At 40.1% G+C, this 288,358-nt stretch overlaps 1 protein-coding gene and 2 non-coding genes across 3 annotated transcripts; all 3 read left to right on the top strand.

The window, feature by feature from the left end:
* Positions 1-13,726: 13,726 nt before the first annotated feature.
* LOC145515894 (U6 spliceosomal RNA) lies at positions 13,727-13,834 on the top strand. Its single transcript, XR_014061103.1, has one exon. It is a non-coding gene; the product is annotated as a U6 spliceosomal RNA (small nuclear RNA).
* A 59,048-nt stretch (positions 13,835-72,882) lies between these two features.
* On the top strand, positions 72,883-190,496 carry LOC145513656 (uncharacterized). The gene is made up of 6 exons (XM_081510595.1): positions 72,883-72,904; positions 165,110-165,244; positions 177,420-177,503; positions 184,556-184,643; positions 188,521-188,572; positions 190,217-190,496. Exons 2-5 carry the CDS (start codon positions 165,128-165,130, stop codon positions 188,541-188,543), a joined length of 312 nt encoding a protein of 103 aa, XP_081366721.1. The 5' UTR covers positions 72,883-72,904; positions 165,110-165,127; the 3' UTR covers positions 188,544-188,572; positions 190,217-190,496.
* A 75,341-nt stretch (positions 190,497-265,837) lies between these two features.
* On the top strand, positions 265,838-265,910 carry TRNAW-CCA (transfer RNA tryptophan (anticodon CCA)). The gene has a single exon. It is a non-coding gene; the product is annotated as a tRNA-Trp (tRNA).
* The last annotated feature ends 22,448 nt before the right edge of the window (positions 265,911-288,358 follow it).

Raw genomic sequence — 288,358 nt, 5'->3', positions numbered from 1 at the left:
TCTATATCTTCAGACCTAAACCCTCATCTGCTTTCAATTTCCCTTAGGCATTTGTTAATATGAAGTAACAACTTGAATATTTTGTCAGCTGTTAAAACTCAAGGTAACCAAGGTGAAATTTATCTTCTTTGACAAATTGCTTCTCCCATCAAACATTGCACCTTTGTTATTTTAACGTCAACATTATTCCTAGTATTTATGACCTTTATGCAATCTAACACTGTCTCCTCTCTTTGACCCAATATCTATATCATAAATTATCATTTTAAATCCCTACTCAGAATACAACCACCTCATTTAAGATTAATTTGATTTAATTTTAATGTACCAAGTGTATATTGATTATCTGTTTTGTCAAAGGTAGTATGCAAGTTGCTACAGATAATACAAAAGACATGATATTTAGCCTTTTCCTCAAGATTCTTGTTTTCAAATGACTAAAGAAAAGGCAATTATCTACTAAAGTTGTATATATTATTATTCAGTTAAGTAGTGACTCAATGCAGCCAATTGCCTAAAAGTCAAGATCAGGTAATACATGTATGGGCGGGGACAGGAAGTAAGAGATTCCCAATGCTTGCTAGAGTTAAGAAATGAAACTAAAGACAATATAAAGGAAAGCAGAGCTGAGATGGTTTCCTGATGACATCATTTCAGTACCTACATCTAACCATTCTTAAGTATAGCCTAGCTAATTAAGTCCATCTTTTTTTTTTTTTTTTTTTTGCCTTTTCATACTGTTCATGGGGTTCTCAAGGCAAGAATACTGAAGTGGTTTGTCATTCCCTTCTCCCGTGGACCACGTTTTGTCAGAACTCTCCACCATGACCCGTCTGTCTTGGGTGGCCCTACACGGCACGGCTCATAGTTTCACTGAGTTAGACAAAGCTGTGGTCCATCTGATCAGATTGGTTAGTTTCCTGTGATTGTGGTTTTCAGTCTGTCTGCCCTCTGATGGAGAAGGATAAGAGACTTATGGAAGCTTCTTGATGGGAGAGACTGACTGAGGGGCAAAGTGGGTCTTGTTCTGATGGGCGGGGGCATGCTCAGTAAATCTTCAATCCAATTTTCTGTTGAAAAGCAAGAGAGTTCCAGAAAAACATCTACTTCTGCTTTATTGACTATGCGAAAGCCTTTGATTGTGTGGATCACAGCAAACTGTGGAAAATTTTTAAAGAGATGGGAATACCCTGCTTCCTGAGAAATTTGTATGCAGGTCAGGAAGTCCTAGTTAGAACTGGACATGGAACAACAGACTGGTTCCAAATTGGAAAAGGAGTACATCAAGGTTGTATATTGTCACCCTGACTACTTAACTTATATGCAGAGTACATCATGAGAAATGCTGGGCTGGATGAAGCACAAGCTGGAATCAAGATTGCTGGGAGAAGTATCAATAACCTCAGACATGCAGATGACACCACCCTTATGGAAGAAAGCAAAGAAGACCTAAAGAGCCTCTTGATGAAAGTGAAAGAGGAGAGTGAAAAAATTGGCTTAAAACTCAACATTCAGAAAACTAAGATCATGGCATCTGGTCCCATCACTTCATAGCAAGTAGATGGGGAAGCAATGGAAACACTGACAGACTTAATTTTTTTGGGTTTCAAAATCACTGCAGATGGTGACTGCAGCCTTGAAATTAAAAGATACTTGCTCCTTGGAAGAAAAGTTATGACCAACCTAGACAACATATTAAAAAGCAGAGACATTCCTTTGCCAACAAAATTCTGTCTAGTCAAGGCTATGGTTTTTCCATTGGTCATGTATGGATGTGAGAGTTGGACAGTGAAGAAGGTTGAGTGCCACAGAATTGATGCTTTTGAACTGGGTGTTGGAGAAGACTCTTGAGAGTCCCTTGGACTGCAAGGAGAGCCAACCAGTCCATCCTAAAGGAGATCAGTCCTGAATATTGAAGGACTGATACTGGAGCTGAAACTCTAATACTTTGGCCACCTGATACAAAGAATTGACTCATTTTAAAAGACCCTGATGCTGGGAAAAATTGAAGGCAGGAGGAGAAGGAGACGACAGAGGATGATGACAGAGAGACGACAGGATGAGATGGTTGGATGGCATCACTGACTCAATGGACATGAGTTTGAGTAAACTCCAGGAGTTGGTGATGGACAGGGAGGCCTGGTGTGCTGCAGTCCATGGGGTCACAAAGAGTTGGACACGACTGAGTGACTGAATTAAACTGAGCTGAAATAAGTCCATCAATTTCCTTCTTCCCCTTATATTTCTTTAGCTTCTCTTTGCTATCTTCTTGTCCCCCTTTAAAAACAAATTTAGTATTTTATTTTAGTCATCCTGCCTTCCCCTGTAGGTGTCTGGTCTGGTTGGCGTTTAATTTCCAACAATAACAGGAATCCAAATTATCCACCTCCAGTGAGGTTTCAATCTTGCATTGCCCTGAGGTTTCCCCTTCTTCTTGCCTCTAGAGTTACCTACTCCTCAAGACTCATTGCCCCTTGAAGTGTGCCTTGGAGTCTCTATTGTTTTCTTGCTGTTTTTGGATGTCTATTACATTCATTTTCTTTTTTTTTTTTTTTTTAAACAAAACAGCATACGGCTAAGCATTAACTATTTTATATCTCCCTTAATCTCTGTCTTTAACCAATACTTAATATAGGAAAGTAAATATCTTAAAGTCATCTTTCTATCCTTGCAGTGGTAAGCATAAAGCCTGATTCATAATTAGTGCTCAGTACATGCTTGTTGGACTGAATCTTGTGGCAAGAAGACTATTCCCCGAGAAATAAGAAAAAGAAAAAGTTTGTTCCTCCTACATCTGCCACCAACTACAGTGAAATCTCTGATTCAACATGTATATTAGAAGACAATTATTCTGTAACTTGATGGGTGGTCAGGAACTTTTTCTTCCAATATAAATATTCTTGCGTCATAGGCACTCCTTAAAATTCAGCTTCAATAAAAAACCAAATTATTGGCTGGAAATGTGGATTATTAAAAGCTAATGTTTTTATCTAGTTCCAAAAATCTTGTTTTAACATTTGACTCATTAATTTACTGCCTTTGTTTGAGCCTCTGATTCCAATTTGCCACTGACAATAATAAGTTTAAAACACAAACCCCCATCATAGATTATGTATGTTATACTTGCTGTATGCTATGAACTATAAAGAATTCTGATTTTTGATCTGGAGAAACACATATTTAGAGTATTCACTGTTTGAGATTCTGTTACAGATGGGTACTGCTAATTTATGACTATGAAGACAGAGATCTCATTTGTCTTGTTTGTTCTTTTTCTCTCCAGTGAGTGTTCAATATAGTTTCTTGAATATGGTAGATGCTTGATAAATATATGTTGGATAAATGAACAAAATGATGTGTTTTATAATCAGGTTAATAAAGAATCAAGGCTTTTATTTACACAAGCTGGACCTTGTATAGTACAGAACTATGTTGATATTTATGGGTTTTATTTGTTCAGACGCTGAGTCGTGTCTGACTTAGCAACCCCATGGACTGCAGCACGCCAGGCTTTCCTGTCCATTACTATTTCCTAGAATTTGCTCAAACTCATGTCCATTGAGTTGGTGATGCCATCCAACCATCTCATCCTCTGTCACCCCCTTCTCTTCTTGCCTTCAGTCTTTCCCAGCATCAGGGCCCTTTCCAATGAATCGGCCCTTCGCATTGGGTGGCCAAAGTATTGGAGCTTTAGCATCAGTCCTTCCAATGAATATTCAAGGTTGATTTCCTTTCTAATTGACTGGTTTGGTCTCCTTGCTGTCCAAGGGACTCTCTTGAGTGTTTTCCAGCACCACATCCGAAAGTGTAAATTCTTCGATGCTCAGCCTTCTTTCTCAAATCATTTGGCATCTCTATCTCAAAGCATTTGCTTGTCATGCAGTAGGGCAATGTGCTAACACACATAGAGAAGAGAGGAGGGGTCTAGGGGAGACAGGAACAATGGAGAGATATTTTAAAAATACGCCTCATTTTTTAAATATCAAAAAAGGTAATTTCAGGAGAGATCCTGTTCATTATGAAGTACATCAATAAGGAGACTGATGACTCAAGTGAGGAAAGCCTAGCTTGTGGTAGCTCTGTTGCCAACCGGCTATGTGACCTAGGGTGATATCACCTTCCTGGTCCTTTTTCCTTATTTAAAATGAAAGAGACTGGCTTAATTTTGTTAAGGTTCTTTCCAGCCCTGACTTTCTGTATTTTATACCCATTCCACAGTGTTGTGTGTTTCAGACTCAGGGACGACAGTTGGAGACAGAAGCCGTGCCTGCTGCTATTCAATCTGAGTAGGTTTCAGACAGAAATATAATTCTGGTGTGAGCAGATCTTCATATTCTTAAAAACAAACAAACAAACAAACAAACCCCCAGAAATCTGGATTTTTTGTGAAATTTCAAAATTTTCAATATTGGCCACAAAGTCAAATAGTTTTAAAACATTATTTAACCCAAACAAAATACAACAGCAGGCTGGTTTGGCCTATAGGGTGCCAGTTATGCTTTAAAGGACTTTTTATTCTATCCTTAGAATTTTCAATTACTACTGTTCTGGTCAGCTGTGCATAATATTTTTCTGCTGCTCCCACAAAGGATAGATCTAGCCCAGGCTAGTAGGATCATAATATGCGTAGGTTTAGTATTCTAGGATGTCACTATAGTTACAACATAAGGAAAGTCTATGCGAGTGAAAGCTGCTCAGTCGTGTCTGACTCTTTGCAACCTCATGGACTGTAGCCCGCCAGGCTCCTCTGTCCTTGGGATTCTCCAGGCAAGAATACTTGAGTGGATAGCCATTCCCTTCTCCAAGGGATCTACCTGACCCAGGGATCGAATTCTAGTCTCCTGCATTGCAGGCAGATTCTTTACCATCTGAGCTACAGAGGAAGCCCTTATTCCTGGCTAAATTTCACTTCATATTTCCAAGGTATGTTATGGCTAGTTATTTCATATAGGCCCCAATCAGGATTGCCATATTATTTGGGGAAAGGAAAGAGAAGTCTACAAAAGGGCCTTAAAAGTACTGCAGTCAGAAATTCAGCAGAAACCTTGGGATCTATTTCCCATTTTTTATCAAAGAGAGAAGATATAAAGTAGACTCAGTGAAGGAGGAATGCTATTTCATATCTAACCCAATTATATTCCTTCTACAAGTTTTATGGCTGGTGAGGTCATCTAAACTTAATTAAAATTTAATTGAATCAGAATGGTGTGGCAGAATGTCACATGGACATTGGAGTCATACTTGGGTGTGAATCTGATTTCAGACACTAGCTGCATGACCTTAAAGTTATTAATCTTGTCTGTGTCTCAGATACCTTTTCTGTAAAAAGGAATAATCCTACTTGCCTCTGATGCTTATTGTGGGGAATAGAACTAACACATATATTGATACAAAGTGTATGATAAATAATAGCCAAACTTAAACTAAATTTAGCCTAGTTCTTTTTGGAGTCTCTCCTACATGAAAGTTTCTGTTTGTGCCTTTTACAGGAAATAAACCCGAACAAAGCATTGTTCCTGCTCTCAAAGACTGAATGGTCTAATTGGGGAAATGAGGTATAATCATACATGGTTTTCATTCATGGTAGATGCTAATGTATATTAGCATCTAATGAAAGAATGGGAGTGCATGTAAGACCACATACCTCCTTTGTTAACACTTTTATTATACACCTTATTGAAAATTCCTTGTGTCTTGATTATTTCAGTAGGAAGTTAGATCAAGAAGAGATGCTAGGAAAGCCCCTCCAGGAGAATTAAACAGCATAAGAAAAAGCATATTTTCCAGAAATCATAGGACATACAATTGATGGAAAATACAATGAAAACAGATTTTGGAAAGATGGTTATATTAGCAGAAGCAACACCCCCATCATCAAATACCAATGGAAAAATGTGGGAAAATAAAAATTAGTAAAAGCCACCTTTTAAAAATGTTAAGAAATAAAGTTCAAAAAGAGTATATACAAAAAGTGTAGAAGAGAGACCTAAAACTTCTCCTATAGAGGGCAAGTGCTCTCTGCTTGGGGAAGTAAAGATTAGAGAAGAGTCTGGTAGACTGCACTGATGGGACTCTAACTGAGAGGAATGGCAGGCCTGGGGTAAGAAGTCATAAGAAACACATTGGAAGATCAAAAGTTTTTACCCTAGATAAATGGGGAAAGTACATTTTACTATTCCTGTTCTAGTAGAGCCCAAGCGTGATTGAATTTTCTTCTTCATCTGTGCTGTGCTGTGTGCTGGGTTCAGTCGCATATGACTCTTTGCGACCCTTTGGAATGTAGTTCTCTGTCCAAGGAACCAGGCTCCTCTGTCCATGGGATTTCCCAGGCAAGAATATGGGAGTGTGTTGCCATTTCCTCCTCCAGGGAACTTGCCAATCCAGGGATCCAGTCTCCTGTATGACCTGCATTTCAGGCAAATTCTTTACCAATTAAAGTCCGCCACTGAGCCATTGACATGTAAATACAGAATATCATCAAACACAGGGTTGCAAAGAGTCCAACATGACTGAGTGACCAAACAACAACAAATTCAAAAGGATAAGACCACTTTTTCTTGGGTGGAAGAAGAAAAATTTAGAAGTATTCTCATTCTTAACGTGATTCAAGAAGTCACAGTTTTGAAAATTGAGCAAGACAGTGTGAAAGGATATATTCTGAAGTCACACAAGATTTCATGGGAATTTTTTTTTAATGCTTAATTACAAGGAGGTGATGAAAAATTGATTTAGTACGCTGAAAACTGAAAAACAATGTTTGGAACATTGAAAATGTCTCCAAGAATCTATGGTATAAAAATTAGAATTCTTGAGAGGAAAAAGAAAAATTGGAAACAGACATAGGAAAATCTCTACACAGAGTAGATTGCAAACCAGTAATGGAAAAACAGAAAGATGACATAAAGAAGTAAAAGAAGAAATTGTTCTGAAATGAAGAAAGATCCAAGTCTTTGAGAGGACTCACCAATTATCAGATAAATTTAATGGCAATATACCAACATTTAGATATAGTTTGATGACATTTTAAGAAATCAAAGAGAAAAAATAAAAGCATAGAAGCAATTTTAAACAATTTCGGTTAAAAAGAACTAAAATGGGCCTGGCATCATACATCTTCTCCAAAATATTGAAGATAATAAGAATGAAGAATGAACAAAAAGGTTTTGGATTTTAAAAGACTGTCATCAGGGTAATATATCTTAGATTTGCAGGGGCTTGGAGATTATGTCATCACTGTACCCCCCCCCCAAAAAAAGAGATATTACTTGAACATACATCCTAGGAAAGACAACTGACAGTTAAAATAGTAAACTCAAGAATAAGAAAATTATAGTTAAAATTAAGATTTGGTTTTGAGCAAGTAAACTCTTTGAGTATCAATACTTATTTCTTGGGTGACATACATTTTGGATATAAAAAATTGCCTTTAAAATAAAAGATTCATAATAAGGTATGAAAAATAATAATTTGATCTTAAAATTCAAATTACACAAACAAAACCTGGGAAACTGATGAGGAAATAAAAGAATGATAAAAGAAAATGTCTTATGTACTAGGAAAACAGACTCTTTTCATTCCTGATGCTAATAACTAGGAAGTACTAGGTTATAATGCATTTTTAAAAAACAAATTAATCTTTTCATCATTGCTAGGAAAAAACATGATGTAAACCTTCCAAATCACTCGAGCAAAAAAGATAACCTTAGATAAGTGTCATGACACAATAATTAAATAATATAAGCGGTGACTATATATACTAAATGTCGACCATTGTTAGTTCTATGAAGTATGGAATAGGTTTACTTGTTCACTTATTAATGCTTATCTAAGTTTTACATACTCTTTACAATAAATACCAATTAACTACATAGTAAGAATTTCTATTTTTGAGCCAGTGTACCAAATATCATTTTAAAAATTAATAATTATTTTCAAGTATAGAAAAATGCTACCAGTATTCTATCAAACGAAAAAGAAAAAATGTTTTCACTTTTGTAAGTAAGGACATATGTAGACAGACCGAAGTACATTTGAATGGTGAAATTGGGATTCAAATTTATATCATTTTTCATATTTTTTGCATTGATTTTCTGTAATTACCTGAACAACAGCAACAACAAATGCTGTCAAGAGTTTAACTGGAGCTAAGGTGGCTTGGAGGACTGAATATAAGGTTAAGGGGTTTGAAAAAGTTCTTGGCCAATGGGGAGACATTGAAGCTTTTTAAGAAGAGAACTGATGTGAACCAATTTGTATTTTGAGAATATTAAGACAAAAGTATTGTTATTGTTTAGATTGGATTCTAGTGGAAAGTTGACCAGAGTTTATTGTAATGGTCTAGACAGGAAGTAATAAGGTCCAGAACTGTATCTCTGCAGCAGGGATAGGAAAGAAAATAGACATTTGATCTAATAGAGAAGAAAGGTCAAGGGGACTTAGTGACAGCATGTAATGTTAAAGAGCTCAGGAAAGAGAGAAACCAAAGAGATAGAGAGTCCAAGTTATTGGAAGAACAATGGTGCTCCTAGCAGGAATAGGACAGCGAAGGGAAGAAGGAAGAGGAAAAATGTTTAGGAAAAAGGACACTGAAGTTGATTTCAAATATGTTAAATTTCTGGTGTTTGAGAAACATCACGTCTTTGGGGTTTTATGGAGGAATGGCTGCACTTCCCCTAAAATACTCTCTTGGAGTTGTGATGGTCTTATTGGATGGAACCCCTGGTGGCTCAGACAGTAAAGAGTCTGCCTGCAGTGCAGGAGAACTGGGTTCAATCCCTGTGTCGGAAAAATCCTCTGGATAAGGAAATGGCAACCCATTGCAGTATTCTTGCCTGGAGAATCCCATGGCCATGGGATTGCAAAGAGTCGGACACTACTGAGCGACTTCACTTTCACTTTTTCCCTTCCTTGACAGCATATGAGCAGAAATCCAGACACTCCCTGCCCACTATGGCTAATGACCCATGCAAGTGCCTTCTTCCTTCCCTGCCTTGAGTTTAGTGTCATAATCCTAAACTCAATGTCAAAGACTCCACCGAGGTCAAAGTGTGCCTGCTACTGCTGCAGCTAAGTAGCTTCAGTCATGTCCAACTCTGTGCGACCCCATAGACAGCAGCCCACCAGGCTCCCCTGTCCTGGGGATTCTCCAGGCAAGAACACCTGAGTGGGTTGCCATGTCCTTCTCCAAGGCATGAAAGTGAAAAGCAAAAGTGAAGTCACTCAGTCGTGTCCAACTTTTTTTGACCCCATGGACTGTAGCCCACCAGGCTCCTCCGTCCATGGGATTTTCCAGGCAAGAGTACTGGAGTGATTGCCATTGCCTTCTCCGCAAAGTGTGTCTAGGTGATTCCTAATATTCTTGGCCAGCCAACACTGCTCTTGGACCATGGCAATCAATGTCTTTGACCTTGGCTGAGCACTTTATATAGTCAACTTCTCCAATAGGGTGTGATCCCCACACTAGACCTCTCCTCACTTCTAGATTGTTCTGGGAACCTGAGATGCTGAAGGCAGTTCTTCTCAGAGCTTGATCAGTCCTCTTCCCCAATCTGTCCTCCCAAGAGTGAATTGCATGGTTGTTCTTTTTCTCTTGACCCCAGGGTAGCTGAAGACTCACTCTTGTGGAGGAGGAACATGAATTGAAGTGGGAGTCCACTGCATGTGGCTAAGGCTCTTTGTGGTGAAAGATGGAAGCAGACGTGGAAAAGAAGGTGAGTGGACCATGGTATGGGGCCTTCATTTGTACTTTTGCTGTGAATCACACAGTTTCACTGGCAGGGGGCAAGCACAGGACAGCCGAAAGACATTTAAAATCTAGGAATATATTAATATTTTGGTTACTGATGCTAATATGCTGAGTGTACTGGCTGGTAAGGGGAAAATTAGGCACAGTTTTTTTAAATAAGACTTTTTTTTCCCTAAACCACAATTAGTGGCCCCCTTGAAGAATTTTCTTTCCTTTTGTGACTCACAGAAGGCTGAAATCACTATTTCCCATTGAGGGGAAACACAAAAAAGGGAGGAGATGTATCATGCTTTGGTCTACCCTGGTTTTATGCTTTATTGGCCTGGTTCCTAAATAAAGAAAATCATTTCCCACATATTCCTCCTTATTCCATGCCTCCTTGCACACCCTTAGCACCATTCACAAGCCCCAAACTGCTCCTGAAGGGTAGATTTAGCCACTTAAATGATTTGCATCTCTGCCTCCATCTCCCTTTTAGAAAGTGAACCTCTACACTGAGCCCTACTGCCTTCTTTTATCATGTAGCCCTGAATTTAATGGCCATACCTGATTGCATCAAAGGAAAGACACCTGAGACAATGCTCCTACATGTGAGAAAGTAATGAAGGTAGATGGCCTAAGATGTTACATTGGACCATATGGAACCAAAGGAGGTCAATCAAGATAGAGAGGAAAGAGAGAGAGGCCAAAAGGCAGATGCCAGTGCTGCCTAAGAGAAATGAGTTGCCCCACCCCTGGACTTCCCAGTTCTAGATATACTTGTGTAGCCCTAATCTTCTTTCTCTTCTTTCAGCTGCCTGTAAAACCTCTTGTGTATAAGCTTGTATATAAGTTAAAGAAAAGTGAAAAGAAAGTGAAGTCGCTCAGTCATGTCTGACTCTTTGCATGACCCCATGGACTGTAGCTTACCAGGCTCCTCTGTCCATGGAAATTTTCCAGACAAGAGTGCTGGAGTGGGTTGCCATTTCCTTCTCCAGCGGATCTTCCTGACCCAGGGAACAAACCCGGGTCTCCTACATTGCAGGTAGATGCTTTACCATCTGAGCCACCAGGGAAGCTCCTGTATATAAGTTAGCTATGTGTCTATTCCTTGTAACAGATAATTATATCAACTACACTTGGCAGAATTTAGTTCCTTATTCTTAAGATTCAACGGTCAGGGACTTCCCTGGTGGTCTAGTGGTTAAGAATCTGTCCACCAATTCAGGGGACATGATTTGATCCCTGGGTCTGGGAAGATCCCTCATGCCACAGAACAACTAAACCCATATGCCACAACTACTGAGCCCATTCACCTAGAGCCTGTGCTCTGCAACAAGAGAAGCCACAGCAATGAGAAGCCCTTGAACTGCAACTAGAGAGTAGCCCCCACTCACCACAACTAGAGAAAGCCTGTGTGTAGCGATGTAGACCCAGCACAGTAAAAAATAAATAATAAATTTTTAAAAGAAAGATTTAAAAAATGACTCAATGGTTAATGCTACTGAGCTTGGTCATGTTGACCATTTATCTCTCATATAAGGTTGCTGGGGCATGAGAGGTCAAACAGCTTGTCAGTTTCACTCAGAAAATGCAGAAGATTTAAATGCAGTATCTTGGTTTGGTTTTCTTTCTTTAGCTATCCTCATACTAAGTTCTGTCCTACAACTTGGTGTGAAAACTGTGAAAGTGAAAGTCACTCAGTCGTGTCCGACTCTTTGTGACCCCATGGACTATTCAGTCCATGGAATTCTCCAGGCCAGAATACTGGAGTGGGTAGCCTTTCCCTTCTCCAGGGGATCTTCCCAGCCCAGGGATCGAACCCAGGTCTCCCGCATTGCACGCAGATTCTTTACCAGCTGAGCCACCAGGGAAGCCCAAGAATACTGATGAGGGTAGCCTATCCCTTCTCCAGAGGATCTTCCTGACCCAGGAATCAAACCAGGGTCTCCTGCATTGTGGGCAGATTCTTCACCAACTGAGCTATCAGGGTACTACTTCATAAATATTGTCAATCAAAATATGGTCAACTTATCAAAAATACCTATACCTTGGTATAATGTACAAATCCAGTTTTTCCTGGTTAACTAATGTTTTCTCTCCTTTCCTTTATAATCAGTCCTTCTTCAACTTAGTTTATTCTAGATGCTATACTGAATTATGAGGCCAGTGAGCAAAGTTTCTGTATACATTTCTTTTACCCTTCTGATCGAATGTTCCTGACTTTGCTAGAAACTGCTCCCTGGGAAGGCAAGATAATAAATTTAGCTTCAGATTCAACCTAATCACTTGGCAAAGCTATTATACCATTAGACATTGAACAGTATTCCAGAACTCACTCACTGACCTCTGGTCTCAAAACTCAGTTGATCCTCACTGTGGACAGTCACAGGTAATGAGAAGCATGAAACCACCTCCTGTATCCATTGCCTCCTCTTCCACAGCTCTGATTTCTAGGGACGCCTGGACTGTACTGCCTGGATTGCCCAAAAGAGATTCTCTACATATCAGCCATGGATTATATGCAATGTGCTGTGGAACTGCACTTAGTGAAGAATATGGTCAACAGGCTCTCTCCAACCTGCTACCTAGATAATTTTGGCTCACATTCCAAAACGTTGCATCATATTTGAACCCTCATAGCAAGTAAGTAGGTAAAAGGAAAAAGGAAGTGATAGCTTCAAATGTTATAAGGTATTTTATTTTACAAAATACTTTTGCCACATAAGGTTACTTGTTCTCAGAAAGCTCTAGGAAGTAGATACTATTTTATATATATATACATATATATGCATATTACTAATGAGCATGCAACTCTCGGAAAAGTTCATTTCTTTGATAAATGGAAGACATAGAACTTGAGCTCTAAATTTGCATTTTTTGGGCTACATCCTGCTAGCTTTCATTTCTTCACTCAACAAATATTTCTTGAGGACCTACATGGGTTGGGCACTGTGCTGAAGACTGAGCACAGAGTGGTGAACTTCTCTGTTTGTCTTGAGAGGTTAGAAAACACTTTGCAACAGGAGTGGTGTCCAAACTGAGAAGGGAAGCGGCGGGAGATGTTATTCAGGCAAAGTGGGAGGGCTGGGAGCATTCCAGGGACCAGATTTTTATCTCTAAACTATCCCTATGGACCTTCGAAGTAGAAATTAGGCAGGGAAGCTGAGAACTAAATTTCCACAATTGTGTAATCTCATATTTAAACATGAGGAGAGATGCATCCGTTAGATTTCCTCTTTCCTTTCAAAGTCTTGTCACTACCTTCTCAAAACCAAAAGAAAGTATAACGTGTCTTGTCACTACCTTCTCAAGACCAAAACAAGTTTGACACTCATCAAAATGGCCTTTGACTTGTTTTCGCTAACTCAATGATAATTGTTTGGCAATCTGGTTTGTTTTCATTATCTTAATGATAATTAAAGATAGAATTTTGACTATAACTCTTTCACAAAAATTATGAGGCTGCCTCCTTGTTTGAGGCCACCCTTAATAAAAGCTGGCCTGCTTTCTCAAAAGCCAAGTGATGTAGTTGGGATTCCCTGGTGGCTCAGACAGTAAAGCGTCTGCCTGCAATGAGGGAGACCTGGGTTCGATCCCTGGGTTGGGAAGATCCCTTGGAGAAGGAAATGGCAACACACTCTGGTATTCTTTCCTGGAAAATCCCATGGGTGGAGGAGCCTGGTGGGCTACAGTCTATGGGGTCGCGAAGAGTCGGACACGATTGAGTGACTTCACTTGGACTTTCCAGGTGGCGGTAGTGGTAAAGAATCCTCCTGCCAATGGGGGAGATGGAATAGATGTGGGTTCAATCCCTGGGTCAGGAAGACACCATGGAGGAGGGCACAGCAACCCACTCCAGTACTTTTGCCTGAGGAATCCCATGGACAGAGGAGCCTGGATGGCTACAGACCGTGGGGTCGCAAAGAGTCAGACATGACTGAAGTGACTTAGTGCATGCACATAGGTAGCTCACACAGAAGCCATTAAAAAAAGAGGGCAGTGCTCGCTTCGGCAGCACATATACTAAAATTGGAACGATACAGAGAAAGATTAGCATGGCCCCTGTGCAAGGATGACAAGCAAATTCGTGAAGCGTTCCATATTTTTGTAACGATAACCCTATATGCGAGACAGAATAAGAGACACAGATGCATAGAACAGTCTTATGAACTCTGAGGGAGAAGGTGAGGGTGGGACGTTCTGGGAGAATAGCATTGAAACATGTATATTATCATATGTGAAACAGAACACCATTCCAGGTTTGATGCATGAGACAAATGCTCAGGGCTGGGGCAATGGGATGACCCAGAGGGATGGGATGGGGAGGGAGGTGGGAGGGGGGTTCGGGATGGGGAACCCGTGTAGGCCCATGGCTGATTCATGTCAATGTATGGCAAAAACCACTACAGTATTGTAAAGTAATTAGCCCCCAACTAAAATAAATAAATTTATTAAAAAAAAAAAAAGAGGGCAGCTGGCTGCAAGAGCAAGATCTGTAGCTGGGTATTCCATGGCAATGTACGCAGATGGAAAACACTTCCAACCAGTTAAGCAAAGTCCCGACTCCTTTTACTACACACAGGACATCTCTCTACGTGACAAGGATTAATAAAGCCAGCGGTAGGGCCAAGCTAACAGCCTGGTTTGGGTGTGTTAGAAAGCTGACTTTATCAGCCCTCAGATTGGCAGTTGTCAGAAAAGGGGAAAAGATAGAATCCTTGCTAACTCATGAAGTCTTTGGCGCATAGCTCCATCGTCCTCCTAATGAATCCCATATTCCACTGGCTTCGAGGAGAGTCAACACCCAAGCAACATAATAAACACTGCATTTGGAAGCAGGAGAGTATTTGCAGGGGTGAGGGAACCAAATAGTTTACAACAGAACACTGAGAAGAGCTCTAGAAAGATGCAGAGAACAGTGCAAAAGCAGGACCCAAAACTCCCATGGGTTGGATTACATATGACATATACAGGGACAACAACCCAGGACTCTTCTGTAGGCAGTCAGGGACACGGTTAAAACTCCATGTCCAGTCATCACTGAAACAGTTATTTCTAAGTGAATTCATTGTAAGTAGCTAGGATGGCAGTTCATGAGGAGCTATTTGAAGAGCAAGGGGTGTGGGCAGACCCCTGCTGCTAGCTGAGTGGCTCAGAAGCCTTGATTTCAGAATGAATGGATAAATTTATAAATGAATAAGGTATACCTCTTACAGAATTGTTATTATTAAAATCAATAAGACTCAGTCCTTCCTTTGAAGGAGTTTGCAGCTTAGAAGGGAAGACATTTAAATTAAGGTACATTGTAATGATTTATAGTGCTCTGAGAGATTTTCATGGAGATGCTGAGACAGTACAGAGGGGAATATCACTGCCTGGGAGAGTTACGGAAAGCTTCCTGGTGGAGGTGACATTTGATCTGGATCTTAATGGATTAGTAAAGGTTTTTCAGGATGAAGAAGATGTGAGCACATTCCAGGACGAAGGGATTACCTGTTCCCTCACATCCTTGTCCCCATTACCTCCTGTTAAAATCACACACTATTTGAGAAAGTTCACCTTTGTGAATTTATCATATTAGAAATAAAAGCCCTGAGGATGGAGAACAGTGTGGTCCAAAAGAAATAAAATGTGAGCCACAAATGAAAGCCACAAATGTAATCTCAAAATTTATAATAACCACATTACAAAAAAAAGAGTAAAGGGAAATAGTTTAATTTTAATAATATATTTTATTTAAGCTAATATACCCAAATATTTTCATTTCAACATGTAATTAATACAAAAACATTTGAGTGATATTTTTCTGCACTTTTGAAATCTGTTTTGTGTTTTATACTTTATGGCATATTTCAGCTTAGGCTAACTACATTTTGAATGCCCCACAGACACTTGTGGCTTGTGGCTACCGTACTGGACAGCTTAGAAGATCAGCTTGTGAATTTTGCAGAATGGGATGCCCCCAGAGAGGTCAAACTTAGAATGAGTCACAGAAATGGCCAGGGAAGTATAGAGGTTGAGGGTGCTCAGCCAGGGCTGGGAAGACCAGCTTTGCTTGCTTTCTGATTTCATCCAAAACTGGTCAGCAGGGTCAGTGCTGGTGTCTGCTGCTCCACCCGCATAAAGTATGTCCAAGTCAAGTTTTCCTGGGAAAACTCGCATTTTGCCTTTCCTTTTTAATTTTATTTTAAAAGCCTGCAGGCTATTCTTCTCAGTACCTAATAATGTCTTTTGCAGCTCTCTTAAGAAACAGGGCCCTGAAATGTCTCCCACGTGTTAGCCCCAGTGGACTCTGTCTCCGTTCCATGGAAACCTTGCCCAGAAATGACCTCACAATCATCTCATCACGGCCAGAGGCAAAACTGTACTGTCTGGGGCACTAGGAGCAGGGGTCAGAGGCAAGCTCAATGTCCTTGAAATAGTGTACTACCATTGCTACCCACAGAGACCAGTCGTAAACAGTGCTCACAACTGAATCAGGCCTGAGAACAGGTCCGTGAAGCTCTTGGATTCCATTGTCCAGAATGGCTAAAGGAGCCAGTCACTGTAGACTTTCCCCTTCCATTCTGGCTTCCTGCTCCCAAACTGACTCCAGGCTAACAGCCAAGCTTCTGACCCTCCTATTTTCCCAATACTTAAAATGAAACGATAGGTAGGATGCTACCGCCTTTGACTTGGTCATTGTCTTTAAGGATTGTTTCCAAATATACTTTTACTTCTTACCCTGGATATAGCTGTAGCTGCAGGATCTTTAATAGAGACAAATAGGGACCATGAGAAATTAATCAGTAGAGGAGATGCCATTTGATATGAGTCCTGTGCGAGTCCTCACTGCTTGTGAGAGTTGGCTCTGTTGTGCGTGGATGTCAAAGGGCTATTTGGAAGAAATAAGCCATTTCTATTAATCTTTTTTGGTACTAGGTAACTCAAGATCTCTGTGAAACCTGCAGGAAGTGGTTAAAAGGCATGTACTCTATGAAGGGGCTTGCCAAGTGCCTCAGCAAATAAAGAATCCACCTGCCGATTCAGGAGACACAGGTTTGCTCCTTGAGTCGGGAAGATCCCCTGGAGAAGAAAATGTCGGCCCACTCCAGTATTCTTGCCTGGGAAATCCCATGGACAGAGGAGCCTGATGGGCTATGGTCCATGGGGTCTTAAGAGAGTCAGTCACAATTTAGCGACTAACCAACAGCTCTAGGAAGAGGCCATACATCTTTGGATGGAAAGCCAAGGCAACTTAGAGTGGAAATAATAAGTAGTTTTTGTTTGGATTGTATCAGCAACAGCAGCAGCAGCATCACTTATTACTATTGTTTTGTTGTTTTTTTCCAGTTTTGATCCTTTCTTGAGTTATATATTTTAATAATGTAATTGTGTTTACATTCTCTCTACTAAAAGGCTTTTAGACAGCCTAGTCTACCAGAAGACAATGTGCGTGCCTGTGTGTGCTTATGTGCAAATTCAGCCTTTGAGTACAGGTAAAGATAAGACAAGTCATTATTTAAATCACCATAGGCCGGGTCATTACCCACAATACCATCTGCTGGCTTTTTCTCAAACCTTCTATTAAAAAACCATTAAATAACGTCTTGTAGGAAGCTTATACATCAGCCAATAGGACAGATAAATAGGACAAAAAGTAACTGTTTTCATTGTTTCTGCTACCATCCAGTGTTACTCAGTCTAGTTATTAATTAAAGATACCCTAAATCTGATCTTATCAATGGAAGAGGGTTGAGGCGGAGGTAGGGCTTCAGTACTAGAATAAGAGACTCAAGTCCACATGGTTCTAATAGACAGTGCAATTGACAGCATAATTTTAAATATGTACCTCCCTCTGGTGGAAAATAATGTGTGTGTTAATATTTTGAGAAACTAAACAGAAATGGAGAGGATTTTGCATTTATACTTGCTGATGATATATTATACTCAGAGAATCTCACTTGAAATCCACCTAAACACATTGTTACTCTAGAGTAAGGGGCCTGCATAGTTTTGGTATGTATCCATGTACATTATATATATGGAGCTTAATCTTCTGCTGTCTAAACCTTCCTCATCATTTGGTACCAGTTCTGTGTTAATCCTTACTGCCTGTGTGAGTTGCCTGTGTTGGGGATAGCTTTGGGGATAGCTGGTGCTGGTCTAGCCAAGGGCCAACCTAAGGGCTTTGTTCTTTATTGCTGGAGCCAGCCAAGGGTTCTCATTTAAGGCAAAAGATGCTAAGACCAGAAGAGTTGCCTCAGTCAAAAAGAGAAAGAATATTGGCAAGTATCAAATTTAGGATGAGAATGAAAATGAACGCTAAACCTGGAGAAGTCAAAGTTGGAGGCCAAAGTTGAGAGTGTAGGGTCAAGAATTTGGAAGTAGGAAGATGAATCACTCAATCCTTGTTTACCATGACTCCATAGTTCTTCATATAACAAACACCATGCTTCCTTCCCTTCTGTTAAAACTAGATGTTAGACTTTGGTCATGTTACTGAACCTCATGTTTCATAGATAAAAATACAGTCTCACAAGATGGTTATACTTGTAAATAAGTTCTGAAAACATCATGTGTGCACAAGTCATTATCATCAGATAATCAGCTATTTCCCAGGAATACTCAGAACTGTACTTAAAGAAAAATAGATGTGTCTTTATATGGTTCACATGGTGAGTAGATAAAAATCTATACTAGTGGGCTGTTTCTTTTCATGTTACTGAATTTTGATAGAATATTTTCCATGGCATCAAATTGTTAATTGATTGAATTGACTGGTTGTTAATTAAATCAAAGCAGCTGAACCAACTTTGCATAGACACATCAGAAACATTCCTTTCTCATGATCCTGGTTCTTCCAGAGGTTTAGGGCCTGCAGTAAGGAAAATCTTTTAACAATCAAGTTTGCTTTGGCTCTTTGTGAGTGAGCAATGGATGTGTCATGAAGTTCACCAAGGAGGCAGTAATGATTCTACACATTTGGCAACCTCTGAGATTTACTATCTTCTGTGGCTCCACTAAAGAGCACATATAAAACTTCACAGAACATTGTTCAGTGTTTAAAATGCAGTTGATATATTTCCTCTACTGTTGGTTGAAGTCTAAATTTTCCTTCCCATTAAAAATTAGTATAATTACTTGGATATTTCACAGATATTGAGAATTGGGTAAATGATCATGTCTCTGTTTTTGCTTTAATTTACAGGAAGTTCTGATAAAATTTTGGCTGAAATGTATACACACACACACACACACACACACACACACATATATATGTATTCCAAAATATGATATATATTTATATTAAAGGATATATATTTGCTTATATATGCATGTATCTTTTATATATATATATATATAATTATCATGCTTATATGTTTGTGTTCAATTCCCCCCCTTTCTTTAAATGCTTGATTTTATTTGTAGTTTTTCCTAATTTTAGTTTTAAAAATATTATGACATTAACTTCCTGAAAACTGACTCAAGTCCTATGTGGTACACAGACATTTAAACAAATAAACAACTAATACATGTTTACAGTAGTGTTAAACTATATATATAAGACCCTAGTACTTCTACATGAAAAATAAGTTAGTCAGTCATTGTAGTACCTCATTTTGTCTGCTGGCTTTCAGAAACATCAAAATAAAAATAGTTTTTCTCCCTTTTCTGTCTGCTAACAGCATCCTACTTGTCCTTCATGACCCAGCTCAGGTTCTGCTTTCTCCATGAAGTCTTCTTGGCTGTTCTAACCAAATGACTCTCTTCTTGGACTTTCCGTAGCACTTTGAGCTCACAGGGCACAGTTTAACATTCAATGCGCTTCCTTGTATTTTTTCCTTCATTGTTTCTGCTCCATCCACACGGGGTCTGCTTATTATCCCTTGACCCTGCCTGATGCTTTCCCAGCCATGACTTTGTTCTAGAATGACCTCTCCTGACCTCTTCACGTCAAATTCTACATATTTACCAGCCTCCAGGTCAAATAACCTTGCCCCACAAGCCTGCACAGTCTTAGTCTGTATCTGGTTGTAACTGACAAAAGAGCAAATCAAATGAGTTTAAGCAAAGCTAGAAAGCTGTTTGATGGGAGTTTGCTACCTAGAGTAGAAACAGTCTGGTGGTTCACGAAACCACAGCTCCTCTCATACAGGCACTCAGCTGCACTTGTTTCCCATCCTCTCTACAGATGGGCATGACCGTGTGACTGGGTTCTACCAGTGGAATAGAGGTTTGGTTCATGATTCCATCTCCTGTGATGCGCCATTTTCTTTTCCCCTTTAGCCCCTGAGAGAAGGCTCCAAGGACCAAACAGAAGTGTCGCAGGAGACAGAAGACACCTGAGTCTCCTTGAATCACCACTTAAACAAAAGCCACCTAATGAAGCTGCACCACTTTTATCTCACTAACTACATCAGTGAGATAAAAAATATATTTTGTGTAAAACCACTAAAATTTTGGAAGGGTATTAACCACTGAATACATTCAGGTAAGGAGAGTGAGATAAATCTTGTACCATAATTTGTACCTGTAGGAGAGAGATTTTTTGCAATTTAGAGTCAAGTAGGAAAGAGCATGGAAAAGAGGCACTGGCCAAAGTGCCTCTTATCCAAAGAGATGTTGGATAAAGGAGTCATATTCAGGCTTGGCTTACTATCTGTTGGGCTCCGGATTAAGGAAAGTTGTCAACCTCTTTGAAGGGAAAGGGAGATAACTCTCTATTAATATTTTGATAGGGCTTAGGACCTTGAAACTCTGCCTTGAGTCCACTGAAAAATGCAGACTGTTTGTTACAGTGACTTTTAGATATCCAGACCAGAGGGTGTGGATTTTACTCTTATAAAGTATTCATTTTTTTACTTCTTTATGCCTTGGCTGCCATTGAGAATATTAAGTGTCTTGTGAACTTTCTAACTCTCCTTTTGACTCTCCAGACTTATTTCAATAAGTGCCTCATATGTTTTCTCATTGATGGCTTATTGACTTGTCACTTCCTCCTCGCTTCATGCTCACGTTTCATTTGGAGGTACAAATTCAGATTAGAAACTCCTTTAAATTACTGAAAGAAGGCACACTATTGTTTTAGAGGAAGCCTAAATTAGAAGTGCCTTTCTTTTCTGGGTTAGGTCATGCTTGCATCTTTGGATTATATTGAGATGGGAATTTAAAAATGTTAGTAATCATATGCTGATCAACAAGGTTTAAATATTCCTTGCTCCCTATCAAATACTTTAATATATCAAGGAATACTGGATATTCAAGGAAACAATATCAAGGATAAAATAACAAGGAATAGTGTCTGCCAGATCTAATCCCTTGAATCTTTTTATCACTTCCACTGTATAATCCTAAGGGATTTGATTTAGCTCACACCTGAATGGCCTAGTGATTTTCCCTGCTTTCTTCAATTTAAACCTGAATTTTGCAATATAAATCTGATAATCTGAGCCACAGTCAACTCCCAGTCTTACTTTTGCTGACTGTATAGAACTTCTCCATCTTTAGCTGCAAAGAACATGGTCAACCTGGTTTTGATATTGACCATCTGGTGATGCCCTTGTGTAAGTTCGTTTCTTGGGTTGTGGAAAAGTGTGTTTGTGGAACCAGTGTGTTCTCTATACAAAACTCTGTTGGCCTTTGTTACGTACTCCAAGGCCAAACTTGCCTGTTTTTCCAGGTATCTCTTGACTTCCTACTTTTGCATTTAATTCCCTGTGATGAAAAGGGCATCTTTTTTTTTTTTTTTTTTTGGTGTTAGTTCTAGAAGGTATTCCTAGACCTACAACACCTCCAAGAACTAGCACCGAAAAGTGATATTGAATTGGTCAACTTCAGCTTCTTCAGCCACAGTAGTTGGGGTATAGACTTGGAGTACTGTGATGTTGAATGGTTTGCCTCACAAATAAACCAAGGTCATTCTGTTATTTTTGAGGTTGCACCCAAGTACTGCATTTCAGACTCTTTTGTTGACTATGAGGACTATTCCATTTCTTCTAAGGGATTCCTGCCCACAGTAGTAGATATAATGGTCATCTGAATTAAATTCACCCATTCCCGTCCATTTTAGTTCACTTATTCCTAAGATGTTGATGTTCACTCTTGCCATCTCCTGCTTGACCGTGTCCAATTTACCTTGATTCAAGGACCTAACATTCCAGATTCTTTTGCAATATTGTTCTTTACAGCATCAGACTTTACTTTCACTACCAGACACATCCACAACTGAGCATCATTTCTGCTTTGGCCCAGATGCTTCATTCTCTCTGGGGCAATTAGTAATTGCTGTCTACTCTTCCCCAGTAGCATATTGGGCACCTTCTGACCCAGGAGGCTCATCTTCTGGTGTTATATCTTTCTGCCTTTTCATGATGTTTCTGAGGTTCTTGAGTTAAGAATACTGGAGTGGTTGCCATTTCCTCCTCCAGTGGACCCGATTTTGTCAGAACTCTTCACTGTGATTTGTCCATCTTGGGTGGCCCTGCATGGCATGGCTTATAGCTTCACTGAGTTGCACAAGCCCCTTCACCACAAGAAGGCTGTGATCTATGAAGAGGTGTTCAAGAGATATGAATTAGCAATTCTGCAGCTTCTTTATTTGTATTCTATGAGTGAATAAATAAGTGAATACAGTGATATGATAATGAAATCCAAGCTTCTTGTCAGATAAAGAACTTGTAAATAAGTAAAAAGTGAAGGATAAAGAGAACCCTGCGCTATTGCATTATATTCAGAGTTATCTGATTACAAACTCAATCATATTTGTGTATAAACTCATGATTTTGAATGGAAATGGAAATAGAAATAGGTATATCTATATGTATGGTTTGGAATACTTCTACAATTTCTAGCTCTGCCATTGAGAGAGCTTAGAAGTAATGACACCCTTGTAGCAAAAAGAACACCTACCCCACCTCCAGATCTTGGTTTCCAACACAACTCACCAACTGGAGGATCCCTATTCCTTAGGGAAATATCTGATTCAGGGCTGGGATCAAGAAAGTACATGATGAGCCTGAAACATTTTATGATGCCAGAAAGTAGGATGTGCTCAAAAGCAGATGGGATCATCTCAAGGAGTCAACTTGAAAGAATTACGAACACATTTGAGACAATTTGTGAAATAAAAAATAATGATGCCAATGGCTTAAAATATGTAGAATAAAATAAATATCTATGGGTCCATATGAACATAAGCAATTAAATAAGTGGTGGAGAAGGGATAGTTCTTTAAATTGAATTCTAGTTAATAAATGAGGAAGTCATAGAGAAAATAAATGTCTGAGAAACTGTCAAGCAGGGTGAACCTAAGGAGACATGGCAACTAAATGTCTGGCATTCTGGATGGGATTCTGGAATAAGAAAGATGGTACATAGAACTGAGAATATATGGACTTTAGTTGATAATAATGGATCAATATTGGTACAAAAAGTATATTTTTGTAAACTGTTAGTAACAGGGAAACTAGGTATGGGGTATATGTGTATTCTAAAGCTATTCAGAAAGAATTTATTTAAAAGATTTTAAAAATCACCATTTGGTTAATACCATAATTACTGCAGTCAAGTATTATCAATAGATGTTAAAGTTAGTAAGCAAAATACAGAGAGAAATAGGATGCTTGTAGTTTCAAAGTGTCTCTGTATGAGTGAAAGTGAAAGTTGCTCAGTCGTGTCCAACTCTTTGTGACCCCATCTGCTATACACTCCCTGGAATTCTCCAGGCCAGAATACTGGAGTGGGTAGCTGTTCCCTTCTCCAGGGGATCTTCCCAACCCCGGGATCAAACCCAGGTCTCCCACATTGCAGGCAGATTCTTTACCCTCTGAATCACCAAGGAAGCCAAAATTCTTATTAATTACGAAAAGAAAATAAGTAGCTTTATAGTAGAGAAACTTAGCAGATACCATTTACAAATGATCAAAAGCAACACCAGTAATGAAACTTATTGACAACCTATGACTCCTCTTACGACGCAGTGTCCCCATAGGCAGTGCTTCTTGAGTTTTAGTACTTATACAAATCACCTAGGGATTGTTAAACATGAAGATTTTGACTGAGGAGGGATGGGTCCTGAAATCATGAATTTCTAGTAAGATCCTTGTGATCTGACAATGCTATCAAGTGGACCACACTTTGCAAATCAAGGCTTGTAGGAAAGCCCTGTGAGCTTTTCAGCAATGGGGGAGCTGTGTGGCAAGAGAGTGTTCTTATTCCTTTTATAACCCTCCTCCAGATTTTCCTTTACCTTATTTGAGATTTCTTTCTCCAGAAAGAAAATGCTTTTTTAGCATCATATATATCCAAAGCTCAAATAAGTATAATGACTAAGCAGAAAACTTAGTGAGAGATTTGCATGTGATAAGAGTTTTTTCCGTTCTTGGAGCAGATATGTACTCCATCTGTTTTGGAAGAAGTAAGACATCCAAGTATACTTCACTTATAAACAATTGTCAATAGGCTCCACCTGTTAATATTATCTGGTGTCCATGAGTAGAAAACTTCATTGTACAGAAAAGGCACATTGAGACACCGTATAGGGAATGATCCTGAATGTTCACAGGACAATGAGAGACCAAGTAGTAGTGCCTTAATAGCAAGGCTGAAGAGAGGCGTTCCAACAGCATGGGGCAGTACCCAATGGAAGACAGGTATGACTGTGCATCATTTATTGGTATTGATTCAAATGGAATTTTGCATCTTCGTAGAATTCTGCATGTGGTTGCTATTCAGACTTCTCAGTACCAGTGAGGTTGCTGCTGGCCTGGCCAGCATCCCTAACCTTTCCATTTTAGAGACAGCAGCTGCTTAATGACACAGAATGAAAGGGCCCTCTTGAGCAGGATGATTTGAAAGAGCGCTTGAACCATTTTGTTGTTGGCCTTAGTTGCTGGACTGGAAAGATCCTCAATTGTAAGAAAACACGAATAGCTTTGCTCCCTGGTGTGACTGCATTTTATGTTTCAGGGTCATATACGGATTCATGAGCGCTAAGCTAATCTCATCTAAGAAAATGAAATCGGGGTGGGAGAGTGTCTGGGTGTCAAGATCTTGGTCAGCCCCTGAAGAGGCTCCCTTTCAGGGGCTAGAACCAAGTAGAAAGTGGCTAGAAATAATTTTTTTGTTGTTCTTCCAGGGCATTTTTTTTCTGGCTCCATATAACAGTCTCTACTTCCAATCCTTTTACTCTCAGCAAGCTTTCCTACCATGTTCTTTTATGTTTAAGGCAATGACGCTTTGGAAAATCTGCTTGGCTTTCAGTTCAGCTCTGTCCCCTCCCCACTCACCTCTAATGTTGCCCATCCAATTAACTTACCTGACTTTGTGTCTCGCATTCCACAGAGAAACAGTATTTCACCTCTCACACCATATATCAGAATTTCTTAAGGCAGGCAATGCCTTCAAATTTCTAAGGGATGGTCATATCTAACCAAGGATTCTACTGTAAGTCAAACTTCTAATCATCCCCCCCACCCCCCGCCAAAGTAAGTATTATAAGGAGTTTCTTGGAAAACTGTTGAAGATACGATGCACCGAGGTAAAGAACAAATCCAAAACACAAATAGTCAGGATCCTGAAAACATGAAAACCAACATAGGAGAGGGCTAAAAGGAATAGTCAGCATAATGATCAAGGGAAATTCTCCAGGATGGCAACTGTGACACTGTCAAGAATGACAGTCCTGATTGGAACAAGAGGGTTGAGAACCCAAGGAGAAATTCAGTTGAACTCTATTAGGATTTTGGAGAGGGGCAAAGTATATGCGAGGAAAGGCAAGATATGTAAAGAGATCAATGCTTACCTTCCACTTAAGAACATAGGAAACTTAGGAAAGAGCCCTGTATACATGCTTTGTAAATATGAAGAAGAAAAGAATAGTTAAGGAGTTGCAAAGGTTTGTCTCTGAAGTTGATAGCTGGAAATGAGCACAAAGAGATGGCTGTTTTTCTTAAAAGTCTTGGAAAACATGTTTTTCATATATATATATACACACACACACACATACACATATGAAAATATCAAATGTTGATCTTTTTTCAGGTAAGTGGATGGAGTCATATATATATATATATACACATATATATACATACACACACACACACACACACACACGATAACGTCAGATGTTGATTGTTTTTCAAGTAAGTGGATGGAATGATTTACTTCAGGCGATTAGTAATCCTGACAATGGTCTTAAGAGTAAGGTGGCTGAAGTAATTCAATTCAAAAACCACTTATTTAAGCATGTGCTGTGTGCCAAATGCTATGGTGACAAGGACAAATAGCATAACATTTCTACCCTTAAGGACATCACAATCTAGACCAAATAGGACATGCACACAAATACTATGATGTGGAATATGATAAGAAATATTGCAAATAATGCTCCGGGGACTGTGGAGGAAGGAGCAATGACGTCAGAGGGGCTGGAGTCCTGAAGGAGGCAGAGTTCAGTGTGAATGGCATTGCCCAATACGCTGGGTGAACTAGTTCGTTTTCTAGTTCTTGTTCCTCTTCTTCTGTTTGAACAGAAATCAGATGATAAGGAACCTCTTTCTTAATTCTAAACGTTTGTTGGGTTAGGAGAAATCTGGGCCTCTGGAGAGAGGAAAGGGGAAGAACCCGGCAGATGAAGAGGGGGCTGGAAGAGCGCTGCGGGAGTAGGACACAAAGGCTGTGTGGGGAGAAGGGCGAGTGTTACGCGTGAGTAAACCTGCGTAAGAGATGTGACCCGTGGTCAGTGCAAAGCAGTGAATGCTCAGAGGAAACTGATCTGTTCAACCGAAAGAAATGAATGAGATCCTGAAAGTAAACTGGCCCATAGAGGAGCCTGTGTGAGAGCTGTGGCTGTCTTTGTATTCCCAGTGCCTAGCTAGTGTCTGGCATGAAGTAAGCAGGTCAGGTTAATAGGATGGAGTCAGCCACTGGTCTTTGGAAGTAAATGGAAAGGAGCCATTCCCTGAAGGATCATCACTCATGATCCTAGTAACCGTAATGCAGATGATTCACATTTTTTTGAGTATTTAACATGTGCCCCATTGAAGTAAACACTTCACTGAAGAAGCACTGGCTTCCCTAGGTGGTATGTATTATTAGTAGGCTCATTTTATACATAAGTAAAGAGCTGAGACTTAGAGAAGTTAAGTTACCTTTGGATTTTGGAGCAGATACCATTCTTCTCTTTATTTTAAATCATGTAAGTGTTTGGATCACCCAGTTATAAAATTACATGATGTTTTTAAAGGGATTATTATATTGCGATGCTGCTTTATTGGATGCTACAAGAAGCTCAACTTGTTGCATTTCATTTAGAGTTGGCCACAAAATTATGTAAAAATGATTCCAACTTTGATTTAAAGTAGTACATATAACTGGAAGAAAACAAATTTCATCAAATCTAAGATGGCATCAGCAATATGCTTCAGCATTCTTTCGCATACCACGTGTGCAGGCTAAGTCACTTCAGTTGTGCCTATCTCTTTGCGACTCCATGGACTGTAGCCCACCAGGCTTCTCTGTCCATGGGATTTCCCAGACAAGAATACTAAAGTGGGTTGCCATGCCCTCCTCCAGGGGATCTTCCTGACCCGGGGATGGAAACCACATCTCTTATGTCTCCTGCATTGGCAGGTGTGTTCTTTACCACTAGCACCACCTGGGAAGCCTATATACCAGTAACATATAAAATAGACTCCTAATTAAATTATAAGATGCCACCAGTTGTAAAGCAAAAGCCATTTCAGAAAATTTGCAACGTGAGAAAATATTCACCTTAAAATGAATTAAAGTATAATGGTTATAAGGTAGTGAAATTATAGGTGGTTTAAATCCTCTTATTTAGAATATAGGCATGTTGCTAAAATTTCAACATTACTTTTATCCCCAGAAGAAATTTGTTTTTTGAAAATATTGGGAATATTTAGAACATCCTCACAACCTGAAATATAGGTATATAATATAGATAATAGACATCAATGTACCTTATACCATTCATTTTTAAAAATTAAATTCAGTAAAAGCTTTGTGATTGACATGTGTGAGAATAAATTCCCTGAAACAGACTGTTATCAAACAGTTTAAAAGAGTAAGAGGATTTCCTAGAAAATATGCTGGAGTAGACCTATTTATTCTACTTCCTACTGCTGCCCCATGCCAGAAACCTAATGAACACAAAAGCTTAAATTTGGAAATACAAACTCATATTTGCATTAAAACTTAAAAATGGCTAAAATTCCCAATTATGCTCAATGAATTGTAATCGTCCATCAAATATAGTAGGAAAGAAAGAAAGAAAGTGAAGTGGCTCAGTCGTGGCTAACTCTGCGACCCCATGGACTGTAGCCTACCAGGCTCCCCCATCCATGGGATTCTCCAGGCAAGAGTACTGGAGTGAGTTGCCACTGCCTTCTCCAGGGGATTTCCCCGACCCAGGGATTGAACCCGGATCTCCCGCGTTGCAGGCGGACGCTTTACCCTCTGAGCCACCACATAGTAGGACTTAGCAAGTAGAAGGAAGAAATTGAAAGCCAGTTTTCATCTCTCTGAACCCTAAGCAGAGTACAGGGTCTTCTTAAAGTAGGTCCTGATAGATCCATGTAATGATTTTTTTTTTATTTGGAATAATAAGAAGTAAGTATCTGAAGGATCATAAGAAAAATGATCAAGAGAAACACCAAATCCTCAGGTAACACATCTTTGAGATGAGGTGCTTCCTTGCGAGTCACATAGACTTACTTGAGTGATCAGCTGCAGAAAGATCTACCTAGGACAGAAGACAGAGCAATCCTGGTGGAAAAAGTGCAGAAATGACAAAGCAGTTAACACAGGTCAACCTGCCCATTCCCCATACTCTTCTGAGCAATAATCAAGAGAGATCCAAAACAGGACCTTGGCACAAATGCTACAGAAACAAAAAGATGAAAAAATACATGACTTATACTAAACAGCAAATGAAAGTACACTTTAGGAAAACATAAACTTTCTAGGAAATAGAAGAAAATTCTACCAAATACATTTTATACCCTTAAAGAATTAGACAAAAAAATACTTTGGAAAAAAATGAGATAAAAGTAATTAAAAGAGGTAACAAAATGATATTAGGAGATGGAAGGGACACTGACAAAGCTCAAGAAGAAGGCTAAGAAAAAAGTACACTATTGCATAAATAGTAATGACATTAAAACCAGCAGCAAAAAAATAATTTGTATAGTACTAATAGCATTTTAAAACTGAGAAATATCATGTTGGTGACATGATATTTAGACCTGAGGATGTCACAGAGGAAAATATAATTAGAGAGCTGATGATATGGAAGCTATAGGAGACCAAAGTATCACATAGCTAGTATATCTGAGGTATAAAACATATAGAAATGGAATATATATTCAAAGATAAAACAGAAAAAATTCCACAGATAAAGGAAGACAAGAATTTCCAGGGTGTAGGAGTGGAAGATCAACATGGAAAGAGAAAGAGGAGTTTAATTTCAAGTGTGATCTAGTCTCAGAGTTTTCTCATTGTCATCACAGAATTCTGAAACAAGATATTATACATACACACACACACACACACACACACACACACACATACATACACACACACACATATATACACACATACACACACACATATATATACACATATACACACACACATATACACACACATACACACACATATACATATATATACACACACACACATACACACACACACATATATATACACATACACACATATACATATATACACACACACACATATACATATATACACACACACGCATATATACACACATACACACACACATATACACACACATACATACACACACACACACACACACACACATAATGGAATAATTGTATACCTAGCCAAGACGTTGGTTTTATGTAAATGCCATAGAACAAGAAACATGCAAGGACTCATGAGCCTTTCCCGGATTACAAAAGAAAACAAAAATCAAAAATCAAAAGAGAGAGAGAAAGTTCCCTTATGGTAAAATTCAACCTACTAAGAGATGAATTCTAAAATTCATCCTAAGAGATGAATCGACTAAAGAATGAGAGAAGCTATATATTGTAAGAATAGTCAAGAAATGGAGATTCAATATGGGCCTTAACTTGAGCAACAGTGGGATTATGATAACTAACTGAATGCAAATGTTAAAAACCTTGACAATGTAAAATTAAAATATGGCATATAACTTTCTGACATGATAGGAAAGAAGAGGTTGAAGAAAATTTTAGTGGAGAAATGTCATATTTCATAACTGGAAATATTATATAGCATTAATACTGCCTAATGTTGAAAAATAAAGAAGTATAAATATCATATTAAATTATAATCATTAATGAAAATTATAAATATCGTTAGATTCTAAATATAATCGCTAGGAATATTATGAGTCAGTGAGTCAAATTCGTTCAGTCGTGTCCGACTCTTTGCAACACCATGGATTGTAGCCCATGAGGCTCCTTTGTCCTTGGAACTTTCCAGGCAAGCATACTGGAGTGGTTTGCCATTCCCTTCTCTAGAGGATCTTCCTGACCCACGGATCGAACCCAGGACTTCTGCATTACAGGCAGATTCTTTATCATCTGAGCCACCAAGGAAGCCCTTAGGAATATTATAAATATCATTAAATTATAAATATAATCACTAAGAAAATTATTGTAACATAAAGTAGATAAAACTCTAAATAACAATAGGAAGAAACCAAAGAAATTTTAAAAACTATGTATGACATATTAGTTTTAAGACCCAACTTACCTGTTAATGATAGCTATAATAAAATTATTTTTTAAAATAAAGAATTTTTAGACTGGATTTAAGACAAACTACAATGAAAACAATCAAATTATATAGTAAAAATATAAAAATTTTGGATAGATATACAGATATATATATAGATATAATATACATATATGGATAGACATATGTACACATGTATACATATTTGTACATATATCTACATATATCTATCTGTAAAAATCTTGGCAACAATCTACATGTTAGGTTGAGTGTATTTCAGCCCAGGCATACCACAGAAAGAAGACTGAGATATCTATCATCTATCTATCTATGTATATCTATTTATCCATCCACCTATACATATATATATATATGTATATATATATATATACTTAACATATATATACATATACCAATACATAGCTATGGTTAAAATAAAATATTCTGTTACCTGATGAGAATAAATTGCAGATAATTTATAAGGATATAGAGTTGTTTGATTTAAAAACTCCTAAATGAATAGAGAATTCTAGAAGGATGCCCAAGAAGCAGTTTATATTATATACATCTTGGATAATCCAATTCATTTTCTATCTTTCTGACTAATTGAATTTTAACATTAGCATATATTACTTTAGAAATTAACTTTAAAAAGTAAAAATTACCTTTCCTTTAAAAAATATTTTTCAGCCAATATTGTTGAGTTTTGTCTTCCATTTGACTATAAAACATAATGCTAACATTTCATAGTTATTTATAAAACAATGACTAAAAATAATATAATACAGCATAAGTTCATATTCTATTTAGGCTATCTAAATTCATGTACTTTTAGAGTGAACATAACATTTTCATATTTTTTATATATTTGCCTACCAGTAGGTACAGTCACAATTTATAGGCAAATCATGTAAAGATGTAGGGTATGTTTTGCAATTTTTGTTTTGTTTTTTAAATGAATGCAGTTATCCAAAAATAACAAAAAATTCACATTTTACACAGAAAAGAATTTTCAATGCATGTAGGAAATTTAAAAGCCCAAAGAGGGAGAAAAGTGTCAATGAGAAATATTAAGGGGACCACAAGTGATTTTTTTCCTTTAAACTATTTATATTAAAAATTCTACATATAACATGCATCACCTTTGAAACTGGAAGAAGAAAATATAAGGAGGCAAAAGCCACCTTTTGGTAAAAGAATTTAAAAATACATACTTCTCAACTTCAGAGCTGTCTTAGACCTTTTTTATGCTTTCCTCCCTTCCTTCGAGGCTTTCAGCTGCAACTTTTGGTGAGTCCCCAGAAAGAACCCGTTTTCTGTGTGGGAGTTTATATTTCAATGGTGGAGAGAGACACAAATAACAAAGCTTTGATTTATTGTGTGCTATAATAGAATATTAAGGAACATAGAAAAAACTTGATTAATTGAATAAATATGTCTGGGAAACTTAGAGATGATATACTGGAAGGCACTTTAGCTGAATCTTGAAGAAAGCGTACAAAGAGAGTCACAGCTTAAAATATGACTTGGCATGAGTTAGGGTTACACAGTAAGCCGTGTAGTTTGGCCAAAGGACAGGCTCTGCTACCTGCTGGGTGTGAAGGTGATAGGTCTGCCAGTGCAGACTGGGGTCTGTCTGGGAGATGACTTTAACATCATGCCCAAAAGGTTGAATTGTAATTGACTAAGCGATTTGGTGTGCGGTTAATTAATGATGAGGAAAGGACAATGGATTTGTCATAATCGTAATAACAGGGAGTAGAAAGTCCTGAGACTTTTATGTATCTCAGAAGAAATTTGAGTTTTTGAAAGTTTGAAGAATGCTCTAATAGACACTGAGGAGCTCCCACTGGTTTAAAATCAGAAAAACACATAAAAATGAGTGGGCTGCCATTTGCAGCAACATAGATATACCTGGAGAGTGTCATACTGAGTAAAGTAAATCAGACAGAGAAAGACAAGTATTATATGATATTGCTTATAAGTGGAATCTAAAAAAAAAAAATGGTACAAATAGACCTATTTACGAAACAGAAATAGAGTAACAGATGTACGGTTACCAAGGAGTAAAGGGGCAGGGGCAGGATAAATTGGGAAATTAGGATCGACAGATACACCCTACTATAGATAACTAATAAGAACCTACTGTATAGCACTAGAAACTCTACTCAATACTCTGTAATGACCTATATGAGAAAAGAATTGAAAAATGAGTGGATTTATGTATAGATACAACTGATTCACTTTGCCTTACAGCAGAAACTAACACTGCATGGTAAATCAACTTTACTCCAACAAAAATTAATTTAAAAATAGATACAATAAAATGAGTGGGCTCTGAAGCTAGTAAAGGTGGAACTTCTGCAATCTGTACTCTCAGGCGCTAAAGAGGCCCCTCCTGGAAAGCTGTGTAGGCTTCAGAGCTCTCAAAGCTTGACTCTCTCCCTACTGACTGCATCCATGCCCACTAGGATACCCTGCATATTATGGACTCAAAGGATGGTGATCTTCTATTGAGGAAATTATTTCTCTAAGTCATCTGTTTCTACTTTTCTCCTAAACACTTTGTCTGTGCCTTCTCGGTGAACAGGAAAGAAAATCAGGAAAAGTGAATAGGAAAAGCAGTAATATCCTGGGTCAGTCATGGACACAGATGCTGACTACTGGGTGGATAGTCTCTTCCTTACCTTTTGCAAAAGCCAGAAGACAGAAGGAATGGCCCCGCAACCCCTGTGCCACTGTCTTCTGCTTTGAGACCCTGTTCGAGCTGGAATTTTGTCAGTTCCTTGAATATTCTGAACTGTTTACCTTCTCAGGTCCTATGTGCCCACTGTTTCTTCAGTTTATACTTAAAATTTCAGTTTATGTTTAAAATCTTTCTCTTCACTCTGTATGGAGCCTTTCTTTATCCTCAGCATCAACTTAAACATCTCCAGACTTCCTCAGAAAGATATATCTTGATCTGACCTCTGCTGCCATAACTGATACCTTCCAGATCTCAATGGCTTAAAATTGACAAAGGTCAATTTCTTATTTGCACTTCATGCTCAAAATGGCTCAACTGGAGAGTTCTGCACATTGTAGTCATTTGTGGGCCTAGACTAATGGATGCTTTTTACTCACAGGATGTGGCATTTCAGCACTTCTGCAATATCCTTGGTAGAACTGAACAGAGAAAGTGCAGAATTGAGTTGGCACATTAGCTTTTAAATACATCCACGTAGAAGTGACAAGTGCCCCCTGCCCTTTGACCAATGCAAAAGTACAAGGCCAGACATAATATTAAGGGATTAAAAAGTGCAATCAGCTCTCAGGTTTGGAAGGAGAGCAGAACAAGAAATGATGGCAGGCAGGTAGAAGGAATGTTTCCCACGTTGCTCTCACCATGTGAGAATGCCAGTTACGTAAGGGCATCAGAGAGCCTCTCAGTCTTGTTTCTAAGTTGTGTCCTCAGTTCTTAGCAAAGTACGGAGCACAGAGAAGAGGATTCAATGCCTACTAATTGAATGAATGGATAAATAAATGAAGGAAGGAATAAATGGGATATCTGCTAATGCATGGGTCAGATTTGCCAAATGTCACAATGAAACTAAAAATGGCATAAAAGATGCTGTGCTTGGAATTAACTAATCATATAAGTCCATTAATAGCATTAAGATAATATTATTTAATATAAGTAAGACCATATATTAGTATCATAGCAATTCCAATTATATGACTTAATATTGACATATATTGTATTAGAAATATACAATTACATATAATATATATTATTAGGATATATTATTGTAGGTTTATAATATTACTCTATTATTATCATTTAAGACTTGCACTATTTAAATTATTTTATATTATATTAATATAAATTCATTATTTTTTTAAATTTAATACAAAGACTCTATGCTAATCTTAAATCCCTTAATTTCATCTATGGATTCCTGAATTGAAATTTGAATCTCCCCAAAATAGACCTTAGACTTCATGAATTTTTTTCCCTGATGAGTTTAGGTGAGTGCATATCTTCCTGTCTTTAGTCTTAATTCCATTCTAAGAGCATCTGGCTTAAATGAAAATTCAGAAACCAGTGGAAAGCAAATTTATAGGGAAAACAGAAGATACATTTTTAAAAGAGAGGTAGAGGCAAGATAATAATAATACAGAGACAACCAATATCACAGAAAACCAGACATATAATGCCATATAAAACAGCATGTTTACAAAAGATGAGGGAAATAGGGAAGAAAAAACAACGAGATTTAAGCTTCAAATAATTCTAAATATAATAACAGCTAACACACACAGGTAATGTAAAAAAGCACCAATTAGTGACAAAAAAGAGTCAGAGACTATCTGTGTAAGTCCCCGTATGCATTGTTAGTTATGTAGAAGGATGTGCATAATACAACTTCATCTGACAGTCAGGGCTTTTCCTGAGACCATAAGGGCATGCTGCTGCTGCTGCTGCTGCTAAGTCGCTTTGTCATGTCCGACTCTTAGCAACCCCATGGACTGCAGCCTACCAGGCTCCTCAGTCCATGGGATTTTCCAGGCAAGAGGACTGGAGTGGGGTGCCATTGCCTTCTCCACCATAAGGGCATAGAAACCATATTAGTGTTAATTCAATTTATTCAATAACCTAATTAATATCAATTACATGTAGGCCAGTTAGCTTCATGAATGAGTATAAGCTCCTAACAAAGGCAGGATCACGAGGTCAGTATGAGTCAGTTAAGCTTTATCTACTGGAGGCCGTGTGTTATACTCTTAGTCCCAGTTACCCCTGTCATCAGTGTGTTTGGTCATGAAAGAAAGGGGGTGAGGGTGGCAGGGCATGTAGAGTGGGCAGCGCACAATTTACTTAACTAGGAGAATATGCATAGTTTATATAATCCATGACTACACTACAAAAATAATTCAAAGCACCTATGTTATGAAGATAAGTCAGTAGCATCATATTTATTATTATTATTATTATATATTTGCTAAATATGAGTAGGTTACTTAACTCTGTACCATTGATAAAAACCAACATTTACCAATATGGAAATCAACTGAATGCTCTTCCATTCTTGGGTAGTTTTCTTACTTTTAGCAAGAGCAGTTTTGGTGTTGTCCAATAAACACAACAGGGCTTGGAGGTGACCTCGAAATATGATTAATGTATTTGGAAACAGGTGGACTGGAGATAATTATGCGAAGAGGATGCTCTTTCCAAAGTTTTGATGGGGGACAGATTTAAATGTAAAGTATTAGAAACCAAACAGATAGTGGATCAAGAATATACATTATAAATATTTTAAAAGTTGTAGGAAAACATTAGACCATAGAAAATTTGAGTTTTAATGAGGACATACTGAGTCAATTCTGAATTCAGAAGAGACTCATTAATGTATGCTCAAATGTGTTCAGAGAAAGTTACAGACCAATAACATACGTGTTGTCTGCATGAATGCACATATAAATATACTGCTACCTGAATGTGCGTCTCTGTGTATGTATGTACACTTAGATCAAACTGAGTGTAAATGGACAAGAGCCAAGTAAATATCCATATTTAAAGAACAGTGTATATATTATATTTCCATTTATCCTTTTATTAAAAGAATAGTTGCTGAGGCTAATAATTTTCTTTAAAGGCTACTCTAAAGACCTCTGGGATTCGGCCCAGCTCAGTTCTTTCTATAAAATTATAAGCATTGAAAATTTACCACATACAAGGGCCTTGACATTTATTTTAAATTATTTAACTCCCCATGATAACTCTATGAACTCTGAACTATCATTGTCCCTATATTAAAAATGAGGAAATTGAAGCTGGAAAAGAATAAGTAATGTGCCTAAAACATCATGATTAATGAAAGGACTAAATTTTGATTCCCAAACCCATCTTTTAATTCTATACTGCCTCTTATTGTATTTTATATCAGAATTGGTAGCATGTTAAAAAGAAAAATTGGTAGCATTTATCAAAATTGGAAGCATGGGTTTAGGTTGTAAGATTTTCAAAAACACTTGTGAAATTTAAAAGAAATAGAACAATTGTTCAATAAATAGAACAATTTTATAGGTGATAAAGCAGATAAATAAGCAGTTAAACTTGACAAGAAAAGGCTACATAGAATTAAAAGTGTGGTTTTACAACTTAAGTCAATATCACTAAAGCTAATAGCTGCCTTTCTGTCTTAGCAAAAATATGAACTCAGTATGATGAATTATGCATTACCTGAGCAAAATCTGATTGTGAAATCCTCTGAAGAATTTACTTGAATCCTGTTTTTCCAGTTAGAGCTTTTACTTGCTTCAGGGAGAGTTTGGTAGTGAGAGGAGGTTCACAGAAAAGGAGAAAATAAGAAAGAGATTTCTCTAACCCACTTCACTAGGGAATAGTTGGAAATTTATGGACATACTGCCATAAAAAAAAAAAGCAACAAGAATAACAATAGCTGACATTTCCTGAGTGTTTTGTGCTTCAGGCTCTCTCTGAAGGGCTTTCCTATAGGTTAACTTGCTTAATCCTCACAAAACAAAGGCAAGAATAAACCTGATAAGAAACCCTGACATTGTGGCACTACTTTTTTTTTTTTTCCAAATGGATTCTATATTTACTATCCTCAGTTACTGGGCTTCCCAAACTTGGAATGCCAACAATTCGTGGCACTACATTTTAAGGTAGAGATGCACTCTACTTAATGAAAGTGAAAATTTAAATCATATATATGAATTGTCAATCATGTGCTATGTAGGAAGAATCATTATGGATTGCTTTATTATACCGACTCAGTTTTGGTTGAGCTGGGTCTTTGTTGCTGTGTGAGGGCTTTCTCTGGCTGTGGCTCACCGGCTGCTCTTCGATGCAGCGCACAGCCTTTCCATTGCAGTGGCTTCTTTTGTGGAGCACAAGCTCTAGAGTGTGTGGGATTCAGTAGTTGCAGCGCTTGGCTCAGTAGTTGCAGTTCATGGGTCCGAGGGCACATGGGCTCCAATATTTGTGGTTCAGGGCTTAGTTGTTCCCTGGCATGGTAAATCTTCCTGGACCATGGATGGAACCTCTGTCCCCTTCATTGGCAGGTGGATTCTTATCCGCTGTACCACCAGGGAAGTCCTAGAGCTACTTTAAATATCAAAGTTTTCTAACACATTTCAACTACTGGATTTATAAAATATTGATTTAGATAGACACTTCCAAAAAATATCATTTTTAAATCAAAAAAATATATACACCATGTCCTTCTCATATTTATTTGTCAACCCCAGCCCATCTAAAGATGCCTGGCTTAGAACTTTTAGAGAGATAAGGTTAACCAGTAAGATGATTCTCCTCTTTTGCTTTTGTTTTTAAAAGTGTTATTGAAGTCATTCACTAGGTCTGTACTAAAAGAGTGGCTTTGACTTCTTCTGCAAGACTCATTTTCACTTCCTTTGGTCCTACTTTAGTTTCCTACAGTCATGGACCATGTCAGACCCTGTAGAGTATGCTTCTGATGCCTGGTCAAAGTTGAAATCATGGAAAGCTTAAGCTGGAAGGAAAATCCTCATACATCATGTAGTAGTTTAACTTTCCTCTGTTTTTATATAGATGAGGAAGAAAAAAATAAAGAAACCAAGGAGAAAGTGGTAAAGGGACATGACTTTTATTGAGCAACACTTCTAATTCATTTTTCCAGCACTGATTGAATTGTCTACATGTTTACTTTTGGCTATTTTCTCAGCTCATGCAGGTAAGTAGGTAATGTATTAATAGAAAATAATATCTTGGTAGACTGGATTCTTGGCTACATGTCAGTGATTTGTAATTTGATTTCTCTCCAGCCTACCTCTTATTAATAATGTAGTTATTCTTTTCAAAAGAACAATTCGATCCAGTTCATAATCTGAATATCAGAGTCTATTAGCTGGTATCTAGCTTCACATGTGTTCTTGGCTTTTGTCCTTTTGCTCAATAACTCACTGAGAACAATGTCATGAATATATTGCAGATCACACCCTATAAGATTTAAAGGCTTAATTAGAGTCATGCTGCTTATTACATCTCTCTAATAATCCTCAAGATGGCATTGGGTCATCTCACCAAGGAACCAGAGAGGGAACTGTGCCTGACTGACCATTTATTGTTAGGGGAGACTAAAGGGCAATTGCTTCCAATAAATACTTAGTTTTTACCCATCCTAGGCTGAATATAATGCTAGATCATGTGGGAAATTTCAAGAAGTAAAGGATGTGGTCTTTAAGAAGTTTCTGTGTTACTAAGGAGTTTCTGCAGTGCTATGAGTCAGGGTCAGGTGTTGGCATCAGAAGAGGAATCTAGCAGGAAGATGAGTTAGGAAGGAAGTAAAAAGTGCTGATCTGAGTGAGTGGAAGTGAGGTAGTTCCAAGAGTATAATAACAGCTTGCTTATTGAGTTCTTACTTTGTGCCAAACATTGTTCTAAACACTTTACTTGTATCAACATAACAATATATATAATGTAAACATTTGTGTTAATCTAATTTATAATAATCCAGTGAAGTGAACCTTGCTATTGCTCTCATTTTGTGAGATGAGGAAGGCTAGACAGAGATGTTAGTTTACTTGCTTAAGACCAGGCGACCGTAAAGTGAAGGATACAGATTTCAAAACCAGGCAATCTGGCTTCACAAGTCACATGCTAAATCATTGACTCACAATGACTTTGATAGTTGATTATTCCGTGAAAAGCATAGTTAATTAATTGGCCAATAGACACAAATGTCTTAAAGAACTTCAAGAGTCCATCTTGTTCCCCAAATGCCAGATAGATTGTAATCACAGTGACATTTATTTTGCTTTTTAAGAATTCTTTTCACCTCAGTGCAGGAAAACATGGGAAACTCTGTATTTTAAAGAAGGAAATCATTATCCTATTTATATTTTAGAAATATTCTTAATATTTTAAGAAAATTTTTGCTAACATGTATTTAATAAACTATAACTAAGATATACAAAATTACATATTTTAAAACATTTAACAAAGTCATTATACAAAGAGAATCAAAATGACCACTTACTCCTATAGTCTAGACAAGAAGATTACCTACCCAGAACATCACACTTAGATGTTATGGAAAAAGTGAAATTCTAGGGATATTTGAAGAGCAGTGAGTATATAGAGCAGACTTGGAGGAAACCAGTGCATGAGATGAAGGGCAGAACATGAAGTAGGAAGTCAAATGGGCAATGTCAGCTCCTCTTTAAGACAACAATGAGATTGCCATTCAACGCAATCATTCATTCTCTTTCCTAATAGCTTTACCTTTGTGATGATTAAGAGAGGCTCAAGCTGATCTTTTAGGTAGATAACCAATCTTCCAGCATCTCATCTTAGATCCTTTCCAAGAAACTTGAAAGAAACCGCTGTAATGAAATCTATTCATCTCTTCCAAAGATGATAGTTACCTTAGTTAGACATTAGGCCCAATGGTATCAATGCCTGCTGAGCATTGAGATAATTTTCCAAGGTAAACAATGGCTATTGAATTCATTCAGAAGGCATCAACTCTTTTAACAAGGTTGCCTGGTTTTTAATCCCCAAACCATGAGTCAGTGAAAAGTTTCAAGGGTATCATAAAGAGTCTCAGTGGAGTTCCAAATTTTTTTCCTTCCAATCTATCAGAATTCTCCATCTGTAAATGTATATCCTTCCATATTTTGGGTAGTGGTCTCAACACAATATGCAGGACACATTATTCTTCTGATTATGTCAAAATATCCAAGTCATGTAATTCAGGTATACTTTAATGATAGTGCAACACTCAAGCCAAAATCCAAAGTAGGAATTGCTTACTAGTTGCTAATAAGTATTTCCCAATGCCTTTGGTGTCTTACTATTAAAATGATTGCCTTAATCTCATATGGGCCTGGCAATACAACATGTCCTCTTCTCATCAGGAGCTGCAGGTGGGGTAATAAGTGGCTGGATTTGACCTGTAATTTTTGTGGTCATGCTGCCAAAACACTGACACCATTATCAGATTTAGTCACACGAATCTTACCAAACAGGTAAGTGAGTTCATACTGTTCTAGAACAAACAACTTTACACACTGACATGTTCCTAATGCCATGAGAAAATTCTTGGAAGCTTGGTCTACCTAAGGCTGTAAGGTTGACCATCTGGGTTGAACTGGACAGTTACTGATACAACTGCTCACCCCCTTAAAATTATAGGTAAATAAATACATTAACCCATAGTTTTAGTTAATTCATTATGGCTCTGAAGTGAGTTGAGAAATAGTTCAGCACAGTGAGGCCCAGTGGTATAGGAAAACCCACATTGGATACAATGCAACCAGGAAAGAAAATCCTGATTCTGAGAAGCCATGGAAAATGTGAAAGTCACTTCATTGTTCTGAGTCCCAGTTTCCTTATCTTTTAAATACTAAAATTACTGAATGATTTGATTAGAAAACTTCATTAGAAAAACTTACTGGGATGGTTAAAAGTTACTTATTTTAAGCTGTTTAAAATTTTTTTTTTCAATTGCTAAATTAATTAAGAGGACTCTGTAGTTTTCCCCTCAGATTGCAATTGTTCTACCTATGCCCCATATAAACCAGAAATAGTTATATAGCAAGTAATTTGAAAGAAAGAACCATACTTTGGTTATCATTATAGGAATACCACTGTATCACAAAGTAAATAGTTCTATCTTTTATCTACATTTGAAGATCAGAGGGCAAATGGCTTTGGGAGTTTTAGAATTATCTATTAGTTTAATTCCAAATCAAGTCTCTTTGGATCCTATTAAATGAGATGCCTTCTTACTTTTTACAGTTTTCCCACTGAAATAACCTCTTTCTTTCCACTGTTTATGGAGAATTCTTTTGTCCCCCAAGACTTGTCCCCCAGGACCAAGTATCTCACCCACTAGGAGAGTTGTCAGAATTCACCTTAAAGTTCAAAAGCTCTTCCCTGTCTAGAGTAAATGTGAGAACTATGTATCTGTTCTCTATTGCATTTTATCACCGAGGTTAATCCCATTAAGTGTTAAGTGTTGTTAGAAAGCAACTTAGTTCTTTCTGTGTATGACTCCCCAATGGGACTCTGCTGAAGGGCTCTTATTTCTTTTTGCAAAAGCTCATAGGACTGTTGTGGCAGTTTAACTGGGTTATGTGTGTAAATTTACAGGTATCATGTTTGACCCAGAGTGTGTGTTAAATAAACATTAGTTCTCTCTATATATCTTTTTAATATTTTATACCAAGAAATACATATAAAAGCCAACTTTCATTTAAAAATATGCTTTGGGTTGAAAGTTTATCATTCCTGAGTTTTTAGCTTTTTGGCTTCTATGTATTGAGGAAGCAACTCCAGTTTCCAGAAGGGGTAAAACTATAACTGAATTTCCATAGCTAGTTAGTCTCTTTGTTAATATCAGGACCACTGAATACAAAATTTACCCAGATTCCTCCTTGAAGTTTTTCTGAAGTACATTCTTCTTCCTTCATCAATCTGACAGTTGAAATTCAAAAGGCTATTTGTTACTTGCTAGTCTATCACCAGTCCATGATATTAGCCAGCTGTGAGACAGCTGCCACCTTCCACTTCAGAAATGACTGCAAATCAGCTATTAGTGAAGGGCCTCTCAATATGAGGGCTTTTCAGCTACATGTTGAATTTCTCAAGAACAGAATCCTGATTTGTTGAGCTTGTGTTATTATCCAGGCTTGGCCTACATGCACAAACCAGCTTGGGAATGAAACAGAGATTGAATTCAGTTTATTCCTTTTAAGTGACTGACTAAAACCTTTTTATTAGTTTTCCTTTTCCAATATGACTAGTTTTATTTCCCCTTCAAATTATTGTGTCTAAATAGACAGGGCCTTGGAATGAGATCACCAAGTCAACATTCCATTATGAATCTTTCTTGACTGCAAGGAATAGAAAAGGCAGAGAGGAGGGGAGGGAGGCAAGAGATGGAGAATTAAGTGTGAAAACATCCCAGACAAGAGCAAACACTGGTGACCAATGTCAGGCACATTTCCACCTGTGGCTGCCTGGAACCAAGCATGCTCATTATTTGATTTGGGGATATTTAGCAAGGTTCATTTGACTGTTCCAGAATGACTTGTCTCCTGTCCATTCCCATGGTCAGTCTGTCCTTGGACTTTGTAAAAGGCCTTCAAGAGACATGTACTAAAAAGCATTTTTTTTTTCAGGTTTCCTTAGAGGAATATCCATATTAGACTCTTCTTTCAGGGGTATTAATTTACTGAGGATGGATGGAACTTTTCCTTCTTCCTCTTTTCTTTGTTTGTTTTTCTTTTGAGCCAGTCCTCATCTTAAACTCAATGTTATTATGCAAAAAGAAGGAAAAATTTACTTGAAGAAGAACCAAAGAGTGTTCGGTTCAAGCCTGTAGTTAAAAGAAACTGCTTATTACTTTTTTTATGTCCCAATTTTCTCTTTGTTTTTACAAGTATGCAACTATTTAGAGACCTAGACTGATTACAGAGTGATTCCATATTCCAGTTATCTGACAGATGACATGTAATAATCAGTTAATTAAATAGGTCTTTGCTTCACTTATTAGGACTAGTACAATTTTTCAGAATATGGAAGAACCCATGAAGAAGGTGCACTAGCCAGTAGGCACAATTAAGGAAAACATTATAGCCAGTGGACACTTTCACAGCATCACAGCTTTTTGAACTAATAGTACAACCCAGAGCTCAGATTCAAAATACCAGCTGTTGAAAGAGAATTCGAGACCAAATGTTTTATACATCTGTGTCATGGAAAACAGCGATCTGCCGCACTTCTTTTCTTTCTTTCTTTCTTTTTTTTTTACAAGCAGACTCTCTCCAAGTTAAGTAGGGCAATGCCCAAGGAGCGTTCCATGGATTCTATAATCATGTCCTCTTTGTATCAAAGATTCCATTAGTTGGTTGAAACAAAAAATAGTGTGATGTTTCTACCTAATTGATTTTTTTCCAACAACCAGTTGACTGGTGAAGAAGCTTAACTCCCTCAAAGGTCTGGTTTCCAAGAATTCTAAAAATTACCACATCCAAAATCTTATCAAAGTTTGAATTAGCCCTATGTGGGATTAAGGAGATGTGACAGAAACATTTTGCTATTCCCAGGAAGGTCCAGTGCTACATTAGTCAGAGAGATTTGCAAAGTATCCGGAATATTTGGCAATTTCCAAAGCGCTGCTTACAAGGAGCTCCTCATTGACCAAGCATATTGGATCAGGCTTGACAAAAGACCAGTTGACTATAATGACAATGATTTGTTTTCTCGACCTAAACGCTGCATTGATATAATGAGGATGAGAGAGGTGTGGGGAGGACTTGCACAAGCTACTCTTCCTTGTAAATTTTTCTCATTCATGGATTAGAACAATAGAGAAATCTTCCTCCTTCCAAAGACTGATTGGTCTTCTTGATGTAAACTTTATACTGAAATTACTCTTAATGAAGACTAGTTAACTCTACCAGTTAGAGAAGAAAATGTGACAAGAGGCTTGGGAAACCACACTTTTATCTGTGATGCTTTATTTCTTACGCTTAGAGGTAAATTAATGGATTACATTGTATTATTTTTTATACTTTTTGTATATCTGAAACACCTCAGTATTAAAAAAGAATCTCCCAGGTGAGCCATTAAGAATCTGGGACTTTGGAATGACACAGACCTAAGTTTAAGCCTCGTTTCTCCCAAACATTAACTGTGAGTTTTTTTAAAGTTACTCAACCACAAATCAATTTCTTCAACCTTAAAATGAGAATACAGGGGTATCTGCTTCATAGAGTTATTTTCTGGATTAAACTAATTAAGATATTTACAGTGTTTAGCACACTGCTTGACATGCTATAATCAAGACAGTAAGTTTATGCTTATACATAAAGTGCAGGTTATATTCTACACTTGAGTATAGCATAATTACTCCTTTTAAAACTTAGTAGCCATATTATACTGGCTAAGTCATTTAAACCTCTGAGAGCCTGATTCTTCATCTTACAAAAGTGAAAAGAATTACATTACCTATTCTGTCTTTGTTACAGGATCCCTAGGAATATTCAGTGTAATAGTGTGTAAAAACACTTTGAAATATTTAAAGTCACTATAAAACTTAAAGCATTTCTTTAAAAAAATTAAAATATTTTTATTTGTTACCATTTACTCATTCAACATTTTTTTAATTGTTAGAAAGAATCTACTGCTAAGTGGACCCTTTGATAAATTCTGTGACTACAGAAATAATTTTAATAAAATATATGATTTCTACCCTCATGCCCTCGTAAAGTGCACAGTCTGGTGAAGGGGAAGAACAGTAACTGAATATCTTAGTCAGCCTAAGGCAACCATAGACTGAGTGGTAAAGCAACAGATATTTATTTATTACCAGTCTAGAGGCTGGAAAGTCCAATATCAAGTCAGCAAGTTCAGTATCTGGTGAGGACCCTCTTCCTGGCTTGCAAGTAGTTACCTTCTGTGTGTCTTCATATGGTGGATAAAGAGAGAGAGACCACTCTGGTCTCTTTCTCTTTTTATAAAGGTCCTTGTACTATCATACAGACCCCACTTGACCTCATCTAAACCTAATTATCCCCCAAGAGCCCCACCTCTAAGCACTATTACACTGAGGGTTGGGATATGAGGGAGACGCAAAACTAAATACATAATATCAAGGAAAGTGGAGAGAGAAAAATATTTTTCAGGGCTTTGTGGTGGGAAGGAGGACTTCAGGAAGCCTCCATGCTGCTGTACAAAGGTAAGAAGTGGCTTTCATGGTGAATGCTGGAGAAGTAGGAGTGGGCAAACAATAAAGTCTTTGTAGAATGTGCTAATGATGTTGGTCAAAGAAGTCACTGAAGGACACTTAACATAATGTTATGGGACCAAATTTGTTTATTAGATCATTTCTAATTCAGATTAAAAAGGGGAAAGAAGTGAAGTAGGTAAAACAGTTAAGAAGGGTTTTTTTTAGTCCAGGAAGAGAGTCTAGGAGTTTGGAGTAGAGTGGAGGTGGGATGATGTTGGAGAAAAATATATTGGGTTGGTTACAAAGAAATATGCAGAGTACATCATGAGAAACACTGGGCTGGAAGAAACACAAGCTGGAATCAAGATTGCTGGGAGAAATATCAATAACCTCAGGTGTGCAGATGACACTACCCTTATGGCAGAAAGTGAAGAAGAACTAAAGAGCCTCTTGATGAAAGTGAAAGAGGAGAGTGAAAAAGTTGATTTAAAACTCAAGATTTAGAAAACTAAGATCATGGCATCTGGTCCCATCACTTCATGGTAGATAGATGGGGAAACAGTGGAAACAGTAACTGACTTTATTTTGGGGGGCTCCAAAATCACTGCAGATGGTGACTGCACCCATGAAATTAAAAGATGGTTACTCCTTGGAAGAAAAGTTATGATCAACCTAGACAGCATATTAAAAAACAGAGATATTCCTTTGCCAACAAAGGTCTATCTAGTCAAAGCTATGATTTTTCCATTAGTCATGTATGGTTGTGAGAGTTGGACTATAAAGAAAGCTGAGTGACAAAGAATTGATGCTTTTGAACTGTGGTGTTGGAGAAGACTCTTGAGAGTCCTTTGGGCTGCAAGGAAATCCAACAGGTCCATCCTAAAGGAGATCAGTCCTGAGTGTTCACTGAAAGGACTTATGCTGAAGCTGAAACTCCAATACTTTGGCCACCTGATGTGAAGAGCTGACTTATTTGAAAAGACCCTGATGCTGGGAAAGATTCTCCTCCTAGGAAGGCAGGAGGAAAGGGGAATGACAGAGGATGAGATGGTTGGCATCACCGACTCAATGGACATGAGTTTGAGTAGTCTCTGGGAGTTGGTGATGGACAGGGAAGCCTGGCGTGCTGTAGTACATGGGGTCACAAAGAGTCGGACACGACTGAGTGTCTGAACTGAACTGAACTGAACTGAACAAAGAAAAACCTGAACAAAGTTTTGGCCAACATATTTAGGACTGGAAAGTGGCTGATGGATTGGCTTTCAGTTGGGTGGAGCTGAAACTGGAAGAAAAGTTTCCCGCTTTATTGACTGATATTGGAGATCACAGCCTATAGACAAAAGGTTGGATGTAAAACTTTTGAATGATCTCTTAAAGTGCAACACATTAATTAATTCACCCAAAATACATTTATTGAACTACTAATGGCAAAGTACTGGTCATATGATGGTAAACCATAGAGGCAGATGTAATTCTGCTCTCGTAGTGTTTACAGACTAAAAAAGGAGAACATGACTAAAATAAATAGATAAAATAATCACAAGTTATGATAACCCTGAATCATTTTCCTGTGACTGCCATAGCAAATGACTGCAAACCCGGGAACTTAACAGAAATGTATTCACTAATGCTCCTGAGGACCAATAAGTATCACTGGGTTGAAATCCAGGTGTCAGCAGGGCTGCAGTCCCTTTAGAGGTTCTGGGGGGAGCCACTCTTTGCTGCTTTGAGCTTCTAATGACTGCTGGCATTCCTGGGCTTGTGGTCTCATCACACCAGTTTCTGCCTCCATGATCATGTTGCCACCTTCTCTTTTGTGGTAACATCTTCTTCAGCCTTCCTCTTATAAAGGACACTTGTGATGGCATTTAGGTTTCCTCTGGAGAAGTCAGGATAATCTCCCCATCTCAAGATCTTTAACTTGATCACTGTTGCAAAGTTTTTTCTGCCACATAAAATGACACATGTTCCAAGAATTAAAGCATGGGTATCATTTAAGGAAATATTTTTAAGCCTGCTGTATGCCTTATGAAGAAAATAAGCATGGGATTATGATGTGGGATAAGGATGAGGATTTACCTGATGGCTGGAGGGTAATGATGAGGAAGGCTGGTACCTTGAACGAATGATGAGGAATGAGGTACATTGAAGGGAGAGACTGAGATCAGATCAGGGTGCTGCAGGTGTCCAGATTTTATTCTAAATGTATCGGGCACTCATCCAAGGAATTGAATTAGAAGGCAATGTAATTTTATTTACATGTTTATAAAGATCATTGTCTCTGAGGTAAAGAAAATTGGCAGGAGATGAATGGCAGTGGAAGCAGGGCAGTATGCCCAGAGGCTACTATGGTCGTGAGGACAGGAGAGAATTATGGTTGGAATACAGAGGTGACAATGGAGATGTAGCATCTAGGACAGAGCTGAGATTCATGTTAGGGTTTGATGGATTGGGCTTCCTGGTGGCTCAGATGGTAAAGAGCCTGCCTGCAACGTAGGAGACCCAGGTTCGATCCCTGTGTTGGGAAGATTCCATGGAGAAGGAAATGGAAACCCACTCCAGTACTCTTGCTCTAAGAATGCAGTGGACAGAGGGGCCTGGTGGTCTATGGTCCCTGGGGTGGCATAGTGTCAGACACGCCTAGGCCACTAACACTAAAACACTAGATGGATTGGGTGTGAAGGGTGAGAGGGACAAGGAAGACTAAGGGAGGGGATTACATTTACATTTATAACTTTAATGTTAAATAACTGATGATCTTACTTATTGACATGGAGAAGGGAAATGCAGGAGGAAACAGGAGTCTGCCTTGGGAATGTGGATCCTTGAGTGACCATGAGGTTATGGAGCTGTCAAGCAGACAGATGGGTGAATAGATCTGGAGCTCAGGGAAGAGGTATGGGTCAAAAATATAAATGAAGGAATATTTAGCAGAGAGGCAGAAATTCAGTTACTTGCCATCTCCTGTTTGACCACTGCTAATTTGCCTTGATTCATGGACCTAACATTCCAGGTTCCTATGCAATATTGCTCTTTACAGCATCAGACTTTGCTTATATCACCAGTCACATCCACAACTGGGTCTTGTTTTCGCTTTGGCTCTGTCTCTTCGTTCTTTCTGGAGTTATTTCTCCACTGATCTCCGGTAGCATATTGGGTACCTACCAACCTGGGGAATTCATCTTTCAGTGTCCTATCTTTTTGCCTTTTCATACTGTTCACGGGGTTCTCAAGGCAAGAATACTGAAGGAGTATTATGAAGAAGGAGTTGTATGAAGAAAGTTAAAGAGAGAGGGGAAAACAACAACAAAAGTTAGAAGGAGTGGCCAGTAACAGAGGGAAGAAATACCCAAAAGAGAATATTATTCTGGAAGTCAAGAAAGGAGAGTGTTCTATGCAAGAGGGAAGATGGAGAAACGTGCTTTTCGTGTCTGACAACATGGAGGTCACTTTGACATGAGCAGTTTCAGTGGGATTTGCTGATGGTATTGAAGCCAGGGTGGGCTGGTAAGCCATTAATAACAGGAAAAGCAAAAAGGTGAATGTAAGTGAGGATACAGAGACAGCACACAGACAGCTTTCTGGACATTTTCCTGTGGAGGGGAACAGAAAATGAGATATAACCAAAGATTTTTAATTCTAAAGGAAGATACTTATTAGGGTTCATTTGTATATTTTCCGAATAAGGATAATATAATGGAGAGGAATAATTTTGGTGACACAGTGAAAAAATACCTAAGTTATTTCCACGGCGATCTTGTACTTGAGTAAAGGACCATGGTGACCTTACTTGAGTAAATGAGTATCAAAACTTTCAGCAGCTGCGTCAGCTTTCCAACTCGCTGACGTTCACCCGTGTTCTGACACCTGCGTTCTGTCTCCTGGGAAGGAGACAGAGCCTTTTTAGCATTAACCAGGAAATCCATGTCTATTTGAGAGGCTCTACTGTACCTAGTAGCTTTCTAAGCAGAGTCACTCTCGTTTATTACTTTGTTCTTTCCACTTGACAAACCCCAGAGTTTCTTTTATGATTTAAGAGGACTTTTCTTAAAATCAGTTTTGGTTTCATTCCCATGAATTATACATCTTGTTAGCCATGTCTGAGCCAGATCCCTTTCCTAGGTTGTAGCAGAGGTGGGATGGGAGAGGATCACTCGTCATCAGATATTCTTAAGTGCTTTAGGAACCGGAGTAATCTAAGACATCCCCTCCCTTGTCCTCTCCCCCGCCTCCACGTGCAACTCCCAGCAATACAACACTCCATGCTTCAGCCTATCTAGAATTGTATTATTTTCCCCAAATAGGTGCATGGGAAAGGGGTTGACTGGAGGAGAGACTTCAAAGCCTTGAAAACATCAGCCTCCAGCCCCCAGCCTTACCTCTCCACTCTTCTGCCTCATGAGGAAGTTGTCAGGGTGTGAATACCAGTCCAACCACCTACTGCTCTGACACCCCAACTCCCAGCTTCACTGAAAACGTGCCTGAAATGTAGAAGGTAGATGTTATTACTACAAGATGTTAAGGAAGACCTGGACATTGCAGCTTCACATTCCATGAAGAGATGGGGTCTATGGTTTCAATCATCTGTAGTTCTCTTAAGAAGGAAGAATTTGTTGAAAAGAGAAGGCTAGCAGAGGATGGAGTTCTCTTTCCTCTGCCCAGTCCTTACTAGGATTTGAATTAACAGCCCTGATTTGTAAGCACCAACCCTAGTGTTTACCTTGAGACTCCCCAGTCTGGGAATCTGGTGATTACTTCCCCATGAGAAGAAGGACATATATTATAAGGAATCAGGAAAGTGAAGGTCAAAGTGAAGTGAAGCGAAAGTCATTCAGCCATGTCCAACTTTTTGCGACCCCATGGACTGTAGCCTGCCACACTCCTCTGTTCATGGAATTCTCCAGGCAAAAATACTGGAGTGAGTTGCCATTTCCTTCTCCAGGGGATCTTCCGGACCCAGGGATTGAACCTGGATCTCCTGCACTGCAGGCGGATTCTTTACCATCTGAGCCACCAGGAAAGCCCAAGGTAGGAAGGCCAAGGTACTATTTTACTAAAATGACTGGAATAAATCCAGAACTCCATGTCACATTTCCTGCCCCCGCCCCCCAAAATCTCACCTGAGGGGGAGAAAAGAAAACACATGACTTGGTTCAGAGAGTGAAAACATGTATTAGGTGAAAAGTCCATTGTTGCAGCCACAGGGCAAAAAGCAGGCCTGATAATGATGTTCATGAAATTGTCGGCATTGTAGCGCCCCAGAGGAACCTGATTAAGGTTTGCAGTTAAGAGCCAGTGGTCCCACAGGGACATATTCTGACCTGTGCGCACACTGAGGCAGTTTGGAAACATTTCTAATCTTAGGTGAGCTTAGCAACTCAGGCATCCCTAGTGATAAAAAACAATAACCCCAAGGAGAATACTAGTGCTAAACTTAACTACCCTCTCCACAACTTTGCCACAAGAGAATCATCATTTATATTTTGGATATTTGTATTTCAAATAATTTTAGCCTAGGATAACTAATCTATGATCATGGGAGATTTTTTTTTTTAAATAACTTGCTCTGGCAACAGTAAATACTTTATCTCCACAGTATGCATTTAGACTTGCTTAAAATATTCTGTATTCTTCCAAGATAGGCTCTTGCTTCATTGTTAACTTCTGGGGTGGCAAGAGAGAGTGATGTTTAGAACCATAATAATAATGGCAGACAGGGGTGTGGAGATGAGAGTGACTTTCCTCTGTTGAAGAATGTTCTGAAATGTAGGGCTGGCATTTTGATTCTCAAGTAAGGGCTATGTACTCTGATTACAGGCAGAGGTAAAACTTTCCAACTTCTCATTGTTGAAGCTGAAAGCCCATAATAGTTCTACAATACTCTAAAGGAGAATTTGGATCAACCAAGATGATACCAGTTCTAAAATGTAGGTCTGAAGCCATTTCCCATATCATCAGGATCCATAAGCCAGGTTGCATATTCCTCAAAATCTCTGAGAGGTCTTTCCTTATGTGGCTTTTCACTGACCAGTTAGCATCTACTTGGGAAGAAGAGGCTTCCCTGGTGGCTCAGAGGGTAAAGCATCTGCCCACAATGTGGGAGACCTGGGTTCGATCCCTGGGTGGGGAAGATCCTCTGGAGAAGGAAATGGCAACCCACTCTAGTACTCTTGCCTGGAAAATGCCATGGACAGAGGAGCCTGGTGGGCTACAGTCAATGGGATCGCAAAGAATCGGACACAACTGAGCAACTTCACTGGGAAGAAGAGAACATAAGCAGAGCACAGGAAGTGACAAGGCAGAGAGAGGACATCACAACCAGGAACGTTACCTCTAATCTCTCTGCTTCAAAGGTTTGCTTTTATTTGTCATTGGCTTCTCTTTCACTCCCAGAGAGAGTCCGTCAGAGCCTCATTTGAGACTGCTTTCAACCGTGGTTTCATGTAGAGGGTGACCTGTCGAAATCCAGTGGAGTGCATGCAAGTGAAATGGAGCAGACGCTGGAAACTGTCAGGAGAGCAGAGGCTGCACTTTATTTCACAACCAGATGATGACAAGGAAAAACCAGAAGTCCAGGAATCCAAGCTGCCACGGGGACTTGGCAGCTAGAGCCCAGGCCATGAGGCAGGACAGCAGAGTTCAGGCAGACAGTGTCCCACTGGAGCTCCAGGCCAGCTGAATCATCCTGAACCGTGAGACGGGAAAGACGAAACCAGGTCAGGGGCTCCATTTACCAGGGGCTAGGGAGAGATCACAGTATTCCGTGAGGTTTCTTCGCCAGTGTTACTCAAGGCCAGGCAGCATCTAGAGGGCCCTAAGGGTTTCAGTAATTCTTGGAAGGGATAGTCACAGCCTGTCAGATTGAAAGCATTACTGGGCATTCAGAAGCCAATTTCCTGGGCCAGTTGCAACTCTTCACCTTTATGTCCTTGAATCATGACCAATGGCTTGCCCTTCCTCTTTGGTGTTTGTAGCATTTAGATATTTACTCTTTATTCTCAGGCACTCTCATGGCCTGGATAAAGCCATTAATGAGTGAACAAATGTTTGCTGAAATGTATGTCTCTGTGTTAGATACTGAACAGGGAACATACAAGTTCGGGGCCAGAGGCTCTCCCCGCAGGGCCTTTCCAATGGGCTCTGGTCAGTGTAGATTACTGTTGTCACTGTTACAAGATAAGGTAGTTGAGGGTAAATGGTGAATAAGAGGATGCAGAGGTAATAGTTATAGAAGCTCAGATTGCTGAACTGATTAGACAGAGTAAAGCAATGTTGACTCACTAAGGCGCAGTAGGACTATTATTAAAGCCATCTTATTTGCTAGGCTTTATGTTCTTTGCTTCCTAGAGTAGTACCTTGCTCATCTGAATATATCACATTGTATCTAGTACATTGCTTACCCTGTAGGGGCCAGTCTACAAAGGTCTTTGAGCCTCTGGGCATATGGTTTCCCTTTCTGAAAGCCTCTCCCAGCACCACTAGTCCCTTATTCCTGACACTTTTGCTAGAATAACTCATGTCATTCAGTTTCAGGTTGGACATCACCTCCTCTGGAGGGTTTACCTAATTCTCCCTCCAGATGTTTTGGCTAGGTGTTCCTCTCCTGGTTTCCCACAGCATCCTCGCATCTTCCTTGTCAAGACACTTACATCACTCACTGAATTATGTCTTCCCTTGCTGCCCTGTAAACTTGTGGGCAGGAACAGGGTCTTGAGTTCACATGCCCAGAGCAATGCCTGGCTCAGAGTGGAAACTTAATAAATGCTCACTCTTTTAATGAATGAGCACATGAAAGAGTGAATGAATAAAGGGAGGCGTCATGAAGACATGGAGGCAGTTGCTTTGGCTGTGTTTTGAGCTCCTTTCCTGGTCTTCAAATTGGCCCCCTTCTGGCAATGGGGTTCCTCTCATCTCCATCCACCTGGGAGGTCTCATTGGAGTGATTTGCAAGGAAGGAGTGCAATCATCAGGGTGTTTATTGGACCATCCTCTCCCACTAGGCTGGCTGTTACTTCACAGAAGTGGGAGACTGGGCAGGTTACAACTCACCACAGTCTTCCCACTGTGACCCTCTTTCATTTCAAGCCAATTGACAAATGTGTATTGACTTTTCTCAGTGCACGTTCTCTGTTGCCCTTGGCTTAACAAAAACCTGTACAACCATCTTCTGGTTAAATTTCTACTCTTTCCTCAACTTTACATGTGAAGAAACTTAGTTACATAATGTGCAGGAGGTCAAGCCAGGCTAGGGACACACATCCCTTTCAAACCAGAAGCGTCTGGGTTTACAAGCTGTGACAGGTTGTTCCCCCGCTGCCTTGGAGGTCCTGGTTCACTATCTCCTGTCAGTAAGGAATGAATGGGGGAAAGCATTTCCTAAGTTTGAGTTCCTATGGCTTTCTTAGAAAATAAATACCAGCTTTTTATAGATCCTGATTTATTAGCCAAGCCAGCTTGCTGAGTGACTTTGAAAACGTTTGGAACCCGTTTCTCTATTAACCGTGGTCACAAAGAAGAGAAAGTGGGACTATTCACAATGTCAACCTTGGTTTTCTTTCACCTTCTCTCCACCACCACTCCCAGATCCCCCTCCTGAAAGGCATGGCCATCTCTCAGGGCCCTTGGGATATTAGAAAGCCCATGTTTTCCTGGAATATCTTGGATTCAATGTTCCCTTCTGCTAGGCTTTTTGCTTCATCTGAACAGGCACCTTACCTCCCAGAACTCCTCTTCCATTGTCTCTCCAGCATTTCTGAAATTTGTCCATCCAAGAACAAAGTCTTTCTTTAGTAATTAGGATTAAGTTTTGAGCCATGAATACCCAGGGATTGAAGTTAGTTGATTCAACTTGATATACATCAGATTTGTCTCCAAGGCTTGAGTTTCATAGTGAATAGGGAATACAGAAGTAGATACTGATTTCACGGAGAATTCCATGACAGGGAAGAAAAAAATTAAACTGGAGATACCCAGAGAAGTTGTCATCTTCAAGGTTTGCCTTAGACAGTTTTCTCATAACAGTGTTCATCTCTTTATCTCTTTTGTTTTCCAAACATTGCTGTGAAGATGGAAGTCATAGCAATCATAATATTCTTTTGGGGGGAATACTTAGGGCTTCCCTGGTGGCTCAGAAGATATAGAATCCACCTTCAGTGCAGGAGACCTGGGTTTGATTCCTGGGTTGGGAAGATACTCTGGAGAAGGGAATGGCTACGCACCCCAGTATTCTTGCCTGGAGAATTCCATGGACAGAGGAGCCTGGCGGGATACAGTCCATGGGGTCTCAAAGAGTCAGACATGACTGAGTGACTTTCACTTTTTCTTAGACACAGTGGGAACAGTAGTACAAGCGGCCAGTTAGGAGTGTACACCCAATGGTAGTCAGTCTTCCCATTTAGGGCTTATACAAACGTAAGAGAAACCATCCAACCAGTCCATCCTAAAGGAGATCGTCCTGAGTGTTCATTGGAAGGACTGATGTTGAAGCTGAAACTCCAATACTTTGGCCACCTGATGTGAAGAGCTAACTCATTGAAAAGACCCTGATGCTGGGAAAGATTGAGGGCAGGAGGAGAAGGGGACGACAGAGGATGAGATGGTTGGATGGCATCACTGACTCAGTGGACATGAGTTTGGGTGGACTCCGGGAGTTGGTGATGGACAGGGAGGCCTGGCGTGCTGTAGTCCATGGGGTCTCAAAGAGTCGGACACGACTGAGCGACTTAAATGAACTGAACTGAACTGAAGAGAAAACAAAAGGCAGAAACCATTCATGGTCTTATTTCTGACACATATAATGTATTCTTAAGTTGCAGGCAATATTCTTTAGCTGGCTCAATAGGGTTTCTCCAGGGCAATAGTCTCATATTTATCTTTGTTTCCCAGAACTTAGCATTGGTCCTGGTGTTTATTATGTGCATAGTAAATATTTCCTTATTTGATATTCATATGTATTCCCTTTGAGATCCTTTGTATTTCATTTAACTAGGGCCTCTCAAGTTTTTATATTGTTTTTGTAAAATGTAAGGATGTTTCTTGATATCTCTGTGAAATACTTTGCCTTTTATTTGCAACAGGTCTCTTACTTGTGAGAAGCTCTCTTTTCCTTAGGAGAATAAGCTGAATAATATATGTGAAAGGACAAAAATTTCTCCAGAGATAAATACAATATTTAAACTATTATCACCTTTTTCATTCAGGCACGTCCCCTTGTTGCTCTCAGAAGCGTCCCTGTTTGGACAAGTGTTGAGAGTTTCTCTAAGCTCTTCCATGGTATTGCTGCCTCAGTTGCCATTTTATTTGGCCAAGCAGCCTGCAGGGGCCTTGAGTTGACAGTAGCCCCTCATGCAAACAGGTGCCCTAAATAGCAGCCATGGGGTCACAAGCAAATGTAAGTTCCTGATATGACTTCCCCAGTAGCCCTTGTGAGAAACAATCTCTGCTCCCTCCCAGTACCTATAGGCCTATGTTCCACTTAAATAAGGCCTCCGTGGGGCTGGTCAAAACCTGCTCTTTTGGTTTGAATTGACCAGTAAGGTCCTAGCCTGGGAACCCAAAGCACTCCACCAATGGACATGTATTCCAGGTCCTGCCTCCCTCTCTGTCTCTACACTCTGCCTTGACGCCCCTCTCCCCGGCGTGGATCTTCAAGGCATGCCGTGTGCTTCCTCCAGGACCTGTGAGTGATAAACTTGTTTATTTAAATTGTTCTCGTGGTCAGTAGTTGAACCATGGCTCATCATCTGGCATCCCGTGTTCCACTGAACAAATGTTAATTTAGCAAAGTCATAACAGCAATAAATTACACAGTCACTATAAAGCCCTTGGGGTCAGAAGACTTAGGTGATAGTCCTCGACTGCCCATTTGTGACCTTACACTAGCTATTTACCAACCTCTGACCTCAGAATGAGTCCCAGTATCTTAGCTAAAGCAACTTCACCTTCCTTTACCCAAGTGCTTGTTCTCGTTCAGCCCATTTCATCTTCCTTCCCTTAGTCACTTGCTATCCTATCTCCATTTTGTTCTCTTCATAGCACTAATCAGTTCATGAATTCTAATTATTTTTTTGTGTATATACTGTCTTTCCCCTCACTCCTTGCCCCTCCTGCACACATAAATGCAAGTCCTGAAGCAAGGGCTTTGTCTTCTTCACTCCTGTAATCCTAGAATACTTAGAAGATCACCTAGAGGAGTACCTAGTATACTTGACATGCTATGCAAATATGGTGGTTAACTAACCAAAGTCAAAGGCTTTTAATGCTAAAGAGGATAGATGTTATAGGAGAAAGTTTGATATTCATTTTTTTTAAAAAAATTTGTTACACTATAGTTGACTTACATGTCGTGTTAGTTTCAGGTGTGATATTCTCTTTCATTAGATCAGTCTTATATTCCTTCGCTGTGGTCCAACTGAGTTTGTACAAATTAAATGGTTGTCATTCAGCCTGGCTGAAATGTATTAATGAAAGAGAGTTTGCCAGAAGAAAGGAATAAAAAAAGCAAAACTAGAATAAGAAGGACTCTATTTTCTCTAGGAAATGTCAGTCTTCTCATCTCACATGTGGAGATGCCACACTTTCCTCATGATATTTCCCATAATGGGAAGTTCTCATATCAAGCAGATTACTTTTTTTGAGGGATGTCCTTGAAACATACAGTAGTATCATCACATGGAGTTCAGCTTACCCTCCCATTTGAGCGATTAATTATCATTTTGGTTTCTTCTCAAAGAGATCTGCCATTGTCACGATTAACTGGTAAAGGAGGTCGATTTTGAGTTTCCTTTTGCTGGTGAGAGAAGTTAAGGGCAAAGGACAAGTGATAAGCTTTTAAATCAAATCCATTCAGAAGCATTTCCTCTTAGAAAAGCAGATTGTGTAGCTCTGGCCAATGAGATGGTTAAGTTTATGCATCAATTTGTTTGGACTAAGGAATGCCCAGATAGGTAGTTTAACGTTATTTCTGAGTGTGTCTGTGAGTGTTTTGGGGTGTGTCTGAGTGTGTCCATATCTGTGTGTGTTCCTGGAGAAGACTGACATTTGATTCATACACTAAGGAAGCCGATCATTCTCATGAAGGCCGGTGGGCCTTATCTGAGCCATTTAGGAAGTTAAGTAGAACAAAAAGTTGGAGGAAAGGCAGACTTGTTCTCTTATTGAGTTGGGACACCCATCTTCTCCTGCCTTAACCATCAGCATCACTGGCTTTCCTGGACTCCCAGCTTGCAGATGGCAGAGCGTGGGGTTTCTCAGACTCTGTAATTGTACAAGCCAAACTCTTACAATAAATCTCTTTTATATATCCGTATATATTCTATTGATTGTGTTTCTCTGGAGAATGCTGACTAATAGAACCAACATTAGACTAATGAGGAAAAGATAGAAAATATTTACTTTGATAAGTTGTAGTATAGCTGACTCCCTGTGATAAAAGTTTTTATTATAATTTTTTAAATCACAGGTTAGTTTGTACTCTTCCTCATGAAGGAGCTTATACTTATTTGATTAATTTGCTCTAAAATATTATAGAAAATGTTGGCTGTATGTGACTCAGATGTTATATGAAGGAACTGGGTGAAAGCTAAAGAAATTGTCTGGGCTTTAAAATACCACATATTTATCATTGCTATTGCTGCTATTCTCTGCAAGTCCTAAGTTCAGGCCTCATCAGATTTTAGCTAGAAAAGGAAGTTGCATTTTCATTTACACCAAAATTGGAGGGCACCAAGCTCAAGTAGGAAATTAGTACTCCTCATGATATCCCGTGGGCTTCCCAGGTGGCACTAGTGGTGAAGAACCCACTTACCAATGCAGAAGATATAAGAGATGTGGGTTCGATCACTAGGTTGAGGAGATCCCCATGCCATGGAGGAGGGCATGGCAATCCACTCCAGTATTCCTTCCTGGAGAATGTCATGGACAGAGGAGCCTGGCAGGCTACAGTCCATAGGACTGCAAAGAGTTGGATATGACTGAGTGACTTAGCATGCACGCACACGTGATATCCTGTAGTTATTTCTCAGAGTGCCCGAGGTAAAGCTTCCCTTGTACAAGGCAGTCTTTGAGCTACAGCAATATTTTGGTGGCTACTATGCCTTTTATTTCCTGATTGAGTAATTACCATTTAACTATAGACTCTGAGAAGCAACTTGAGAGGTTCATTATCTTTGTGAGAAATTCAGCGTCCAAATCTGTAGTAGACTTGGCATATGAGTGTTCCTTCCTCACAGCTAAATATCATTACTCAGTATTCATGCTATTGTGTTAACCCCTTCCATATTGACTCTGGACCTGACCATGTGACTCTAGCCAAAAAAAGATTCAGGTCATGGATTAGTAAGTGCTTGTAATAATGCTGGATATTCAATATCTTATTCTATTGGATATTCTGTTTTAGAATCCAGTTGTCAGGAAAGGAATTGTATTACCTTGAATCTACCATGCCGTGAGAGAGCCCAAGTTAGTCATGTACAGAAGCAAGAAAGTACGTTGAGAAATCTGAGAAAGAACTAGAACCAGGGTTCCAAACACATGACCTCTGTTCAACCACCCCTCACCACCTGAGTCTTCCCACTGACAGCTCCCAGCCTTGAGAGGCAGTGATAAACTACCCCCACTGTACCTGCCAGAACTCATAGAATCATGAGCAAATAAAATAACTGCATTTTTAACCTAATAAATTTTGAGAGATGATTTGCTAGGCAACAGTAGATAACAGAAATAAAACTGTTGTCTTCAGAATTCCCTAATGCTGCTGGGCCTATATAGAAATGGGTAAAATTGCTTATTGCTAAAGGGCGCCCAAGCTGAATTTCTTCCCTGCTCTGACTCTCACTGACCTTAGTTAGGCCACATGCTCATCAGTGAACCATTCACTGTGGCCGAAGTATTTTCCCAGGCCAGGGCTACACGTTCACCCCTGGAATGTCACCTGAATCACTGAGATGGGGGTATTGTTACAGTAAAGGGAAATAAACTTTAAGCAGACAGAAAAGACAGATATCTATTCCAAACAAACAAAAACTGATGCCAAGTTCTGTTCCATTGTCCAAAATTTCAATAATAGCATATCCTAAAGGAAAGTCATCATTTCCATTGTAACTTCATGACTCTTTGGCCAAAGAGGAGTAACCAGAGATAAGACATATAGGAATCTGATGCTATTCAACGGTGTTAGCTACCAAGAATTCTATATTCACTGCTCCTTTTGTATTTCCAGGTGGTTTCTGTAGCCAAAATGGGCTCCTTACATCTTCTGTCTCGCCAGAGTCCTTACTCCTAGACTCTTGGAAATTGATTCGGCCAAGATAATTTTTGTATCCCCCACAGATACCTTTAATGACAGAGTTGCACTTTCTGGGAATGAGATTTGAATGAAATTTTGCTCTGTACAAAATGTGAGAGTTCTCCAATGAGAAAGACAAAGTCCTGGGGTTTGCATTATTAATTGTTCTCTGGGTTTCACTTCCAGAGTATAAGATGACTTTCATCAAGGTGCTAATCCTTTTCATTAAGACCTAAATTGACATTTAGGGCTTGAAATAAGCAGCTGGCACTCTTCTCTTCTAAAATGTAGTACACCTGGCTGTCACACACAGATAATGCCACAGCCTGATTGGGCTAAGAAGCCAGGTTTCCTCAGGAAAAAAGTCCAAGCTTTTCTAACCTTTCTTTCCCAAGGTCAGGATTCTTGTCCACAACCTGAAATTACTAACAGAAAACTGAATATTGATAATGTAATTCTGTGTTTGGTGGGTTGGAAGAATAAGGATGTATGGTAGACATCTTTTAGCTTTGCTAGTCCAGAATCAACATTCTTTACTTCTGATAATGACACTCAGAATTTACTTTTGAAAATTACCAGTCCCTCACTCTGTGTATGTTATATAAGATGGATTTATGTCCCACTTTAGGGATGAGCACCTCACTTCAACCTAATGAATCTATTTTATTGCCCTATTTGTTGGTTCAGAGTTGGAAAGATCCAATTTTTACCAATGAGAAGACTTTTGTCACAATTGTTTCAAGAAAAAATGTACTCTTCCTACTGATCTTTGGATGGGGAAGACATGCCTTGAGTTAATGTAGGGGAACACCACTTTGGAGAAGACCTGACTGAAGGTGATGCCAACATAAAACAGAACAGAATTAAGACACAGAAAAAGAATGGAGACATAGTCCTGATGATACTGAGTCTCCAGATCCAGCTATGCTTGAAGCCAAATTTTGCTTACAAAGGCCAATAATCTCTTATTTTGACTTCCAATTTGAAGCTAAAAGATGCAACTCAGTGAATTTCAAGTGGTGTTTCTTAACTTCCTTCTTCCCTGGACTGGCCATTGTAACCCACAGACTGGGGAATTAGAGATAGGGATGGCTAAATAGGGAGGCCACAGGAGATTTTGATTTATATTTTGGTATCTAACATGCCAATAAACACCATAGTTTATCACAAGAAACTCTAAATTGGCCTCTGCACCTCTGGTACATGCTTCTCTAGTCAGTTCTTCATACTATAGTCACAGTGAACCTTTCTACATGCAAATCTAATTATATCACTAGTTTGTAGGACAAGTCCAAATAGCTTAGCATGTTCACAAGGCCCTTTTGTTTTAACTCTTGTTTATCCCATCAGCTGCTGCAATTCCAGGTTCTTCCTCATCTGTCACCTGCCCCAACCTGCTTCTCTTCACCAGACATTTTGGTGATGTCTTTGGTTCTAAGTCTTATTCTAATTGCCACTACTTCCATTAACCCCTTCAAAATTATGTTCTAAGTCTTATTCTAAGTCTTAATGCCACTACTTCCCCTAACCCCTTTAAAATTATGTTACAAACCCCCTAGTATATGCTCTTGTATCACAACACTTAGACAATGGAAGATACAATTATATAATACAACATGTTGTCCCACTAACCACACTATACTTCCTGTTTGGCCAGGGACCATAAATGCCTCAATCATCATTGCATTTACAGAACCTAGGTGTCACTTACATACATTACTGAATAAATGACTAGACGAATATACCAATGTATATTCATTCTCACCTCCAGAAGCTGTCTTTTTTAACATTCTAGACTGACTTAAACTGTTAGCTGTTCATGCTAATGCTTCTTTTAAAGGCCAGAAAAAGGAGAGGTGAGTACAGGATCCCATATTTTGTTTTTATGAATTTCTGTAAGTAGAAGACTTCTTTTTTTCATTCCCAGGAGCTCGGGAATGGTTTGGAATGGTTATCCAGGCTCCCTCCTGTATCTTTCTGAAGAGTCTCCAAGAATGAGGAGTCATGAAGATGAACGGTGAGAAGTCTACTTCTGGTGGGTCACCTTTCTCTATGGGGGGCACTGCTCATGACCAAAAGGGCCAGTCTGTCTTGATCTCTTGGACTGGAATGTGCTCACACCCAGAGGTGTGCAGTCCTCTGGTTCTCTTTCTCTTCTGATGCCCAGGCATTAAACCCACTGGGGTGGACATGGGAACTGTCAGCTTCTGGCCTCTTGCATGTGACTAGGAAGATAAGTGAAGTGAGGCTGCCTTGAGTACAGGGGTAGTGAATTGAATAGTGCCTGTCCCTTCCCCTGAAATGCATGTCCAAGTTCTAACCTCCAGAACACGTAAATGTGACCTTATTTTGGAAAAAGGCTCTTCACAGATATTAAGTATCTTGTGATGGAATTATCCTAGATTTATAGTGAGCCTCAAATCCAATGACAGAGTCCTTACAAGACACAAGCAGAGGGAGATTTGAGATGAAACACAGGAACACGGGAGAGAAGGCATGTAAAGATGTAGACAGAGACTGGTTATGCTTCCACAAGCCATGAAGCCACCAGAATAGCAATTTGAGATGAATCCTAAGCACAGCAGGCTGCCCTAGTGTGTTTTACTAGGTATTATCAATTAATGGTATTAATTGATACAATTACCATATGTAGAGGGGAAGGAAATGGCAACCCACTCCAGTATTCTTGCCCAAAAAACCCCATGGACAGAGGAGCCTGGCAGGCTACAGTCCATGGGGTTGCAAAGAGTCAGACACGACTGAGCAACTTCACTTTACTTTATTTTATACTTTGCCATAGGTAGAAAGCTTCCCTCACTACACATTGTAGTAGTTATTATATATGATTTATGTATTTATATTTCAAATATAAAAATTTATCTTTGTATTACATATATATATATTTCAAATTATTATTGAGACTGTTTGAGTTGCTATGTTTCAACAAATCATATGAGTGCCTAACATTGCAGCAGGCGCTAGTCCAAGAGGTGGGGCTACCATGGTGATCAAGGTAATCAAGGTCCCTGCCTCATACAGTTTCTATTCTAGTGGGAGAGACAAGAAATAAGCTAAAACAAAACCGAAACAAGGTGGCAAATACCTAGGGTTGGGATATGCCCACTAAAATAATCAGAAAAGATCTCTCTCATGAGGTCGCACTTGGGTTGAGAATCAAATAGTAGGAATGAGCCAGCCAGGTTGAGGATGTTGGGAGAGGGGATGAAAACATCTAAAGCAGAAGGAAGGATTTTCCTGGTGGCCCGGTGGGTAAAACTCTTGGCTTCCTCTGCAGGGCCACAGGTTCAATCCCTGGTCAGAGAAGTTCTATATGTAGTGAGTTGTGGACAAAATAAATAAAGGAGGAAGATTCAGGGTAATGGTCTTGAGGCAGTAATGAATGTGGCCTGTAAAGTGTTTGGATTATTCTAGGCACAAAACTATCCACTGGGGATTTTAAGCCAGTGAATGACATAATCTGATTTATGCATTTTAAAAGATCATGTAGATAAATGCCTGAAGTCATCCTGAGTTCAAGGATTTGGTTCATTCTTTTCATATAAAAAGTTTTTCCTGTGTAATTTTTGCCATTAACATTGTGGAATAAATGACCCCTCCTTTGCAGCATTATTTTGAACAGTTGACTGTATTGGTATAAATTCCTCTGCAAGTAAAATAAAATCTTAAGACCCACTGTCACTTCCCTTTATAGACAAGCAATCAGTGTGGTGAATTGTCCTTGAAGACAATCAAGCTAAAATGTTCCCTTCTGTTCCCTCCAAGATTCCGTGAACCCAGGCAGGCTGGATGCACACTGATGAGGTGGAGATGGAGTCCTGTGGAAAGAGAAGCCAGCTGGGATTTGAGTGGTGGGGGAAGTGCCAGCTTGCTCTTGGCCTCTCCAGTAGAAAAAGCCAAATCACTAAGGGGCCAGGCGATCGTGCTCCATGCATGGTTTGCTACTAATTGTACAGCAGAGGAGGCCTGGAGCACCTGGTGCCTGTTTGCAGTGCAAGCTAGACAATGCAAGAGAATAAACATTTCTCATAACCTTGGTGATCACCCGTTTGGGATGAGCATGGGGTCTTTAACCTCTGGGGACTCCCCAGCCAGATGTTCTCATTTTGAACTCTCTTTTTATGATTACATCAGGACTTACCCTGCACAAAACAACCTTCCAAACCAGGGGAGTGCATCTTACCTGCAGACAAGAGCCCTATTTTCTTCATTTCTCCTCCTCAGCTTCCCCTGGATTTTACTCACTTTAGAGAGACCCAAATACACAGATATGAGTCCTGCTGAGTTAAATTGCACTGAAAAGTGAGTCAGGAAATGATATGGAAGTTTCTACAGAGCAACATGTGACAGTAAGTATTAATAATCCGATTCTTTTCAAGGTATTAACCGTACGGCTATAATATCCAGTTGCATTGCATTCTAATAGCTGAATAAGTTTATTTTCTGTTAATCTAACTTTTGACCTCTAACTTCTGGCATAGGTTTATTTGGGGAAGATATTGTTTCATCTTTGCTAGTCATAGATGATGATAATCACCAAAAATATAGGTTAAGTGGGATTCTAATTCATAAGTGATTCTTCTGATGTAGAAAGACCAGCAGTGTCCATATTAAACCTTACATCTGATTTTGAGCAGAATTTCTCATCTCTGCATTTCACACATCTTCTTGGACCTATGAGAAGGAGTCTCAATATTCTCCTCTTATTTTCTTCTACTATTTTCAGATTTTTTCCTTTTTAGCTGAAATTATGTTGACTACTTACTTGCTGGTAGTTGATGTCAATGAGATTCTTTTTGATGCCAAGAATTTATCCCCTTGACTTTCCCATGGAATTCTTTCTCTTAAATGGAAATAGTCTGGGTTGGTTTGCAATTCCTCACACCTGCACTTGCCTGCTATGGTCTTTTCCCGCTGAAAATCCTTCTTCTATCCATGTCTGGCATTTGACCTGAGCTTAGCCAAACAAAAGCATTCCCTCTGTTCCCTCCAAACTTCTATGAGCCCAGATAGGCTGGATACACATCTACGCTTTAGTTATTAACACAGGAAGATGATAGTGTTTGGAGACCACATTCATTTCAGCACATAAACAGGGATGGAAGTTACACAGGAAGGAGAGCCAATATTGCTGGTGGCAACAGAAGGGACATTCAGACCAACTTTTCCTGCTTTGCCCATGAGATAGTTGTATTTCCTCCTCTGGTTTCAAATACCGATAGTGCCCTTATTTCCTACTGTTTCTAAGCTGATCTCCCAGCATCAAGTTCGTTCGGTGGTGAATGCCTGCTGCCATTTACCTGAAAAGTCCTTCAAATAAATCCACTCTTATTCAAAATAGCCAGAATGAGGATCAAGTTTTGCTTGCAGGTTAGAACTCCCACTGACCCTTTTTGATCACCTTCAGGAGGTGATTCAAAAGTAAAGTCTCCCTGATAAAATACATGAATTTTCCATAAATGAGCCTGTCAATTCATTGAGTATTTACTAAATGTCTGCTATTTTCTAGGCCCAGGGGCATGAAGATGAAAAGTAAAATATAAGATAGTCTATACTTTCTTGACACTTAGAGTTGGAAGAAAATCATTAAAAATCTGTGAATAAATATTAAATTATGACTATTATAAATAGTAAGAAGAAAAAAAGCATGATGCCATGGGAAATTACATCGGAAGGAATGAACGTACTAAGGGAGATCAGAGAAGACTTCTACCTTGTGATGAAAGCTGTGTAAGTGTTAACTAAAAGAAAGGTGAAGAAAAAGGGGAGCAAGATTCCTCTTCCAGAGAAAGAATCCTAGAAAGGCCATAGATAAGGACTTCCCTGCTGGCTCAGTGGTAAAGACTCCACCTGTCAATGCAAGAAACATGGGTTAATTCCTGGGCCAGGAAGATCCCCTGGAGAAGGAAATGGCAACCCGCTCCAGTATTCTTGCCTGGGAAATCCCATGGACAGAGGAGCTGGGTGGGCTATGGTCCATGGGGTCGCAAAAGACTCTGACACAATGACTAAACAACAACAAAGGCATTAAAAATGCACGAAAATGTAAATTTTAAACCTTGATGAAGAAATTATATTAAACCAGTATAATCTAGTGACAAATTGATTCAAGGGATTAGATCTGAGAGAGTGCCTGAAGAACTATGGACGGAGGTTTGTGACATTGTATAGGAGGCAGTGATCAAGATTATCCCAAAGAAAAGGAAATTCGAAAAGGCAAAATGGTTGTCTGAGGAGGCCTTACAAATAGCTGAGAAAAGAACACGTGCAAAAGGCAAAGGAGAAAAGGAAAGATATACATATTTTATGCAGAGTTCCAAAGAATAGCAAGGAGAGATAAGAAAGCCTTCCTCAGCAATCAATGCAAAGAAATAGAGGAAAACAATAGAATGGGAATGACTAGAGATCTCTTCAAGAAAATTAGAGATACCAAGGGAGCATTTCATACAAAGATGGGCCAATAAAGTACAGAAATGGTATGGACCTAACAAAAGCAGAAGATATTAAAAAGAGGTGGCAAGAATACACAGAAGAACTATACAAAAAAGATCTTCATGACCCAGATAACCATGATGATGTGATCACTCACTCACTCCAGCAGACATCCTGGAATGTGAAGTCAAGTGGGCCTTAGGAAGCATCACTATGAACAAAGCTAGTGGAGGTGATGGAATTCCAGTTGAGCTATTTCAAATCCTCAAAGATGATGCTGTGAAAGTGCTGCACTCAATATGCCAGCAAATTTGGAAAACTCAGCAGTGGCCACAGGACTGGAAAACATCAGTTTTCATTCTAATCCCAAAGAAAGGCAATGCTAAAGAATGTTCAAACTACTGCACAATTGTACTTATCTCACATGCTAGTACAGTAATGCTCAAAATTCTCCAAGCCAGGCTTCAACAGTATGTGAACCATGAACTTCCAGATGTTTAAGCTGGATTTAGAAAAGGCAGAGGAACCAAAGGTCAAATTGCCAACATCCATTGGATCATCGAAAAAGCGAGAGAGTTCCAGAAAAACATCTACTTCTGCTTTATTGACTATGACAAAGCCTTTGGCTGTGTGGATCACAAAAACCTCTGGAAAATTCTTCAAGAGATGGGAATACCAGACCACCTGACCTGCCTCTTGAGAAATCTGTAGGCAGGTTAAGAAGCAACAGTTGTAACTGGACATGGAACAATAGACTGGTTCCAAATTGAGAAAGGAGTATGTCAAGGCTGTATGTTGTCATCCTGCCTACTTAACCTATATGCCGAGTACATCATGTGAAATACTGGACTGGAATGAAGCACAAGCTGGAATCAAGATTGCCGGGAGAAATATCAATAACCTCAGGAATGCAGATAACACCACCCTTATGGCAGAAAGTGAAGAAGAACTAAAGAGCCTCTTGATGAAAGTGAAAGAGGAGAATGAAAAAGCTGGCTTAAATCTCAACATTCAGAAAACTAAGATCATGGCAGCTGGTCCCATCACTTCATGGCAAATAGATGGGAAACAATGGAAACAGTGAGAGACTATTTTTTTGGGCTCCAAAATCACTGCAGATGGTAACTGTAGCCATGAAAGTAAAAGACACTTGTCCCTTGGAGGAAAAGCTATGACCAACCTAGACAGCATATTAAAAAGCAGAGACATTACTTTGCCAACAAAGGTCCATCTAGTCAAAGCTATGGTTTTTCCAGTGGTCATGTGTGGATGTGAGAGTTGGACTATAAAGAAAGCTGAGTGCCGAAGAATTGATGCTTTTGAACTGTGGTGTTGGAGAATACTCTTGAGAGTCCCTTGGACTGCAAGGAGATCCAACCAGTCCATCCTAAAGGAAATCAGTCCTGAATATTCATTGGAAGGACTGATGCTGAAGCTGAAGCGCCAATAGTTTGGCCACCTGATGCGAAGAGCTGACTCATTAAAGAAGACCCTGATGCTGAGAAACATTGAAGGCTGGAGGAGAAGGGGACGACAGAGGATGAGATGGTTGGATGGCATCACCAATGTGAGTTTGAGTAGGCTCCAGGAGTTTGTGATGGACAGGGAAGCCTGGTGTGCAGCAGTCTATGGGGTCGAAAAGAGTCAGACACGACTGAGCGACTGAACTGAACTGAACTGAATTAGTTATTCAGATTCTAGTGGTCAAGAATAAAGTGCTAGCCAGATACACGTGTATTAGAGAATGGATGATCACTGGGGATGCTATCTACGTGGGCCATCAAGGATTAAGTACCACAGTTACTGGATTAAGGTTTTCCTCTGGCATTAAAGCCAGATGAAGCATTAGACATACTAGAAAACAGAAAGGCACTGAGAAAACTGAGCTGGTCTTGCCAGAAAATAATGGGATGTGCTATAAATAAAATAAAATTTCCCAGGGTTGATCTAACTAAAAAAACAAACAAGCAAAAATCACAAGAAAATCTCAGCAAAGAGCATCCTCAGAACTTTTTATTTTCAGCAATATTAACCATTACAAATGTCCAGAGCAACTAAATAATTTTTGCAGCTTTTGGATAGTGAAAGGTAATGATGTAATGATAAATAACAAGAAGACAGCACAACCGGAAATGAGGCATGGACCAAAATTCAGCTGGCAAAAGTTGGAGCAGTTATAATAATTTATCACATTTATATGATATCATGCAGTTTATAAAACAGTGTAATGCCGCTGTGTTATTTAGTCCTCAAATACTCATCAGATAGTGAAATAAAAAACACAATATCTCCCCCCTTTATTACATAGAAAAGTTAATTGAGGTTCAGTGAGGTTAAATGACATGTCCCTCCTCCCAGAATTAGTAACTGGCAGTACAAGACAGCAACTCGGGTCATGTGACTAACCCAGGGCTTGTTCCAAAACTCAGCCCGTGGGTCCAACCCAGTTTACCTTTCTCTAGGGTGCTTCATGCTTGAAAATTCAGCAAAAGAGATTTTATCAGACTAGCTGGTACACATGAACCAGTGTGGTCTAACCCCCCACTAGTAAGGAATTTGAAATGTTTAGCCTAAGGAAGGGAAAATTGATTCAACTTGCTAGAGAAAGAGGAAAAAGAAAAGTTACAAATGTTTCACTCAAAAAGTTGGTTACTAGCTCTCTCAACATCACTCTTCATATAGGTGTGTTATATATATGAAATCTAGAAAAATGGTACTGATGAACATAATTGCTGGGCAGGAATAAAGATGCGGATATAGAGGAGAGACTTTGAACACAGCAGGGAAAGGAAAAAGTGGGACGAATTGAGAGAGTAGTGTTGAAATATGTACATTACCATGTATAAATTAGGCAGCTAGTGGGAAGTTTCTGTCGGACACAGACCCAGGCGGCTCACCTAGGTACTCTGTGATAACCCAGAGGGGTGGGATGGGGTGGGGGATGGGAGGAGGTTCAAGAGGGAGGGAGCGTATGTACTGGATGTATAGGCTGATTTATGTGGTTGTATGGCAGAGGCCAGCATAATACTGTAAAGCAATTATCCTCCATGGAACAGGAAATGGCAACCCACTCCAGTATTCTTGCCTGGAGAATCTCATGGACAGAGGAACCAGGCAGGCAACAGTCCATGGGGTCACAAAGAGTTGGACACAATTGTGCAACTAACTTTATCCTCCAATTAAAAAGAAATTTTTAAAAAGTACTTAAATATTTTTTAAAAATTGTGTGAATTAGTTAAATTACAAGATGTGATGAAGAAAGAGATTATTATTGTGAGTTTTCTTGATGTCCACAGTCTTATCTACCACTAGGCTGTGTGATATTTGAAAGATATCATAGTAAAATATAATTTACTTTATACGAAGAAAGAACTTGACAAACGCCTTCCTTCTATACCAAACCAACAATGTACAGCAAAATTTAAAAGTCTTTAGCCTTGTCCTCCGTTGGACACATTCCGATCAGCATTGAAAGTAACCTAAAACTATGAGAAGGGAGATGAAGAGGATTATGGGTTTATTCAGGGAAGTACTTGTATCCATTTTCAAACCAGATCAAGGAAACTGTTGTCTTCTTCCTGCTCTTATTTTCTATAGGATAATGTAGGATGAGTTAGATAGAATCACTTCTAGAGGGTGGAAATGAAGCCACACTTTGGGAAAGATTCACAAACTCTGATGAATTTTTGCAGCTGTCTTTGATGGAGAGAAACCTCTAGATTTACATCAATCATTGAGTGAAATGTTTAACGGGAAAGTAAATCATGCTTTAATAAGCCACAATGTCTTGAAATTTTATGGAACCAAACATGAAGTCTAGAACTCTTGAAATTTCTAGCTCGGTTTGAGGTGCTTCCCCATTCGAAACAACCCCAGAAATCTTGACAATAAGTCAACTTATCAAATACTAATATTCGTATTGACTAGTGAAAGTTTACATAGTTACAACTAGGCTATAAGTATATCATTTGTCTGGTTAACATCTGTTTTGAATCCTTTTGAATTAAAACTAAATATCAAAACGTATATACAAATATATAAACAGCTGTATATATATATATGCAATTCCTGAAGTTTGCCCATATTCATGTCCATTGCATTGGTGATGCCATCCAGCCATCTCATCCTCTGATGCCCTCTTCTCCTTCTGCCCTCAATCTTTCCCAGCATCAGAGATTGATGTCGTGCTGCACTCCATGGGATCGCAAAGAGTTGGACATGACTGGGTGACTGAACAACAACAACATACATGTATTTCCTAACAAATTAGGAACTCCACAAATATGCATTTCCAATCACGTGATTCACAACAGTTCTTTCAATTAGTACATACCTGCATACTCAGTCGCTAAGTCATATTTAACTCTTTGCGACCCCATGAACATTACCCGCCAAACTCCTCTGTCTGTGTGATTTTCCAGGCAAGAATACTGCAGTGGAATGCCACTTCCTTCTCCAGGGGATCTTCCCAACCCAGGGATTGAACCCACATCTCCTGCATTGGCAGGCAGATTCTTTACCACTGTTCCACCTGGGAAATTCCTTCAATGAGTACACCCATGCCATTTCTCATTGTTGAGAGTTTGTAAAATGAATGAGGGAATGTCACTGTCAGTTCATTTCAGTTCGGTCCCTCAGTCGGATCTGACTGTTTGTGACCCCATGGACTCCAGCATGCCAGGCCTCCCTGTCTATCACCAACTTTTGGAGTTTACTCAAACTCATGTCCATTGAGTCGGTGATGCCATCCAACCATCTCATCCTCTGTCATCCCCTTCTCCTCCTGCCCTCAATTTTCCCAGCATCAGGGTCTTTTCAAATGAGTTGGTTCTTTGCATCAGGTGGCCAAAGTATTGGAGTTTCAGCTTCAGCATCAGTCCTTCCAATGAATATTCAAGACTAATTTCCTTTAGGATGGACTGGTTGGATCTCCTTGCTGTCCAAGGGACTCTCAAGAGTCTTCTCCAACACCACAGTTCAAAAGCATCAATTCTTTGGCATTCAGCTTTCTTTAGTCCAATTCTCACATCCATACATGACTAATGGAAAAACCATAGCTTTGACTAGAAGAACCTTTGTTGGCAAAGTAATGTCTCTGCTTTTTAATATGCTATCTAGGTTGGTCATAACTTTTCTTCCAAGGAGCAAGTGTCTTTTAATTTCATGGCTGCAGTCACCATCTGCAGTAATTTTGGAGCCCAAAAAGATAAAGTCTGTCACTGCTTCCCCATCTATTTTCCATGAAGTGATGGGACCAGCTGCCATGATCTTAGTCGTCTGAATGTTGAGTTTTAAGCCAACTTCTTCCCTCTCCTCTTTCACTTTCATCAAGAGGCTCTTTAGTTCTTCTTGACTTTCTGCCATTAGGGTGGTGTCATCTGCATATCTGAGGTTATTGGTATTTCTCCTGGCAATCTTGATTCCAGCTTGTGCTTCATCCAGTCCAACGTTTCTCATGATATAATCTGCATACAAGTTAAATAAGCAGGGTGACAATATACAGCCTTGAGGTACTCCTTTCCCGATTTAGAACCAGTCTGTTGTTCCATGTCCAATTCTAACTGTTGCTTCCTGACCTGCATACAGATTTCTCAGGAGGCAGGTCAGCTGGTCTGGTATTCCCATCTCTTTCAGAATTTTCCAGTTTGTTGTGATCCGCAAAATCAAAGGCTTTGTCATAGTCAATAAAGCAGAAGTAGATGTTTAATAAAGACCACAGTGCAGTGTTTTTTTTTATAATTCATTAATTCAGCAAATATTTATTAGGTCCCTACCTTATTTATGCCACTCCTGCTCAAGGTGCTAAAGCACAGAAAAAGAGATAAAACATCTGACATCCTAGAGTATACAACCAACACACATAAGTAAAATGTCTTGTGCGTTAAATAGAATGTGTTCTAATTTCTTTGGATCTTTTTTTTAACATTGGACTATAAGTACTTTATCATGTTGTGTTCGTTTCTGCTGTACAATGAGGTGAATCAGCTGTGTGCATACATATATCCCCTCCCTCTTAAATCTCGCCTCCATCTCACCAAGTTCTGTTAATAGTGATGTGTTCAAAAGGAAGAAAATAAAATTGTTAAAGCATTTTGCAATTTTACATAGGACCTCTAGGGAAGACTCCCTAGAGGGAGAAGAATAGAACAATTTGTTTGGATATCTGGCAGGAAGAGCGTTCTGATCAGAGGGAACAGCAAGTTCAAAGGCTCTCCATCAAGGGCATACCTGGTACGTTATAGGAACACTGAGGAGTTCAGTGTGGCTGGAGAAAAATAAACATCATGAGCTGGGCAGAGGGGGAGACATGGGTAGGAGATAAAGATAAAGTGGTACCCAGTGGAGCTGATGGAGAGACGTGATAGGGCTGCGGGTCATTGTACGGAATTTGACATTTACTCTCAGTGCGATTAGATCTTTGGTAAAATATTTATAACAAAATGCAGATATGTTTTTGTAATTTCAGAACTTGACCCCGATACAAAACAATTCAACTCTAGAGCGGTTTTCTGAATATATTTTATTGAGGACATTTAGAGTTATACAAAAATTGTCTGTTGGAATTTGTTTTTGCCTGAGCAAATTCAGTTTTTAAATGCTCCAGAAAAGGAAAATTTCCACACAAAAGATTGCTAAGGTGAATTGCTTATAAAGGAGTTGCGCTTTGACTTGTTGGTTTTATAAATTTATTTTCCACATCATTTTTTCCTAGGCTAAGTGCGTGTATAATTTTTATTCAGGTATTAAGCCGATGGCTCAGAGGGTAAAGAATTTGCCAGCAATGCAGGAGACACAGGAGACACAGGTTTGATCCCTGGGGCAGGAAGATCCCCTGGAGAAGGAAACAGCAATTCACTCCAGTATTCTTGCCTGGAAAATTCCACGGACAGAGGAGTCTGGTGGGCTACAGTCCATGGGGTCGCAAAGAGTCAGACACGACTGAGCTCACGGCACTGGCAAGGTATATGCAAAGGGATTTTAAAGGTAATTTATGTAAATTTTCTCATTAGATTAATTTTCACTTATCAGAATGTTCTAGGCTTAAGTAAAGAAAATCCATCTCAAAATTCCATCTCCCTTTATTTCCCTTATTAAGTCTTGGAAAAAGCAATTGAACTCAATGATTTCAAAAGCTCTTCCAATCCTCCAACTTCTAGAGGTTAGATTAGAAATTCAAAGATGTTAAATCTTTAGCATAGAAAACCATAGAGTTGGAAGGGGACCACCTTTATAGCTGAGGAACTAAGGACTAGATCATTTAAATGAGTTGTTCAAGTTACCTACACGCTTGATCAAGACGGGCACCCAGCTGCCTCTGTGTGTAGCTCATTGTGTCTCCAATGAGAGCTCCGTTTTCCCTTGATTTCCTCACTGTGGACTTAGCAAGGATGAGCAACTAAGGAGCTTCTCTGGGGTGGCCAGTGTCTTCCTTGAGAAATGGTTCTCTCTTCTTCGCCTTGGTTTTTACATTGGCACTCACTAACCTTCCAGTTCTACTCTTTGGTGTTCACCCCAATTCTAGTCCACCCTAGATCATTTTGGTTTACATCCTAGCACATCTGAAAGGCCTTTCCTTGTTTCCTTCATTTGTCTCCGTTCTGTACATATTACTTTTGATGAAGTCTAATTTCTTTTCTATGTACATAGGAAAGGGTGCATCTGCCTCATTTTATTCCTCTCTGCAGTTTCATCTCAGTGATTTTACAAGGCCCTGGATACCCTTGTGTTCTGCTGTCCAGCTGTCCCTTTTTAGAGAGACAGAAAAGTTGGGCTTCGATCTGAGTCGAGTCTAATGGGGGTAATAGAAGATCAGGAGGTCAGAGTTTATACCAGCACTAATTTTTTTTTCTTGTCTTCAGAATTCTGGCTTCATGCAGCAGACAGAAGGTGAATCTGGTCTGCTTCCAGTTGTTGAAAGGCAGCAGATTTACTAGACAAGTGAGATCATTTTGCTATTAAAATTGGCAGGCAGGACTTTGCTATTACAAGCATTTTGAATATTAGAGCTTGTCTTTTATATATTGCCACTTGCTAACAACATGTGGGATAAATCCTAAGTGACCAGAGAGATTCTTGGAGGTAGCAAGTCCCATTTATTTAAAAACAGATAAGTATCACCTAAAATGACTGTTTAAAAGCTTTACAATTGCACATTCCCTTGGAAAACAGCATTTTTTTTGAAATTCAGAAATTCTTATTTCTTTTCCTCCTTTATTCTGTTTGAAAAAAAAAAAGTAAATTAAATATTTTAAAGTGCTTGAAAGCTTTCTTATGAGGTTAGGAGCCGAACTTCAGCTCATGTTGGACCAGAACTCCTGGTCACCTGACCAGCTAGACCCTTTTGTGATAAGATGACCGTTGATTACATATCCTTGGTTGGAGTCAGTGGACATAGGGGACCAAAGGCTATTCTTTGAATAACTTTTTGGACAGGCGGGCCATGAATTCAGGCCAACTGGAGTGACTCTTGTGTTTATCTGAACAGTTTTGCAGCACAATAGGCCTTATCAACCCAACTTAAAAATCATGGCACATTGCAGTTAAAAAGGAGCTTATCTCACTGGAAGGTCAAGCACAAGACCACTGTACTAAGGCATCTTTCATGGAGGTACTCACTTCAGCCAGCAGTGACCCATCTCATTTCAGTGTGGTTTTCTGCACAGCTAGACATTTGCCACACCTAGTAAATTAATCTTTGCAGCGTCTCTTGTTTCTGCCCTTTCTTTGCATCCCGTTGCCACTGATCTAGATCAGACCTTCATCTCCTTTAGTCAGACAATTAAAAGAGCTTTTGAGCCATCTCCCTTACTATCTCTCCCCTGTTTCTAATCTATTTTACTAATTAATGTCAAATTGATCTTTTTCTTCCCTGTTCAATAATTTTCAATGATTCTTAACTACACAGGCTTTAATAAAAGTGTCTTGTGCAGGCATCTGCGGAGGGAGGGAAGTGTTTTGGAAATTCCATTAGCACTGGCATCAGAGACTTGGGTTCAGATCTGAGCCTGGCCTATTTCTAGCTAGGCGATTTGGGGAAAGCTATTTCATATCTCTGAAATGCAGTTTTCATGTATGATACGGAAGTGATGATAACTATTCTTTAGGAATTTGGGGCAGATTCAATGAGATGTTAGATACTAGGTAAAACGTACTCAAAAAAGAGTAGCTGTCTGTATCCTGAGCCTTCTACAGTATGACTCTAAATGTATTCCACATTACTTTTCTCTCAGAATCCTACATTCCAACAAAACCTGTTCTATGATGTGAGTGTTTGATATACCATATTGGGTTGCAGCCTTTTTAAAAGGAGAGTTGATGTCCTTATAGTATTCATAGTGCTTTGTGCATATTAGGTACTCAAAAAACATCTGTTAACCTTGGATTCTCAAATTGATTTCATTACCAGAAAGAGCCGTTTCTCCTTTGTAAGATTCTAAATTGCCTTTCTGAGTCTAACTGATCTCACCAGGTCTGGGCAGGGTGAGCCTATTGTACCTGCATCAGATCCTCCCTGACTAAGCAAGCTTCCAGGCGGACATGGAGTTCTTCATTCACTTCTGGGTCCTTTGCCCCAGACGTTTTACAACTTGCAGTGAATATGGAGATTGGGATCGCCTTGATGTTGTTTGCTGCATTCCTTTAATGGGCAGCAAAAGAGGGAAGGGTGGAAGAGGTCAGTTTGATAGTTGAGTGTAGGGAACAGTTCCTTAGGCAGGTCAGTTGGCCACCTCCACAAATGGTAGGTGAGTGCTGATGGGGAGGAAAATCAAGTGTGTGCTAGGAAGGGAATCACTGCCAAAGGTATTGTGGAGTTTTATTTGATCAAATGTTAGCTACTCATTTTAAAGAGAAAACACAACCTTGTAAAAAGTACATGCACCAAAGAGCCAGTAGAAAACATTCAAAACTCCCTGTGATAATTCCTGGCATTTACCTGCCCCCCATTCTCCTCCTCCCTCATAGCTCAGTCAGTAAAGCATCTGCCTGCAATGCAGAGGATCTGGGTTTGATTCCGGGGTTGGGAAGATTCCATGGAGAAGGAAATGGCAACCCACTCCAGTATTCTTGCCTGGGAAATCCCATGGACAGAGGAGCCTGGTGGGCTAGTCCACGGGGTCACAGGAGTCAGACACGACTTAGTGACTAAACCACCAAACCACCTGCCCCCTTGACCTTAATATACCAGTTTCACATACATCATCACATTTCATCCTCTGTAAAACGCCGATGAAGTAGCAGGGTAGGCCCTGTATGCAGTGTCCATCACTGCTACACCCCTCATCCACTTCCCACTCTCTGCCTTTTTTGTTGGTTATTAGAAGTTTGGAGGAGTGTAGGGACTTCTCCCAAGATCTGACAGCAAGTGGTAGAGGAGCATCAGACCCAGCAGCTTTAGTCCCATGGAACTTTCCAGTGCAGCGGAGGAGAGAGGGAACTGATTCTGACCCTTGTGTCACTCTGACCCCACTGAAATAGACTTAGTACCTTCTGCAGACAGAAATTTACCATCTTTCATTTTGCTTGTGCAAACAGTAAGCTTTAGAGTGATAAAAATAGAAGTTGACAATTATTTAGTACACATGTGTATGTAAATATATACATTATATAATATTATATATGTGTGTGTGTGTGCACGCTTTTCTCATTTATTCTTCCTTATTGCCCAGTAAGGTAGGTGTTGTTTGAAAACTAAGGCTCAGAGAGGTAAAATAAATTGACTAAGGTCACACAGTTAGTACAGAGCTAAACGTTAGAGCTTCAGACTGAATTCAAGTTCGCATCTATTTGATGCTTTTATCACTGCATTACCCTGTCTTCACCTTCCTGTAGTGGGTCCCCTTCTCACCCAGACTAATTTTATGACAACCAGTCACAATGTTCACCCATTCAATATGACTTGTTTTGTTCTATGCAAAATATGATGAGAGAATCCCTCTCACAGATTCGGGGATTATTCTGGGAACCAATTTATGCAAACATACTCTAAAATTCCGTATAAAAAGAGGGAGTTTTTGACCTGTTGAGCTTCTGCGGTTGGCATTGTGGTATCTCATGGAGTGTGAAATTGAGAGAACATATGTGAGAATTCATTTCCACATTCAAAGAAATCCAAGATCATTTTGGCAGGTTGTTTGCTCAAGCCTCCCCTCCATCTCCAGGAACATAAAATAAAGTGTCCTTTGAAAAAATAAGTGTCCTTTGAAACTATGGGTGTGTTCCATTTCTCAGTACTCCAAATTGCCTATGGGAGCCTGATTTATGTCTTCACACTCAGGAGTCATGTACTTTCAGCCAGATGACCTTCCTTGACACCACTTTTAAGAGGAGTAGGAAAAAAAATCAGAGAAAAGATGATGGGCCATAGGTTCTGCTCTGCTCTGGACATCTCAGATCTATTCTTGTTTCTGAAGCTCATATCACACTTTCCATGCATTTAACACTTTCAGACGCTGCTTACAATATACCCAGCACTGTTCTTTGACATTTCCAAATATTAGCTCATTTATTCCTCACCTCCACTTTGTGGTGGTAATACAATCCTTGTTTTAAAAATAAAGAAACTGAGGCAGAGAGGTTAATGTTTGGCTAATAAGTGGCAGAACCAGGATTCCAATTCATATATCAGGATTCCAGTTCATATAGCTATTAAAAACTTACTGAGTTGATGTGAAAAGGAGAACATTCTCAGGGACTCATTGCTTCTTGTATCAACTCTAAGTATGCATGTCTTTGTTTCTGGTTCTTGCATTTTCAGATCCATTTTATCTTATTTCTCACTCACTCTCTGATTTCCTGCCATGGTTCTTCCCTTCTAATGACTCTAGTCTTCTTGTTTTCTGATGACTATTCCATACCTAGTCCCACATCCTTGCTTTTTATTAGATTTTTTCCCTGTAGCTTGGAATGCTCAAATTCCCCTTTTTCTAGTTAAAAATTTATTCAACTTAAATTCCATTTCAAGTTTCATCCATGAAAATTTTACTCATAACTCCAGACCAGGCTGATTTCAGTCTGTTTTGAATTTCTTTAGCACTTGGCTTCCCAAGTGGCTCAGTGGTAAAAGAATCTGCCTGCCAATACAGAAGACACAGAGTATGCAGTTTCGATCCCTGGGTCGGGAAGATCCCTTGGAGGAGGACATGGCAACTTACTCCAGTGTTCTTGCCTGGAAAATCCCATGGACAGAGGAACCTGGTGGGCTACACCCCATGTGGTCGCAAAGAGTCGGACAGGACTGAGCATGCATACAATGTGTCTCTGCACCTATGCAATGGAGAATACATTATTTATGTTTATAGGCTAATCTTGCCTCTTCACCTACGTTGCAATCCTCTTGACTTACAAGATGACATACATTTTTTTCAAAAAAATTTCTTACCTTTCCTAACAAGGTGCTGTGGATTTTCCAAACATTCAGCAGATAATTAATTGAAATTTCTAACTATCTGGATATTCCTGGTGGACACATGTGCTCACTTCATTCCCTAAACTCATCTTCTCAGTTTGGTTGGTTTGACAGCAAAGGGATTTCATATCCGTGGCCACCACAGTGGATTGCTCAGGATTGCCTGGAGGGCTATAGAAAGCATACTTTCAAAGAGTTACTGGAAGGCAGTGGGAAGAAAATTCAAATGGAAGGGGATATATGCATACATACAGCTGATTTACTTCCTTGTGCAGCAGAAACTAACACAACATTATAAATTAATTATAATCTATTTTAAAAAACAAAACAAAACAGAGTTATAGCTTGCCCATCACTAACCAGTCACAGCATCCTTTCTTGCTGTTGCGGGTGTGGTATGGGAATGTGAGGGTAATCAATCCTGCATTTACTGACCCTAGTTTGGTAACAGGGCAAGAGAATAATATGTTTATGAGGAAAGTGGATTGAATTTCAGCCTAAGGATATTTTAATATAATTGTTGACCTGTCTGATAAGTAGTACAAAGATTGGAGCAACTCGGGGTGTTGATGATCAATTTTTGAGATGCTTTTATTTTTTTGAGATGATACCAGGAAAAAGTGTTCTGCTTTTCATTTGCCTGTTTGATTTTATTTTATATGCGTGTCATAAAATCTTTTTTTCATACAATGTCCGTAAGGAATTGCTTCTTATGGCTTATATATATATATATATATATGGATGAGATGGCTGGATGACATCACCGACTCGATGCACATGGGTTTGGGTGGACTCCGGGAGTTGGTGATGGACAGGGAGGCCTGGCGTGCTGCGGTTCATGGGGTCGTAAAGAATCAGACATGACTGAGCTACTGAACTGAACTGAACTGATATACCCAGCAGTTTTGTTTTTAGGAATTTGCCCTTACATCATGTCAGAGACACACTCAACATACATACATTATACAAACAAAAATTGCAAACATGCAGTTACCTTTTATGTTGCCCTAAGTTTGAGGCTTATAACAAAGAAACGCAGTTGCCAGAGAAAACAAAACACGTGAAGACAATTCCCATCCCAATTGTGTGTGGAGGCGAATGCTGCCCAAAATTATGTGTTACTAAAATGTATTCCTTGAAAGGTCATTTGTCCACAATTCAGAGCAGAACTGGACTATCATGCAATCAGGGGAATATTTCACTTGAAGACATTGTGGAATGGTTAATAAGTGGAAAAGTATTTTATTATAAAAATATGGTACTTTTTATCAGCCCCAATTTTTTCTTCTTGACATTTCTTTCTTGTGTGTTTGCCTTTGCTGACTTGAGGTTAAAACTCAATAAAAAAAACAAAATATGGACATTTAGGAGATTGGCTTGTGGATGTCTAATAAGCATTCCTCTCTTTATTCTGGCTTTCTAGTTTTTAGTCTAAGGTCACACTCACACACAGACATGCAAATTATCCAGTCAGAGAAGAAGGAAATAATAATCTGCCTAATTATTTCTTGAGTGTTGAGTAACTCCTTGTTCATGGAGGGTAAAAAGTCTTTACTCACATCTCCAATGTAGCTTTCTCCTCAAATCATAGGAGGAAAATCACTGTGCCCTGACTTGCACTCTGTATTGGAAATCTGGTTTAACATATGGAGATAAGTTTCTAAGATGCAACTAGGGAGACTATAGAAGGTTGCAAGATGAGTCACATGCAACCTGGATTTCTGTAAACCATATAGCAGGATGTTTCTATTTGGGCTTCAGATAAGGGCATATTCTGTCTACCTTGCTCACTGCTTAAGTCCTAGAGTCTAGAACAGTGCCTTGACATGGTAAGTGCCACAAAATTGTTGTTCTTCAGTCACTCAGTCATGTCCATCTCTTTGTAAACCCACGGACTGCAGCACGCCAGGCCTCCCTGTCCTTCACCTTCTCCCGGAGCTTGCTCAAACTCATGTCCATCGTGTCAGTGATGCCATCCAACCATCTTGTCCTCTGCCATCCCCTTCTCCTCCTGCCTTCAATCTTTCCCAACCTCAGGGTTCTTTCCAGTGAGTCAGCTCTTGGCATCAGGTGGCCAAAGTATTGGAACTTCAGTTTCAGCATCAGTCCTTCTAATGAATATTCAGGATTGATTTCCTTTAGGATTGACTTGTTTCATCTCCTTGCAGTCCAAAGGACTCTCAAGAGTCTTCTCCAACACCACGGTTCAAAAGCATCAATTCTTCAGCACTCAGCCTTCTCTAAGGTCCAACTCTCATATCTGTACATGACTGCTGGAAAAACTATAGCTTTTATTATATGGACTTTTGTTAGGAAAGTAATGTCTCTGCTTTTTAATACGCTGTCTAGTTTTGTCATAGCTTTTCTTACAAGGAGCAAGTGTCTTTTAATTTCATGGCTGCCGTCACCATCTGTAGTGATTTTGGAGCCCCCCCAAAATAAAATCTGTCACCATTTCCATTGTTTCCCCATTTATTGCCATGAAGTGATGGGATGAATGTTATGATCTTAGTTTTTTGAATGTTGAGTTTTAAGCCAGCTTTTTCACTCTCCTCTTTAACCTTCACCAAGAGGCTCTTTAGTTCCTCTTTGCTTTCTGTCATAAGGGTGGTATCATCTACATATCTGAGGTTATTGATATTTCTCCTGGAAATCTTGATTCCAGCTTGTGCTTCATCCAGTCTGGCATTTTGCATGATGTATTCTGCATGTAAGTTAAATAAGCAGGGTGACAATATGCAGCCTTGACATACTCCTTTCCCAATTTTGAACCAGTTCGTTATTCCATGTCCAGTTATAATTTTTGCTTCTTGGCCTGCATACAGATTTCTCAGGAGGCAGACTATCTACGGAATAAATAAATAAATATATGTACCCATTAAGAAAAACTCAGTCAATGTAGATCTTGTTTGAGCACCAAAATTATGACCTTGGTTAGTCAGTTCAGTTCAGTTCAGTCGCTCAGTCATGTCCAACTCTTTGCAACCCCATGAATCACAGCACGCCAGGCCTCCCTATCCATCACCAACTCCTAGAGTTTACCCAAACTCATGTCCATCAAGTTGGTGATACCACCCAACCATCTCATCCTCTGTCATCCCCTTCTCCTCCTGCCCCCAATCCTTCCCAGCATTAGGGTCTTTTCTAATGAGTCAACTCTTCGCATGAGGTGCCCAAAGTATTGGAGTTTCAGCTTCAACATCAGTCCTTTCAATGAACACCCAGGACTGATCTCCTTTAGGATGGATTGATTGGATCTCCTTGCAGTCCAAGAGACTCTCAAGAGTCTTCTCCAACACCACAGTTCAAAAGCATCAATTCTGCGGTGCTCAGCCTTCTTCACCATCCAACTCTCACATCCATACATGACCACTGGAAAAACCATAGCCTTGACTAGACGGACCTTTGTTGGCAAAGTAATGTCTCTGCTTTTAAATATGCTATCTAGGTTTGTCATAACCTTCCTTCCAAGGAGTAAGCGTCTTTTAATTTCATGACTGCAATCACCATCAGCATTGATTTTGGAGCCCAAAAAAGTAAAGTCTGACACTATTTCCACTGTTTCCCCATCTATTTCCCATGAAGTGATGGGACCAGATGCCATGATCTTAGTTTTCTGAACGTTGAGCTTTAGGCCAACTTTTTCACTCTCCTCTTTCACTTTCATCAAGAGGCTCTTTAGTTCTTCTTCACTTTCTGCCGTAAGAGTGGTGTCATCTGCATATCTGAGGTTATTGATATTTCTCCCGGCAATCTTGATTCCAGCTTGTGTTTCTTCCAGCCCAGCGTTTCTCATGATGTACTCTGCATATAAGTTAAATAAGCAGGGTGACAATATACAGCCTTGACGTACTCCTTTTCCTATTTGGAACCAGTCTGTTGTTCCATGTCCAGTTCTAACTGTTGCTTTCTGACCTGCATACAGGTTTCTCAAGAGGCAGGTCAGGTAGTCTGGTATTCCCATCTCTTTCAGAATTTTCCACAGTTTATTGTGATCTGCAGAGTCAAAGGCTTTGGCATAGTCAATAAAGAGAAATAGAGATTTTTCTGGAACTCTCTTGGTTTTTCGATGATCCATCAGATGTTGGCAATTTGATCTCTGCTTCCTCTGCCTTTTCTAAAACCAGCTTGAACATCTGGAAGTTCACGATTGACGTACTGTTGAAGCCTGGTTTGGAGAATTTTGAGCGTTTCTTGCTAGTGTGTGAGATGAGAGCAATCTCATGGTACTCTGAGCATTCTTTGGCATTGCCTTTCTTTGGGATTAGAATGAAAACTGACCTTTTCCAGGCCTGTGGCCACTGCTGAGTTTTTCAGATTTGCTGTCATATTGAGTGCAGCACTTTCACAGCATCATCTTTCAGGATTTGAAATATCTCAACTGGAATTCCATCACCTCCACTAGCTTTGTTCGTAGTGATGCTTCCTAAGGCCTACTTGAGTTCACATTCCAGGATGTGTGGCTCTAGGTCAGTCAAGTTCACCCTAAATTCGAGAGTTTCTGTTTTCACAATCCTTAAATATTAGGACTTTGGAAATAAGATTATTATTTTTTTGAAATAAGACTCTTGATTTAGATGAGTTAAGGAAATCTTATACAGGATTTTAAAAAACATGGCATTTGATATAAACTCATGTAACTGATTCTAAGTAGAATAATAGAGGTGTTGTTTACATTTAATTGTACATCTTTCGTAAGAACTATTGAACTTGTTAGGAACATATTTCAAATATCAACCTGGCTACCTTTGTTCCATGCTGACTCTTTATCTGTTTTTAGTCTCCTTTTGTTGGGCTCACATCTCTAGATATTGGTTTATAAGTAACTAGCTAACACTAATTTATGTTTCATTCCATATACACAAGTTTCTGTCTAATATTGATTACTACTCTTTTGCCATACCTTGGTTTCTGTTTCTTTGTGTACACACATGCTGGGCATTGCACTGATTCACTAAAAAGGTACCACTTCTCTTTTTCTAGTAGGAAAAGTCTGTATATTTCCAGCTCACTTTTCAGGACATCGGGCTCCATCCGTGTTTTTCTAGTTCCTGATACTTGGGCTAACCTAAGCTCTCTTTAGGATGCTTCTCAACACTGCCCTTTCTCTTTGGCTTTCTTCTCTTCAGTACAGGATGGAGCAGCCCAGTCCTCTGAAACGGTCGTTCTCAGTGTATTGCTCTTATTCATGAGCTATTAGCAACTGTGACTGCTAATGGATAAACTACCAAGAATTGTAAATAATTTGCTTTTTAAAATAAAAAAGAGAGAAATCTAAAACAGGATGTAGAATTAGGTACAAAGAAGAGAAGTGCATTTCTTGTCAGAGAAGAAGAAACAGAATTTGCAATTCACCAATACAATACTGATTAGGGAAGAAAGATTGCAGTTTTAGAATTAGACAAGTTAAGCTGGAAACAATGGTGCATGTGATATTTTAGAGGTTTAGGAAGAAGAAAACGCACATAGTCTTTCAGTGTTTTTTTTTCTCCTCCCTTAACAGTTGCTGGCCTTTAGTGCTTAAAAACATCATATCTTTCAGAAGTGATGAAGATAATATCCTTGATATTTTAATAAATATAAATAAACTCAAATTTTTTTCAAGTTTATTTTTACATATCTGATTTTATTATATATAAAGGTGATGCTTTTTCTATATAATTGACTACATACTTAAAAATCTAGAATAATTTAACAACTGTGTCACATTTTGTATATTATGAACATACTTATTAAAAGTAACCTCTGTGTAACAATGTTTATGTCCCTAAAAACTCATCTCAATTAAAATATTAAACCAGAACAGATTTAAGGATATTTATACATTCTTTGGGATATCTTGTTGAATGAGAAAGAAATAGGATTACAGCTGGAATGTGCATACTGTGAACATACTCATGGAAGTCTATTATTTTAGTGTTTGTCTTATAAAGGACAAACAAAAGGAAAGCCCGCTGAGAATCTCCATTGTCAGGTCTCTAATGTTTGGTTGCCAAGCTCCAGGACCAGGGACGTCACTGGCAGTGTTGCCTTGCTAACCCCAGGCTATACAGTTTTCATCGACTAGACTAGTGTGTCTCCACGGCCCCTCCCTGGTTCTCTTCACAGCCAGTCCATTCTCAACCTTGGCCTCAAGCAGTTCTTCCTGACCCCACTGATCTCTCCTCTTGGCTCTCTGGGAATGGCTCTGAAGTACTCTCTTGTTTTGCAAAGGATGGGGGTATTTCTCTGTAGACTGTTCCAGAAGACTGTGGGTACCATAGGCCTCTGTGATGCTCCCAGTGTGGCTTACCAGAGATTCTTCCATCTCACAGAGCTGGGATGGATCACAGACCATCTCCTCCAGAGCCCACAGAACCAATTCAATATATATTTGAAGAATTAAATTAAAGCTGAAACCACTGGCAAATTTGTAATTTAATTTAAAACTGCAGCTATCCCAGAAAGAAAAAAAAAAAGACTTTCTAGCACTTTCAAGTCCCATCATTCTTTTCTTATGCGACCAATTGTGGCTAGAGAGACCTCCTAAAGAGTGCCTCAGGGACTGCTTCGGAGGGGTTACAACCCCTGGCCAACAGTGCCAAGTCACTTAAGCTTTCTTACCAGGTGTTCATACAGAGCCTGGTCTCCAACAGTATGTCAGCGACTAGTGCTCTCGGATTAAATTTTTAACTTGGCAATTAAGCAAAATAAAACCCTTGAATTACGGAAATCAAGTGCAGAGTGAAACGTGTGACTTCCTAATGAAATGAGCCAGCCTCTACACCTCTCCCTTCTCTGAGAGGCAGCGTTTGTCCCTTGATGGCGCTTCTATTATGTATTCTATATGTATTTTCTAAAATCAGTTAGATGCAGGCTAGCATCTCATGCTTCTTTGTAAGTGTCCCCAAGTCAATTCCCATGTGTGGGTTTTGTGTTTAGAAGAAAATCCTTCATGAGCTTGGGCTTTCAGTGTCCTTCTCTTTTATTTCTCGCAGCTCTTAGCCGATTGCATACTGAGTAAGTAGATGGTCAGAAACTGCTTGTTAACCAGATTTCTTGCAGGCCCCAGCTGCACTTGGGGTGGGTACTTGGTAAGTATTATTGACTGCCTCCCTGACTTTTGAGGCTAATTATTCTTTTACATCTCATGGTAGAGCTCTACCACATCCTGTGAAGCTATCACCTTGATGTAAGAATGTACATCTTCAGGCATTCCAGCACATATCAAAGAAAGAACTGAAACATGGAAGTCTTGCAAATATGAATTTATTATACTGTTTGCTTTATGTTTGAAGGTAGGAGCCACAGATCACCTGATGTGCAACAGTAATACCATTAATAATAATAATATTGTGTCAGTCACACCATAGGGTTTCCATAAATATCTGATGTTTCACTGGGTTTAAAATTCACTGTGCCTTCTGTCATATTTATGTATGTGTGAGTGTTTGTAAATACCCAGTAAAGCATCTCTTTGCTGTTGCTGGCTTCTTAAGAGGCAAGACTAAGAACAGACTTAATTCAAATGTGAGGTTAAGGTCTCAACTGAAACGTTTTACATTGTTTTCATATACTGGTGATCAGGCTAGATTTGTGACATTTTAAGTAGTATTTTCCTTATTTTCTATTTCTCTACCACTTTTATAATAAACATAATTATGCAATTTATGACACTACCTAAAACTGAATTATGTGTCTTCTTGAATTTAATGGATCAATGATGTCATTATCAGGTTGCATAGCCTGTGTCTGTTTAGCAGGGACCCAACAGGCTTCAATTTAGTCAATACATGCAATTAAAAATCTGTATTAAAATGCGTTTTAAAACACGTAAATATTCTCTGTATAGAGCTCAATGTTTTTCAAACAGTGCTGCATTTGATGTGTGTGCTGTGGTACAGTAGTTGGATTGCTTTTTGAGAACGCTCTCTCCCAACCTCATAGACTGTGGAATCTCTGAGACTTGGGGACACTCTGCTGACTTGGCTGGGAGAACGTTCTTGCCTATTCAGTTTTTGCCACTGCCTTTGGCACCTAGAAGCCTGCTTCCTCTTCCCCTCCTGGGTTTCTGTATAATAAGTGCGTCTGGGTTTCTGTTGCACGGAACGTCCCAAGGCGAGAGACTCTGGGGCAGTCAAACAAAGGCAGGATTTCATTCACCTGGCACGCTGACCCCTTGGATCCTGGCTGGAAACCGGGCACTGGGGCCCAAGGGCTGAAGCAGTGCCTTACATAAGCCCCAGGGCCAGCAGCTGCTGCCTGCCCGACCGGCGACAAGAAAGCACTTCTCCCCCAGTGGCACACGGATTTCTTTTTGGCCAACATGCTGTTTCGTAATTTAAAAATCCACTGTCTTCTGCAGATACGCTCCTCGATGATGTCCACACATACTGGTATCTTGGCTCAAATGAGAGAGGGAAATTTGCATGTTAATAGAGTAATCTAATTAACTTTTGGCAAAACGGCTTTAATAATCTTCTTACTTTTTTCCTCTTCCTCTATTGCCCAGCTGTGCCACGGTTAAAATAGCAACAGGGCAGGCTTCCTAGGATGGCCCTGGCTCCATATCCTGTCCCGGGCACACCTTCACAGCATTCTCAGGTGACCCCTGAGAACTAGAGTCGGGTGAGCCCAGGTGAGAGTCACTGCGGAGCCTCAATCCCTGCACCTGAGAAAAAGAAGGGGATACCCAGTGATTCTTCCCATTACTAGTTCTTTGGATTGTGTTACCATATCCTCCAGGGGGATCTTCCAGCCCACCAGCCTCCTGGGTGGTTATCTATGTCAGGTGTGTCTCTGAAGGCTTTCTGGAAGGATGCTGTCCATCTCCACTCTTGGGAACAACTTTATGTTTCATGAGCAAAGTGAGGGCTAAAGGATTCCTCCTGCCCCTGTGGAGGGCACGGGACCGCATCACTAAGTCCTCCCGGTAGCTTTCCCGTGCTGGAGTCTGGCACTATTTGCTTCCCAGGAACTGGAAGACTACTTTTTTTTCTTTTACCTAATTTAGGTTATGAGATTTTTTTACCAGGGAGAGCGATAAATCAGCCCTCTAAGAGAGCTGGTTCTTGAAAGCCATATAAGCAAAAAAAAAAAAAAAAAAAAATAGTATGAAATGTTTTTCAAATTCACAACAAAAACCTAGACTCATAAGTGGCTTGCTGCATTTTTATTTCGGCTGTTGTCTCTAGGCTGCTGCAGTGTGTATACCTAATTTTGACCCCAAGACTCCAACTTCCGAGGTGGAAAGCTTGGTCTTCTGGTTTCCCTTGCTTCTGTGGACTAAACTGTTCAGTCCGCCTAATGCTGATGCCTCCTTCATCAAGCAGGTAGTTAGTTCAGCGTTCTTCTCCCTGCCCATAGATAGCCTTGTGAACTTGACCTTTAGCTTCAACTTTAGTTTTGCTTGAACTTCCCATTTTGTGTTCCTGATTTGGGAATGGACGCTGAAGTCAAGGGTGGATGACATGGTGACTTATTTTCTAAAAAGTCGACTCTTCTTCTCTGGGGAGTTAAGATTGAAAACAGAACCAACAGATCCAAATTGGAAACCCAAAGAGGTCATGTGAGCCTGGCACGCTGGCAGAAAATTCAGCAGGACTGAGTCACTGGTGTCCATTCATAGTTCACGTGTCTTTATTGTATTAGCAGATCAGTGGGAAAAAAAGTAGCTGTGCCATGTAGAGAAAAGAGCCATCGCTTATTTTCTTTATTTTCACAAAGTTAGTTTCCAAGGAGGTGGCTCAGATTATCTCTCACCACTAGTGGGGTGTGTTGGGGGGAGGAGGAGACTGAAACCCTAAGAAGAGGCTGTCATCTCCATAGTGGACCTAGAGCACGTATAGACTTGCAGAGTAAAGTCCACTCCCGCTCTGGATAAGAAATAACGTAGACCTTTTCAGGCCACTGGGAGGAGGTGCCGTCTAAAAATAAGAAGACTTTGAAGGGGAATGTTGCAGTTGGGCCAAGAATCATGAACTCAAGGATAGACTTTTGCAGTCACCACACACTCTTTGGGGATTCTAATGTTACCCACCTTAAGAGCAGTGGTGACCTGCTGTTTGCACAGTTCCAGCCCTGCTCATATTTTTGACTGTCTTCATCGTGGCCTTTAGCAAGCCTGGCTGTTCTCTCCATATTCCTGCCTTCTGTCTCTCCTACAGCAGTGGGTGTCAGCTAACATAGAAAACATAGTTACCTCTTTGGGAATTGGGGAGTGTGGGCGAAAACTCATTTCCTCGGGCAAACAGAGAAGTATGGGAGGGGAGGGACTATGGAATTTGGTTGAGGAAAAAGAAAGAAAATAAGTTTATTCTTGTCCCTTGGGAGCTAAATTTGACAAGCTCCTGACTTAATAAGGAAACCCAAGCCTCCCAATACTCAATATTATGTATATAAAAGGGAATAATAGCGTCTCAGGAAAGAGCCACCGGAGCTTTCATGAAAACTTTGAACGGTTGTCTGTTTAGGACAACTGGACTCTTCTCGCTTTAATGATGTTTTCTATATTCGCTTGTGCCAGTGGGTTCCTCATAAAAGAAAGGGTTTAGAAAGTAGTAAGTGTTCCTCCCTTCCCCATCCATGTCAGCACATGTATTTGTGATCTAAGACCCCAGAGATAACAGACACCACTGAAGGAAGTGAACCCCTTCCTAAGAAATCCAAAAATATCCAGCAAAATATACAGAAGAGCTTGTTTAATCTGTTACTTCCTCAAATAGCTTCTTGGTAATGAGATCAGCTGTGTTCTAAGGGGAATTAGCAGGACTCAGCATCCTAGGATTTGTGAGTAAATAGGTCTGTGTCCTCAACAGAGCAAAATCCCACAGTGGGAATGGAAATGATATGGAGAGATCACGTACACCAGGGGCTGTGGACAGTTTCCCATCTTTCTTCTGCTCTTCGCCCTCCAAAATTGGGTTTAAAAAAATAAAAACAAGCAACAACTTGGCCAGAAGTCATAATAAGTATAGGACCTTTTTTTTTTGGCTATGACCCCAAGGAACTTGCTCACAAGTAAACCATTAATCCAGTTCAGCACAGGTAAACACATTGTTGCATTCTGACCATCAATTTTTCCTTGACTGCTTGGAGAATAATGCATCTCAGTGCCTGCTACACCATAATGACCGTAACTTACATAAGTACAAGGTTTCCATTTATTAAGTACTTTCTCATTCATTACCTTGTTTAGAACTTCATGGCAGCCTTTTGAAATAGACACTGAATATTTCCTTAATCACATTCTTTTAAATGAGCCTATTGAAGTGTCTGAAATTTGACTGACTTGCCAAACACCTTGCAGATGGAGTATAGCAGAGTCGGGCGAGAGTCCAGGTCTCTTGACCCCTAGCCCAGGGACTTCCTATAACTTCTTTGGGGTTCCAGCGTTTATGGAGGAGGATGTATCTGAATCCTCTAGGGAAGTGTAGAACATGGCTTCTCCCAGTCCCAAGGGACAGAAAACTCAGTTCAATTTCTCTTAAGGAAAAAGAAAGGATTCTTTGTTTGTATAAATAAGGGGTCTGGGAGGACTGGTTGGCATGGCTAGATCCAAATCCATAAATATTTTGTGAGAAACAAGTTATGTCACACTGTCACATCTCTGGGCAATCTTTCCTTCTTAGTGTGTTTAATTCTTAGGCAAGCTCTCTGTTTGTAGCATAAAGATGGACAACAGCAGCTCTCAGCCATATCATCTTCCAGTTAAGTGATATCATGATATCAGCTAAACCAAGTTACTTTTTTCCTAATAGTTTCAACCCAAATCCTGAGATTGATTTTTGTCTTTTCTTTTTTTTAATTTTTTTTGAAATTATTTTTTTAAAGATTTTTTTTTTTTTTTGGTGTGAACCACTTTTAGCCTTTATTGAATTTGTTATGATATTGGTTCTGTGTTTTATGTTTTGGTTTTTTGGCCACGAGGCATGTGGGACTTAGTTGTCTGCCCAGGGATTGAACCCACAACCCCTGCATTGAAAAGCGAAGTCTTAACTGCTGGACTGGACCTTTTCACTGGCATGGTTTGGGTCACGTGCCAAGAAATGTGGTATCTGATGGCAGGACTGGTTCATGGGTCTTCCATCCAAACAGAATTGGGGCAACTCTAATGGCATAGATCTGGAGTGAAGGAATGGTGGTTTCTCAAAGGAAGGTCAAGGTACTATTATCAGAGAAAGAGAGACTAGATGCTTAGCAAGGTAAAACACAAACAAACCCAAAGTCCTTTAGAAGGGCTGTTTCTAACTTACATAAGTGTTGGCCCACCCTGCCTACAAGACTGGAGGAACATGTAGGGGTGTGTATTTTGAATAAGCAACAGAGGCAGTTCTGATACAATCCCTTCCTCTGCTTTTCTGAAAACTAACACCCTCTATCTTGGTGTTTATCATTTACCTAGAATATTTGTTTCCTTCTACTCCCCATTCTAGGCTTATCCATCCTTTAAACTACAATTCAAGGGTGACTTCAGATAAGATGCTGTTACAGACTAAATATTCGTGTTGTGTGTTAGTCATTCATTCATGTCCAACTCTTTGCAACCTCATGGACTGTAGCCCACCAGCCTTCTCTGATTTCTCTAGGCAAGAATACTAGAGTGGGCTGCCATTTCCTTCTCCAGGGGATCTTCTTGACCCAGAGCTCGAACTCGGTTCTCTCACACTGTAGGCAAATTCTTTACCATCTAAGCCACTAGGGAAGCCGAAATTCATATGTTGAAGCCCTAATGCCCAAAGTGATATTTGGAGGTGAGGCCCTTAGAGAGAGAGGCCAGAGCTCTCTATCTCTCAAGACAATGTAAGACACAGCTAGAAGGTATGCCCATAAGCCAGGAAGAGGGCTCTCACCAGAACCCAACCATGCTAGCCCCTCGACTTTGGACTTCTTGCCTCTAGAACTGTAAAAAAGTAGCTATCTTGTTTAAGCCACCCAATCTATGGTACTGCATTATGGTAGCCCAAGCTGACTAGAACATGTACTATAGCTGGATCCTGTATTCCACACTCACCTCCTCCAGCTCCTTGCTATCCTCAGTGGATAGAAAAATCTTTCCAGAATTTTATTTTGTCCATAAATGTGGATACTGCTACAGATAAGTAAACAAGTGTTGCTCATTAAGGAGAACACATTTAAACAGTTTCAGTTCAACATTCCTGATGCTACTGAAGTCCTCCAGGACTCAATAAAAATTCTGATTTTTAGGTTTCCAGGTGTGATACTGTATTTCAGTCATGCTCCACGATCAACCTCATGAACTTGTAGAAAAACTTCAAGAACACCTACACTGACTCAATACTTCAGGTATCCAAGTGAAGCCAAAGGGGAAGAAAACAAATGAACTCAGAAATTTTCACTGTTATTTTCTTAGGTCACTGCATGAGTGCCACTGGTACAGTATCACATTCAGGATAAAATGTGTGCATTCCAGGAGGCCCCCATTCCAAAAATAAAGCAATTGTTTCAAACCTTCCTGGGGTTACTCAGTTTCTGACATGATATACTTCCACAAAAGCCACCACTGCTGAATCTATTCATCATCTAATAGAAAAAGACTTTTGGTGACATTGACTTAAGACTGATGTATTTGGGCACTCTCAGGAAAGAAAAGCAGTTCCTGAATTTTTAGTCAGTTCTAGGCCTTTACAATGAAGATAAACCACTTTTTCTTAACATGGACTCATTTCTGGGAATGTTTTAGATCCAAGGAACTTCACTCTCAAAGACAATGCAATCTACTCTTGAAGAATAAGACATTAATACAACTTTTTGTTGTTGTTCAGTTGCTAAGTCATGTCCAGCTCTGCAACACCATGGACTGCAGCAATGGCAGGCTTCCTTGTTCTCCACTATCTCCCAGGGTTTGCACAGATTCATGTCCATTGAGTCAGTGATACTATCAAACCATCTCATCTTCTGCCACCTCCTTTATCTTTTTGCCTTCAATCTTTTCCAGCATCAGGGTCTTTTCCAATAAGTCAGTTCTTTGCATTAGGTGGCCAAAGTATTGGTGTTTCAGCTTCAGCATCAGTCCTTCCAATGAACACTCAGGACTGATCTCCTTTAGGATGGACTGGTTGGATCTCCTTGCAGTCCAAGGGACTCTCAAGAGTCTTCTCCAACACCACAGTTCAAAAGTATCAATTCTTCGGCACTCAGCTTTCTTTATAGTCCAACTCTCACATCCACACATGACTACTGGAAAAACCACAACCTTGACCATACAGACCTTTGTCAGCAAAGTGATGTCTCTGCATTTTAATATGCTTTCTAGGTTTGTCATAGCTTTTCTTCCAAGGAAAAAGCATCTTTTATTTTCATTGCTGCAGTCACTATCAGCAGAGATTTTGGAGCCTAAGAAAATAAAATCTGTCACTGCTTCTATTTTTTCCCCTTCTGTATACCATAAAGTGATGGAATCAGATGCTATGATGTTTGTGTTTTGAATGTTGAGTTTTAAGTCAGTTTTTCCAGTCTCACCCTCATCAAGAGGCTCTTTAGTTCCTCTTCACTTTTTGCCATTAGAGTGGTATCATCTGCATATCCGAGGTTGTTGATATTTCTCCCAGCAGTCTTCATTCCAGCTTGTGAGTCATCCAGCTCAGCATTTCATGTGATGTACTCTGCACAGAAGTTAAATAAACAGGGTGAAAATATACAGCCTTGTCACAACATTAAAACCTGTGTTTTCCACATTTCTATATTTTAAGAAATGGGTTGCACTTACAATTTTTTGTTAATAAAATTAAGAGCAGTTATCTACCTCTCCCCCCAAAACTGTCAATTTTATAAATGATGTGCTTTACAGTTGATGGGAAATTACAATGAACAGAAGTCTGACATTAAGTATAAAGAGCCTTAATAACTTACACAGAAACCACTGAAATAGGCAGCCATCTCCCAGCTTTGGATTATCTCTTTATGGTGATATAACTGTGAGGAGCCACAGATTTGCATAATGCCTTTCCTTGGGTAAAACATGGGTTCACATTAATTTCCAAATTACTTCTTATATTAAAAGATCTATAAATGTGTGTAGATATCTATAAAGGGCAGACTGAGAAAAACTTACCTTTGCATTACAAAGGGTCAATATACAAACACACACATTCACAAAAGTACACCACTCACATTCAAGTGGGCTTCCCTCATAGCTCAGTTGGTAAAGAATCTGCCTGTGATGCAGGAGACCCTGGTTCAATTCCTGGGTCAGGATGATCCCCTGGAGAAGGGATAGGCTACCCACTCCAGTATTCTTGGGCTTCCCTTGTGGCTCAGCTGGTAAAGAATCCGCCTGCAATGTGGGAGACCTGGGTTCGATCCCTGGGTTGGGAAGATCCCCTGGTGAAGGGAGAGGCTACCCACTCCAGTATTCTGGCCTGGGGAATTCCATGGATTATGTGGGGTCCCAAAGAGTCGGATATGACTGAGCAACTTTCACTTTCACTTTCTTTCACATTCAATGGTGTATGCACTCACATACACCTTTGTTAAGAACTCAATTGATTTTGCAGAATCATTTCAGAGGAAAAAGTTAATTATACTAGACTTTTCCCCAAATGGCTCAACATCCTCAGAAGTCCAACTTAGAGTTCTAATGCCAGAATCACTGGCCTTTGCTTCTGATAGGCAACACACGGGCTGCCACTTAATACTGCTCCTGACAATAACTTCACACACACCTCAAATAAGGATGAAGAATTTATGAACAAGCTTCTTAACTGTCATCTCTGTTCCATTAACCATAATATCACTGTCAAATACATGATCACTCTGAAAGAATGGCATAGCAAACCAAAGATGACTCAAAGCAGGTTGTAGGAAGAAATGAATGCAACCACTAGTCAAATTTCTCATTGAACACATCATTCAACAGCATACAAATAATATTTATTCAATGACTATGGGTTTACCATGTTAGTGTTTGCTTATAAACACTGTAAAGGATGCAGAGAGATGATGAGGGGGATAAAATTTTGATTAAGAAAGTTTATTCAGGTTCAGAGATTGGATTGTGTAGGTACAGAATTAATCTTGGTCTGTTGCAATCCAGTGCTTATTTTAGGAATACCTGGAGCCATAGTTCTGACTCTTGGTCAACACTGAATAAAAGTTTATGCTGTAAACTGAATGTTTGAGTTCATATGTTGAAGCTTAATCCCCAACAGAATGGTAATTTGAGGTGGAGTCTTTAGGAGGTGATTGAGTTATAAGAGTGGAGCTCTCATGAATGGGATTGTGCTGTGCTCTGTCTGACTCTTTGTGACCCCATGGACTGTAGTCCTCCAGGCTCCTCTGTCCAGGCAAGAATACTGGAGTGGGTTGCCATGCCCTCCTCATGAATGGGATTACTGGTCTTATAAAAGAGACCCCTTCTGCTCTGAGATGTTATGCTGTAAAAAGGCAGATGTCTGTGAACCAGGATCCAGAAAGTGGGCATTCACCAGGGGCCAAATCTGCCAACACCGAGATCTTGGACTTCCTTGAATACAGAACTGTGAGAAATGAATGTTTGTTTTTTAAAAGCCACTCAATCTATGGCATTATATAATAGCAGCCCAAATGGACTAAGACAGGCTAACTGGAGATGAATATAGTCCTGTGCTAGCATTTGAGACAGGAATAGGGGCAACTTATTCCTAGAAAGTGTTTAGTGGGATAGCTTATATCTAGATTCTACTACATTCCTTTGATTTCTTCTACTGAGCCTGGACATGCAGCCTATTTTGGCTATGTGACAAGAAGGATATCAAAGATCCCTCTTTGGATAAGACTGTGGCTCACCTAACATTGACAACAGCCTTGTGGTGTTAGGCAGGATTGTCTTCACTTTATTGTCGCTAACCTGAGGTAACACAGCATAGCCTGAATTTGAACCCAGGTCTTTTTTTAAGATTAGCGCCTTTATGCTTTCATGATGTTTTCTGCCAAATTAACTTGCCTCAATTATCTTTTCAAATTAAGTTGAGGACTAAAAGCAAAACAAGAATATATTCCAGATGCAATTTGATCTGCATCTGTTAATCTTTCTGGAGATCAATCTCAGAATAATGATTATCCTTCAAAAGGTCGACTAATGAAAGCCTTGTTCTCCCTTGCTTGCTAATTGTCTCCTACAGCACAGGGTCTTGCCATTTAAGCATCTATCTTTTAATAAATAGAGATATATATCACAAGAGAAATAGTCATCTTCTTATAACTCTTGCCTCAAAGTAGGTAGAGAAATAAAAAATTACACTATGGAATAACAATACAACAGAGGATAATATTTTACTGTATCTTTAATACTAGTTTCACTGGCAGAGCAAAATAAACTTAAGCAAAGACTATGGTGCCAGAAGACCAATAATATGTACATGTGTACATGTTTTAGATTTTCCACTTTAGTTCAGATGAAGTCAATTTGTGTGTGTGTGTGCTCAGTCATGTCCTACTCTTTGTGACTCAATGAACTGTAGCCCAACAAGCTCCTTTGTCCATGGGATTTTCCAGGCAAGAATACTGGAATGGGTTGCCATTTCCTCCTCCAAGGGATCTTCTCGAACCAGGGATCGAACCCGCATCTCTTATGTCTTCTGCATTGGCAGGCGGATTATTTACCACTAGCACCACCTGGGAAGCCATAATATAAAACACACAGTTGTATCCAACTCTTTGCAACCCTACTGACAAAGTAAATTTAGCAATTACTTATTTGCTACTCACTGAGTGGGTAGAATATTCTAGGAAGGGCCATTCTCATATGCACTGTGAAATGGGAAAAATGTAAACATACTCCCCTTTGCCTCTATAGACCTTACTCTTCCCAATTTATGGTGTCTAACTCTGGCAGTGATTTTAAGCATGACCTTATTAGCATGGGAGATGAATGCAGTTGTCCAAGGGTTAGCACATTCTTTGGTACTACGCTTGTTGGGAATTGGGATGAAGATTGACCTTTTCCAGTCCTGTGGCCAATGCCGGGTCTTCCAGATTTGCTGACATCATAATGAATGCAAAACTTTGATGGCATCATCCTTTAGGGATCTGAATAGTTCTGATGGAATTTCATCGCATCCACTAGCTTTATCGACAGCAGTGTTTCTTAAGGCCCACTTGACTTCACACTCCAGAATGTCTGGCTCTGGGTGACTAAACACACCATGGTAGTAATCCAGTTCATTACGATATTTTTTGTACAGTTCTTCCATGTATTCTTTCCATCTCATCTTGATCCCTACAGCATCTACTAGATCTCTACCATTTTTGTCCATTATTGTGCCCATCTTTGGGTGGGATACCCCTTGGTGTTTCCAATTTCCCTGGAGGGATCTCTAGTCTTTCCCCTTTTGTTGTTTTCTTCTAATGATTAAGCACTGTTCACTGAAGAAGGCCTTCTTGTCTCTTCCAGCTGTTCTTTGGAGCTCTGCATTTAATTGGATGTATTTTTCCCTCCCTCCATTGCTTTTCATTTCTCTTCATTCTTCTGCTATTTATAAAGCCTGCTCTCAGATAACCACTTTTCTTGCTTTTCTTTTTCTTTGGGATGCTTTTGTTTGCCACCTCCTGTACAACATTACGGACCTCTGTCCGTTGTTTTTCAGGCACACTATTAACTAGATCTAGTCCCTTGAATCTATTCGTTACCTCTATTGTGAACTCATACAGGATTTGATTTCATGCTTGAAATCTTCCATGCTAGGCTTTAGCATTATGCGAACCAAGAACTTCCAGATGTCCAAGGTGGGTTTAGAAAGGAAGAGGAACCAGAGATCAAATTGCCAATATTCACTGGATTGTAGAGAAAGCAAGAGAATTTCAGAAAAACATCCATCTCTGTTTCATCAACTATGCTAAAGCTTTTGACTGTTTGGATCATGACAAAGTGTGGAGCACTCATAGAGAGACAGAAATACCAGACCAACTTACCTGTCTCCTGAGAAACCTGTATGCAGGTCAAGAAGCAACAGTTAAAACCCTGTATGCAACAAATGATTGGTTCAAGATCAAGGAAGGAGTACAACTGGGCTGTCTGCTGTCACCCTGTTTGTTTAACCGATAGGCTGAGCAAATCACGAGAAAAGTCAGGCTGGATGAGTTACCAGCTGGAATCAAGATGGGGGGAGAAACATCAACAACTTCGGATATATGGATGATACCACTCTAATGGCAGAAAGCAAAGAGGAACTAAAGAGCCTCCTGATGAGGGTGAAGAAGGAAAATGAAAGAGCCGGTTTAAGACTAAATATTAAAAAAAACTAAGATCATGGCATCTGGTCCAATTACTTCATGGCAAATAGAAGGGAGAAAAGGTGGAAGTAGCGACAGATTTCCTCTTCTGGGGCTCTGAAATCACTGTGGGTGGTGACTGCAGCCATGAAATCAGAAGATGATTGCTTCTTGGCAGGAAAGTGATGACAAACCTAGACGGTGTGTTGAAAAGCAGAGACGTTATTCTGCCGACAAAGGTCCGTATGGTCAAGGCTATGGTCTTCACAGTGGTCAGGTATGATTGTGAGAACTGGACCCTAAAGAAGGCTGAATGACAAAGAATTGATGCCTTCAAACTGTGATGCTGGAGAAGGCTCCTGAACGTCCCTTGGACAGCAAGGAGATCAAACCAGTCAATCTTAAGGGAGATCAACTCTGAATATCCACTGGAAGGTCTGATATTGAAGCTGAAGCTCCAGTATTTTGGTCATCTGATGCGACCAGATGACTCGTTGGGAAAGTCCCAGATGTGGGAAAGATTGAGGGCAGAAGGAGAAGAGGACATCAGAGGATGAGATGGCTGGATGACATAACTGAGGCAATGGACGTGAACTTGGGCAAGCCCTGGGAGATGGTGAGGGACAGGGCAGCCTGGGGTCTCAAAGAGCTGGACACGATGGGGTGACTGAAAAACAACAACAGAGTCTGACAATATCCCTCACAATATGAAAACAGGCTCCCAAGAAGGGATCGACAGGTTCATACAGACAGCTGTACCTGCATATATAACAATGTTTGCTGGAGATTTTCTGCTAGCCTCTGCACAGTTTCTCTTAACTATTCTTTACCATTTACTCTGCCCAGACCATGCCATATGTTAATTACATCGAAGAGCTCTCTAGCCTCTTGGCTTTAGGTTTGGTTTGGCCAACAGCAGTCCCTGGCAAAAGATTGGAAGAAGGGGGAAAAATGAATCCAAGATATGAAGTCACCTGCTACCCCTCTACAGGGGCCACAGGCTGCTTGCTGTCCCCTTTCAAGGAAAAGTCACAGCTCCTCTCAAGGTCCCAGTAACAACTGTTACTTCCTAGGGTCTAATGATTGCTCTCTCTCTCCTAAATCCTTTGGATCAAGGGATAGTAATTGTCTTGGGATACTTAATTATCTCTTGTATTTTAAAAAATACTCTGCCTGGGACTTCCCTAGTGGTCCAGTGGTTAAGACTTCACCTTCCAATCAAGGAGGAGCAGGTTTGATCCCCGGTTAGGGAGCTAAAATCTCACATGCCTCATGGCCAAAAAAACTGAAACATAAAAACGAAAGACTATTGCAACAAATTTAATGAAGACTTTAAAAACAGTCCACGTCAAAGAAAATCTTAAAAATTTTTTAAAATCTTAAAAAATAAAAATAAAAACTCGGCCTGCCCCCTGATAAATAGTGTCCTTACTAAACTATCATGAAATTATCCTAATTTTATTGTGCCAATTTTTTTTTTTTTCTGAGAGCCTGTGTGATGCAACCAATGGGCTTTCACATTTTAAAAGAGCAATGCATGGAGACCCAACAAATCAAATTTTATTTTTGGTATTTCAATTCTGACTAGACAGAACAAGTTCTAGGTTATATTAATAGTCTATTGCCAAAAAGTTCTTTAGTATACAATAATGAGCGATCACTTAGTTCATGAGTCTGCGGGGTTCTGCTGATCTGGAGTAAACTGATAATCTGAGCTAAGCTGGCTCTTTCATCTGCAGTCAGCTGCAGGTCTCCTACATGTCTCTGCTGATCTTGGCTGGGCTCATTCACAAGAGGCTGAATGTCTGCAGGCAGATGGATGATCTAAGCAGGACTCATTTGGGACAACTAGGCTACCTGGCTCTGATCCATCTGGCTTACTTCTTGCAGCAGATGACCCAAATGTTCTTATGGCAATGTCAAAGGTCAAGAGGGAAGAAGGCCAATTGTGTACATGCTTTTCAAGCCTCTTTTCAATTCAGGTCTGCTAACATCTCATTGGCTTAGGCAGATCTCGTGGCCAGATCTGGAGTCAGACAGAACATTACAAGGTTACCTGGCAAAAGATGAACACCTAGGAATCTATGAAGAATTGGAGCCTCTGATGCAACCAGTTAACCTCAGAGGCTTTTACAGTTATCTGGTTCTTTACAAAAGAAGTGACATTTATCGTGGACCTTGAAAGATGAGTAGACGGTAAATGAAGTGGAGGAGTGAGACACTGTGTGCCAAGCTTAGAAACACGAAAGTGCTTGGTGCGCTTAGGAGGCGGTGAGTCAACAAAGAGTTTAGTTTCAAACTTTATAGAAACGGGTCGCATATTTTGCACTTCTGTTTGGCTTCTTTCACTAAACATGATTGAAGATTCAATACTGTGAATATGTCAGTTTTCCCTAAATTGATTTATAAATTAATGCAATTTCAATAAAAATATCAGAATTCTTTTTTATAAGTTAATCAGCTAATTGTAATATTTATATGAAAATCAAATAGCCAAGATAAATGATCTTCATTTTAAGGTTTCAGAGCCCCTGGATTTAGATTTAATACAAATTAAACACTTTGAAGATTATACAATCAAATGCTTTTTTTTTTCTTGGTCCCATAAAAAAAAAAAAAAACCCTCATTTTAAATATTAGCTGTGTTTTTTTGTTTGTTTGTTTGTTTTTGTATGGATTCTGCTAAATAGGAAATTTGTAAGTGGCAAATGGCCACAGAATACTTGGTCTTAATGCTCAAGCTCATTCTCAGTCGTATCCAACTCTTTGAGACCCCATGGAATGTAGCCCGTCAGGCTTCTCTGTCCATGGGATTTCCCAAGCAAGAACACTGGAGTGGGCTGCCATTTCCTCCTCCAGGGAATTTTCCCAACCCAAGGATCAAATCCTTGTCTCCTCTGTCTCCTTCATTGCTGCTGGATTCTTTACTGCTGAACCATCGGGAAAGCCCCAACTTTATCTTAATAATATCTTATGAACATATTGCTGTTAATTCAAACCAAGTAAATTTCTAGCACGTTTTATTTTTTTATATAAGACAAATAATCTTAAAGAACACAGGTGAAAGAATTTCACTACTAGACATTTTACAATCTAGGAAATTGGTATATTCTTTCATTTATATAAATATTATTTCATTTCCTTCTATAGTGGTTTTTTGCTTTGTTTTGAGATCTTAAAATATAGGGATCCTAAATAAAAAATGCTAGATTTTTCCTTCTAATCTTCTCAATGTGGCACACACCCAATAAGGAGATTAAAAAAAAAGATGGGATTTTTTTCTGTGTTTTTCTCATGTTGTTGTTTCTATGAGAAGATTCTGATCTGAAAAGAGAAACAGTCTGGAGAGATGATAATTCACGATGGAACCTTATTCTCTATGACTTTCCCTGGAGTAAACTTTCCTATAAGATTGAGATTCGAGATTCGAGAAGATTTGCCACCTGCTTCCTGTCTGTAGGTTCTTAAAAATGCAGCAGCTCTCTTGATGAGCCCCACATATGAAGAATAGAAAACTTGCTGGCATTGATATCTCTCTGTCACACCTCTTTCTTAATTTCCCATGGTCCCCAAGTGGCTTGGGGAATATTTCATGTCTTCTGAAGCCATGAATAAAACCTAGAGAGGGAAAGCTAAAGTGCCAATCAAAAGGTAAAGTGAAGACCTGGATCATCTGCATGGAGTGAACGAGGGTGTAGCTGCATCTTTCTTAGAATGTAGATGGCAGAAAACTGCATAGCAGTCAATGGAGAAGCGTCAGATGGATCAGGTGCCATGCCAAACAAGCACTGGATGTTATCTAAGCTTGGAAACAGGATGAGGGCTTTAGTTACAGATGCTAGCACGATCACAGAGGCCAGAAACTGTGCTGTTTATTCTGTAGTAACAAGAAAGGGAGCAATGAAGCACCCAGAGTCTCAGAATCAGGGCCCAGAAGAGGGAGACGCATAGAACACTTGGAAGGGACTGAAGAGGGAGAAAAATCCCAATTATATTAAGGTTTAAACTGGAAGAGACTAGGAAGTTAATGGACAAGAATAGGGAAAAACCTAGAAATAAATGAGTTTACTCTGAAACTTCAAGAATTAATATGGCATGGAAATGGTCACTGAAGACCATTTTTGCTCACAGGAAAGAAAGAAAACTTAGAGTTTTTCACAGTTCAGGTTTGTAGGCTATCGAGACAGTAAAGAATGCGACTGTTTGAAACAAAGAAGTAAATGAAGGCAGATTTTAAACAGCTTTGACTCACAGGAAGGAGTTTGAACTCTGACGTGGCCTATAGAATAAATATTTTCAGGCAGAAGATTAAATATGATCAATTCTATTACATAAGAATACTTGACCCTTGAACAGTACATATTTGAGCTGTGTGGGTCCACTTATACACAGATTTTTTTCAATAGTAAATACTACAGTGACACACAATTTGCCTTAGCTGAATCCATGAGTGTAGAAATGTGGATGTGGAAGAACAAGGACCATGTACACGGAGAGCCAATATATAAATATATGCGGATTTTTAGCTGCGAAGATAGTCAACACTTTAACCCTGTGTTGTTCTAGGGTCAACTGTATTTCTAGTAGCAAGGTAGGATATGCTATGAAGGAGAGAAACTTTTGCAGCACATCACATAGGAGGCTTTTAAGAAATCCAAGCAAGATGTTGTTGTTGTTGTTCACTTGCTAAGTTGTGTCTGACTCTTTTTCTACCCCATGGACTGTAGCCTTCCAGGCTCCTCTATACAGGAGATTTCCTAGCAAGAAAATATTAGAGTGGGTTGCCATTTCCTTCTCCAGGGGATCTTCTCAGCCCAGGGATAGAACCCACATCTCCTGCATTGGCAGGCGGGTTCTTTACCACTGAGCCACCAGGGAAGCCCATGCCAGAGATGACAAAGACTTAAATCAGAGGCTTGACAATGAAGTTTGTGCGCTGGTGTACAGTATATGTTTCAGGAATGGAGCTTCAAACCTCACTTTGAATCTTCTAGGGGTACAAGAAGAGTTGAAGACTCTTTTTTGTGCTTCATTTTTTTTTAACTTATTGGAAAATAATCGTTTTACAATGTCGTGTTAGTTTCTGCTGCACAATGACGTGAATCAACTCTATATTTACATATATTGCCCATCTCTTGAGCCTCCCCACAGCCCCAGCCCCATCCCACCCCTCTAGGTCATCACGGAGCACCAAGCTGAGCTCCCCGTGCTATGCAACAGGCTCCCACTAGCTATCTATTTTACACGTGGTAGTGTATATACATCAGTCCCAATCTCCCAATTCGTCCCTTCCACCCCTTCCCCTCCTGTGTCTACATATCCATTCTCTATGTCTGGGTCTCTACTCCTGCTTGGATAGAAGTTCATCTGTACCGTATTTCTAGATTACACATATATGCGTTCATATATGATACTTACTTTTTTTTTTTTTCTGTTTCTGACTTACTTCCCTCTGTTTGACAGATTCTAAGTCCATCTTGTGTGGCATAGTCAGAAAATGAGAAACAAGAAGAGGGTCAGGTCTAGGGACAGAAACAATGCATTCAGTTGTGCACATGGATTTAAGATGTCTGTGTAACATTGAGGTCAGACTTGTATGAAAAATTAAGGATGTAAAGCAGGAACTCAGAAGAGTTTGAAGAGTGGAGATGAAGATACAGTGGCTGCTAATTTTCTGTGTGCCAAAAACTTTCTTCAGGACAGTTTTTTGGGAAAAGAGAACATAGGAAGTCTAGTCATCTTGGGTCTCTGTCACTGTCTGAGTAAATAGTAATTTGTAGGGCCCTGGGAAATTTCTTGCCCTCAACAAGCCAGCCAGATGTCTAAAGTCTTACTGCTAGAATTCCTTTGTTTCAAAATTGACTTATCATATGGCCCACTTTTAATGCAAATGTTTGTATAAAAGCTACATCATTGAAACCCCATGTCTTGGTAATAATTTGGGAAGAAGGAAAGTTGGAAAATACTAATACAGAGAGTGGAGATAACGATGGATAACTACAATTTTACATGCACTTCATATTTTCATAAAGTCTGTAAAGATGCTATCGTGGTAATCTCAGTGTCTGAGATTTCAGTCACTATTTCAGATTTACTATTTCCGTATTTTCATCTTGTGACATAGGTCTTTTTTCAGGGTAACCTCTGCTACATCTCTGGCCCCTGTGTTTCTGGAAAAACCCTCTTGGAGTCACATCCTTAGTTTGTAATAAACATAATTACAACCTTGGTCTGTATCCACATCTTTGGAGGCTTATTGTTGGAATTTTCCAGGAAAGCTAATGAGCATTTAGATGCAAAACCAAATGCAGTGGAGGCCTTGCTTAATTGACCTGAAGAGAATGGGGTTTTGGAGGGACAGAATAGCTATGAACTCTAGAATATTTCAGAATTTCGTTCCTGAAACACAGAAAGGTTAATCAATTTCTCTAGAGACCCAACAGACTCTTCTTAAAATCCCAGCTTATTCCATGTATCGCAGTCACGAGAACTTGAGTGTTTCTGTGCTATAGTTTCTAAATATGTAAAATGAGGATAAGAGTCTATTTATAAGGTTGTTTAAAGGATTAAAAAGCATGAAACGTCAGATTGCAATGTACTTATCACTTCACATGCAAGAGCTCAATGAATTGTGGGTATGTAATGGCTCACAGGGAATCATCCAAAATCTCTTAGCCTCATTCCTATGTGGAGTTTCCCTGAAACACACCTCCTTTCACGTGTCTTTGGATACAAGGCAGGGACTCAAAAGAAGATACATGTGAAAAATGAGAGGCAGTCATGTGAATTTGAAATGTTGAGTGGGAAACAGGTTGGAACATGCACTAAAACTGTTACTGTGTCCAGGCTGGGTAATCATGTATCTACGTATCATTCCTTTTTTAAATTTTTTTTTAGTTGTGGTAAAATTGTGGTCACATAATATAGTATGGTCATACTATTTTAACCATATTTAACTGTACAGTTCAGTGGCACTAAGTACATTTACATTATTGTGCAATTCTCACCATCATTCATCTCCCATATTTTTCTCCTTCCTAACCTGTAACTCTGTCCCCATTAAACATGAACATTCCATTCTCCCTCCCCCACCAGGCCCTAGCATCGACCAATATACTTTCTGACTGTATGAATTTGGCTATTCTGGGTACCTCATGTAAGTGAAATCCAAGCCAGAGAAAACAATAATTCCAAAAGATACAGGCACCCCAATGTTCATTGCAGCACTATTTACAATAGCCAGGACATGGAAGCAGCCTAAATATCCATCAGCAGAGGAAAGGATAGAGGATGTGGTACATTCATACAATGGAATATTACTCAGCCATAAAAAGGAATGAAACTGTGCCTTTTGCAGAGACATGGATGGACCTAGAGACCATCATACAGAGTAAGTTAAGTCAGAAATAAGAAAATAAATATCATATATGAATACATATCACATCTTCTTACTGTTCAGCCCATTGCATATCAGACAGAACTTGCTTAGGAGTAGAAAAGGATGAGTCATCACACACTGTGTTTGAAGGGGGCTGAATCCAGGCAGTGGCTGTAATTTCATATTGAAAATGACTTACTCTGCTCTCACAGTGGACTCTCTGATCTTCTTGGGTGGCATCCTTAGTAGAGGGCGTCATATGTGAAGCATATCATTGCATTCCCATCAGTGAAACAACATTCTCCGGTGGTGTTTTGGGAAGGGTGTGTAAATGCTAACCAAAACCACAAAGAAAGGATGTTGCCACTTTCCCAAGGCATGTAAGAAAAACATGAATGTTTAGATGTGTCCAGTTACACGCAAACTCAGCACAGCTACGGAAAAGATCAGTTTTCAAAGTACAACTGCATTGAGTCAATGAGGTATGACTACAAAGAAAGTAACTATGTTTTCAAGTGCAATTGCTGAAGCAGTCACATATGATGTGTGTGTGTGTCCTTTTCAAGCTTTTTGCCTACCATTTAATACTGGGAAAAAATTTCAATGAATTAGAAAAACAACTCCCACACACCAATATTGTGTTTTTAAACAGTTTAATTCCAAGTTATTCATAAATAAGCATCTAGAAAACAGAACACTTGATGACAACAAATATATACATTGACTTGTTTTATAAGGCAAGGTTTGCAGGAGGCATTAAAAGCTACCCATTTGCACTCTGATTTCTGGCCCTATCAATATCTCCTCTGAGGAATGAGTTACTGAAGCTGTCTCTTTACGGACATTTCATATTCATAAAGTGATGGCTTTCTCCTGGCAGGCTTTATTCTCACTCAGCTAAACTGGAAGTCATTTTTCTGTAGAGAGCCTCACTACTGGAACAAACTGAACAAGGACTCACATCACACATAAAAAGCTTTTGGAAGAGACCTAGGATTGGCTCTGGGGTAGACATAATTCAAATGCAAATGCATTTCATCAGTGGTTTGTCTTGCATGCCAAATTTTGGAGCAAAAGGGAAACTAACTACTGATCGTTTGCTCTTTTCTACCAGTAAGCAGGGTGCCAACAGTAGAACCAATATCTTTTCTTCAAAACAGTGTAATAAGAGACTTGAAGAAAGCATTGTAATGCTCAATTTATCATTACAGAGAGACATTACCAACTATACCCCATAAGTATTTCAATTGGTCAATTTCACATTGACCAATAAGAAAAATTAATTGGCTACATTTATATATAACAAGGATTCAGATATGCAATCAAAAGGATAAAATAACCATATTTGTCTTATATCTAAAAATAGTATTATTAAAATTTTTTGCTTTGCTTTTTTACTGAGTGTTGCTTATAGAGTTGTGGTTTAACAACCAGTTTTTTATGCACTCAACATCAGAGAAATATCTTCTTCATTATATTTTAAGGTTTGCATAATATTCCACAATGTAGAAATTCTAGAATTTACTTACCTGTTTTCCTCCAGGAAAATTAGACATTTAGGCCTTTAAAAATATCTCTTTGGGATTGTTTCTTTATGATAGATTCCCTAGAAGTGCAATTAACAGCTCAAAAGTTATGAGCATTTGTTAAGGCTTTTGATGTTGTTCACTTGCTAAGTCGTGTCAGACTCTTTGTGACCCTACGGACTGCAGCATGCCAAGCTTTCCTATCCTTCACTGTCTCCTGGAGTTTGCACAAACTTATATCGATTGAATCAGTGATACCATCCAACCATCTCATCCTCTGAAGTCCCCTTCTTCTCCTGCCCTCAATCTTTCCCAGCACCAGGGTCTTTTCCAACGAGTTGGCTTTTCACATCAGGTGGCCAAAGTACTGGAGCTTCAGCTTCAGCTTCAGCATCAGTCCTTCCAATGAATACTCAGGGTTGATTTCCTTTAGGATTGACTGGCTTGATCTCCTTGCAGTCCAAGGGACTCTCAAGAGCCTTTTCCAGCACCACAATTGGAAAGCATCAGTTCTTCAGTATGCAGCCTTTTTTATGGTCCAGCTCTCACATCAACAACCCCTGATATGCAGATGACAACACTAATGGCAGAAAGCAAAGAGAAACTAAAGAGTCTCTTGATGAGGGTGAAAGAAGAGAGTGAAAAAGCTGTCTTAAAACTCAACATTCAAAAAACTGATATCATGACATCTGGTCCCATCACTTCATGGCAAATAGATGGAGAAAAAATGGAAACAGTGTCAGATTTCATTTTCTTGGGCTCCAAAATTAGAGGTGGTGACTGCAGTCATGAAATTAAAACACACTTGCTCCTTGGAAGGAAAGCTATGTTAAACCTAGGTAGCATATTAAAAAGCAGAGACATCACTTTGCCCACAAAGGTCCATAGAGTCAAAGCTATGGTTTTTCCAGTAGTCATGTATGGATGTAATAGTCAGATCACACTTCTTGATTCTTTCTAATTCCCCTATACCAGTGGTCCTCACCTAGATGTGATCATGCCCCTTCTCCCACGGGGTGTCTGACAACTTTGGAGACATTTTGTTCTCCACAACTAGGGAAGTGCTACTGGCTTCTAGAGGGTAGCGGTGAGGGACACTGCTAAACATCCTATAGTGTCAAAGACAGCCCTCCACAACAAGGCTTTTCTGGCCTAAAATTATTAGTACATGATTCCTCTTTTCATACCCCCTGTTGAGAATTACAGTTGATCCTTGAGCAACATGGAGGTTAAGGGCGCTAACCCTCTACACAGTTAAAAATTAATGTATAACTTTACAATCAGCCCTCTGTATCTTTGATTCTGCATTGTCAGATTCAACCAACCTCAGATCATGTAAAACTGTAGTACATATTTACAGAGAAAGATACACATTTATGTGGACTAGTACTATTCAAACTCCTGTTATTTGAGGGTCAATTGTTTTTGTCTTTGTTATTTCAGTAAGAAAAGATTGATTGAGAGGAGATACTAAGAAAGATCTTCCAAGAGAAGGGTTAGGGAAAAAATCCTATTTGTTAAAAAGCATAAGGCATAATACACAACCAGAAATATCTATAGAAATTGTCAAATGTTCCCTAAGGAATGAAATAGACACTATCTGAGAAACACTGATTCACGCCAATCAAATTGCCTTGCTGTTAGTTGGCATTCAACAAATAATTGTTGATACATATATGAATTATTTCATTGTGCTTGTTTGTTAATTTACTGAGGTATTAATTCCTCTCTCCTTCCCCAAAATAGTAGCTTGCATATTTAAATGCAACTCGTGTATTTAACAGAAAACTGAGCAATAAAAGCCTCTAAATTATTGAAAAGCACAGAAATTATGATGTTCACTGAGTAGTGAAACAAGCCAGCATTCCTGGTAGCAAGCAATTAGCTCTTTTCCAGAGAAAAGAATTGAAGTTCAGAAATTTGGGCTGATTTGTCCAAGGTCATATAACAGTTTCCATGCTGGAGCTAAATAGTAGCCTCTTCTTATTGAGGACACAGAGCCATCTTCACATTTGTCACCCCACAGGGTCTTTTACCCACCAGCTCCATCTTCTGCTGTAGAAAAAAGTCCTATTGAGAACAAAGACTGTATCTTCCATCTCTGTCTTTTCCACAAAGTCAAGCCAGTGCGCTGTATTAAGTATTAGAACAAACGTGATTGAAATGAATAATGTTTCCATTTACTCAAGATCTGATTTCCTTTCTATGTCTAATCAGAATCCTTATCTTTCAGCTGCCATAAATCACAGTCATCATAAATGATGACTATCCAAGATGGAGACTATCCAAGACTCTAGATTTATGGTTCTGGGAGCCAACAAGGTGCGAGTCTCTGTCTGCACTTCAGCTGGTGTTTTGGAAGGATGCTCCATGAAGTTTTTATTTAGAAGCCTGGCAGCATCATTTGCAAAGTGGGGAGTCACAATTGGCATTCCTTGTTTTTTTTTTTAGCATTTTGTTGTTTAATCAGTTCAGTGGCTCAGTTGTGTCCAACTCTTTGTGACCCCACGGACTGCAGCACACCAGGCTTCCCTGTCCTTCACCAACTCCTGGAGCTTGCTCATACTCATGTGCATCGAGTTGGTGATGTTATCTAACCATCTCATCCTCTGTTGTCCCCTTCTCCTTCTGCCTTCAATCTTTCTTAGCATCAGGGTCTTTTTCAATGAGTCAGTTCTTCACATCAGGTGGCCAAAGTATTGGAGCTTCAGCTTCAGCATCAGTCCTTCCAATGAATATTCAAGACTGATTTCCTTTGGGATTCACTGGTTGGATCTCCTTGCAGTCCAAGGGACTCTTGAGAGTCTTCTCCAACACCACAGTTCAAAAGCATCAATTCATCAGTGCTCAACTTTCTTTGTAGTCCAACTCTCACAGCCATACATGACTACTGGAGAAGCCATAGCTTTGACTAGATGGACCTTTGTTGGCAAAGTAATGTCTCTGCTTTTTAACATGCTGTCTAGGTTGGTCATAGCTTTTCTTTCAAGGAGCAAGCATCTTTTAATTTCATGGCTGTGGTCACCATCTGCAGTGATTTTGGAGCCCCCCAAAAATAAAGTCTCTCATTGTTTCCCCATCTATTTGTGATGTGATGGGATGGGATGACATGATCTTAGTTTTCTGAATGTTAAGTTTTAAGCCAACTTTTTCACTCTCCTCTTTCACTTTATCAAGAGGCTCTTTAGTTCTTGTTAGCTTTCTGCCATAAGCGTGGTGTCATCTGGATATCTGAGGTTATTGATATTTCTCCCAGAAATCTTGATTCTAGCTTGTGCTTCATCCAACTCGGCATTTTGCATGATGTACTCTGCATAGAAGTTAAATAAACAGGGTGATAATACACCACCTTGACGTACTCCTTTCCTGATCTGGAATCAGTCTGTTGTTCCATGTCCAGTTCTAACTTTTGCTTTTTGACCTCCTTACAGATTTATTAGGAGGAAATTTGTATGCTGGAGGAAATTTGTATTTCTCAAGAGGAAATTTGTTTGTTGATTAATAGATGATCTCAAAGTAATTATGTGCCAGAGTCTGGGCAGTAATAGGGAAATCAGTTTTGTCCCAAAAGGCTTTGGTGAGGGTACTTGGCTGACTGGTTGTTTTCTTTGATACTTGAGTCAACAAATATTTATTGAGGCTCTACTCTGTGTGATACACCTGGCTAGGCACAGTAAGAGATAGAGCCATGGGTGCAAGATAAATCGCAAGCATTAAAAGGAACTAAAAACTTGTAACAGAGAGAAGCACATAAATTAACATCAGGCTTTAATTAGAACCATGAGAGGAGGTATCAGTATGGACTTGTGGGGTCAGATAGGAGAAGAATTAAGACCAGTTGAAGATCTAGAAAAGACTTAAGAGCTGGCATTTGGTTTGGGCATTGAAGAATGGATGAGTTTTTGACATGTAAAGACGAATTTAAGGTGCAGCATGAGCAAATTCACAGAGATTAGGAAGCATAGCACATATCCAATATGTAATAATAGTAATAATAATTTGATAGTTAATATGCATTAAGGTCTTACTATTTTCAAACATATTCTACTAAACTTTCTATTCTTTTATTTTAAAAATGGAACCAGAGTATGGGCAGAGGATCTGAATGGACATTTTTCCAAAGAAGACACACAAATGGCCCATAGGGACGTGAAAAGTTGTTTAACATCACTAATTTATCAGGAAAATGCAAATTCAACTGCACAAGGAAATATCATTTCACACCTGTTAGAATGGCTGTTATCAAAAAAACAAGGTAAGACAAATGTTGGAGAAGATGTGGAGAAAAGGAAAACTTTGCACTGTTGGTGAGACTGCAAACTGGTGTAGCCACTGTGGAAAAGAGTAAGGAGATTTATCAAAAATTTAGGAACAATACTGCAATACAACCTATTATCCTACTTCTGAGTATTTTCCAAAGAACGTGAAAACACTAACTAGAAAAGATTCATGCACCTTTATGTTCATTGCAGCATTATTTACAGTAGCCAAGATATGGAGACAACTTAAATGTCCACTGATGGATAAATGGATAAAGAAGATATTACACACACACAGGACTATTACTCAGTCATAAAATAGAATAAAGTTCTGCCATTTGAGACAGCATGGATGGACCTAAAGTGAAATAAGGTAGATGGAGAAAGATAAATACCATGATTTCACTTATATTTGAAATATAAAAACAAAGAAAACAAACAAAAAAACCCTTAATAAGCAAAACAAAAACAAAATCATAGATACAGAGAACAGATTAGTGGTTTCCAAAAGGGAAGGGAGTTGGAAGTGGGTGAAATGGATGAAGGGAGCCAACTGTATGGTAGGGGTGGTAACTAAATTGTGGTGGTGGTTACTCTATATTATGTATAGATGTTGAACTATAATGCCATATACCTTAAATTTATATAAAAAATAGAACCAGAGTCAATTTATCTATTGGGCACAGTGCTTAGGGTCCACAATAGTTTTAGAGATCCATGAAAATGTTTTCACTTCTTTTATAACCAGAAGGAAAAGAATATAACCCAGCTTGGATTATGTTTGTCTTTATATATGTTTGTCATTATACATACAGTCATAAAATGTTAGTCACTCTGTCATGTCTGACTCTTTCTGACTCCATGGACTGTAGCCCACTAGGCTCCTCTGTTCATAGAATTCTCCAGGCAAAAATACTGGAGTGGGTAGCCATTCCCTTCTCCAGAAGATCTTCCTGACCTAGGAATCATATCCGGGTTTCCCACATTGCAGGCAGATTCTTTATTGTCCCTAGTAATTCAGCTGGTAAAGAATCCACCTGCAATGCAGGAGACCTGGGTTCGATCCCTGGGTCAGGAAGATCCCTTGGAGAAGGGAAAGGCTACCCACTCCAGTATTCTGGCCTGGAGATTTGTGTGGACTGAGGAGCTTGATGGGCTACAGTCCATGGGGTCACAAAGAGTCAGACACAACTGAGCAACTAACATGTACAGTCATAAAGTATAATTTTAAATATTATTTTCATGGTAGAAGGCCCCACGAAAGACATGATTCTGAATGCAACCATCCTTGACACCTCTCATTCCTTTCTTTCTATCTCAAACTATTGGGTGGACAGAAAAGTTAGTTCAGGTTTTTCCATAACATCTTACAGAAAAACCCAAGCGAACTTTTTGGACAACCCAATATATTCTAAATCTTTCCTCTTGCACTGCATCAGACAAAGGCTTACCACCGTAATCTCTTACGTGGATTACAATATGAGCTCTTAGCCATTTCCCTACTCTTACTCTTGTCCCCTAAAATCCATTTTCTATACAACTGCCCAGAACTGTGACCATTCCTCTGCTTAAAAAATTCCAGTGGCTTCCTATTACACTAAAAATACAATTTCAAATTCTTATCTTCTGGGAGTTGGTGATGGACAGGGAAGCCTGGCATGCTGCAGTCCACGGGGTAGCAGAGTCGGACACGACCGAGCGACCGAACAACAGCAATTCTTATCTTAGCCGAAGGGCCCTGCCTACCAGTTTCAACTCAGTTCGTGTTGTTCTCACCATGACCACTGACATGATGACCTAGATGTGCTGGCCTTCTCTCTGTTCACTGAACACGCCTGCCTCAGAACCTGTCTCTTCCGATTCCTCTCACCGTAATGTCCTCACCTCCCCTTGTTTTGTGTGACTTTTTTTTCCCAATGTTATATCTCAGTCCATATATGACTTCCTCAGAGAGTTCTTGTATGGCCACAAACCAGGCATTTCCTGTATATTATCCCGTTTTATTTTTTTAAATGGCATTTATCAATATGTAAAATTCAATATATATTATTTGCATTTTTATTATCTTCCTTAACTAGAAGACAAACTTCCTGAGAAGAATGACTATAATATCTTCAAATTTTAGAAAAGTACCAAGCAGACAGTACACACTCAATTATAAAATTATTCACTGGATATAAATTCTGTGTATGCTACATATATGACATTGGGATTCAACGGGGAATAATTTGGGCTTCCCAGGTGGTGTTAGCGGTAAAGAACATACCTACCAAGGCAGGAGATGTAAGAGATGCAGGTTCAATCTCTGGGTTGGGAAGATCCCCTGGAGGAGGGCATGACAACCCCGCCCAGTATTCTTGCCTGGAGAATTCCATGGACAGAGGAACCTGATGGGCTACAGTCCATAGGGTTGCAAAGAGTAGGACATGACTGAAGTAACTTAGCCTGCACGTGGAATAATTTGGAACTCATGGAGGTTAGAGTCTAGCAAGATTTACATTTGTTATCTAAATAAATCCATGCAAGGAATAATGTAGGAACTGTTCAGTTCAGTTCAGTTCAGTCGCTCAGTTGTGTCCGACTCTCTGCGACCCCATGAATTGCAGCACGCCAGGCCTCTCTGTCCATCACCAACTCCCGGAGTCTACCCAAACCCATGTCCATCGAGTCGGTGATGCCATCCAACCATCTCATCCTCTGTCGTCCCCTTCTCCTCCCGCCCCCAATCCTACCCAGCATTAGGGTCTTTTCCAATGAGTCAACCTTTCGCATGAGGTGCCCAAAGTATTGGAGCTTCAGCTTCAACATCAGACCTTCCAATGAACACCCAGGATTGATCTCTTTTAGGATGGATTGATTGGATCTCCTTGCAGTCCAAGGGACTCTCAAGAGTCTTCTCCAACACCACAGTTCAAAAGCATCAATTCTGCGGCGCTCAGCTTTCTTCACTGTCCAACTCTCACATCCATACATGACCACTGGAAAAACCATAGCCTTGACTAGACGGACTTTTGTTGGCAAAGTAATGTCTCTGCTTTTAAATATGCTATCTAGGTTGGTCATAACCTTCCTTCCAAGGAGTAAGCGTCTTTTAATTTCATGGCTGCAGTCACCATCAGCAGTGATTTTGGAGCCCAAAAAAGTAAAGTCTGACACTGTTTCCACTGTTTCCCCATCTATTTCCCATGGAGTGATGGGATCAGATGCCATGATCTTGGTTTTCTGAACGTTGAGCTTTAAGCCAACTTTTTCACTCTCCTCCTTCACCTTCATCAAGAGGCTCTTTAGTTCTTCTTCATTCTCCGCCATAAGGGTGGTGTCATCCGCATATCTGAGGTTATTGATATTTCTCCTGGCAATCTTGATTCCAGCTTGTGTTTCTTCCAGCCCAGCGTTTCTCATGATGTACTCTGCATATAAGTTAAATAAGCAGGGTGACAATATACAGCCTTGACGTGCTCCTTTTCCTATTTGGAACCAGTCTGTTGTTCCATGTCCAGTTCTAACTGTTGCTTCCTGACCTGCATACAGGTTTCTCAACAGTAGGAACTGTTAGTATTCCATTTTCCCAAAGGCTGACACTGGGACTAGAGATGTCACTTCTTGTGTTTGGCTGGGACTTGAACCCTGGAAGTTCATCTTCAGAACCTGTCTCCTTAAAAAAATATAAATTTCTCTCAATAATAAGTATAATTGTCTTGAGTTTAGGTAATGGTTGGAAAGGTAAAGCTAAATATTTTGAAGTGCCTAGGATGCCATGGTTGGGAACATTTTTCCTAAGTGAGAAGTCAATGAAAAATTACTGAAAGGTCTTAAGCAGAAATGTGCTTTAGAGACAATGCCCTGGGAATGGTACAGGAGGTCTATGGGAACAAAGCATCCTGGAGGTAGAATCAGAGTTAGAAGGCTAATGCTACGGCCTGTCAACCATTCACCATATTTTAGGAGCTTAATAACGGTTCAAAATTGTATGTTTGCACACATTTCCTTAATAACAGCTGCTGAATGAAGGAAGGTTCATTTTATGAATCTACTGAGGACAAATCTCGGGCAGAAACTTTCCAATTCTGTTCTGGAAATACCCATTTCAGATATTTCCAAATGAAAATTACCAGAAGTCTTCATATCCAAAGATGATTACAGCTGTTCTCTATAACAGTTATCAGCTTGTGGTCACAGATAATATTTAGTGTGACCTTGCTGTCTTGAAATAGCTTTGTATTCCCTTTGTATTTCAGATTGATCGTAACTATCCAATATTCATTAATTCATTTCTTAATTCATCAATCACACATGCATTGAGCATAGTATTTTGGGGTATGCCCAGATCATAGTTTAGTGACGGAGACAGACCTATTCCCTGGTGAAGAAAATTTTCTAGAATCTGGATCTACTATAACCAGTAGTAGAAGAACACTTCTCCCTGTCTTCACCACTATCACTCTGGACTAGCCCCTCTCACCTGATTGTTTCTAATTGCTTTATAATTAATCTCTCTCTTTTTACTTTTCTCTTTATTCTATACATAACAACTGAGTGATTCTTATAAAATATAAATAAGATGATTCCATTCCTCTGCTCGAAGCCTGCAATGGCTCCTTATTACACTCAGAGGAAGGGTCAGAACTTTCAGAGGGTCTACCATGCCCTACGTAATCTATCATATACGCTGGTGTCTATTCCTCTTCCCTACCCACCTCCATCCCATTCCCCCTTCTCCAGCCACCCTAACATCTTTATAGCTCCTCAAATACCCCATGTGTCCTGCAATGTTAGGTCATATACACCGGTAATATTTCCCAGCATCTACCAGCTCCTAACATCCTACATCACGTATCTTTTATGGTATAATTGCCCATCTCCCTCACCTGGCCTCCCTCCACAAGGGCAGCATCTTCCTTTATTTTGATCACTGCTGATTTCTCATTCACCCAGAATTGTGTTGACATATAACAGATGCTCAAAAATTTTTGTTGGGCAAGTAAATAAATATGCATATATTTAATGCAACATGGTGATCTCAATGAAGAAAGTGTTCAAGAGAGTGGATCAAAGAACAGAGACTCAATTGGAAAGAATTGTGGGAAGAACTCTGAGAAAAATACCCACTTTAAACCAAATATCTAGTATTCTGATTCACTGAGACACATTTGAAGGCAAGAGTGAACATCCTTGTTGAACATCCCCACACTGAAGAAAGAAAGAGGACCTGAGATACCTTTCAAATACTGTTCACCACCCCCTGCCCTTTTAAGTCCACATGAGCCCCAATTTATAGCTGACTCATCACAGAATTTTCATATGAAATGACAATGGAAGATCATTTTCCATCATGAATAAAGAGAAGCTTGGTTTATACACTAATGCTGACTTGTTCATCACCCTGAATGTTTATTAATGATAACTTGGGTTAAGCCTTAATATATTGGTTGGAAGGTAACATACAAGGCCCAAAAAGTTTTTCCTTACCTCCAAGTGTTCTCTCTATCAACATTCTATAGAACCTTAAAGTTTTTCAGTAAGACAAGTATTCCTTGTAGGTTTTTTTGGCCTCTGCTAATATGTATATACTTCTGGTAAGATTAGCATTAATCTAGTAACCCTTTGGAGTGAATATTTTATTGAACATTTTCAACCAAGAATTCAAAAAGAAGATGCTGATGGAGTAGGGAAATGAGATGGAGGAAGTGTATGGAGTACTACCTGCAAAGGACCGCCTTGTAAAGAGTTTCAAAACAGAACGTGTATGTATATTTTAGGGGATGGAGAGTGTAGGGTGAGGCAAAGCGATGTCAGTGAGGCCAATTAGGAGAAAAGAGTTCTCACAGAGGTGGGGCATTGTGAGGACATTGAAGACAATTCCTACCTATCACTCAGTTTAGCTTGGGTCCAGTCTTGTCCTGGGCCTGTGCAAGGGGCATCCTAGTGCAGTGGCTAGAGCACTGGGCACCCAAACTTTGTCCTTAGCTTAACCCCTTTCTATTTTTGTCACCTTGAACTGTGATTTCTTCATCTACATAGCAGAGATAACACTGTCTATCTTCCTCTCTTCAAATATTAGGATCAAATGACCCAACCAAAGGAAAAACTATGTAAAACATCTAGAAACTTAAGAAGGTGCTTCCCAAAGGAGAGGAAGAATGTCAGAATGACCCAAGGGGTATTTTTGCATAACAGTTGCTCCCTGCAAAGTTCCCAATTGTTGTTTTTTCCCTCCAACACTTTGATTTTTTTTTTAAAGCCATTTTTTTTTTTCTCATGATAGATTTCAAACACACACAAAAGGAGAGGGACTAGCAGAGGGACATCTCTTAAATTTGTCCTACGCTCCCTATTACCTAAATAACTTGCCATTGTCTATAACCTTGTTTTAACAATTTTCAGTATATTGCCTAAGTTGTTTCATCTAAATCTCCCCACCATCTATCCCTCACTGTGTATTAATTTTTATAGCTTTATTGAGATAACATTTACATTACATAAATGCATACATTTAAATGTACAGTTCAATAAGTTTTTGTAAATTTATGAAGTTGTGCAGCCATAGCCATAATAGACTTTTAGAACATTTTCAACACCCAGATAACTTCTACCTTGTCTGTATGCAGTCTCTTTCCATATCCAGCCCCTTTACCAGGTTGAAGAATTTCCTTTTTTAGCAGTTTGTTGAGAGTCTTCATCTTGAATAAGGTTGAATTCTGCCAAATGCCTTTTTACTCATCCACTGAGATAACTACTTTTCCTTTTATTCTGTTAGCATCATTTATCACCATAACTGATTTTTTAAAGTTAAACCAAGTTTACATTACTGAAATAATTCCCACTTGGTCATGGTGGATAGGGCTTCCCAAATGGCTCAGTGGTAAAGAATCTGTCTGCCAATGCAGGAGACACCAGAGATGCAGGTTTGATGCCTGGGTCTGGAAGATCCCTTGGAGGAGGAAATGGCACCCCACTCCAGTATTCTTGCCTGAAGAATCCCATGAACAGAGTAGCCTGGAAGGCTGCAGTCCATTAGATCATAGGAGTCGGACATGACTGAGCACTCATGTTGGATAATCTTCTTTAATATGTTGCTGGATTCAATTTGATAATTTTTAAAAGAAGGAATTTTTCATCTCTGCTCATGAGGTGTTTTGACCTGTGCATTTCTTTTTATGTGATTTGTCTGGTATTGGTATCAGGATAACACTAGCCTCATAGAATGAGTTGGAAATTGTACCTTTCTCTATTTTTCAAACGAACACCATTCCATGTTCGATGCATGTGACAAGGGCTCAGGGCCGGGGCAATGGGATGATCCAGAAGGATGGGATGGGGAGGGAGGTGGGTGGGGGGTCCAGGAAGGGGAACACATGTAAACCCATGGCTGATTCATGTCAATGTATGGCAAAAACTATTACAATATTATAAAGTAATTAGCCCCCAACTAAAATAAATAAATTTATAAAAAAATAAAAAAAAATAAAAAAAAAAAAAAAAAAAAAAAGAAAGAAAGAAAAGTTCCCTTCTCACTGTTTGCTAACTTCTAATCTCAAACACAATTTACAGTAGTAAATTCGGGGGAAGAAATTAATACAATCAAGATTTCTTTAAAATGCTTGTTTGGAATAAACATTATGTCAAAAACATACATGGTATAAAACTTCAAAAACATAAAAATAAAACTGAAATCTTTTTGACAAGCTTTTCATTTTCTCTTTGTCAAACCAGTCTCAACCCTGACTCCTCCCTTTCTGTAATTCTACACTTTCTTTTATGAAACCATTCACTGAGTTACTCTGTCACCCATACCAGCCCCTGAGAGCTAAAGGATTTGGCTTGATTTATCTTCGTATTTGTTTCCAAAGCTTCTGGTAGTTGACAAAGATGTTTCACAGCTGTGCCTTAAGAGATAATGCAGTAGTCAACTGACATGAACTGGTTCTGAGTTGACCGCAGGAACACCTGTACAGGTGAGCCCTGGAGGTGCTACCTTTACTTCATCACTATGCTAAGATCTCTGCCAAAGGCGAGGATTTGTATCCCCTGCTAGGCGCAGTTCCTGCCACGTGCGGAGAAGCATGAAGACTGCACCCGCCCAGTGGACTTCCGCTGCCCCTGAAACTCTCGGCCCCTTTTCTAGACCGCTGATAACTTGTCTGCATCCCGCTATCTCTTGGAAGTCCCTGTTCCTCTCATCTTGGGGAAGAAGTGTTTTCCTAGTATGAACTCTCCCTTCTTCATTCCCTGATGAAGGAATAAAGTTTCTTCTCTGCCATTCTGAAAAAAAAAAAAAAACCAATTTGTGAATTTTTGGTATTATTTCTTCTTAAAATATTTACTAGAAATCACCAGTGAAGGTCATCTGGACTTGGACTTTTCTTTGTAAAAAATTGTTTGTTTGTTTTTTAAGTGGATTTGCCAGTCCTATGTAGAACTTTCTCTTTCTTTTTGCCTCAGCAATTGCCAATACTCTAGATGGTAGCTGTTCTGGGAAGATTTTTAATTGATAATTCAACTTCTTTTTTTCATATGCCTATTCCTTTTCATATTGAATCAGTTGTGGTTATTTGTATCTTTTTAAAAATGTCATCTTTCCATCTAAGTTGACTAATTTGTTAGTATAAAATCGCTTATATGGTCCTTTTCATTGTTTCTTCAGTATTTCTCATAAGGCAATGCTCCTAGAAAACATTTCCCTCAGTCTTTGTTTACCTTAGAATGTCTATATATCACTTAACATAGAATTTTCAGTTGAGAGTTACATTTTTAGTACTTGACTGTGTCATTTCATTGACTTTTCAACTCCATAATTTTTAATGAAAATTCAGTCATTTAATGGTATGTTTATTTCCTGGATGTGATGAATTATTTTTCTTTTACTGCCTTTAAGATTCTTTGGGTTTCAATAATTTTACTAGGTTGTTCTTAGATATAAAATTTGGGAGTTTGTATTCTACTTAGGGTTGGTTGAGTCTCTTCACACCAAGTTTTTTATCAGTATCGGGATGTTTTCAACCATTCTTTACATTTTTTCTGCCCTTTGCTCCCTCTCTTCTCCATGGAGGACTTTTATAGCACATATATTGTATGCTTGACATTGTCCCATAGGACTCTTAGGATCTGTTCAATTTTCTTCATTTTTTTCCTCTGTTCTTCAAAACTGAGTAAATTCTTTTAATGTGTTTTCAAAGTCACTGATTCTTCTTTTATTTCAAATTTGCTATTCAACACCCCTACAAAAATATCATCTTTTGTTTTTTCTACTTTTCAATTCCAAAATTTTTATTTTTAAAAATTTCCATCCTTTTGTCATAATTCCTTATTTGTTGACTTATTGTCATCATGCTACCATTTAATTCTCTAAGCAGAATTTCTTTAGCTCTTTGAACATGTATTGAACAGTTCCTTGAGAGTCTTTACTTGACAAATCCCAAATGTGGGATCTTGTTATTTCTTTTTTTTTTTCTTGAGAATGGGATACACTTTTTGTTTCTTTCCATGTTATATAGTTTTTTATTTTTGTTGAACACCAGATGTTTGGATAACCTATTATTGCAACTCTTGATTGTAATCCCACTCAAAGTGTGTTGTTGCTGTTGCTTATTTGTTTTGTAACTTATCTGAACTGTATTTATGGAATTTGTTTCCCTATATTGTGCAGCTACTGGTATATTTGTTCCATATAATTTTTTTTAATTCTTGTTTTTGCCTTTAAGCCTGAATACCTCCAAGTCACATCTCTGTTTTTGCATAGCTCAGTAGTCAGCTATTGATTGGACAGAAGTTGTGTTCAAACACCTCAAGCCAGAATAGTTTGCACCTTATGTTGGTGGAGATGTTTTTCTGCTAAGGAGTGCATTCAAAGTTCAGGCAGTTTTTAAATTTGCCCAGATTTTACTTCCCTCTGAGCTGTCTCATGTCTCCTGTGCCGTTTTAGGCAGTATCAAACTCAGCCACGGATGTGTGGATGGCTTGGGCTCTCTCCAGTCTTTCCTGTGCAGATGTGTTTCTAATACATCTCTGTAAAATTTCTGGCTAGTTTGCTATTCCATTTTTTGTCCTAGCCAGGACTGTAACCTCAGGCTAACTGAACCTCTTGTATTCCCAATTCATTGCCACTTAAATTCATTTGCTTCCCAATTTGTGTGCCATTTGTCATGGTTTTTATTAGATGATAACACTGGTTGTGTTCTGATCCAAATCAAGACATCCCCTCCAGACACAAAGCTGCTTGTTTTATGCATTGCCCTGCAGTGGTAGCATCACCATGCAGATTTAGCTGAGATGAGGGATGGGAGCAGCTTCAGAAGGAAATGTCACAGATCCTCACTGTTATTATAAAAAATATCAGTTTTCTTTTTCTTTTCTAAAACAATACACACTTCTCAATTTGTTGTATTATTTTGGTCAATTTTCATAACCCTGAATTTCTTCCAGTTTTATAATATTTGGTGGGGAGAAAATTTACTGAACTTTTTATTTTGCTATATCAGAGTCTAGCCTCTAGATTCTCATATACCTCTCTCTCCCCTATTGTGATCTGTTGCCATTATGAGCCACTCTTACAGACTGAAGTGTTCCCTATACTTAAAGTTTGTGCTCAAGTGAGCAAAATGTGCAATCATATGTATGGATTTATAACTTCAGGAGAGATATTTTTAGGAAGGTAAATCTTTGCATGGGTCTGGATAGCAAAGTACATACATATCAAATACTTTCCCCTCTGCACTCATGACTCCCTGCTGCTGCTGCTGCTAAGTCGCTTCAGTCGTGTCCGACTCTGTGCGACCCCATAGACGGCCGCCCACCAGGCTCTGCCATCCCTGGGATTCTCCAGGCAAGAGTACTGGAGTGGGCTGCCATGTCCTTCTCCAATGCATGAAAGGGAAAAGCAAAAGTGAAGTCACTCCGTCGTGTCTGACTCCTAGCGACCCCATGGACTGCAGCCTACCAGGCTCCTCCGTCAGTGGGATTTTCCAGGCAAGAGTACTGGAGTGGGTCGCCAGTGCCTTCTCCCTAGGTTCCACTAATTTCTCCTTAATTTTTTTTCAATTAATTTATTTACTTTTGGCTGTGCTGTGTCTTCACTGCTGTTTGTGCAGGCTTTCTGTAGTTGCAGCTAGCGGGGGCTACTCTTCCCTCCGGTGTGAGGGCTTCTCTTGTTGAGGAGCACAGTTTCTAGAGCACAGACTCAGTAGTTGTGGCACACGGGGTTAATTACTCCGAGGTCTTCTCTGTCTTTCCTCTTCCTCTCTCCTAATTCCTCATACTATTCCTAAATAAACTTACTGCATATTCTCTCAGGTTCAACCTTCAAGGAAATTCAAGCTAGGGCGTATATGTTTTTGACCTCCTTTTTATAATATCCCCAGTCTGCCTTCCCAGATCTGTCTCATGCTTCCACCTGAAACAAACATTTCTATTTGGGAGGGAACGTTTATTCTGTCTATCCGACTGTACCAGTCAAGATTTCGTTAAAGCTCAACTGACAGTATTTTGTATTACGAAAATGGAATGGTTTATTTTTGTTTTCAAAATATAAATCAAGTTAAAATATAAAAATTACATTTGGAAATAATTTCTTAAAATTATAAAGGCATTTTGGAAATGCTGATGCTCTTTTCAAGAAGGTGTCTTCTCTCTGGTTAAAATTTAGCAGTCTATCTAATCATATTCATACCTTCCTGAAAACGTTGTTCCAGAGCATAAGAAAAACACTTTAGTATTTTTCTGGCAAATTGTTGACCCTGAGGAATACATAGCTATGGAAAACACTAAAATCAAATAATATTTCTTTCAATGGAATCCTTCCTGCAAGCATATTTCAATAATCTTTCTGGTGAAAGTTCAAAATTCTGTTTTTGGTTTTCACTGTGGACTTTGTATAATGGAAATTCTATAACAGTAAGCCAATCTATGATGAATTCCTTATTGAATAAATGAGGAAACTGGAAAGGAAATTATTTCCTTGAGAAATGATCTTGAGAAGGAAATAATCCCCTAAAGCTCTTCAACTGACTGTCACCAGAATTCCAGAATTCCAGACTCTTAACTCTTTAGATAGTTACATCTTCCGTATTTTTCCAACTGACTTTTTCCCTTCAACAGTCCCAATTGAAGATGTTGCTGCATGAAAGGTCCACTCTCTTCATGGCATCACGCTTCCGGAACTCTGTATTGTGCTTACTGTTGAAGTTCCTCTTCATATCTTACTCAAGTCTCTCACTGACCTTTGGGATTTTTCAACTATTTTGCTCCCCAAGCTCACCTGGGATCTTACACTTGGTGCCATTTGATCTCTCTGCACAGCATGCTCAGCTTTGCCTCCTGAAACTTAGGGCAGGCCCGGTGTCTTTGCACCGGAATCTTTTTCGGGGAGTTTGGACCCTGGTTACCTTGTTTTTGAGATGAAATAATGAAATAAGGAAACACTCTCATAATAAGAGTTTATCCACAAATTCATACTTACTAATTACCAAAGAAAATGAAACAGTGAGATGTTTCTTTTTTCATCTTCAGTGTTTTGATACATTCTAACCTGAAAAGCTTTATCAGATACCACTCTTAATTCTCTCTTCCTTTCTTCATTCCTGCCTGTAAACAAAGTCTCTTCTCTAATTAAGCAATGTAACGAATACAGTGGGCACACTACATGTCCCTTAGTCTCCTGTGCCCTCACCCTGGCATCTGTTTACCTGAATTCTGCTTTGCTCCTTTGTTAAGTGAGATGTCCATCTTTATTCATTGTTGCCAGTCGCTCTGATTGAGATAAAAGTTTGGCTAAAGCTAGGGTGCTATATCAGGAAGCCTATCCCTCATCTGCATTTGCGCCATGTGTTCTAATAACCTTCTCAGTAACAAAGGGGATGTTTTGAACTCTATCTCCTTGACTTATGCACTTATCAACTTGCTTCTAAAAAACTCCAACAAAATCTCCTAAATTCCCAACATACAAAATGAAGGAAGGGCTTTAAAATTTGTTTTCTTGGCAACACAGTAACCTCAACAAAGACAATGGTCATGGGAATGACTAAGAAAAACAATAACTGGCTATTCCTAAACGTTCAATTGACCAGAAATTTGGAAAAGTTACAGTATTCTGAGGGCTAAAGCTGTAATTGTTGTTGCTGTTGTTTAGTCACTAAGTTGTGTCTGACTCTTGTGCGACCTCATGGACTGTAGCCTGCCAGACTCCCCTGTCCAAAATTGGGTAAATGAAATTACCTAATTGGAACAAGATCAAAATAATCCAGAAACGTCACTACCATAAGCTATTATTTCAGTACTTAATATTTTGGGGCTCCAAAATCATTGCTGATGGTGATTGCAGCCATGAAATTCAAAGACGCTTACTCCTTGGAAGGAAGGTTATGGCCAACCTAGCTAGCGTATTTAAAAGCAGAGACATTACTTTGCCAACAAAAGACCGTCTAGTCAAGGCTATGGTTTTTCCAGTGGTCATGTACGGATGTGAGAGTTGGACGGTGAAGAAAGCTGAGCGCCGAAGAATTGATGCTTTTGAACTGTGGTGTTGGAGAAGACTCTTGAGAGTCCCTTGGACTGCAAGGAGGTCCAATCAATCCATCCTAAAGGAGATCAATCCTGTCTGTTCATTGGAAGGACTGATGTTGAAGCTGAAACTCCAATACTTTGGCCACCTCATGCGAAGAGTTGACTCATTAGAAAAAACCCTAATGCTGGGTAGGATTGGGGGCAGGAGGAGAGGGGGACGACAGAGGATGAGATGGTTAGATGGCATCACTGACTTGATGGACATGGGTTTGGGTAGACTCCAGGAGTTGGTGATGGACAGAGAGGCCTGGAGCGCTGCAATTCATGGGGTCGCAAAGAGTCGGACACGACTGAGCGACTGAACTGAACTGAAATGAACTGAATATTAAAAGATACCATGGTAGGTGATAAAGCAGTCATTAACCAAAATGTTGCAAGCATGTTAAAAAACATTTTTTTATTAATAAAGGGCTTTTTTATTTGTACCACATTTCTAAAAAATTATCTTAGTTCTTTCAAAACTTCTTTGATTCTAGAAATTAGCAAATACAGTATTTCTCCATATTTTAACACAACCTTTTGATATCTGTGACTCATTTTGTAATATGAAATAACAGAGTTCCTGTCTTATGACTATCAAGTTTATTAATTATATGGATTGGTAGAAGTGAAATGGGTAGGGAGTGATTTGAATTCAACTCGTGGTTTATCTTGAACTAGGTAGATTTTCTGAGTGCACTCTCAGTTCAGTTCAGTTCACTCACTCAGTCATGCCTGACTCTTTGCGACCCCATGAACCACAGCACACCAGGAATCCCTGTCCATCACCAACTCTTGGAGGTTATTCAAACTCATGTCCATTGAGTCAATGATGCCATCCAACCATCTCATCCTCATCCTCCTCTTATACACAATAATAATATTATATATAATAAGATAAGATATAATAATAATTATATAATAATATATAATAATTATATAAAATATAATACAATAATAATATAATATATCATTACATAAGTATATTATATAAATATATAGAACTAATATATATTAATATATAATATAATAAATATAAATAAATATATTATATATAATAAATATATAAAATAAATATAAGTATATTATATATAATATAAATGATATTATTTCATATATATTATCATATATAATGCATATAATATATATGATAATATACAATATAATTATATGAATATATATAAAATATATATTCATATATAAAATATATAATAAAATTTTATAAAACAAATTATAATTATAATATATAATATATAATATTATATAATGTATATAATATATATTAGATATAGATATAATATATAATTAATATTATACTATATATAATTAATATTATATTATATCATATTAATATATCAATTGATTGATTAATAAATATATTAATTATATAATTATAATATATTATATATTTATTATTATATATTAATATATAACACAAAGTATTATATATTTTATTTATTGGATACCAAGTTGTATTTAAAATCTGCTATTAATAGATTGATCTTATTAATTTTATTTTTCAAACTTACTATATTTACTAATTTTTGTTGGCTTCTTATACTGGTTTCTGAGAAAAGAGTGGTATAAATCATTACTCCATAGTGAATTGGTCAATTTCTTTTTGTAATTATGTCCACTTTTGTTTTGTATATCTCAATTTTCATTTGGTAAGTGTGTATAAGTCATGATCTTTAAATCTTCTTGGTGGATTTTCCCCTCTATGACTACCATATATTTTTATCTTAAATTCTAACTTGTGTGCTATTACTATAGCTACAGTAGCTCTTTTTGTCATTCAAATCTGTTTTATTTGTATATGATAATTTTTAAATTAAATTGAAATAAATTCTAACACATAAGTAATATGTTTACTATACCATTTACCCATCACTGCATAACAAACTACCCCAAATCTTAGTGGCTTTAAATGGTGGCAGCACTTATTTTGTTCATGAATTTGTGATCAGGGCAGGGTTTGGTGGGAAAGCTCTTCTCTGCTCTGCTTGGTGATAGCTTGAGACAGCCCAGGCTGGGGTTGGATCATCTGAAGGCGCTCCCACACATCTGATGCCTGAGTGGGGAAGACTCAAATTGCTCCTGCCATTCTCTCTATGAGGTCTCTCTAGTATGACGCTGCAGGGTAGCTGGACTCCTTATATACTGGCTCAGGGCTCCCAGCCAAGAAAGCTAGGTACAAGCTGGGTTGCCTCTTATGATCTGGCTTAGGAAGTCCGGCAGCATCAACTAAGGCCAGCCCATATTCTACAAGAGGGCTGGACTTAACCCTTGCCTTTGAGAAATTACATTATTCATTTTAAAAATTGTGTTAAAAATATAATATATAAAAAACATAAATTTTGTCATTTTAACTATTTTAAGTGCACTTCAGTGACATTAATCACATTCACAATGTGAAACCACCACCAAAATTTTTTCATAATGGGTCATCCATGTTAGAGCTTATATAAGAACTCCATTCCTTTTCATGGCTGCATAATAGTCCATTGTCTGCATATATCACATTTTATCTACCCATTCATACATCCATGGACACTTGGGTTGCTTCCATCTTTTGACTATTGTGAATAATGCTATTATGAATACCGTTGTAGGAATATCTGTTTGCATTTGTGCTTTCAATTCTTTTGGGAATATACCCAGGAGTGCAGTTCCTGGATCATATGTTAATTCTGTGTACTTTTTTTTTTAAGAACTGGCATACTGTTTTCCACAGCAGGTGCACCATTTCACATTCTCACCAGCAATGCACAAGGGTTCAAATTTCTCCATGTCCTCACCAGCACTTGTTTTCTGTGGTTTTCTTTTTTTGAATAATAGTCATCCTAATGAGAGTGAAATCTCAGTGATGGGTGTGAACCATCTAACTGTGTTTTTTTTTTCTTTGAATTTTTAATTGGAGGATAATTGCTTTATGATGTTGTGTTGGTTTCTGCCATACATCAACATGAATCAGCCAGAGGTATACACGTCTCCTCCCTCCCGAACCTCTGCCCCACCTCCCACTCCATCCCACCCCTCTAGGTTGTCACAGAACACCAGATTTGAGCTCCCTGCATCATATGGACAATTTTCACCAGCTATCCACTTTACACATGCTAATTTATATGTTTCCATGCTACTTTCTCAATTTGTCCCACCCTCTCCTTCCCCCACCATGTCCACAAGTCTGTTCTTTATGTCTGCATCTCCAGTGCTGCCCTGCAAATTGGCTCATTAGTACCATCACTCTCAGTTCAGTTCAGTTCAGTCGCTCAGTCGTGTCCGACTCTCTGCGACCCCATGAATTGCAGCACGCCAGGCCTCTCTGTCCATCACCAACTCCAGGAGTCTACCCAAACCCATGTTCATCGAGTCGGTGATGCCATCCAACCATCTCATCCTCTGTCATCCCCTTCTCCTTCCGCCCCCAATCCTACCCAGCATTAGGGTCTTTTCCAATGAGTCAACCCTTCGCATGAGGTGCCCAAAGTATTGGAGCTTCAGCTTCAACATCAGACCTTCCAATGAACACCCAGGATTGATCTCTTTTAGGATGGATTGATTGGATCTCCTTGCAGTCCAAGGGACTCTCAAGAGTCTTCTCCAACACCACAGTTCAAAAGCATCAATTCTCCGGCGCTCAGCTTTCTTCACCGTCCAACTCTCACATCCATACATGACCACTGGAAAAACCATAGCCTTGACTAGACGGACTTTTGTTGGCAAAGTAATGTCTCTGCTTTTAAACATGCTATCTAGGTTGGCCATAACCTTCCTTCCAAGGAGTAAGAGTCTTTTAATTTCATGGCTGCAGTCACCATCAGCAGTGATTCTGGAGCCCAAAAAAGTAAAGTCTGACACTGTTTCCACTGTTTCCCCATCTATTTTCCATGGAGTGATGGGACCAGATGCCATGATCTTAGTTTTCTGAATGTTGAGCTTTAAGCCAACTTTTTCACTCTCCTCCTTCACCTTCATCAAGAGGCTCTTTAGTTCTTCTTCACTTTCTGCCATAAGGGTGGTGTCATCTGCATATCTGAGGTTATTGATATTTCTCCCAGCAATCTTGATTCCAGCTTGTGTTTCTTCCAGCCCAGCGTTTCTCATGATGTACTCTGCATATAAGTTAAATAAGCAGGGTGACAATATACAGCCTTGACGTACTCCTTTTCCTATTTGGAACCAGTCTGTTGTTCCATGTCCAGTTCTAACTGTTGCTTCCTAACCTGCATACAGGTTTCTCAAGAGACAGGTTAGATGGTCTGGTACTCCCATCTCTTTCAGAATTTTCCACAGTTTATTGTGATCCACACAGTCAAAGGCTTTGGCAGAGTCAATAAAGCAGAAATAGATGTTTTTTGGGAACTCTCTTGCTTTTTCGATGATCCAGAGGATATTGGCAATTTGATCTCCAGTTCCTCTGCCTTTTCTGAAACCAGCTTGAACATCTGGAAGTTCACGGTTCACGTATTGCTGAAGCCTGGCTTGGAGAATTTTGAGCATTACTGTACTAGCATGTGAGATGAGTGCAATTGTGCGGTAGTTTGAGCATTCTTTGGCATTGCCTTTCTTTGGGATCGGAACGAAAACTGACCTTTTCCAGTCCTGTGGCCACTGCTGAGTTTTCCAAATTTGCTGGCATATTGAGTGCAGCACTTTCACAGCATCACCTTTGAGGATTTGAAATAGCTCAACTGGAATTCCATCACCTCCACTAGCTTTGTTCGTAATGATGCTTTCTAAGGCCCACTTGACTTCACATTCCAGGATGTCTGGCTCTAGGTGAGTGATCACACCATCGTGATTATCTGGATTGTGAAGATCTTTTTTGTACAGTTCTTCTGTGTATTCTTGCCACCTCTTCTTAATATCTTCTGCTTCTGTTAGGTTGGTACCATTTCTGTCCTTTATCGAGCCTATCTTTGCATGAAATGTTCCTTTGGTATCTCTAATTTTCTTGAAGAGGTCTCTAGTCTTTCCCAATCTGTTGTTTTCCTCTATTTGTTTGCACTGATCGCTGAGGAAGGCTTTCTTATCTCTCCTTGCTATTCTTTGGAACTCTGCACTCAGATGAGAATATCTTTTCTTTTCTCCTTTGCTTTTCGCTTCTCTTCTCTTCCCAGCTATCTGTAAGGCCTCCTCAGACAGCCATTTTGCTTTTTTGCATTTCTTTTCCATGGGGATTTTCTTGATCCCTGTCTCTTGTACAATGTCACGAACCTCTGTCCATAGTTCATCAGGCATTCTGTCTATCAGGTCTAGTCCCTTAAATCTATTTGTCACTTCCACTGTATACTCATAAGGGATTTGATCTAGGTCATACCTGAATGGTCTAGTGGTTTTCCCTACTTTCTTCAATTTAAGTCTGAATTTGGCAATAAGCAGTTCATGATCTGAGCCACAGTCTGCTCCTGGTCTTGTTTTTGCTGACTATATAGAGCTTCTCCATCTTTGGCTGCAAAGAATATAATCAATCTGATTTCGGTGTTGACCATCTGGTGATGTCCACGTGTAGAGTCTTCTCTTGTGTTGTTGGAAGAGGGTGTTTGCTATTACCAGTGCGTTCTCGTGGCAAAACTCTATTAGCCTTTGCCCTGCTTCATTCTGTACTCCAAGGCCAAACCTGCCTGTTACGCCAGGTGTTTCTTGACTTCCTACTTTTGCATTCCAGTCCCCTAAAATGAAAAGGACATCTTTTTTGGGTGTTAGTTCTAGAAGGTCTTGTAGGTCTTCATAGAACCATTCAACTTAAGCTTCTTCGGCGTTACTGGTCGGGGCATAGACTTGGATTACCGTGATATTGAATGGTTTGCCTTGGAAACGAACAGAGATCATTCTGTCGTTTGTGAGATTGCATCCAAGTACTGCATTTTGGACTCTTTTGTTGACCATGATGGCTACTCCATTTCTTCTAAGGGATTCTTGCCCACAGTAGTAGATATAATCTGACAGATTGTGGTCCACTGGAGAAGGGCATGGCAAACCACTTCAGTATTCTTGCCTTGAGAACCCCATGAACAGTATGAAAAGGCAAAAGGATAGGACACTGAAAGATGAACTCCCCAGGTCAGTAGGTGCCCAATATGCTAATGGAGATCAGTGGAGAAATAAGTCCAGAAAGAATGATGGGATGGAGCCAAAGCAAAAACGATACCCAACTGTGGATGCGACTGGTGATAGATGCAAAGTGCGATGCTGTAAAGAGCAATATTGCATAGGAACCTGGAATGTTAGGTCCATGAATCAAGGCAAACTGGAAGTGGTCAAACAGGAGATGGCAAGAGTGAACGTTGACATTCTAGGAATCAGTGAACTAAGATGGACTTGAATGGGTGAATTTAACCATCACTCTAGATTCCATGTATATGTATTAATCTATAATACTTGTTTTTCTATTTCTGACTTATTCATTCTGTACAACAGGCTCTACTTCCATCCACCTCATTAGGACTGACTCAGATGTGTTTTTTTTAAGGCTAATATTCCATTGCATATATCTACTATAGCTTCTTTATCCATTCATCTGTCGATGGACATCCAGGTTGCTTCTGTGTCCTAGCTATTGTAAATAGCTCTGCAACAAACACTGGGGTATATGCGTCTCTTTCAGTTATCATTTCTCAGGGTAGCGTGCCCAGCACAGCAGCTTCATTTTAGTTAGTGTTTGCCTGATACAACTTTTCTATCCTTGTGATGTTTAATACGTCTGTGTGATTTAAAAAAAAAAAAGATTGTTGAGCTATATTTTTTAAAAAACTCCATATGGATGTTCTGTCTTTTAACTTGTAAATTAACACATACCATAATCACTGACATATTTACAATTACTTCTACCATTTTAACTCAAGCTTACTGTCTATTCTTCTTTTCCTTGGCTTTTATTCTTCTATTTCCTTGTTTTCTCTTTGAATGATAATTTTAAAAATAACCCCTTAATTTTTCTCTGCATATTTAGAAGTTATGAGATTATCTTAATTTTTCACATACATATATTCACATAAGTTGTTCTAACAAATCTAAAGATACAGGAATTTAACACTCTACAATCAGACAAAGTATCCTTTTTTATCTTGTTATTAATGTTTTGGGTGTTGTTATTTACTATTACTAAGTACTGGAGTGAACTTTAATCTGAGGTATAATGTTTTACTCAGTTCCAGAAAACTCTGGAAAAAGCTCTGATCTCTTCAACTGGCACTTCTTAATCATTTCTTAATCATTCTTTTGATCAAGCTTCCTTGTCCCTCTGTCTTTATGTGTATTTCTTTGACTCTTCACATTAAATTCTGAGTGAACTCTTTTAAACTATATTCTAATTCATTAGCTCCCAGAGATGGTGAAAATCAACAATGCTGGTTCAGTTCAGTTCAGTTGCTCAGTTGTGCCCTACTCTTTGTGACCCCATGGACGGCAGCACGCCAGGCTTCCCTGTCCATCACCAACTCCCGGAGCTTGCTCAATCTCATGTCCATCAAATTAGTGATGCCATCCAACCATCTCATCCTCTGTCGTCCCCTTCTTCTTCTGCCTTCAATCTTTCCCAGCAGCAGGGTCTTTTCCAATGAGTCAGTTCTTCACATAGGTGGCCAATGTATTAGAGCTTCAGCTTCAGCATCAGTCCTTCCAATGAATATAACAATGCTGGTAATAAACTCTAAAGAGTACTTTCATTACCATGTGGCAATGGCAAGCAAGCACCTCTTCTATACAAGGTCATACTATATCTGTAATGATAGGTTACAAGTGCTTCTCCTGTTATTGTTATTTTCTTACCAATGATAGCCCAGTGCTACTTAGCTCCTCCTACTTTATGAGCAAATAAGTTATTACCATACTCAAATGTTGAATTGCTAGCCTCTCCTCCTTCTTAACAATACCCAATTCAGAAGTCTTCCCCACTTCCCTAATCCCTCTTTCAAATAATCCAGGCAATGCACAAACACACCCTCGACTACTTTTACTGAGATTCTTCCGTGGTGCACTCTCCCTTACTGTAGTAAGCTAAATGAACCTAATTTTATTTGTGTGTAAATGTGTTTTTAAATATATGACTGCAAGTTTGTTACTAATTTGCTGATAGGTTTTTTTAAAAAATAATTTTATTGGGGTTTTTTTGTCTGTGCTAGTTTTTTGTTGCTGCGTGGGCTTTTCTCTAAGTTGCAGGGAATGGGGGCCACTTTCCAGTTGCAGTGCACAGGCTTCTCATGGCGGTGGCTTCTCTTGTTGCAAAGCACAGGTTCTAGGATGCTGGGGCTTCAGTAGTTGCAGCGCGAGAGCCCAGTCGTTGCAGCTGCCAGACTCTAGAGCACAGGCTCAATAATTATGGCACACGGGCTTAGTAGCTACACAGCATGTGGGATCTTCCTGCATCAGGGATCAAACCTGTGTCTCCTATATTGGCAGGTGGATTGTTTATCACTGAGCCACCAGGGACTCCCTGTTGATAGTTTTTGTGTGGTGGATTTCAATAGCGTTCAGTTTAGATTCCATGGGTGTTGTTTATCTCCAAAGTTTCTGATTTTTTTGTTTCTGAATTGTTACATATTTCCTATTTTTATTTTATATTTCTTATAAGATTTTTAATGTGAATTTTTTCCCTCTTTTTATTACGTTGAGCATCCTAAAACATACAGCCTTTTAAAATCTGTACTAGAAATTATATTGTGAGGGGGAGATAACTTGTGTCTTGATTGTGGATTTTGTTGGCTGACTTTATTTTGTTTGCAAATTTCCTCTACCCCTTCATGTATATAAATTTGACATTCTTTAATAGTCTCTATCTAGAACCCCAAAGATCTAAAAACAAGATAAATGTCTTATAATGGAATTTAGGTATACCTACTTTCTGGTGATAGTGAAGATAATTCAGATCTAATTAACAGTCATTTCAATTTTGCAACTTTTACATTGTCCGACTATGTCCTAGGATACTTTTCAGAGGGATGGTGGTGATTGATGGTGAGGTTTATTTTTATTTATTTTTAAACTGAAATATAGTTAACTTGCAATGTTGTGCTAGTTTAGATGAAAGAAAGAAAGTGAAGTCGCTAAGTTGTGTCCGACTCTTTGTGACCCCATGGACTGTAGCCCGCCAGGCTCCTCGGTCTATGGGATTTTCCAGGCAAAAATACTGGAGTGGGTTGCTATTTCCTTCTCCAGGGGATCTTCCTGACCCAAGGATCGAACCCGGGTCTCCAGCATTACAGGCAGACTCCTTACCATCTGAGTCACCAGGGACAACAAAGCAAACAGCAAAGCAATTCAGTTATACACACATATAACTTTTTTTCAGAATCTTTTCCATTATAGGTTATTATAAGATAGTGAATATAGTTCCCTATGATATACAGTAGGTCCTTGTTGTTTATCTACTTTATATATAGTAGTGTATATATATTAATCACAAACCCCTAATTTATCTCTCAATCACCGCCACCCCACTATCCCCTTTTGGTAACCATAAGTCTATTTTCTATGTATGTGAGTCTATTTCTGTTTTTGTAAATAAGTTCTCTTGTATCATTTTTTAGATTCCACATATAAGCAATGTATATGTCTTTTTCTGTCTAATTTGCTTCACTTAATATGATAATCTCTAGGTACATCCATGTTGGTGCAAATGCCATTATTTCATTCTTTATCATGGCTGAGATGTGGTGTATATATATGTGTGTGTGTGTGTGTGTGTACCACATCTTCCTTATCCATTCATCTGTTGATGGGCATTTAGTTTGCTTCCATGTCTTAGCTGTAGTTCTTCACACCAGGTGGCCAAAGTATTGGAGTATCAGCTTCAACATCAGTCCTTCCAATGAATATTCAGGACTGATTTCCTTTAGGATGGACTGGTTGGATCTCCTTGCACTCCAAGTTACTATCAAGTCTTCTCCAACACCACAGTTCAAAAGCATCAATTCTTTGGCGCTCGGCTTTCTTTTAGTCCAACTCTCACATCCATACATGACCACTGGAAAAACTACAGCCTTGACTAGACGGATCTTTGCTGGCAAAGTAATGTCCCTGCTTTTTAATATGCTGACTAGGTTGGTCATAACTTTTCTTCCAAGGAGTAAGCGTCTTTTAATTTCATGGCTGCAGTAACCATCTGCAGTGATTTTGGAGCCCCCCAGAATAAAGTCTCTCACTGTTTTCATTGTTTCTCCATCTATTTGCCATGAAGTGATGGGACTGGATGTCATTATCTTAGTTGTCTGAATATTGAGCTTTAAGCCAACCTTTTCACTTTCCTCTTTCACTTTCATCAAGAGGCTCTTTAGTTCTTCTTTGCTTTCTGCCTGATGCTGGGAAAGATTGAAGACCCTGATGCTGAGAAATATTGAAGGCAGGAGGTGAAAGGGATGACAGGATGAGATGGTTGGATGGCATCACTGACTCAATAGGCATGAGTTTGAGTAAATTCCGGGAGTTGGTGATGGGCAGGGAGGCCTGACCTGCTGCAGTCTATGGGGTCGCAAAGTGTCAGACATGACTGAGTGACTGAACTGAACTGAACTTGGCTGTATTAAATAGTGCTGCTATGAAGACTGGGGTTCATATAGCTTTTCAAATTATAATTTTCTCCAGATACATGCCCATGAGTGGGATTTTAGGATCATATTGTAACTCTACTTTTAGTTTTTTAAGGAACCTCCATACTGTTTTCCAGAGTGGCTGTACCAATTTACCTTCCCACCAACAGTATAGGATGGTTCCTTTTTCTCTGTACCCTCTCTAGCATTTATTACTTGTAGACTTTTTAATGATGGCCACTCTGACTAGTGTGAGATAATATTTCATGGTAGTTTTGATTTGCATTTCTCTAATAATTAGTGATGCTGATCATCTTTTCATGTGCCTGTTGGCCATCTGGATGTCTTTAGAGAAATGTCTATTTAGGTATTATACCCATTTTTTGATTGGGCTTTTAAAATATTAAGCTGTATGAGCTGTTTGTATATTTTGGAAATTAATCCCCCATCAGTAGCATCAATCGCAAATAATTTCTCCCATTCTATAGGCTGTCTTTTCATTTTGCCAGTGGTTTCCTTTGTTGTGCAAAAGCTTTTAAGTTAAATTAGGTACCACTTGTTTATTTTTGTTGTTATTTCCATTATCCTTGGAGACACATCCAAAAAAATATTGCTATGATTTATGTCAAAGAGTGTTCTGCCTATGATTTCCTCCAGGAGTTTTATAGTATGCAATCTTACATTTAGGTCTTTAATCCATTTGAGTTAGCTGTCTGATTTTCCCAGGAACATTTATTGAAATGGCTTTCCTTTCCCCACTGTATACTCTTGCCTCCTTTGTCATAGATAATTGACCATAATTGTGTGGATGGCACCCCACTCCAGTACTCTTGCCTGGAAAATCCCATGGATGGAGGAGCCTGGTGGGCTACAGTCCATGGGGTTGCTAAGAGTCGAATACGACTGAGCGACTTCACTTTCACTTTTCCCTTTCATGCACTGGAGAAGGAAATGGCAACTCACTCCAGTGTTCTTGTCTGGAGAATCCCAGGGACGGGGGAGCCTGGTGGGCTGCCGTCTATGGGGTCGCACAGAGTCGGACACGACTGAAGCGACTTAACATAGCATACCTCTGGGCTTTCTATCATGTTCTATTGATCTATGTGTCTATTTATGTGCCAGTACCATACTGTTTTCATTACTGTAGCCTTATAGTATAGTCTTCAGTCAGGGAGCCCGATTTCTCCAGCTTCATTCTTCTTTCATAAGTTTATTTTGGCTATTAGAGGTCTTTTGTGTTTCTGAAAATTTTATAATGCTTTGTTCTGAAGAAGTGAAGTGAAAGGCACTCAGTTTTATCCTACTCTTTGTGAACCATGGACTATACTGAAGTGGGTAGCCGTTCCCTTCTCCACAGGATCTTCCCAACCCAGGGATCGAACCCAGGTCTTCCTCATTTCAGACAGATTCTTTACCAGCTGAGCTACCTTCTAGTTTTGCGAAAATTGCCATTGGTATTTGATAGTGATTGCATCGAATTTGTAGATTGCCTTGGGTACCATAGTCAGCTAACAATAGTGATTCTTCCAATCCAAGAACATAGTATATTTTTCCATCTGTTTGTATCATCTTCAATTTATTTCACCAGTGTCTTACAGTTTTTGGAAAGCAGATCTTTTGTCTCCTTAGGTAGCTTTATTTCTAAGTATTTTGTTCTTTGAGGCGTGATGATAAATGGGATTTTCTTTTTTAATTTCTCTTTCTGATATTTTGTTGTTAGTGTATAGAAGTGCAGCATATTTCTGTATATTAGTTTTGTATCCAGCAACTTTACTAAAATCACTGATAATCTCTAGTAGTTTTCTGGTAGCACCTTAGGGTTTTCTATATATAATATCACATCACCTGCTGCTACTGCTAAGTCGCTTCAGTCGTGTCCGACTCTGTGCGACCCTATAGACGGCAGCCCACCAGGCTCCGCCGTCCCTAGGATTCTCCAGGCAAGAATACTGGAGTGGGTTGCCATTTCCTTCTCCAGTGCATGAAAGGGAAAAGTTAAAGTGAAGTCGCTCAGTCGTGTCCGACTCTTAGCGACCCCATGGACTATAGCCTACCAGGCTCCTCCGTCCATGGGATTTTCCAGGCAAGAGTACTGGAGTGGGGTGCCATTGCCTTCTCCAACATCACCTGCAAACAGTGACAATTTTTCCAATTTGGATTCATTTTATTTTCTTTCCTTCTCTGATTGCTATGGCTAGGACTTCCAAAACTACATTGAATACAAGCAGAAAGAATGAGCATTTTGTCTTCTTTCTGATCTTAGAGGAACTGCTTCCAATTTTTCACTTTTGAGTATGATGTTACCTGTGGGTTTGTGGCCTTTATTATGTTGAGGTATGTTCCCTCTGTGCCCCCTTTCTGAAGAGTTTTTATTATGAATTAATGTTGAATTTTATCAAAAGCCTTTTCTCTACGTATTGAGATGATCATATGATTTTTATTCTTTAATTTATTAATAATATCTTATTTTTAAAGCTACAGCCACAATTTTCAGGAAGGTGTGATAATGATAGTCACCTTTCCTACATATCCTAAAAATACCTATAAAAATATCAAGAAGAATAAATAAAACCATACAAGTCACAAACTTCATCATAATTATAAAACAAACAAATATTACAACCTCAAATTACCTGTAAGTAGAAAAATAATAATTTTGAAGAGAGCTAGTTCTTGAACTCCCACAATGAGTCCTTGTAGAGAACAAGAGGGAAAGAGCAAAAGTGTGCAGAAAAGAAAAGACTGAAGTAAAACCACACTCAGAAAGACAAATTTTTTTTAGTGCAAAAATACTGAGAAACCATCCTGGTACATCAAAGCATGGACATAAAAAAATATCAAGCCCTAAAATACTGTCTTAGACAGGCAATGCTTCTTGGGAAAATAGACTAGAGAGAAAGGGACAATTTTCTAGTTCTGGCCATGAAAATTTAACAGGGTATAAACTTACTCTCCCATGGTAAACAAACTAGGAGACTGAACAAAAAATACATTAACTCATTGTTTACAGATGTTGGACAATTGACAACCCAAGACAAGGACCCTGAGAGCAGAGAAATAAAGAAAACGGGCCCTGTGATTTACCTGACTCTCTGACTTGGAGGCACATTCTAGATCACAGTGAGGAAAAAGAGTTCTAAGAAAAACATGACAATCTTACTGAGTTAAGGTAAATAGTCAGAGGTAAAGGAGGCAGAAGTCTTAGAGCAGGAATTTTAGTTTTAGGAAGAACAGAGCTGCAACTACTACTACTATGCTGACACACAAAGCTCCAAAGAATCTGCATAATGGTACTCTCAAGGCTTTATTGATTATTAAGCTGTGCTTTTATGAAATTCCATAAGTGAATAGAGAACAACTTCCATGGAGCTAAAAACTGAAATACTGCCTGAACACACAGAAATGTTCATGCTTTAAAATGAAGAATTAGGAGTTTTCACTAAATATCTGAGGCCCTAGACAGTGTATTAAAAAGCAGAGATGCTTTCAAACTGTGAGGCTGGAGAAGACTCTTGAGAGTTCCTTGGACAGCAAGGAGATGAAACCAGTCCATCCTAAAGGAAATCGGTCTTGAATATTCATTGGAGTGACTGATGCTGAAGCTCAAACTCCAATACTTTGGCCACCTAATGTGAAGAACTGACTCATTTGAAAAGACCCAGATGCTGGGAAAGATTGAAGGCAGGAAGAGAAGGAGATGACAGAAGATGAGATGGTTGGATGGCATCACTAACTCAATGGACATGAGTTTGAGTAAACTCTGGGAGATGGTGAAGGACAGGGAAGCCTGGCATGCTGCAGTCCATGGGTTTGCAGATATCAGGACACAACTGAGTGACTGAACAACAAAAATGAGATCTTAGAAGGGTCATATTTAGCAGCTGGACTACATAACCCTGGGGGCTTCCCAGGCAGTTCATGGGTAAAGAATCTGCCTGCCAATGCAGGAGTCACAATCCCTGGGTTGGGAAAATCCCTTGGAGGAGAAAATGGCAACCCACCTCAGTACTCTTGCTGGAATAATCCCATGGACAGAGGAGCCTAGTGGGCTGCAGTCCATGGGGTAGCAGAGTCAGACACACTGAGTGACAAAGCACACAGATATGCTAAATAACTGAGAGGAAAGGCTATTCAAGACTTGCCCTAACAAAGCTTAAAACCAAGCCTTAAAATTATCCAGCTGATCGGAAGTAAATTGACTCTTTACCAAAGCACAGCCCAACAAATTTAATAGAAGACAATAAAATCCAGGCACTCAAAAACTTACAGATCTCAAGATACACTATCTAATAAAAATGACTAGACATGTCAAGAATCAGGAAAATGTAACTCATAAGGAGAGGAAAAATAAGTAAACAGAACAAACACAGAAATGAGATACTGGAATTGTCAGAAAAGGATTTTTAAATAGATATTATATGTAGGATGCTCAAGGATTTAAAGAAAAATATGAACATAAAGAGGAGAGAAATGGGAAATATAAAATTACCAAAAGAGTCATCTATTTATAAAAGCATAATATCTGAAATAAAACATCTATTGTAATAAAACATACAACAGAACAATGCAGAAGTAAAGATTAGTGAACTTATTAAGTACATAGTTATAGAAACTATCCTAATGGAATAGAGCATAGACAAAGAAGGATGAAAATATGAGGCTTATTAACCTGAGAGAAAATATCAAGCAATTTAACACACATATAATCGCAACATAAGACGGAAAAGAAAGAGAAAGGAAAAACCAGAAAAATACCTGAAACAATACTGGCATAAAAATTTTTAAGATTGATGAAAAGTATAAAACCACATCTTTATGAAGCAAAGTGAACCACATGCAAAATAAAATCACTAATAGAGAAAACCCCACCAAGTAACATGGTATTTAAATTCTTGAAAACCAGTATAAATGAAGTGATAAATCTTAACAGAGGCAAGAGAAAAAGATCCGTGTTACTTAGTGAGAAAAATGATAAGGATTACAGCAGACTTTTCATTTTAAAATGTAAGCCAGAAGATGATGGAATATCATTTTTCATTGAATTCCTGCCTAGAGGGCATAACCCAAGTTCAATTATAAGGAAACATCAGACATCCATAAGTTAGAGACATCTTCAAAATATCTTGCCTGTACTCTTCAAGAATCTTGATGTCATTAAAGCCAATTCAAAAAGAGACTCATCTAAGTGATGAAAGTAACATGAAACTAAACACAATGTTGACCCTAAAAAGTTTTTCTTCCATATATGCTATAAAAGATAGCATTAAAACAATGATCAAAGTTAAAATAAGTTCTGCATATTATAGAATAGTGTTGTATCGAACTTATTTATCTGATTTTTATCATGCTACCATGGCTATGAAAATGTGAGTATTTGGGGGTAAAAAGACCTAATTTTTGAAACCTTTTCTCAAATACATGTATTTACATATATGTAGAGAGTGATGAACCAGATGCAGTAAAATGTTAACAATTTGAGAGTCTAAATTACATTTTAAAACAAGCAAACATTTTATTATTTATTTATTTTTATTAACTTTTGTTGGAGTTTAGTTGCTTCACATCAACTATACTGTGTTAGTTTCTGATATAAAAAATAAAATCTTAGAAAAAAAATCAGATTTGTGACCACCAGAGACAGGGATGATAGGGAGGAATTGGATGAAGGCAGTCAAAAGGTACAAACTTCCAGTTATAAGATAAATAAGTACTAGGGACATAATGTACAATGTGATAAATATAATCATAACAGCAGTGTGTTATATTTGCAAAAGTTGTTAGAGCAAATCTTGAGAGTTCTCATCATAAGCGAAATATATTTTTCTGTCTCCTCACTTTTATATCTATGAGATGATGGATATTCACTAAATTTTCTGTGTTGATCATTTCATGATATATATGTCACATCATTATGCTGTACACCTTAAACTTATACAGTGCTGTACACCAATTATATCTCAATAAAAGAGGAAAGGGGGCTTCTCTCCTGGTGCAGTGGTAAAGAATCCACCTGCCAATGCAGGAGACACATATTCGACCCCTGGTCCATACCGCAGAGCAACTAAGCTTGTGTTTGACTGTATTTAGTTGCTCAGTTGCTCAGTCCGACTCTTTGCATGATTCTTTGGACTGTAGCCTGCCAGGATCCTCTACCCATGGGATTTTTCAGATAAGAATACTGGAGTGGGTTGCCATTTCTTCCTTTAGGGGATCTTCCTGACCTAGGGATGGAACTTGCGTCTCCCATGGATTCTTCACCCACTGAGCCATTGAAGAAGCGTCAGCTAAGCCCATGCACCACAACTATGCAGGCTACGCTCAAGAGCTGGGGAACTGCAGCTACTGAGCCCAAGCACTCTAGAGCCCGTGCTCCGCAGCAAGACAAGCCACCACGATGAGAAGCCCAAACACTGAAACTAGAGAGGACCCCTCCCTCGCTGCAATTAGAGAAAAGCCTGTGCAGCAACAAAGACCTGGCACGGCCATAAATATGTAAACAAGTAAAAACAATTTTTAAAAAGCAAGAAGAAAAGAGAAACAGTTGGGAAATTTAAATGGAGGCTATGTAGAAGTCCTTTCTACTCTTACAATTTTCCTGTAAACTGCTGCTTCTGCTAAGTCGCTTCAGTCGTGTCCGATTCTGTGCGACCCCATAGACGGCAGCCCACCAGGCTCCGCCGTCCCTGGGATTCTCCAGGCAAGAACACTGGAGTGGGTTGCCATTTCCTTCTCCGATGCATGCATGCATGCTAAGTCGCTTCAGTCGTGTCCGACTCTATGCGACCCTATGGACAGCGGCCCACCAGGCTCCTCCATCCACAGGATTCTCTGGGCAAGAGTACTGGAGTGGGTTGCCATTAAACTGCAACCATCTCCAAATAAAGTGACCCTCTGCTAAAAAGCATTACTCCAAAGTAACCACTGCCTCCCACCCCATCATACACACGTGCTTTTCCCAAGCGAAGAGAAGCCTATTTCCCTGGCTTCAAACAACAGTCTTGTTCCAGCCCCCTCTTTTTCATGTCCCCCTCAGTCCCTAGCATTCTGTAGAATCCCTGTTTCTGAGTGGCTCAGTCTCCTTTTTGAAACAAAGCCCAGGACTCTTGGGCTTCAGTTCACTTACGGGCTTGGGAATTTTGTCCACAGTTATTTACCTTGTTTTTCACCATAACTATGTCTCATTGCTTTATTTTGTTAAAAATGGCACTGACTACTAAAAGAGTATAGAAGTTTGAAATTATGGAACCATTTGGATCAAAAATTTTAGTTGGTAGCTTTAACCAAAGCTACAACCACTGCTGTATTGTTAATGGCATTAACAATATGTATTTTGCTTATAACTAAGTATATGCAGAATTCTGAGTCTTTGAAAGTCATTTCTGTCTTTGGAAATCCAGATACAACAAGTTTATTAGTTCAGTAATACAGTCCATCCCCTGGGACAACTAATGAAAAAGCAAAGTGAAAATAATTCATGTAGGCATGAAGTTTGATTTGCGAAACTGATGTTAACTCATGTGAAACACTTTCAACATTCACTGAAGAAATATTCTGTGTGCTTACTGCATGCAATGTAGAGCTAAGGCATATTATAATGAATCATCCTTACCATAGCTTCCAGGATCTTACAGTCCAACTTGATAAATAAGCCACCAATAAATAACCACAATGGGCTTCCCAGGTCACACTTTTGCTGAAGAATCTTCCTGTCAATGCAGGAGACATAAGACATGAGGTTTTGATCCCAGGGTTGGGAAGATTCCCTGGAGTATGAAATGGCACCCTACTCCAGTATTCTTGCCTGGAAAATTCCATGGGCAGAAGAGCCTGGTGGGCTATAGTCCATGGGGCTGCAGAGTCTGCAAAGAGTCATGACTGAGCATATGCATATCATTCCAAACAACAATTCTCTTAGGAATTCAAAGAAATGAGTGATGAATTACAGCTCTAAAGGATTAAATAAGGCTTTTAGGAAGAGGTGGCTTTGGGGCTATGTCTTTGGGATCCTGAAAATGGGTTCTCTGTAACTACTCAAGGAGGAGGGTAGGTGTTTAAACATGGGACAGCTTAATTAATGGTGGAGCAGCATTAGGAAGAATAGCCTTATTTCAAATTCATGATTTGTACTAACATGATCATTTTGTATGTTCATAATGGCTATGTTCTTTTCTCATCCATAGCTTCTTTCCCCCTCATCATCTTTTATTCTCTAACTAGCTTGTGATTTTTTAGTTTATTTAATTTTAGATTTATTTTCCTTTACTAATGATGCTGTGAAAGTGCTGCACTCAATATACCAGCAAATTTGGAAAACTCAGCAGCGGCCACAGGACTGGAAAAGGCCAGTTTTCATTCCAATCCCAAAGAAAGGCAATGCCAAAGAATGCTCAGACTACTGCACAATTCTACTCATCTTACATGCTAGCAAAGTAATGCTCAAATTCTCCAAGCCAGGCTTCAGCAATACATGAACCGTGAACTTCCAGATGTTCAAGCTGGTTTTAGAAAAGGCAGAGGAAGCAGAGATCAAATTGCCAATATCCGCTGGATCATTGAAAAAGCAAGAGTTCCAGAAAGACATTACTTCTGCTTTATTGACTATGCCAAAGCCTTTGACTGTGTGGATCACAATAAACTGCGGACAATTCTGAAAGAGATGGGAATACCAGACCACCTGACCTGCCTCTTGAGAAACCTGTATGCAGGTCAGGAAGCAACAGTTAGAACTGGACATGGAACAACAGACTGGTTCCAAATAGGAAAAGGAGTACATCTAGGCTGTATATTGTTACCCTGCTTATTTAACTTATATGCAGAGTACATCATGAGAAACGCTGGGCTGGATGAAGCACAAGCTGGAATCAAGATTACTGGGAGAAATATCAATAACCGCAGATATGCAGATGACACTACCCTTATGGCAGAAAGTGAAGAAGAACTAAAGAGTCTCTTGATGAAAGTGAAAGAGGAGAGTGAAAAAGTTGGCTTAAAGCTCAACATTCAGAAAACTAAGATCATGGCATCCAGTCCCATCACTTCATGGCAAATAGATGGGGAAACAGTGGCTGACTTTATTTTGGGGGGGCTCCAAAATCACTGCAGACGGTGATTGCAGCCATGAAATTAAAAGACGCTTACTCCTTGGAAGGAAATTTATGACCAACCTAGACAGCATACTGAAAAGCAGAGACATTACTTTGTCAACAAAGGTCCATCTATCAAGGCTATTGTTTTTCCAGTGGTCATGTATGGATGTGAGAGTTGGACGGTGAAGAAAGCTGAGCGCTGAAGAATTGATGCTTTTGAACTGTGGTGTTGGAGAAGACTATTGAGAGTCCCTTGGACTGCAAGGAGTTCCATCCAACCAGTCCATCCTAAAGGAAATCAGTCCTGAATATTCATTGGAAGGACTGATGTTGAAGCTGAACCTCCGATACTTTGGCCACCTGATGCAAAGAGCTGACTCATTTGAAAAGGCCCTGATGCTGGGAAAGATTGAGGGCAGGAGGAGAAGGGGACGACAGAGGATAAGATGGTTGGATGGCATCACCGACTCAATGACGTGGGTTTGGGTGGACTCCAGGAGTTGGTGATGGATAGGGAGGCCTAGTGTGCTACGGTTCATGGGGTCGCAAAGAGTCAGACACGACTGAGTGACTGAACTGAACTGAACCCTTTGAGTAGCTGTAGTTGTTGATTGATAGTGATCCCCTAGGAACAAATCTTGTCACAGGAGGAAAAGGTAGCAATTTCTAGTGATCACTTTCAATGCTTAGCAGGCCCTTTCTCATAACCCTGCTGAAATATTTATTGTCTTTCAAGGAGACAATGCAATAGATTTTACTTTTATTTTAGCATCTCCTTCCCCTGTAATCATACTTCTTTATGCCTCTGGCAGTGTGGTATAATGGACATATCATTGAAATCTGCCAATCTGAATACCAATCCTGGTTTTGCCTCTCCTGGTTGTATCCTCAGTCTCATGTTTCCTCAGTTTACAATATGGGGCTGTTCCTGTAAACCTTGCAGGCTTGTGGAGGCAACGAACAAGTTAAAGGCATCAAGGTGTCTAGTTTACATAGGAGTTAATCGATAAATGCTATTTTTCCTACTTTCTCACTGCCTTTAAGTATTCTCTTCCCTCAGCCTTGTACACCCTCATTTTCTTCCCCTTCCTCTTGCTCTGTTTATTAAAATCCAACTCATCTAAGTCCCTCTATATCGGCTATGGATCCTTCCCTAAATTGCTGCAGTGATAATTGTCTGAACTTTATTTTGTGCTCTAAAAACATGTGATCTGACTTCCATTTAGCACTTAGAGGGGAGCCCCATTGCTCAGGGCATCAGTTAAAATAATTCAACTAAAGGAGTTTGGCAATACTGCTATTGGATCAATTATATGAACAGTCGATGAATGCAATCAAATCCAAAAGAGTCGCTGTCTGATGGTGAAGCCCTTGGAAAGAATGCGGGAATAGATTTCAGTGTTCTCCATCATGACTGAGCTGTATTCCACCTGTTAGATGTTGATGATAACAATATCTATATCAGACTTTATTCTCTTGGGCTCCAAAATTCCTGCAGATGGTGACTGCAGCTATGAAATTAGAAGACACTTGCTCCTTGGAAGAAAAGCTATGACAAACCTAGACAGCATATTAAAAAGCAGAGACATCACTTTGCCTACAAAGATCTGTATAGTCAATGTCATGGTTTCTCCAGTAGTCATGTATAGATGTGAGATTTGGACCATAAAGAAAGCTGAGCACTGAAGAATTGATGCTTTCGAACTGTGGTGCTAGAGAAGACTCTTGACAGTCCCTTGGAGAGTAAGGAATTCAAATCAGTCAATCTTAAAGGAAATCAACCCTGAATATTCATTGGAAGGACTGATGCTGAAGCTGAAACTCCAGTATTTTGGCCACCAGATGAGAAGAGCTGACTCATTGGAAAAGATCCTGATGCTGGGAAAGATTGAAGGCAGGAGGAGAAGGGGACGAAAGAGGATGAGATGGTTGGATGGCATCACCAACTCAATGGACGTTGAGTCTGAGCAAACTCTGGGAGATGGTGAAGGACAGGGAGGCATGGTGCATTGCAATACTGGGATCGCAAAGAGTTGGACACAACTGAGTGATTGAACAATAGCAACAAAAAATATCAAGGGTGATATTAACCATTAACTTAAGCCATAAAGAAACACTGGTTAATAAAGAATTTTAAAAAGTACTCATGTATATACCAGTAAACTGTACAAACACTTGGGTGTCCAGAGGGTAGTTTGGATAGCATATGTGTCTTATATGTTCCTTTTAAAATCAAATATTAGAAAATATGTCTTCTTTGCACTTCACTCCTTCGTATCTCTTTATCTCTTTGTAAAACTGCATTGTAACCACTTGAGGACCAGAATTATACTGGGAATATAACATATATTTAATGAATATTTAATAAAGTTAAAATTGAAATGGGATATATGGAGATATATCAGTAGCAGAATAAGGCAGAAAAAGTCAGTGGAGAGAGAGCCTGGCACCTGCTAAGCCCTTTGAACAATCACAGTTAATCCTTTAAGTGTACTACATACATCTTTCCATACATCTTCCTTTCATCTTCATGGCAGTCCCATTGTAAAAACCAGTTATGACCTCTACCTTACAGAGGAAGAAACTGAGGTTAGAGAAAGCTTAAAAAACTTGCCTAAGGTCAACTTCAGGTAAGTGGCAGAGACAAATTTCAAACATAAATGTAAAAAAAAAATAGAAAACCAAATCCAAAGTCCACAATTCTGAATCTTCAGTCTTCCAGATTTCAAAAATCCGTTTCCTCCTTTACCTTTCACTCTCAAAGACTATAGGATTCTTCTTGTACAATACCAGGCTGCTGCTGCTGCTGCTGCTGCTAAGTCGCTTCAGTTGTGTCCGACTCTGTGCAGCCACATAGATGGCAACTCACCAGCCTCCCCTGTCCCTGGGATTCTCCAGGCAAGAACATTGGAGTGGGTTGCCATTTCCTTCTCCAAGGCATGAAAGTGAAAAGTGAAAGTGAAGATGCTCAGTCGTGTCCAACTCTTCGTGACCCCATGGACCACAGCCTACCAGGCTCCTCCATCCACGGGATTTTCCAGGCAAGAGAATTGGAGTGGGGTGCCATTGCCTTCTCCACAATACCAGGCTAACCAGTCAAAAATTAATTTCTTTTACTGTTCATTAAACTAAACAATGTAAACATAGACCTACTGAAATTTGAAAGACAGCCTATATGAAGCTCAGTTTCAGTCTATTAATGTTGGAAAAATTGTGTTGTCCACGAGGATAAACCAAACCTAAAGGCATGCTTGGGACCCTGCCTAGGTTTGTGTTCTGTCCGTCCCTCTAGAGGGGTTTAGGGAAGGACCTACTAGGATTTGATTTTCTTTGCTCATCAATTTATGGGGATAACTCATTTTGTTTTACTGCAAAAGTATCTACATCTTTGACATTTTATAATTCACATAGGTCAGCCTGATTGTGCTAGTGGAATAGAACTGTGGAGATTTCAATAACAAACATTCTGAGCAGAGTTTTCACTGTTCCCATAACACCTGAGTAGATATATGGAATGTTCCCTTGTGAAGGAGACTGGCAGGGTATCTGGCTCAAAGAAAGATAGAAGGCGAAAAAGAGGATGAGAAGACGAAAAGAACCTGGCTCCTTTGAAAATAACTTATTAAAAAGAGGGTTTTGCCCAGGAAAATGTTGGCTTTGGCTGCTCTCTAGTGGTGGGCGATGTTCACTGTCAGCAATTCTTTCTGCCTAGTTTCCACGTTGAAGGGCAAGATGGAAAAATCCAAACGTTTGCTTGGACACCTAGAGCTGGGTTGCAAATACACACACACACACACACACACACACACACACAGAGTCTTACACATGCATACACATGTGCAACAAGCCTGGGGGAGAAGGAGAAGGTTGGAGAGAAGGTTTCTCTGGGCAGGAAAAGAGAAAGGGGACAGAAAGATGGAGTCTTCTATGACAGCCAGAGAAAGGCCTGAGAGCAGAGACAAATTCCAAAGTCAGAGTCTTGGGCTCTGGATGGCCGCACTCACTTTCCTCTTTCCTTCATTACCGGAAGCAGCCACAGAAAGGACTCATCTTCCTCACTGACATCCAGTCTAAATTTAGATACTGTCGTTTCTAAGATTGGAGTTGCGTCAGCTCCAGAGTTGTAGCTGGTAGTTCAGAGCTGGCTTCTTGCACAGATCTACGGAAAATGAGCAGGAGAAATGGAATATGGCGGTTGGCCCCTGTGACCCTCGCTTCCTGGAGGAAAGATGTACGTAGGCCACTCTTGACTTCTTTCCACCTTGAATTACTCAGCAAAAGGTGGCAGAGTCCAGGAGGCGGTGGACCTCTGGGACCACATCCCAGTTTTCCCTAAATCATATTTTGTACATGACTACACATGTGCTTTGTTTCATAAGTACTTACTGAAAAGGTCATTAAGTCAACCATTTTGGGGTTGTTTGGTTTTTGGCAATGTGCTGTTTTGGTTGACAGCTGACTTATAGCTTATGTTTGATTTTATCTCTGCACTGATTTTCTATGAAAAGATATGCAGTTACTTTATCCCTTTATGTCCCAGTTATTACATTCATAAAATGGTGGTGGCAGGGGAGGGAGGCTGGTTGATATTCTGGGCTCCTTTTATCTCTGACATTATTAAATAGTATTATTCATCAAAGACACATGTTAAAGATAGCAAAAAATATATATATATATATATATATCCTGGGTTATGTGAGAGACCCTTTGAGTCCCAGCCAGCTGAGCAGTGGTTTGCACAGAAAGGACGACTCAACACAGGATAACAGGTAAGCGCACAGTGGTGACCTGAGGGACTTCCGTAAAGAAATAAGATCGTAGCCATCAGCAGAATAAAGAGCCCACGCAAGATTCCCTTCATTCCGCCATTTTCCAGGTCTACTTTCTTCGTTGTTTATGACTCTATATGTAAAGCAATGTGGGGAATTAAAGCAATGATTTGGATAATTCAAGCAGAGAGAAACTCCACAACACACACATATGCTGCAATTATCTAGACATTTCAGGCAGAAGTGGAGCTCAAGCCCGAATTATCAGGATAGTGCTTCAATTCTTCTGAAAAACAGCAATGTTAATTGCCTGACACACTCAATGTGGTATCACAGGAAGCTGATGAGAGAGTAAAATTCTCACTTGACATGACTAAAAAGGAGAGCGTGGAATAGAAATATTCCACATCAGCTGAAACTTAGTAGGAAAAGATAAAGGTAGTGAAGTGATGACTGCTAACACAGGTTGCAGAGTACACAGGAAGGCTTTTATAAACAGGCCCAGGGAAATGGAGAGATGGAGAAAATTAAGGCTGCTAAACAGTGAGGATGGGTATGAAACTGATGACAATTCTAAAGTAGCTGAGAGACTGAACTCATTCTTTGAATCTAGTTTTAACAGGAAAAATGAAGCAAACAAGCTTGGACTATTAAGATACAATGAAAACCTAGCAACAATCAGGCGAGGGAACAGAGAACTTGGAAATTTTGCACACTTATAAATCAGCCAGACAAGCGCCTGAGATTACTAAGAGAATTGGTTGATATGAGTTACTTACTAAACGGTTCACACTTACTTTTTGATAAACAGAAATTATATAGCTAGGATGGTAGTAAATGCCTTAAAAAAAAAAAAGATACCACAAATCCTCTTTCTGAAAATTGTACTATTTCGTGAAAGGGCAGTGCTACAAATCTGAGGTTCAAGTAGTAAATAAAAGATGGACAAAATACTACTAATGTATATTTAAACTATGGTTCCCTTTATGACCAATCCAGGCAAACAGTAAATGCTTAATAAGAATAGTGATGAACCGCAGAAAGGCAAAGCAAATAAGATAGAACATGAGTGACCTGTCATTAAAACATTAAAGTCCAGGAGGCCAAAGTCTGCTGACAAAGGCAAGAGATTTTCAACATGTAATGCAATGGAAAGACCATGTCTTATTAACTTTGTGACTGACCAATTTACTTAATCTCTCTGTGTCTTATTGTTACTACCCTTTTTACATGAAACTCCCAATTTTCCTGGCATTCCAATGAGCACACGATGTAGATAAAATATCTAAAATTGCCCTGGACTGTAGCAAATATTAATTCCCTTACCTTTCTATTAAGAATCACCTGCCTCAGCTTTTGGTAGATAAAATTTGGATCTTTTCTGAATAGTACTCCAGGTAATTGTAGAAAATCTTATGGTTGGAACAACCAGTAACTTCATCCTGAACACAGATGTAAAAATCCTCAACAAAATATTAGCAAACTAAATTCAATAGTACATTAAAAAGATCGTATGCCATTATCAAATAGGATTTATACCTAGGAGACAAAGATGGCTTATCATACACAAATCAATAAATGTGATACACCACATCAACAAAAGGAAGGGTTAGGATCATATGATCAGCTCAATAAATACATGGGAAATATGGAAGTGAAAGTGTTAATCACTCAGTTATGTCCAGCTCTTTGTGACCCCATGGACTGTAGCCTGCCAGGCTCCTCTGTCCATGGAATTCTCTAGGCAGGAATACTGGAGTGGGTATCCAGTCCCTTCTCCAGGGGATCTTCCTAACCCAGGGATTGAATTCTAGTCTCATTCATTGCAGGCAGATCCTTTATGTCAAATTAAAAACAACCTTCACATCAAGGAAAAATCAACAAAATGGAATGGAAGAAAATATTTGCAAACCGCATCTCTAATAAGGGGTTATTATCCAAAATATGCAAGAAATTTATACAACTCAGTATGCTTCCCTAGTAGCTCAGCTGGTAAAGAATTCACCTGCAATGCAGGAGACCCCAGTTCGATTCCTGGGTCAGGAAGATCCAGTATTCTTGGGCTTCCCTGGTGACTCAACTGGTAAGGAATCCGCCTGCAATGTGGAAGACCTGGGTTCAATGCCTAGTTTGGGAAGATCCCCTGGAGTGGGGAACGGCTACTCACTTCAGCATTCTGACCTGGAGAATTCCATGGGCTGTATCCATCCATGAGATTGCAAAGAGTCAGACTGAGCAACTTTCACTTTCAGTAGCAGAAACACAACCTGATTAAAAAATGGCCAAGGAACCTATACAGACATTTTTCTAAAGAAGACTTCAGTTCAGTGCAGTTCAGTTCAATAGCTCAGTCGTGTCCAACTCTTTGCAACCCCATGAATCGCAGCATGCCAGGCCTCCCTGTCCATAACCAACTCCCAGAGTCTACCCAAACTCATGTCCATCGAGTCGGTGATGCCATCCAGCCATCTCATCCTCTGTTGTCCCCTTCTCCTCCTGCCCCCAATCCTTCCCAGCATCAGGGTCTTTTCCAATGAGTCAACTCTTCACATGAGGTGGCCAAAGTATTGGAGTTTCAGCTTCAGCATCAGTCCTTCCAATGAACACCCAGGGCTGATCTCCTTTAGGATGGACTGGTTGGCTCTCATTGCAGTCCAAGGGATTCTTACAAATGGCAAAAAGATACATGAAAATGATCCCAACATCACTAATCATCAGGGAAAGGCAAACCAAAACCACAAAGTATCACCTCCTATCTGTTAGAATATCCATTATAAGATAAAAAAGACGAGAGATAACAAATGCTGGCAAGGATATGAAGGAAAGGCAATCCTTGTACATTTGGTGGGAATGTAAACTGATATAGCACTAAGGTAAGGAGCATGACATTTCATCAAGAAGTTAAAAACAGATCTACCACATGATACAGCAATCCCACTTCTGGGTTTACATCTAAAGGAAACAAAACCATTATCACGAGGCGATATCTGTACTCCAGTGTTTGTGTGTGTGCTCAGTAGCTGCGTCATGTCCGACTCTTTTGGAACCCCATGGACTATAGTGCCAGGCTACTCTGTCCAGGGGATTGTCCAGACAAGAATGCTGGAGTGGGTAGCTATGCCCTCCTCCAGGGGATCTTCCTGATCCAGGGATTGAAACTGTGTCTCCTGTACCTGCCATATTGCAGGCAGATTCTTTACCACTGAGCCACTGGGGAAGCCCCTCTCCCATGTTAACTGCAGCATTATTCATGATAAGCAAGTTATGGAAACTAAACGTTCACTGATGGATGAATAGATAAAGAAAATTAGACAGAGATAGATGATAGAATATTAGTCAACCTCAACAAGAAGGAAATCCTGCCATTTGTGACAACATGGACATTATGCCAAGTGAAATAAATGAGAGAATGACAAAAACTGCATCATATCATTTATATGTGGAATCTTAAATAAAAAGCAAATTCATAGAAAGAGAGAGTAAAAACGTGGTTTCCAGGGGCTGGATTGTATGGAAAACAGACTGGTATATAAATATAAACTTTTGTTTATAAGATAAACAAGGTCTGAGGATCTAATGTATAACATGGTGGCTATAGGGCTTCCCTGGTGGCTCAGATGGTAAAGAAACTGCCTGCAATGCAAGTGACCTGGATTCAATCCCTCAGTCAGGAAGCTCCCCAAAGAAAGATATGGCAACCCACTCTAGTATTCTTACTGGAGAATTCCATGGACAGAGAAGCCTGGAGGGCTAAAGTCTGTGGGATCGCAAAGAGTCGTAAATGACTGAGTGACTAACACACACACACACACACACACACACACACACACACACACAGGGTTTCCCAGGTGGCTCAGTGGTAAAGAATCCATCTGCCAATGCAGAAAACACAAGAAATGCTGGTTTGATTCCTGGCTTGGGAAGATTCCTGTAGGAAATGGCAACCTGCTACAGTATTCTTGCCTGGGAAATCCCATGGACCAAGGAGCCTGGTGGGCTACAGTCCATGGGGCCACAAAGAGTCGGACACGACTGAGCACATACACACATAGTTGATAATACTGCATTATATAATTGGAATTAATTTGCTAAGAGAGTAGAACTATGTTCCTGATAGAACTGTTCATCACCAACTGCCAGAGCTTACTCAAACTCATGCCCATCACGTTAGTGATGCCATCCAACCATCTCATCCTCTGCCGTCCCCTTCTCCTGCTTTCAATCTTTCCCAGCATCAGGGTCTTTTCAAATGAGTCAGTTCTTCACATCAGGTGGCCAAAGTATTGGAGTTTCAGCTTCAGCATCAGTCCTTCCAATGAACACCCAGGACTGATTTCCCTTAGGATGGACTGGTTGGATCTCCTTGCAGCCCAAGGGACTCTCAAGGGTCTTCTCCAACACCACAGTTCAAAAGCATCAATTCTTCGATGCTCAGCTTTCTTTATAGTCCAACTCTCACATCCATACATGACTACTGGAAAAACCATAGCCTTGACTAGACAGACCTTTGTTGGTAAAATAATGTCTCTGCTTTTTAATATGCTGTCTAGGTTGGTCATAACTTTCCTTCCAAGGAGCAAGTATCTTTTAATTTCATGGCTGCAGTCACCATCTGCAGTGATTTTGGAGCCCCCCAAAATAAAGTCAGCCACTGTTTCCACTGTTTCCTCATCTATTTCCCATGAAGTGATGGGACCAGATGCCATGATCTTAGTTTTCTGAATGTTGAGTTTTAAGCCAACATTTTCACTCTCCTCTTTCACTTTCATCAAAAGGCTCGTTAGTTCTTCGCTTTCTCCCATAAGGGTGGTGTCATCTGCATATCTGAGGTTATTGATATTTCTCCAGGCAATCCTGATTTCAGCTTGTGCTTCATCCAGCCTGGCATTTCTCATGATGTACTCTTCGTATAAGTTCAATTATCAGGATGACAATATATAGGGTTGACATAGTCCTTTCCCGATTTGGAACCAGTCTGTTGTTCCATGTCCAGTTCTAACTGTTGCTTCTTGACCTTCATACAGAATATACATGACATGTATCAAATCATCCTGTTGTATGTTTTAAATATATTACAATTTTATTTGTCAAAAAATTAATGAGTGAATAATATTTATGACATAAAAAATAGGAATAAATATATAGTTAGTGTTTTACCTCTTTTCATTAAATTAATGAAATGAGTGAACTAACTAATTAATTCTTGCTTTTGTATGAAATAAACCAATTTGTTTCCTACAGTCTTCATTTGGCTGATTGCAACCCTGTGGTCTGTTTCCTAAAGATTGGGAGTGAAAATGGAGGCTTGAGGGGTTTTGTGTTTTTTAATGCAGTGAAGCATTCATAATCCATGATTCCTTTTGATAGGACTTTAATAGTCCTTGATCGCTTCCTTCTTCTCTGACATGATAACATGCTACAGGTTTAATGTTCAGTTCCTGCTTTAAACCTGGAATATATCATATTTCCCAAAGAACTTGATTCCCCTTGTGGTTTCTAAGGGTGCTCATCACTACTGGATTTGTCATTATTTTTAGGCTACTTCAGGGGAAATAGATAAAAAATTGTTTTAAGTTTTTTTTTAACAACTTTATTAATGTATAATGAAGGGACAATAAATTCCAAGTATCTAAAAAGTACAATTTGATCAATTTTGACACCTGCAAACACTTGCAAAACTATAATTGAGACAGCAAATAATTTTATCACCCCTAAACATTTCCTCTTGCCTCTTTGTAATCCATGCCTCCTTCTACTCCTGTCCCTAATCAACCACTGATCTGCCTACCATTAATATAAATGAATTCACATTTTCTTGAATTTTATATGAATAAAATCATATTTTACATGCACTTTTTGATAAACTTCTTTCACTTAGTATAGTTATTTTGAGATTTATCCATGTTGTTGTATGTATCAATATATCAGCTTCAGGGTGAATATATTTCCGTTTCTGTTGGGTGTGCAGGAGTGAAATACCTCAGTCATATGGTAATTGTTGTTTAGCTTTTTAAGAAACTACCAAACTGTTTTCCAAAATGGTTATACCATTTTACTTTTTTTCCAGCAGTTTTTAGTGAGTTCTCGTTGATACTGAGGTTTCAATTTATGTCTCTCTGACTACTGATAATGTTAAGCATCATTCATGTGCAATTTTGGCTATTTATCTTTTTTGTGAAGTGTCTGTTCAAATTTTGCTTATATTTTCATTAGACTTTTTAAGCTAATCATTGAGCTTTGAGAATTATTTATACAGCACTTTAATATTTGTGTTGTATTAATATTTTCTGCCATTCTGTGGCTTGACATTTTTTATTTTCTCAGTGGTGCCTTTAGAAGAGTAACTGTTTTGCATTTTGTCCTTTAGAAGAGTAACTGTTTTGCATTTTGTTTGATTAAGCTTAGCAAACTCTTGTTTTATGGTTTATGCTTTTTTATTTCTAAGAAAAGCACCACAAGTTTGCAAAAATGTTCTCCTGTGTGTTCTTCTAGTTGCTTTATAGATTTAGATTTTATAGATAAAGGTATAATAAATCTGAAGTTAATTTTTTATATACTGTGTGATGTAGGGATCAATATCATTTTTTATCATTTGGCTATTTAGTTGGTCAAGCATTATTTGTTGAACTTCTTTTCTCATAAACTGTGTCGACAACTTTGCTGAAATTCGACTGCTCATATTTGTAGGGATTCTGTTTTTGATTCTCTTGTCTATTTCTCTCTCTTTTTACCAATGTTTAACTGGATATTTAAAGCCTTGTACATACAGTGGATTACCAATTGTATATTTAAGTCTTGAAAACAGATATTTTAAATCCTCCACATGTATTCCTTTTAAAAACTGCTTTGGTTATTCCAGGTTTTTAAAAATTTCCTCATCAGGTTTAGAACCAGTTCAGCAATTTCTATAAAAATGCTTGCTGCAATTTTTATTGGGAATGCATAGAAACAATAGGTTATTTGGGGGCAAATAGTCACCATACAAATATTGAGTCTTATAATCCATGAAGGTGACATACTTCTCCATTTATTTAGGTCATCTTCAATTTTTCTCTGTAATTGAAGAATCTCCACAAATAATGTAGTGTAGTATGGCTTTTAGTGTAGAAGGCTTGAGCACTTTCGTTAAATCTGTTCCTGTCATGTTTTATGAAACTATAACATAACATTTTAAAATAAAGTCTAATTTTTTAATATTTAAGACTATAATTAATTTTTACATAATTCATTTGTATCCTGTGACATCGCTAAATTTGTTATTTTTAATAATTGTTTTGGACATTTCTTGTGATGTTTTATGTAAACAACCATTTCCTCTATAAATTGGGGCAGTTTCATTTTTCCTTATATTTATACCACTTTTTAAATTTATTGCAATGGCTAGGCCCTCCAGCATTATGTTGAACAGAAATGACCAAAGTGGACATGCTTGCTGTTTCTGATTTCAAGGGGAAAAAATTTCAATATTTTATCATCCAATATGATGTTGACATTGGCTGTAGATCTCTGTAGTTTTTATAGATTAATGAAATTCCCCACTATTCCTAAAGTATACAAGTTCACTGATATGGTTTCAGATGCCACATTGCAACTAAAATTTAAGAAATCTCTACTTGTGTTACATGAAAAAAAGGCGACTTGTTCTTCAGGTATTTCAAACAATTGGACAAATATTTTCTCATAAGACAATCAACACATTTCAGCATACAGCAGAAGTACTTTATGTGTACATCTGATTTTATCACCTAGCATAAGAACAATATGTGTAAACAAGAGACGAGATTAAACAAAATTAATTACTTTTACAGCTTCATCAAGAACATTCATAACGGTGCTTTTTTGAAAAACCACACATGCATTGAGGTGAAGAATATAATGACTAATTAATACCATTGTGCACTACTGCCTTGGTGAAGGCTAAATCATCAGTAACGTTACCCATGATTGCTTTTGCACTTTTCATGTAAAATGTCAACATAGTGAAAAAGGTAAATAACATCTTATTATTGAGAAAATAGTTTGATATTATGGATTCCTGTCAGGGTCTCAGTTTCCCTCAGTGTTCCACTTAGAGAGTATTTCTCCTAACTAGTTCAGCCATACACGTAAAAGCATGACCATTATGAGGTCAATACTAAATATCCTGAATCTTCAATGAAGTTTCTCTTTCACAGGTCGACACGTGAACACTGCAGCACCCTACGTGAGCTCTGGGAATTGTTTCCTTACAGCAATTCTTCACCTCGACTGATGAACGGTTTCCCTCAACTCAGTATTTAGTCAAAGGCTTGAGTAGACTTCTCTGCATTTTTCTGGAACTTTTCCTCATTTCTAGCCATCTGTTCCACAATATCTACCTGCCTCAGCTTCCAGTCTCTGCTTTTCAAACTCAACTTGGTTCTGTTTTTGCCACACCTGAAAAATGCCTTAAAGTAGAAATTCAGGGATATTACTGAGCTCATACTTTTGTTATCCTTTTCTGAGATGCCATAGTCACTCATTGCTTGCTTGCAAATGTCTGAAAATAGAGTGCATGTGACATAGATTTTAGTTTTCTAATTGTTCATCATTGAAAAGAAAATTTCATTCAGTTTACTCTACCATGCTCAGATAGAGAAGTCAAATTATTATATTTTTTAAGCCCAATATTTCCAGTGGGTTTTTCCAATGATTTTTTTTTCTCACTTTATGATTACATTTTTCCATATTTCTTGAAATATTTTAAAATCTTGATTCATCTTTTCTCTAATATTTTCCTAGAGATTGTATATACGTAAAGCAAGTCCTTTCTTGCCTTTTAAGGTAGTTATAACACTCTAGTGTTTAGTTATCACAACCTGTGGGTTTGTGTTCCCTGGGGGCACCAGCTACTCTGACTGCTAATGTGATTTGGAGAGGAATTTAGGAAAAAGCATTCATCTGTGTTAAGGCCTAATGTGTTTAAGGAGAAGGGAAGGGATGGACCTCAGAACTGAGAAATCCAGGTATGAGAGATCCTCTGTGACCGCTCCCATTTGCTGTCACTCCACCACGCAATTCTTGTGGTCATTTCATCTTCTAAACCTAGAAAAAGCAGTGGAAGGAGGCTGTTTCCCTAGAGTATCACATCAGCCTTAAAGGTTTTGAGATGAAGCGGGGAGGAGTGAATGCTTGAGGAGAATTGGTACCATCCACTCTTCATTACAGTTGGGTTTTGGAATTACCCTTTTATTAGCACTGACTGGTTCACTGCTGCAGGTTCTCCCATTAAGGGGGCAGTCAGTGATTATCTCCAGGTACCAGAGGCAAACAGCATGAAATATCCACTTACTGTCTCAGTCTTCATTTTCTGACTTTTGCTAGAATTTTCCACAGGTTTTTTTATTTTGCTATTTTTGTTGTTGTCAGTAGCTGGGGTCCAAATCTTCCTTTTGTTTCTAAGATTTCTCCAGGACTTGAAAAATAACAGTTGAAGTGAGATATCACTGCCATTTTGCTATTCAGTTGTAATTGCAAATCTCTCTCAGTTTTCTTGCTTAAAATAAGGATAATATTAATATTCATCTTATAGAGTTCTTTTATTTTGTATTTATTATTTATTTACTTTTGGCCACACTGGCTTTTCACTGCTGTGCATGGGCTTTCTCTAGTTGGAGCAAGCAGAGGCTACTCTAGTTGTGGTGAGCAGGCTTTTCATAGCCGTGGCTTCTCTTATGGAGAAGCACAGGCTTCAGTAGTTGCGACTTGGGGGCTCAGCAATTTCGGCTCTCCAGCTCTAGAGCGTGGGCTTAGTAGTTGTGGTACACAGGCTTAGCTGCCGTCCGCCATGTGGAATTTTCCCAGACCAGGGATTAAATCTGTTTCCCTTGCATTGGCAGGCAGATTCTCAACCGCTGGACCACCAGGGAAGTCTCATCTTATAGCATTTTGAGAAAATTAAATGAGAAAGTACCCATAACCCAGTGCCATCTAGAACAGTGTAAAAACTCAGTAAAAACTAGCTGTTACCATTCTTACTAGAGTAATCATTACTTATGAAACATTGAATAAAACAAATCCAAAGAGAGAGTCCCTAGGACTGTAAGGAGAGCCAACCAGTCCATCCTAAAAGAAATTAGCCCTGAATATTCATTGGAAGGACTGATGCTGAAGCTGAAACTCCAATACTCTGGCCACCTGATGCAAAGAACTGATTCATTGGAAAAGACCTGATGCTGGGAAAGATTGAAGGCAGGAAGAGAAGGGAACGACAGAGGATGAGATGATTGGATGGCATCACCGACTCAATGGACATGAGTTTGAGCAAGTTCTGGGAGTTGGTGATGGACAGAGAGGCCTGGAGTGCTGCAGTCCACGGGGTCACAAAGAGTCAGACATGACTGAGTGACTGAAATGAACTGAAGAGAGAAATCTATTGTCACTGGGTATATTTATTATATGGGCTTCCCAGGTGGCTTAGTGGTAAATGCAGCAGACTCAGGTTTTATCTCTGGGTTGGAAGAACCCCTGGAGTAGGAAATGGAACCCACTCCAGTATTCTTTCCTGGGAGATCCCACGGACAGAGGAGACTGGAAGGCTATAAATAGTCTATGGAGTCGCAAAAGAGTTGGACACAACTGAACAACTGAGCCCGCATATTTATTATACTTAGTATATTTACTTACTAAGCCACCTAATTTTATATTATTCAGGTGTATCTTTCCATCTTGTCCGCAGCATTTCAAAGGAGGCAATTTGTCAATGCTGTGCTAAAATTCAGGGGCATTACTTCTAAATAGGGCTCTGCTCTAGTTCACCAAGATAAAAATGATCCAAAAATAAAATTGAGTAGTGCCAATATGAGATTTTCACTGCAAATTAATATTTAAAAGTGAGGTAATAATCACTATGAGAGAAGTGCTCACACCTACATTTTAAGTGAACAGATTTCTCAAAATTGACAATAATCTCACCAGGCAACCATTCACAGAACCCTATTTGCTTGTCTTCTATCTGCTTGCACCTTCCTTTTAATCAGAGTTCTTCAAAAATTTGCAAGAATGGTTTAGCAGTCTCAAAGTAGGGACTCTTGGTATTCAGGGAAATCACTTATTTTGATCAGGAGATTTAAGCTCACTGAGTGAGGCTGGTTCTTGATTACATTTCCTGCCCTCATTTAGGCTTTTTCACAGTGAGTGTAAGAGAAAATGGGCTTCCTATATGGCACTAGTGGTAAAGAAACCACCTATGAATGCCAGAGACATAAAAGACGTGGGTTCGATTTCTAGGTTGGGAAGATCCCCTGGAGGAGGGCACAGCAACCCACTCCAGTATTCTTGCCTGGAGAATCCCATGGACAGAGGGGACTGGTGGGATATGGTCCATCGGGTTGCAAAGAGTCAGACACGACTGAAGTGATTTAGCATTAACGCATGCATACTCAGCTGTGGTTCTCCAAGTCACTTTGCGTTCCAAGGGCAAATGTGAACAGAAAGATTTTGGTTTACTGGAATCCGCCTTCTTTATGACCCCGGAGGCTACCGTTTAGCTCAGCTTCTCAGACCACAATCTCCTTCCCTTGGTGAATTCACTCAGCATCTCATTTTGCCTCTAGCTGTGCTTCTTGATCACATTAGTCCATTATCTTCCTCCCCTACACACACACACACACACACACACACACACACACACACACACACACACACCCCATTTTGAGCTCTGCCTTTCCTCCCAGAAAGCCCTGGTCCTGATCTAATTATGCATATTTTTTCACGCTATCTCAGAACCTGCCTACCAGAGGGAAACAAGACGGATTCATCTTCATCAAGTCACAAAAATCTTTGTTAAAATTTTCCTTCAGGACAGTGGGCACCTCTTGGTCTTGCATTTGCACAACTTAGCGTAGCCCTCTCAAGTACTTCCTCTCATCCTGATTATCATCATCAGTATGCTCTTAGGTAAGGGTTGGGAAGATCCCTGGAGAAGGGAAAGGCTACCCACTCCAGTATTCTTGCCTGGAGAATTCCATGGACTGTATAGGCCATGGGGCAGCAAGGAGTCAGACATGACTGAGTGACTTTCACTTCACTAAGCTGTGTCCACCTGTGGGCTTGTGAGCCACTGGACACTTCTCAGAGCGCCCTGTCTCTAAGCATTCCACTCTATACCTTGCACTTTTGTTGTAGGACATTTCTTCACTCCTTGTATCCTGAGCTGACCCGAGACTTGCTTCTCAGACACCGCGGTCTCTTTGAATTCCTCTTTTTTGTCCAGAATCAGATCCAAAAGAGTAGCTTTTGCTTTTGTGCTTCTATTTGTTTTCTCACTTTTTGAGAGAAGATATACCTGTAGATTGCTTCCCTGCTGGCTCAGTAGTAAAGAATCTCCTGTCAAACAGCAGACGTGAGTTCCATCCCTGGATTGGAAAGATCCCCCAGAGAAGGAAATGGCAACTCACTCCAGTATTCTTGCCTGGGAAATCCCATGGACAGAGGAGCCTGACAGGCTACAGTTCACGGGGTCGAAAAAGAGTCAGACACAACTTAACGTCTAAACAACAACCATATACCCAGAAATAATACTTGGATATACTTGTTTCTTTTTTTCTTAAGAGGCATCCTTTTCCTGAGTCATCTCCCAATTATCCATTGTTGTCTCTATTAGAATATTATTCTTCATCCCTCTTTCTAAACTTAAACATATCCCAGGGCACAACATGATTATTTCTGTCTTTTCTACAAGATAAAATTATTTCCTCATTGTTATTTATTTTTATTTTATTCGTTTATTTTTGAGTGGGCAGGGTTAATGGCCACATAGAAGGATTAACTATAAAATACTTCCAGAACTGGTGACTGTTTGCCATGTCGTGATTAACATTAACTACTACTAAAATAATAAAGTATATCTATATATCCAGCTAACTTTTCTATCTGTGAGGGATTAACAGTTCAGACATAGTAAACAGTATTTCTAAAATTTATAATCTATACAGACACATAAGCCCACAGATAGTACACTGAGAAAATAAAGGTAAAATGAAGTTGTCTTAACTTATTTTGTTCAACAAACTTCCACAGACACACACATCCCCCACATGTCTTCCAAAGGTCTTAATTTTGGAGTTACATAATTTTTCTCTTATAGAATTAAAAAAATGAACACCAGCTGCTTCCTGTAGCCAAAGTACTACAGAGATAAAACTTCTTGCAAACTCAACAACCTGAAAATAGAATTCTTTATTAAAGTGAAATTGTGGAGAAATATAATTAATCAAATATGTATAGGCTTCCAGTTTCAGTACTTTGGGAGACAACAAAGCTGATTCATGTCTTTTGTTCTTAATATTTTCTTTGTTGGAAGAAAAGCATATGCCTATTTACCTAATTCTAAAACACGACCCACAGGGGTTAGTGCTTCAGTGGAAGTATAAGGGTTACAGGGTGAAGGATTGTGATGGTCAGTTTACGCGTCAACTTGGCTAGCCTATTGTGCTTGTACTTAATTGTGTCCAACACTTTGTGAACCTTTGGACTGTAGCATGCCAGGCTCCTCTGCCCATGGAATTTCCCAGGCAGGAATACTAGAGTGGGTTGCCATTTCCTCCTCCAGGAGATCTTCCTGATTCAGGGATTGAACCTGCGTCTCCTATGTCTCCTGAATTGTAGGCAGATTCTTGACCCGCTGAGCCATCAGGGAAGCCCATATTATAGTTCCCAGTTATTCATCACACACTAATCTTGGTGTTAGTGTGAAGTATTTTGTAAATTTAATTAACACTCATAGTCAGCTGACTTCAAGTAGAGTACATTATTCTGGATAATCCCCATGGACAGAGGAGCCAGGCAGACTACAGTCCATAGGGTAACAAAGACCTCTGTCCGACTGAGCAACTTAGAATGCACGCATGCGTGTGTGTGTGTATATATATATACACACACACACATACACTTAGTTACGCAGTGGTGTCTGAGTCTTTACGACACTATGGACTGTAGCCTGCCAGGCTCCTCTGTCCATGGGGATTCTCCAAGCAAGCATACTGGAGTGGGTTCTCATGTCCTCCTCCAGGGGATCCTCCCAACCCAGAGACTGAACCCAGGTCTCCCACATTACAGGCAGATTCCTTCCTGTCTGAGCCACCAGGGAAGCCCATATATATGTATGAATATATTTATGTATGTATGTATGTATCTTACTGGTTGGATCTTGACAGATACAGGGATTAACCCTGGGTTACTGATGTGGAGACTCTGAGCTATACCTTAGAGAATGAGTAGAGTCTAACAGGTAGAGTCAAAGCTACCGGACAGTGGAAAGATATGAAAGTTGTCATACTTCTGAGCTCCAGTATTATCTTTCCATTCCTTCATCTATCCCTCATGCTCTTACATCCTCTAGTATACACTAATCATTTTAATTAGCTGCTTTCACAATGCTAATATTTACTGTTTCGAGCACCTATTATACTCTAGGCTTGTGTTTGTTTTTTCCACTTCTCATGACAATGATTACTATTATTTTATGAATCAGAAAATAGGTTCTCAGATAAAGTTCAGCTAAAATCTTTATTCCATATCTTTGTGGTTTTGTCAGCTCTATTTCCACTGGAGATAGGCATCCTAATATCAGTAAGAGATGATGACTGTGAGCCTGAAGGAAAAGACACAACATCTCAAAAATGACCACAGAACAGTCTATTGAAAATGAGCGCTCAAAATACTGTCTCTGAGTAGTAAAAGAAAAGTGTTATTTCAGTATTTTGTATTTAATAAAGAAAATCAGAAATATTTTATCACATTTTGTATTTTTCAGGATTTCCCAGAGATACAGAATATATATGTATATAAATATATACACACATGCATGTATGTATATGTGTGTACAAGAGAGATATATTATACACACACACACACACACACACACACACACACACACATATATATATATAGAGAGAGCGCCATTATGAGGAATTGTCTCATTTGAATATGGAAGCTAAGTTCCACAATTGCTGTCTGAAAGCTGAAAACCCAGGAAATCTGTGATATAGTTTAGTCTTTGACTCCAAAGGCCTGACAACCAGGAGAGCTTTTGATACCTGGGGCTTCCCTGATGGCTCAGATGGTAAAGAATCTGCCTGCAATGCGGGTGACCCGGGTTCTTCAATCCCTGGCTCAGTAAGATGTCCTGGAGAAGGGAATGGCTACCCACTCCAGTATTCTTGCCTAGAGAATTCCATGGACAGAGGAGCCTGGTGGGCTACAGTCTATGGAATCGCAGAGTCAGACATGACTGAGCGACTAACACTTTCACCCTTTATGGTATCTAAGTTCAGGGTAAGAGAAGACAAATATTCTGCTCAAGCTATCAGAGAGGAAATTTATCCTTCTATTGCAATTTCCTATTGCCTCTGTGGTAGATCAGATGGTAAAGAATCTGCTTGCCATGCAATTTCATTCTCTTCAAGCCATCAATAGATTGAATGATGTCCACCCACACTGAGGAGGGAAACCTGCTCGACTCAGTTTACTGATTCAAACACTAGTGTCATCCAGAACACTAAATGATTTTCCCATTTCAGCAGTTTGAGAGTAGGTTTCTTTCAAGGAAGGTGAAGAAGAAAATTTACTGAGGGTATAGGATTCCAAGGGCTCCCCCTGTGGTTCAGCTGGTAAAGAATCCACCTGCAATGCGGGAGACCCTGGGTTGGGAAGATCCCCTGGAGAAGGGAAAGGCTGCCCACTCCAGTATTCTGGCCTGGAGAATTCCATAGACTGTATACTCCATGGCGTCGCAAAGAGTCGGACACGACTGAGTGACTTTCACTTTCACAGGATTCCAAAGTGCGAAAGGAAGATGGACAGTGCAATGAAAGAGCTAGCATGTGAGCTGGCTACACCTAGAGACTGTCTTCTGATTTTACACAGAGCATGCCAGCCATGTGGAAAGAAGAGCAGACTAGAGCAAGGAGCTGGAGCTTGGGTTCTTTAGAGTCCAAAGAATTCCTTACCCATTGCCTTTTGGCTGACTGGACTCAAATTACATAAATCTTAGTCATCTTTTGGCCTGGTCCTGCTGTTGCCCGTAATGCAGGTTTTACTGCTTTATTCCCTGCCTTCCATAGTTATCGCTGATCTGAAGCCTTTGCTCAGAGTCCAGCTTTCTCAGTGTCTTGGACTGGCCTGTCAGGGTCAGTCAGCAACAGTTCTCCAATTGCCTGGAGCGCCATCTCAGCCCTCTTGATGTCTAGCTCCTGTCTCTCCTGCCTGGGATTTCCATAACTTGGCTTACGGTACAGCTGTCCTGCAATGAGCTTGCATCCAGCCTGCCATAAGGAAGACACCTCTCTTTCTGCCAAGCATATCACTCTGTCCATCCTATCTGATGCCTCTTCATTTCAAAACTCATGACACAGGGAGACCAAGCTCTGGGACCTGCAATCAATTTTATATTTTCTAATTCTCATATAACCAAATATTATTACTTTGGGAGGCCCATGGAGTTTGCTATAAAGAGTTTTTGCCTGTAAAGGAGCATACCTGTTTCTCTTTCAGCCACAGGAAGCAGAAACAATGCCCTTCCTATTGCAGAGGCACCTGCATGACACAGGAGCGGGACTTGAAGGTATTCAGCTGAGTCAGGGCACGTGGAACCTTCTGGAAACTAACCATATGAGTAATTTACAGCAGGTATTTTACAAAAGCATTGGCTGGGATTAAAATACTGTTTGTAATAGAGTAGATAAAGCCCTGCAGATTAAAGTGTGATCTTTAGACTCGTTTGTAAAATATTGAGGATAAAAGCCCTGACGTAAAAAGGTGACATCCTAGAGCAAGTTGTGGGACAAGAACTGAGCATCTTGAGCTTAAGAGGATCAGTAGGACTTGGATGGTGCAAGATGAGGAATTTGGCCCAGATTAGAAGAGATTCTTAGGAAAACCTAGTAAAGATCTTTCAAAGACTTCTTAAGAAAGAAAAATAAATATTTTATCAGAATCCCAGTAGATATCATTTCCATTTTTCTTAAATATAATTAAACCTAAAATAATAGACAATGACAGATATCACTTTATTTTCTCATAGTGTAGGTCAATATTTTCAATTAATACTTTTCCCATCTTAATAAAAACTCAAGTTGAAGAATGCCAAATTACTATTATAGATAGGGCATCTGCATGGGACAGATCTTACCTGTTAATTGCCCTCAAGATTAATTAATTAGCTAGGCAAGTATTTATTGAAAGACTATGTGCTTGACCCTCTTCTAAGTACTTGCTATATGTATCAGTGAAAGTAACAGATTTTTAAAAATCTCTGCCCTCATGGAAAAGCCAGCTTAGTAATGTTCTGTAGAGAAAGCTACCATGATAAAGCCTGTTTCTGCTAGAATAGAAAAATAAAGACAGAGAAGAGGAGACAAAGAGAGAAAATACATGAATGAAAGGAGAAAGCTTCTTAGTCTTATGCTGTAATCTTACTCACACGTGGTAGTCCAGGTTTATAGAGTTACTCCACTGATACAATCAAGTATTAGATATTAAGTGGGAATTGAAATAAAGGTATTTGATATTATCTACTCTCAATTCCAATAATTATTATTGATTTAATTGCAGGACTGTGAAACTCTCTGGGCAAAATTGTGTATTATGTGTCAGTCAGTTCAGTCGCATAGTCATGTCTGACTCTGCGAACCCATGAATCTCAGCACGCCAGGCATCCCTGTCCATCACCAACTCCCGGAGTTTACCCAAACTCATGGTATCGAGTCAGTGATGCCATCCAGCCATCTCATCCTCTGTCATCCCTTTTTCCTCCTGCCCCCAATCCTTCCCATCATCAGGGTCTTTTCCAATAAGTCAACTCTTCCATGAGGTGGCCAAAGTATTGGAGTTTCAGCTTCAACATAAGTCCTTCCAATGAACACCCAGGACTGATCTCCTTTAGGATGGACTGGTTGGATCTCCTTGCAGTCCAGGGGACTCTCAAGAGTCTTCTCCAACACTACAGTTCAAAAGCATCAATTCTTCGGTGCTCAGCTTTCTTCACAGTCCAGCTCTCACATGCATACATGACCACTGGAAAAACCATAGCCTTGACTAGATGGACGTTTGTTGGCAAAGTAATGTCTCTGCTTTTTAATATGCTATCTAGGTTGGTCATAACTTTTCTTCCAAGGAGTAAGCATCTTTTAATTTCATGGCTGCAGTCACCATCTGAAGTGATTTTGGAGCCCTTCAAAATAAAGTCAGCTACTATCTCCACTGTTTCCCATCTATTTCCCATGAAGTGATGGGACCAGATTCCATGATCTTAGTTTTCTGAATGTTGAGCTTTAAGCCCACTTTTCACACTCCTCTCTCACTTTCATCAAGAGGCTTTTTAGTTCCTCTTCACTTTCTGCCATAAGGGTGGTGTCATCTGCATATCTGAGGTTACTGATATTTCTCCCGGCAATCTTCATTCCAGCTTGTGCTTCTTCCAGCCCAGCATTTCTCGTGATGTACTCTGCATATAATTTAAGTAAGCACGGTGACAATATACAGCCTTGACATACTCCTTTTCCACTTCGGAACCAGTCTGTTGTTCCATGTCCAGTTCTAACTGTTGCTTCCTGACCTGCATACAGGTTTCTCAAGAGGCAGGTCAGGTGGTCTGGTATTCCCATCTCTTGAAGAATTTTCCACAGTTTATTGTGATCCACACAGTCAAAGGCTTTGGCATAATCAATCAAGCAGAAATAGATGTTTTTCTGGAACTCTCTTGCTTTTTCGATGATCCATCGGATGTTGGCAATTTGATCTCTGGTTCCTCTGCCTTTTCTAAAACGAGCTTGAACATCTGGAAGTTCACGGTTCATGTATTGCTGAAGCCTGGCTTGGAGAATTTTGAGCATTACTTTACTAGCGTGTAAGATGAGTGTAATTGTGCAGTAGTCTGAGCATTCTTTGGCATTGCCTTTCTTTGAGATTGGAATGAAAATTGACCTTTTCCAGTCGTGTGTCCACTGCTGAGTTTTCCAAATTTGCTGGCATATTGAGTGCAGCACTTTCACAGCATCATCTTTCAGGATTTGAAATAGTTCAACTGGAATTCCATCACCTCCACTAGCTTTGTTCGTAGTGATGCTTTCTAAGGCCCACTTGACTTCACGTTCCAGGATGTCTGGCTCTAGATGAGTGATCACACCATCATCATTACCTGGGTCGTGAAGATCTTTTTTGTACAGTTCTTCTGTGTATTCTCGCCACCTCTTCTTAATATCTTCTGCTTCTGTTAGGTGCATACCGTTTCTGTTCTTTATCAAGCCCATCTTTGCATGAAATGTTCCCTTGGTATCTCTAACTTTCTTGAAGAGATCTCTAGTCTTTCCCATTCTGTTGCTTTCCTCTATTTCTTTGCATTGATCGCTGAGGAAGCCTTTCTTATCTCTCCCTGCTATTCTTTGGAATTCTGCATTCAAATGGGAATATCTTTCCTTTTCTCCTTTGCTTTTCCCATCTCTTCTTTTCACAGCTATTTGTAAGGCCTCCTCAGACAGCCATTTTGCTTTTTTGCATTTCTTTTCCATGGGGATGGTCTTGATCCCTGTCTCCTGTATTATGAGTTAATTCTTCTGGAAAAATGTAGCTGAGTAAAAATAGGGTTGCAGAGTAGAAAAAGAAGGCACTCCAATTAAAAAAAAAATGTTTAAAGAAGAAGGCTGTAGTGGATTGGTGGAGAAGAAGCAAGTTTGAGTAAACAAGAAGGAGATCAAGAGTCTAAAAGAAATAAGCTGCAAAATACTTTTTAGCATCAGTCCACAATATGGAAATGATGCTTTGTTTCATTTTTTCCCCCTCCCTTTTCAAGTCCTCAATTAGGCCCTAAGAAATGAGTCAGTGCACCTTTAAAACTTTCCGCTTAATCACCTATAGTGAATGCTCATTTAATGATTGTCTTTTTGTACCAAACAAGAAGTAACAATGCTTTTAGCAAAAGAAATGGAATGAGAGAGAAATTGCCTAATCAGCCCTGCTCATGCAGTGCTTTGTGAGAAAGATTATTGAATTTTCAGTCTCTGCAGAATTTTAATGAAGCTCCATCTTCCTGGAAAATCCGGCCCTTTGTCAACAGAGTTCAATAACTCGACCACCCATGTAATAAGATGTACCACTAGAAATCTTTTGCTTTGCCAAAGCCATAGGCTTGCTTAGAAGTATCCAGGAAATATGGAAGCACTTGCTGTGTCTGCCATCATAGATAAAGCTCTGGTGGTTATGGTTAAAATATAGTTTTTGTAGTATGATATAAGTACCGTGTGCACTGTTTCTATCATAGCCAATGTGTGCTCTATTAATATTATGTGAAAGTGTTAGTCGCTCAGTCATGTCTGACTTTGCAACCACGTGGACTGCAGCCCACCGGGCTCCTCTGTCCATGGGGTTCTCCAGGCAAGAATACTGGAGTGGTTTGCCATTTCCTTCTCCAGGGAATCTTCCCAGCCCAGGGATCAAACCCAGGTCACCTGAATTACAGGTGGAATTAATATTATAGCCCAAGTTAAATAACAGTATTAGTCAGGACTCAATAATGTTAGCAATAATTATGTCAGGACTTCCCTGGTGGTCTAGTGGTTAAGAATCTGCCTGCCCTCAGAAAACTCAAACAGGGGCTCTGTATCAATCTAGAGGAGTGGAATGGGGTGGGAGATGGGAGGGAGGTTCTAAAGGGAGAGGATATATGTATACCTATGGCTGATTCACGTTGAGGTTTGACAGAAAACAACAAAATTCTGTAAAGCAGTTTTGCCTCAATAAAGAAATAAATTAAAAAAAAAAAAAGAATCTGGCTGCCAATGTAGGAGACACAGGTTTGATCCCTGGTCCAGAAGATTCCATACGCCAGGGGTCAGCTAAGCCCATGCACCACAACTACTGAGCCCATAAGTGGCAACCACTGAAGCCCACATGCCCTCTCACTATCTCCACTTTGCCGATGAGAAAACTGAGGTTTAGTGTGGTAGATAGAGCGATCCCAAAGGTGCCTGTGTCCTAATGCTTAGAGTGAGATGGAGAGATTTTCTGGGCCTGATGTAATCACAAGACTCCTAATATAAGGGAAGTAGCAGAGAAAAGACACACAGACGTGATTATGGAGGCAGGGGCTGGAACGATACAAGAAAGCTCCATGAACCAGGTGACCGCTAGAAGAAGGAAGAGGTGAGGAAACAGGTTCTTCTCTGGACTGTGCAGAAGAACCAGTCCTGCCAGGACCTTGACTTTAGCCAAGTGAGCCTGGTTTCCAAATTCTGGCCTCCACAATGGTAAGAGAATCAATGTGTGTTGTTTTAAGCCATCCAATCTGTGGTTACTATAGCAACAAGAGGAAATGAATGTACTTAGTAAGAGTAGGTAATTCCCAGAAAGTTAGTCACTTAGGGCAGGATTTCTCAACCTTAACTCTACTGAAATTTGAGGGTGGGATTTCATCATTGTGCATGCTGTCCTGTGCATTGTAGGATGGTGAACAGTATTCATGGTCTCTATCCACAGTTGTTGGTGGCATCCCGTTCTGTTTGCAACCATTAGAAATACTTTCAAATGTTGCAAAGTGTGTTAGGGGGATTGTCCCAATTGAGAATCACTGACCTAAGGGAGTGGTAGAGTCGAGATGCAAGCTGAGATTTTCTGGATCAAAAAGGTTTCTTTTAATTACTACAGTCTCTACTGCTTCATCAGGTGATAGGGTGCACATGTAATTGTTAATCGTCAGTGAGAACTTGCCCCTGGGGTTACACAAGTCTAATATTTCCCTAGAAATCCAGTTTGCTGCTGCTGCTGCTGCTAAGTCGCTTCAGTCGTGTCCGACTCTGTGCGACCCCATAGACGGCAGCCCACCAGGCTCCCCCGTCCCTGGGATTCTCCAGGCAAGAACACTGGAGTGGGTTGCCATTTCCTTCTCCAGTGCATGAAAGGGAAAAGTGAAAGTGAAGTCGCTCAGTCGTGTCCGACTCTTAGCGACCCCATGGACTGTAGCCTACCAAGCTCCTCCATCCATGGGATTTTCCAGGCAAGAGTACTGGAGTGGGGTGCCATTGCCTTCTCCAAAATCCAGTTTAAATCCTTTCAAATCCTTTGTCAGTTATCTTAGATTGGGTTTGGAATGTGAGATGCTTACTGGAGATCAAAATCTATGAAATTAAGAAAGGGGATCATTAGTGAGCAGAGGAGAAGCTGAAGAGCAACACAGCCTTACCAACCCTCATCCAACCCAGGAGAGCACTCCAGAGAGAAGAGGAAGTGGTCCCATCTTGGGGCAAGATGGCCAGGTCTTTCTGCCAATGACTCCCTCAGGCACCAGCTATGAGTTCCCTGAGAAGAGCAGGACCTTAGACCAAATGACTCTCTGAAACTGAAGTAGACACCAACTGCTAGTGTTAGTTGCTCAGTCGTGTCCGACTCTTTGCGAAGCCATGTACTATAGCCTGCCAGGCTCCTCTGTCCGTGGGATTTCCCAGGCAAGAATACTGGAGTGGGTTGCCATTCCCTACAGAAGTAGGCACCAAAGGAACTGACTATACTGCTCACAACTGAGTGGCGATTCCTTCCTTGGAGGTGAGTCTAGGCAGCCCATCCCCATATTTACCAATACTGATCCACTGCATTATTCAGGTCCACTTCTTCATGTATGTTTTGGGAACAGATCTTGTAGGATTCTGATAGGTTCTCTCATGAGGAAACTTAGAAGAGGGAGCCTGGAGTCTGTAAATGACATCTGTCCTTCCTTCCTTCACTATCTATGCTATGTCCTTTCATCTTTGACTATTGTTTCTCTTGAACCTGGTGACTTATCTATCAGTTCAGTTCAGTCGCTCAGTCGTGTCCGACTCTTTGCGACCCCATGAACCGAGGCATGCTAGGCCTCCCTGTCCATCACCAACTCCTGGAGTCCACACAAACCCATGTCCATTGAGTCGGTGATGCCATCCAACCATCTCATCTTCTGTCATCCTATGGCATGACCCAAATTCTCATCCCTGATGACACTGAATTCCTTGTCAGCATGCCTAGGTAACTATACCTGATGAATTACAGAAACAATGTGGCGGGGTAATTACCAATCCCTCCAGTGGATCACATGGCCATCACTATGTAACAGGAGGATTATCTCTTCCTAATGATCAGGATTAATTGTCTTTGCCACCTTGGCTACATCTTACCTATTGGTCCATGAACTCAAGAAGCCCAAAGATCCCACATGGCAGTCATACTTTTTATTCAATGGGACTTTGACAAACATGCTCTGTGTGAAGACCAGAACCTTTAATTCATGAGAATGAAAAGCATAAATTTTCTCAATGACTCATTGAAAGTAACTCTAAATGGAACCATAACTAACAACTTCTTGGTTCTTGTACCCATCTATTTTACCTATTAAGGACATAGTATATAAAGATGCATCATAAAATGCCTATACTTTTTGCTAGAGAATGACTCCCCATCCTCCTGAGTATTGCCTCTGAGCTGGTGCTTCAGAGGTGCCTTCATTGGATGCTCAATCAATCTGGCATCTTCCAAGTGGTAAAGACTTCATGCCTTTCACAGAGCATCTCTGGTAACCAAGGAATGTGAAGGTATAAACTGGGAATCATGATTTTTGACAAATATGGAAACCCTCCGTCTGAGGCACTTCAAAATAAATCTATTATTACTCAATAATAAATTAGAGGCTTCATTGGTGGCTCAGATGGTAAAGCGTCTGCCTGCAATGTGGGATACCTGGGTTCGATCCCTGGGCCTGGAAGATCCTCTGGAGAAGGAAATGGCAACCCACTCCAGTACCCTTGCCTGGAAAATCCCATGGATGGAGGAGTCTAGTATGCTACAGTCCATGGGATCACAAAGAGTCGGACACGACTTTGCAACTTCACTTTTTCCTTTTTGTAAGCCTTGTCTTATCATCATGAGCTTTGGCCATCCAGCAAGCCTCGTGATGCTCTAAATGAGGCCCTTTTCATGGCTCTTTGTTCATATCCTTCCCCTGGAATGCCTCCTCCCACTTTTCTTCCTGGTAGATTGCACTCATCTCTTAAACCTCAGTTTGACTTGCTCTCTTTGCTTCCCCAAATCCCAGGTAGTCACATCTTTCTTATCTACTTATATTTCCTTCAACTAAAACCCTTTGGCGATTCTCCATCTATCCTCTTTTTATCTATTGGGTTAGCCATAATGTTCATTTGACTTTTCCATAGGATGTTATTCCCAGACAAGGGATCAAACCCCTTCCCCCTGCCATGAGAGCATGGAGTCCTAGTCACTGCACTGCCAGGCGAGTCCCTCTGTCTCTTATTTTTGTTCATCAAGCTACTCTAACCTACTTGAGGGAAAAACTTCATTCTTTCTTGAAATGTCTAATGTAGTGCTAAGCTCTACAGCTCAAGTTTTCTTGGTTTTTGAAACTCACATTTGTTTAGAATCTTTCAGAAATTTTATTCATTTTTATAAATATTTATGTTCATAGTCAGAGAAGGCAATGGCACCCCACTCCAGTACTCTTGCCTGGAAAATCCCATGGATGGAGGAGCCTGGTAGGCTACAGTCCATGGGGTCGCTAAGAGTCGGACATGACTGAGCGACTTCACTTTCACTTTTCCCTTTCATGCACTGGAGAAGGAAATGGCGACCCACTCCAGTATTCTTGCCTGGAGAATCCTAGGGACGGCGGAGCCTGGTGAGCTGCAGTCCATGGGGTCGCACAGAGTTGGACACGACTGAAGCGACTTAGCAGCAACAGCAGCATGTTCATAGTTAGCTTTTGTTACAGTTAATTTTATGTGATGTTGCCTTTTTACTATGTGATTTCTTAAAAGAATATAAACAGCATTTTTCAAGAGAAAAGAACACAGGGAAAAATTAAGACTCTATGTTGGGCTAATTCATTAGACTATCAGCTGTGAAATTTTGCATTCACAGAAGAAAAAAGGAAAGTGATCTTGCAAGCTTGGTTCCATCACCACCAGTTTATCATTCTCTGTAAATCAAAATGTATCACATGGTGCTGACTCCTCCTAGAAATTCCCAGAAGCTTGGTAGCAAAAATGCTACTGGGAAGATGTGAAATCCACAGTGGAAGCTAGAAAGACACCCCAGCTCCAAATGTCAGAAATGAATCTGGGTCACAATAAATTTAAATAATACAGTTTTAATTTTGACTATTATTGCAAATATCTTGTAAATGATCCTTGTTTTATATGCACCTTTTTTAAAATTCATTTGTTTGATATGTTTTTCAGCATGCTAGTAGAATGATCAAATGACACTTGAAAAAAATAAGTATCATGATAGTGTAACAGTGAACTAAAGTGTGGAGAACAGGAGAGAGCCCCAAGAGAAGAGGCTGTTATTAACATAATGATCGAGGCTGAAGTTAATATGACCTGAGCCGGAATAGAAGCACCAGAGAGATGATCGTAAGACATTTACAAGACCAGGTGATTTGTGGTCACGGAAGGTGAAAGCCTCCTGGTTTTCAAGCTTTGGAAACTGCAATAATGACAGCAGATTCCTGGAAACCAGAGAGAAGAGAAAAAGGAGGAGTTGCTGGGTGAAATAGAAAGTCATTGCTTTGCATTAACCCAGAAGTGATAGGTTAACTGTAAGTATATACATTTAAATTACTTGTCAAAATTTCCATAATATATTCCAAATGGTCACACTGCCATATGCTTATTCATCCAACAGACATTTGGTAAATTTTATCTCTGTATTTTGGTATCTTTGACAGGACACAGTGCATTTTTGTTAAATGATAATTGGACCAGAACACAATACAATCAATATTCTAATAGAGTATTGTTCAAAATGAGCACTGGTTCAATTTGGGTCAATTAATGATTTATCCATTTCAACAACAGAAATTTCCCTGAGATTAAGACATTATGTCCAGAAGAGTCTTCTATGTAAAACCAAAGGCTACCATAGTGATAACATATCAGCCACTTATATGTAATGGTGACTTTGCTAATAAAAATGAGGGAGACTAGTAACAGTCTGGTAAGCAAATCAACATCTTTAGTTTCTACACAGTTTAACATTAACTGGTCTGCATAAAGACAAGTTTTCAACTGTGATGGATAAATATTGAAAAGGAAAAGATGAAGTTTGCTAAGTTTGGTCCTCAGTGTGGGAAAAAAACTACCTAGAATAGCATGGCCACAGATCAATGATGTGCTGAGAGTGGATAGTTAATGTGAGGATTTGCTAAGCTTTCATTCATCTCCTGCTCTCTTGAAACCAAAACCATCAGGTTTTATTTTTCAGTTTCCATTTTGAAAGACCACAGTTTTCTCAGAAGAAAAGGACAGAAAATCACTGCTTCAGTAAACAGTGGACTCAGTGTAGGTTGTCCAACTGTCTTGGTTTGCTGAAGACTTGAAGGGATTCCGGGGATCTGGGACTTTCATTTAATTTTTTAATTGGAAGACAATTGCTTCACAATGTTATATTGGTTTCTGCTGTACAACAACGTGAATCAATTATAAGTATCATATCCCATCCCTTTTGAGCCTCCCTCCCACCATTGCCTATTATTAAAGAAATGCAAGTCAAAACTACAATGAGGTATCACCTCACACCAGTCAGATGCCATCATCAAAAAACCTAGAAACAATGAACACTGGAGAGGTTGTGGAGAAAAGGGAACCCCTTGCATTGTTGGTGGGAATGTAAATTGATACAGCCACTATGGAGAACAGTGTGCGTGTGTGTTAAGATGCTTCAGTCGTGCCCGACTATGTGACTCTGTGGATCATAGCCCACCAGGCTTCTCTGTCCATGGGATTCTCCAGGTAAGAATACTGGAGTGGGTTGCCATGGCCTCCTCCAGGGGATCTTCCAGACCCAGGGATCAAACTCACGTCTTTTATGTCTCCTGCATTGGCTGGTGGGTTCTTTACCACTAGCACCACCTGGAAGCCTGAAGAACAGTAGAGAGATTCTTTAAGAAACTAGGAACAAAACTACCATATGACCCAGTAAACTCACTCTTGGGTATATACCCTGAGAAAACTGCAATTCAAAAAGACACATGTATACACACAACTTTTGTTTTTAAACTAGGATAGTCTTGATTAAAGTGGGAAGAGTGGGGCACCCTACAGCCTCCGAGTATGTTTTGGGAGCTATATATGTGGTCTTGGCTGCTAAAGAATATGAGCTTCTTGTTGTGAAATATTCCTTCTGCTTCCTGATGGTCTTTGGGATTGACATTGGGACCAGGTTTTCAAACAGTCATGGTGAGCTTAGATGGGACATATATGAGCAAGAATTTGTTCCTCTTAAGTTCTGTCATTAGAAATGTGTTTTCTGAGTCAAGTGATTTGGGATGTGTTTCCATAAGCCAGTTTACTTGTGCACTAAATATTTGTGCTTTGCTACCTGGTTTTACATGGTTTCAACTCCTTATGAGAAACACATGCATTGACAAGTACAGATGAAAGAGCTGTAACTTTTCTGTAGTAAGTAGCAAAAACCCAATTCTGGGTGGCTAGGAGAAAAGGCAATTTCTTTGGCAGGTTACTAGTTCACTTCACTTATCTAAACAGTAGGAAAGGTAGTCTCAGGGATAGCTGGAATTCAATCCTCTCATGGTTTTCCGTCTCTCACCACTGCTTCTCGTAGCAAATCTACTTTATTCTTTGCCCTTCGGACTAGGTTACGTGACATACAGGAAATACCAAGACCTCCTACATTTCTTGCCCTGGCACTTTGTACCAGAGAGAGAGAGAGAGTTGCACATTTCTGATCTCAATTTTTAAAAAAATTCCCAGAGAAATGTTCTGATTAGCAGAGTCTGTAACAGGCGCATAGCCTTGTACAAGTCACCAGTGTTCACGACCTGTAGAGTTGTGTAAACCGTGTAAGCTGCATGGCTGGAGTTCCTAAAAAGTGACACAGTGAAAGAAGGGGACAAGTAGGAAAAAATGTCTACTCTAGATTTCAGAATGGTCAGCCTGACAAAAGGTTGCCTCCACATAGCTTAGAGTGTGTTTTGCAAAGTACTGCCCGCAGACCAGCAACATCAGGATCACTGAAGAACAGGTCAGGCACAAAATCCATGGCCTCACTCTAAATTGGAAATTCTGGGGGTGGGACCCAGCAGTGTGTTTTAGCAAGCCCTTCAGGTGATTCTGATGCACACCAAATTTTATAAACCATTACCTCAAAAAATAAAAGAGCCACATTTGAGTACTTGAAAACATTTGTAAGAGGTATTGGAGGACCTGAAATAAAGATCAAAGAGACCTCACTTATTCCACAAACCTCTCTCCTGTCCAGCCCTCTTGTCAGAAGAGAGTTTGCTTTAAAAATTCCTATCTGGGATTGGTAGTGTAGCATCTCATTCTTGTTCACTGAGTGACACAGCAGGCCCTAAATTAACAATGATGTACAAGAAACAAATTGTCTTATTTAATGGGTTTCTGGATAACTAAGAGTTAAATGACAACAGCAGAAGGAAGGGAGAAAAAGGAACCCAAGCAAACTACCTATTAGATTTTCAACAAGGTCCAAACAAAAGTGTTTGATTATATTTGCTCACTTCCTTTAATGTCTCAGCAAAGCAAAATGAACCTAAGTGAACCTGCTTTGCATTAGCAGGAGCTGTTGGTCTTCTTATCATATTATTCCAAGTGTTACTAATTGTTTTGCAGGAAAGAAGAAACGTTTGCTTAAAAGATTGTTTTTAATAAATCAGTTTTTTTTTTTCTTCCGCTCTCAGTCTCTCTCCATCTGTGTGTATCTCTCTCTCTGCCTCTTGCTTTTTTCTTTTCAATCAAAGTCAAGTACAAAACCAATACAAAATTTTTTAATGTCCTATTTAACATAGGCTAAGCTGGAACAAGCTATCTGGAAGCAAAGTTGCTCAAGTGTCCTTGCTCTTGGAACCTTCATGGAACAATTACTATTTTCTGTGAGTAACTACTTGTTTTGACCATTTAAAATTTTAGACTGAAATTTAATGCCAGTTTTCTTTGCAAAGAACTTGAGAGACTTGCTTAGTTTCTCTCACAGTTTTTCATAAATGTTGTTTTCATTCTAAGATACTATGATATTTGAAGTTTTCCTATCATCTGTATTGTAGAATTGAGATCAGACCGCCTGACTGAAATTCTGCCACTTTCTAACTGTGGTATTAGGCAAGTTATTCATCTTTAACTCTGATTCTCCTTGTAATTAAGCCAAAAATATAAAACCACCCACTTTATAAGATTACTGTGACAATTAAATGAGCTCACGCATTCACATCTTTAACCCAGCAGTGCCTGGCATGTGGTAAGGTCCCCAGTACATGCTAGTGATTATTAATTGTTCCTTTTGTGAGATGTTGTTTCACTTTCTCTTGATCTTTCATAATAAGTGCAGCCAAAAACTTGGCCAATTTCATTTGCAGCTTGTTAAAAAAGAAATGCATATCTAGGAATGAGACAAGGAGTTAAAGGCTTCTCCTATAGTAGTTTACCAGTTTATATATTAATAAATTACATTTAGTAAATATACAGAAGTTATATAAGTCTAAGAATGAATAAATATATCTTGGTCCAAAAACAAGAATTATTTAAACGCTGCTAAGAACCACCTATAACAGACATCATAATGTCTCATGCACTAGATTTAGTGTCATCGGTTAAATGGCAATAGCAGTGGTCCATCATAAGAGTATACATTTTTATTGTTGTTGTTGAAAGAACTAAGTGAAAGGGTCTTTGTATAACATGCCAACTGATTTTTTTTTTTTTTTTTTTGCTGAAAAAGATGATAAAAAATGAGTTCCTCATGGTGATTTAAAACAGGTCTATGTCATGTTGCAACTAGGTTCTTTGTAAGGTTGAGATTACATAACCCTGTCCACAAGGTGTCTTGGTAGCAGAAATCCTGGGTCTTAGAAATATGAAATTAAAAGACGCTTGATCCTTGGAAGAAAAGCTGTGACAAACATAGCATATTGGAAAGCAGAAGCATCACTTGGCTGACTACTTTGGCCACCTGATGCGAAGAACTGACTCATTAAAAACGACCCTGATGCTGGGCAAGATTGAAGGCAGGAGGAGAAGGGGATGACAGAGGATGAGATGGTTGGATGGCATCACCAACTCAATGGGCATAAGTTTGACCAAACTCCAGGAGATGGTGAAGGACAGGGAAGCCTGGAGTGCTGCAGTCCATGGGGTCTCAGAGTTGGACACGACTTCATGACTGAATAACAACAAAGAAACAGAGGAAGGAATATGTAGGTCTTATCTGTCCAAGTTCTTATTAGAAAAATTTGGTACAGAGCCATTTTAGTTGCTCAAACTGGGTGGAAGTAGAAGTCAATCAAATATAGCAGCTGTCTTATTGCTATACAATGATACTGCATAAAAGTTCAGCTAAGCAGGATACAAAACCCAGTTCCAGTTACTGCACTGGGAATTTCAGGTAGACTGAATGTAATTTCTTTCTTTGGAGTTAGGCCAAGGTATCTGGGTTGTGAGTATCTTGTTTTGGGTAATTTGTGCCGTGGGACCATTAATGACTAAATGTGCTTGGTGTCTAAATTCTTGATATTTCACAGAAGCCAGAAAAAAACTTGAGTAGATTGTCCTATTCATCACTCTGATTCCAAACAGAGCAGGATGTACCTCAGAGTGATTTTTGTAGATGTTGATATAATCTGCGGAACTTTTGAGATGTTTAGATGGTGAGCATTAGCAGATACAGTCATTAATATTCACTATTTGTCCTTCTATGTTCAAAGGGACTTGTAGCAACTTACAGATTCAAACAGTGCAAAATAAAATATTTGAGGATGAAAGAGAATGGAAAAGACGGATGTTTTCAGGCATCAGAGTTCAGTAGATTATACCATTTTGGAAAGGAATTTGGTTTTTGCTTTGTGTCTGTAAAACCAAAGATGAATATACACCAAAATGTGATTTCCTCTTATTTATCATTTGCTGGACTGAGCACATAATAAGTGCTAACAATGTTGAAAAAATGAATGAACAGAGAAATCTGCAGTGACTTTTTATAGAAATCAAACAGAAACCCACTGAGTAGTCCTGTATATTAAGACCAAAGCAGACTATTTGGACAGTAACCTTTAGGCATGGTTCTACACAAGAGATTAAATTACTCAAATAAGCCAGTATCCTTTAGCTTTTCTTTCTTTCCACATTTCCAAACTTCAGATATATCTAGACATGCCTTAAAAATCTAGAAATTGAGTCAACATAAATATTTAATTCAACAGATTTCTTAGAGTTGACATTGTTCTAAAGATAAGTAAAACCCAGCTTTTGCTCTGAAGGAGAAATGATCCAGAAAGGCAATTTGCAAATGTACCTCACCCCTGAAAAACAAAAACAAGCAAAAAATCCCAACAAAACCTGATATTCAAGGAGCAATGTTAAAAATGTCACAAAAAAGTATAAAGTGTTTTGGGGTGGAATATGATGGTTTAAAGAAGGAAGAGCTCATCTAGTGATTGGGGAGATTAGGAACGATGAACCTTGAGGGACAGGTTGGGTTTCTAACGTAGGAGATAGGAGGCAGGCTGTCATTCCAGGCAGAAATCACAATCAAAATGACCCAGCATGTTCTGGTATTAAAGAAAGGTAGAGTTTGTTTGAATTATTGGATGCTTACATGTAGGAGGAAAGCATTATTGTATGAGTTATTGAGACTATAGTTTGGGTGGTCTTAAATGTCAGGACAAGTGCACGGGACCCCCAGCCACGAAGCGGGAGCATTCTATATACTTTCTGAAAGTGACAAGGGCAGCTGCGTAGAAGAACTTGGAACTAAATGGCTTTGAGTTTTTCAGATGATAAGACATATGGGCCCAGATTTGGGTACTTTTAGTGGGAGTATCCCAGAAAACTTTTGTTCAGTTTTTTAAACCAATAGATGTAATTTTATGAGGAATAAGTTCAAAGCACTGTGCTTGAATATATAAAGTGAAAGTGAAGTGAAATTGAAGTCGCTCAGTCATGTCTGACTCTTTGCAACCCCACGGACTGTAGCTTACCAGGCTCCTCTGTCCATGGGATTTTCCAGGCAAGAGTACTGGAGTGGGTTGCCATTTCCTCCTCCAGAGGATCTCAGAATTGCTATAAAATCATAATTGAGAAAATACAAAATAGTCAAAAAAGAAATCAGATTGCGTACATAGAAAGAGCTACAAGTTTACAGAGATAGCTGATTAGAGATAAGTTGTCTCAAACCAATAGAACCTTACATTTCATTCCCTCTGACCAACTACTGAGATCTCTTTCTTTCAAAAGCATATTATCAGCATTCCTTATACATAACAACTCAATTATAAGTGAACAGCACAGAATATTGAGCAATATTTTTATAACAATTTGACATAATCATCTTGTGACTTAAAGTGCCAAAAGAAATCTGCTCTCTAATGGACATGTTTTGATATTATTTGGAATAGTGAATCTGATTTTTAGGTTTGACTTTCATTGTTGTTAATAAAGAAATAGATCTACCTTGACAATTCCCATAAAGGGGGAGTTGTTTATTGTTTCTGTCTTTTTAGATAGTGGAAGATGATCTTCTTGGTAACTTTTTCTCAAACCCTTGTAGTTACTAAAATTATTTTGTTTAAGCTAAAAAAGTAATTCTTATGGTGCCTTGTTTTCCTTTGGTGTTCATTTTGACCTGTCTGCCTTATGCTGTTTTTATGAGTTGTGTTTTACTCTTGTGATATCTAGTATGAGTTAAAATTTTAAAGTCAATAAGTAGCATGAGTAATACAAGAGCGATCAATTTCATGACCAGAAATCCATGAGAAAACTAGATAGGCACTTTAGTTTAAGGGCCCATAATGGGTATCTTTTTCTTTCTTTTTTTTAACCAATTCAAAGAAAAATTTTTGACAAAATAAAAGTAAGGAGTACTGAAAAATTAAATCCATGTTTTTTAAGCTTCTTCACTCAGGGCTGTGTTTGATGTTATAAAAGTGGAAGCTCTATAGTAAACAATAAAATAGAAAAGGAAAAGAAAGATTAGAGGAGCCAAACAAGTACCTTAAAAATATATATATATACCTGAGGCCAAAAACACCATACGTGCTCTCCCTCTCTGTAAATAAAAGGTGGATAACAAAGTGCTGTATTTTAAAAGCGCTGTTTTCTATAGCAACTGAAGCTTTACAAAGTAAATTTTTGTGTTTTTACCAGTGCCAGAAAAAAATGTTAACTTTGGTTGGGATACATTTAATAAGAACAATGCAGTATCATAGGTTAGTTGTAAGTTATTTCATATAAGAAAATGATAAATGCCATAATTGAATTCTGACCATCTTTCAGGCACTTTTTCTGCTAAAGCCTTTATGGGTATAATTTCATTTTGCCTTTACCATCATTTTGTTGTTCTTGTTCAGTCACTCAGTTGTGTCTGACTCTTTGTGACACCATGGATTGCAGCACACCAGGTATGCCTGTCCTTCACTCTCTCCCAGAGTCTGCTCAAACTCATGTCCATTGAGTCGGTGATGCTATCCAACCACCTCATCCTCTGTCATCCCCTCCTCCTCTAGTCCTCAATCTTTCCCAGCATCACGGTCTTTTCCAATGAGTGGGCTCTTCACATCAGGTAGCCAAAGTATTGGAGCTTCAGCTTCAGCATCAGTCCTTCCAATGAATATTCAGGGTTGATTTCTTTTAGGATGGACTGGTTGATCTCCTTGCTGTCCAAGAGTCTTCTCCAGCACCACAGTTCAAAAGCTTCCATTCCTCAGTGCTCAGCCTTCTTTATGGTCCAACTCTCACATCCATATATGACTACTGGAAAAAACGTAGCTTTGACTACACAGACCTTTGTCAGCAAAGTAATATCTCTGCTTTTTAATATGCTGTCTAGGTTTGTCATAGTTTTCATTCCAAAGAGCAAGCATCTTTCAATTTTATGGCCATAGTCACCATCTGCAGTGATTCTGGAGCCCAAGAAAAGAAAGTCTGTCACCGTTTCCATTGTTTCCCCATCTATTTGCCATGAAGTGATGGGACTGGATGTCGTGTTCTCTGTTTTGAATGTTGAGTTTTAAGCCAGCTTTTTCACTTGTCTCTTTCACTCTCACCAAGAGGCTCTTTAGTTCCTCTTCACTTTCTGCCATCATCTCATTATTTCAGCCCCACCATCATCTTAAGAAGTGTTATCTAAATTACTTAAGTAAAGTTGAACTGTTCATTTGGTTTTTGAAATTTAAAAACATCTCATTAAATACTTTTATAAAAATAGCATCATTTGTACTTCTCACGTTCAACACATTTAAATGCCTCTGTAAAGAGACAGCATGGTTCTTACATGTTATTTCATCAGACAATGCTATATCAGAAGCTAGTTAGATGTTGCTTCATGTAAGAAAATTATGGACACAATAACTGAACTCACCACAACTGAACTCTTACCATCTTTCATGTGCTAAAGACATTATGGGATTTCTATCATCTTCATCATCATCTTGGGAAGTATAATCATTCTGATTTTACTGATGAGGAAATTCAAGCCCAAGAGGTTTAATTCTAAAGATCATTTACTCAGACCCATTTGTAGAAATTGTGGGACCTGGGTGAGGGCATAAATAAAGGACTTCATGACATAGGGCAACATATTTAATAGTAATAACTCAAACTATCACAGTGGTAAATAAATATATCCCATTTTTCTATTTTGACACATGTACTTTCATAAAAACAAAATTGAAAAATAGATGTAAATCTATATTTTTGATATTACTCAGTTCAGTTCAATTCAGTCATTGAGTCGTGACCAACTTTGCGACCCCATGGGCCCCAGGGAAGCATGCCAGGCTTCCCTGTCCATCACCAACTCCCGGAGCTTACTCAAACTCAAGTCCTTTGAGGCAGTGATGCCATCCAACATTTTGTTGAGAAAACATTAAAAGTGATTAAATTTAACAATTACTGTATGTTTTCAGATATTCTATCTCTGGAGTAAAAATGTATGAATGAGTAATAACATAGAAAATAAGAAATTATTATGATGGATATTCCTTAAAATGTATTTTTCTTGACTTGAGCACAATAATTATACTTTTATAAGCAAATTTTTGAAACATTTGTATTCTACCAGTGTAATAATCTAAAGGATTAAAAAATAAAGCAAAATTGTATTGTAAGTGTGCAACATTTGCATGCATTTTGCCCAAATTCAAATATTATCTACCCAATATAGTTTATCAAAACTGCAAATTAAAATAAATGTAAAGGATCAAACTATTGTGTTTCAAATTTAAATTTATTTTCTTCTAAAATATTTTAAATTATTAAATTTAGAGAGCCTAATATAAGCATATTTAAAGAATATTAAAATAATTTTCATAAAGATGGAATGCTTACTTTGGTCTTTGAAATTTAATAAAATCTCACAAAATATTTTATAAAAACAAAACCAATCCCACTTTGAGTATTTAATAGCCATTTAAACACCAACATAAAGAGATGGCATTACATTGTCCCATGCTACATCTCATGGGCTTCCCTGGTGGCTCAGATGGTAAAGAATCTACCTGATGATGCAGGAGACATAGGAGGCACCAGGTTCGATTCCTGGATCAGGAAGATCCCCTGGAGAAGAAAATGGCCACCCACTCCAGTGTTCTTGCCTGGGAAATTCCATGGACAGAGGAGCCTGGAGGGCTACAGTCCATGGGGTCACAGAGAGTCGGACATCACTGCATAACAGCATAGCACATGTTAGATCTCAGCATACCCACATATATGTACAAATTGAATGTAACATGATGTTTAATGTTGCAAAATGTTCCTTAGTCACCAATACAACTGTTGCAGAAACAGCTCTAATTAGTGGATGCCTTTGGAGCCATTTGTTTCAGTACAACTTGGAAATGACACTTCATTAAGTAAGAATGTATTGCATTTATGCTATCTGAGAGGAAGTTTTGACAAGTTAATTAATTTGTCTTTTATCTAAACGCCTCTGCTGCAGCTCCAATCATCCCTGTGCTCCGAAGCAGTGTTCTTCTTTGATGTCCCCAGCAGCACCACCCACAAGCCTTCGTGGTATTCCAGTGGAGGTGACTTTCCTTCTGAAGAGATATGGGGAAGCATTTCTCTGGGTCCTGAATTGTGTTAATAGTGAGAATGGATGTTGACAATCATGTGTCAGTGTTGAATGCAGGATCCTAAAGTAGTAGATGTAGTTTGGAAGTTTTGGATCTGCAAACCCCATAATCCACAGAGCCCAGGGTGGGTGTCCTCTTTTCTGGGTTCAGGAGGCATCATGGCACAACTGGATGATGGAGCAACTGACAATCCAATGAGGACTCGTCTGATTCAAGAACCTAACTCTTCATCATGAACAGTTAGTCGCTCAGTTGTGTCTGACTCTTTGTGACCCCATGGACTCTACCCGCCAGGGTCCTCTGTTCCTGGGATTCTCCAGGCAAGAATATTGGAGTAGGAGAGCCATTTCCTTTTCTAGGGGATCTTCCTGCCCCAGGGATCAAACCCTGGTCTCATGCACTGCAGACAGATTCTTTATCATCAGAGCCAGCATCATGCTGAGCTCAGTTAGCCTCCTGTGTTAGGTACTCAGCCGTTTTGTACCTACCTTAGAGAGAGTTGAGAAGGAGAACAAATGTTTAGCTTCTGTTGTAAGTGATAAGAAAATAGGGGTGTCAGAACACTCTTTAACCTTTTCTGAAATCTTTCAACAAAAATGAAGGATGAACACAAACAGATAAAGTGTATTTCTACAAAGCTTTCTCAGCTTCCTTTTACTCTGAGTCTATTAAAAATGAATAAATAAATAATAAAAAGCAAAAAAGATTTCCTCCTCTAAGACTGTAATGTAGCCAAGAAGTGACTTCAAAAACTGGATTCTCACTTCCTTAAGTAAAAGCAGTCCTGGAGCTGACTGGAGAAAACAGTGTGGAAGTGGTTTCTGTCGTCTGGGGGACCCTCGTCATCACTCTCCCCAAACAAAAAACAGTCTTCCATGTCGCTGCCTTGTGCTTTTGTGTGATGCACAAATCTCCCAAGAAAAATAAGAGCATAAAAAGCCCTTCAGGCGCTAAGGAGGCTGGACGTTGGTTTCAAGTGCCAGTGAAGGAGCTTTCTTCTACAGTGGATGTGAGAGTTGGACTGTGAAGAAAGCTGAATGCTGAAGAATTGATGCTTTTGAACTGTGGTGTTGGAGAAGACTCTTGAGAGTCCCTTGGACTGCAAGGAGATCCAACCAGCCCATCCTAAAGGAGATCAGTCCTGGGTGTTCATTGGAAGGACTGATGTTGAAGCTGAAACTCCAATACTTTGGCCACTTGATGCGAAGAGCTGACTCATTGGAAAAGACCCTGATGCTGGGAAAGATTGAGGGCAGGAGGAGAAGGGGACGACAGAGGATGAGATGGTTGGATGGCATCACCGACTCGATGGACATGGGTTTGGGTGGACTCAGGGAGTTGGTGATGGACAGGGAGGTCTGGCGTGCTGCAGTTCATGTGGTTGCAAAGAGTCAGACACAACTGAGCGACTGAACTGAACTGAACTGATAGTGGCCAAATTCTCAGAAGGAAAAAAAAAATGCGACTGAGGATGTCAGTAATAGAGATAAAATTCCTTTTATTTCCTCATCTTCCCTATCTATCTACATAGCCCTGTGAGTGTTTCTGAAGCAGACATATTTTCCTGGTGATATAATGTATGTGTGTGTGCTTATTCTCTCTGTCATGTCCAACTCTTTGTGACCCCACAGACTGTAGCCCACCAGGCTCCTCTGTCCATGGGATTCTCCAGGCGAGGATACTGGATGGGTTGCCTGTTCCTTCTCCAGGGGATCTTCCCAACCCAGGGATCAAACCCGGGTCTTCTGTATCTCCTGCACTGCACGTGGATTTTTTAACCACTGAACCGTTGGGGAAGCCCGATATAATACATGCTGCTGCTACTGCTGCTAAGTCGCTTCAGTCGTGTCTGACTCTGTGCGACCCCATAGACGGCAGCCCACCGGGCTCCTCCGTCCCTGGGATTCTCCAGGCAAGAATACTGGAGTGGATTGCCATTTCCTTCTCCAGTGCATGAAAGGGAAAAGTGAAAGTGAAGTCACTCAGTCGTGTCCGACTGTTAGCGACCCCATGGACTGTAGCCTACCAGGCTCCTCCGTCCATGGGGTTTTCCAGGCAAGAGTACTGGAATGGGATGCCATTGCCTTCTCCAGATATAATACATACCATGACACAATTGTAATAGGTTCTTTTTTCAGGATGAATGAAGGGTGACCACTGATTCCATGGCGTCCCCTCAGATTTTCTTCTTTCTCAGATATCTCAAGAGTGCTTTTGTTTTCACTGGATTCTTTATTGTAAGTACATAATCAGAATCTAGCAAAGGAATCACGAGAACATTCACGAAACTTACAAACATTCATCTGTGGCTCTTTCTGCACCCCTGACAACTTCTCATTTTATTGAGGTGATGTCTTAAAAAAATAATATTGCTCCACTGCAAGGCTCCCTACCTTTGCTGTGATTCTCCAGTTTCCATACAATTTGTGTAAATTCTTTCGTGGGCAGTTTGCCACGCTATTTATGTACCTGTGTATTCCTGAGGAGTGCAGAAGTATTGCCTCCACATTCCACAGCAGTGAGTGAGTTCATGGAATATTTGAGCAGAAAGCAACTTTTCATGTCATCTAGGCTGTCATGTAACAGAACAAGGGCTGGAGACTAAAGAGTCTAAGTGCCTTTCTGGACTACATGCTGAGCTGGGGATCACTGATGGAACAAAAAATGTCACATCTAAGACCTGAAGAAGTGAACTGAAAGCTGGAAACTCTTAGTGGCCTTTTAGAGCTTCTCTCTTACTTCAGGCTACTCTTTTCCTCCCTATTCCAAGTACCAAAGCCCTCCACGTTATTCTCCTAATTACATGGAATCCCCAAGAGACCGTCTCCCCACCTTTTCTAGGCATCCCCTTTGCATTAAGACTATTCTCCCATGCTCTTTCCTATATGCCTATCAAAACATAACCATGCACTATTCCATACCTGCCCAGACCTCAGCTACCTCTGAGGACCACTCAGGCAAACATATTTATGACAAGTAAATGAACACAGCGTGCTTGGTCGCTCAGTCGTGTCTGACACTTTGCAACCCTTTGGATTGTAGCCCACCAGGCTCCTCTCTCCATGGGATTTTTCAGGCAAGAATATTGGAATGAGTTGCCATTTTCTTGCTCCAGGGGATCTTTCCGACCCAGGGATCGAACCCACGTCTCCTGTATCTCCGTCATTGCATGTGGATTCTTTACCCGCTGAGCCATCTGGGAAGCCAACATGAACACTAATAACGGAATGAAAGTCTCCAAAAATCCTGTAAATTATCTGCACTTAATTAAAAGACTAGTGAAAATCCTTAGCATAATAAGAACAAATTGCACTTAGTAAGAATATTGACAATAGGGATAAAGATACAAAACTATAACCCTACCAACATGTATTTTTGCATTTAAACATAACTGTTCATTAAATGGAGAAGGCAATGCCACCCCACTCCAGTACTCTTGCCTGGAAAATCCCATGGACGGAGGAGCCTGGTAAGCGACAGTCCATGTGGTCACTAAGAGTCGGACACGACTGAGCGACTTCACTTTCACTTTTCCCTTTCATGCATTGGAGAAGGAAATGGCAACCCACTCCAGTATTCTTGCCTGGAGAATCCTAGGGACGGCGGAGCCTGGTGGGCTTCCGTCTATGGGGTCGCACAGAGTCAGACACGACTGAAGCAACTTAGCAGCAGCAGCAGCAGTTCATTAAATTATATATAGTTGATTGGAGGACAGGGATTCAATCATTCTTGGTAAATGCTTTTTGTTTAACTAATAAAGAACACTGTGTAGGTAATGCTGCTCAAACACAGGTAGACCCAACTATCATTTCAATTTATGATTCCACAGCCAAGGAAAATCAGTCAAGGTGAGAATCTTCTGAGCAAGCTGTTTCAACGAGGTGAGTTGCTGTCTGGTTAGCTCCACGCTACAATGGGCACCCCTGGCTTGGAAAGAATGAACCAGATACGATAAGGTCATGACAGGTGTCGACTTATAAATATTTGCAACGTTAACTTTGAGAGTTATGCTTTATTTGGTGGGAATTTTTAGGACTTCAAGCCCAGGAGACAGCATCTCAAGTAACCCTGAGAGAACTGTTCCCAGGAGGCAAGGGGAGGACCCAGGTTATATAGAATTTTTGCAACAAAGGGCAGGTAGTCTGAACATCCAAAGATTATTGTTAAAGAAAATCAGATATCACAAGTTAAGGAATTTAGTGCTGTTCCAGTTATGGGAAAATGCAAGAGACTGGGCTCACTGAAATCATTCCTTCGATATGTGTGCCAAGTCACTTCAGTCGTGTCCGACTCTGCAATGCTATGGACTATAGCCTGCCAGGATCCTCTGTCCATGGGGATTCTCCAGGTAAGACTACTGGAGTGGGTTGCCATGCTCTCTTCCAGGGGATCTTCCCAACCCAGGGATCAAACCCACATCTTTTATGTCTCCTGCATTGGCAATAGGTTCTTTACCACTAGTGCCCCCTGGGAAGCCCTTCCTTTGAAATGCATCTCAGCTATCTGGGATCAGTTTCCTGTTTTCCACATTCTGAGCCTCCTCCAGGCTCATCCTAGGGAGTGTTTGCCATTTGCTGGCTGCTTCTTCCTGAGTTCCCTCGGGGCTCACCAGCTCACCTTCTGCATCGGCTGCAATTGCTAAGGATCATGGCATCCTTTGTTCACTGATACGGCAGGAAATACTCCATTTCTCATAGGCACCACTGTGTTTAAATTACTAGGGATGTTGACTACTACATGCATATGCTGAAGTAGAAGTGACTAACTCTGGACTATGGCTGTTTCTTTTAAGGAGATATTGCCATTTAACTCTAATTCCACACCCACCCCTCAACCAAGTAACCCTTTTAGCTTGTTATCACCAGTAACTGTCTTGTTTGAGTTCTGTCTCAAAGAGGATAACGCTTTGCACTGTAAAGATACAAAACTCAGTCAAAATGTTTATATCACTTAGGATAAAACATGTTTATACTCATGTTTATACTCATGTTTATACTCATATTGGGCTTCCCAGGTGGCTCAGTGGTAAAGAATCCACCTGCTAAATGCAAGAGATGCAGGAGACAAAGATTCAATCCCTGGGTCAGGAAGATCCCCTGAAGGAGGAAGTGGTAAGCCACTCCACTCTTGTTTCCTGAAAAATCCCATGGACAGAGGAGCCTGGTGGGCTACAGTCCATGGGGTCTCAAAGAGTCATACAGGACTGAACAGCTGGCACATTTCTCTCTACTGTTTGCAACAAGGTGTTTTGGTTTTCTTTCTACTTTTGGAGCTCCGCTGTCTTGTAAGTATAAGCATCAGTTTCAGGGAGTAGAGGAGGAATAGTGGAGGAGTCAGTTCTGCTGCTTGTATGGTGCTCAAATTTGTGGATCTTTTGCCCAAATGCAAAGCAAAAATTCTCTAGTAGTTTTGGAGTTCAGAACGAGCCTCGCCCAAATATGTCATGTTTACATGAGGATTATTTTGAGCTAAGGGCAAACAACTAACTAACAAACATCTGCTCATCTTCTTATTGTCCTGGGAAGGACCCTCCTATCCTTGGAAGCCCCCGGCCCCCATCAAACCAGGGATTTGATCCCTGGTCCAGGAAGATTCCACATGCTGCAGAGTAACTAAGCCCGTGTGCCACAACTATTACAGCCTGCTTGCCCTAGAGGCCATGCTTGGCAACGAGAAGCCTCTGCCTGGCAAGGAAGAGTAGCCCCTGATTGAGGCAACTAGAGAAAGTCCATGTGCAGCAGTGAAGACCCTGCACAACAAAATGTAAATAAATAAATGAAATCATTAAAAACTTAAAAGCAGAAACTTTTGAGAGATGACTTTGTAATCTTGAACTCATTTGACAATATAGGAAGAATATGCTATGATTTGATTTGCCTTCCTTGCCAGAAAGGATCCATGAGACCCTAAAATGTGATACAGGTGTACTGAATGTTTACTCATTAATAATAATGGCTCTAAAATTAGTTGCTTGGTGTGCAAAATCTTATTCAGGTAGGTATTTTCAGTCCCACTGCTCAGATGAGAGAAGTGAGACGGAGACCTAATCTTGTGGTGTTAGTACAAGGTAGGGCTGGCGTATAAACTCTGAACTAACTCCAAGCCCCCTATGGTTTCCATTGGATCACATGCCTTTTTTGTTCTCTCCCCCTTACTGTGTAAGGGCTTCCCTGGTGGCTCAAATGGTAAAGAATCTGCCTGCAAAGCGAGAGACCTAGGTTCGATTCCTGGGCTGGGAAGATCCCCTGCTGAAGGGAACAGCTCCCCACTCCAGTATTCTTGCCTGGAGAATTCCATGGACAGAGGAGCCTGGTGGGCTACAGTCCACGGGGTTGCAAAGAGTTGGACACGACTGAGTGACTAACACTTTCACTTTCTGTGTAAACAGGAAACACTCAATAAATGTTTGGTGAGTGTACCAAAGACACTTGACCTAGATTTCCAAAATGTAAATAAAGGATATATGAGGTCAAGCTATGTGAAGTAAAACTGTGTGTTACTTTCTGGCGTGTGGGAAAGACCAGCTCTGGGTAAACTTAGGACATGAGATATTTGACTTTGTCAACTTCCACTCTGCCATGCATACCCACCCGGAAGCACCTGAAATGTCCTAAATCCCCGCCACCAACACACACTCTCCCCCTCCCACTTTCCATAACTCATTATTAGAGCTAATAAGAGGCTGAGATCTTGCAACTCCAAGAGAACTCGGAGAACCCTTAGAACCCACAGAAGGGGCTCTAATAGCAAGTTAAGACAGAGACAGAACTCGAGGAACAGAACACTTCTCCTCCCAGCATCCACAAAGCAATCTTGACGTCTGGCTCAAATTGTATCCGCTGTTGTTTGAAATCTGTCTGTGGCTCCCCACTGCTAGCCCAACCTCCACGAGGTGTCCGGCAAGGCCCTTCATGGTGTGACCCCTGTCTGCCCTTCAGCCTCGTCTCAGGTCGCTGTCCACTGTTTCCAGTGCTTCCCCGTCGTATCAGACCCTGTTAGTGACTCCAACTCACTAAACTCTTCATCTGGGTCTCGTCACATGACTCTTTCTCGGTCTGTTTCATCCACATGAGTGCCTCCGGATCATCCTTTGAGTTTTGATTAAAACCTTCTGAGAGAGACCTACCCTGACCCATCTACCCAATGAAAAACTTCCACCTGGAACCTCTTCTCCTGTCCCTGAACCCTGATCATTTGCCCCCAAGAAATAAAATACTGCTGCCATGTCAGTAAACAAGGGTGTACTGTGCCCACACCGCATTACAGCCACCCCCGATGGTGAGCCCTGAGGTGACGCAGGATGGAAACAAAGAATGACCACCATCTGGCATCATCAGACTGCGGTCACCCAGACAGAGCACCCCAAAGAGACTCAGGATGGGAAAACACACTAAGACATCCGAGGTGCACATCACAGGAAAGATGTCAGTGAGCCCAGACTTCCCATACATAAAAAGTCCTAAATTCCTTAACTTGAAATGTCTGATTTTCTTTTATTTGTTGCTGCTTTTGTTAAGTTCCTAAATCGTGCCTCTTTTGCAACCCCACGGACTATAGCCTGCCAGGTTCCTCTGTCCATGGGATTTCCCAGGCAAGAATACAGCAGTGGGTTACCATTTCCTTCTCCAGGGGATCTTCCCAACCCAGCGATGGAACCCACCTCTCCTACACTGACAGGCGGATTCTTTACCGCTAAGCCTCCAAGGAAGCTTTCTTTTATTAACAGTAGCCTTTTGTTCTGACTTCCTGGTGTTGTTGCAAAAACTCCCGCATATCCAGGCTTCCCCCCTTCCTCTTCAAAGCAGTTTTCTCAGCATTATCCAAGAGTCCTGGCTCCTAGGCTTGAAGTCCTAAGAATGTTTGCAGAATAAAATACAACTCTCAAGGTTAGGTTATGCATATTTTAGTGTACACTTCTATTGGCGATAACACCATTTGTAATTATAGATCTCATTGGGTTTCCCCACCAGGGTGTAAACTTCCTAAAGGCCAACAACACATGTGCCATATTGATCAGCAAGCACTGAGTGCCACGCTCACTGCCAAGCACCTAGTAAGTGGTCATTTAATATTTGTTGTATGAATGAATAACCTTGAGTGTTCTGAGTACAACAGTATTCTTTCAATAACAATTTCCAGCTTTCTTTCTTCACCCTTAGTCCTTGTTTCCTGTCTGTGCTCACTTCCTTATTTTCTACTATCTTAAGTCCTCTGCTAGGCCCTATGGCTCAGGGGTCAAGGAGATCAAACCAGTCAATCCTAAAGGAAATCAGTCCTGAATATTCATTGGAAGGACTGATGCTGAAGCTGAAGCTCCAATTCTCTGGCTACCTTATGCGAAGAACTGACTCATTGGAAAAGACCCTGATGCTGGGAAAGAATGAAGGAGGAGAAGGGGATGACAGAGGATGAGATGGTTGGATGGCATCACTGACTCAATGGCCATGAGTTGGTGATGGACAGGGAGGCCTGGCGTGCTGTGGTCCATGGGATCACAAGGAGTTGTACATGACTGACTGAACCAAGTCCTTTGGTGGGTACTGATTTACTAGATAAAGGCTTCCTGATTTACAGTTTAAAAATGGTTGTGCCTATTGTCTATTTTTTTAAAAAATGTACAATGTGAGAGTTGCGAGTTGTTTTATCTGGGGCAAAAGAGGACTGCAGCCTGGGAGAACACATTTCATTTGACTCTGAGAAACTGTTCCAAAGAGGAAGAGAGGAAGGTCAGTATGTATGTGATTTTGATGAAGGGGGAATACATGCAATCAATTTTTGCAGAATATTTCTGCTAGTCATGACGAGCAATAGGCACCAAGAAAGATTTTAGTGCTTTGTTAAATATGAGGAAATGTAAGAATTGGGTTCATAAAATTGGCTCCTAAAAATATCTGTCTGAAGATTTGTTCTGCCAGTGTTTCCCCTGAGCACAGAGTACCTCATTTCTATTCTCCTCCCTGAACTCCTTCAGGGGGTGTTAAAAATCAGCAGCTGCAGCAGCACATGGTTTAATCCTTTCAGAGGTAGATGGCAAGTGCCAAGGACAAGTGCCAATCTGTAGTTAACACTATCTTAATTTAAAAATCTTTCTCTTTGATAGACTTTTTTTTTTTCTTCTCTCTGTTACACAGATGCCCATTCTGCTCACACTTAGGACAGGGTTGGGTGCAGTACAAATTTGAACACTTTTCTCCCCATGTCCTTGCACTAAGCATATATCTAGCCCAAGTGGGTGTGATAGAGCTGCCCAGGAAATGTGAGCTTTAAAATCGACAAGGGGTATATGTGGTAATATGACCCAAGAAGTATCATAGACCCCTGTGGTGCTGGGCAGAGTTATGGGAGCTGGCTAAGAAGCTGTTTCTTTCTATTTTGTCTTTCCATGCAAACCGAGAGACACTGAGTACAGATAAAAAGAAGCTATTCCTGAGTAACTGGCAGCCACAGCAGGACTGCAGCCGAGTTCAGTGAAGAATAAATTTCCTTAGGTTTCATTTCTGCAGGAATGTGCTGTAGCGAGGGAGTGCGGGGCGTGGATCAGGGGAAAGATCTCTACAGGCAGTTTGAGGAAGAGCCGCATTTGGTCTGCATGAAATACCAGTCTTATACCGAAGACTTTATGTTAATATAAAGGAATTTCAGCCTCTTGCTGCCACCATTGCTCTTAACTCACACTGACAGAGTGTGTGGAGCTCTTGGTGAGGTGAGGAACTTGCTGAATAAGACGTGAGAGGAGAAGATCCACACTCTAAGAGGCTGTTTCCCCCGGCTCACCTGGCTCACTGTTCACTAGCGCTTTACCAAGTTAAAGTGAGAACGCAGTGACTGTAGCTTATAATATTGGATCAATTTCATGCTTATGTCAATTCATGTCATGGGAAAAAAATAAGTCTAATCATTCCAGGATGAATTTTTTTGTTTGCTTTTTATTAAATCTAGACTTTAAGGAACTTAAATCTCATAGAGTATGAGGATATAGGAATATTCATTTGGATGGATGGGGATGCTGTGTCAACCATCTGATATGTTAACGACTCTTTCTGTGTTGAATAATTAATAGTAATTCAATTAATAATGAATATTTTAACAGTAAATTTAACTATAAATGTGCAAGTGAATTTTTAAAAATAAACTTGAGATAGATAAAGTCTTATCATGACATTAAACCAGAAACCATAAAAGAAAAAAAATCAATAGGTCCACAACAATTTTCACAGAAGACAGACAGTCAAAATTGAAAATACTGATTAAAAACTGGGAAAATTATTTGCGATACACAAAAGAATTTAATATTATTAGTAATACTAAATGTAAATTTATTAACCAACATATATAGTGATTATTTTGTACCAGACATTGTAATAAGCTTAACTAGCTTACTAACAATCTCATGAAGTATGTGATACTCTTAGACTTACTTTATAGATTAGGAAACTGAGGCTGAGAGAAGTTAAAAGAGTTACTCAGAGCATGAGCTTATAAGTGGTAGAAATGGGGTATAATGAACTTTTACAAATAAAGAGAAAAAGCAAACATTCCACTAGAGAAATGGGAGGAGATCTTCTTTGAAAACAATAGAAATTAACAAAAGACTACAGTGCTTTTTATTTTTATTGTTATCATAGGAAAGAGTGAGTTTCTCTCCAGGAAACACTTTGAATGGACTTTATGGTTGAAAAGATAATCCCTCTGGATTCAGCCTAATTGAAAAGTTTAGGTATAAGATTCAGATTGCCTTGCATTTCAACTAACAAGAATGTAGGATTTCTGGGAAGACTGAAGGATCTGGAACTCTGAGAAGGGCAAAGACTTTTGAGGAACTCCTCAGAAACACTAAGAAGGAAAGAAGAGTCCAAGATTTGAGAAGAAGCTTGTGCAAGGGCTGAGGAGATGCAGGAGGGCAGAGGAGGTCTCTCCTTGGTGCACAGGAGCAAGACCTTTGGGAACAGAGAAGTCTGATACTCAGTTTTAATTTATTGGCTAGCTTATATTTGTAAGCCCCTATGATCTTCTAATTTCCCTAAACATCTACAACTCACAACAGGCTTATGTTAAGACTATGTTTGAAACTACAAAGGAGGAGTGGTGTCCAGTGTCAGGGACAGCGGTGTTGAGCAGGCTGGAGGCTCAGAGGATGAGCTAAGAGTACAGCCAGCTTCACCATGTACTGAATTCTCAGAAACCATGATTCATAGGATGTAGGGAGAGAGATTAGCCAGTGGCTAGAGAGTTTCTGAAGTGTGGTGGTTGGGAACATCCAGGTGGCCCATGTCTGGGCTCCATGGGCAGAGCACATATAGAACAAATACTTAGGAAAATACAGATAGCAATCTGCACAGAAAAAGCAGTTCAACATCCTTGCCTATCAAAAAAATAAAAACTTAATGTGAGAAATGTCTGCAGATGAGACTAAAGATCTTTTAAAATATGGATAATAAACTTGGGTACACTGTTAGCTAGAACACTTCCAGAACAATGGTTCAAAAATGAGCTATGAATGGATACATGTATATGTATGGCTGAGTCCCTTTGCTGTCCACCTAAAACTGTCACAACACTGTCAACCAGCTATACCCCAATATAAAATTAAAAGTTTTTTAAAAACCAGAAAAAGATCACACACACACACACACAACAAGACAAGCAGACATTATTCAGGTATTCCTGGAAAAAAAAAAAAATAAAACCTAAATCAGATCAAACCATCAAAGCAAGCCTCTAGATCAAATTGCCAGTTTTCAGGAAATATGAGAGGCAAAAGTCCATGCTAAATGACAACACAAGGCAGCAATGATCCAAATCCAAAATTCAAGAAACTCTACTAAGGAAATTGCTTTTTTTTAAAACAATTTACTAAGGGAAAAAAAGAGATTAGGAGAATTTATAAATTAGAAGAAACTTAAGAGACATAGGAGAACCAAGTGAATGTGTGAATACTGTTTAGAAGTTAATTAAACCAATTGAAGATTAAAAAATCATTTTGGAGACAATTAGGGAAATACATCTAAACACCAGATACTTGGTGATATTATGGAACTGTCAGCTTTTTAGGTGTGATCATGGGATGTGGTTATGTTTTTAAACAATTTGTTCTCTTTTAAAGAAACAAATATTCATGGATGAAATGGACAAAAAAATGAGTTATGAGTACAGATACTCCAACTGTTAAGGCAGGTGCAGCCCTGGAGCTGGTTGGCCTTGCTGGGAACACCTTTCCCTCTTTACCCTCAGACCATCCAAATACTATCATCTCCTTTCTGTGCTATTACTTAAAAATGATGGGAAGTACCAGGTGAGTGTTTGAATGGTATAAATATACTAGAGTGGCTTGGCAATACAGATTGACAGCTTAAGCACACATACGGTTAGACTTGGCAATTTTACTTCTAAAAACTCAGGAATTTACTGGAAAATGCACAAAGATATATTTCAAGATATATATTACAGCATTGATTGCAAAAACACTAAAAAAGCAAAAACTGTGTTAATCTATTTTCTATTGAAATTCATTTATGTGGGGACTATACACTGTAATAGTAGACATCCTCTCAGGGTTTCACTTGTGAAACAATCTGTCTGCCAATGCAGGAGACACGGGTTCAATCCCTAGTCCAGGAAAATCCCATATGCCTTGGAGCAACTAAGACCGTGAACCACAACCATTGAGCCTGTGCTCTAGAGCCTGGGAACCACAACAACTGAAGCCTGAGCATCCCAGATCTTTGCCCTGCAACAAGAGAAGCCACTGAAATTAGAAGCTTGCAAACTACAACTAGAGAGTAGCCCCCACTCGCCACAACTAGAGAAAAGACTCAGCACAGCCAAAAATAACTAATTAATTAATTTTAAAAGAAAACATGAAGGCAATCTATGTGTACTGGCCTGATGCTACATATATCGAGACAAAAAGCAATGTAGTAGCCAAAAAATGCAGTATAATATTTATAGCATAAATTACTAAATGTTTTATGGCTTCCCTGATAGCTCAGTTGGTAAAGAATCCGCCTGTGATGGAGGAAACCCCAGTTCAATTCCTCGGTCGGAAAGATCCACTGGAGAAGGGATGGGCTACCCACTCCAGTATTCTTGGGCTTCCCTTGTGGCTCAGCTGGTAAAGAATCTGCCTGCAATGTGGGAGACCTGGGTTCCATCTCTGGGTTGTGAAGATCCCCTGGAGAAGGGAAAGGCTACTCACTCCAGTATTCTGGCCTGGAGAATTCCATGGACTGTGTAGTCCATGGGATCGCAAAGAGTTGGACACGACTGAGCGACTTTCACTTTCAATAAAAGTTAAAATATAAGCATTGAGAGTTTATCAAAGAAAGGCGAAAACAATAAAGATTTTTATTTTGGAAAGAAAAGATTTACCATAATTTCAAAAAGTCAGTAAATATCAAAAAATATTTCAACAGAATAAGATATTACAGTCAAGGTCTGTTGTATATTCTAGGCAGACAATGAATACAGCCTTTCATATTGGAGTCCAGTGTCATTTTTTTTTGCCTTGGTGCGTCACATGGACTCCTCACAAGCAAAAGAGAGAAGACAGCTAGACATAATCCCTTTAAGAGATTTCAGTGGTTAAGAATCCACCTTGCAATGTGTGTGTGTGCTCAGCTGCTCAGTCCTGTCCAGCTCTTGGCGACCCCATGGACTATAGCCCACCAGACTCCTCTGTCTGTGGGATTCTCCAGGCAAGAATACTGGAGTGGATTGTCATTTCCTTTGCCAGGGGATCTTCCCAACCCAGGAATCAAATCTACGTCTCCTGCATTGGTAGGCAGATTCTTTACCACTGAGCCACCTTGTAAAGCTACTTGCAATATAGGGAATGCTGGTTCAATCCCTGGTCAGGGAACTAAGATTCCGCAGATCCACTAAGCCCTCATACCGCAACTACTGAGCCCACGCACCACACCTAGAGAGTCGGTGCGCACAACGAAAGATAGAACATGATGCAATGAACATTCTGAGGGCCATAGCTAACACCCAACACAGCCATATAAATAAATTTTAAAGAGATGACATAGTTCAACCAGACATGCAAGTGTAGTGTTGCTTGGGAATCAGGAATGCTGGGGGAAAATGCACCTCACTATTTCCAACTTAATTAGAGAAGTCTTCAGAATGAGCTTTGAGAATTGCTAAGCCAGCATCTTGCAAGAATTCTATTCATATCCCAGTAATTTTCCCCTTTTATAGGATTAAAGAACTAATTTAATATGACTGCTGAACAGATTTTTATCAGGCTTGAGGCTATGTGAACATTTGAGTGTATATATTGCATACATATAATGAGCAGGTTTTCCTTTCTCTTGTCTTCTGCCAAAACCCCAAACATTGACAACAAGGATATAAAATGTGATGAAAACAAAGATATGTTTTCTGGAGACTGAAAAGGCAGCCAGTCTTCCAGAGAAAGAGATAAACATGCTTTGTTACATCCTAAGCTATTAGTGAAACACTTCTATGCAAATATATTGAAGATCCTCTATGTCAAAGGCATTCTTGAGACTATCAAGGAGTACATGAATAAATACATTACTATGGGGTAGAGAGGCTTACAGACTATAGAGGAGAACAGATATAACATACAAGTCAAAGGTTATGTCCTACAATTTGTCCTGCAGAAACAGTAGGGTTCATTATTATAAGTATATCATCTCCTACATGAAACTGAACAAGTTCCAAAGGTTGAGTGTGTCTGATGCAGGAGAAATTGAGGAAAGAAACTTGGCAATTTGAGTTACAGCAGAGTCTTGACTTCCCATCATTTCTTTCAGGATGATCAGTCTCAGCTGAGCAAATATTTAGATAATTTCATCTTGAATTTCCTGAATGGACTGACCCTCCCCTCCACTTTTTACTCCCAGGTAGTGTCTTGTTTCAAAGGAGAGCTGACACGACCTGAAGGCGGCAGGGTTTGGCCTGATTTTCACGTTGCCTTTCTCTCACTCTCTCTCGGTATTGATTTTGGTAGTGTTAGAATCTGTCCCACTGACTTTGGAAGGACGTCAGTATTTGTTGCTGACCTTGAACCATGGCCACCACGAGCCTACAGAGGGCATTTGTCAGATCAGAGGGAAGAGCCTCCAACTTGTGGACTGGGTCATGCACCAAGGGCAGAATGAAGTTAGATCGCAGCTGAACACTTCACCGGGAGGCTCCTTGGCACAGGAACAACCTGCAAAACATTCATGGGGCTCCTGCCATGAGCACTGCCTTTCATGAAGCTTCCCTCTTCTGCTCTTGCTGTAATTCAAAGTCAGGTGTTGCAGACCTGCTCAGTCCTCACAGACCACTCTCCTCTTTGGAGGGGCAAGTAGTGCTTCTAGGTCCCTTTCGCATCAGATGCCATGGGGAGTCTGTATCGTGATCTTCAGTCTTGGGCTCATCAATCCAGGTAGCAGGGAGCTAGACCCTGGGACAGAGGCTGCTTGAAGACGGACACCAAAATCCATGAGTACACAGACAGCCCTGTCTCCAGCGTGAGAGCTTAAGGACAGACTAAGCACATCCCAATTTTATTATCTGCCTATAGGATCAGCACCTGTACATGACTTCTACCTGCAGTCTAATAAAAATGCTCTCAGAACAAAGCACTTATTCAATTCTGCCAACGTAAAGAACGAGTAAAATGTTGAAAGTAATTCATGTTCAGTGGACCTTGATTGGGAATTCCCAGGTGGTGCAATGGTGAAGAATCCGCCTGCAAATGCAGGAGATGCAAGAGATGAAAGAGAAGCAGGTTCGATCTCTGGGTCGGGAAGATAACCTGAGAAGAAAATGGCAACCCACTCCCAATATTCCTGCCTGGAGAATTCTGGGGATAGAAAGGAGTCTGGTGGGATACATTTCATGGGGTTGCAAAGAGTCAGATGTGACTGAGCATACACGAAAAGACCTTGATTTAGGTATGTGGTTTGCAACTGCCTAGCTCTAAAAAGACAAACGAAAGTGATAGCTTATCCCATCACCACACCTTCATGATTTATATCCTACTATATAACTTTGCCGACAATATAACTTCAACATTTTAGGAATCAGTGAACTAAAAAGGACTGGAATGGGTGAATTTAACTCAGATGATCATTATATCTCTTACTGTGGGCAATAATCCCTTAGAAGAAACGGAGTAGCCATCATAGTCAACAAAAGAGTCCGAAATGCCCTACTTGGATGCAATCTCAAAAACGACAGAATGATCTCTGTTTCTTTCCAAAGCAAACCATTCAATATCACGGTAATCCAAGTCTATGCCCTGACCAGTAATGTGGAAGAAGCTGAAGTTGAACGGTTTTATGAAGACCTACAAGACCTTCTAGAACTAACACTCAAAAAAGATGTCCTTTTCATCACTGGGGACTGGAATGCAAAAGTAGGAAGTCAAGAAACACCTGGAGTAACAGGCAAATTTGGCCTTGAAGTAGAGAATGAAGCTGGGCAAAGGCTAATAGAGTTTTGCCAAGAGAACGCACTGGTCATAGCAAACACCCTCTTCCAACAACACAGGAGAAGATTCTACACATGGACATCACCAGATGGTCAACACTGAAATCAGATTGATTATATTCGTTGCCACCAAAGATGCAGAAGCTCTATAAAGTCAGCAAAAACAAGACTGGGAGCTGACTGTGGCTCAGATCATGAACTCTTTATTGCCAAATTCAGCCTTAAATTGAAGAAAGTACGGAAAACCACTAGACCATTCAGGTATGACCTAATCAAATCCCTTATGATTATACAGTGGAAGTGACAAATAGATTCAAGGGATTAGATCTGATAGAGCACCTGATGAACTATGGATGGAGGTTCGTGACATTGTATAGGAGACAGGGATCAAGACCATCCCCAAGAAAAAAGAAATGCAAAAAAAGGCAACCTGACTACATGAGGAGGCCTTACAAATAGCTGTGAAATGAAGAGAAGCAAAAACCAAAGGAGAAAAGGATATACCCATTTGAATGTAGAGTTCCAAAGAATAGCAAGAAGAGATAAGAAAGCCTTCCTCAGTGATCAGTGCAAAGAAATAGAGGAAAACAGTAGAATGGGAAAGACTAGAGATTTCTTCAAGAAAATTAGAGATACCAAGGGAACATTTCATGCAAAGATGGACTCAATAAAGGACAGAAATGGTATGGACCTAACAGAAGCAAAAGATATGAAGAAGAGGTGGTAAGAATACCCAGAAGAACTATACAAAAAAAGATCTTCATGACCCAGATAATCATGATGGTGTGATCACTCACCTAGAGCCAGACATCCCGGAATATGAAGCCAAGTGGGCCTTAGGAAGCATCACTATGAACAAAGATAGTGGAGGTGATAGAATTCTAGTTGAGCTATTTCAAATCCTAAAAGATGAAGCTGTGAAAGTGCTGCACTCAATATGCCAGCAAATTTGGAAAACTCAGCAGTGGCCACAGGACTGGAAAAGGTCAGTTTTCATTCCAATCCCAAAGAAAGACAATGCCAAAGAATGCTCAAACTATTACACAATTGCACTCATCTCAAACGCTAGCAAAGTAATGCTCAAAATTCTCCAATCCAGTCTTCAACAGCACCTGAACCGTGAACTTCCAGATGTTTAAGCTGGTTTTAGAAAAGGCAGAGGAACCAGAGATCAAATTGCCAACATCTGCTGGATCATTGAAAAAGCAGGAGAGTTCCAGAAAAACATCTCCTTCTCCTTTATTGACTATGCCAAAGCCTTTGACTGTGTGGATCATAACAAACTATGGACAATTCTTACAGAGATGGGAATACCAGACCATCTGACTTGCCTCCTGAGAAATCTGTAGGCAGGTTAGTAAGCAACAGTTAGAACTGGACATGGAACAACAGACTGGTTCCAAATATAGAAAGGAGTACGTCAAGGCTGTATGTTGTCACCCTGCTTATTTACCTTATATGCAGAGTACATCATGAGAAATGCTGGGCTGGATGAATCACAAGCTGGAATCAAGATTGTGGGAGAAATACAAATAACCTCAGATGTGCAGATGACACCACCCTTAGGCAGAAAGCAAAGAACTAAAGAGCTTCTTGATGAAAGTGAAAGAGGAGAGTGAAAAAGTTGGCTTAAAGCTCAACATTCACAAAATTAAGATCATGGCATCCCATCCCATCACTTCATGGCAAATAGATGGGGAAACAGTGGAAACAGTGAGAGATTTTATTTTGGGTGGTTCCAAAATCACTGCAGATGGTGACTGCAGCCATGAAGTTAAAAGACGCTTACTCCTTGGGAGAAAAGTTATGACCAACATAGATAGCATATTAAAAAGCAGAGACATTACTTTGCCAACAATGGTCCATCTAGTTAAGGCTATGGTTTTTCCAGTAGTCTTGTATGGATGTGAGAGTTGGACTATAAAGAAATCTGAGTGCCAAAGAATTGATGCTTTTGAACTATGGTGTTGGAGAAGACTCTTGAGAGTCCCTTGGACAGCAAGGAGATCCAACCAGTCCATCCTAAGGAGATCAGTCCTGAAAATTCATTGGAAGGTCTGATGTTGAAGCTGAAACTCCAATACTTTGGCCACCTGTTGTGAAGAACTTACTCATTTGAAACGACCCTGATGCTGGGAAAGATTGAGGGTGGGAGGAGAAGGGGACAACAGAGGATGAGATGGTTGCATGGCATCACCAATTCAATGGACATGAGTTTGAGTAAGCTCCAGGAGTTGGTGATGGACAGGGAGGCCTGGCATGCTGCAGTCCATGGGGTTGTTAAGAGTCGGAGAAGACTGAACTGAATTTAACTGATATAACTTTGTTATATTACTTGGGAATAATTAAGAGCTGACTGCACCATGACCATTGAAAAGTGATTAAAATGTGAGAAGTTACCTACTCTCTTATTAACTCACTGCCTTGTTAATATACACCAGACACCCTTCCTCTGCTATGAGTTTTTGTTTTGTATTGTTTAATGTAATTCATGCTTGTGATTGTCAGACAGCCAAGCCAATGTGACCATCCTGAGACTATTACCAACAATGTGCACTGCGCTCAAGCATGCTGCTGCCAGAAGCCTCTTCACGGAGCGATAGTGATTACGTCTTCAGAAGATCTGCATGACCCCTCAATCTGTTCGCAAAATGTAGCAGGAAAGAGTCCATGGCTTCCATCCCATTTCTTAAAGGTCCCCAACAAAAATATATCAAAACAAAACAAACATATAAAAAACTCGCCACCCAGTGTACAATTAGAACTAGCCCTCAAGGAGATTTCATTACACTATTGTATCATAATCACTTCATTACATATATGTATATATCTTAGAAGATATTTATACATCTTTTCTTTGAATTCTTTAAACCTGAAGCTTAAGTGAGCTATCTTGGTTCTTCAGAGGTTAAATCACTAGGGCTTGTGGGAAGAAAAGCCAGAAAATATGAACTTCCTCTCACTCCTTAAGTCTGCTGTACAAATTTAATATCTGTTGGAACCTCCAGGGCCTATCGTGGAGCAATATATAAGAACAAAAATACAATACCAAAGAACACTGCCTCATATGCTATTGCAGTCACACATACACAGCCGTTTTTTTTTCCTGTCTTCAAGAGAAAAACACATACAACCATTTAAGGTGCACTTCATTTGCATAGAGAAATGAGAATTTTAAGATGTTGCCATGAAGAACTGCAAATAGAGCGCAGACTCTTTTCTCCATTAGAGCTCGAGTCAAAATGGCAAAATGAATATATTCCCCTCTTCAGAAGTATCCTTCCTTGGGAGCTGAAAAAATATTTGCAGGAATAATTTTCAAAAACAATATAATTTAGATCATTTTGATTAAGGAAGCTACAATCCCTTTGGAACATGAGAACAATACACCACGATTACTTCAAAATGATATTTTATTTATTTAATCAGAGAGATTTTTCTCATTGAAACTAGCTTGTTTTCTTGCTCTTGTTGTCAGCTCCCACCTTGCGTCTCAACAGTGCCAAGGACTCAACAGATCCAGCGCCAAAGCATCTGTACCATCCTTCCTTGTCCCACTGTAACTACCAAGGCTCGCATGTAAGCTATTTCACCTAATTCATTGCTATAGACCCTCTATAGTAATGGGTCCTTTCCTCTAGGCCCACTTTTTGCAATCATTTCTCTAGACTACAATCTAGATGAACGTTCATAAAAACCCAGGAGGAATAATCTTCCTAGCTTACCCCGCAACAAACATCTAATAGTTTCTCCATGGGACGATATAATTCATCTTTGGTTCGACATTCAATTGTTTACCACACACTTTCTGCTCTGGTTCAGATTGCAACCAGCCCTTTCAACTCTATACCTTTTGGGTCAATCTGTGATACCCTAGGGACTGGACATCTTTCTCTCTATCTAAACCCTACTCAAGTTGAAAAAAGTCTTCATATGTCTCTTGTCCACCCTAGCAAAAAGCAATCTATTCTATCTCTTAACCTTGATAGCAGACCTTCCATAAAGGATTATGGCCTCTTTGTCTAGTACAAAGAGGTCATTGATCAGCCTCGAGTTTGGACTTTCTTAAGTCCATGGTGAGATAACAATCTTTGAAGCCAGACCACTTGATAGAGACCAGGGTTTTTCTAAATCCCAACAATCCCTTAGGTATATCAAAAACCAAATATGAAGCGCCTTTGTGCTTCAAAAGACACCATGAAGAAAGTGAAAAAATGACTCATGGAATGACAGCAAATATTTGCAAATCATATGTCTGATAAGGGATTTATATTTAGAATATATTTTTTAAAAGTTTTGTAACTCAGCAAGAAAAAGACAGCCAGAAGAAAAATAAGCCGTCTTTGAATAGAATTGCTCCAAAGAAGATATACAAATGGCCAATAAGCACATGAAAAGATGCTCAACATTGTTAGCAGCAAGGAATTGCAAATCAAAACCACAGCAAGATGCCACTTCATACACAGGAAGATAACTTCAAGCAAAAAGACATATAAGAACCTTTGACAACAATGTGGAGAGCTGGAAATCTGTATACTCCTGAACTCAGTGCAAAACAATGCAGCCTCCTTGGAAAACATTATGACAATTCCTCAAAGGGTTAACCAAAGACTTTCCATTTAACCTGACAATTTTCAAAAGAATTGAAAAATCTATGTCTAAATGAATGTTCATAACAATGTTGAGCACCAAAGAATTGGTGACTTAGAACTGTGGTGCTGGAGAAGACTCTTGAGAGTCCCTTGGACTACAAGGAGATCAAACCAGTCAGTCCTAAACCCTGAATATTCATTGAAATGACTGATGCTGTAGCTGAAGCTCCAGGACTTTAGCCACCTGATTAGAAGAGCCAAATCGTTTGAAAAGACCCTGATGTTGGGAAAGATTGAGGGCAAGAAGACAAGGGGGTGACAGAGAATGAGATGGTTGGATGGCATCACCGACTCGATGGACATGGGTTTGGGTAGACTCCGGGAGTTGGTGATGGACAGGGAGGCCTGGCGTGCTGCGATTCACAGGGTCGCAAAGAGTCGGACATGACTGAGCGACTGAACTGAACTGAACTGATACTTTAGAAGACAATTTTATGCTATATGAATTCTGTATAAATCAAACATTTATTTTATAAATGCCATTGGGAACAAAGTGTGATTTTAAAAAAATCAGTCATGGAGGGCTTGAACCATGGAGTTTTACTACAGTAGTAAGATAAAGGACGGCTATCAGAGCAACTTTCCTTCAATTTAGAAGGAAAATAAAATGTTAAACCATAAGGAGGAAGCAGAGAAAGAAAGGAAAACTGAAAGGAAGAGAAAGATGATGCCTGGGTTTTCCAGTAACCCCAAAGCACTGCACGCAGGCAAAATGACAGAAATTCTGATAGAAAACCTAGATTTCTTGAGAATAAGCTCTGAGACCCTTTGGGCTGTTCTTCTGCTTTGCAGCATATCCCACAAGGCAGTTCAGCCCCTTCAAATGCATTAGGCCTTTTGTTTTTCACAGTGATTGACCTTAGAGACCTTGGATTTTCTGACTTCTGAGCTTCCCTTACAAACATCACTCTAACTTGAGAATTTCCTCTATTTTCTAAACTGTATCTGAGTCCCTGTGCCCTGCCTCCACCCAGACCCTGACAGAGATAAAAGACACACAGAACAGGGTAAGATATGAAGAGGAATGTCAAGGAACCCAAATGAGCCTCTCGCCTGGGATGTCAACAGTTTATAAGCTACCATGTTTGCATATTAAGCCATTCTGTTATATCCTTTGATCCTCAGCAGGGGACTAACGAAGAGTCTTTGAAAGGACACTAGACAAAGACTATCAAGAAAGAAGATTTATGGTCCTAGGGGGACAGTGAGCAGCTCCAAATTCTGTCTGTCTCTCCAACTACAGGGACAGAAAGAACAATCCCTCAAGTCTGGAGATGAAAATCAAATAGGGTCATTGGTTTTAAGGTCAGAAGGACTGTAATACTCAGCAAGAAGCCAGCACAATCAAAATCATCAGTAATACCTGGGGAAAAAAGCCACTGACCCAGTATTCAGAATTATCATCACAGTAAAGCAAGGATGTAATGACCTCTGTGTGTGTGTGTGTGTGTGTGTGTTAGTCACGCAGTCATGTCCAACTCTTTGGGACCCCATGGACAATAGGCCGCCAGACTTCTCTGTCCATGGAATTCTCCAGGCCAGAATACTGGAGTGGGTTGCCATTTCCTTCTCCAGGGGATCTTCCCGACCCAGGGACCGAACCCGGGTCTGCTGCATTGCAGGCAGATGCTTTGCCGTCTGAGCTACTAGGGAAGCCCTGTAATGACCTCTCCTGTTACCCAAATCCTTTGATGTGACTCACATATATGCCTATGTATTTATAGATTACATAGATGTAGATGAAATCCAGAACACCGAAACATAAAAGGTACCACCCTTAAACCAAAACTTGTGAAGAATTCCTTAAAGATAGAGGGCAGATAGAATTCAATTGACAAAGAGCAAAGATCAGAAGACTCCATTCCCAAATGCACTCAAGAAGAGGGCAGCTGTGATGATGACAAGGATTCCGAGTGCGCTCCTATTTGACTAGATTAACAAAGGAAACACATTGAGACCCTGAGGCATTAGACAGCGAAACCAAATGGGTAACTGCACTCAGGGTACCAGGTCTGTTGGGTGAACACCTGGAGATCTCCACAACATCAGTTCAGACACGGAGTGTGGGCAGTAGAGATGGAAGCAAAGCAGCACATTGGCTGCTGTTAATGGGATCTCCAGGAGGCAGAGTTTTCGGTCTCATTCACTGACACCCTGCCTGGCAGCCTCACGTTACACTACTAGGTCCCTTGAAGTTCCCTAAATGTGTCTACTGGTCTTAGGCCATGAGTCTGTACATGCTATACCTTTTACCTAGCATGCCATCCCAACCCAAGGCATCTGGTAAAGTGTTAGTCATTAAATAGATGAATATATGTAAACTGTGTACACTGTTTATGACCGTGCCTGGACATAGAAAGTACTCAAGGAATCTTTGCTATTTTTCTACTATTAATTATTATTATTATTCATCAATTAAGTCTAATTTTGGGAAACCCCCACAGAAAATCATTCCTTTACCTAACGCCCCCAAAGTGGTGGAATTAAGACCTTCTAAAACACTTAGCTGGCTTCCCTGGTGGCTCAGTGGTAAGGAATCACCCTGCCAGTGCAAGAGATGTGGGTTCAATCCCTGGGTCAGGAAGATCCCCTGGAGAAGGAAATGGCAACCCACTCTAGTATTCTTGCCTGGAAACTTCCATGGACAGAGGAGTAGGGCAGGCTATAGTCCATGTGGTCACAGAAGAGTCAGACATGACTTAGTGACTAAAACAACAGCAAAAACACTTGGGTATGGAAAAATGAGTCTATATTAACCACCCTCTCAATTTTAATTGTGAAAGGAGGAATTTTTAAGGTATTAACCTTCATATATTCAGCATGAAACTCACATACTAGCACATTAAGGGCACTAAACAGTTTTACTGACAGAGTGAATAAATATGACTGTAAAAATGATCGTTTTCTTCAGATAATCTACAAAAGGTGCGCTTGTCAGCAGATCTTTGAACATTAATTATTGTACCCGAGGGGCTAAAAACTGACATCTGTTTGAGCTGCATTGCCTTTGATATGAGGCAAGATATTTCATGTCTTCAAATTACATGCTCATTGAACTGCCCTGAGTAAGACAAAAGCCATCATTTTGCCAAAACTTCACTGCATGTCACATTTTTGTGATCCTAGCTTTTGAGAGGAGTGATTGAAAACTTCATCCGGAGAGTCCCTTTTTGAGTTAATCAAGACATAGTTGAGACATGGGTGTGATCTCAGGGTCAGAAAGATCCCTGGAGAAGGGAATGGCAACCCACTCCAGTATTCTTGCCTGGAGAATCCCATGGACAGAAGAGCCTGGCAGGCTGTAGTCCATGGGGTCACAAAAGACTCAGACATGAATTAGCGAGTAAACAACAAGACATACTTGGAGGGACTTCCCTGGCAGTCCATTGGTTAAACTTTGGCTTTCTAATGCAGGTGAAAATTTGATCCCTGCTTATAGAGCAAAGATCCCACATGTCTCATGGCCAAAAAAGCCAAAACATAAAACAGAAATGTTATCGTAACAAGTTAAAGATTTAAAAAATGGTATGCTTTAAAAAAAAAAATCTTAAAAAAATGACACAGTTGGAAATTGTTGTTGTTTGTATGCTAAGTCATGTCCGATTTTGCGACCCCATGAACTATATGTAGCCTTCCAGACTCCTCTGTCCATGGGATTTCCCAGGCAAGAATACTAGAGTGAGTCACCATTTCCTTCTCTAGGGGATCTTCCCGATCCAGGAATTGAACCTGTGTCTCCTGCATTGAAGGCAGATTCTTTCCCCCTGAGCCACCAGGGAAGCCCAGTGGTCCTAAAACCGTCGGGGTTTTCCTCCATTAATGGCCACAGAGAATCTGAGAGTTAACGTTATGTGTCACAGTACCCAGCCATATGAGCCAACATTATTCTAGGTGTTTCTGTGAAAGTATTTTTAGATGAAATGAACATTTAAGTCAGTATAATTTTGATAAAGCAGATTACCCTCCATAATATAGATGGCAACATTCCATCAGCTGAAGGCTTGAATAGAAAAAAGGACTGACCTCCTCCCAGGAAGAGGAATTCTGCCAGCAGACAACAGGGTCAACCTTTCCTTGGTCTCTAGCCTACTCTACAGCTATTAGACTTGCCAGTTTCTACAATTACATAAGCCAGTTCTCCAAAATCTATCTTGCTATCTATCTACCCACCCCTTGCAAACTCAAACACAGATCCCATTGGCTCTGTTATTCTAGAGAAACCAGACTAATACAGTGAGTACGAACTCAGAGGCCACAGCTGATTAACCACTGTGATATCTATCATGTGCTAAAGCCTCAGTTCCTACCTCCTAGCAAATGAATAGAGGCTTCCCCTGGTCAATTTATTGAAGTAAATAAATCTTACCCTCAGGGACTTCCCTGGTAGAACAGAGGTTAAGAACTTGCTTTGCAATGCAAGGCACGCGGGTTCGATCCCTGGTCAGGGAACTAAGACCCCAGATACCAGCCTATGCGCCACAACCAGAGAATTCAAGCACAGCAACAAATAGATTCTGCATAATGCCATGAAGATCCTGAGTGCCACTACTGAGACCTGGCACAGCCAAATATTATAAATAAATTAACATCGGTTTTTGTTTTAAAGTTTGTCCTCAATCCCATTTCTCTCTCTTTTCTATCCGTTTCTAACATATGCAATCATCTTCATCCTCCCACACAAAGTGCAATTTGTCCTCATGTGTCCACCACGGGACCACGCAGAAATTTAAAATTCCATGGGCCTGCTTCTCTTGAATGGAGCAGACAGCAGCTTAAAGAGAAGTACACACAGCCGTAGAAAACGAACATATGGACACCTTCCTAAATTGAAGCTCTGTCCCCATCACACACTAAGTCCCCATTCTCCCTCCCCACCCTCCAACCTCCTGGCCCCTGGCGTCTATCAGTGTACTTTATGACTCTATTAATTTGACTGTTCTAGGGACCTTGCATAGTGGAATCAAACAGTATTCGTCTGCACCTGTTATGTATTGGAATGCATTTTTAAGGTTAACTTAACGTATGTCCTCCAAGCAGATTATACCTTCTGCCCCCTCCCTGCCCCATGCTATACAGTAGGTTCTCATCAGTTATCCATTTAATATATATATAATGGGGACAGAGCTTCAATTTAGGAAGGTGAAGAACACAGGAGACGGACGATGCTGCGAGTTGTACAACAACGTGAGTGTACTTAGAGCTACTGAACTGTACAGTTAAATATGGTTGAAATAGTATTTTATATGTTACTTTTACCATGATAAAATGCTAATAAAAAGAAACTGTGAACTGACATGAACTGCACCAATTGTTGGATCTCTTTGGGCAACTTTACCTTTCCACCGGGGTTGCTGTTGACACAGACCCTCCCTGCACCGTGGAGGGCTTTGTGGGAAAGGACGGTGCCGCTTCCTCCTTTCTGTGTGGGGTCCTCCTCCCCTACTCTTCCTCGTTGCCATTCAGCTAATCAGATGCTTTGAATAGTGGGGTGAGAGGTAAGAGATCTCTGTAGCATGGACATCAAGAGTCCTTTGCAAAAGAGAGGAGTTTTTAAGACAGTGTAGCTTTGGCAAATCTCTGTGCTATTTGTCATTATGTTTGTAATGTGTGTGTGTTTGCTCAGTTGCTCAGTCATGTCTGACTCTGGGATGCTATGCACTGTAGCCCATCAGGCTCCTCTGCCCATGGAATTTTCCAGGAAAGAATACTGGAGTGAGGTGTCATTTCCTCCTGCAGGGGATCTTCCCTACTGAAGGATCGAACCCATATCTCTTGAGTTTCCTGCATTAGGAGGCAGATTCTTTACCACTAGTGCCACCTGGGAAGCCCAGTTTGTGACATATTGCTATCAAACTTGAATATATATAAGAGAACATATGCTATAAAAAGTCACAATTAATCATATATTTTCAATTTTTAAAAATTGAAATGACTTGTGTTAATAATGGGATTTGATATTAATCCCCTTTAGTGGTTATAGGGACTACAAGCCTTAGGCTATGTCACCTATTTAATTGTGCTGATCTTAGCTGCTGCTATGAAAATTTCCTAGCAATGCACTGTTCTTGTTTCGATACTCATTCAAAGCAAGCTGCCTTTATCCAAGCTCTATATAAAGCTAGTGGAGGTGATGGAATTCCACCTCAGCTATTTCAAATCCTAAAAGATGATGCTATTCAAGTGCTGCACTCAAAATGCCAGCAAATTTGAAAAATTCAGCAGTTGCCACAGGACTGGAAAATGTCAGTTTTCATTCCAATCACAAAGAAAAGCAATGCCAATGAATGTTTAAACTACTACACAATTGCACTCACTTCACATGCTAGCAGAGAATACTCAAAATTCTCAAAGCTAGGCTTCTACAGTACGTGAAACGTGAAGTTTCAGATATTCAAGTTGGATTTAGAAAAGACAGAGGAATCAGATCAAACTGCCAACATCCGTTGGATCATAAAAAAAGCAAGAGAATTCCAGAAAAACATCTACTTCAGCTTCATTGACCTCACTAAAGCCTTTGACTGTGTGGATCACAACAAACTCTGGAAAATTCTTAAAGAGATGGGAAGACCAGACCTCCTCACCTGCCTCCTGAGAAACCTCTATGCAGGTCAAGAAGTAACGGAACCAGATATGGGACAACGGACCAGTTCCAAATTGGGTAAGGAATATGTCAAGGCTGTATATGTCACCCTGCTTATTTAACTTATATGCAGAGTATATCATGCAAAATGCTGGGCTGGATGAAGCACAAGCTGGAATCAAGATTGCTGGGAGAAATATCAATAACATGCAAATATGCAAATGACACCACCCTGTGGCAGAAAGTGAAGGGGAACTAAAGAACCTCTTGGTTAAGATGAAAGAGGAGAGTGAAAATGCTGGCTTAAAACTCAACATTCAAAAATCTAAGGACATGGTATCCGGTCCCATCACTTCATGGCAAATAGATGGGGAAACAATGGAAACAGTGAGAGACTTTATTTTCTTGTGCTCCAGAATCACTGCGGATAGTGATTCCAGCCATAAAATTAAAAGACGTTTGCTCCTTGGAAGAAAAGCTATGACAAACCTAAACAGCATATTAAAAAGCAGAGACATTACTTTTACAACAAAGGTCCATATAGTCAAAGCTATGATTTTTCCAGCAGTCATGTATGGATGTGAGAGTTGGATCATAAAGAAAGCTGAGCATCAAATTGATGCTTTTGAACTGTGGTGTTGGAGAAGACTCTGAAGAGTCCCTTGGACAGCAAGAAGATTCAACCAGTCCATCCTAAAGGAGTTCAGTCCTGAATATTCATTGGAAGGACTGATGGTGAAACTGAAACTGCAATACTTTGGCCACCTGATGCAAAGAACTGACTCATTAAAAAAGACCCTGATGCTGGGAAAGATTGAAAGCAGGAGGAGAAGGGGACGACAGAGGATAAGATGGTTGGATGGCATCACCAACTCATTGCACATGAGTTTGAGCAAGCTCCTGGAGATGGTGATGGACAGGGAAGCCTGGTGTGCTGCAGTCCATGGGGTCACAGAGAGTTGGACACGACTGAGCAACTGAAAAACAACGAGACCCCCTAAAGGGTCACATTTAGCAGCTGGACTGAATAACCCTGAGGGCTTCCCAAGTGGCTCAGTGGTAAAGAATATGCCTGTCAATGCAGGAGCCACATAAGCTGGGGTTCGATTGAACAACAAATATTTTAATATTCTATACTTCTATACGGGCTTCCCTGGTGGCTCAGAGGTATAGAATCTGCCTGCAATGCAGATGTGGGTTTGATCCCTGGGTTGAGATGATCCCCTAGAGAAGGAAATGGCAACACAGTCCAGTATTCTTGCCTGGAGAATCCCATGAACAGAGGAACCTGGCAGGGTACAGTCCTTGCAGTCACAGGAGTCAGACAAAATTTAGCTACTACACAACAACACAACAATACTTCTATATGATTCATGATCAGGAACATCAATGATCATGTGATTTCTACCATTCATCAATGATCATTCAGAAGCACTGATAAAATACTGATACATCTTTTTGTATGATACTGTAACTAGCACTATGTGAATTTGGTGGCACTAGTGATAAGAGGGCTTCCCTGGTAGCTCAGCTGGTAAAGAACCTGCCTGCAATGCAGGAGACACTGGTTAGATTCCTGGGTCAGAAAGATCCCCTGAAGAAATGATAAGTTCCCCGCTCCAGTATTCTTGGGCTTCCTTAGTGCCTCAGATGGTAAAGAATCTGCCTGCAAAGCAGGAGACCTGGGTTCAATCTCTGGGTTTGGAATATCCCCTGGAGGAGGACACGGCAACCTATTTCAGTATTCTTGCCTGGAGAATCCCCATGAACAGAAGAGCCTGGAAGGCTACAGTCTATGGGGTTACAAAGAGTCAGACAGAAATGAGCGGCTAAGCTCAGCACAACACAGTGATAAAGAAGCCATCTGTTAATGCAGGAGTCACAAGAGATGCAGGTTCCATCCCTGGATCAGGAAGATCCCCTGGAGGAGGAAATAGCAAACCACTCCAGTATTCTTGCCTAGAAAATTCCCTGGACAGAGGAGCCTGGCTGGCTACAGTCTACAGCATTGCAAGGAGTCTGATATGACTGAAGGGACCTAATACACATGTAAATTTGAGAACCATGATTTCTGCCTTAAACGATGTAAAATCTAAGACATACTAATGTCATTAAAGGATGAATATCCTTAACTTTAAAACATTTCAATTAAAATGAACAAATAGGCAATTGACAAAATAAAATGGATCAAATAGCTAATAAACATATGAAGAAAACTCTAGTATGACTAACAATCAAGAAAAGAAAATGTTTATAATGAGATATCTTTTTAGTCTCAAATTGATGAAAAGTTGTCAGTTCTTACCATCAGCAAGGGTTTGAAGAACTATATATTTCTGTCCCACTAAGGAGTCAATGAGTCAGTAAATTATCTTTGTATTTTTTTTTCCCTCAAGCTAATTTGAATTGAGTCCCTATCACTTAAAATAGAATGAATCCAACACTATCCAAGTAAGATATATTTTCTTCCTTCTTATAACTTAAAAAAAAAAAATTTTGTTTACAAAACTGAAATTATGTTATCTCTCTCTCTCTAAATATATATGTGTGTGTATATATATATATATAATTTTGATCTAAATATTTTAAATCAGGCTTAAAGGGCAAGGAGAGAAAGACTTCAATTTTACTTACCCATAGTTCTCAGTTAACTAGATCCTACTTCTGCTCTTGCTTGCTTTAGTCTAAAAGCTCAATTTCATCTGGTTTGTGATGAATTTAAAAGAATAGAACTTTAGACTTGCTTAAAGCAAGTCCAAAATAAGAAAAACCAAATTTATACATGAACATCAAATCTGAGACATTTTACTTTACCAAATAGATGCTTTGCTTTTAAAAAAAGTTTTCTTGTATAATTCCTTTAGATAACAATCTCCTCTGGTGAGCCTCCAATGTGATTCAGTTTATAAGTAACTTTCCAGAAGCATCTATAATGTCAGGCTAGGTGATGATCACGTGATACAGGAATTAGACCCCAGTCTTCACTATTGAAATTAACTTGTAAGAACAGAAGCAAGGCCCAGAATATAGCCAAACAAGGGGGAACAAACTTTCAGATATGCTCTGAGTAAAATGAATCTTTTTAACATTTGGCACTCTTACTACCTTTAGATGATGTAGTTTATCCTTGAGTTGGTACAGCTTCTGTCTAGCAGGGAGAATTTGTTTTTTGTTCGTGTGTCACTGCAATCAAAAAAGTTAACAGAAAGCAAGTGTTAAAGAAAACAATCTGATTGTATTGCTTGGTTGATTGAGTTCTCTCTATAGAGTCTTAAATGCAGACATCTCAAGGTCTGGAAAAATGTCAACTTATAAACTGCATGAAATTGTGGAGAATTTCGAATATCTTCTTGTGCTGTATAAATCCTCTAGTCACTATGCTAAGACATAAAGTTACTCGCTCTCCTGGACAATTAGCCAATTGTGTTTTTAATATTTCACTGAGATATTTTTGTGCGGGAACACAACCATGAATAATAGAAAAGTTCTGAAAAAGCATAAATAGAAAGTATATTCTAGCCAAAAGAAAGAGCTTCTTTCCTTAGTGAGGCAAAAAAGCAGCTCTACAGTATGTATTGTTTCTACTGTTGAACAAATAGGTAACTATGGGTCAAGTTATTGGCTCATAGACAAGAGGAGCACAGACCTATAATTTTCCCCCAAAGAGTTAAGGATGATGACAGAGAATAAAGTCTCAGCTAGGAACTTGCCAATGATTTCTTTGGAGTCACATGGGTCCTGGGACATTATGAAGATAATAATGAATATTTTCATTAGAAAAGATAACTGAAATGACTTAAGGAAAAAGGGCATACATAGATCCTTACTTGAAAAACTCAAGGGTAGTGCTTCATGCGTACCTGGTTGAATTTGGGAGCTAAAGTCATTCCAAAGGGAAGTGGCCTTTGCCTCTCTCTGTGACGATTAGTTTTATGTCTCAACTTGACCGGGTCATGGAGCTCCCAGATATCTGGTCAAATGTTATTCTGGGTATTTGCATTCTTGAGAGAGTTATTGGAATGGCACAGAATTCACTACCAATTCTGACTCAAACACACTCCTCATCACCATGGGGGAAGAGATAACTGTCCTTACTGTGGAGCCTTGTACCAAGGTCCCAGGATAAAAATCTGTGGAATTGACCAAACCCCACAGTAACCATTGCCATAAGCCTCAGGATCTAACGTGGCCAGTTTCCTGACCCCATATTGGTAAAACACCCATCCTATTATCCACCCTATAGCATCCTAGTGAAAGAAAGAAAGAAAGTGAAAGTCATTCAGTCATGTCCAACTCTTTGTGACCCTGTAGACTATAGCCCACCAGGCTCCTCTGTCCATGGAATTCTCCAGGCAAGAATACTGAAGTGGGTAGCCGTTCCCTTCTCCAGGGACTCTTCCCAACACAGGATCAAATTCAGGTCTCCCACATTGCAGGGGGATTCTTTACCATCTGACCCAGCAGGGGAGTTCAAAAAAACTGGAATGGGTAGACTATCCCTTTTCCAGGGGATCTTCCCAACCCAAGTACCAAACGGAGGTCTCCTGCATTGTAGGTGGATTCTTTACCAGCTGAACCACCATCATTCCAGTAGGAATTTTCTGTCTTGAGATTATAAAAATTGGCTGCTAGCCTGTGAAATGGTTCGGCTCTCCCTTGAGCCAGCTGACTGTTCTAACAGCGTCTTCCACTCTAATAAACATTATTCTCTTTTCCTTCTGCCTCATGTCTGGAAATTTCTTTTCCAGCCTGCTCACAGACCACAGCAGTTACAGCAAATCAATCAATTGGATATGAAGAAAACAACTTAGAAAGTTTGATCGTTGTCCCTAGAGATCTATGAAAGACATAGATGGATGCCATACCCATTTCAAGAAAAGTCCGAGCATGGGAAGTGGTGGAGGCTGCATTGGTGGATAGCAGCACTCAACCCATGTTTCCTAGGGATTAACTGTGGGGCTCAACCTGGGAGCCAGTATGACACCACTCAAGGGGGCTGCTTAGAAGGAAGGTGGGACTGCGACAGAGTAAACCACTGGATGTCCATGATTTGGGGAGGAATTACAAGCAGACCACCAAAATGAGAAGTATTGCTTTAACCGAGGATGTTCCCACTGGGGAAATTTTTGAGAAAGACATACAAGTTCCCCAAGAGATTGTGAGTCAGCTTTGGCCACCCGCCAAGCGCAGAGATCAGCAAAGTGAGATCATGACTGTGTAACAGGAGGAGCCAGCCAAGTGTCACCTTCCCTGCCCCTGATACATCTTCCTCCTCTCACTATCCCCCTCCCCGCTCCCCCCAAGCTACTCCCAGAATGGACAAGGAAACAGTGCAGGTGGGTGAAATAAGAATTTTAACCTCAAATAAAGCTTGGAGTCTAGATTATTACCATGGACTGGACATTTTAATTCTGAAATGAGATTGTTATTGCATTTAGAAGTACAAGAGAATCTTTTTTTAATTAGCTAAGAGCCATGAGACCTGCCCCAGTCTTTACTGAAGGTCCAAGGAAGAAAGAACCTACACAAGTGTTTTAAAGGGGCAGAGTTTTATTTTGCTTTTGCTTTATTCTCACACCCTAGAAAGTCTCACTTGTCAGTAGTAGTGTTTGTATCTGGATGGCGTTCTTTTTAGTATAGTAAACATAATGATTAAAGGTGCCACCGTGGAATAAAACCTAGATTCAAATGCCAGCTCCGCCACCCATAAGCTATATGACCTTTGACAAGAAACTTAGCCATTGCAATCTTTCTCTCTGGAAAGTGGGGATAATGATGATTCCCAAATGGAAACCCCCTCCAGTATTCTTGTCTGGAGAATCCCATGGACAGAGGAGCTGGGTGGGTGGGCTACAGTCCATAGGGTCGCAAAGAGCTGGGCATGACTGAAGCAACTTGGCACTGCACAAGGCACTGCCTCACAGAGCTGATGTGAGGGCTAAATAAAATTATGTAGTAAAATCGCTGAGTACTGTGCCTACCATAGTGAGTACTCTCTAAATAGTAACAATGATTATTAATTATTTTTACCAAACAGTCACAATTAACCTCTTTCTCCTTGCCTCCAAGAGTGTATTGATATTTGTCAGGCTATTACTCATTTCTCTACAACTCACTAAACTCACCTTTTGGACTTCAAATTGTTTTCTTTCTTTTTATGTGCAAGATAATTACAATGTTGTGTTAGTTTCTGCTGTACAGCAATATGAAGCAGCCATAAGTATACACATATTCCCTCCTTCTTGAGCCTCTCCCCCCACCGCAATCCCATCCCTCTAGATTGTTGAGGAGCACCAGCCTGAGCTCCCTGTATTGTACAGCAACTAGCTATTTTACACACGATAGTGTGTAGTTACTGGTGCTCCTTTCTCAATTCATCTCACCCTCTTCTTCCCCAGCTGTGTCCACAAGTCCATTCATTGATTTCCTCAATTCTTTTTCTTTTATTTCTGCTCTGATTTTTATGATTTCTTACCTTTTTCTAACTTTGGGTGTTTTCTTTAAGCTCTTCCCTCTGAAGTAAAAGTCTGCAGTCCTTCCTAGCAGCTGGCAGCACTGCGATGGGGAGTGGGAAGTACATCCAATTGAAAACTACAGGCGGAACTTGAGCAAATGAAAAGTGATTGCTTTGCCTGGCAACTCCCCAGTTCCCTGCAGAGTGAAAAATCCTCTGCCCCCTTGGTAGGAATGATCTAGGATTTTGAAGACTTCTGGGTTCATCATACTGATTTTCCACCACTTTTGAGATAATCATTTCACTGAAATTCTAGTTGCATGGGGCACATCGCATTTTGGCATTTTCGAATATTTCCACATTTGTTATAAGAATTATTGTCTGATTTCTTCCTTATACATGGGAAGAGAAAGAATTAACATGATTTAAGCTGAATATTCTTGAAAATGGAAAGTCTCTCATCTTAAAGAGCGTTAGATAATCAAACTCAGGTTATCCTCTATCCTCTAAAATCTTATGAAGATTAAAAAGGATCCATAAAACTAGCATGCAGTGATAACCAGGGCTACTCAAATGAAAAAAATAGAAAACTGGCAAAGAGGGCATGGAGTACATGTCAAATATCTGTTGTTTCTATCTAGCTGTATTGGGGTCTTAATGTGCTTGAGAATCTTATAATCAAAAGAAACCTCAGGGGTGGTCTATATCAGTCTCCTCCATCCCCTTCTATTTTGCCATCGCATCCTGACCCTCCTGACTGAAGATCCTTAGCTTCTGCCATGATTTATTGAACTTCTAGAATAGTTACCTCATTCAATGTTTTGTTTTAGAGACATAATACATTTTTGTGGTTCACAATTTAAAAGGCCCAAAAGGGTGTATAGTAAAATATTTCTTTTTTAATTTTTTGCCTCAAAACACAGCTTGTGGGATCTTAATTCCCCAACTAAGGATCAAACCCATGCCCTCTGCCATGGAAGAGCAGAGTCCTAACCACTGGACCCACAGAGAATTCCCTGTCTTATCCTTATTCACAGATAACCACTGGCTCTCCCCAAAGGGAACTATTGTTACCAGCTTAATGTTACATAATGGATTTTGCACCTTGATTTTTTTTTTGGGGGGGGGATGTGGACCATTTTTAATGTCTTTATTGAATTTGTTACAGTATTGTTTCTGTTTTATGCTTTAGTTTTTTGGCTACAAGGCTTGTGGGATCTTAGTTCATTGACCAGGAATTGAACTCACACTTCCTGCATTGGAAGGCAAAGTATTAACCACTAAGTCCCCTGCACCTTGAATTTTAACCTAAAAATTTATTTTAGAAATTATTCCTTATCCATACATAAAGAGCTTTCTCATTCTTTTTCACAGCTGTGTAATTTTCCATCATATGCATGTACCATAATTCATAATTCAGCTAGTTCCCTACTTGTTGACATCTAGACTATTTCCAATATTCTGTATCTCAAAAAAGGATATGATGAATAATTTTGCATAAATTCATTTCCTGTATGTGTATGAATACATCTCCAGATGAAATCTCAAAAGTAAAATTACTGAGCAAGACGATATATGCATTTATAATTTGGATGTGTCCACATAAGGATAACAGACACACACACACATACACGCATGTTACATGGCATGGGAGAAAATTAGGGGAAAAATTTTTTTTTTCTTTTTTGGCTGTGCTGGGTCTTTGCTGCCTTGAGCAGCCTTTCTCCAGTTGCGGTGAGTGGGGGCTACTGTTCATTGTGGTGCCTGGGCTTCTCATTGTGTTGGCTTCCCTTGTTGTGGGGCACAGGCTCTAGCAGCATAGGTTTCAGCAGTTGCAGCGCTTGGGCTCTGCAGCTGTGGCTCGCAGGCTTAGTTGCTCCTCAACATGGGGGTTCTTCCCAGACCAAGGATCAGACTTGAGTCCCCTGCATCGGCAGGTGGATTCCTACCCACTGTGCCAAAAGGGAAGTCCCAGAAAATTAGGTTTGTTGGGAAAACTCGCAGGTGGTAGGGCTAGCAGTGTGTAAGGCTTCAGTGTCCTGTTAAGGTCCCGAGGAGAGGCCTTCTGCACTGGGCACTGCAGGATGCACCATGGAAAGTGGTCCAGGAAGAGGACCCTATACACATTCAGCTCTTTGCATTTCTAGGGTGATCCGAAAGAGAACACTTCTTTAATTCTGTAACAGGTGATGCTTCCTGGACTGGGAACTGTCTGTGAGGGGCCAGAGCTCAGTTAGTGACTTTGCATACTGATGCTACTCTTAACCACAGGTCTCCCACCAGCCTAAAGACTCAACTCCAACCTGGTGAACTAGCTCACTGCTAAGCTACAAGAGGGTAAAGAATCCGCCTGCTAATGCAAGAGATGCAGGTTCGATCCCTGGGTTGGGAAGATCCCCTGGAGAAGGAATGGCAACCCAGTCCAGTGTTCTTGCCTGGAGAATCTCACGGACAGAGAAGCCTGATGTGCTACAGTTCATGGGGTCGCAAAAGGAGTCAGACACAGCTTAGCAACTAAACAACAACAAGCTACAAGAAGTGAAAAGTGAAAGTGAAGTCACTCAATTATGTCCGACTCTTTGTGACCCAATTGTAGCCCATCAGGCTCCTTCATCCATGGAATTTTCCAGGCAAGAATACTGGAGTGAGTTGCCATGCCCTTCTCCAGGGGCTCTTCCTGACCCAGGGATCGAACCTGGGTCTCCCACATTGCAGGCAGATGCTTTTACCATCTGAGCCACCAAGGATAAGAACGGGAAAGGAAAAAATGTTAGAGGAGGCAGAGAGCTGTGAAGATTCCCAGGATTCCTTCCCTTAGCTGTGTACGTGCCTGCCAAGTCGCTTCAGTCCTGTCCGACTCTTTGCAACACTATGGACCATGGCCTGCCAGGCTCTTCTGTCTAGTCAAGAATACTGGGGTGACGATCTTCCAGGGGATCTTCCCAACCCAGGGATCAAGCCTGCATCTCTTAACGTCTCCTGCATTGGCAGGCAGGTCTTTCACTAGTGCCACCTGGGAAGCCCCCTTTCCCCAGCTAGTCACAGTCCAATAGCCCTCCACAGAGGTTATGGTAATTTACACTCACACTAATGAATGACAGATTTCCTCATACCTGGAACCATGAGGACATTATCATCTTTCTGATCTTTGATAATATGGTGGCAAAAAGTGTAGGCTCAGTATGGTGTAAGTTTATATTTCTTTTTATTATCTAGACTGAGTATCTTTTCATATGTTTTAAAATAACTAATTTTCCTCTTTTGTGATATGCCTGTTCATATCCCTTCCTATTTTTATATTGTATTATTGGTCTTTTTGTTATTGCTTTCTGGAGATTTTTATCTCTTATATATGTTAGGAAATTAATACTTTGTAACCTGAATTGCAAGTGTTTCCCAGTTCATCATCTGACTTTGACTTTGCTTATGGTGGATTCTGTCTTGCAGGAATTTAATTTTGCATGCAGTTGAATTTATCACTTTTCTTTTTTTGGATTTTATGTTATATAGAAAGAACTATGTACTCTGAAATTATTTTAGAAAGCAACACTTGTGCTGCAGGTTGTTTTTTTTTTTAAGGACGTTCATGTAGTACTTCTTTTTCTTTTTTTTTAGATATTTGAATCATTATCTAATTACTTGTAGTTTTTCAAGTTGAGGATACATAGTATAAATCTGTACATCATTTTTGTATCTAAGGAAATAGAAGGAGTTGCCTGTTCTTTTTAAGTACTCAATTATTTTAGTATGCTAACCACTCAATCAGTCAGCCTTGTTTTCTATGATTGTAAACTTTCTTAGGATAAATTTCCCTAGAATTCTAAGCAGGTAGGTAATACTAGACTTCCATGAAGCTTATATAGACATGTTTTCCAGTTTTGGGTTTTTTTTTTTTATGTTTATCTAGCATTCAGCCATTCTTACTGGGTTTTAAGCAATATTATGTAACTTTATCCAAGTTGCTCGTAAGAATTTTTTAATGAGAAAAAAAAGCAGGTTTTCATACACATAGCAAAGTGGGATAAAATTTCAGTTGAAATTCCAGGGCCAGGGGATGGTGAGGGTTTCCCACACATCCAAACACACAAGGCTACAACACCAGCTAAGTGTCCTATGTGCACTTCAGTGCTTCATGGGGTTCATTTGCAACCCCATGAACTGTAGCCCGCCAGGCTCCTCTGTCCATGGGATTCTCCAGGCAAGAATGCTGGGGTGGGTTACCATGCCCTCCTTCAGGGAATCTTCCAGACCCAGAGATCAAACCCACGCCTCTTGTGTCTCCTGCACTAGCAGGTGGTTCTTTACCATTAACACCACCCGATGTCCTACAAAGCAGCTCAATTCTGATACTATCTGCACAGAGACAGCATCAGATTCCACAGGTTAAACACTCTGTCCCAAGAGACTGCCCCCTACTTCAAATGCACATTGCAAACTCAGGTTGTTATCCTTGTTTCTGAGATCTCTGCACAAAAGTTATATATAGAGTTTGCAACTCTTCCTCTCTGGCTCTCATCTTTCTGGAGTTCCCCCTACTTCTCTTGTTTTTACATTTTATTTAGTTAATTAATTTAGTTTTGACTACACTGGGTTCCCGTTGCTGTACATGGGCTCGCTCCATTTGTGGTGAGTGGGGGCTATTCTTCAGTTGTGGTGCATGGGCTTCTCATTGCACTGGATTCTCTTTTTGCAGAGTACGGGCTCTTGATGTGTAGACTCAGTAGTTGTGGCACAGGGGCTTAGGTGCCCTTTGGCATGTGTAATCCTCCTTGAACAGGGATCAAACCCATATTCCCTACATTGAAATGTGAAAGTGAAATTGTTAGTCACTCACTCATGTCCGACTCTTTGTGATGCTATGGACTGTAGCCTGCCAGCTCCTCTGTCCATGGAATTCTCCAGGCAAGAATACTGGAGTTGGTTGCCATTTCCTTCTCCAGGGGATCTTCCCAACCCAGACATTAAACCTGGGTCTCCTACATTGCAGGCAGAGTCTTTACCCTCTGAGCCATCAGGGAATCGCTCCCTACATTGGCAGGCAGAATCTTAACCACTAGACAACCAGGGAAGTAAGTCCCTCTTGCCTTTTAGAAATTGTAGCTTCTCATCTCTGTCCTCTGCTTTTTAGATTAAAAAGAGTGTGGGTTTTCTGTTAGATTTTCATCTGTCCTGCCTGTCTCTGCCTGCCACCTGCCCAAGTTAAACACTAATGAAAAAAGAAGAGGAGGAGGAGGAAGAAAAAGGAAGGAAAGACAAGGGTAGACTGAAACTCATCCAGTGCATTTACCTCTCCCCTTCAAAATTGGTTTGTTAATTGTCCAGTGCTTTCAGGTACTTTGTTATGTTGTATCCAGAGTTTGTAATTGTTGTCTGTGGGAAGACAGTATGCAGGAGCTTACTTGGCCTTACTAGAAGCAATGAAAAACCAAACATTTAAAAGATGCTTGTAATTAGAGCCTATTGATAAAAAGAAGGCAGCATTTCTCTTAAAGATAGAACTCTTGGGAAACATTTTAATGGTCCTTTGGCTTTTGTAAATGTTAAGCCCAAGGCTAGAAGGGATAAGAGGTATTACCAAAAAATGGGATGCAAAAATGGTGATGCATAATGAAATAATAGGACTATAGCTCCCTGGGGATGAGAGTGAGGGTGTTTCTAAGTAAGAAGAAAAGGATAGGGAAGGAGGGTGACAGTAGAGTACCAGAGGAACTTGGCAGGAGGCAGAGTACTAAGAGATGAAAGAAACAACTAAGAAAATAAAGGAGCCCCTGATGCAGAAGAAATAGTGCCAGGATTATCTGATATTCAAGGGCAAGTTATATCTCTGTTTTAGTCCTTCTTTTTAACTCAACCCACAGTTTATATCCCACTACGATGATTGCAGCCATGAAATTAAAAGACGCTTACTCCTTGGAAGGAAGGTTATGACCAACCTAGACAGCATATTAAAAAGCAGAGACATTACTTTGCCAACAAAGGTCCATCTAGTCAAGACTATGGTTTTTCCAGTAGTCATGTATGGATGTGAGAGCTGGACTCTGAAGAAAGCTGAGCGCTGAAGAATTGATGCTTTTGAACTGTGGTGTTGGAGAAGACTCTTGAGAGTCCCTTGGACTGCAAGGAGATCCAACCAGTCCATCCTAAAGGAGATCAGTCCTGGGTGTTCATTGGAAGGACTGATGTTGAAGCAGAAACTCCAATACCTCATGTGAAGAGTTGACTTATTGGAAAAGACCGCGATTCTGGGAAGGATTGGGGGCAGGAGGAGAAGGGGACGACAGAGGATGAGATGGTTGGATGGCACCACTGACTTGATGGACATGAGTTTGGACAAACTCCGGGAGTTGGTGATGGACAGGGAGGCATGGCGTGCTGCGAATCATGGGGTCGCAAAGAGTCAGACACGACTGAGTGACTGAACTGAACTGAACTGAATTATAAAAAAAAATTTTTAAAGGGGGCACACACTCCTTATCTGATTACTTTCTTATATTGATTACATACTACTTCTCTAGCAGGTATATTATCTGAAAAATCATCACTAAATTAACTCTAGGACAACAGCCTCCTAGAAAGATTAATGATGTATAATTTACCTTTATGAAAGAAGCAAGCATCCACTAAATTAGAAAATGCATACCATCACCCAGTAAATTGTGAAATATCCCAAGTGCTTACCTTATTGAGTATGTGACAAATGGACTTCACATTCATTCAATTACATCATTCCTATTTTCATGTCACTTGCTCTATTGTTTGCTTAAATTTATATCTTTTCACTAAAAATGTTAGGTGTACTTCATCCATTCTGTGTCCAGGAGGGATAATGAGCAAGGATGATCACTTTGGAACATTGAATAGTCCCTGATCACATGTCACTGCCGTTACTGCTTCAGAAACCTAGGTTCCAATAATAGTCTCATTCTATCTATATGTAGGATGCCAAAAGTTTAAATGTATTTTATATAAAGGATTCTTTTATTATTTTCAACACAGCCCATAATTCTATGTTGGGAAATATTTACTTCTAAGTAACAATTTTCTTTTTCATTTCAATAGGAAGAAAGGTATAATTGGCAAGCAGAGTGACTACCTGGGTAAGAACAGCAAGGTTGAAAACTTCCATATAAACACAAAATATCTGTGTTTTAGTTAGCCTGGTAGCATTTGCATATATAAATATGCAGGGTTTGTTTTCACTTAAAAACAATGAATGATTTGTAAATACTATATCAAGATACTTTTTTTTAAGTTGCCCCTCCCCCAACTTCTGTTTTTCTGATAACCATATCTTTCTATTCCTTTCATTAAATAACCTCTTAACCTCTATCAGTTCCCTAGGGTGACCATGATGCTGATACTGAAGCTGAAGCTCCAGTACTTTGACCACCTGATGAGAAGAGCCCACTCAAAGGAAAAGACCCTGATACTGGGAAAGACTGAGGGCAGGAGTTAAGGAGGGCCGACAGAGGATGAGATGGTTGGATGGCATCACCGACTCAATGGACCTGAGTTTGAGCAGACTTCGGGAGATAGTGGAGGAGAGGGGAGCCTGGCGGCGTGCTGTAGTCCACGGGGTCACAAAGAGTTTGACACAACTTAGCGACTAAACAAGGGTGACCATAAGAAAGTACCAACCCGAATGGCTTAAAAACAACAGAAATGTATTACCTCACAGTCTTAGAGCCTAGAAGTCCAAAATCAAGGGGTTACCGGTACACACATACTTTCTGAAACCTGAAGGGAAGAATCCTTTCTTGGCTCTTCCTAGTTTGTGGCAGTTTGCTGGCAATTTCTGGCATTCCTAGACTGGCAGCTGCAGAATTCCAATCTGTCTTCATTATCACATAACGTTCTTCCCCTTCCTCATTACCATTGTCTTTGTAGAAAGACACCAGGCCATATTGGATTAGGACCCACCCTACTTTAGTATGAACTCATCTTAATTAGCTACATCTACAATCTACTATTTCTCGATAAGGGCATATACTGAGGTACAGAGGGCAGTTAAAATTTTAACATTATCTTTTAGGGAAGCACAGTGCAACCCATCAAATCACTTTGCTCAGCCTTTTGGATGGATCTGACTCCACGTTTAGCTCAAGAGCTTGGCATGTGGCTCAGACCTAGTCTTTCAGAGCTTTCCTTTAAGTTGCCCCTCCCCCAGCTTCCATTTTTCTGATCACCAGAGAACATTCTCCTGCCCAGGCTGCTTGGTTCAGGTGTGTGCCTGTCTGCGAGTCAGAGTGAATTAAACACAACGGGGATTTTGCTGAGATTTCAAAGGAAGGAGCACTCTGGTTTAACTGTGCATTGTTTAATTCTGAACCTAAGGCATGTGAAGCCTAGACTCCCCACTGGCAGCCCTCTTACCATGAATTGTGCCCATTCATGGAGAAATGTCTAGGAGAGAAGAGGAGAAGGGAAGGGAGGAGAAGGGGAGGGAGATTAGTCAGGGTTCTCCAGAGAAACAGAACTAAGAAGTCATTTCTTGCAATGATGGAGACTGAGAAGTCACAAGATCTGCAGTCAGCAAGCTGCAGACGTGGGTCTCCCGCTAAGAGATCCAAGACTATACTGGTGGTGTATTTCCAGTCTGAAGACCTGAAAACTGGGAAGGCTGATGGTATAAATTCCAGTCCCCAAACTGGCAGCCTTTAGACCCAAGAAGAGCCAGTTTTTCCAGTCAGAAGGCAGGAAAAGACTGATATCCCAGTTCTAGCAGCATTTATATTCCAACAGACCTTCAACTGATTGCTTGAGGCCCACCCACATTAGAAAGAGCAATCCCTTTTATTCAGTCTAACGATTCAAATACTAATCTCATGTTAAAACCCCCTCTCTTCAAAAATAGTCCTCTTTCTTAGCCTCTCCAACCTTTTAAATATCTTTAGCTCTTATGCTAAGGATTGCCAAAGCAAGTTTCAGGACACTTCTTTTGCAAGTATTCTCATTTTAGATTGTAGAGGTATTGTTCCTGGTGAAATTAAGGTTCTTTCTTCGCTACAAAATAATTCAAAGACAAAGCAGGGAGATTAAGAAACTAAAACAAAAGTATTTAAGCAAGAATACACCCTCTGAGGAAGAGTGGGCACAGAAATGAGGGGCCACTGCCCTGGGTTTCTTTGGCAAGTTATGAGGGGCATACACAGGAAGGGGCAGAATATTCACTGGGTAAGGAGAGTTTGAAAAGACTCATTTGAGAAGACCCCAATGCTGGGAAAGATTGAAGGCAGGAGGAGAAGGGGACGACAGAGGATGAGCTGTTGGATGGCATCACCAACTCAATGGTCATGAGTTTGAGTAAACTCCAGGAGTTGGTGATGGACAGGGAGGCCTGGTGTGCTGCAGCCCATGGGGTCACAAAGAGTTGGACATGACTGAGCAGCTGAACTGAATAGAACTGAAGGAAGAGTTTGGGGATCGTATTCCTTGGTTTTCATCCCAGCTCCATTTTCCCAAGGGTGGGGAGGGATTCTTGTCCTTTTTTAACTTAGATCAGAAGTGTCAAGATGTCAGCTCATAATGAGTACTTCTTATCAGCAAGGCCAATCCTATTGTAATGAGAACACAATAAACTACAGGTCACTGAAGGCAAGAGATTCCTGCCTTTCCCCGCATTTCTTTGTCTACTACCCAGACACTTACCACCCAAAATCTATGGTTTCCTGTCAGCCCAGAGGCTCCTGCTTTCTTTTGTCTGCCCATGGACCCCTACTGTTTACAATTTGCATGATTTCCTGCCACCTGGCCTCTGCCCGCATTTCTCTGCTCATTCCTAGCTACCTTCCTGCTAGAACAGTATTTTGCACCTACTATTTGTTCTTAATCCTTGGGGTCTTAAACTGACAGCAAAAAAAAATTTTTTTTAACACCTTGCTGTAGATGCTTTTATATTTTGGTTAAATTGTTCCTGTATGGAATAGGTTTAAAAATGGAAAAAAAAAAATGAATAGTGGTTCTGTACTTTTCCAACATCTAGCTATTTCTATTTTTATGATGGAATTTTCTTCAGACAGAACAAAAAATTGAAATGGGACATCTCAGATACTAAATCCTTAGACCTCTTCAGTTTTTAACCTGAAATTATCCTATCGTATTCGAAAAGAAGCTTATTCTCTACCATTTACATTCCAAAACTTGGAGCTTCTGAACCCTCAATTAAGCCTAGCTAACTTAATTATCTTAGCTAAGTGTTTCTTTCTCATTCAGCTTGCAGTTCATTTATCCCTTCTTGGGATATAAGTCATTATGATAGAGCTATATAACCAATATACTTGTTTGTCAAGAAGTCATTTTAATGTCTTTGAAAGACTGAATTATCACAGTGTATCTGAGTTCCATATCAACATAAAGAAAGAATTGAATTCAAGCCCAATAAAGCCATCTCTTCTTGGTCTTTATCCTTTTTGACTGCCCTGTATCAATTGTATATTAAAGTTCCTGACCACATCTCATTTCACTGGGCTGCTTTTGCCTCTACCTGTAATGTAGTGACTTTTTGGACATTTTCTCTTCCCTTGATTTCTGTGGCTGACTCTCTTCCTACCTTTGGAATTTCCTCCCATCTGCTTCTTTGAATCTTAACCAGTGTCCTTGGCCATTTTCTTCTTTTCTTTCCCTTAGCAGTTGCATCCATACCCTGGTAGAATGGCCACCTCTATGCACCTGATTTCCCTGGTATCATCTTTACTTTCTTATTTGTTCCCTTGCAGTGACTTGTGTATTTATGTTTATTGTGGACCTTATCACATCAAAGTGCAATCATTTTCCTGTCAGACTGTCTTTGCATCTTTGACTTTTAGATCATTGTCATTAGGGATATGGTTTCTGGTTCACCTACCCAGAACCAGACATATAGAAAGTGCTTTTTTGAGTAATCGAAGTTTTCTGTCTTTACCATGCTCGTGGATAACATCTGTATGTCTGTTTAGTTCCTCAAACTAAATATGGATAAAACAAATGGAATCATAGTTTACTACTGTCAGATAGAAAATGGCACTTGCCATGGGTACTTGGCATCTCCCTCTGCAAGGATTAAATCATATGCTGCTGCTGCTGCCCTTCAACATCATCTGAAGGGAGTTCAGGGTGGAGATCAGAAATGAGGCACTCTGTACTGCAGGAAAACCAGCAGCAGAGCTCTTCAGACAGTTAGTCTCAGGAGCTGATTTTATGAGCCCAATTCTTGTATCTCCTCATTTCTAGAAAAGCACTAAAAGCTTTCGCGGTGATCCTTGTTTCTCATGACTCGCAGAAGCCTCACAAGACCAGCAGAAGCTTTCTACAAAAAAATATGTGCTTGATTGCATGCATTCCCCCTTTACCAGAAGTATATATATATATGGATACACACACATATATGTATATATATATACTGTCCTCCCCCCCTACCTCTTTGGAGCAATTTCTCAGAGGAATTTCTAGCTGCGGTGTTGTCTCCCAAGCTGCAGTCCTCATATTGTGCCAAATAAAACTTAATTCACTGCTCTCAAGTTGTTTATTTTTTAAATCAACACTACCAATCCTTCCTTCTGATTTCCTAACGTTAGTTACAGGATCAAACTTAGATTCTTCTGTTGGCCTTATCTAAGTAGTCATCAAGTCCTGTCTATTCTGCTTGGGCAAATTTTTGCATTCAATCCATTTTTTTTTCATTCCCAGCTTCCAAATCTTCATTATCATTGGTCTGGAAGGGTATATTAACTTTCTAAATGCTCAGTTGTGCTCCAGAGAAAGTACAGTTTTGAAGCCAGGCAGATCTAGCTTCATATCTGAGTCAATTATTAAAGGAAAAGCAATTTACTTAATGTTTTTGAACTTCCATTTCCCCATTTTTTCTTTCTTTTTTTTTTTTTTGCATAATAATCATTATCTCCTCCACTGGATATAAGCTCCTTTAGGGCAAGAATTCTGTCTTACTTGACTTTTTGTTCTCATAAGCAGCTACTAATTGATGTCATTTGCTAAATAGATGAATAAAATAAATGAGAGTGATAATCTATCTCACAATGCTAAAGAGATAAGTTAAATGTGATAAAACGTGTCAAGGGGCCCAAATAGGTATATGGAGGGGCCCTGTTAAGGATAACCAAGACTTCTGTTGACATCATCAGATGAGCTATCAGTGCAGGCAGCACCAGCTGCCAGCCATGTGAGTGATGCTATTTTTGACTTCTCATTTATCCTGCCAATTCAACCAACAACATAATAAAGAGAATAGTCAATTGACAGAGTCTTCTTATTGCTTTAAGCAACTAAGTTTTGGAACAGCTTAGTAATGGGGTAAAGCCATAATACAAACTTAAAATACATGGCATTGGCTTTGAGATTGCACTGTGGGTAGAGGAATGAAGACAAGGAGGGAGACTTAGTAGAAGCTGATAAGGTAATGAGGAAATTAATGTTAAAGGCTAGAGAAAAGGCATCCAATCTTCTATAGTGATGGAAGCTTTGACAACATTGTCACCTATTGTAATATGGTTGATATAAAATATAACTAATAAACTAGTGGATTTTGCAAAAGTTGTTCAGGGCAGAGCATCGAAAGTGTCAATTGGCTTCATTTAACTGCTGATAACGGAGTGATGAAAGAGAAAGTAGACCTAAAGAAACGGTTTGGATTTTGAGCAGAATTCAGAGGAAAGTTTTTCAACCTAAAAGTTTTAAGGATGGAAAATAAAACTGTTTCTCATTCCAAGCCTCTTCAGATGGTTAAGTTGGCAAAGTAAGAAATAACTCTGGGAAAAAATCAAACCCAGGATGATGCTAGTATGATGTGGTGTTAGATCAAGACCAAGTAAAGGATGTGTCTATATGTGCTCAGTCACATCCAACTCTTAGCACGACCCCATGGACTGTGGCACATCAGGCTTCTCTGTTCATGGGATTTTTCAAGCAAGAATATTGGAACGGGTTGTCATTTCCTCTCCAGGGGATCCTTTCCGACTCAGGGATCGAACCCGGGTCTCTGATGTCTCCTGCCTTGGAAGGCAGATTCTTTACCGCTGAATCACCTGGAAGCCCATAAGATTATTAAGACCTTATAAAGACTGCCTCCTAGTTGCTCTCAACTAGACAAAAAAAGAAAAAGCAGCTTACAAAAAAGTTAAGGGTCTGATTTACAGACCCTTACAGGTAAAGGAGATCAAGACAGTCAGTCCTAAGGGGAATCAACCCCAAATACTCATTGGAAGGACTGATGCTGAAGCTGAAGCTCCAATACTTTGGCCACCTGATGCGAAAAGCCAACTCACTGGAAAAGACCCTGATGCTGGGAAAGATTGAAGACACAAAGGAGAAGAGGGTGGCAGATGATGAGATAGTTGGATGGCATCAATGATTCAATGGACATGAACTTGAGTGAACTCCAGGAGATGGTGAAGGACAGTGGGGACTGGCATGCTGGAGTCCACGGGGTCGCAAAGATTTGGACACGACTTTGTGACTGAAAAACAACAACACAGGTAAATAATTTGTGAAACTTTTAGAGGCCGTGTTCCATAGCACCCTAATTTTTTCCCCAAGGTTGAAAGAACCATAACTTGGAGTGTGTATATGGCTTTGGTCAAAAGATGCTGACCCCAAAAGTTTGTGTGGCTTATGTCCAAGGATACTAGCCCCAGTAGTAGTCATAAGCAATCTGCAAAGTTTATAAGAGAACTGTCAGAAGGAATCAGTGCTGGTTTAGACTAGAGATTGGATTAGGACTGAAATTGTTCAAAATGAATCAAGATTTCTGGACTTCTAACACTCTACTGTCAGGAAGTAGGATGAGAAAAAACTTCTCAACTGCAAAACCAGGCCATTTCTAATGGAAAAAAGAGTTTTATTTAGTGGGAGGGTCTGGAGTTCAGACTGTAGAGCCAAGCAGAATCATTCAGAGGGAGTAAGAGTTGGTCCTCGTCAATGTCTGTTTCCTGATTCTGCAACATAGAAACTTAGCCACATGTGTCTGGCTGGATACCATCATTTCTATAAACAGGGGACCACTTAGTGCTACCTGCTTCCCCCTTTTGAGTGGGAACATCTATTATGATTATCCTAGTCCCTTTTTCTCACTGTTTATTGGACATAGGAGAGGGGTAGATATTTTGTAGGTCCCTACACCCAAGAAGACTCATTCTCAATGGAACCTAATTTAGCTGAAAAAATTTTAGACCTTGAGTCTGATGTTAAAATGGGATGAGACTTGGGAGAGGGGAATAGGATGGGAATATTTTTCATGTGGAAGGAATATGAATTCTTACAGCTAGAGGATAGTGATCGATTGCATCACAAAGGTGATGCAATAGTATCTTCTGTTCCATATGCTTCTTTGCAGTATGATCTTCCTGTTCCCCTACCAAGCCAAGGAATATATTCCCCTTCTCCTTAAATTTGACATGCCCCATGGGGCTTTACTCATAGCTCAGTCAGTAAAGAATCTGCGTGCAGCACAGGAGATCCAGGTTTGATTCCTGGGTTGGGAAGATCCCCTGGAGAAGGAAATGGCAACCCACTCCAGTATTCTTGCCTGGAGAATTCCATGGGCAGAGGAGCCCCGAAGGCTACAGTCCATGGAGTCGCAAGAGTTAGACATGACTTAGCTACTAAATCAGCAGCAGCAGCATGATCTTTTTTGAATAAAAGATTGAAGCAGATATTATGCTGTGCAAATTCTGAGGCTGGTCCTTCAAAGATCTATCGCTTCTATTTTGCCACTAGAAACACACATTAGAATCTTACTACCATGCTGTGAGGAAGGCCAAGAAGCCCCAGGAGAGGCTCAAGTAGATGAAAATTGAGGCTCCTGGTTGATCACCCCAGCTGAGCCTTCAGTCAGCAGTCAGAACCAACTATAACAATATAAATAAGACCATTTTAGACTTTCTAGTCTTCTTGTCACCTCAGCTGACACCAAATGAATCTTAGGTACTCACAGAATCTTAAGAAATAAAACATTGCTACTGTCTTAACAGGGGCCTCCCAGGTGGGTCAGCAGTAAAGAATGTGCCTGCCAATGCAGGAGACATGGATCGGAAAGATCCTCTGGAGAAGAAAATAGCGACCCAGTCCAGTATTCTTGCCTGGGAAATCCCATGGACAGAGGAGGCTGACAGGCTACAGTCTAAGGGGTTGCAAAGAGTTGGACAGGATGTAGTAACTAAACAACAGCAACAATAACTTAAGAAACTAACTCTCGGGGGTGGTTTGCTACACGATAAGAGATAAAGGAAACAAAGGACATATTTGGAGACAGATTGCAAATATCCTGGCTACTATTTGGGAGCCAAGGGAAGGGTTGGAGCGGCCAGGTCATAGTTTTCTATGACCTCACACGGCATACCTTATGGATATTTACATGCCTGGAGTCAGTGGGTCTTCTGAGGTTTGGAGTCCTTGATACCTGATATAGTATCTTACTTATTAAAGATTTAATAAGCTCAGGCAAGCCTCAATGTGTGTACTTAGAAATCCTCATGTCTTATGTTTGTTGCTTTTAAATCTTCAGAAATGAGAAAAATATATTCCTCAATATATTCTCAAGTTTATTTTCTTAGGTTTCTCCCACTATTCCCCTGGATATATTCCTATTCAGTCAAAATAAACTACTCATTTTCCCCAAATATCCTTCCCTTTACAGACTCTATTTCTTTGCTACAGTCACTTAATCAATCACTTATGTGGAAGTTCTCTGAAAATTAAAAGGGGCTATAAACTTTTATTACTTTGCATCAGATTTTAGTTATGGGCATGTTTTCTCTACAAAATTATAAATTCCTTAAGAGTAATGAATGTCAAATTTATGTTTGTTGCATCCTCTGTGGTAAAAGAACCTTAAACCTAGCTGGTAATCAAAAGCATTATATTTCTGTCTACATGTCTGTCTATCTATTATATCTAAGTTTCAGATAAATCTAAATTCAATGCCTATAAAATCCAAACTCTCTGGAATGATGCATGAGGCTCTTTACAATCAGGCCTCTGCCCTCTCTCCAGCCTCATTTCTTGCCTCTCAATCACTTTCACTAGGGATTTGCAATGATGGAAACTATTAAAGAAAAAAAAGACAGTATGTTCGAAGGATTTGGGGAAGCCATAAATGACAGATCATCACTGCTCCATGGAACTTGTGGCAGAGACTGCTCTCCCTCAAGATTCCTTCTCTTTTCTCTAATAATAGAACCATTGCAAGTTAGTTGGGCAAATGCTCATCTAAAATATGAACTTCATTTCCCAGCCTTTCTTGAAGCTTCATGTAACCATGTAACTAATTTCTATCCAATTAAATATAAAGAGAAGTGTCATGCACAGCTTCTAGGGAATGTTCTTAAAAGGTGGGGCTGATTACTTTTACACTTTTTTTTCTGCAGCTGAGTTGCAGACATCAAGGGATTCAAGAAATCATCTTTAAAGGTAAGGAGGAAGCTACATGTCAAAGATGGTAGAACAATAAAATATAATGATCACAGAGCCACTGTGCACATTCTGAAATGCTTATGGCAGAATTAATTTATGTCTGAGAGCAATAAAGGTAAAGCTACTGCTATCTGAGCATCTTTGTTACTCACAACTGAAACAACTCTTTCATAACACCATGCTTAACTTACGGAAGGATTGTTGAATGAACCATCCTCCAAGTATCTGGGTATTCATGTAGGAATAAGGTTCTCATTTCAGTTGAAGTTTAAGTCTTTTTGGTTTACCTCGTCTGGATCAACCCAGCTCACACATGGAGAATAAAATGATCACTGTCATAAGCAAAAAGGTTTGTGTTCACTTTCAGTTTTTTATTTGCTTTCCATTTAATCTAGTTGAACCTGCCTTGGTTTGTCTTTTTGACAATAGCGTCACTTCCCTACCCATTTCACGTTTAAAATCACTGAAATGTGACATGCAATTTCAAAGAAAGAAAGAGCTGCCTTTTCTTCTATAAAAGGATTCTAAGCATTGTCCCTACCCATTCTCTCCTCTCCTTAAATTCCTTCACCCACTTTACCTCCCAACTCGCTATGTGGGGATGACTAATGGAAAATATTGAGGCATTTTAACTGCTCCCATGTTTTTAATATTTCCAAGATTATCCCACATGGCCCATTAGTTTGTTCTTGGTGCTAAAGCATCCATGGCTGGTTTTCTTGATGCCTGTGACTTACGCTGATGGCCCAATAGTGTGTAGTACATGAAGTGTCATATGTGAGGAAACCTTGCTACACTCAGATGAGGGAATGGGCACAGGGATGCCCCTCTGTTATAATTTCCGATTTGGCAAAGGAGGTGGGATATCAGAGGACTGTTACAGGCAGCAAAAGTGGTAGATGTGTGTGTGTGTGTGTGTGTGTGTGCACGCTAGTTGTGGCCAACTCTTTGTGGCCCCATGGACTGTAGTCCATCTGGTTTCACTGTCCAGGCAAGAATACTGGAGCAGGGTGCCATTTCCTACTCCAGGGTATCTTCCTGACCCAGCGATTGAACCTGCGTCTCCTGCACTGGCAGACAGATTCTTTACCACTAGCCCTACCTGGGAAATTCGAAGTGACAGATAGCCTTGCTATTTCAAGGAAAATAAAACCTATTCAGACAGTTGAAGATCAAAAGGAAGATTGTATCATCAGTTGTCTTTAATAATTAAACTATTCATTAAATTATTACATTTTAGGAGTCAAATTCTCTGGAAATCTTTTTATTCTTGTTAAGACTGTTTTCATCTGTGCTAATCTTGTTCCTCCCATCTTAAATGTCCTTCCTATTCTTCTCTATTACATCATGTCCTCTACTTCCCTTGAGATTTTATTAAAGTTAAAGGCTTGCCTTTTATAATAAAAGAGGGTCATAATCAACTAGCTAACTCTAAATCGGGATATCTTGTGTCTATATTTGATTTGCATAGAGAGATTGAAGAGAAAATCAGAGTGGCAGTGATGGTGGCGCTGCTTTTGAAGCATGAAATTCAAGTCCCAGATAATCACTGCTCAGAATGACCCCACACAAGCTTCCTGTACTGGCAGAATTCTTTGTTAACGTGAGTGAGGGATTGACTTCTTTGTAAATATGAGTGATCAATCCATCCAGAAATGACCAAAAGCAGCTTTAGATCTTTTGAGAGAAAACACAAGCAACTTCATTTTATGTCTACTCTATGGTGAACATGCCACTGGGTTTGCAATTATTATTAAGACAGAGACCCTGCCTTGGATGACCCTTATTCTGGTGGGGAATACAGGCATAGGCTTCGGCAACTTAGTTTATTTAGAAAATTTTGTTTCTAAGAAAGAAATCAACTTGAGAGTGGAAAAATTAAAGATGCATTTTTTTTAACTTTGCATATGCCAGACAGTCCAGCAATAGAACCACTGGGCATTTATCTTAGATAAAAGACAGCTTCAGTTCACACAAAAGCTTCATATGAACACTCATATCAGCATTGCCAAAGGTGAACAATCCAATGTTCTTTGGTATGTGAATGGATCAACAAATTTATACATTCATACAATGGAATAGTATACAGCAATAAGAAAGAAATAGGCTACTGATGTAGCATAACTTGAATGGATCTCCGGGGCATTATTCTGAATGGGAAAAGAGCCAATGGCAGTAACTTATATATATTATGTCTCCATTTATATAACTGTATTAAATGGCGCAGCTATAGAGAGGGAGAACCAAACAGTGGTTGCTAAGGTTAAGGTTGTGTGTACATAATTCTGTCGCTTCAGTCGTATCTGACTCTTTGTGATCCTGTCAACTGTAGCCCACCAGGCTCCCCTGTCCCTGGGATTCTCCAGGAAAGAATACTGGAGTGAGGTGCCATGCCCTCCTCCAGGAGATCTTCCAGACCCAGGGATTGACCCTGTGTGTCTTATGCCTCCTGCATTGGCAGGCAGGTTCTTTACCACTGGTGCCACCTGCGAAGCTTGGAGGTCCAAATAGGTAAGGGCAAAGGCAAACTCTGTACTATGTTTGCAACTTCTTATGAGTCTCAAATTATTTCAAAATTAAAAGTCTTAAAAAAAATCGTGTATGATTGTGAGACGCGGGGGGCAGACATTCAGGCAACTCGCTTGGAGTATTGGAACCAGGGAATGTAAAGCCATGTCAAGGAATACTCTTTCTGGGACTTCTCTGGTATTCCAGTGGTAAAGAATCCACCTTCCAAGGCAGGGGATACAGGTTCCATCCCTGGTTGGGCAAGGAAGCCCCTGCACCACAATACCGAGCCTGCATACCTCTCTAACTAGAGGAGCCTGCACACCACAATGAAGACCCAGCATAGTCAAAATACAGAAAAACACAAAAGCCTCTTTCTCTTACTGCTGCTTCTCTTGGTCCTGCCTGCTTCATTCTATCTCTTTAAAAGCAGCTTTCTGTTTTTCACTTCTACCTCTACATAAAATAATAGAAAGTGGGAAAACCGCAGTTAGTAAGTTTTTAAATCTTCTCCATTTATGAATCCGAGATAAGAGTGGCATTTCCTGATCTCAGCTCCAAATATATTATGGAAAGGATGGCCTCAGCTTCACTCACCCACCGACTCCTTATACAAGCCATTATTGCCAGAGAAACTGAGTTACATTGTAACAAAAAAAAAAAGGCACAGGGTCCAGGGAAAGAAGAATGGTTTAGGGCTAAGCAGACATAACAAAAAGTGGTTATACAGGGACACAAGGAAACCAATTGTATTATGTGTTACTGTGATATTACTGAAAGTATATATTTGGTCCTGCCACAGAGCTTCTAAAATTCTTGGAATTTCCTGAGTGGTAAGGCTGAAACAAGCATCTTTTGTTATTTAAAGTCCCTTTCAACCATGCCTGCCTTTAGGCTAGTAAGGTGACTTTTGGAAGACAGGGACTGGGTTCCAAAGGAACCAACCATGTGATTAGAGGGTTAGAACTATCACCCTCCTCCCAACCTCCAGAGGGGATAGAGAGGCTGGAGATTGACTTAATCATCAATGGTCAGAGATTTAATCAATCACGCCTACAAGTGAAGGCTTCCCCAGGTGGCTCAGTGGGTGAAGAATCCACCTGCCATGCAGGAGACTCGGGTGCAAGCCCTGGGTTGGGAAGTTCCCTGGACGAGGAAATGGCAACCCACTTCAGTCTTCTTGTCTGGAAAATCTCATGGACAGAGGAGCTTGGCAGGTTACAGTCCATGGGGTTGCCAAGAGTCGGACATGACTGAGTGACTAAGAAGGGAGAAATCTTAAACAAGAGTTTGGAGAAGTGGGGGATGAGATGAACTAGGAGATTAAGATTGGCATACATACACTATTGATACGGTACATAAAACAGATGACTGAAGAGAATCTTCTGTATAGCACAGGGAACCCTCCTTAATGCTCTGTGGGGACCTAAATGGGAAGGAAATTCAATAAAGAGGGGATATAACAATACATATAGCTGATTCACTTTGCTGTACGGTAGAAACTAACATCGTATTGTAAAGCAACTATACTCCAATAAAAATCTAAAAAGAAAAGAAAAAGGAAAGTCATGGCTCACATACAGATATGAGAGCTTCTGGTGGGTGAACACATACATACACTGGCAGGGTGGCACACCCAAAACTCAACAGACAGACATTCCTGCTTTGGGGACCCTTCTGGACATCATTCTATGTACCTTTTCATCTGACTGGTCATTGTGTCCTTTATAATACCCTTTAAAATAAACCAGTAAGTAAAGTGTTTGCCTGGACTCTATGAGCTGGGATAGCAAATTATTGAACCCGAGGAAGAGGTTCTCTGAAACCCATGATTTACAGTCAAGTCAGACAGAAGTATGCGGCTTCCCAGGTGGCTCAGTGGTAAAGACTCCACATGCAGTGCAGGAGACATGGGTTCTATCCCTGGGTCAAGAAGATCCCCTGGAGATGAAAATGGCAACCCATTCCAGTATTCTTGCCTGGGAAATCTCATGGATGGAGGAGGCTGGAATGCGACAGTCCAGGGGATTGCAAAGAGTTGGACATGACTTAGCAAATAAATACTGGTAGCAGCAGACAGACCTATGGGTAAGCTGTAGGTCCACTACTTGTGATTGGTATTTGAAGTGCTGTTGGACTGAGTTCTTAACCTATAGGGTCTGCACTAACTCCAGGTGGGATCAGAAATGAATTAAGTTGTAAGACACCAAGGGATTCCCAGGTGGCACTAGTGGTTAAGAATTTGCCTGCCAATGCAGAAGACACAAGAGACATGGGTTCAATTCCTGGATCAGGAAAATCCCCTGGTGTCGGGAGCCGCGATAGGCATTACTGACAAAATGGAGGCACGGCCCCAACCCCCTCTCCTCATCCCGCAGGCACGGTCCCGGGATGAAGGAGTTAGGTCTTGTGATTCTGACTTGTCCTTTCCTTCCTCCGGTTGAGTTGGCTGGAAAGAATGTTATAATCCATAAAGTTAACTATTGACATTTGTTCAAGGATCTTTACAAAGAATGCTCCAGGATGAGCACATAGGCTGCAGCTTGAGACCATGGGAAACATTGTTATCTGAAACCTGCCTGTAAAGGAAATGTTAATGGCAAAACAAGTTCCCTGAGTTTAGGGGTTAGGAATAATTAAGAATAATTAGAAGCTAAAAGTTTAAGGTATGTTGTAGTATTTTACTATAGCTTATAGAGACTAGGAATTTTAGAGATACTAATAGCTAAAAGCTTTTTTAGGAGATGATGAGCTTAAGTTACTAGGGGATAGCAGGATTTAAAGAGATAAGAAATAAACTGAGGAATGTAATATACAGCCCAGGGACAAACCTGAGTTACAATGTTATCACAAGGACACTTAAGAGGGAACTCTGAAGGACAACAATGATTTATGGAGACAGTAAATATGAGTGAGGGTAGACTGAAGATGTCATACTTCTGACCTAATGCTTTTGTAAAAGTATAAAAGAAAACCTGATGCTTAAAATAAACATGCAGTCCAAATGAGTGAGAGGCTGCATCATTCGCTGACCCCATTCATCCCTTCAGGGCGATTCCCTGGCTGCCGGAGCTGGACTCCGGCACCCTGGAGAAGGAAATGGTGAATTGCTAGGTGTAAAAAACCCACGAATTTGGGTTCAGACATGTGGTCAGTAGAGGACAGTTTTCCTTTGCATTACATTTAGAAAATGTTACACCACCTGAATGAAAAATACGCTTTGAGGTATAAAAACTGGATCACCTACCTCTGTTTTTGACTAGTCCCCAGCACTGCATTTTCCTTTTAATATTCTTTTGTTGGTGTTCTTGACGGTGACATAGGAATCCTTTCCAGCTACTTCATTGTTGTGAAGCGGACAGCCCTCCTACAGTGTTGCACCCTAAGGTTAGCAGCTCTCTTGCCGTGATGGCCATATTGCTAAGCTCAGAGGAGATGCTCTTTGGGTGCTTATGGAAGGCTTCTGCAGCTATCATTCAGGGTAGGGTGGGTTGTAGTCCCAGCAACCAGTCCCGTTGTAGTGGCTTATCACAACAGATGATCAACGTTGTGTTAGCTTCTGCTGTACAACAATGTGAATCAGCTATATGTTTACATATATCCCCTCCCTCTTGAGCCGCCCTCCTACCACCACCCCCGACCCCAACTCCTCTAGGTCATCACAGAGCACCAAGCCGAGGTCCCTGTGCTATAGAGCAGCTCCCCTCCAGCTCTCTGTTTTACACATGGTAGTGTAAATATGTCAGGACTACTCTCTCAACTCATCCCCCCACCTCACTGTGTCCACAAGTCCATTGTCTACGTCTGTGTCTCTATTCCTGCCCTGCAGATAGGCTCAACAATACCATCTTTCTAGACTCCACGTGTGTGTGCTCAGTCATGTCCCACTCTTTGCAGCCCCATGGACTGTGGCCCACCAGGCTCCTCTGTTCATGGAATTTTCCAGAAAGAATACTGGAGCAGGTTGTCATGTCCTACTGCAAGGGATCTTGCCAAGCCAGGGATTGAACCAGAGACTCTTGGGTCTCCTGAATTGGCAGGCAGATTCTTTACCTCTAGTGCCACCTATGTGTTAACATATTTGTTTTTCTCTGACTTACTTCCCTCTGTATGTCAGGTTCCAGGTTCATCACATCGCAGGACCCAATTTGGTTCCTTTTTATAACAATATTCGATTGCGTATATGGTAGGGGGTTTGATCTCCATTTCATGTCACTGTCACAGGATCTAGGCAGATTGAGGCTGCATTTCCGGGAGCTTTGTTGCTGCTCCCTGGGCAATAGGAAGTGGAACACGGAGTATTGTATAGTGGCTCTTAGAGGCTTCCTTACAAATAGGATACACAGCATTTCCATTCACTTGTTTTTTTGGCCAATGCAAGTAACTTGATCATGTCTAGCTCTCAGTAGACAGGGGAAGTGCCAGAAAGAGAAGACTTGGAATCTGACCATAGAAGCTTCGTTTGCTCATGAGCTCCTTGGATGGCTATCTCTACCTCTCTGAGCAGTGCACGTGATTTCCCAGTGCCGGCTCACTTTATGTGCCTTCCTCCAGCAATTTCACTGTGAGGTGTGTAATCTCTGAAACAGAAGGTAAGAACTTCCTTAATGGTTCATTTACACTTCTGTTTGCTCTTCATAAGCATAAGTATGCCTGGGTGTTAAGTCACCTCAGTCAAGTCCGACTGTTTGCAACCCAATGGACTGCAGCCTGCCAGGTTCCTCTGTACATGGGGTTCTCCAGGCAAGAATACTGGAGTGGGTTGCCATGCCCTCCTCCAGGGGATCTTCCTGACCCTGGATAGAACCCGTGTCTCTTATGCCTCCTGTGTTGGCAGGGGTTTCTTTACCACTAGTGCCACCGGGAAGTGTATGTATAGTGCTTCATTTATTTATACGAGGTCAAAAGCAAAAATAGGCTTTGACCTTGGCTTCCCTGGTCAGCTCAGTTGGTAAAGAATCTGCCTGCAAAGCAAGAGACCCTGGTTTGATTCCTGGGTTGGGAAGATCTGCTGGAGAAGGGATGGACTAACCATTCCAGTATTCTTGGGCTTCTCTTGTGGCTCAGCTGGTAAAGAATCCACCTGCAATGTGGGAGACCTGGGTTTGATCCCTGGGTTGGGAAGATCCCCTGGAGAAGGGAATGGCTACCCACTCCAGTATTCTGGCCTGGAGAATTCCATGGTCTGTAGAGTCTATGGGGTGACAAAGAGTCGGACATGACTGAGTGACTTTCACTTCACTTCATAATAGTTCTTTTTCTTTATCCTTAGACACTTTTACTTCCCAAATAACAAAATGGTAACATGATGGCTCAAATAACCTCAAAAGCCTGTCTCCTTACCCCTTCTGTCCAAGCCTCTGCCCTGGAGAGGGAAGAAGGTACAGAAGAAAGAAAGTACTCTTGGACAACACAGAGCTCAATGAGTAAGACAGAGACATGGACACAGATTGGAACAATACAGGGTAGACGGTGAGGTATTGTAAGAAAGGGACATGTATTGTGGACTTCAGGAGAAGGAGGTTTCTTTATGGGAGGATTTCTGTGACCACAGAAATGCCTTATAGAAGAAAACATTTGAAGCTGAGCTTGGGGAATCAATGGAAAATATATATAAAGAGAAGGACAAGAGTCTCCCTATAATACACCTATATACTAAATAGCGTGCATTCAAAAACATTGGTTGAATTTATAGGTGCCCACTGCATTAGCTGCAGCGTGAAGCATAGCTGGAGGAGTTGAAAGGCCATGAGAAGAGATGTGTGAATGCTCTGGGGGGGTAGGTGGAAGTGCAGCGAGAAATTAATTTTTTTAACTTTAAAATTTTTTAACGTTAAAAAAATTTCTCTACACTAGTAATAATGAAAGGATGTGTTAGTCGCTCAATCATGTCTGACTCTTTGCAACCCCATGAACTGTAGCTTGCCAGGCTTCTCTGTCCATGGGATTCTCCAGGCAAGAATACTGGAGTGGGTTGCCATTCCCTTCTCCAAGTCATAATGAAGGTGAGAGACAAATTTCACTTACTCCATTAGGCTGATCCCAATGGTTCTAAGCGCTTTATTGTCTAAAGCATTGTTCAGGTTTTTGATCTAAAAGCCATTGCTTGTCTCACTTCTCATCACTCTGTGACTTAGCCCACAGGAGACTTTGTTACAAAAGCAGAGGGCAAATTCAGGCCATAGAACGACTGAGAGTGTTTGTTCTTTGTTAGACAGACCACTCTTTTTGTTTGTATTTGTCTGCTTGTTTTTAGCAATTGCTCCAGAATTTACAACATGCATCTTTAATTTGCTACAGTTGACTTTCAAATGCCATTTCACTATAAGAACCTTGAGGGGCTTCTGGTTAGCTTTTTAACTGGTGGTCCCGTGGTTAAGATCTGGTGCTCCTAATGCAAGGAGCCCAGGTTCGATCCCTGGTCAGGGAACTAGATCCGGCATGTTACAGCAAAGACCAAAGATCCTGAGTGCTGCAATTAAGACCTGACACAGCCAAACACATAAACAAACATTAAAAAAAGAAAACCTTGAGTGAAGTAAGTTAGACACAGAAAGACAAACACCAAATGATATCGCTTATACGTGGAATCTAAACAATGGGTACAAATGAACTTTTTACAAGAGTCACAGATGTAGAAAACAAACTTATGGTTACCAGGGGATGTGGAGAGGAATAAACTGGGAGATAGGGATTGACATATAAACACTACTATATGTGAAATATATAACTAAAAAGAACCTGCTGTATAGCACAGGGAACTCTACTCAATACTCTGTAATGGCCTATATGGGAAAAGAATCTAAAAAAGAGGAGATCTATGTATATATGTATAACTCATTCACTTTGCTGTACACCTGAAACTAACACAACATAGTAAATCAACTCTGCTCCAATAACAATTACAAAAAGGAAGCAGCATATTTCCTTTTCCTTCTCCCTCTACAACTTGTCCTACAGTTGTAAAACATTTTAATTTTATGTATTATAGATGATATCTTTCATGATCATTTTTGCTGTAAAATATCAATAGCTTTTCAAGAAAGCTGAACATGAGATTAAAAAGCCTTTGATACTTGCCATATGTTTGTAATTTACAATACCTTTCATTCAGTTTTTTTTTCCCCTAAGATCCAAAATCTCATCTGAAATCATTTTTCCTTCAACCTGACAAACTTTCATATCATATCTTAACATCCAGGCTTGCTGGCGACAAGTTCTCTCAGCTTTTGTTTGTCTGAATATGTCTTTAGCATGCCTTCATGTTTAAAGATGTTATTGCAGCTTTCAGAATGCCAATTTGATAGGTTTTTTCACTACTCTGAAGGTCGTTTTTCATTTTGTTTTGGCTTGTCTCATTTCTTTTGAGATGTCTGTAGTAATTCTTTTCTTCATTCCTCTCTAGGTACCATGTCTTTTTTCCTCTGGCAGACTTAAAATTTCCTTATCATGGTTTTTGGGAATTTATTTATGACATTCTTTGGTCCCATTTTACGTGTCATGCGTGTGTGTGTGAGTGTGTGTGTGCATGCAGGCATCTATATTAGTGCTTAAGTGGTTATTTCCCGTTTGGGTTTCATTGAACACCTTTGATCTGTAGATTTAGTAAATTTGGGGGCATTATTTCTTCATAACCCTCTCACAGTTTTCCTATCCTTTTGTGATGCCATAAACACACATGCTAGACCCCTTGATGGGGCTTCACTGGTGGCTCAGACGATAAAGAATCTGCCTACAATGCAGGAGACCCAAGTTTGATCCCTGGGTCGGGAAGATTCCTTGGAGAAGGAAATGACAACCCACTCCAGTATTCTTGCCTGGAGAATTCCACGGACAGAAGAGTCTGGAGGGCTATAGTCCATGGGGTCGCAAAGAGTTGGGTAAGACTGAGCGACTACCACACCACACACACACACAGACCACTTTATACTGTCCTATTGGTCACAAAGGCTATATTTATTAGTCTTTTCTTTCTGCATTTCCATTTGGGTTGCTTCTACTGCAGTGTCTTCAGGCTCACTAATCTTTACTAATGCAGTAATCTACTCTGCTGGTAATCCCATCCACTGAATTTCTCACTTCAGGCACTGTATTTTTCATCTTGAGAATTTCCTCTTGGAACTTTCTGATATCTTTCCTTTCCCTTTACACTGTATTCATATTCTTTAACTCAGACACAGTGAGCATATTCATAGTAGCAGTTTCACAGCCCCTTTCTGATATTTTTTTTATTTCTGTCATTTTTGGATCTGCTTCTATTGACTGATTTTTCATTTGGTTTTTGGTCACATTTTACTTCACTTTATATGGTTAATAATTTTATGTTTGAATGTTAGACACCATACATTTAATGTTATTTGGGAGCTTCTGTGTATGTCTTCCTACAAAGAGTGTTGGAGAATGTTTTGGAAGGCTTCAAAAGTTACTTACAGACTTATTTCTGTTCAGTCTCTAAGTCGTGTCTGACACTTTTGCAACTCCATGGACAGTAGACTGCCAGCTTCCTCTGTTCATGGGATCTCCCAGGCAAGAATACTGGAGTGGGTTGCCATTTCCTCCTCCAGGGGATCCTCCCAACCTAGGGATCAAACCCGGATCTCTTGTGTCTCCTTCATTGCCAGCGGATATCTTACCGCTGAGCCATCAGGAAAGTCCTTACTGTAGTATAGTTTTATCCTATTACTGCATGCTCCGCTTCTGCTGATTGGATTCAAATGTCTCTCACCCTTGTTTGAGCTCTTGTATTGTTCTGCTTTGTTGTCGTTGTTGTTCAGTCGCTCAGTTGAGTCCAACTCGACCCCATGGACTGCAGCACGCCAGGCTAACCAGTCTTTAACTATTTCTCAGATTTTGTGCAAATTCATGTCCATTGAGTTGTTGATGCCATCCAACCATCTCATCCCCTGTCGTCATCTTCTTCTTTGCCTTCAATCTTCCCCAGCATCAGGATCTTTCCAATGAGTCAGCTCTTTGCATCAAGTGACCAAAGTATTGGAGCTTCAGCCTCAGTCCTTCCAATGAATATTCAGGGTTGGTTTCCTTTAGGACTGACTGGTTTGATCTCCTTGCTGTCCAAGGGACTCTCAAGAGTCTTCTCCAGAACCACAGTTTGAAGGCATCAATTCTTCAGCTTCAATTATGAAGCGATTTCAAAATCCTTTATATTCTTTCAGTATATAAATGTATGGATCAAACATAGGCTGACAGATTTCTAGGTAACAATTATTGATAAGTGGCAACTTCTGGAAGAATGTGGGTGGAAAATGGACAATGTAGCAGAAAGGGCTAAACAGAGAGAGTGGGCTGCTCCATGGCAGACCATCAAGATAAATTGTTAGACACTTAATTATTTAATGTTTTTTTAAATTAGTGACTTGCAAGAAGATTTACAGGTGTTTGAAATGAAATAATTTTGGCTTGCAAAATAGAAAACGTTAAAGGGGAGAAAGATCTAATGCTAGGCCTATAAAGGGTAGGAAAACTCAAACCCAAGAAAAGCAGAAACACTGAAGTGACACAGTGCAAGCATCATCAATTTATAAATGAGTCTCTAAAGCATCAACCAGTTTAAACATTTGAAGACGTCTATTCTATTATTGGGCTTTCCTGGTGGCTCAAACGGTAAAAAATCTGCCTGCAATGCAAGAGACCTGGGTCGTACTCTCTGAGTCGGGAAGATCCCTTGGAGAAGGGAATGGGCACCCCCTCCAGTATTCTTGCCTGAAGAATTCCATGGACAGAGGAACCTGTCGGGCTATACAGTCCCTGGGGGTGCAAAAAGTTGGACATGACTTTCATCCATACACACACATTCTATTATTGTCCTGAAGATAGATGTTTCCAGTTGTTAAGTGAAATGTTTTTACAGGTTTTACTGTTTGTTTTTTCATAGTAATATGTGATGGATATGTCAACAAGAACTGAAATAAGTGTGTTCAGTTCAGTTCAGTTCAGTTGCTCTTTCGTGTCTGACTCTTTGCGACCTCATGGACTGCAGCATGCCAGGCCTCCATGTCCATCACCAACTCCCGGAGTTTACACAAACTCATGTGCATTGAGTTGGTGATGCCATCCAACCATCTCATCCTCTGTCATCCCCTTCTCCTCATGCTTTCAATCTTTCCCAGCATCAGGGTCTTTTCAAATGAGTCAGTTCTTCACATCAGGTGGCCAAAGTATTGGAGCTTCAGCTTCAGCATCAGTCCTTCCAATGAATATTCAGGACTGATTTCCTTTAGGGTGGACTGGTTGGATCTCCTTGCAGTCCAAGGGACTCTCAAGGGTCTTCTCCAACACCACAGTTCAAAAACATCAATTCTTCAGTGCTCAGCTTTCTTTATAGTCCAACTCTCACATCCATACATGATTACTGGAAAAACCATAGATTTGACGAGATGGACCTTTGTTGACAAAGTAATGTCTCTGCCTTTTAATATGCTGTCTAGGTTGGTCATAACTTTCTTTCCAAGAAGCAAGCTTCTTTTAATTTCATGGGTTAAGTCACCATCTGCAGTGATTCTAGAGCCCAAGAAAATAAACCTTGTCACTTGTTTCCATTTTTTCCCCATCTATTTGCCAGGATGAGACCAGATGCTATGATTTTAGTTTTTTGAATGTTGAGTATTCAGCCAGCTTTTTCACTCTCCTCTCTCACCTTCCTCAAGAAGCTCTTTAGTTCTTCTTTCTTTCTGCCAGAAGGGTGGTGTCATCTGCATATCTGAGGTTATTGATATTTCTCCTGGCAATCTTGATTCCAGCTTGTGCTTCATCCAGCCCAGAATTTCTCATGATGTACTCTGCATATAAGTTAAATAAGCAGGGTGACAATATACAGCCTTGACGTACTCCTTTCCTGATTTGGAACCAGTCTGTTGTTCCATGTCCAGTTCTAACTGTTGCTTCCTGACCTGCATACAGGTTTCTCAAGAGGCAGGTCAGGTGGTCTGGTATTCCCATCTCTTTCAGAATTTTTCAGTTTCTTCTGGTCCAAAAAAATCAAAGGCTTTGGCATAGTCAATAAAGCAGAAGTAGATATTTTTCTGGAACTTTCTTGCTTTTTCAATGATCCAATGGATGTTGGCAATTTGATCTCTGGTTCATCTGCTTTTCTAAATCCAGCTTGAACATCTAGAAGTTCATGGTTCATGTACTATTGAAGCCTGGTTTGGAGAATTTTGAGCATTACTTTACTAGCGTGTGAGATGAGTGCAATTGTGTGGTAGTTTGAGCATTCTTTGGCATTGCCTTTATTTGGGACTAGAATGAAAACTGACCTTTTCCAGTCCTGTGGCCACTGCTGAGTCTTCCAAATTTGCTGGCATATTGATTGCTGCACTTTCATAGCATCATCTTTTAGGATTTGAAATAGCTCAACTGGAATTCTATCACCTCCACTAGCTTTGTTTGTAGGGATGCTTCCTAAGGCCCACTTAACTTTGCATTCCAAAATGTCTGGCTCTAGGTTGGTGATCATACCATCGTGATTATCTGGGTCATGAACATTTTTTTTGTATAGTTCTTCTATGTATTCTTGCCACCTGTTCTTAATATCTTTTGCTTTTGTTAGGTCCATACCATTTCTACCCTTCATTGTACCCATCTCTGCATGAAATATTCCCTTGGTATCTCTAATTTTCTTGAAGAGATCTCTAGGCTTTCCCATTCTATTGTTTTCCTCTATTTCTTGCCTACTGCAGGGCTGGGGACACTGAGTTTAGCAGTGCACGCATGGGACCTTTTGAAGGAGGTTGCTATTATCTTCATTACCTCCACCATAGTTTGGCCTTAGGTCATTTAACAGGGAGGGAACACAGCCCCTCGACAGTAAATTGGATTAAAGATTTACTGAGCATGGCCCCGCCCATCAGAACAAGACCAAGTTTCCCCCTCAGTCAGTCTCTCCCATCAGGAAGCTTCCATAAGCTTCTTACCCTTCACCATCAGAGGGCAGACAGACTGAAAACCACAATCACAGGAAACTAACCAATCTGATCAGATGGACCACAGCTTTGTCTAACTCAGTGAAACTATGAGCCATGCTGTGTAGGGCCACCCAAGACGGACGAGTCATGGTGGAGAGTTCTGACAAAACGTGGTCCACTGGAGAAGGGAATGGCAAACCACTTCAGTATTCTTGCAGAGAACCACATGAACAGTATGAAAAAGCAAAAAGATAGGACACTGAAAGATGAACTCCCCAGGTCAGTAGGCGCCCAATATGCTACTGGAGACCAGTGGAGAAATAACTCCAGAAAGAATGAAGTAATATGTGTATGTATATATATATTTCAGTTCTTCAAATTTAAATTTAGAATTTGCAGACATTATAAACTTTCTTAAAAAGAATAAAGTTTCTTTAGCTAGACCAGTGTTTATGCAACACTGGGCCTCCCCATACTTGTCTAGGTGGGAATGCTGTGTTTTCCTTCCTTCTCTCCTGTGAACCTGGCCCAGAACATGAGACTTAACTGGCCAACTCCAGCTCATACTGGCTCTCCCAACTTCAACTCAGAATATTCATACAGTCCAAAATAAAATTTGCTTAGAATCAACTAGTCTTTATGTCCATCGAATCAGCATGTAATACCACACTTCCTTGGAGTAATTGAATTATCAGTTCCCCTAGGACCAACTCTGATTTTACTACCTCTCTTGCTAGGCACAGAGGCCAGTAAAATTTTACCTGATGGCTTGGGCTCTAAATCTCTCAAAATTAACTTAGAAGAATGTCTAGTTTGAAGAAATACTTCTACTAGTTATCTATTTAATCTTGGTCTTCTATGACTTTGTACTCACTCCATGCACACATGCATGCAGCTTCAGTTTTGTCCTACTCTTTGCGACCCTATGGATTATAGCCCACCAGACTCCTCTGTCCATGGGACTCTCCAGGCAAGAATACCGGAATGGGTTGCCAGGCCCTCTCCCAGGGGATCTTCCTAACCCAGGGATTGAGCCCACATCTCTCGTGTCTCCTGCATTGGCAAGTGGCTTCTTTATCACTAGCACCACCTGGGAAGCTGTATTTCATAGACTTAGATTTATGGTGGGCAGCGAGGACCCTGAACATATTTAAATATAAGTTCAAATACCTTTAGCATCCAGGTATGTAATGAGGCAAGCATTTGAGCCTATGACAAAAAGAAAATGGAGTGTGTGGAATATCCAGTAAATTTCATTCTTAACAATAAATCTTATGAAATAAAAATAGTTTATTAACCCCCTTTTACTGGTGGGAAGACTGAGGCAGAGAGAGAATAAATAGCTTACTCAAAGCACAAAGCTAGTTTATGATTAGAGCTAAATTCAATCCAGGCTGTCCAGCACCAGGATCCGTGCTCTGGGTAGTCAGAGGTATAGTTTGGCAAACCAAGTAGCAGGAGGTCTACAAGCTGAATGTTGCAGAAACAGAAAATAATTGAAAAGAATTAAATGGCCTGGGTCACAGCAAAGAAAATAAGAAAGAGATGTTAATACCAAATCTCACCCATTTTCTCCATCAGGAAATGCTCACATCCTTTTTGATAGATGAGGGGCCAGTGCTCAAGTGAGACCAGGTCAGGGCCTGTAAGAGCAGGTTCCCAGTAGGGGCTCTTGACAGGACAAAGGTGTGTGCAATGGTGCAGTGATGCTCACAAACCATCCCGAGAAGCTCACAGAGATGAGGACTGTCTATTCTGTCAAACCTCTCCAGAATCCAGCAGAGAGCTTAGGAAACATGTCAACGGGAAATGCCAACATGAAAATACTGAGATTGAAATCAAGGCAGACACAAGGAAACCATCCATTTAGAGATGACTCCTAAGACAGGAGAAAGAATAACAAATGATTTTGACTTACTGAAGTCTTGCAGTGTTCTTAAATACCTATTAAGCATGAATGATATTAATTAATCTCTTCATTAGGGATAATAGAGTACACTGCTTGAATCCAGCACCGTTAAATCCATTTGGTAAAATGGCCCTGAGCAATTCCTGCTGTATCACTCCTCAGTTTTCATGCTCCTTCTTTTTTCTATTGCATGTCTTTGAAGTTTCCCTCACAATAGGTTTTCCAGCATTCCTCAAATTTCAGAGAGCAGAGATGTGGACATAAGACTATTCTAAATTTTCTCTCTGGCTTACAGGCTGTAGAAAAAAAAAAAAGTAGTGATACAAGTTTCCTATGCATAAGGGATTGAGTTAGTACTGGTCTGGATAGGAGATGCATGGTCTTCTACAAACCTATTCTAATGGTAAATACTTTATAGTCCTAATCCTGGAATTTGAGAAGGAAGCTTATTAATATGTTTCAGTCACAGTAAGTACCCTTGATGAAAGGTAGTATATTGTAGTAATTCTCAACAATGTTTTCCTCCTCTGCAAATTTCCCTGGGGATGCTCTGTCGGTTAGATGGCAGAAAATCTTTCTGCCTTTTGCTCTTTTATCCTCACTTTCTGATGGAGCTGATTGCAGACTCAGTCAGCTTGTTATACCTGTTGGCCAACAGGTTGGCCAACAGAAAAGAAAAACATTTCCGGTTATTTGCTGGAACTCAATGCTAGATCATATGGTTCCTGAGCTTTATCTGAAGGGTGTATATGTGAATGTGTTACTGCTAACTTGGGTCTACATAACTGCAATTTGGGGCTGGCAACAAGTGAATGGGAAATGGCTTTCACAGCTGAGTGACTTTTTAATTTTCCTCAACAAAACATGTACTGGTATTAGGAGGGCTCTGTTGGTAATCATGGTTGGCTGCATTATGGGGCACCTTGGCTGATAATTCTCCTGTGTTTCCAAGTGTGTGTGTATCCTAAGAGCACATAAGCATCAGGAGACAGGGGCTGGTCTCCAGTTGATGCAATACAAATGCTCTGATGTCTGGGAGCATTAATGAAATGGAGAAGTATGCCAGAATTGTCAGAGCATCTGGGATGAGTGCTTTGGGCCTCTGAGGAGATTCTCTATCTTAATAGGCAATGGGCCAGATTTGAAAAAGAAGCCAACTTGCTTGGAAATGAAAACACCTGTTTCCTCACTTCTGTGTGATTCTCAGGAAGCTATCTGTGGATGGAATTGATCACATCTCCATTCATTCCCTCTTGCCCCATGTCTGAGCAGCACATCCTTGTCTTTGGAAAGCTACCCGTTGCAAATCTGCTCTTTAGATTGACTCTCTTCCGTTCCCTGCCTTGGGGTAGCTCAAGATTGTTTTTTCTAATTCTCAGCTGAACAAAAACTTCTTTTAGCAATAAACAAAGTGTTAACCCTTCTGTACTAGAGGGCCACATGCCCTATTTTTATGACAATATCTTTATATAAGGGATAATTTTTTTTTATCCTGAATGTAGCTAGTATTATTTAGTCGGTGGAAAGGTTTTTATTATTAGCTTCCTACTCTCCTTATTCCAGCTCTAACCTTATTCTGCCTTTCTTAACTCCAGTTATCACAGCTATTTGATTAATTGCATAGCTATTGAGTCAATCCATAGCCATGCCCTCTGCCTAGCCATGGGCATCATCAGTCATCTTTTCATATTTGATTGTTTATTTATTCAAAAAGTATTTATTGCTGTGCCTGCTAGCCACAGGCAGTAGGGCTCAATCTCTGTTTTCAACATCTAATAAAGAAGATGAATGTGAACAAAGTATGGCTACAAGAAAGCATATTTGAGTCAGAGGTCAACCCCAGAAAAGTAAGAGTTTAGTGTGTATGACTAAAGTGCTGAACTAATTACATACGATATGTAAATCTAAATTAGGTTATTTACTGAGATCACGTATAACCAGACAGCATTAAGTACATTAATTCAACAAACATTTTAGTACACTTCTCTGCTAAGCACTGAGCCTGAAGACCTTATGGAAACCAAGCTGATGTCATCTGTCCTCTAACTCAGGGAGGTCACAGTCTAGTGACCAAAAAAGGGAACCAGCATTATATTCATGTTGGGGAAGTGCTATGAAATAGAAGCAACAGCAGGGCCTGGGTACCCAGACATGGACACTCAACCCACCTGGGAGGTGGCAAGTTTTGAAAGAAGGCTTTTGTTCTCTAGGATTGGACTTTATTCAAGTGGAAAAGGAGAAAGGCATTGCAAACAGAGAAAAGAGTGCATGCAAAGAGTCAAGACCAGAAAAGCAGCATGACTTTCTGCATAGAAATAAACCAATGATATTACTCACCGAGCTTTTTGGGAACTCGATTGTGCTTTCAAAGCACCTGCGATGCATGATGAAATTTAACCTGCATTTTGATAGAAAAAGAAGAGACAGGTATTGTTTCAACAGTTAAGAGGAAGCAAGAGAAATGTGCTGTCATAAAGAGTGGCGTCTGCCCTGGGGCTTGGCTTTCATATTGCCACTGGGATGGCGCTGCTAGGGGTGTGCTGTCTTTTCTCTAAGGTGAGAGCTGCACCCTGGGCTTCGTCAGGGCTGGCCGTGACCTGTGAGGGATGGGTAGATTCAGCATCACTCTCCCTCATGCTTCACAAATGATCATTTAGATGTTATTTGGAGCTTCGCCATTCAAGAACATGTTTCTTAAAGCAATGTTAACAAGCTATTGACTCAATGGAATCCCAGCTAGAGGCTAAAATGCATGTACGTGGTCCGAGGATCCTTATTCAAGAGACTTCCTTGCCATCAGCCTAGGTGAACCCTCAAGATGAGAGTGCCTCTCAAGGGAGACTTAGAACTGAAATTGATTCTATCAAAAACCACCTCAATATTGTAAAGTAATTAGCCTCCAACTAAAATAAATAAATTAATTAAAAAAAAAACTGTCTCAGCTACACTGACAAACATTTCCCCATCCAGAAGAGCAGAACTATCTGAAAATAAAGACAAACATGAAAATCTTCTTCATATCATGGAAGAGCTGAGGAATACAAACTTAATGTAGGATGTAACTACCAATTAATAGCCTTGTCAGTCTCGCGGCCCTCTTTTTGCTCGGGTCCATGAACGGTGTTGGTAGGTAAGAATTTTAAACCCTTGCCACATGATGGAGCTAAATTATATCTCATATGTTTATTTTTACAGTGGGGAAACCTGAAGAACAGGTGAGGCAAGTAGAATTGCCTAAGCCCACTCAGTTTTCAAGTTTGGGGGCTGGAAATGTATTTCCGAGATCGTCTATTTCTTACTCCAGCTAGTAGGATGTGTTTGCTGCTGTACTTGGATTAATTGAGCCACTACTGAAGATTCTCTTCGATTTTCCTTTGCTAATTGAAAAAGAGTTCCAATTCCCAAGCTTCCCTGGAGGCTCTGTGCAGACATTACTTTGGAAGTCAGTATGTCAGACGGGAAAACTGTTTCTGTTTCTTTCACTTTCTTCTTGAAAACTGAGAAAAAATGTTGACCAACAAAATCATAAGCAAGCTTTTGGACCTGATGGTCTATGAAGGCAAATGTATATAGTGTATTATTGATTTATACTCTACTGTATAATTATTCCAGTGTCTGAAAAAAGAACATGGAAAGGCATGATCTTTCTTCCCTACAGGCAAATTTATTTATGGGGCATTTTGTCATCCTGACCATCAATATTTTATTAAAAGGTAAACGCCGAATTATCTTCACTTATTTATAAAAAAAAAACAAAACTGAGTTCATAATGTTTTTTGCTATATCAAGTTTACCTGTATTTTTAAGAATTCGGTCCACTCGACACTGTTTCCTCTCTCTTTCAAATTCTTCCAAATGTCATAATTATTAATAATCTTGCCCTTTCTTTTAGAGATAATTGTCTATATCTTTTGGTTAGAAAGGTTAAATAACCTGAAGGTTTATCTTTTTAAAAACTATAATAAACATCTTTTAATCCTACATCTTATTCATTGATACTGAAATCTTTTTGTTAATAATTTGTATCAATGCAAGAGTCTTTCTTAATTTATATCAAAACTCAAAAGCAAATTACTTTTGCATGTATTTTAAAAGCTCCAAATGTTCAGAATTAAGAATATCTAAGGATTTTTAGATGCAATTATTTTATTTCATGCTGATTAGATGCTTGCTTTAATGATTACTTCAAGGATATCTGGACCTGAAAACACCAGCTGAATAGTGAGGAACTGAGAGGTTTACCATGACAAAAGTGTGAAGTCTGTCAAATGATTCCGGTATTTCAGAGGCACAAGAAATTTTAAATTAGTCAAATTCCTTGCCCACTCTTATCCTTTGCCTTTGTCTCCTTCACCTGCCTCTTAAAATCTTAGCAGTTTCTCTGAGATAAATAAGTGAATTAGATGACTTGCTAGGAATCATTTGTTTGCAAGGTAACAAACAAACAAAAACAAATTTCTACCTGCAAGCAAGGACTAACACTACAGATGATTTTTGTTTTTCAGGACAGTTACCTCTAAATTTGTGTTCCAGGGAACAGTGGCATTGATCAGTCCTCTGATTGCTACAGTGATAGGAGAATGAATTAATAGGAGGGTTCTAAAATATTTTGATGATGGAAGAAATATTCTGTAACATTTATAAGCTTTTGTAAAATTATACACCTCTGACTTAAGGTATATAAATTTTTTATATATAATCTAGTCAAAGCTATGGTTTTTCCAGTGGTCATGTATGGATTTGAGAGTTGGACTCTAAAGAAAGCTGAGCGGAGAAGAATTGATGCTTTTGAACTGTGGTGTTGGAGAAGACTCTTGAGAGTCCCTTGGGCTGCAAGGAGATCCAACCAGTCCATCCTAAAGGAGATCAGTCCTGAATATTCATTGGGAGGACTGATGCTGAAGCTGAAACTCCAATACTTTGGCCACCTCATATGAAGAACTGACTCATTGGAAAAGACCCTGATGCTGGGAAAGATCGAAGGCGGGAAAAGAAGGGGTGACAGAGGATGAGATGGTTGGACGGCATCACCGACTCAATGGACACGAGTTTGAGTAGACTCCGGGAGTTGGTGATGGACAGGGAGGCCTGGTGTGCTGCAGTCCATGGGGTCGCAAAGAGTCAGACGCGTCTGAGCAACTGAACTGAACTGAACTGACTTAAGGTAACAACCACAGAGCAACCATCATGGCATCAACACATTTCCAAGAGTTTGTAAATGAGGATTCTAAGGAACTATGGATAGTAAAAAGGGAGTTCTGGACTAGTAAGAAATCAGGATTGACTGCTTTCATTGTTATCTGATTTTCCACTTCTTGGACTGGGGAAATCTCTACCACATGGCCAATAGCATGATGAAGCATAGGGATCTGTTTGGCTGAAGGAAAGGTGGTACAGCATAAGGTGCCATGTGCAGGGCATAGCTGGCACCTGGGCAGAAGCTGGGGCAGAAGCCCATGTCATGGCAGAAAGGCATTGTTAATCATCAGAACAAAGGCCTGGAGTGTTCTAGAAAGTGATGATTTCAACAGCATGTTGGGAAAATGAATTCCAGTAGCAATGAGATGATAGAGCCCAGGATATAGGTAAGGAATGTGTGTAAGGACCTCTCTGCTTGAGAGTTGGCCACATGCTGTGGTCAGATTCATTGTTTAAAGAAGTGCAAGGGAGTTCTCTGGTGGTCCATTGGATAAGATGAAGCACTTCCAATGCAGGGGGACAGGTCCAATCCCTGTTCAGGGAGATAGATCCCACATGCCACAACCAAAGATTCTGCATACCACAATGAAGACTGAAGACCGCATGTGCTGCAACTAAGACCTCGTGCAGCCAAATAAATACACACACACACACACACACACACACACACACACACACACACAAATTTAAAAAATAAAGAAAATACAAAGTTCTAATCCTTAAGCTTCCCTTGGTAGAGGACTTCACTGGGGTTATATAGTTATCTTAATAAAGCACGATAAACTTTGAATACACTTAAAGAGCTAGTTGGGCTTCCCTGATAGCTCAGTTGGTAAAGAATCCACCTGCAATGCAGGAGACCCCAGTTTGATTCCTGGGTTGGGAAGAGCCACTGGAGAAGGGAAAGGCTGCCCACTCCAGTATCTTGAGCTTCCCTGGTGGCTCAGTTGGTATAGAATCTTCCCACAATGTGGGAGAACTGGGTTTGATTCCTGGGTTGGGAAGATCCCCTGGAGAAGGGAAAGGCTACCCACTCCAGTATTCTGGCCTGGAGAATTCTATGGACTGTATAGTCCAGGGGGTTGCAAAGAGTCAGACACAACTGAGCGACTTTCATTTTCACTTCAAAGGCTTGGTTTGGGCTTACCCAGGTGGCGCTAGAGGTGCAGAACCCGCCCGCCGCCCACCTATGCAGGAAACCCAAGAGAGGAGGGCTTAGTCCCTGGGTCTGGAAGACCCCTGGAGGAGGGCATGGCAACCTACTCTGGTATTCTTGCCTGAAGAATCCCATGGACAGAAGAGCCGGGCATGCGGCAGTCCATGGGGTTGCAAAGAGTCAGACGCGACTGCAGCAACTGAGCACACAAAGGCTTCATTTATGCTATGTGTTTGGAAAAGAGCAACTTGTAAGAAAAGTGCTATTAAGAGTGGTTAAATTCAAATACCATTCTTTGCAGCTTGGTAACACTTCATAAAATATGTACCAATGTCGTGGATGTGACTTCTCTGAAGAATCAGGATTGGAAGAGATCACTGATGTCCCAAGTACAAGGTCACTAGTAATTTATTTTATTAAGCTGCTGAAATTTTTAAACATGACCATTCAGAATACAATTTAATTCAAATCATATTCACCACTTCATCACCATGACTGGTCTTTATTTAATTAAAGAGGACTGTTTAATTTACGAAGTGCCAACCTCTAATGCCCCCAATCGCAAGGAGGCGCCGGTTTCTAAGATATAACCTAACTTTAACATGTGATATTGGGTTAAGAGATGTGGGTTTTTCAGAGTACACACAAACTTACAGAATTCACTATTTGTTAAGAAACCCACACGGCATACCTCACCTGAACCATCTCAACCTTAGGGGCACTAAAAAAAGCTGAATGAACCAATAAATCTGATGCTGTTCATGAAATTTTAACAGGGTTACCCAACCTCAGCCTCTAAGTACTCTGTTGGGGAAGTTGAAACTCTCAGGTTTGACTTATGAAGAGAGAAACTCAAAAAGGAGCTACTGAATCACCTCCCTTGCCTGGTACCTCTAACATAAGTAAAAATGAGAAAAGACCCACTCAAACTCTTCTACCCCCTGTGATTAAGTCCCTATTGACAATAAGCACTCTCTGTTATTTAGATAAGTAAAATCTGAAGGGTTCAGGAAGCAAATAAGGTAAAGCTGATATAGTATTTTATATATATTTTTCTTTTATTGGCTACACTATGGGGCATATGGAATTCTAGGCCCCTGACCAGGGATTGAACCCTCTCCCTCTCCCTTGGAAGCATGGAGTCTTAACCACTAGACCACCAGGTAAGACCTGATACAATACTTTAAAAATAAGTTAATAATATTTTTAAAATGTTATTCTAGCTGAGTATATCCTCAGTGGTTTGCTTCTTTTTTTCTGATGAAACATTTGTTCCGGCTGGATTAATCAGTATTGAATGAAGGCGGCTGTAAGACACTGTCCTTTAATTTTCTGCCTGGGATCGGATTTTAATAACATGACCATAACTAAAAGATGACGCTGTGAAAGTGCTACACTCAATATATCAGCAAATCTGGAAAACTCAGCAGTGGCCACAGGACTGGAAAAGGTCAGTTTTCATTCCAATCCCAAAGAAAGGCAATGCCAAAGAATGCTCAAACTACCACACAATTGTACTCATCTCACACTCTAGTAAAGTAATACTTAAAATTCTCCAAGCCAGGCTTCAGCAATACGTGAACCGTGAACTTCCAGATGTTCAAGCTGGTTTTAGAAAAGGCAGAGGAACCAGAGATCAAATTGCCAACATCTGCTGGATCATCGAAAAAGCAAGAGAGTTCCAGAAAAACCTCTATTTCTGCTTTATTGACTATGCCAAAGCCTTTGACTGTGTGGATCACAAGAAACTGTGGAAAATTCTGAAGGATATGGGAATACCAGACCATCTGACCTGCCTCTTGAGAAACCTCTATGCAGGTCAGGAAGCAACAATTAGAACTGGACATGGAACAACAGACTGGTTCCAAAGTGGAAAAGGAGTCCGTCAAGGCTGTATATTGTCACCGTGCTTATTTAAATTATATGCAGAGTACATCATGAGAAATGCTGGGCTGGAAGAAACACAAGCTGGAATCAAGATTGCTGGGAGAAATATCAATAACCTCAGATATGCAGATGACACCACCCTTATGGCAGAAACTGAAGAGGAACTAAAGAGCCTCTTGATGAAAGTGAAAGAGGAGAGTGAAAAAGTTGGCTTAAAGCTCAACATTCAGAAAACTAAGATCATGACATCCGGTCCCATCACTTCATGGGAAATAGATGGGGAAACAGTGGAAACAGTGGCTGACTTTATTTTTTGGGGCTCCAAAATCACTGCAGATGGTGATTGCAGCCATGAAATTAAAAGACACTTACTCCTTGGAAGGAAGGTTATGACCAATCTAGACAACATATTAAAAAGCAGAGACGTTACTTTGTCAACAAAGATCCGTCTAGTCAAGGCTATAGTGTTTTTTTCCAGTAGTCATATATGGATGTGAGAATTGGACTATAAAGAAAGCTGAGTGCCGAAGAATTTATGCTTTTGAACTGCAGTGTTGGAGAAGATTCTTGAGAGTCCCTTGGACTGCAAGGAGATCCAACCAGTCCATCCTAAAGGAGATCAGTCCTGGGTGTTCATTGGAAGGACTGATGTTGAAGCTGAAACTCCAATACTTTGGCCCCCTGATGCGAAGAGCTGACTCATTTGAAAAGACCCTGATGCTGGAAAAGATTGAGGGCAGGAGGAGAAGGGGACGACAGAGGATGGTTGGATAGCATCACCGACTCAATGGACATGGGTTTGGGTAAACTCCGGGAGTTGGTGATGGACAGGGAGGCCTGGAGTGCTGCAGTTCATGGGGTCACAAAGAGTCAGACACGACTGAGTGACTGAACTGAACTGAACCATAACTAAGCTTCATCAAATTGGTCTAATCTATGTGCCAGATATGTCATTTTACTTCACAGTAACTATAGGAATTTATTCAATCACTCGACAAATATTTATAGAAAACCTACGGTGTATGTTTGAGACACTGCCACAGACGTGGGATGCCAGAATTACTAGCCAGACATGTTTCCCACTCTATTAGTTTGCTAAGGCTGCTGTAACAAAGGATTACAAACTGGGTGGCTTAAACAACAGAAAAATTAGATGTCTCATACTTCTGGAGGTTAGAAAAACAAGCTGTCCACACCATTGATTCTTTCTGAGGGCTGTGAGGGGCGCTTTGTTCTAGCCTCTCTTCTTGGCTTACAGATGGCCATCTTCTCCCTGTGCCCTTTTTCATCACCTCCCCTCTACATGGATCTGTGTTTCTGTCCAAATTCTCCTTTATATAAGGACACCAGTCATACTGGATTAAAGAGCCTCTGTCTTCCAGGAATGCAGTCGCAGATGGCCCAGTTGGTAAAGAGTCCACCTGCCAATGCAGGAGGCACAAGAGACGCAGGTTTGATCCTGGGTTGGGAAGATCCCCTGGAGGAGGAAAGGGAAACCCACTCCAATATTCTTGCCTGGAAAATTCCATGGACAGAAGAGCCTAGTGGGCTATAGTCCATGGGGTCACAAAGAGTTGGACACGACTGAACTCACATGCTCAACAACAACTATTCCAGGAAAGGCCTCCTCTTAACTAATCACATCTCCAAGCACTCTGTTTCCAAATAAGGCCACATTCTGGGTGAGGTACTCAGAATTAGAACTTCAGTGTGTAAATCTGGAGGGATATTGTGTGTGTGCTCAGTCGTTTCAGTCGTGTCCGACTCTTTGTGACCCTATGGACTATCGCACACCACACTCCTCATATCATGGGATTCTCTAGCAAGAATACTGGAGTGGGTTGCCCTGCCCTCCTCCAGGGGGTCTTCCTGACCCAGGGATCAAACCGAGTCTCCTGTGGCTCGGGTTTGATCACCTGCATTGCAGATGGGTTCTTTACTGCTGAGCCACCAGGGAAGTCCCTTGGAGGGATACTACTCAACCCATAACACTTGATCTGTGGACCTTTAACTGAGGCAGGTGACATTTCAATAACAGATTACAGCAGAGCGTAATGAATGCTATTCTGTAGTAGGGGTAAGGTAGTGGTTGAGCGCACAACCATGGTTAACACACCCAGATTTTATCCAAAGGCAATGGAAATCCATCTTAAAGATATTTAAATAGAGTTTTGATGTAATGAAATTTGCTTCTTAGAAAGACCACTCTGGCTTCCCTGTGAAAAATGTAGGGGAGACTAGACAGAGGTTGAAGGTACTCTGGTCTAGCATAGAAGCAGTAAGGTTGGTAGAAATGGCTGGGTTCAAGAAATATTTAGAGCAGACTCAGTAAAACTTAGTATTCAATTGGATGAGGAAACCGAAGGAAATAAAGGAGTTAAAGGTGATGTTTGTGTTTCTGGCTTGAAAAACAGTTTTTAAAATAGTAATCAGTTCAGTTCAGTCGCTCAGTCGTGTCCGACTCTTTGCGACCCCATGAACTGCAGCACGCCAGGCCTCTCTGTCCATCACCAACTCCTGGAGTCTACCCAAACCCATGACCATCGAGTCGGTAATGCCATCCAACCATCTCATCCTCTGTCGTCCCCTTCTCCTCCCACTCCCAATCCTATCCAGCATTAGGGTCTTTTCCAATGAGTCAACCCTTCGCATGAGGTGGCCAAAGTATTGGAGTTTCAGCTTCAACATCAGACCTTCCAATGAACACCCAGGATTGATCTCCTTTAGGATGGATTGATTGGATCTCCTTGCAGTCCAAGGGACTCTCAAGAGTCTTCTCCAACACCACAGTTCAAAAGCATCAATTCTTCGGCTCTCAGCTTTCTTCACCATCCAACTCTCACATCCATACGTGACCACTGGAAAAACCATAATCATTTGCCAAACAGGCAAACAAAGAGAAAGAAGAGAAGGAACTGACATGTTCATTGCTGGCCACGTTAGTATATAAATACCTTTAGAAATTTTAAATGGTCTTCCCTGGTAGCTCAAGTGGTGAAGAATCTGCCTGCAATGCAGGAGACCCTGATTTGATTCCTGAGTCGGGAAGATCCCCTGGAGAAGGGATAGATTACCCACTCCAGTATTCTTGGGCTTCCTTGGTGGCTCAGATGGTAAAGAATCTGCTTGCAATGTGAGAGACCTGGGTTTGATCCCTGGGTTGGGAAGATCCCCTGGAGAAGGTCATAGCAACCCACTCCAGTGTTCTTGTCTGGAGAATCCCCTTGGACAGAGGAGCTTGGTGGGCTACATGGGGTCACAAACAGTCAGATGCAACTAAGCACAGCATGGCACAGAAATTTTACACAGACCTTTTAGTAGGCACAGTAGTTCATTTTATAGATCTTGATCTTAGGCTAGAGAGATCGACTTGAAATGCAGATTGGGATAATCTCAGCATGTGGGTCAGTGTTCTGGCAGCAAAAAGATGGCATCCTGAAAAGAAGTCACTTGAAAGGACTTTAATGAATGAACTATTGACAAAGTTGTTGGCTGGATTCAGGGAACACAGCAAGAGTTGGGGAAGTACTCTGGAATGAGTACAACTGAAAGCTGCTACTATCCCGAGGCTTGAGGTTTAAAGGGAAAGAAAGAGTTACTGGAACCTTCCAAGAGCTATCACTATAGGAGCAGGTTGCCTAACAGGAAGGGTCTTTGGTAAAGGAATGCAACCACTCCAATGCAGAACTAGGCATGGAAGAAGCCAAAAAAATAATAGCATCTTATCTCTTTCTCCTCCCAGGATCCAATTTCCTGCTGATATCCTTCTTGACAAAAACAAACTATTAACCAAAGGACCAAAGAAACAGTTTATAGAAAGCAACTTCCCAGGGCATAGAACAGGATGAAGAAAGGTGGACAATTTACCTGGAGGGGCAAAGAAGATAGCAGCACAAGCCATATGTAGATGATGAGGGACTAGATATTTGACAGGGACTCATTATCTGAGCCCTCGCAAAGAGCTGACTCACTGGAAAAGATCGTGATGCTGGGAAAGATTGAAGGCAGGAAGAGAAGGGGACGACAGAGGATGAGATGGTTGGAAGGCATCATTGACTCAATGGACATGAGTTTGAGCAAACTCCGGGAGATAGTGGAGGACAGGGAAGCCTGGTGTGCTGCAGTCCATGGGGTCACAAAGAGCAGGAGGCGACTAAGTGACTGAACAACAGATCATCTGGGAAGAGAATATAGATGAAAGGGAGAAGGCAAAGACCTTCTTTACCAAACATCAAAAGTTCGCCAAACAATTAAACTTGAGGGTCTAGAAAAAGTGAACTAATCATCAAAGCTAACAACAACCAAGAAAGAGTTAGAGAAGCAGAGAAGCATAACATCTCACACAACAACAACGAAAAAGAGAGAGCAGCAAACTATGTCAAACGCTGTGATGAAGCAAAATAAAGATAGAAAAGTGTCCGTGAAGTTTAGCTTGTATGGTGGCGATTTGAGAACTCAGGCGGTAGCTTATAGGAAGTGGTGGGGTTAGTAGCTGACTTGAAGAATAAGGAGCATGTGAAGAAATAAAGAGAAAGATACAGATAATTTATTCCTTCAGGGGAGTATGAAAGCATATATCTCCCTCTCCTTTGTTAAAGGATTGGACAGCAAGTGTTGTTAATGTCAACAATTTAGCTCATTACGAGACACTGTGACTGGTCTTGATCTTTTTCTCTGGAGACTGGCCAGCCCAAGTTCAGGAAGAGGATGTTGCCTTTGTTCCTTAGGTGGCTGTGCTGTCTCCAGGGCAGCCTGCCTTGAACATGTCTAAGAGTCACACATTTGAAGAATGGCCACCATTTAAAAGACTGACATCTGGTTTTCTTTTCTACTCTGGGAACGAACACTGTGTGTGGTTTTCAGGGATGGTCCAGTGGACTCTTGGGTCTGTCTGTTTCATTCCATTGAGATTATCACAGTTTTCACTGATGCCAGTTTGAGGATAGGGAGAAGGCTTTCCAGCATTCCCTTTGTTGCCTCTAACTAAGGATTTTTATTACCCCTCCTACCTTGGGATTTAAACATGAATCTCTGAAGTGCAAGAATTCTTTAGACCAGATGTTGGCAGAGAAAACCACTGGGCTGTTCTACTTTCTCACATTCTTGTGTGACTGTGCCATATGGTGTGAAGCAAATATTAGTGCCTGGAAATATAAAACATCAGGATGCATCTGAGTTATTCCTCCCCAGTTACGTTTGATCTGTGAATGGCAGAAACACTCCATTTCATAGCCATATTTATCATTCAAAGTAAATCATGCATTTGGGGGGCATAAAATCAGATGCTTTAGAATGCATGTGATTACCAAGTACTGCATATTTCTCCAACGAAAGATTGGAATTATATGGTCAATGAGAAGGATTGCTGCTTTAGAATGTGGCAAAGAGAAGCTAAGGTGAGAGATAGATACACTATAATAGATGAAAACTAAGCGAATGTTATTTTTCCCTCTCTTTTTCAATCCCAGAAACCAATCCCCATAGGGATAACTTTGTGGGGTATTTTTGTTTGCTTAGTTTTTATTTCTTGATTTTTATAGGCCAAATAATATTTTCTGATTGATTTCCATTATATTTTCAGAGATAAGCTTGCATAGAAAAGTAAATGTTAAGACGTTAAAAATTACCTTTTAGATAATTGCTGATGTAAGACTATCAATATATACATCAAGAATCTGTATTAGAGAAGCTGTATATAAACGCTAAATTCAGTGTTAGAGGTTAAGAAAATGTTCCGAGCAATTTTGCAATTGTAAATTCAGTTTAGTGTCAGGAGGTTAAATGGACAATGGCAAAGCGACCTTAGGGTCCAGATTAGGAATCAGCAAAAGCACTGAATTTGCAGCATGAGAGACGTCTTACGCAGGAAATCCCAAGCTCCCCATCCTTATTTTGCTGTCTTAGTGCTCCTCCCCTTCCCCTCTGACTTCCACTACAAAGCATATATAATTAGGGTGGTGTAAGGATTTCAAAATTTATGCAAAATCGTTGCTCTGAAAATTGTCAATTTACTATCTTAAAAGGATTTCCCTGGTGGCTCAGAGGTTAAAGCGTCTGCCTCCAATGCAGGAGACCCGGGTTCGATCCCTGGGTCAGGAAGATCCCCTAGAGAAGGAAATGGCAACCCACTCCAGTATTCTTGCCTGGATAATCCCATGGACGGAGGAGCCTGGTAGGCTACAGTCCATGGGGTCACAAAGAGCCGGACACGACTGAGCGACTTCACTCACTCACTCACTATCTTAAAACTTCCAGCCTGTCAATATAAGGGATAGGATAGGTAGTACTTACAGTTTAATTTTTAGAAACTACTTTTTAAATCATTTCCTTTGGTAGCTACGTTTCCCTGTGAAGGCCTTCCTAATTTATATATTTTCATATTCTCATTCCTTTTCAGTTGATGGGATTCTCCAGGCAAGAATACTAGAGGGGATTGCCATGGCTCCTCCAGGGGAAATCTTCCCTACCCAGGGATCGAACCTGCATCTAGGTGTTGTGTATAAGCAGGCAGGTTCTTTACCACCTAAGAGACACAGCTTAAATCCCTGAGTTGGGAAGATCCCCTGGAGGAGGGCATGACAACCCACTCCAGTATTCTTGCCTGAAAAATCCCATGGACAGAGGAGCCTGAGGGGCTACAGTCCACTGGGTCAGAAAGAGTTGGACACAACTGAAGCATCTTAGCACACACACATGCATTGGGTAAGGAGAGAACCCTGGCTTTCTTAGGGGCAATAAAGCCTTTCTTTTTTGGTAAGATCCAAATCATTCCTGCTCACCTAACAGCAGAGCTGGTATGTAGTCATTCCTCTTGCTCTTCCCTCTCCCCTCCCTAACCGTTGGTTCTCAAGATAGTCTTCTATACATATTTATGTCTCAGTTCAAATTCTGCCTTCTGCAATGAATCTGCCTCTGTTCCTCCTGGAAGACTTATGCCATCCTTTCTAGGCATTCCCATGGTATGTTTTTTATTAAAATATTAAACCTATTTTACATTGCATTGTAATTTTATTTCTCCTCTCCTCAACCCACAATGTCCTTTAAATTAAAGCTCTATCTCATTCTTGTCCTAATCCCCAGCACTTGATATAGTACATGGTATATACCATTAACAACATGAATGACAAGGAGATACAGAAATAGAAAAAAATTAAAGCAATGAGAATCACACAAAGCAAATGACAAGGATATTGAGACTTGTGGGTGCTTGTGTGCTTAGGCGCTTCAGTCATGTCTGACTCTTTGGGACTCTATGGATTGTAGCCGACCAGGCTCCTCTGTCCATGGGATTCTCCAGGCAACAATACTAGAGTGGGTTGCCATGCCCTCCTCCAGGGGATCTTCCTGATCCGGGGATTGAATCTGTGTGTCCTGCCTTGCAGATGGATTCTTTACCACTGAGCCACCAGGGAAGGCCTCCTTACTCAGTACGTCATTGCAAAAGTGAGATCACTATAATAAAAAAAGTTATTAGCACCGAACAGTTTGATGAAATGAAGAGTTGACACCTTAGAAAGGAAGGATGTAACCCACAACTCTTATGTCTCCTGCATTGGCAGGCAGGTTCTTTACCACTATGGACACCTGGGAGGCTTACTGTTAGGCTTACTCTGATCCAAAGTTGGTCTTGGTCAATTTGCAGGTTAAAATTGTTAGAAGTAGGTATAGTTACAAGGAACAGAAAACCCCAAATTAAAAATGAGTTTAAAATGATAGAGGTTTATTTTTCCTTCACACTCAGCAGACCAGAGGTAGTAGGTCTGGGCATGATATGTCAATGTGTGGTAGCAAGAATCCAGGATTTTTGTATCTTGTGCCCTTCCTTGGTTGACTTCTATTTCTCAGATCCTTAAGATCATCCCATGCTTCAAGCTGGATGCCAGAGTACTTCTGCCCACATTTAAGCAGCAGGGGAAGAGAAGGAGGGGAAGCTTCTGCTCTGACCCCACCTGCTTCTTTTCCTAACTCTTCTCAGAAGTTGTGAGTAGTACTTTTTCTTGTGCCTTATTGGCTGGAATTAGTCACATGATCATTCTTAAGTGAAAGGCATGGTGGGAAATGAAGTCTTTACTCTGAGCAGCAGCAGCAGCTGCTGCAGCTGCTGCTAAGTCGCTTCAGTCATGTCTGATCTGTGCAACCCCAGAGACGACAGCTCACCAGGCTCCCCCGGCCCTGGGATTCTCCAGGCAAGAACACTGGAGTGGGTTGCCATTTCCTTCTCCAATGCATGAAAGTGAAAAGTGAAAGGGAAGTCGCCCAGTCGTATCCGACTCTTCGCTACCCCATGGACTGAACCCTACGAGGCTCCTCCGTCCATGGGATTCTCCAGGCAAGAGGACTGGAGTGGGGTTGCCATTGCCTTCTCCGAGCAGGGACGTGCCCAAATAAAAATTGGAGATTCTATAAAGAAGGAAGGAAGAATTGATATTAGGAGATAATTACCAGTCGTGGGCATAAGTACATTACCAAATTTAACCCTCTCAACAACTTTATGAATGGTAACCTTAGGGTGCTGTTATTATTGTCATTAACTCATTTGCCAAATCTGTGCATCACTATATATTAGATCTAGTTCTAGGACCTTGGTATGTGGAAGGAAACAAGGTGTGTAGGCCCCTGTGATCTTGGAGGTTTTATTCTGGTTGGGAAGGCAGACATTAGACAAACACACATGTAATATAATGTTAGACAGCAATGTTTCATGAAAAAAAGTTGATCAGTATAAGAGAATAATGTATAATGCAGTCAATTTAAATAGGATAATCCTGAAAGGACTTAGAAGGAGTGACTTTTGAGTTATGATCTGGATGGAATCAGAAGAACATCTGAAGACAAGGTTTCCAGGCAAAAGGAACCAAAACAACTTCAGTTGGCCATTAAGGAGTTAGTAAAAATACTGGTGAGTGGGGAAATGAAATCAGAGAAAATGAGGCAGAACCAGACAACATAGGGGCATAGACAGTGATAAGAAATTTGAGGTTTACTCTGAGTTTGATGGAGTCTGCTGGAGCTTTTGAGCCAATGAGTGGAATGATTAGATCTAGGCCTTAAATAAACCATTTTGGTTATTTCATAAATAATGGACTCAAACAGCAAGAGGTCAGTGGAATAGAAGGCGAGGTGAAAGCAAATAAAGCAAAAGGGGGTCATTTAGAGAGTTTAGGTGAGAAATGATGGCAACTTGGACTAGGATGGTGATAATAATGAAGGTGATATGTGATCAGAGGCAGGACATATTAAAATCAGATGTGCGGGAAGAGTAAAATTCATCAAGAATGTCTTATAGCTTTTTATGATGGTTGATTTTATGTGTGAACTTGGCTAGGCCACGGTACCCAGTTTTTGGAACTGGTTCTTAAATCTGATTAGACTTAAAGGCACTAATGGCTATTTCCATTAACAATAAAAGCGCAGATAGTCCCTGGTATAATGTGGCAATAGCAATTCACAAAATATCACCATTGGATACTCCTCAACAATTAATTACTCAGATAAGTTTCTGAGTTTCCATGCATTTGATACCTCAGAACACTGTTGTCAAGCAATGGGTACATACTAATTGCTCCTAATTGCATTGAACAAAGTGAGGAAATAAAAGAATGTACTCAGGGGTTCATATCTCCAGTTTGTGGCTTGCATAAGCGATCTAAAATTTTATACGTCTATCCTGAAAGAAACTTTTATCGCTTGTAGCCAAAGAGCTGAGATTGCTGAAAGCCAAACCCATAGTTTCATCCTCCAAATAGTTGAATTACAATGCAGATTGAATTTCCAACCTCACAGGGTGTCTGCTGTTAAAGTGAAGGCATCAACTGGGAAGGAATGGTATCCTGAAAATTGGAATGGGGACATATGGGAAGATCCTGATGTAGCTGAGAACACTGAAATTCCAATGAGTCTTCCTTGCCAGTAGAAGCAACTGTTCCATTCTCATCGGAGGAGATGAACTCTGTTTTACCTGAGAAAATTGTAATACCTCCTCTGACATAGTTGCCCTGCAAGACTTTGCTGATTCTCCTCTGGCGCTGTCCTCACTACTCTTTGTTTCCAGACCTATTGTGAGACTCAAGTTCCTTTAGGCCCCTAAATGTGAGGTACAAAATGTGGCTCATGAAGAGGTGCAGTACACTCTACAAAAATATGATTTTTCCAATGTGTATAGACAAAAATCCATGGAACACATGTGGAAATAATTATTAGAAGTGTGGCAAAGCAGGGGAGTTGGTGATGGACAGGGAAGCCTGGTGTGCTGCAGTCCTTGGGGTCACAAAGAGTTGGACACGGCTGAGCCACTGAACTGAACTGAAAGCAGTGGAAGGATCATAAAATTAGATAAGGCAGAATTAGGGAGTTGAAAGAACTTTAACAGTATGGTTGTCCGGATGAGATGTGAACCAAATGGTGGCTTACCCTAAATGAACTAAAGTGCCATAACTGCCTTGACATACTGTAGAGGAAGATACTCAAAGGCTTAGGGAGACTGAAACGTTAGAAAGAATTTATCATTTAAGACCTGGTCACCCAGCCTAGGAGAGTCCAGAGGACGTATCTTTCTCCAGAACTTTCTCATATCTTCTCACAAATGTGAGAAATAAATTCGTGAGAAGACCCACAACATTCTTGAAGAGCTCTGTGGTTCCTCTTCTCTGTAGGTCATACATTATAGAGGGAACTGCTGTCACTGAATTGGAAAACTTAAGTGCCATGAAAGTAATTGGATCCCAGGACATCAAGGGCCAGTTTACAGGCTCAGAGCCCCTCGAATGAATGAGAGAGGCCAGTCACCCTCCAGGAAGGACTCTACTACACCGCCAAAAATGTATTCAGTTATTCTTTCTCTCAGTCTCTTCCAAAGGATCAACAGCTTTCTACCAGAGTACCTGTGCATTGAGGAAAAAGAAATGAGCTGACTTCTTGAGGATTATTGGACCCTAGCCCTGAATTGGCACTAATTCCAGGAGACCAAAAATGTCACTGTGTTTCACCAAGAGATACAACAATTGCTCTGTTGAACTAGAAGTTTAGACTGCCACCTGCTACCATGAACTTCTCCTGCCTCTGAATCAATAGGCAAAGAGGAAGTTACTGGGGACAGGCAGCCAAATTACCGATTATTACTAAGAAGAAACTGCACTGCTGATCCACAATGGAGGTAAGAAAGAGTACATGTGGAATACAGGAAATCCTTTAGGGTGTCTCCATACCTCCCATGTCCTGTGTTTAAAGTCAATGGAAAGCTACAACAACCCTGTTCAGGTAAGAAAATTAATGGTCCAGATCCTTCAAGAATGAAAGTTTGGGTCACCCTACCAGGTACAATGGAGAAAGCAATGGCAACCCACTCCAGTACTCGTGCCTGGAAAATCCCATGGGTGGAGGAGCCTGGTAGGCTGCAGTCCATGGGGCCGCTAGGAGTCGGACATGACTGAGAGACTTCACTTTCACGCATTGGAGAAGGAAACGGCAACCCACTCCATTGTTCTTGCCTGGAGAATCCCAGGGACGGGGGAGCCTGGTGTGCTGCCATCTCTGGGGTCGCACAGAGTCAGACACGACTGAAGCGACTTAGCAGCAGCAGCACCAGGTACAAAATCATGACCAGATGCAGTGTTTGCTAAAGGCAAAGGACATACAGAATGAGTAGTACAAGAAGGTATATGAAAATACAATATGGCCAGTTATAGAAATGAGGGAGGGCTATAATTATTGCAAGCATTTTTTTCTTATTTTGCTATGAACATATTTATAAATTTTACCTTATATATTATACATATTGTATATGTATTATAATATAGTATCTGTGGGGTTTTTGTCCCTTTATCATACAACATAAGATATATCGATGTTACATCACAGTATTTAACCATAGGATGTCAAAGTGAAAAGTAAACATCAGCTGAGGACTTTGCATTCTATTCTAGGGACAATACTACTGCTTTTATGGTTATTCATGGGATGTTTGTATCCTGTTAGGCAGAAGTATGACCTTTCTATGACCTTTATTTGGAGATTAAATATGGTGTATGTAGATGTATATGAGTGCCAAATTGACAGGGGGTGAACCGTGAAAGTTAATTTCATGTTCGCTTCATTAGATACTGCTGTGAAGATATTTTAAAAATGTGATTAACATTTAAGTCAGTAGACTTGGAATAAGGCAGATTACCCTGCATAGTGTGGGTGGGCCTCATCCAATCAGTTGAACGCCCAAGATAAAAGAGTAAGATTCCCCAATAGAAGAAGGAACTTTGCCTCCAAACTGTGTCTGTGCTCAATTAACAACATCTGCTTGTCTCTGAGTCTCCAGCCTGTTGGTCTTCCTTGCAGATTCCGGTCTTACCAGCCTTTACAATTGCATGAGCAGAATTAAAAATACATTTGTCTTTCTATACGTATATACATCCTGTTGGGTCTGCTTTCTGGAGAAGCCTAATTCAGTTTTGATGTGAGCAACTGGGTGAATGGTTTTAACATTGGCCACAATGGGACAGGCAGTGAATTGAACTGTGGTGAGGAAGAAGGGAAATTGAGAAGTATGAGTTTTATCTTAGATGTGCTAATTTTGAGAACCTTATTACACAACCAAGTGGAGGGGTAGAGTAAGCCATCTGTAAACTAGTGTAATGCTGTGGGGAGGGGGGGGCAGGGGATAGGTCAGAACTAGAAATCTAAAACTTGGAGTCATCTGTATATAGAAGATATTTAGAACATTGGGATTAATTAGCTCAACTACTGAGAGAATGTTGGTAGAGAGCAAAAGACAACTGAGGACTCAGTCCTGGGGAAGTCCATTCTTTAGAGGTCAGGAAAAAGGGAAATAAAGCAAAGGAAACTGAACAAGGACAAACCCAAGTACAAGAAAACCCAGGAGGGTAGAGTGATCCAGAAGATAAATAAAGAAAGTGTCTTAAAAACAGGGGATTCATCAACTGTGTCAGATGCTGCTGAGAATTGGGAATTGTTCATTGCATTTGGTGTATAAGAGATTCACCTTGAGAAATGGAATATCAGTAAATGACAGGGACAAAGCATGACTGGGATGGGCTAAAGAGAAAATAACTATTAAGGAAGGAAAGCTAGCAAGTATAGACAACTTTCTAGGAAGTTTCACTATGAAGATGAGCAGAGAAATGGGGAAGTGATGCAGAATTTCATGGGATTTAAGAACAAAGGCCGCTTGGTGAGACTGGAGAGGAAGGATGATGGAACCCACTTAAAATTTTTTAAATTTCAGCCTTTCATCATTAATATTTTCAAATTATTGAACATTGAATGCAAGGATACTAACTTAGCTTTTTATTTATTACCAGGCAAGTTCTAGCATTGGTTAAGGAAAGATGGCTCTAACAATTATATGGCATCATATATCCTTGAGTCATATATCCTTACCACAACAAAGTCCCAGGAGAATTTTTTCTTTTTCAGTATGGAAGATATGTCTGAACGTTTTTATGGTGATGTTATCAATGCAAGACAGAGAGAAAGGGATACAGGAGAGAGAGAAAAAAAAAATCTGCAACAGGTAAGTTATGAATAGGCAAGAGAGGATGGGATTGAATGTATTCATGGAAGGTTGATATTAAATTAGAGCAGAGAGAATAAATATAAGCGGGGAGGCTGAGTATATGCATAAAAATATAGACAGATGAGTGATGGGAAATAGTGTAGTTTTCTTCTGATTGCTTTAAATCTTCTCCCTACATACACACTCCCTCCCCCCAGTGAAATAAGAGTTGAAGTCATCATTTAGGTGTAGAATATTAGGAAGAGGTTAGAGTTTTGAGGAATTAGAAATGTGTGTGATATGCCATTTGAGAGCGTGGAAGCAGAACTTGTCCAGGAAAATCTAGAATGACTATTGGGTTCTGGTGAGTCCCTCTTGACATCTGCCATCACAAATTCAGAATGTTGTTGTTGTTTAGTCACTAAGTTGTGTCTGACTCTTTTGTAAGCCCAAGGACTATAGCCCACCAGGCTCCTCTGTCCATGGGATTTTCCAGTCAAGGAAACAAGCATCTGATGGATCATAGAAAAAGCAACAGAATTTCAGAAAAACATCTACTTGTGGTTTATTGACTATGCCAAAGCCTTTGACTGTGGATCACAACAAACTGTGGAAAATTCTTAAAGAGCTGGAAATACCAGACCATCTGACCTGCCTCCTGATAAATCTGTATGCAGGCCAAGAAGCAGCAGTCAGAACCGGACGTGGAACAATGGACTGGTTCCAAATTGGGAAAGGAGTACATCAAGGCTGTATATTGTCACCCTGCTTATTTAACTTATATGTAGAGTGCATCATGGGGAATGTTGGGCTGGATGAAGTACAATCTGGAATCAAGTTTGCCAGGAGAAATATCCATAATCTCAGATACGCAGATGACAACACCCTTATGGCAGAAAGCAAAGAAGAACTAAAGAGCCTCTTGATGAAAGTGAAAGAGGAGAGTGAAAAAGTTGGCTTAAAATTCAACATTCAAAGAACTAAGATCACGGCATCCAGTTCCATCAATTCATGGCAAATAGCTGGGGAAACAGTGGAAACAATGGCAGACTTTATTTTCTTGGGCTCCAAAATCACTGCAGATGGTGACTTCAGCCATGAAATTAAAAGACACTTGCTCCTTGGAAGAAAAGCTATAACCAACCTAGACAGCATATTAAGAAGTAGATACATTACTTTAACAACAAAGGTCCATATAGTCAAACCTATAGTTTTTCCATTAGCCATGTATAGACGTGAGAGTTGGGCCATAAAGAAAGTTGAGTGCCAAAGAACTGATGCTTTTGAACTATGATGTTGGAGGAGACTCTTAAGAGTCCCTTAGACAGCAAGGAGATATAACCAGTCAATCCTAAAGGAAACCAGTCCTGAATATTCATTGGAAAGACTGATGCTGAAGCTGAAACTCCAATACTTTGGCCATCAGATGTGGAGAACTGACACATTGGAAAAGATCCTGATTCTGAGGAAGACTGAAGGTGGGAGGAGAAGGGGACAAGAGAGGACAACAGAGATGTTGGATGGCACTACCAACTTAGACAAGAGTTTGAGTAAGCTCCGGGAGTTGGTGATGGACAGGGAAGCCTGGTGTGGTGCAGTCCATGAGGTCACAAAAAGTCAGACAGGACCGAGTGACTAAACCGAACTGATGGTAAAGAAACATGCAGATGTAATTAAGGTTATTAATCAGTAGAGTTTAAGATAAAAGTGATTATCTAGGTGGCCCAAGGTAATCACAGGAGATATTTAAAGGTAGAAAGATAGAAAAGGAGGTCAGAGAAATTCAAGGAATTTCAATAAAATTATGAGATCGTAAATGAGTGTTGTTCAAACCACTTTTCGTAGTAAGTTGTCATGGCATCAATAAGGAACTAATATGTAGGTTGCAAAGGTCAGGTTGTTGATAGAATATGCAAAGGAATGATCAGTAGTAATGGACTAAAGAATCCTACCAAGCAGGGTAAGGAAGGAAGAAGTGAGATGAGAAGGATGATGAGACAAAGTGAATTAAAACTCTTGGAAATTCCTTGGCAGTCCAGTGGTTAAGACTTTGCTTTCTAAAGCAGGGGATGAAGGTTTGATCCCTAGTCAAGGAGATAAGATCTCCCCCAAGCCTGTGGGCAAAAAGCCAAAACATAAGACAGAAGCAATATTGTAACAGATTCAATAAATCTTAGAAATGGTCCACATCAAAAAAAAAAATCTTAAAAAATATAATAAAATGAAATACGCTTTAAAAAACACACTTGATGGGTTGAATAAGTATTAGAATCCACATGCTGAAGGAGGTAAGCTGGATCCAGAATATGGCCATAAGAGTGTATGGTTGAGATGGGATAAGAGACAAGAAAATTGAAATAGCAAAGGACAAATTATTGTTAAAAGCTGGGAGAGTGAATGGATTATCTGTATATGTGCTGAAGCTACATAACATGGTGACAGGAATGATAGTTGAGAAAAACCTGGAGAATGAGCCAGGCACTCAAGTCTCAGACGAAAGGTAAGGAAAGAGCAGGGGTACTGATGGACGATTGCATCATGAATGGATGATAGTAGTTTGATGTCATGGATGCATGCTAAGTCGCTCAGTAGTGTCCAATGTTTTGCGACCCTATGGACTGTAGTCTGTGAGGCTCCTCTGTCCAAGGAGCTCTCCAGGTAACAATGCTGGAGTGGCTTGCCATTTCCTTCTCCAGGGGACCTTCCTGAACTAGGGGTCGAACCCACACCTCCTGCATTGGCAGGTGGGTCCTTTACCACTAGCACCACTGGAGAAGTCCCCATAGTTTGATGGCACTTGCTTCAAAAGTCATTAGGTTTGTGGATGGTCAGAGAAGAAATGATTTAGAAACTGTAATAAAGAACAAGGAGGACAATTATTCTACAAAAAAAAAAAAAAATGCTGTAAAGGAACAGCTATCACAGGAGAGACCTTTAGGAAAACAATCATTTTCCCTTAAAGAAAGAAGGTGAGAGAATCCTTTATAAAATAGCTTTTTTTTTCCTTTCCCTGATAATCAACTATGAATTCCAAAGAGAAGTATGGAACAGTTTGGTGCTTTGGGGAAAAATGACAGCTTGAGTTAGATTTTGTTGCTTTTGTTCTTCAGTCCCTAAGTTGTAGCTGACTCTTTGTGACCCTGTGGACTGTAGCACACCAAGCTCCCCTGTCCCCGCTGTCTCCCGGAGTTTGTTCAGATTCATATCCATTGAGTTGGTGATGATATCTAACCATCTTATCCTCTGCTGCCCCGTTAGATTTACTGTTGTATAGAACTATAGTAGCATAGGAGTCCTTGTAAAGAATGTCATGTGAGCTTGGACCTCTTGTGGACGTAGAAGTCATGGAAGCCTTTTTTTGGAGAAGGTGGGCCATTGATTCTCATTTTACCTTCTTTCTTGGAATTGATTATTTAAGCAATGGGGCTGAAGTGGTAGTATTAAAGAGGTAGGGCTTAATGGTATTATTAGGTTCATGAGACATTCTCTGGACCCTCTTTAAATTCTGATGCTTTACATTTAATAAAACTGAGACACAGGGAGATTGAATAAATCTTGTAAGTTTTGTCAGCATGCAATTTGGGAAGCTAGGATCCAAGTTCAAGCAATTGAAGTCTAGAGAAGGGAGTTTTAACTGCAAGATGAGAGGTACCCTGGATAGCTTGCTGACTAATGGATGGATTCAGAGGGATCTAAAATCAGAGGGTATTTGGGAAAACATCCTTGCTGGGGGTTAGGGTGATGTCAGTTTGCTGAAGACCCAACGCTAGTGAAAAGCCGGCCAGAGTCTATGAGACTTTGAAGACCGTGTTGCCATAATGCTGTGTTCTTCAGTCTCTTACTCTTAGAATACTAACTAGTCCTAGAAACCCAGTCACCAGAAGAGAAATGGAGGCCCACAGGCCCTGAGACACAGCTGACCTATCACTGAATCAATGGAACCAGCTTGCTAGGCATGGGAGTAAAAATATGTCTTGAGTATAAATCCCCCAGCCCTAAACTGTGCTCCCCAATTGATGCCACATGGAGCAGACACAGGCCTTCCCTTGTGAGTCTTTGCTCAAATCTCATATTTATGAAAACATTAAATAATTGTTATTGTAAGCCACAAAATTTAGAAGTTTGTGATGCCACAATAAATAACTGGAAAACTGAACCACCAAGCTACCTGATATCTAAAAGCTTTTGCTTCCCCAGCTGTAAAACGAAGATCACAGCATCAGACGAGAAGGCTGTCATACAGATTCATGGGATATGGAAATATACATACTCTGGTCAAAGTTGGCTTCCCCACCCTATATATCCCAGATTAGAGAAAGGAGCCAGAAGGTTTTAAGAAAATTGTTTCCTTCTGCTGTGTATTTATGGTTGTTGTTCAGTCACTAAGTCGAGTATGTGTGTATGCTAAATTGCTTCAGTTGTGTTCAACACTTTGCGACCCTATGGACTGTAGCCCACCAGGCTTCTCTGTAGGGATTCTCCAGGCAAGAATACTGGAGTGAGTTGCCAATTTCCTCCTCCAGGGGATCTTCCTGACCCAAGGATTGAACCCAGGTCTCTTATATTTCCTGCATCGGCAGGCAGATTCTCTACCACTAGCGCCATCTGGGAAGCCCTGCAAGACAGAAGGAAGACTATTCTATCTATTGATTCTGAGTCTCCAAATAGTTTACATTCTCACTGGATTCAGGTCTCTGATCAAATACCATCTTCCTAGAGAGGCTTCTCTGGGCTCCCCTGTAAAAAATACACAATACTCTTTAACTTAATATTAATTCAGTTCAGTTCAGTCGCTCAGTTGTGTCCGACTCTTTGCAACCCCATGAAATGCAACATGCCAGACCTCCCTGTCCATCACCAACTCCCGGAGATTACCCAAACTCATGTTCATTGAGTTGGTGATGCCATCCAGCTATTTCATCCTCTGCTGTCACCTTCTCCTCCTGCCCTCAATCTTTCCCAGCATCAGGGTTTTTTCAAATGAGTCAGCTCTTCGCATCAGGTGGCCAAAGTATTGGAGTTTCAGCTTCAAAATCAGTCCTTCCAATGAAAACCCAGGACTAATCTCCTTGAGGATGGACTGGTTGGATCTCCTTGCAGGCCAAGGGACTCTCAAGAGTCTTCTCCAACACACAGTTCAAAAGCATCAATTCTTCGGCGCTAAGCTTTCTTCAGAGTCCAACTCTCACATCCATACATGACTCCTGGAAAAACCATAGCCTTGACTAGATGGACCTTTGTTGACAAATTAATGTCTCTGCTTTTTAATATTCAGTGTAGGTTGGTGATAACTTTCCTTCCAAGGAGTAAGCATCTTTTAATTTCATGGCTGCAATCACCATCTGCAGTGATTTTGGAGCCCCCAAAAATAAAGTCAGCCACTGTTTCCACTGTTTCCCCATCTATTTGCCATAAAGTGATGGGACTGGCTGCCATGATCTTAGTTTTCTGAATGTTGAGCTTTAAGCCAACTTTTTCACTCTCCTCTTTCACTTTCATCAAGAGGCTCTTTAGTTCTTCTTCACTTTCTGCCATAAGGGTGGTGTCATCTGCATATCTGAGGTTATTGATATTTGTCCCAGCAATCTTGATTCCAGCTTGTGCTTCCTTCACCCCAGTGTTTCTCATGATGTACTCTGCAAATAAGTTAAATAAGCAGGGTGACAATATACTGCTTTGATGTACTCCTTTTTGGTATTTGCAACCAGTCTGTTGTTCCATGTCCAGTCCTAACTGTTGCTTCCTGACCTGCATACAGATTTCTCAAGAGGCAGGTCAGGTGGTCTGGTATTCCCATCTCTTTCAGAATTTTCCACAGTTTGTTGTGATCTACACAGTCAAAGGCTTTGGCATAATCAATAAGGCAGAAATAGATGTTTTTCTGGAACTCTCTTGCTTTTTCAATGATCCAGCAGATGTTGGCAATTTGATCTCTGGTTCCTCTGCCTTTTCTAAAACCAGCTTGAATATCTGGAAGTTCATGGTTCACGTATTGCTAAAGCCTGGCTTGGAGAATTTTGAGTATTACTTTACTAGCGTGTGAGATGAATGCAATTGTGTGGTAGTTTGAACATTCTTTGGCATTGCCTTTCTTTGGGATTGGAATGAAAACTGACCTTTTCCAGTCCTGTGGCCACTGCTGAGTTTTCCAAATTTGCTGACATATTGAAGGCAGCACTTTCACAGCATCATCTTTTAGGATTTGAAATAGCTCAACTCAAATTCCATCACCTCCACTAGCTTTGTCTGTAGTGATGTTTCCTAAGGCCCACTTGACTTCACATTTCAGGATGTCTGGCTCTAGGTGAGTGATCACACCATCGTGATTATCTGGGTCATGAAGATCTTTTTTGTATAGTTCTTCCATGTATTCTTGCCACCTCTTCTTAATATATTCTGCTTGTGTTAGGTTCATACCATTTCTTTCCTTCATTGAGCCCATCTTTGCATGAAATGTTCCCTTGGTATCTCTAATTTTCTTGAAGTGATCTCTAGCCTTTCCCATTCTATTGTCTTCCTCTATTTCTTTGCATTGATCGCTGAGGAAGGCTTTCTTATCTCTCCTTGCTATTCTTTGGAACTCTGCATTCAAATGGGTATATCTTTCCTTTTCTCTTTTGCTTTTTGCTTCTCTTCTTTTGAAAGCTATTTGTAAGGCCTCCTCAGACAGCAATTTTGTTTGTTTGTATTTCTTTTTCTTGAGGATGGTCTTGATCCCTGTCTCCTGTACAATGTCACAAACCTTCATACATAGTTCATCAGGCACTCTATCAGATCTAGTCCCTTAAATCTATCTCTCACTTCCACTATATAATCATAAGGGATTTGGTTTAGGTCATACCTGAATGGTCTAGTGGTTTTCCCCACTTTCTTCAATTTAAGTCTGAATTTGACAATAAGGATTTCATACTCTGAGCCACAGTCAGCTCCTGGTCTTATTTTTGCTAACTGTATAGAGATTCTCCATGTTTGGCTGCAAAGAATATAATCAATCTGATTCCAGTGTTGACCACCTGGTGATGTCTGACACAATGTGGTCCACTGGAGAAGGGAATGGCAAACCACATCAGTATTCTTGCCTTGAGAAACCCATTAACAGTATGAAATGGCAAAAACATAGGACACTGAAAGATGAATGCCCCCGGTCCATAGGTGCCCCATATGCTACTGGAGATCAGTGGAGAAATAACTTCAGAAAGAATGAAGAGACAGAGCCAAAGCAAAAACAACGCCCAGTTGTGGATGTGACTGGTGATAGAAGTAAAGTCCGATGCTGTAAAGAGCAATATTGTATAGGAACCTGGAATGTTAGGTCCATGAATCAAGGTAAATTGGAAGTGGTCAAATAGGAGATGGCAAGAGTGAACATTGGTATTTTAGGAATCAGTGAACTAAAATGGACTGGAATGGGTGAATTTAACTCAGATGACCATTATATCTACTACTGTGGGCAAGAATCCCTTAGAAGAAATGGAGTAGCCCTCATAGTCAACAAAAATCTGAAATGCACTACTTGGATGCAACCTCAGAAACAACAGAATGATCTCTGTTCGTTTCCAAGGCAAACCATTCAATATCATGGTGATCCAAGTCTATGCCCCAACCAGTAATGCTGAAGAAGCTGAAGTTGAACGGTTCTATGAAGACCTACAAGACCTTTTAGAACTAACACCCAAAAAAGATGTCCTTTTCATTATAGGGGACTGGAATGCAAAAGTAGGAAGTCAAGAAACACCTGGAGTAACAGGCAAATTTGGCCTTGGAGTACAGAATGAAGCAGGGCAAAGGCTAACAGAGTTTTGCCAAGAGAACACACTGGTCATAGCAAACACCCTCTTCCAACAACACCAGAGAAGACTCTACACATGGACATCACCAGATGGTCAACACCAAAATCAGATTGATTATACTCTTTGCAGCCAAAGATGGAGAAGCTCTATACAGTCAGCAAAAACAAGACCAGGAGCTGACTGTGGCTCAGATCATGAACTCCTTATTGCCAAATTCAGACTGAAATTAAAGAAAGTGGGGAAAACCACTAGACCATTCAGGTATGACCTAATATTAATTCAGTTCAGTTCAGTCTCTCAGTCGGATCCGACTCTTTGTGACCCCATGTATTGCAGCACACCAGGCCTCCCTGTCCATCACCAACTCCCGGAGTTTACCCAAACCCATGTCCATCTAGGCAGTGATGTCATCCAGCCATCTCATCCTCTGTTGTCCCCTTCTCCTCCTGCCCCCAATCTTTCCCATCATCAGGATCTTTTCCAATGAGTCAGCTCTTCGCATCAGGTGGCCAAAGTATTGGAGTTTCAGCTTCAACATCAGTCCTTCCAATGAACACCCAGGACTGATCTCCTTTAGGATGATTAATTAAGTTAATATTAATACTGTTAATATTCATAACTTTTCTTCATAGCTTTGATCATCATCTGAATAGTATATATTTTTGTGTTTATTATATCATTTCATTGAATGAACACAAAATCTCACAAGAACTGGAATTTTTCACTATTTTGTGCTCTACTATCTATGCAACACCCAGGACAGTGCCTGACATAGAGCAGAAATTTGATAAATATTTGCTGAATGGTTAATGAATGAACGCTCTCTGGTATGGTCCTTGCTTTTGTTTTAATTTACTTCTTTCAGATGCTATGTGAAAGAACATGTTGAACAGAGTACTGACTTCAAAATTAGAAAGTGAGACAGACTGTAAGAAAGGAAAAGGCAGTCAAATATGCCAATTACTTCCGAAGGGTAATGGCATATTTTGAAATTTGGAGGCTGCTTCATTAAAATTCATTTTGCGCTACATAAAATAAGGAATTGGGAGCCTGACAGAAATGAAGCTCAAATAGGCATTCATTTCCTTTATCTTTTTACAAGACAGATCAATTAGTAATTTTATGCTTGAAAAAACTCATTTTTAAATGTTATGTGGGACTCGGTGTAATATCAAATCTGGCCTAGTGTCACCTTTATTAGGGAATTGAAAGCACTTCTACATCTGTGCATTCCACCAAAAAAAATACTCAGAAACTCAGTTTTTGCCATCTAAAGTTTATAACAGGCAGAGAAAAATGGGCACAGAAGTGATCTTGTTTCATAATTAACTCCCACAAAAAGTTAAGGTGAATGATATGCTCTGGAATGGAACGCTTTGGGCTACACTTCCATTTGTAAACCAAGCCATGGAAACCCTCCCAGACAGGTGTGTTAGAGTCCAGATGGCCTCAGTGAGGGTCCAGGAAGCCAATGCCTTCTGCTGTGTTCCTGGCCACTCTCACAGGCTCGCTGGGTTTGGCCACTGCAGCGCCCAGCTGGGGGGTGGCCAAGGGGACATGCAGGTGGTGCCGGATGAGAAGCAGCGTTTCCAAGCAAGAGACTGCCTTGCTCCTGGAGAACTGCTTCCCTTTTCACTACCAGGTTATAAAACTAAGATCCAAGTCGTTTACAGCTGATAAAGATCCCTGATACCTTTTAAATAAGACAGCTTAGGTGTTATTCAACCTCAGTATCATAACTGGGGTAATTGCACCCTGCCACTTGAAACTTCCCCTGCGAATTCAATCAGAACCAGCCTATGCCTTTGCTTTTCAGTCCCCTGTCAGGTTGCTGTGTGGCTGTTAAACAGTTGCTAAGCTCCACTCTACCCAACACCAAAGACTGTGTATTCTTTATGAGTTGGATGTTGGGATGAGGATGTGGAATGTTGGCAAGCCTCCATGTGGATCTAGTTCCAGCGGGATGTTTTGCTGGTATAATTATAAACAAGGAACCCTTAGCGCTTTTGAATGCAAACAGTGTCTTGGGGAAGTGATGCTCACTGATGTACTTGGTCCCTTTCAGTAAGAATAAGGCAGTGAAGGAACTCTGCAAGTCACCAACCTGGTATGGACTCTCTACCTGGTGGAAGGAACCCTATGGGATGACTACCGTACAAACAGACCTACCAAGAAAAACTCAAAGAACCATATTCAAAGTACTGGAAGGAAGCCTTGTCTTCTCTTCTTTCAGCACCTCCAGGCTCACTGTGGTTCAGAGGGTAAAGCGTCTGCCTGCAATGTGGGAGACCTGGGTTCGAACCTGGGTTGGGAAGATCCCCTGAAGAAGGAAATGGCAACCCGCTCCAGTATTCTTGCCTGGAGAATCCCATGGACAGAGGAGCCTGGTGGGCTACAGTCCACGGGGTCACAAAGAGTCAGACACGACTGAGCAACTTCACTTTCACTTTCTTTCAGCACTTCCATCAACTTACACTCCATCCAGCATTCATGTTCTAGAAGAGGCTTATCCATGGAGGTAGAACCCCTTTGGCAGAAGGCTTAAAGCTCCCATTTCCCCAAATATCCACCTTCTCGTTCTCTTAGCACTTTGTTGGGTTAAGACTCCATTTTCAGAAGGAATTGTTAAAATAAGAGTGTGTTAATTCAGAAAGCTATTCATAGCTACATTTACTATGCCAGCAGGTTTTAAATAGTCCCCTGTGACAAAATCAACCAAAGGAAATCCTAAAAGAGGACAGACTTCCAGGTTACGTCCATGGGTGTGCCTGATTCCAGGAGTGCTACTTACGGCTCCATCCTTCTCTCACAACCAGACAGCTTCCGTGGACAAGCAAGGGGAAGGCGGGCTACTGTAGGAATATTACTCAGGGCACTTTAATTTACATAAGGAGAAATAATTCACTGATGCTAGTTCCTTGACAGTGGAAAAAAAACTGTGACTAGCCAAAGTGTCTGTAAGTCCTTTTCTGTATTCTTCTCTTTGTATAAATCCATATTTACAGAAAGAAACGCTCATCTGGTACTTTTCGGCAAAGACATGTGAGCTAGTCCTTCAAAGTCTTCAAATAAGACACGTCAAGTTTTTCTCCCCCAAATAAGCCACTTTCATCAATATTAAATTCTGCTGAAGCAGTTTGTGTCACTTAGAATTGCGATGGTTTCAAGCAACGGAAAGCTTAGCTGTAGCTAAGCTAACAAACAGCCTTTTCTCACATAATCGGAACTCCAGAGGTGGGTGGTTCAGAACTGGCATGGTCGCTCTAGGAAGTTTATATTAAAGAGCTAGGCTCCTTCTACCTCCTGCTTCATCATTCTTAGCTTGTGTCTATTAATCAGTACTTTGTGATTGTAAGATGGCCGCTTTCCTACCGTCGACCTTGATAATGTGCAGATACAAATTGCCTTGAGTATGAATCAACATACGTGGTCCCCAGAAAAATTTCCATCAGTGGCAAATTTACTACTTGTAGGATTTACAGTGTCAAACCTACTCTCGCCCTCCTCCTCTATCAACCTCAGGCATACAGTCTTGAAACCCAACTTCAGGACACTGGTTGGGAGAAAAAGCCCACCCTCCACCCTCTTACGTTCAGTCTTGGAGGCCTGTGGATTAAACTAACAAAAGCCATATTAAGAGGAGAAAGGCACAGAATTTTTCTTAATAGTTATATGCACAGTAGTTCATAGGAATGACATGTAAAAAAGTCATCAGACTTAGGGGCTTTTATATCATTTTACCATGGGAAAGGGCGTTAGGCAGGCTTCAAGGGATTACAAATTGTGATTAGGAAACATTTAGGGGAACTAAGGGGAGATAAGGGTTATTTTAGTAAGATTTGTTTATATAAACTCATCTTGGTGTTGATGCCCCATCTCAGGTGATAAAGAGTCACTCTTTTCTTCTTGTGACAATGGGGTCACCTTCTCAAAGGGAAGTTTATGCTTTGTTTTTAGGCAGGGAAAGGGAGGGCAGAGAACTCTTCCTGCATCTGTTGATTCTCAATTGCCTTCAGCTTAAAGCAGTCTTTGGGTCAAAATGGCATAATTTCGGGTGTTATGTCCTGATCCCCATCAACACCTATCTGCAAGATCCCCTACATATTGCCAGTTATTGAGGAAAGGAAAGTTGATCGTTTCATGTTGAAATTTTATTTGAGTCTATAAAAGGTCTGAAGATGAAAGTCTTTAATAGGGGAGTCTCTGTATAAGTGTTAAATTAACGATGATAAACTTCAAGTTGATTGTGGCCCAGAAATATATCACGACACTGCAGCTGAGCACGCCACACTAAACAGTGGGATAAGTCAACTGTTCTTTCCTCAGATGGTAAAGAATCTGCCTGCAATGCAGGAGACCCAGATTTGATCCCTGGGTTGGGAAGATTTCCTGGAGACGGAAATAGCTAACCATTCCAGAATTCTTGCCTGGAGAATTCCAAGGACAGAGGAGTGTGACACAACTGAGTGACTAACACGTCATTATTGTTCAACATGGTGGACAGAATGAGACCTGGGGTGAGTAAATGTTGATGGCTGAGTTAGAGAGACAGAGAGAAGAGAAAGCAGAATGGTAGCATGGCAGATGCTCCTGTGGTAAGTGGTCACCCTAGGGGAGGACGTAGCAGCTGGAAAGTAGAAGGTAACTTTGAAATCCAGCTTTATCTTCTCCCTGAACCAGGGGGCCAAATCTGCGTAATGGCTAGAGTCAAATGCCCTAATTATTACCCAATTTGCTTTAAACTGATTCCTTTTAGTTTATTAACAAATTTATGAGTTAGGTTTCAGTGAACTCTTCACCTATACAAGTCTATTTGTTTTTCTGTCTTGATTTCAAGAGTTAGTCAGTGAAATTATCGACAAAGATTGGGTCACGAATATGAAATGCAAACTATGGTTGTTGAATTGAGGTGAAGAATCAGATTCACTTGGGAAAATTCAATCTCATTTTCACTCTTCTCTTCTCATTAACGGCCTTGAGGAAGAATCTTCTGTAAATATTATAATTAGTATTATATAAACAGAGGCTTTACCTAGGTTTTCAACGGCCTCTGGCAGGTGGTCTCAGGTCCAACCCATGCACAGATCTAGGTGGGAAAAAATTTATTCTGTAATAGGTGTAGGTTTAAAACCCAGTTCTTCCTCCACTGTTGCTGAGGAATAGAAAGTTCCTGAACAGTCTGTTAAAAGGCAATTTAACTGCCTTAAGACAAAACCTGAGATAACTGTTTCCAGTAAAATTGCAGGAAGAATTTGAGAAAGCAGGATGAATTTTTTAATATGGAATCAGGCCAAAGCAAAGGCTAACTCACTGCCATCAAGTCCTTAATGAGCACAATCGTAGGGCCATTGCCTCTTCCATTAAAATGCCTCTAGATTTTGAACTGATCTTCAATGTTGCTGAATCCTGTTATTAAATTGGCTGTTTTGCTTTCCATGTTTTATTGGCCTATTTTTTTTTTTCACCTCAAAGCCTCCTTTTTCAATCTTCATCATTCCAGCTGGTAGAAGACCTCCTATCTTTATTTAGGTGTTTCTGTTTGCCATAATGTCTCTCCTTAGCCTGAAGCATGTTTTAATTGGACAAAACCATCATTTTATGTTCAAGTTGGTTAATGAATTCAAAAACCTTACTTTAGGGTGCATGCTTACTTGCTCCAGTTGTGTCTGACTCTTTGTGATTCTATGGACTATAGCCCACCGGGCTCTTCTGTCCATGGGATTCTTTACACAAGGATACTGGAATGGGTTGCCATTTCCTCCTCCAGGGAGTCTTCCTGATCCAGGGATCAAACCCACATCTCTTATATCTCCTGCTTTGGCAGGCAGATTCTTTACCACTAACACCACCTGGGAAGCTCAACCTTTCGATGATTCACCTTATTAAATGGCCTGTACAAAACATGTTGACCTGGAGACTGAAACTCTTCCAAGATTTACAGATCTCCTGGGATCCAGAGAATAAGATCACAGGACAGAGGGTATCAAGAACTTTCTGATTTTAATGATAATAATAAATAGATTTTAAGTCAATTGGGCCACATTTAACCTGCTAATGGAATGGAATGGGAAGCCAGATTGTTTTATAATTGACAGCTTTGTCTCCCAGCAGATGGCTGTAATCTCCTGCATGTGCCAAACACAGACTCTAGGATTTCTGAGTTTGTAGTGAAAACAGAAAGGACAAATATTTATCGTAATTACAACATTTGTGCAATGGATATAGTTTCACAGCCTTTTAATCCTCCTTGACTAGAAAATACAGAGTGCCTTTTTCTTTCCCATGCCAGTAGAAGTTTATTTACCAATGCTTTGAGAAACATTTCAAGTTTTAAAAAATATAAAGCTAGTACATATAGAAACAGCTCTCTTTTTAGCTTACTTACTAGTGAATCTGTACAGTCACTTCTGGATTGATCTGAGGAAATGATCCAGTTTTCAGATTTCTTTTTTTTCCATTCACGACTGCTGGTTAGTTCTAGTCAAGAAAGTCAGTTGGAGATCTCTCCAGTTATTTTCATGACTATATTCTATTTAGTCTATGGAAACTGCTTACAGGACAACATGACCTGCACTCAACTAATCCTATTGGATTATGTCCACCTCCATTGTTAGCAAATTGTGAGTCAGCATCTGCATTATGGTCTTTCCCAGAAGTACTGAACTGTTTCCAGAGAACTGCAAGTTGTAATTCAAATGTAAATTGTTGGGACCAAAATCAATGGAAATCATACAGCCCCAGCAAGTATGAGTTTAAGACACAGCTCTTCCACTTTAGGTTTTGCTGCCTTGAAGAAGTGAACTGAAATTCATTCAGTATTGTCCAACTCTTTGCGACCCCATGGACTGACCATATAGTCCATGGAAAGATCCTTCTCCAGGGGATCTTCCCAACCCAGGAATCAAATTAGGGTCTTTTGCATTGCAGGTGGATTCTTTACCAATTGGGCTATCAGGGAAGCTCACTTGCTGAAGCAGGGAAGCAAGAAACACTTGCTGCCTTTGGCAAGTCCATTAATGTTTCTCAGATTATCTCCTGACTTGTCTAATCCTACACTTTGAATATGATGAGTTTGACAAAATGTTCAACAGTATCATATATTTGGTTACTCAGATTCTTGCTTCTTGTAGTATTTGATTAAAAGTATCTGATGGTGATAGATTGCATACATAGCACATCACGCCACAGACTATCAGTGCTCTCTTTACTACTTAAAATAGGTGCAGGGCATCCCATTCAGTCCACCTGAATTGT

Source organism: Giraffa tippelskirchi, chromosome 7 (genome assembly GCF_054371585.1).
Source record: "Giraffa tippelskirchi isolate mGirTip1 chromosome 7, T2T-mGirTip1v1.2.pri, whole genome shotgun sequence".
Taxonomy (NCBI): domain Eukaryota; kingdom Metazoa; phylum Chordata; class Mammalia; order Artiodactyla; family Giraffidae; genus Giraffa; species Giraffa tippelskirchi.
The sequence above is the reverse complement of the archived record's forward strand: the minus strand, read 5'-3'. Positions and strand labels throughout refer to the sequence as shown.

Coding starts and splice junctions, on each gene's coding strand:
- LOC145513656 (XM_081510595.1), top strand. CDS start 165,128: ATGCCCTTCCTATTGCAGAGGCACCTGCATGACACAGGAGCGGGACTT. Junction 177,504..184,555: donor TGGAACAATTACTATTTTCT/GTGAGTAACTAC, acceptor CCTCTGCTGCAG/CTCCAATCATCCCTGTGCTC. Junction 184,644..188,520: donor TTCGTGGTATTCCAGTGGAG/GTGACTTTCCTT, acceptor ATGATTCCACAG/CCAAGGAAAATCAGTCAAGG.